The 288,358-nt window shown below is 38.8% G+C and overlaps 2 protein-coding genes, 1 long non-coding RNA gene, 1 other non-coding gene and 1 pseudogene across 8 annotated transcripts; 2 read left to right on the top strand and 3 right to left on the bottom strand.

Annotated features, from left to right (window-relative positions):
* Nucleotides 1-8,924: 8,924 nt before the first annotated feature.
* Nucleotides 8,925-14,427, bottom strand: LOC106965537 (uncharacterized). The gene is made up of 3 exons (XR_008291392.1): nt 11,580-14,427; nt 10,996-11,079; nt 8,925-9,820 (listed from the first exon to the last, which is right to left on the bottom strand). It is a non-coding gene; the product is annotated as an uncharacterized LOC106965537 (long non-coding RNA).
* A 46,601-nt stretch (nt 14,428-61,028) lies between these two features.
* On the bottom strand, nt 61,029-72,190 carry LOC128312306 (adenosylhomocysteinase-like; annotated as a pseudogene).
* A 33,993-nt stretch (nt 72,191-106,183) lies between these two features.
* On the top strand, nt 106,184-137,044 carry NDUFV2 (NADH:ubiquinone oxidoreductase core subunit V2). Its single transcript, XM_015061607.3, has 8 exons — nt 106,184-106,317; nt 121,256-121,321; nt 123,170-123,232; nt 123,320-123,436; nt 126,430-126,598; nt 128,608-128,717; nt 132,443-132,519; nt 136,889-137,044. The coding sequence occupies exons 1-8, from the start codon at nt 106,264-106,266 to the stop codon at nt 136,980-136,982; spliced, it is 750 nt and encodes a 249-aa protein (XP_014917093.1). The 5' UTR covers nt 106,184-106,263; the 3' UTR covers nt 136,983-137,044.
* A 4,871-nt stretch (nt 137,045-141,915) lies between these two features.
* On the top strand, nt 141,916-267,408 carry ANKRD12 (ankyrin repeat domain 12). Of its 5 annotated transcripts, none has more exons than XM_027068491.2 (13): nt 141,916-142,056; nt 177,121-177,258; nt 188,979-189,126; nt 195,651-195,719; nt 199,686-199,832; nt 203,843-204,043; nt 207,000-207,142; nt 219,162-219,309; nt 245,130-249,844; nt 257,543-257,641; nt 261,048-261,191; nt 263,841-263,936; nt 264,547-267,408. In XM_027068491.2, exons 2-13 carry the CDS (start codon nt 177,172-177,174, stop codon nt 264,730-264,732), a joined length of 6,183 nt encoding a protein of 2,060 aa, XP_026924292.1. In that variant the 5' UTR covers nt 141,916-142,056; nt 177,121-177,171; the 3' UTR covers nt 264,733-267,408. The 5 variants fall into 5 exon arrangements, with proteins under 5 accessions (XP_026924292.1, XP_026924293.1, XP_014917094.1 ...); XM_015061608.3 differs by lacking the exon at nt 141,916-142,056 and adding an exon at nt 142,247-142,528; XM_027068492.2 differs by lacking the exon at nt 195,651-195,719.
* A 7,305-nt stretch (nt 267,409-274,713) lies between these two features.
* LOC113602376 (U5 spliceosomal RNA) lies at nt 274,714-274,830 on the bottom strand. Its single transcript, XR_003423803.1, has one exon. It is a non-coding gene; the product is annotated as a U5 spliceosomal RNA (small nuclear RNA).
* Nucleotides 274,831-288,358: the final 13,528 nt, after the last annotated feature.

Genomic DNA, 288,358 nt, shown 5'->3' with positions numbered 1-288,358 from the left:
CCCCCCATCATGAGATAGCAGGTCCTTGGTTCCCTACTATGTCAGGGGTCCCCAAGACCACCCTGAGGGTGATTCAATGGAAGGATTCAAAGAAATCAGAAAAGTTGGTCTACTCATGGTTATGTCTTATTATGGTGAAAGGATATAGGTGACAGCAAAGGAAAAAGCCTCAGTGGCCCAGGAGAGTTCCAGGAGTAAGGTTCTCACTGTCTGTCCCCAGTAGAGCCCTACAGACAGGATTTTATTCTTCCAGGAACAAGATGTGATAATATATACCAAATACTGTCAATCAGGGACATTTACATGAGACTTGGGGTCCAGGGATTTTGTTGGGGTTGGTCATATTGGCATGGGGTACCCTCATGACTGACCTTAGCTATTCAGATTCCAGCCTTTCCAAGCTGATGCAGCATGGCCAAGGCCCCCACCATAAATCACACTGTGAGCACAGACAACCCAGGGGAATAAACCCTGACACTCGTCAGGCAAGATAGTCCATGGGCTTAGAGTTATCTCTCAGGAACCAGTCAAGGGCTAGACCTTTCTCTGGAACATGCAGAGTTTAGACAACCCAAGGCTACTGGGTCAACCTCGTACTGTTCATCCACGCATTTTGTTCTGAGAGGGAAGTACCATGGTCTGGCGTGGGCAACACTAGTCAGGAGGCTTCATGTCGCTAACCTGTTGGCGACCTCAGGTTAAGACCTATGGAGTCTCAATGCCTTCGTTTCCCCACCTGTGAGATGATAGTAGTAATGCCCAGTCTGAATTTCCTGAAAGGTGCTACCAGAATCAAATGACACAGTGGCTAAGATCGCCACTGAGCCTCAGGTACTTGCCAATGTCAGGGTTAACAAGGTGTAGGAGTCAATTAGTACTCTAGGGATTTCTGCCTATTTAACAGCCATTTTATCTTCCCCTAACAATTACAAAATGCTTACCATGTGCCAGGTTCAATATCAAGCGCTTATGTGGATTATCAGATTTAATCCTCAAATAATTCTCTGAGGATGGCACTATTATGGTCCTCATCTGGGAGGCCTGAGGTTCAGTAAGGTTACCTAAGGTCGCCTCTCTTCTTAAATAGCAGAGACAGCTTTTAAACTGAACAAAGATAACCAGAGCCAGAAAAACAAAGCTACGTTCATTGCTTGCCAGACAGGGGAAAGCTGCTTGGCTCACCCAAAGGTGTGTTCAGTGACTCCCTCTAAGTTAAAAGGGAAAGCCTGGACGAGGGTACAAAGAAAAGGCTTTGGCGCTGAGGAGGTGGGATTCTGAAGGGTGTCATTTGATTGTCAGAGGAGAAAATCGTGAAACATTTGGAACTGTTCATCGCTCTGGTTTTGAGAACAAAAGTGCTGTTGTCCAACAGGTCCAAATGGGTTGTGCAATTAAGACTGAGCAGGCTCAGGTCGCGGCCGGTGAGTTTGTAGGCACCTGAGAATTGGGGACATCCTTCTCTACAGAACTGAGGTGTCTGTCTCCAGACATCCCCATATCTGACCACCTTTGTTCAGTATCAGCTGCCTTCCCGCCAGCTCCCAGCCGCTCCCAGCTAAACATGTCAGAGAATTTGGACTGCGTTTAGAATGCACAATTTGGGGGCGCCTGGGTGGCTCAGTCGGTTGAGCGTCCGACTTCGGCTCAGGTCATGATCTCACGGTCCGTGAGTCCGAGCCCCGCGTCGGGCTCTGTGCTGACAGCTCGGAGCCTGGAGCCTGTTTCGGATTCTGTGTCTCCCTCTCTCTCTGACCCTCCCCATTCATGCTCTGTCTCTCTCTGTCTCAAAAATAAATAAATGTTAAAAAAAAATTTAAAAAAAAAAGAATGCACAATTTGTCAGTTTTTAACAGTATCATTGTTTTTTGTGGGTTCTTTTTTAATGTTTATTTATTTTGAGAGGAGAGACAGAGCGCACGTGAGCAGGGAGGATCAGAGAGAGAGGAGAAAGAGAGAGAATCCCAAGCAGGCTCCAAGCTGTCAGCACAGAGCCTGACGCGGGCCTCGATCGTGACCTGAGCGGAAATCAAGAGTCGGACGCTCAATCGACTGAGCCACCCAGGCTCCCTAACAGTATCATCGTTTTTAAGGAAAACCTCATTTTTATTAACACACACACACACACAGAAGTAAGTGCACTTGATTTCTTCTTCTACTCATCTGCTGTTTCCTGTCCTCCAAGATAAATCTAGAAGAGGAGACAACTGTTCGGTTGCTACAAATCATAGGAACACCGTGGTGCAAAATAGCTCCATAAAAGACTTCAGACATGATCTATGTGTTAAGGCAGAATTTAGAGGAAAGGAAAAAAACAATCTTGGCAAGAAGCAGCAGAAGGCTTTTACACAGAGGCACATCTGAAACTCTGAAAAGAAAGAGTGAGAGGAAAGGATACCCACCATGGGGAGCAAGGCAGGCATCCAGTGTCGCCCTGTGCTGACACAGACAGGGTCCTGCAGACCGGAAGGTCAGGAGCCAGGCCTCTAAAAGGAGCCGCGACCACAGAATCCACACACCCAGGAGTATTTGGAAGGCGTCCAGGAGGTGGAGATCGCTATCAGGAAAAGAATCTGCTTTTGAGATGAGAGGGCTCAGAAGGGCCCCAAATGTCCAGGGAAAATAAGGATGGTTTCAAACAGTCCATTTGCAATAAGCCACTTTGGGGATTACCTGGAATGTTTAATAGTGGTAGTAGTAGTTTAATTCCAGAAAGATTAATGTGTCCTCAGAATAAGGATTGCTTACAAAAAATTGGGATAAAATTCTTTTTTTTTTTTCTTAAGTTTATTTATCTATTTTTGAGAGGGAGAGAGCACAAGCAGGGGAGGGGCAAAGAGAAAGGGAGACACAGAATCGAAAGCAGTTTGCCGGTTCTGAGCTGTCAGCACAGAGCCTGACCCGGGGCTCAAACTCATGAACCATGAGATGAACCTGAGCCAAAGTCGGATGCTCTACTGACTGAGACACCCAGGTGCCCCGGTATAGGATTCTAAATCTACTGTTCCTCACCCCTTCTCTGCCCCCATAGCCCGGCCTCCATTCATGGAAATGTTCACAAAGAGACCCTCTTTCATAGTCCAAAGAAGACCTACGTGCTGAGGAATTTGAGTTTCTGACTGAACGTAGCCTATTTTTCTTGCCCCCGTGACCTAGACCCTGGCCTTCTGGGAGGCGTTTCATCTTCTGTGACAGACGATGCCTGATCCAAATGTAACAGCGCACAGCCCTGCAATTCACTCCTGCCACTAACTGTCCCGAGTTAGCACAGACCCCAAAGGTAAAGGGCACAGTCTCCATCAACGTTGCCCTCACTTCAGATACCAGCTGCTAGTTTGGGGGGTCTCAGGCCACTTGCACTTCTGACCAAGTGGCTATGAATTTGGGGTTCCCATGACCTCTAATAATTCACTAGAATGATTCTAGAGCTCAGAAAGTGCTATATTTATGATTATAGTTCTACTGTAAAAGATACAAATCAGGAATGGCCCCATGAGGAGACCCATAGGGGGAGGTTTGGAAGGGTCCTGAACCAGGAGTTCCACGCCCTCTCCCTGGGGAATCAAGACTCATCACCCTCCTAGTATATCAGTAATGCTCATCAACCTTGGGACAGCTTTGGGTATCCGGTGTTTGGTGGGGGGGAGGCAGATTTTATTACATAGGCAAGATTGAATCATTGCCCACATGAGTGAACTCAAACTTTAGTCCCCCACCCCAGAGGTGGGAAGGTCAGGCTGATACCACAACAGGCCCCATCCTGAGTAACCTCATTAGCATTAACTCAGGTGTGGTCCTTGGGTCCCACCATGGATAACAAAGATGCTCCTAGCATTCAGAAAATTCCAAGTTCAGAACCTGAGACAAAGAGCAGAAAAATGCTTTATTATACAGCACAATGACAACAACTGACATTAAATGAGGGTTTTCTAGGTGCTAGGCTCTGCGCTGAGTACTTTCTATACATCTCCTTTGATTCTTAAAACAATCGTATGTGCCCGATTTATTACTATCCCCATTTTACAGATGACAAACTAAGGCACGGAGATGGGAAGTAACTTGCTTAAATTTGCATAGCTAGTAAGCGGCAGAGCAGGGGTTTGGACTCATACTTGTCATCTGGGCTACTATGTCCCTCGAGAGCTGATTATAAAAAGAGAGAAGCCAAGAGAGTGGCCATCATCACCAGAGAAGAATTTGGATATAATGCAAAGACCCAGACTGACTTTGGATTCTTGGAGGAAAAATAACCTAGGCTTCGCACTTGAAAGAATTCAGTCTTGGGGTACCTGGGTGGCTCGGTTGAGTGTCCAACTCTTAATTTTGGCTCAGGTCATGCTCTCACAGTTTTCAGGATCAAGGTGACAGCACGGAGCCTGCTTGGGATTCTCTTTCCCTCTCTCTCTGCCCCTCCCCCACATGTGCGTGTGCACTCTCGCTGTCTCTCAAAATAAATAAATAAACTTAAAAAAAAAAAAGAATGAATTCAGTCTTCAGAGTCAGAAAAGCTGCTTTAAATTCCAGCTCTACCAACTACCAGTTGAGAAAGAAGCATTAAAATCTGATCTGAAACCTTCATCAATTAAACGGAGAGTCTAATAACGTTTACCTTACAAGTTTGGTCCGAGGAATAAAGGAGGCCATTTATTTGAAAGTGAAGACCCGTGGAAGGCTTTCTTTTTTCTTTTCCACTCAGTCTGTTCCTGGTCGTTCACCCACAGAATTTATCTTCTCTCCACCCGATCTATTTATTCCTTGTGCCTCACATGATACCCTCCAGCCTCTCTGATTGCCTTGGATTACATTTTTGTTCCCTTAGCTCAATTATTTTTATACTGTTCACATGGACTATTACTTCAGCTGCAGAGAACAGCAGCTTTAAAAACATTTATTAAGCACATAATCATACATGGCGTCGCCCTTGAAACAGTCCAGGCCCGGGTGGCACGGTGGGAAAAGTCAGGGGCACGTAGTCAGTAGACTTGGGTCTGGTCCCACTTGCTTCCGAGTAGCTTGTCACCTTAGAAAAGACACTTAGCTTCTCTGAGTGTCAAACTACTCATTTATAAAGTATCACCAATAGTTGTGCCCTTCTTGCCAACCTCACTGGTGGTGGGGGTAGGGGCTTGTATGAGAAAATGTATGTGGAGTGTTCTGTTTTTGGTGTTTTTTTAAATTTTTTTAATGTTTATTTTTGACAGAGAGAGAGAGACAGAGCATGAGTGGGGGAGGGGCAGAGAGAGAGGGAGACACAGAATCTGAAGCAGGCTCCAGGCTCTGAGTTGTCAGCACAGGGCCCGACACGGGGCTCGAACCCACAGACTGCGAGATCATGACCTGAGCCAAAGTCTGACGCTCAACCGACTGAGCCACCCAGGCGCCCCAGTGTGGAGTCTTTTGAAACCAACAAACCTTTGTATGAATCAAGAGAATAATTATGTAAGACAGCAACTGGAGCAGACATTGAATCCCACATAAAAGGATGTACAAAAATCCTAGGACAATCCCATATAAGGAGCATACAGAAAAACAGCACAAGACATGCACGCAAATAAACGCATGTTCAAACCAAAGTCGGGTTCGTTTTTGGAAGGCAGTTGGCAGGGAGGGCTGGAGAAGAGGTAGATGAAAGCCACATACATGGCTTACTTCACCTCCTTAAAATTTCCAAACACCGTTTCCTCACAGGACATAAAAGAGATGAATTGAGTGTCTATACGTGTATGTATATGTATATGTATATGTATATGTATATGTATATGTATATGTATATGTATTTAGAGATTTTATTTATATTTTTATTTTTTAGAGAGAGAGAGTATGAGTAGAGGAGAGGGGCAGAGGGAGGGAGAGAGAGAATCTTAAGCAATCTCCATGCTCAGTCCGGAGCCCGACTCAGGGCTCAATCCCACGATCCAGGGATCATTACCTGCGCTGAAATCAAGAGTCAGATGCTCAACTAACTGAGCCACCGAGGGGTCCCAAGAGTCTATATTAAAAAAAAAAAAAAAAAAAAAGAGCTTTCGGTGACTCCTAAGTTGGTGCTAAAGTTGGGGTCAAATACCTCATAAGAAACCTTGCTTTGGGGCGCCTGGGTGGCTCAGTCAGTTGAGCGTCCGACTTCGGCTCAGGTCATAATCTCGCAGTTCGTGGGTTCAAGCCCCACGTCGGGCTCTGTGCTGACAGCTCGGAGCCTGGAGCCTGCTTCGGATTCTGTGTCTCCCCCTCTCTGACCCTTCCCCGCTCATGCTCTGTCTCTCAAAGATGAATAAACATTAAAAAAAATTTTTTTTTAAAGGAAATCTTGGGGCGCCTGGGTGGCGCAGTCGGTTAAGCGTCCGACTTCAGCCAGGTCACGATCTCGCGGTCCGTGAGTTTGAACCCCGCATCAGGCTCTGGGCTGATGGCTCAGAGCCTGGAGCCTGTTTCCGATTCTGTGTCTCCCTCTCTCTCTGCCCCTCCCCCGTTCATGCTCTGTCTCTCTCTGTCCCAAAAATAAATAAACGTTGAAAAAAAAAATTTAAAGGAAATCTTGCTTTGACTAGTTTTGCTCATTCATTTAAACAATGTTTATTCAGTGTCCTTGGGTGGCAGGCACTTTTCTATATCATTAGGATATGCCAGCAAATGTAACTGACAAAACTCCCTGCCTTCGTAGGGCAGGTGCACTTTCACTGGGGGCTGGGGAAGAGGCAGGGAGACAGACCATATGCAGTAGACCCAGTGGACAAAGAAGCTGTGGAAAAAATGAGGACTTGGTCAATGCCACAGAGAAAAGGAAAGCACAACTTGAAGGGGATTAGAAGGGCAGGGTGGGGCAGCTGCCATGTCCAATCCTAGGGCCATCTTGAGCATGTGACTTAACCTCAACGGGTCCCCCCTGCCTTTTCCATGACTTAGAACGAACACCTGCCCCACAAGGTCACAGCCATGGTGGAATGCGGTCGTGCTGTTCACATACTCAGGACACAGGAACACCCACAGAGTTGTCATGGGCACCATTTTTTACTTGAGGTTTGCACACATGGTAAGGAGAAACCCATCTGCACAGGAAGAGAAAGTTAGTAACCAGGTGATTTATGGACTTTCTGTTGTCTCTCCCACTGGTACCACTGAGCCTAATCTACTTTAAGTGGGAGCAAAGGACATTTTGATCCACGGTAATAGAAAAGGGTTTGAAAGAAGATCCCCTTGCGATGGAAAACATAGAGACCGACTCCCGTTCTTAGACTCCTATGCTGTGGAGGAGAGGAAATGAGGAGGGGAAGAGAGCACAGGAGCCCAGAGGGCAAGAGGCGGAGGAGAATACCCGTAGCAGATGGAAGGGTGGAAGGCGTTGGCCCAGAGTATTAGCTGGCTTCCCGACTTTCTTTCAAATGCTCTGACCAAAGAGATGCTCAGCAATGGTTTGTTCAATGAAATGCCTCACACAGACCAAGTTTACACCGCAAAATTGAGACTTCCAGTCACAGGGAAGGACTGAGAGAGCCTCGGTGAAGATTGAGGGCCCTGTTCAGTCTCGTGGACATTATGGGGAGGAGGAGAACCCGCTTATGTTGGAGAAATGAGTGAGGGCTACAGCCTGGGAGAAATAACGCGGAATTAATCATTCGTGTTTGGTCTGTGATGATCAAAAACAGAAACAACCTACCGGGCAGGCCAATGTATATGTCACAACACCCCATCTGCCGTAGGCTACGTTGGTTTTCATTCCACAGCTTTTTAGGCTTAATGCTAACATGCTGGGTTTCTTTTTTTCAATTCTCTGTTTACTTCTCACAGATATCATGGGGAACTCATCAATTGAACATTGGCATAGAAATACATTTCTATTTATTTGTATAACCAATTTTATACGTGCACTTCAATTGCGTCTCTAACAACTAGGCTTTTATGGCTTCCCTTGGTAACTTCCAGGCCTGCGAGGGGGATCAGATGTATCAGACGCCCTGGGAGGCACCGATTCCGTGGGTCTGCAGCTGCTAAGGAACTACTGGGTGTAAATGCAAGCTCGTCCTAACTGCAGGTTACTGGTGGCGGTGTGGTGGCTTCCCAGACGGCAATCCACTGGGTCAGGGGAGCCTCTCCAACTCGATCTGTAAGGCAACGGCTCCCCATCTTTTCAAGCATGGGACCCAACCCCGCCAGGCCTTCCTGCCTTTTCCAGAAAATACAAAAGACTTGTCATCACATCAAAAAAACTTTGTGGGTCTCACGAATAGTACTTGCATCGTTTATTTTCAAATACTTATGGGCAAGAAGCTACGAGAAGTTTGGTAACAGTTTAAAGTTAATACGTGTTTCATAGATTGCAGCAGGAGCCTCTTACATTGTGTTCAGCCTACAGACAGTGCTTGGTGGGCCTAGTGGCCACGTGATGAACTGTACAGATGTTTCAGACACAAGCTTTGTGGAAAACAACATGGGGATTATTTTAAAAGAACTAATGGCGGGGGGAGGGGGGTGCCTGGGTGGCTCAGTCAGTTAAGCATCCGACTTCAGCTCAGGTCATGATCTCACGGTTCGTGGGTTCGAGCCCCACGTCGGGCTCTGTGCTGACAGCTCAGAGCCTGGAGCCTGCTTCTGATTCTGTACCTCTCTCTCTGCCCCTCCCCTGCTCGCTCTCTCGCTCTCTCGCTCTCTCGCTCTCTCTCTCTCTCTCTCTCAAAAATAGATAAACAGGGGCGCCTGGGTGGCACAGTCGGTTAAGCGTCCGACTTCAGCCAGGTCACAATCTCGCGGTCCGGGAGTTCGAGCCCCGCGTCAGGCTCTGGGCTGATGGCTCAGAGCCTGGAGTCTGTTTCCGATTCTGTGTCTCCCTCTCTCTCTGCCCCTCCCCCGTTCATGCTCTGTCTCTCTCTGTCCCAAAAATAAAATAAACGTTGAAAAAAAAAAAAAACCTTTAAAAAAACCCAAAAAAACAAAAATAGATAAACATTAAAAAAAAATTTAAAGAACTAACAGAATACCATTTGCCAATAACCCAAAGCAGGGGAAAACCCTGGGACATATGGAAAACTCAAAATATCCAGCTGCAGTCAGATTCTGGCATTAACCCTGTCCGGGTGCCGATCCTGAGCTACTGTTTTCTGGTTGGGCTCTTTCCTTTGTGCCCCCAACCTGACCTGTCTCTCTACTTGGCCTGCAGGGACATTCATGCTGATGTGTTCACTGCAGAGGACACTCAGTTGCCTTGCATTTCTCAGTGTGCGGTTCTGAAAGTGTAGGTTTGCCATCCAACTTAGCAGAACAAGATGATCTCAACCGTCCTCACTCTGGCTTCCTCTCTGTTCCTGCACATCCAGATCCACAAACCCAGGACTCGCAGGCAACGCCCACAGGGACAGGCCCTGGCGGCAAGAGGGAGAGGTTTATAAACCGCAGGACTTTAGACTTTGCGCTGCCTGGAAGATTCTCCTCCATCTTCAGTGGCCTCAGGGCTCATATCCTGTTCTCACTACGAATATGGGCAGCGTGTCGAAGCACCTGTCCCTGCTCATGAGCTTAACCCAGCCACGGAGTCAGAGTTTGGTCACCTCCTGCAGGCCCCCCTCCTTATAGGTAGGTGGCTGGCTCAGCCCTGGAGAGAGAGGGTCATTCTTGAGAAATGCAGGTACCATCATGAGGATCCGGGCCCCTGGCCACGTCTGACCGAGTTTCTGAGACGTCTACCAAGGAAAAAAGGAGAATTCCGCTGAGAAGGGACCTAAAAAGTCAGGGGAAACCTTTCAGGGCCTAATTGGGAAAGCAGCTGGGTGGCAGCAGCGTGGCCACGAGGACCCTTCCATGGGCTTCGGCATCGCACGCTGGACGAAGGAAGGGGCTGCCAGTGGAAGGGAAAGAGGAATATATCAAGGGGTCTCAGGAGCAAGAAGACCGCTTTCCTCCTCCCTCACTTTCTGTGCTGTCAGTCCTGGGATCCATGCCCGAGCATGATCCCAGATCCAGGGATGGGGATGAAGCGGGGGAGCGTTCCTGACTTCGCCGACTAAGTTCATTATTATTATTTGGCCAAACCAGCTTCTGGAAGCGGTCTAATTAAAAGCAGAAAGAAGTTCAAAGCGGCAGCCGGTACAAAGCCCAGCTCCATCACCTACTAGCTGTTTGGCCCCGCAAGCCCCTGGACCTTTTCTCTCTTTTCGCACGAATTTAAGACATAGAGTTTTATGAAGCTATCTCTGTTTTTGTTTTGAAGTATAATTAATATACCATGTTATGTCAGTTTCAGGTTTACAACACAGTGATGCAACAGTTCTATTCAACACTCAGTGCTGCCCGTTGATACGTGTTGCCACCACCGACAGAATGGGACAACCATCCAACGTTATTATAATATTATTGACTGCATTCCTTACGCTGTACCTTTCCTCTCCGTGACTTATTTATTGCATAACTGGAAGTCTGTACCTCTTAACCCCCTGTGTCCATTTTACCCCTCCCCCCACCCCCCTTCTCTCTGGCAACCACCCCCCGGACCTCTTCATTTCCCAATATCTTCACCTATAAAATGATAATCGCAGCAGTACCTCCTTATAGGGTCTTGATGGCAAATAGGTTTACAAGGAACTTGAGGTATAATTTTAGTGTAACTTGGGGCTACAGGTTAATAAATTTGATTCCAAATATAGCACATATTAGGCCCCTCAGTAAATATGATTTCAGTGAATTAAGATCAAATACCAAATTCTCCAGGAGAGAGAGCTGGAAATGAATGTTCACGACTGATAAATTACGTGCAGGGTGAGGTTTTCCAAGGGAATGCTGAGTTGAAATGGCACTGTGTCTTAACTAGAGGGAGATCTTCAGAAAAGAAAAAAATACATGATTCTGTGGGAATGACCTTGGCATCAACATACCTGAATTCTATTCCTGATTCTATTAATTGACTCTATTAAGTGTCAATTCTATTAATTGTCAATTCTATTAATTAATTATAAATCAATTAATTCTATTAATTGACTCTGTGACATTGAAAAAAAAAACCTACTTCATACGCACGGTGTTTTTGTAAACTGAAGAAGCTGGACCAGATCATGTCCAAGGTTCACGTCTACTCAGCAGAAGATTCAGTCTCTGGTACTTCTGCAAGAAAAGAAATTTGCAAAAATAAATAAATAAATAAATTAATTAATTAATTGAAAAATTAAAAATTTAGAAAGAAAGAAAGAAAGAAAGAAAGAAAGAAAGAAAGAAAGAAAGAAAGAAAGAAAGAAAAGAAAAGCTAATTTGCTGAAGCGAAGCAAGTCAAACGTGGTTTTAAGGGGCGGGGGGGAGATCTGTGTTTTTATGGAGAAATATGCCAAATTCTCACCAGGATAAAAGTCATCATCATTGTGGGTCATGATTATCATTATCATCATCATTATCGCTATCACGTAATTTACTGCTGGCCAGATGCTGCACTAGGTGTAGGTTATACACATCATTTATTCAACCCCCTCAGTATTTCTTAGCATCTCACCAGATCCATTCAAGAAAGAGAAGTTTATGTTCCCCCCAAAAAAGAATGGGATAATCTCCAATTATGTGACTAAAACCTATCATTCATTAGTGGTCTCCCACACACCAGATGCTTCACATACCTCTTCTCTAATCCCCACAACAACTCTGTAAAGTAGGTGATGCAGGTTCTGGGTTATTGTTCCGTTCCTGGTAACAAGTCACCACAAACTTAGAGGCTTCAATGGACACATTTCCGCGGATAAAGAGTCCAGCGTGGCTTAGCGTGTCCTCTGCCCGGGGCCTCACAAGGCTGCAGTCACGATGTCAGCTGGGCTGTGATCTCATCTCCTCTAAAGTTCCCTCTGGTGGTTACACTAGGTCCCTACCGTTTTGCTGACCTTCCATGAGGGCCGCTCTCTGGTATGCGGTCTGCTCCACAACAAGGCAGTCTGCTTCTTCAAGGTCATGAGGAAAATTCTCCTGACTTCTGTCTCTGACCTCTAGACGCTCTTTTCAAGAGTGTGCCTGATTAAGTCAGGCCCACCCAGGATAATCTCCCTTTTATTAACCCAACATTGACTGACTTGGTACCTTGATTACTTCAGCAAAATCCCCTCACCTTTGCCATACAATGTAAGCTAATCAGGGGCCGATATCCCACCATACTGAAAGATCCCACCACACTTGGGGGAGGGGATTATCCGGGACGTGCATCCCAGGGACAGGAATTTGGGGGGCCATCCTGGAACCTTGCAGCAAGTTCTGTCTTAGAAGTCATCAGGTGCATATCTAATGATGCATGAGTAATAAGGAGCAAAATTGGTCTCATAGTCAAGTGTAAGAGTCCTGAACCCGAGCCCCTTCTTACATATCACACCCCTGTTCTAACAGCAAACTTCACATCCCCAGAATAAACATGTTACTGAGGTCATCCGGGGTAGCTGCAGTTCATAAAAACACTTTATGACATATAAAATTCACCATGATCAAATCAAGTTCATGATTCTCGCAGGAGCCCCTCTCAGCACACATGTCAATCAATTCCAGGCTAAGCCATCAAACCCAATTACCCGGAAACCAGCTGACACAAACTGTTAGGAAAGCCATGCGAAGCAAGAGAACAGACAGCCTCACTTTGAGGCTCTTCTCCCTGTCTCTTCTCACCGCCTTTGCCCAGGTGTCACATCATTGCTCATGAAGCTTCTGCACTTGGCCAGACTCCCACCTCGTCTTGTCCTGATCTTCCCTTTTTTGACCCCCTGCTCCACACAGATGGAGCCCTCAAGACACGTCCGTTGGACTAAACTCTTCTTCTCGCCTCCTTATAAACATACTTCAGACTCTTTCGATTTTCTCCCCTACAATTTCAAGTGTTTCGGAGCATTGGAATTAACTGATGTTACCTGGGTGTGTCCGTATAGACAAGTGCCTTTTGTGCAATGGCCTTGTCCGCAGCCAAGCGCATGGAATATGTGGCTCCACGTTGGCTCCACGCTTCCCTCCTTTCCCTTCCTCCCAGAGAGCAGAGGCTGAGGAGCTAACACCTATTGAACACCTACTGAATACCGCATACAGCATTCGTGAAGTTATTTATTACCTTTTAGAGCTGTCGATGCCCAGGCTCAGAGAGGTTGAATAACTTGTCTGAGGTCATGCCGCTGACCATGGTGCAGCTCAGAGCTGAACCCAGGCCGTGTGATGGTGAAGCCACAGTTTTTCCATGCTTCACTGCTGAGCTGGGGCTTGCCTCCTCAAGTTGAGCGTAGTCTCCCAAACTTCGAACAGTGTTTAGACAGGTCTGAATTTTAAAGGGGCCTCCAAGTGTTCAAATAAAACCTCATCTAGGGGCACCTGGGTGGCTCAGCGGGTTAAGCGTCCGACTTCGGCTCAGGTCATGATCTCACAGTTCGTGAGTTGGAGCTCCACGTCGGGCTCTGTGCTGACAGCTCGGAGCCCGGAGCCTGCTTCAGATTCTGTGTCTCCCTCTCTCTTTGCCTCTCCCCTGCTCGCCCTCCGTCTCTCTGTCTCTCAAAAATGAATAAACATGCTTAAAAAATTAAAAACAAAAAACCTCATCTTAACAGATACGCGTTTCTCAAACGCATAGTGGCAACCTAACCGATTGATGCCGTGTGTGAAGACTCAGTATTTCTGTAGAGTTTATGTACGTTTCTGCTCCTTAGCACCTACGCAGGCCTGAGACCTATTTGTCCATCAGGAAATGTTTGGAGACAAAAGGCAGGAAGGGACGAGGAGATGGGCACTTGGGGTGTTTGGTGGGGTGGTGGATGCATGCTGCAGGCGAGCAGAGCTCGGCCCAGGACCAGCCTGTCAGCGGGCCCGGCTAACGCGGGACGCGAACGTTCTCACTGCTTTTGCGTGCTTCTACCGCCCCCTAGCCACCGTGGGGAGAAAGACCCGTCACCGGGAAAATCCGTCATTCCTCCAGCGCAGCCCTGGTGAATTACTCTCAGTCCCCTGAGTTGACGGTCTTCGCTGCAGTGTAACTTCCGTGTGTTTTGCTTTTTCATTAGCAGCTTCCTTTAGTAGCTAATATTTAAAAACGGTATCACCAAGGATTGGCATCGCTTGTCTTCTCCGCCCCGAAGAATGCGATTTGTCAGTTCTTTGAAAGCCCTTTGCCCGTGGGAACTGTGCCTTGTTTGTCTCTGAGTCCCCAACTCCACCATGAAGGCTCCTGGGCGTATGTCCGTACACGCCTTGGCTTTAGGGCCAGGTCAGATGCTGTCTCCCCCACGAAGCTCACACAGCAATAGCTTCTGCTAATTCCCCATTCACTATGTGCCAGAGGCCTTATGAGCATTATTTCATGTATTCTCGTGATGGCCCTATGAGGTAGTAGGATTACCCTTGTCTCACAGTTGGGGAGACGGAGGTAGGATGAGGGCACCCAGTTAGTCCTCAGCAGAGCTGAGATTCAAACTCAGCTGGCCTCCTCCCCAGGCCTAGGACGTCCTCTCAACACGTGCCCTTCTCAACACGTGCCCTTGGAGTCCCCCAGCCAAAGTGTTATCTCCATCCTCTGTCACCACCCCTGCCTGTCTCCTTCGTGACATTTTTACCTCCCCTCCCTGTATGTTGTATTTCTTCTTTCTCTAAACCAGAAACTCAAACCCCATGAGGGACACTGTCCCCCCCCCCATGTCATCGTTGTGCACACAGACTCTCATGTGTGATACTCAGGAAAGGCGTGTGTTCCTCCACATAACTTACGAAAGTGCAACTCCTTCAGTTACTACAAGGTTGTTAGTTCTAAACCTTATTTATTTATTTTGAGAGAGAGAGATGGCACAAGCAGAGGAAGGGGCAGAGAGAGAGAGAGAGAGACAGAGAGAGAGAGAACCCCAAGCAGGCCCTGTACTGTCAGCGTGGAGCTCGAACCCCTGAACCACAAAATCATGACCTGAGCCAAAACCAAGAGTTGGACGCTTAACCGACTGAGCCTCTCAGGTGCCCCACAGTTGTTAGTTCTGAGTTCAGGTTTCCCAAGGAGAGACCTGAGGATGTGTGGCTTCAGAATAACTCACAGACCTTTAGTCGGTTATCCGCATGCACATAGGCTTTTGGGAGGGAGTGTGACGAATGAGGTGTTGCAAAGTGGGATTTATAATTGAGAGGCAACAGAGGGGAAGGGACAGCTGCAGACGGTCAGAAAGCAGGCCCATCTGGGAACAGTGAGGCTTGGTTTACATTTTTTAGTCAACTAATCAGCAGAGGGGAGAACAAAGAGGTCAGGCTTGGAGCCCTATGCTTCTAGAAGCATCCAAGAAAGCAATTCTCAAAACTCTTGGGAGTTGGACTGCAGTAAGTGACAGGCTGGCTGTGTGACATGTCCAAAGTCCTCCCCCACCTCCCCCCTGCTTGCTTCCCTGATCAGATTCCTCTACAGGGAGGTGAGCACTAGTCCGATCATCACTTGCCAGGACTGAACCAGATGGAAGGCGGGCCATTCTTCAGCGCAGGAAAGCAGCACAGGGTTCTGGAAGAAAGGAGCCTGACCCATAGGTTATTTGAGGGAGTGTAGAATACGGGGGTTGTGGGGGCGCTTGCGTGGCTCAATCAGTTAAGTGTCTGACTTCGGCTCAGGTCATGATCTCACAGTCTGTGGGTTCAAGCCTCGCATCGGACTCTGTGCTGACAGCTCAGAGCCTGGAGCCTGCTTCGGATTCTGTGTCTTCCTCATTCTCTGCCCCTCCCCCCCTTCTCTCTCTCTCTCTCTCTCTTTCTCTCAGAAATAAATAAAACATAAAAAAAAGAGTAAGGGGGTTGGTCGAAAGCAGAATTTGGAGTAATGGGTAGCAAATTAAGAGTCGGTGGGAGAAAGAAAAAAAAAAAAACAGGTGCACACAGAGGTTGAGTTCACATTGAACAACCATGTGGGGGTGGATACGGGCCAATCTGCAGATGATGCTGCAGTCTCGAAGGCCATGCCATGCCAGGCACGAGCCCTTCACCCCTCGGACTCTGAGGAGGACCAGGGGGCCCTGGAGAGGTACCCAATGGGAAGTGGGCACTTCGGGGCTCGGGCATTGGCTGCTGACCAGTACAAGGAAATGCAGTCTTTTATCAACCACTGCTCTCATCATCTCATTGAATACCTGCACTGAGAATAGGGAAGAGGAAGAGAATTTGAATATCTGGGATCGTTAACGGACCCGGAAGCCAATGAAAAGGGAAATTAGCAGGTGCCTGGTGGAGCTGCCCTTCAGGTCAGATCAGGCTCCCTGTGGCCCCATCATGGTGGGTCTGGCAGCCCCTGTGGTCTTAGCTGTTGACCCTCCCCACCCCAGGGAGGTGGCCCTGGCAGGAGCCCCGGCCAGCTGGCTGAGTGGCAGCCCCATTCGCCAAGGCAGGGAAACCAGCTGGTCAGTTGGGCCAAAGCCCAGAGTGATGCTGATCTTGGCAGTCTCTCTTGCCCTCTCACCGCTGCCCACGGCCCACAGGTGGCTCTTCTCCACGTGCCAGAGTCAAAAACAAAATCCCTGCCAGCTGAGAAGCAGCAACAGAGCCATTTGCCTCTGGGCTTCTCGAAATGTGCAATTCAGATCACACCACCCCCCCCCTAGAATTTTTGTTTAGAAGATCCGGAATTTCTGACTTTCCAAGAAGGAGCCCAGCACCCACGCCTTTGTGGAAAATAACAGGAATAAACGTCCTCAGAGCCAGTCCCTCAATGTCTACAGGTTCCAAGAAGTTGCAAGACCATCATCACCGCCCTCCACGTTTGGCAACTGTTCCCACAGCATCCTGAGTACATTTTCGTGGCTGTTTCTAATTACTCCCTGCACTTGGGGAGTTCATTTGCATCACAGTTTTGCTTTGGGCCATCGAAAGCTATTTCCGTCTTCCCATATGTGTTTGGCTACCACTAATTGGGGAAAGTTATTTTTAGTATTTCCTTGTCTTTCCATCTTTGCAGATCTGCCCTATTTAGGGGGAAAAAAAAATCTAGAAAAGAGTAATTTTTCCCCCCTAAGGAATACCAGAGATGCTTTTAAAGTTCTACAAGTAACCTTTTCATGTTCAGTGTAGAAGTCAGTAAAGGGGAACAAGAATCCCAAATCCTGGATTTTATCCTCTACGTCTGTGCTGCCATAGAAAGAAAACGAAGGATTCTTTTCCTCCTTCAAGACCCAGGTTGGTGTCACCACCTCTGGTAGGTCCTATAGCTCCCCCATCCCACTCCTGCTTCAGGTCGACCCATGGTCCCCAGAATTCCACAACCCCACTAGAACTATACCTTGCTAGGCTTTTGTACATTTCAGATACTACTTTGCACCCCCGAAGACCTCTGTCAAATTAACATATCTTTTAAAAAACTAAACATGAAGGATTTAAAACTACTTCTACCTAATCTATACCAAAAGCACCTTCTTTTTATTAACTAGCAATTTGAAAAGCAGCTGCAGAATGATTTTAGCGCTTGAATTTAAAACAATCTCAGCACACAAATATTTGTTTATCGATACCAAAATTAAATGGTATTTTCTTATCCTTTGGTTTGGTATTTTGTTTCTAACTATCATTTATCAAAAATAATTTTAAAAAGCAGCTCTTGAAGCAATAGAAACATAAATCTTTGACTTATTTTGGTCAAGGTAGACCTGGTAGTGTCACTCAGAAACCGATTATATTGAAACAGTTTAATTTTTTCTGTTCTTCGTTACTCAGAGACTCATAATTAGGACTTCTTTCAAATTTGTGAGCAGAGAGCTTCATAAAAAAAAAACAAAACGAATTTGAAAGTAATTAACTTACCACACACCTATTAGAATGGCTCAAGATCCAGGACACTGACAACGCCAGCTGCTGGTGGAGATGTGGAGCAACAGGAACTCTCGTTCATTGCTGGTGGGAATGCAAAATGGCACGGCCGCTTTGGAAAACGGTTTGGGATTTCTTACAGAACTAAACAGACTTACCATAGGATTCAGCAATAGCACTCCTTGGTGTTTACTCGAGGAGTTGAAAACGTATGTCCACACACAAACCTGCAGATGGATGTTTATAGCAACAGCATTCGTAATTATCAAACTTAGTCACTTTTTGCCCATTATCATGTTGCAAATACCTCTCCCAGTCTGCCTGCAAGTATATAGATACCTTTGTGTGGGGGGCATAGAGATGCAGTGCCTGTAACCCTTTCAAGGGAGGGCTTGTATCAGCTGTCAGAAGAGAATCCCCAGTTTCTTCTTGCCTCAGTTGCCGAGAGCTGACTTGCCCAAGAACATGCTCTTCCTGGCGGACCCATATCTGTTGACCTGTTGTGGTAGGAGACAAAGGTCCAGCTATTTCAGCCCGACATGGGACCACTCTGACAGGCCATTTCTGTTCCAGAGCCCTCCAGAGGATTCCCATTGTTGGCCTGCATTGTAAATTGATCTTTCCCTTGAAGAAACCCCTCTTCCTTCACCGCCTTCCTGCAGATCTTAATCTCCAAAAAATACCATGCACGTCAAACTCCATCTTGGCATCTGTTGCTAGAAAACCCAACCTATGACATCTTGGAAGTTAACTGTGTAATTAACAGCTGACAAGGTCACCTGGGTGGCTCATCAGTTAAGCATCTGACTCTTGATCTCAGCTCAGGTCTTAGTTCTCAGGGTTGTGAATTCAAGCCCCATGTTGGGCTCCATGCTGGATGTGAAGCCTACTTTTTAAAATGTTTTAAAAATTAAAAAAATTAAGAGTTGACATAATATACACCTTTACATATAAATACACTATCCTGGAAAATAGTGTGTTTTTTTAATCATAGAAGAAACTGGTTCTTTTATAGAATGATTGTTGGGATGAAAGATTCAAAAGTTGAGCACCATACCTGAAACGAATATGACACAGTATGTTAACCATACTGGAATTTTTTTTAAAGATCTTAATTAGCTGACATGAGAAAACTAGAGTGATACAGTTAGGACAGTGATTATATTGCTTTTCAAACATTGGCCCTTGTCAAGAAATCAGAATAGCATTTCATTTTTTAGTTTTAATGATCTCAAATAGGATAATAATACATTGTAACTCGATTTGTAAGCCTACTTTTGGAAGGATATATAAATTATCTTTGTGGACTTGTGTAGGACCAAAATGTAATAAATGATGTAAGTCAATCTGGAAAACAAAACATGTTGAGTACCAAAAACAAAACCAAAAAACACTTGAGTATCAAAAAACACAGCATTTTTCTAACAGCCATTATGCAAGTCTATCATCTACATTACGTTCCTCCAAATAAAAGCTATCCCTTTATTTGGGGTTATAGTCCTTATTATTCACTGCCCCCTTTATCTTGCTTTATTTTTCATTATAGCATTTTATTTGAATATCATTAATGTCTATATCTACCTCCCCAGCACCTGGAATGGAACATGACATTCAATAAATATTGGCTGGAAAGGTAATTGGACAGATGAATAAATGAATTAGTGACTTAGGGCCAAAAGCAGATGAAACATATCTAGACCAATAATATATTTGGCCTCCCTCTTTAGGAAAATGAAGCATACAGGATATTATCTTCCCTTATATAAAATTGCCCCAAATATTCATTGCACATGCACAGATGTTTCCACTCTGGAAACCATTTTTCTTTGCTCCCTTCTTTCTCCCAGCCTCACCCCTTTGATGCAGGCTGCCCGATTGTATAGCTTCAGGGGAGCTCACAAGAAGATTGTATTCAGGGGATCAGGAATGGTAACAGATGGCTGGATGCCCTCATTTTGCAGATGCCTCTGTATCTGTGCTGCTTAAAAGCATTTTAACTAGCATAGGGTGAGACATGTATTATCTTTGGTTGCAGCCCAAGTTTCTAGAATCCCAGATTAGTGCCCAGTGCCCTAAACCTCATAGCTGCTAATCCTCTGTGACAGCTCTTGTGCACCTGTTGACGTCAAGGGCTTTCAGACTTCAGTGAATTCTGCTTCATTATATCTTTTTTTTAAATTTTTTAATGTTTATTTATTATTGAGACAGAGAGACACAGAGCATGAGCAGGAAAGGGTCAGAGAAAGAGGGAGACACAGAATCCAAAGCAGGCTCCAGGCTCTGAGCTGTCAGCAGAGAGCCCAATGCAGGGCTCAAACTCACAAACCACAAGATCATGACCTGAGCCAAAGTCGGACGCTTAACCGACTGAGCCACCCACCCACCCACCCCCCCCAACCATCTGTTTCATTATATCTTGTATGGGATTGGCTTTTCCCCAACATTAGCTCTTTGGCTAATGAGCTGGCTCGTATTTTTGTTAGACTATTTAAAGACAAGTGAATAAACTTGGAGAGGGTAAGGAAAGGTGATACAGGAGACCTGAGATTGAGCTAGGACTTTTGCAATCCACCATAGTCATCAAAAACACTCATTAACCTTCTTATTGTTCTGTGACAGGATGATGGAGACACACAGGTGGAGTTAGAGATTCGGTCCAGGGGGAACAGTGGACTCTCCAATTCTTTTGTGGAAAGAGCTGACTGAAGAATATAAGAGAAGTGCACAGAACCTTATAAAAGCACAGTCTGTATTCATATTCAAGTTCACCTACAGCATTTTTGTTACTTCTGGCTATGATTAGAAGGACTTTAAGGCCATAATTTTCCGACAGCTTTCCATGAAAGGAATGGATGTTTGTTATGCTAAGTCTGTAAGCAGTAGAATCTTTCTTAGTTTCTGAAAGAACCTTTTCCAGTTTAAGTAATTTTCACAGGAGGAAATGTTGTCTTTTCCTTTTTTTTTTTTTTTCTTCCGAAGGAACTGATCAGAACAAACTGAGGAGACCCCAGATGTTGAAATCAACAGAACGTTAGGTTGCGTGGAATCAGATTTCTTAAAACACAGTCCTACCCGGGTTGCTAAACATGGGAGCTGGGAAATCCATTAGCTCTTGGCCTTTTTCCTATTTTTGTAATTATTGTTATCTCTTCCTCTATTGTGAAGTGTCTATTATGTAAATCCCATTGGGAGTGGCTTTTCCATCATGATCAGCTCCTGGCTGCTGTCAGTACTGAGTCCCCTGGAGACTTCACTGAGAGTCTACCCAGAAAAGAAAGGAAATGTGAGTTGGAGGTTTGTTAGCATGTGCAGTCTCATTGTAGCTATGCTTTGCCAAAACATTTCGGGATGCTTTTGACCTATGAAATCACCTCAGAGAAAATATGCAAGGTTAGGTGTATATTCCTTCCTTTTTTATGGAAACATGGCGGTCACGTTTTTATGGCCACAGAGGGAAGAAAGACTTTCTTCTAGTGGCAATTATTTTTGTTGGGTTTGTAATTTTAAGGTCATTGATGGGGGCGTGGGGGGGGGGAAATCCATTTGCCCAAAGAAGGCGAGTAGAGCGAAGAACCTGATAGATCTTCTCAAAAAGAATTAGATCGAATGTAAAATTATAATCATGAAAAATGTGACCATTGATCCACTGATAATCTTTTATAAGCTCAGATTTAAAATGTGTCAATTAGGAAACAGAGAAGTAGTACGGTATAAAATAGCGTAAGCTTTAAAATTAAAGGATTGTTACTGGCCATTAAAGGGAACTAGTGAAGAAGGGCCTTCCAGAATTACGATTTTTGGTCAATATAATGGACTAAGTGAACATGGAAGAGATTCACCGCCCTCTCCCACCATCTTTCTCTAAAAATATGTAATCCCCTGGAGAATAGACTTAAATGGGTAGCCCACCCTACATGATTTAGGGAACTGGTCCAAAACTGGTCCAATATATAAAGGAAACCAAAGCCAGAGTGGTAATTAAGAGCAGAAGCAGCATGGCCTGGGGGTATCAGACCCACATGAATGTCTTATCAACTGGAAGTTGAAGTTTTAACACATTTACTGGGACAGGAGAGTTTGTTCCAAGACCATGGGGAAAGCACAGTCTTGAATAATGCCAGGAATCTCAAATTTTCATTTCTTTCATGAACTTATGAGTAGAAAAACTCCTCCTACTTGCTTTAAGAAGAAACAAGATTGCCACCTACTCTGGTCCTTGGGCCAAAAGAGCCGCCCACAATGTATGAAAATAGACGTGTGAGGTCTGAATTTATAATCTGGATATGGTAAGACAACCCTCATGCTAAGAAATTAATCTAAAAATTCTGAAGTGGGTGAAACCACCAGAAACGCATAGAAGGGCCCTGTAAATCTGTTCTATAGAGACATTTCTTTACCCCTTGTGATGAACTGAAATATGCCCCCCAACAATTCATATGCAGAAGCTCTAGCCCCTGGTGTGGTTAAAACTAAAGCCAGGGCCTTTAAAGAGTAATTAAGGTTCATGGGGCTCCTGGGTGGCTCAGTTTGTTAAGCACCTGACTGTTGGCCTTGGCTTAGGTCATGATCTCATGGTTCATGAGTTCGAGCCGTGCATCGGGCTCCATGCCGATGGCACAGACCTTGCTTGGGATTCGCTCTCTCCCTCTCTCTCTGCCCCTCCCCTACTTGCATTCTCTCTCTCTCTCTCAAAATAAATAAATAAACATTTTTTAAAAATCTGTAACATTGGATGAAAATAGAAAAGAGAGGCTAAAATACATAAAGGACAAAATGAAAAATCCCAAAATATCTCTGGTAAAAACTACAAAAGAAATCAACAGAAAAAAATAGAGGGGTTGGAGGTATTTGAAAAGTTAAAGGCTGAAAACTCCCTGAATTAAAAAAGGAATCTGTCTTTGGATTAGAGGAACATATCAGGGGTTGCCTACGTGGCTCATTTGGTTGAGCCGCTGACTCTTGATGTCGGCTCAGGTCATGATTGCAGGGTCGTGGAATCAAGCTGCATCGTGGAGCTCTGCACTCAGCATGGAGCCTCCTTAAGATTCTCTCCCTCCCTCTGCCTCTTCCCCTGCTCGCACTTTCTCTCTCTCTTTCAAAAAAAAAAATAGCAATACCAATAATAAAAAATAAAGAAAAAAACATATCAGGACACAAACAGGAAAAATAAAAACATAATCCCAACTAAACATATTGTAACGAAATAGCAAATCATCAAAAACAAAGAAAAAAAAGTCTTGGGAGCCACCAGATTATTCATCAAAGAATGACAATCATACTGGAGAAGACATAACAACAGAAGTCAAATGACGATAGATCAATATTTCAAAGTTCTGAGGGGGAAAAAAAAACTGTCTCCCTAGAATTCTATCCCAGTGACGCCATCACTCGAGATGGAGAGCAAAATAAAAATGTCTTCCGAGAAGCAGGTTTACTACTTAACAGACTTCCCTGAAATAACTGGTTAAAATGCACTATAGGAAGAATGGATTTTAGTGGTGTGCAAGAAGCATATGGCAAATGCATTGGTAATTTTAATCAGCATTTACTGTAAATAAGAATGAGGCAAGAAGACTGACTAATGAGGTAGAGGTCAAGGGGAGGGAAGAGAGCACAGTAAATGGAAAATACAGACGAAGATGATAGAAAAAAATCCAATGTATCAGTACACTACATAAATGTAAATAGATCACATTCGTCTATTAGACTCTGACTCCATTTACAAAATCCAGCTGGATGTTGCTCTGCTCTTTGTGGTTTGCATTTTTACTAATGAGTAGTTATCCTGCTGTCATTCTCGTCTTTGTCACTGTGTAATGTATCCTTTTTCTATGTCTGCTTATAAGATTTTTTTAATTGTTGGTTTTAAGCAATTTGATTACTAAATTATAGGGCACTGATCCCCAAATTGACCTATCGATTCAACACATCATAACAAACTTTCTTTAGGAATTTTTTTGGGTACAGATTGATAAGCTTATTATAAAATGTATATGAATATGAAAAGGACCTAAAACAGCCAAAATAACTTTTTAAAAAAGGTTGGGGGGCGCCTGGGTGGCTCAGTCGGTTGAGCATCCGATTTCAGCTCAGGTCACGATCTCACGGTTCGTGAGTTCGAGCCCCGCGTCGGGCTCTGGGCTGATGGCTCAGAGCCTGGAGCCTGCTTCCGATTCTGTGTCTCCCTCTCTCTCTGCCCCTCCCCCGTTCATGCTCTGTCTCTCTCTGTCCCAAAAATAAATAAACGTTAAAAAAAAAAATTAAAAAAAAAAAAAAGGTTGGAAGATTTATAGTATCTGATCTACACCGCTTGATTTCAAAGCTTGTTATAAATCGGTAATAATCAAGAGAGTATAATCAAGAGAAATGGATCAGTGGAACAGAACAGAATCCAGAGAGAAAGCCACATATATACAACAGGAGATTGATTTTTTTAATATAATTTATTGTCAAATTGGCTTACATACAACACCAGTGTTCATCCCAACAAGGAAATTGATTTTTGACCAAAGCACAAAGGCAATTCAGGAGAGAAAAACAAGTCTTTTCAACAAATGGTGCTGAAACACCACAGACATGAATTAAATGGATCAGAGACCCAAATGAAAGAACTAAAACTATAAAACCTCTAGGAGGAAATATAGGAAAAAATCATAGTGGCCTTTAGTTTGGCAAAGATTTCTTAAATAAGACACAGCAGCACAAACCATAAAAGCAACCCCTCCCCCCCACTCTACATCCCTCTACCTGTTTCAGACAACCACTGAGCTGCTTTCTGTCTATGGGAGAGTTTGATTGTTTTAGAAATTTCATGTAAGGAGCACCTGGGTGGCTCAGTTAAGCATCCAACTCTTGGTTTCAGCTTAGGTCACGATCTCACTGTTTGTGAGTACGAGCCCTGCTTCAGGCCCTGTGCTGGCAGCGTGGAGCCCACTTGGGATCCTCTCTCTCCCCCTCTCTCTCTGCCCCTCCCCTGCTTGAGCTCTCTCTCTTTCTCTCAAAATAAATAAACTTAAAAAAAACCCAGAAATTTCATTTAATGGAAACATACACAGTCTTTTGTGTCTAGCGTCTTTCACTTAGTAGAATGTTTCTGAACTTCATCCTTGTTGTATGTATAGCGAGTTTTGTTTGTTTAATTGCTAAAGACTATTCCATTGTCTAGATGTATCCCACATTCTGTTTAACCATTCCTGAGCTGAGGGGCTTCCGGTTTGCTTCCACTGTGGGGCCATTATGAATAACGCTACGATGAAGAGTCCCAAAAGGAGTACAAGTCTTTGTAGGGACATAGGTTTGCATTATTCTTGGAGTTTTTCATTTTCCTAGGAGTGGAATCGCCAGATCGTATGGTAAGCGTATCTGTAATCAATTTCCAAAATGATTTCCAGAGTGACTCCTATTACTTTACATTTGACCCGAATATAATAGGGTCTCAGTTCCTCCATGTCCTCATTACACTTGTTATTGTTTGTTTTAGTGATACTATGTACCCATTTCAGTGGGTACATAGTAGTATCTTAGTTTTTTCGTAATTTCATTTCCCTAAGGATGTTGAGTATCTTTTCATGTATTTATTAATCATTCATATATCATTTTTGTTGACTATTCAAATATTTCATTCTTTTAAAAAAAATTGGTTTCTTGTAGTAGTGTTGACATAAAAGTTCTTTATATATTCTGGACACACTTTCTGCCAGACATATAATCCGCAAAAACTATCTCCTTGTCTGTGGCTTGTTTTTGTCATTTTGAAGGTGTCTTTTTTATCTCGGTGAATTTTTGTGCACCAATTTTTTTCTTTATCGTATTTTCGGTATCATACGTAATACCTCTTTATCTTTTCTAAGAAGACTCTGCATAATTTCCCCTATATTTCTTTCTAGAAGTTTCCTAGCTTTAGTTCTTTCATTTAGATCTGGGATACATTTTGAAATATTTTTTGTATTTTGTAAAGAGAAAGAGAGGAGAGACTCTTTTTATATACAAGGCAGATTGAATAGTCCTATATAAACATAATTATCGTCTGGAAGATTTTATACTATCTCAGGACCTTTTGTAAGAAAGGAGAACCTTTTTTTTTGGTTCCCAGCTCACGTTGGTCAAAGTTATGCCCTTCGGGCACTGAATCCTCATGCTGTCAGGTTGCAGCATGACACTGAACATTTCTGAGTTCTACACCAAGGGATCAACAGGGAAGCCCCAGGACAGTAAGCAAGAGACTATACAGCCTGCGTCTGAGACAAGATGCTTGCAGGCGGCACCCACCTGAAACTAGTTGGAGCCATGAGAACTGGTCACAGTGGCTGGAATGAGGGTCAGGTAAACCAAGGGACCTTGCAGTGACACACAAGAAGTGTCCAGTACAATGTCTTATCTCCGTCTCCAAAAAGAGGATCTGTGGTTGCAGGAATATTTTTCTGGACCACAAAGTGACAGAACACAAAGACAGTATCATTGAAATCCGATTACACAACAACACTAGCGTGAAGCAAATTCTCTGTGTCACAGCAAGGGAGACAGCTGAGTTAGCTGTGGGAAGTAGGAGATTAACCTCAGCAAGGGAGACTAGGGGGGGATTAGGGGCAAGACCAAAGGGCAGTATCAGCAGCAGTGACGCTTCTGAGCTCCCTGGCATAATCAATGTCTGACCAAGGCTCCCTGGGGAGTGCTGTGGGAACCAACAGTTGTACCGAGTACAGAGCAGGAAAGTCACCGGGAAAGAAGGTGTCAAGATCGCCACTCTCAAGGCCACTGTGGACTAAGGAATGTCTGGGAGCTTCACTACTTAAACATATCAGGCAGGCAGTATCTCTCATCTAAAGTGCTGCAGGGATGAGAATGACCCCCATTTGTAGAAAAGTGCCTTGGGTAGGAGATCACAGTGGAAGCAGGAACAGCGCTTCCTGGCACTGGGAAACTGGGCAGTGTTTCCCCTATCAGACCTGGATGAATCAGAGAGATCTGAATTCTCAAAGGGAAGAACCTGAGGTTGTGGGATGATAATGTGTGGGACAATGATTGTCTGATCCAAGCATTATACTCAAAATACTTAACCACAGGGGTGGCATGGGCATTAATTAGTAAGAACTGATGCTAGCTGTAAATAATCAGTGGGTCATACCAGGCACACTGATGAACACTGGCCCTGACCCAGGTCTTGTCTTGCGTCAGCTAATGCGGCTTACAGCAAGGGTAACACTAGGTGACGGATTTCCTGTTGCATGCCAACCTTGATCTATTCATAGCTACTGCCTACAGTGCCCTGTCGAGACAAAGACTAGTGGTTATGTCCCAGGGTAGTGGGAAAGATCATTGTGATCAGTGATCAACTAGTGATGTCTGTTATGGTCACAGAGCTGAGAATGTCAGCTGTGTTACAGACTAACTGACCCTGGGTTAAATGTTTACATTCAATTCGTTTTACAAACATTTATTGGTCATGTGCTGCGTGTTGGCTCCTTGTTAAATACTAAGTTGATACAAGCATGAAAAGGCACAATTCCTATGCTAAGGAGGATCTCCTTAGTTAGGAAGATAGATACGTAAATAGCTAATTTTAGCACAAATGATAATTACATCAATAGACATATACACAAGGTATAATTATAAAAACATAAAGGAACACAGGGTTAATAGAATTTTCCAGGTATATTAATTTAGATAGGGTCATAAATGATTAAAATCATAGAGTTCATAAAAAGAAAAGAGAAGAATCAGGGCAGAATATAACCACTTTATAAACTTCCCTGCATCAAATACAGAAGGCATGGGCAAATAAACATCTTTGGGGCACCTGGGTGGCTCAGTCGGTTAAGTGTCCAACTTCAGCTCGGGTCATGATCTCACAGTTTGTAAGTTCGAGCCCCACATTGGGCTCTGTGCTGACAGCCCAGCAGAGCTTGGAGCTTGCTTCGGATTCTGTGTCTCCCTCTCTCTCAGCACCTCCCCCACTCGCACTCTATCTCTCTCTCAAAAATAAATAAGCATTAAAAAAAATTTAAAAAAAGAAAAGAAACATCTTCTGTCTCTCTTTTTTTTAAGCTTATTTATTTATTTTTTAAGTAGGCTCCATGCCTGATGGGGGGCTTGAACTCATGATCCAGAGATCAAGAGTCACATACTTTACTGGCTGAGCCAGCCAGGTACCCCTATCACCATCTTCATCATCCAAGCCTGTCTACATTTTGGGGGTATTTGTAAGCTTGGGTCTAGGGCAAACTGGTGGCCAATTAGTAGGCTTCCAGTTCTCACACAAGTACATTTTCTGTAAATTGGTCCGTACATTTCAAAGGTTTTGTGGATTCTGGGGCAGGTGGTGCTGGCGTCACATTGGTGTGCACACCTCCAGGGTGGGCTGCTTGTCAGGTGGGCAGTGGAGGAGAGAGAGCTGGGGAGCAGAGGAATGGGCTTAAGAGAACTTCTTTAATTCTCGACTCCCTTACAAAGAGAAATACAGAGATGGAAAGAAATCGCTAAATCTACTTACGCCTTAAGCGAATGCCTTGAAAAGCGGCACTTTTTTTTTAAGCACATGAGCTTAGACCTAAGCACAGTAAATCGCACCACGTGGATGGAGAAACAATGCATGTTCTTCTCTTCAGTAAGACCAAATGTGGCCATGTTCAGTTATCCCTGTTTTCCCACTCTGGGTATGGAAAGGAGCCAGGGGTTCTGACTCTGCTTTCCCTGGTACATCCCAGCTGAACAATGGGCCCCATGAACCGTCTACACCAACCTTCACCTTGAGCTGAAGGCAGACGTGAGAAGAAACTGAAGCCCAGAGAGGTCAAATGACTCGCCCCAAACCATTGATTCATTCATTTCACAGACATTTGTTGAGCACCACTCTGTGCTAGGTTCTATACAAATCCCTGCAGGACCACACTACAGAGGCAAACTCCAGAGTGGAGTCTATAATCTCAGCTGCCAGATTAGGGTTTTTTCTACCACCCTACTCCACCCTGGCAGTCCTCTCTGTGGGCATTGAAGGCACAGGAGGATTTGATTCCAGGAGACCTGGGCTTCCAGGGTGGCAGGGCAGAGATAAGCAGCAGAGTCTAGGTCCCAGATGAGGGAGAGGCTCTGACATCGCTTGGATACTGAAGAGGACAGAAGTGAGCATAGCTTGGAAGAAGATTCTCCTAGTTTTGGAAGAAGTGAAGAGTGAGCCCAGGAGGAGAGGGACCTCCTGCATTTCAGAATCCCACATGGGGGCAGAACCTGAGGGGAGTGGCTTACCTGACATCAGGAGGGGGTGTGTGCAGGGGTCCCAGGGTCCCAGCGCCAGCAAGTCTGTCCCGGGCTGGCTTGTCACAGAAGTCATGGCTTCACCCAGCCTTTAAGGGCTGTAAGAGCCTAGACCTAAGAACAGCAGGTCCTCCCCAATGCTGGTCTGCGTGAGACTGCAGGACCTTTGCAGGACCCTGACAGGGTCGGGGGAAAGAACCACAATGATGACCAAGATTAAAATTTTAACAGTCTCTAGAGAATGGGAGCTTGGGAGTTTGCTTTTAAAAAATGAAATAATCCTGGGCACCTGGGTAGCTCAGTAGGTTAAGCATCTGACTTTTGCTTAGGTCATGATCTCACAGTTCGTGGGTTCGAGCCCTACATCGGGCTCTGTGCTGACAGCTAGGAGCCTGGAGCCTGCTTCCGATTCTGTGTCTCCCTCTCTCTCTGCCCCTCCCCCGTTCGCACTCTGTCTCTCTCTGTCTCTCAGAAATGAATAAACGTTAAAAAAAAAACCCTCCAAAAATGAAATAATCCATTGTCTTTTGTTCCAAGGGCTAAAAACCCACACGCACTGTACATTTTTATAGAACCAAGCTATTCGTTTAGATCAGTGTTTTTCAAGCTGTACGGTGAGGCCCACTAATAGATCATGAAATCAATTTAGTGAGTCTTGACCAGCCATCTCTCATTATATGTAATAGAAAGGAAAAGAAAATATCCAAGTGCTGGGTCAGGACTTTTTTTTCAGTTACAGGTCAGTATACGTATAGAGGGTAGCAGTGTAAATGTATTTTATATTCTGGGTCATGGTTGAAAGGATTGAGAGGCATTAAATTAGACCACATCACTATAAGTGATGTCAACCAGCCACTAATATTCTCTCTCCTGTTTCTACAGGAGTAAATATATAGGCTAACACTTCTCAGATCCTTATATACTGGGGACATTACAAGCTATTTGCAGTAATCATAAGCACCATTTATTAAGCATATCCGGGATAAGGGGCACCCACAAAACATCATCTCCATTTTCTAATTAAGGTCACTCACACGTATCTATTAAGTTCAAGAGCTGGATTTTAAATCCACATCCTTCTGAGTCCAAAACAATGAATGCCTTTTCCAATATACTACTCTGCACTCCCCACCCTTCGAACATCCATAAAGCTTATTGAAAATAATAGCAGAGCTTACAATAAGGCTGCCCAGCCCAAACACAACAGGTTTGAGAAAATTTTCTAATGTTGGCTGGTTCGTGTAAAAAGTCAAGTAATAAAGGACATGTGCGAAATACTCTATAAATCATATAGCAAAATAAAAAGGTCAGGTGGTATCGAGGTCAGGCAAGACTGTTCTGGTGTCTTTTCCTGAGATCTCTCAGTCATTCCACCACCACAAAAGGCCGCTTAGGATTGGCCTAATCGTGCCTGATCATGGTGGCTTCTTTCTGGAAATTTCCATGGGCACGGGAGCCCATGTTTTGCCATTTCCTGCTTCTTCCTGTCCTTGCTGCGGCTCCCTCTGCTGGCTTTCTCCTCCTGCATCAAAGCCCCTTCTTTTTCCCCTCTTACTCTGGACCCAGGCTTGTCGATTCATCAGGTTTCTTTCTTCTGGCAGGAAAAGAAGAACCAAGAGTCAAATGTATGGCCCATCAGGGTGCATTTTTAAATTAACCTCAGGCTCCGTTTCACATTTTGCCCTTGTTTTTGTTTTTATTTTTGCTCTCCTACTTTAGTGTTACGTCTTCTGGCTGTAGTCTTTGTATCTCTGTAAATCACCTTAAGTCCTTTTGGGAACAAGAGAGGGATAGAAATGAAATTTTAAAACCTACAAGCAGGGGTAGTTTCATGTGCCAGTTTTTCCAAGTCAGTACTGACTTTCTTCCTGTGTTTCATATAGGCTCAGTGGAGCAGGTCTCCAGCATGGAAAATTACTGAGTCACCTCGTCTGTCTACAGATCTACATAGATCCATTAGGAGTCTGTTCTATTTCAACAGCTTTGCATCTTTTTCCCTCTGGACCCAGAACAGTTATGCCCAGAATTGTCCAAACATTGACCAGACACTCTCAGCTTGAGAGCTCACGTTCTCACCTAGTTGATTTCAAGAACAATCTCATCCTCAGGTTTGGTTCTTGTTTATTTTTTAAATAATGTACCTTTGAAAGTATACCAGCGAGATTCACCGTAGTATTTTTGTCCTCAGCTTCAAGCCAGAGGATGTTTTTTAAAGGAAGAAGGAAATTTACAGCATGATTAAAAAGGAGGAGGCCCCCAGAGTACATACAGTTCCTTAGAGTCTAGGGACTACAGACTCACACTACACTGTGGGGGGTGGGGGGTGGGAGAATGGGGGGTGGGGGGGAATCTAGCCTCCTGTACATGTGTCTTCCACACAAACTACTCAGAGATACCCCACTGTGTTGCTGTTTTGCTCACACAGCCCTGAGCCATCTAGTAAGAAGCCAATGTTTACTGAGTTCCTGCTACATGCTAGAAAAATGGTATTTACATTTATATTTCTAAGCTGGGGAGTCTTTTTTAAAAATGAAACATTACACTTAATTTCAATGTACAGAGTAGAGCTTGTTGGAGTGAAGTGAAGGAGATGATGGGGGTAGATGCTGGGAAAGAGAAAGCATCTCTGGGGATTATTCCATTCATTCACTCACTCACTCATTCATTGACATTTATTCTCCCACTTGGAGAGTCTCCTTCCAGAATCCTTCAGCAAACCTGTCTTCAGTGTCAACAAATCAATGTTCCCGTGTAATGTGAAAGGACTTTATAAAGGTCTTCCCGTGCCAAACAGCTCTCGACCTGGGACCATGAGGCCAACTCAAGGCCATGAACAATTACACATGTTGTATACTGCACAAGCACTTTTCATGGTTTTATTTATCATGACAGTCTTCTGGCAGGTGGAAACACAGATCCTTCACTAACAAAATTAAACATATCATGACAATTTTCCCAACAAATAGAAACACAATTGCTTGAGGAAGATGTACATTTTCCCATTAGCATAAAGGTACTGCACCAGTCCCAGCTGGTACGCCTCCCCAGATTTGCTTGTCCTGACCCCTGGGCCTCAGCTACTTGCTCTAGGAACAGTCACAGTTGCCTCGCTATTGCCCAGCATTGCTGTTTGCCTTGCCTCTCCTGGCCAGTGGAGGCTGGGCCCCAGCATGGTCACCATAACATCCACTGTGGGGGAGGCTACAACCCCAGCACTCCAGTGTGAGCCAAACAGACCTCAGAGGCTCTAACTGCCCTGGTGGCTATCCAGAGGGGCTAGGTAACACACACACAAACACAGGGAATCACTGCCCCAGGGGATGCACTTTGGCAATGAGAGTTGGGAGACAGAAGGAGCTGACAGATAAATTCCTCGCTCATGTTCCCACCCCAATGGCTGTCCCAAGAGCACTGATTCCATACCGCCTCTACAGAATGTCCTGGGTGCAGCTGCTCTCTTCCTTGTGAGGCTGGGGCTGACTCTGAATTACACCACCTTTTATTTGTCTTCCCTCCTTCCCCGCCTCCGGGTCCTTTCCGTGCACACCCAAACCCTGGGATTGCCCGCCTGCCACCCATACAGTATGGTGACACTGTTGTCTGGGGAACCCGGGCGGAGGTTGGCACCACTGGTCTAGTAGCCTCCCTGGGCCAGTCTGCTCTCAAAAATATACATAGAGGGTCTCCTGGGTGGCTCAGTCGGTTAAGCGTCCGACTCTTGATTTCAGCTCAGGTCACGATCTCATGGGTCGTGAGATGGAACCCCACACTGGGCTCTGTGCTGACAACACAGAGCACGCTTGGGATTCTCTAACCCCAACCCCTCCCCCCCGCCCATCTCTGTCCCTCCCCCATTCTCTCTCTCTCAAAAATAAATAAGCAAGTCAAGTCCTGACACAGAACCTTATAAAGGAAGCCTTCTCCTTAGGAGGGTAACAGCAGGCTTTGATTGATAAGAATTATAATCCAGGTTTAAATCACTATTACCGCTTTTGTTGTTATTATTCATCCACCCCTTCTTACCCCATTCGACCTTGAGACCAGTGGCATGTGTCGCAAAGAGGGCGGTAAGGTCTAAGGGAGCAGCAGGTGGTGGTGACACAGTGCACACCCAGCTGGCGCGCACAAGGAGCGAATCAAGGCAGACCTGGTGCTCCCCGCCGTCCAGCCCCTGAGCCCAAGGGGTCCTGTTCCCTGGGTTTAATGTGGAGTTAAAATCCCTCTCAGCCCAGGGCTCATCACCTGCACACAGGGATGTCTGGTCTGCCCCACCCCCACCTCCACGGGTCCCCCAAAGCACAGAGAGGAAGGAAGTGACTGGAGCAACACGTGGATGCGATGCCGTGTCCCCGCCCGGATGACACACGCGGCCAGGAAGCGGCCAGCTCCAGTCACGCTGAGCTGGCTGTGACTCAGCCGGAGGCAGCACGCCCCTTGCTGAAACTCTTTAAGTCGGCACCTTGGCTGATTTGTGACCCGGCATAGGATGTGCCCTGCTTGTTATCTGCGGAAAACAGGGCAGTCTCCCGCTAGACTGCCCCTTTTAAACAATAAGCAGTCTTCCTCCTCCAAGCGCAGCTTCCTTCTAATGCGAGCAAAGATCGAAAAACAGGCTCTGCTGCCCAGAGGAGGGGTTGCCCAGCTCGGCTCCGGCTCCGTTAAAGGACGAGCGGGGAAGGGAGAAAAAAATCTTCCAGCCCACATGCTGCCAGCACAGCAGCGCGGGCCACGAAATGGGCACTCTTGTGTTTTTTCCCAACTGCCTTCTCTCGCAGGTTCCCTCAGAAATGAAACGTGAGCCCCTGAGCGGGACTCACTCCAGCGTAGTTTGGACCACGTTGCCTTGGCAGGTGGTCCTCAGTGGAAGTTTCCTCTTCTTGGGTTGGTGAGTCAGGGCTGGCTCACGCACAGGCACCAAGCAGTGGCCCCAGGGACAGGGGGAGCCACCCCTACTCCTTCCCGGCTCTGTGGGGCCCACAATTCCTGAAACCTGGACCAGTGCACTTGGTTTCCTAGTGAGAGAGAAGGCTTTAAATGCAAACTGTCTAGAAGAGGTGAGCGCACAAGAAAAGACCAAGAACTGCCTGCCACTTGTCCTAAAACCCATGAGACAAGAGACAGCCATGCCCACGCAGAATAGGGCCCCAGGCTGGGCCAGAACTATCTCTGTCATCACACTGCCTCTGCCATATCACTAGAAAGGCTTAACCAGAGACACACTTCACCTCTTGCTGTATGTGGAATGTATGGCTCACTGCACGTAAGCAGTGAACTCATACCATGCTGACCTGATAGATTCCATTCAGCCACTTTAGAAGAATTATGCCGTTATCTCCATAAAGTCCCAGAATTTGCAAACGCCTAGGTACCTAGCAGGGGATACCTGACAATCAGCAGGCCCTACCTTTTAAATAGTTAATTATTGGGGGGCCTTGGGGGGCTCAGTTGGATAAGCGTCCGATTCTTGATTATGGCTCAGGTCATGATCTCACAGTTCTGCTGTCAACACAGAGCCTGCTTGGGATTCTCTCTCCCTCTTTCTGTCTGACCCTCCCCGACTCGTGCTCGCGCTCTCTCTCTCTCCCCCCCATAAATAAATAATAAGCATTTTAAAGAATAGTTATTATTAATTTTATTTTGGACAGGTAATACATTCATGTATTCCAATATCAAATTCATACGAAACAATGCACGTTAAGGTTTCTTCCACGCTGTCTGCATTCCTCACTGCGTCCAGGAGTAACCATGTTTATGACTTTCTTATATATCCGTTCGGTGTTTGTTTATGTGAAAACAAACAAAAATAAATATATTCACACGGTGGTCAGATTAATGGCTCCCCAAAGATGTCTTGGAACCTCTGGAACCTGTTGACCCTGCACTTTTCATGGCAAAAGGGGCTTTGCAGGTGTGATTAAGTGAAGGATCTTCAGACGCAGGATTATCCAGATGGGCCCAATGTCATCTTGCAGGATTGGAGGCAGAAGGGCCAGAGAGGAGAAAAGGCAGCAGAGAGATCGGAAGGTTGGAAAGTCCTGCACTGAGCTGGCTATGAAGACGGAGGAAAGACCTGGGAACCCAGGAATGCCAGCAGCCTCCAGAAGCTGGGAGAGGCAAGGAAATGGATTCTTCCCTGGAGCCTCCAGAAAGAATGCAGCCCTGCCAATGCATCTTAGACTTCTGACCTTCAGAACCAACAGAAAATAGATCTGTGTCGTTTTACAACACTAAGTTTGTGGTGATCCGCTACAGAAACAACAGGAAACGGACACACTTATCTTCACCCTTTTTCTTTTTTTTTATGTTTATTTATTATTTTTGAGAGAGAGACAGAGTGTGAGCAGGGGAGGTGCAGAGAGAGAGAGGGAGACCAAATCTGAAGCAGGCTCCAGGCTCTGAGCTGTCAGCACAAAGCCTGATGCGGGGCTTGAACTCACAACTGTAAGATCATGACCTGAGTCAAAGTCAGATGCTTAACTGACTGAGCCAACCAGGCACCCCATCTTCACCCTTTTTCTAAATTTATTTTTGATATAGAGCGAGCACAGCAGGGGAGGGACAGAGAAAGAGGGAGAGAGAATCCCAAGCAGACTCCACACTGTCAGCACAGAGCCTGACACAGGGCTTAGGCTCGTGAAACATGAGTTCATGACCTGAGCCAAAATCAGGAGTCAGACGTTCAACTGACAGAGCCACCAGGCACCCCTTCACCCTCTTCTTAAATTTTTTTTAATGTTTATTAATTTTTGAGAGAGAGCACAAATAGGGGAGGGGCAGAGAGAGGGAGACACAGAATCCGAAGCAGTCTCCAGGCTCTGAGCTGTCAGCACAGAGCCCAACGTGGGACTCGAACTCACAGACTGGGAGATCATGACCTGAGGTGAAGTCAGATGCTCAACCAACTGAGCCACCCAGGTGCCCTTCATCCTCTTGGTAAACAAAAGTTAGCATACCCTGGATGGGCCATTCCAAATTCTGAGTACAGTTTTAGGCTTTAGTAACCTCAAAAGTACAAATGCTATAAATTTACAAACAACATCATTTGAAAGTTTTTTTGACTCTCTTTTACACTTGTTTAGCTATGTGAATTTTATATAATACATACTATTTAAATTTTGTTTCAGTACCTCTGAAAAAACAAACACTGATTGAAACAAAAGCATTCACGTTAACATTTATTATTCCAAGTTCACAAGACTAAGTGAATTAGAAATGTATACAATTAAGTTTTCAGGTCATATTTTTTTTAAGTTTACAGCATTTATACTTCTGACATTATTAAGGTTTAAAACTGCCCTAGGATTTTTTGGGACACAGTGTACATTCTTAAGCATTTTGCTTTTGTCACTCAGCAATATATCCTACAGGTCTTTCTGGGTCAAACATAAGAGTTTTCCAATTCCGGGGCACCCGGGGGGCTCAAGTGGTTAAGTGTCCGTCTTTGGCTCAGGTCATGATCTCACGGTTCATGGGTTCGAGCCCCATGTTGCGCTCTGTGCTGATAGTTCAGAGCCTGGAGCCTGCTTTGGATTCTGTGTCTCCCTGTCTCTCTACTGCTCCCCTGCTCACACTCTGTCTCTCTCTATCTCTCAAAAATAAATAAACATTAAAAAATTTTTTAAAAATGAGTTTCCTAATTCCTCTTAGAGCTGCACAGTGTCTTGTCATGTGGTGTACCAGTCCCCTGTTAACAGATAGTTGGGTTGTTTCCAACCACAAAGGGTGCTAGTGTAAATAATCTTGTACATATATCATGTATATGGGTGGCAGATCTGTAGGGCACATTATCAGAAGTGGGAATATGGGGTAAAACCCTACTTTCTCGTAAGAGGAGGGGTTGGCAGACTGTTGGCAAAGATGCTTACAGTAATCCCTCCCATCTCTATGTACACACCCTTTTGCAATGTAAGTTTGCTGCTCCTGTCATCAAAAAGTAGAGTTTATTTCCCCACCCCTGAAATCTAAGCTGGCTTGGGACTTGCTTTGGCCAACAGAATGTGGAGAAAGTGATATTGTAAGACTTCCAAGCCTAAGCCTGCAGCTACTTCTCTCTCACTCTCTCTCAGAACTGTGAGTCCTGCATGTGAAGAAACCTGGGCTACCCTCCATGAAGCAGATACCAGTGGGAAGAGGCACAGCCAACTTCCAGCAAGTGTGAGAAGAGCCCCCAGTGGTGCCAATGGATTATTGCAGACACATGAAGTGACTCCAGGAGAGACAGAAGGAATGCCAAGCTAAGCCAGCCCAATCACCAGCCCAAAGACCTGCTGTTGTATAAAGCTACTCATTTTTAAGGTGATTGGTTATGCAACAAAGGACAACTGATGCCTCAGGAAAGTAGTTTTTCTTAACAAGACTTATTTTGAAAGGATGTACAATATGTTACCCACAGAAGCCAATAACCAAATTTTTAGAGCAATCTGCAGACTCTCAGAAGTTTTCTAAGCAAGTCTTATTCAGCTAGTCTTGTATTTAGTTGCAGACATTGTAACTATTCAAATACACTCCAACCCTGAGCATGCAAAAAAAACTGGCTGGCCCACCAAACCATCTCACTTCCAGAGATAATAAAAGGTTTAGTGTATGTCAGAGCAGAGGCTAGATTAAGGGAGCCATTACATTTCACAGTTGGGCAATTTCTATTGTTAAAGGAAAACAACTCTACACCGACATCATCCCTTCTGGCACACACTAAGTCTTTTCTCAGTTCAAGAAAGGAAAATGAAGAGCCTGAGAGTTTCCTAGTTAGCTTAATCTGGCGCGAGGGAAATAGTACATTTGATTTCAGTTTATGAACTAGCATACCAGTGTTTTTCAAGGTCAAGAAAATCAATGTAATGTGTTACAACCAGCATTTTTAAAAATTATATCTGAATGCCCATGTTCATAGTAGCATTATTATAATAACCAAAATGTTGAAGCAACTCAAATGTCCATCAACAGGTGAATAGATATGAATAGATAAACAAGATTCTATGCATACAATGGAATATTGTTGAGTCTTGGAAAGAAATGCTACACATGCCACAATATGGATGAATTTTTAGGACATTCTGCCAAGTGACATAAACCAATCACAAAAGAACAAAAGCTGTATGATTCCATTTATATGAAGTACCTAGAGAAATCAAATTCATAGATACAAAGAAGTAGATACGAAAAGTACTTGCCAGAGGCTGGTGGGAGACCGGGAATGGGAGATTATTGTTTAATGGGCACAGAGTTTCATTTTGGGATAGTGAAAAATGTCTAAAGATGGACGGTGGTGATGGGTATACAACAGTGTGAATGGACTTAATGCCACAGAACTGTATGCTTAAAAATTGTTAAAATGGTAAATTGCATATTATGCATATTTTATTATGATAAAAAATGATTATGTGGCGCCTGGGTAGCTCAGTCTGTTAAGTGACCAACTCTTGATTTCAACTTAAGTCATGAACTCACAGTCATGACTGTGAGACCGAGCCTCACATGTGGCTCCACTCTGGGCAGGGAGCCTGCTTGGGATTCTCTCTCTCCCTTTCCCTCTGCCCCTCCCCTGCTCACATATGTGTGCTCTCTATCTCTCTCTAAAAAAAATTATTATTATTATTATAATAAAATGAAATAGAATAAAAATATAGGTTACTTAGATGTGTTCACTGTGTAAAAATTCATCAAGCTCCTCACTTACCATTAGGTACATTTCTATGTATTTGTATTTGTATTGGCTATACAATGAAGGAATTATTAAAAACTAGAATAGAATTAAAAATTCAGAGTACCTTGCCCATAATAAGGGTAAGTGTTGTTTTGTGCAACTTTTGTTATAGCTGGGTGTGTGTGTTTACTGAATCATGATGTAAAACGTATTTCTGATTGTGGTTTTTAAAAATTTTGGAAAAGCATTGTGCTGGGGGCTAGTCTCCTCTTCCCATTGTTGAGGTTCCTTCCTTTTTGAACTTGATGTGCTTTTCCCAATAGAAGTGATTTAATTTTATTTACTCAAGCAGAAAAATCCTTTCCCGGGGGTGTTCTCTTCATCATAATCATTTTTCTCCATCTGACTGCTCATGGTAACTAGATTTCATATGCTAGATTAGACAGCAAAGTCATGTAAAGACATTCTATCATCTTGCTCCATGAACTATTCACAAAAGCATTAGCATACATTGCAGTGGGGGATTTTGACATGGGCTTTATGCTTCAATTCAGAAAAACAAAAGTTTCCTTAACTCGTAGGGTGTTTGAACTTAAAAAGTCATTAGTGGTTATGGCTTCTAAACCCCTTCCACTCATAGGCATCCTTTCTGTAACATCCAAAACAATGAGTTGTTCATCTTATGTCTGAACACTTCCAATTATAGTGAGGCACCTCAATTCACTGCAGAGTAGCTTCCATTGTAGAAAGTGTGTAAGAGCAGTTTCCAGGCAGAATTGGGTGGCAAATCACTCTAGTGCCTATAGAGACATCTCCAATCGTCTAACAAACAGGTTCTTGGATATATTTAGTACCTACATTTCAAAGGCATCTTTCATGAGGAGGTGTACTGGCTTATGAGTGCACTTTATTACTTTGCTATGGCTGTACAGTTACCCCAACGTCATTTATTGAAGAGACCATCTTTGGGGCACCTGGGTGGCTCAGTCGGTTAAGCGTCCGACTTCAGCTCAGGTCATGATCTATCGGTCCGTGGGTTCCAGCCCCGCGTCGGGCTCTGGGCTGATGGCTCGGAGCCTGGAGCCTGCTTCTGATTCTGTGTCTCCCTCTCTCTCTGCCCCTCCCCCATTCATGCTCTGTCTCTCTCTGTCTCAAAAATAAAGGTTAAAAAAAAATTAAAAAAAAAAAAAGAGACCATCTTTTTCCCCTTATGTATTCTTCCCTATCTTTTTATAAATCAATTTACCATATATGCATGGGTTTGTTTCTGGGCTCTCTATTCTGTTTCATTGATCTCTGTGTCTGTTTTTATGCCAGTTCCAAATTATTTCGATTCACTATAGCTTTGTAATATAATTTGAAATCAGGAAATAGAACGCCTCCAGCCTTGCTCTTCCTTCTCAAGATTCTGCTTCATGCTCCCACTCCTGCCCAAAAATTATATACAAAGAGCACTAATAATACCCCAACTCTCAAATCTACTGATCATGGTCCAGATATATAATATCTGACTGCCGAACATTCTTCTCCTTGAACATTTTTAATCTCTTGATGGGAACCATGTTTTAAGTATATTTCCATATCATTGCCTAGAATAGAGCCCATTATGGTGAATGGATACTACATTGTCAGTTTTGGATGTCTGGGTTAAAATGCCAACTCTAGGGGTGCCTGGGTGGCTCAGTAGGTTAAGTGTCTGACTTTGGCTCAGGTCATGATCTCACAGTCTATGGGTTCGAGCCCCACGTTGGGCTTTGTGCTGACAGCTCAGAGCCTGGAGTCTGCTTCAGATTCTGTGTCTCCCTCTCTCTCTGCCTCTCCCACGCTTGCGCTGTCTCTGTCTCTCAATAATAAATATTAAAAATTAAAAACAAACAAACAACAACAACAAAAACGCCAGCTCTCAACAAAAAAGTGATGACTGCTGAACCAGTACCAGATTGCTGTTTTTACGAAGTCAACAAACTTAGGAAATTCTGGGAAATTTTCATTTATTTTTCTAATTCTTCTGGAACCAAGGACTGTTCCTTAAGTACTTAGAACTCTGCTAAAGGAGAACTGTGCTAGATCATGGCCATTTCCAATTCTTTAAAAATTAGTACTTTCTGTTTCCTGGTAACATGTTAATTTTTAATGAAGTGATTAATGAAATTATTTCTCACGTGGGGCACATAGTAGTCACAGCTATATTAGGTATAATTAAAGGATGAATTTGTCTTGCATAAATAAAAATCTCCATAACTCCCTGTTATAGACACTAGATTTTTTTGTAAGTAGGCTCCGTGCCCAACATGGGGCTTGAACTCACAGTCCTGAGATTAAGAATCACATGCTCTATTGGCTGAGCCAGCCAGGCTCCCCTAGACACTAGATTTTAAAACATATGTCTACTAATCATTCAGCTGTGTGAGTCCTAAGTGCTCTAAGTACACTGAAATACCTTGGAAAAGTGGAGACTTTGGAGCAGTGGACCTACTGTCTTTGTCCCCCATTTTTCAGGATAGCAAAAGAGAGCGTCAACCTATGAAACAGGACACAAAGCAAGAGTAGGTATGGATCCTTTAAAAGAGTGTGAAAAGACAATAGTGGAAGCTTTGCTTTGGCCTTCACAAGGGATCACAGGAAATTAGAACTGAAAGAAGCTAGTCTGGCCAGGAGGAGTAGTAGGGAATGATGGGGACCACTTGGCACTTTGGTAGTTGATTCTAATGTACAGGCTGAGGCTGATGGTGAGGCTGGACCTGAGAAGTGGATGGAAACAGAAGATGAAAGTGTCATGTTGTACTCCCCATCACTAGAAGAGTCTCGACAAAGATCAGATTACCCAATATGGGTCCCCAGGTGGCCTGGACATTATTTTTGTGCTCCTTGCCCCTATTTCAGTCATAGACAGTTTTCACTGAATTGGAAACCACGTTGTTTGAGCCTGGAGGTGAGTTTCAATAGTAAAATTGGAGACTTTAGAACTTGACACAAACATGGATATCTTTGACTTATCTCTGTAGTTGTATCATGAACTCTGAGGGAGATGAGTCTTCATCAAAAAGAAGGCATGATAGAGAGGCATCAGGAATATTTATGTAATCATAATACAGAAAATGAATAAAGAAACCATGAGACAAAATATTGACCTCCAACATATAAAGACAAAATTGATGTTTAGCGATGCTCTATAATATACTTTAACAAGATTTGTTAGAAGACAATGCACACCAACCATAGATACTGCCATTGGCCAGTATTTCACTGGAGTTTAGGTTTACCAAATTCTGAGAAATTGAAACACTTGAATGTGGATGTAGTGAAAGAAATTCAAGACCATTATGAGACAGAAGTTAGGTCAAATTTGGGATTATTCGCCTATCACTGGGAATGTAAAATGTGGACAGGAAGAAAACGTAATGACTGCCATACATCTCAAATGTTCATCCCTATAAGTGAATCCATGGGACTGCTACCACCTGAAATTCCTGTTAGGGAGACAATGTTTAGCATTACTCTTACGGCCCAAATTTCAGTTTGCTGCTCCTACAATTTGTGCAGATAACACACATTTGTTATACATCCAACTTGATGTGCTATTAAGCTGACCTTTGGCAATGTTAATGGCAGAGATACCCTGGCATGGTGTTATCCACCAGAAAGATGACAGCTTCTGCTACAATACTGTGTGTGGTAGCTTTAATTCCATCCTTGTTCTCTACTTCATTGTTTCATAAAGGAAGGAAAATTGAATTGTGAAAAACTTGTTATAGGAAAGATATACGGCCAGGAACAGTCTTTATAGATACAAAGGATTTTGCCTCTTCTAACTTAGCCTTCACATCTATGTATCTCAGACACCTGGGGTTAGGAAGTAGACCAAATATTAAAAGTAGAAGAGACAGGTGAAGAGACACAAAGTAGGAAAACACATAGGTCCTAGTGCCTGTTGAAAAAAATTTGTCTTCAAATGTACAACATCATTTCAGTTCATCGGTTTACTCACATCAGTTTTGCTCACTGGAATTCTGGGAGTGAACTCTTGTCTTCATGAAGTGCCACAAGCATGTACTATACTTTCTACTTTTCAGTAAAAGGATAAGTCACTGGGCAGCTTTGGTGGATGACTTGAATCTCCAGCTAAACTATCACTTTATCACTTCAGAACAAGACTTTTAAGTTCATGAGCTTCCAAGTGAAAATAATTGCTCAGCACATCTGCCCTATTGGCAAAGTTCAGACTCAAGCTCTCATGCTCCTTCTGTTAGATACACAATTTTCTTTCCATCTTATCGATTTTTTTTCAAGGAATGTGAAGCTGATCCTAAAAGTCTACGTGTTCTTTATTTTCCATTTTGGAAAATATTATTTTCCCTGCATTTTCCTGGGGAAAGCCCTGGGAGACACAAGCCCACCATTATTAGACAGAGGACAAAGCACTTCGCATGGGTCCATTCTTCTGATCTCTGTAACCCAACAGAGACAAACTCCAGAATTCTGCTTTGATGTCTCTGAATTTCTTTTTCTATTTTGTAGTCAGTCTGAAAAGATCCCTAGGTTGGGATACAGGTTTTATTTTACTGAACAAATTTATAAAAATTTACCTTTGTCTTTGGAACACAGAGGTTATGATGGTGTTTTGAAGCATAAGCTGCTCTGCTTTGAAAATGTGAGGAAATAATAGTGAAAAACTGAAACGTTTTCCTCTGTAAGATTAGGAACAAGGTAGGGATACCTGCTTTTACTACTTCTTTTCAACATTCAACATATATTGGAAATGACAGTCAGTGTAATGAGACAAGAAACAGAGATAAAAGGTGTCCAGATTGGTAAGGAAGAAGCAAGCCTATCATACAACCAAGCCTCTTTGCTCTACACAAATATTTGCTGCCATAGATTATAACACATCTTAGCATATTCTATTCTGCTTCAGGTTGTACTGAGTTATAACTTACTCAACTTTATTTTTTTAAATACAATTGTCTTTTTTTTTAATGTTTATTTTTGAGAGAGACAGCATAAGTGGGGAGGAGTAGAGAGACTGGGGTACAGAGAATCCAAAGCAGGTCTGTGCTGACAGCAGAGAGCTTGACACGGACTCAAACTTATGAACAATGAGATCATGACCTGAGCTGAAGTCAGACGCTCCACCAACTGAGCCACCAGGTGCCCCAGAAATTTCTCAGCTTTAAAAACATTATTGCCTATAGACATTTAATGCAGAATATTCGAGAGCTAATTCTTCAGTCACCTTACTGTTTTTAAAAAAAAATTTAAGTAGGCTCTATGCCAAACATGGGGCTCAAACTCATAACTCAAGAGTAAGTGTCATCTAACTGAGCCAGCCAGGCACCCCTCTTCAGTCAATTTAAAATTGACCTTACCTTCTCAAACAAGCAACAGAAACTGAACATTTTCAGTCCCATCTGTCATCAAGGAAAACCACTTGGAATAATTTTCCTTTTTTAAAAAATTGATGTTGCTGTCAATATCCTCTGCTCTTTAAGCAAGTGTTCTCACAAAAGTATTATAATCCTAAACAAGTTTCTTTTCTCTGTTCTCATTTTGGCTGCTACAATCAAACATGATTTAATTAACTCACCATCAGTCAATGGCTTTCCTTGCTTGGTTAACAAATGAGTCATTCAGAAACTTACTTCGGTTACAGCCTCATTTCCATTTTTATTTTTGTGAAGAAATACATCTGTGACGAGGTGTCCCATTTAAAGTTTTCTCATTCTTCTGACTGTTGCTTTCCTGTGAGTTGGGACTGTTGTGATGAGTGCTTATTTTGGTGATGTTGCTGTATATTGTATTTTTTGAGCAGAGGCTACAGTCTCATTGTATAATAAACGTGAACTTACCTATCATCAGTTCCATAAAATTTTTCCAGAAATAGATTAATACCCTGACTTGCACTACTATAAGCAGTTTGATGACTTAGATGTGGTAAGATTTTATTGCAATTTTTCGAGCTCGGGACTTATACTGATATTTTTTTGAATCAGAAGAACTACTTTCAGCCACTATTATCAAGCAATGAATGGTTTTAGAGATTAGCTTTTGCTGCAGATTTTTTCCACATTATGGAAATGTGTCCTCCGTCTTGTTATGTAAGTATCATATAATATACTCAGTTTTTCCTCTTGGCCTGCAACATCTAAAATACTTACTACCTGGCCCTTTACAAAAAATCTCTTGATCCCTGATTTAAGACATTAGAATAAAAAAATTCTGCGCATTTTTACTGAGCATTTATTTCACATTTCACATTTAATTAACAATTTTTTAATGATTTTTTTAAAAGAGTGCTTCATCTTAAGAAGGAAGTCAGTGGAGTTAGTTTATAATCTTGAATTTCACATTTTTTTGGACCAAATCATTTATTTACTGTGGTGATTTTTAAAAATAAATACCTCAACTGAAAACTCTAAAGAAGGCATGTGGGCAATGAGATTATGTATAGTAAAAATGGTAACAAATAGGTACTTTAAAATGTTTAATGTATCACTTTATAGTATTTTACTTACCTTATTAGAGTTCCAGGAATTTTTCCTATTTCTTTTTAGAAATTTTGCAGTATTTTATATGATAGACTGCCCAAAGTAAATGAGAAGATACAGTTGTCATTAAATTGTAATTATAGACAGTTAAGGGATATAATTATCCCTTTAAAAAAATTGTTTATTTATTTATGTTGAGAGAGAGAGAGAGAGAGAGAGAGCAAAGGAGGGCCAGAGAGAGAGAATCCCAGGCAGGCTCCGCACTGTCAGCACAGAGCCCATTTTGGGGCTGGAACTCACAAACACCCAACCGACTGAGCCACCCAAGCACCCTTCCCTTTTTAATGTCAGGAAGTGACAAAAATTCATTGCTTTGTAATGTGTGGAAGGATTAGCAAATAACTTCATAAATATATTACTGCTTAAAAAACTAGTATCCCTGAAAACCTGTATAAAAATTTAATTTGGGGGTTGCCCGGGTGGCTCAGTCGGTTGGGTGTCTGACTCTTGGTTTCGGCTCAGGTCATGATCTCACGGTTTGTGGGTTCGAGCCCCACATCGGGCTCCGTGCTGTCAGCAAGGAGCCTGCTTGGGATTCGCTCTCTCACCTTCTCTTTCTGCCCCTTCTCCGCTAGCTCTCTCTCAAAATAAATCAACGAACTTAAAAAGATTAATTTGGGGGAGCACCTGGGTGGCTCAGTATGTTAAGCGTCCAGCTTCAGGTCAGGTCATGATTTCAGGGTTCATGCATTGGGCTGCACTACCAATACAGAGTTTGTTTTGGATCCTCTGTCTCCTTCTCTCTGCCCCTCCCCCCCCACCCCTGTCTCTCTCTAGCACACACAGGCACACTCTCTCTCCAAAATAAATAAATATTTTTTAAAAATTTAATTTCTGCACCCCCCCAAAATACTTTGGGTTTAGGTCTTGCTCATGTGCTTCATTTTGGGTTAATGTATAAAATCACACTCCACTTTAGCTTCTTTATCTTACAGAATGGTCTGTTATTTTGTGCTTTAGGGGCCTAGGGACCAAAGTAACATTTCTCACAGATTCTTTAAAAAAATTTTTTTAATGTTTATTTATTTTTGAGAGAGACAGAGACAGAATGGGAGTGGGTTAGGGGCAGAGAGAGAGGGAGACACAGAATCTGAAGCAGGCTCCAGGCTTTGAGCTGTCAGCACAGAGCCCGACGTGGGGCTCAAACTCATGAGCTGTGAGATTACGATGGGAGCCGAAGTTGGATGCTCAACCCACTGAGCCACCCAGGCGCCCCCTCACAGATTCTTAAAACTGCAATAGAAAGACTTAATTGTCTTTAACTTAACTCTTTTGATATGAAGTGTCTCTAACAGTCCTGACCTTTATCTGACAAAAGCAATAAGATCTGTTTAATAACTTTAAAATATTGAAAGAGACATTAGAGATTGTGTAGTTCAAATCTATCATTTCACAAATGAGGACACTTCTTCTTTATCCCATAAGTAAATATCATTTTAAATATTTTTTAAATATTTAAAAAATCCCACCTTTTTAATTTTAAGATTGAAGCCCACTTTCCAGAACAAATACCAATGTAGAAACTTCCAGTACATAGTATATAGTCTAACATATATTGCCATGTTCATGGAACAGATTAGTCACTATTATTAAGATGCCAATTCTCCCCTCAGTTAGTCTTCATATTCAATATAAGTTCAATCAAAATCCCAGTAGTTATGAAATTGATAAGCTGACTCTAGAATTTGTGAGCTGGGCACCTGGGTGGCTCAGTCGGTTAGCCATCCAACTTCAGCTCAGGTCATGATCTCATGGTTTATGAGTTTGAGCCCACATCGGGCTCTGTGCTGACAGCAGCCTGGAGCCTGCTTCAGATTCTGTGTTTCTCTCTCTCTCTCTGCCCCTCCTCCACTCACGCTCTGTCTCTCTCCCTCTCAAAAATAAACATTAAAAAATGTTTTTAATTAAAAAGAATTTATAAGGAAATGCATATTATCTATAATAACCACAAGATTTTAAAAATAAAATACAAAGGTAGAGGACTTACTTTCCCTAGTTTCAAAACTTGAAACTATAGTAATTAAGACAGTGTGGTATTATTATCACAGGACAGAAATAGAAATCAATGAACAGACATAGAGATCAATGGAAGAGAATATACAGTCCAGAAATGGATGCACATATATGTGATCAATCAGTTTTTTAAAAAAGGTATCAAGGCGATCCAAAGGGGCAAAGGATAAATTTTCAACAAATTTTGCTGGATATCCACTTAGAGAAAATTTAACCTTGACCCTCACCTCATACCATACATTAAAGTGAACTCGAAATGGATGATAGACTTAAATCTAAAAGTTAAAACTATAAAACCTCTGGAAAAAAAAATATCTTGAGTAGGAAGAGATTTCTTAAGACACCAAAAACATAGGCCATTAAAGAAAAAGGTGATAAATTGGCCTTCACCAAAACTGAAAATTTCTGCTCTTCAAAAAACACAAATAAGAAAACACAAGTAACAGACTAAGAGGAAATATTTACAGAATCTGACAAAGGACTCATACTCAGAATATATAAATAATTTTTACAGCTCAATAATAAGATAAATAATCCAATTTAAAATGGGTAAGGGACTTAAGGGCACTTGGGTGGCTCAGTCGGTTGAGCATCTGACTCTTGATTTGGCTCAGGTTATGATCTCAGCTCAGGTCATGATCTCAGAGTTTTGTGAGCCTGAGCCCCACGCAGAGCCTGCTTAGGATTCTCTCTCACCCTCTCTCTCTGCACCTCCCCCACTCATGCTCTGTCTCTCTCAAAATAAATAAACTTTAATAAAACAAAATAAAATAAAATGGGTACGGGATTTAAGTGAACACTTCATCAGAGAAGACACACAGATGTCAAGTGAACACAGGAAGTGGTATTCAACATCTTTAGTCCTCAGGGATGCAAATTGAAACCACAGGGGATATCTCTACACACCCCCAGGTACATCCTAATTAGAAGCTTGAAAACACTAAGTGTTGGGGAGGGTATGAGGCAGCTAAAACATTGCTGGTGAATATGTAAAATAGTATAATCTTTGGAAAACAGCTTGGCAGCTCTTTATACAGTCAAACATACCCTTACCATATTACCCGGCTTTTCCACTTCTAAGCATTTTCTCCAAGAGAAATGAAAACTTATGTCCAAAGACCTGTACAGTAATATTCACACCCACTGTACCAATAATAGCCCCAAATGGAATCCAGATCAAATGTTCACCAACAGCTGAATAGACAAATTGTGTCTATCCGTGCAATAGAATATAAATCAGTAACAAAAAGATCCGAATTCCTGATGCACAGATGAATCTTAAAAATATGCTATGCCAAAGATTCCACCAAAAAAGTACATGCTGCATAATTCTTTTCACATAAAACCCTAGAAGAGACAAGTCTATTCTTCAGTGCCAGAAGGCAGATAGGGCAGAAGAGGACTTTTTGGAGTGATGGCAATGTTGTATTATCTTGGTCACATGACAGTTATGTGGCTACATACAATTTTTAAGACACATTGAATGGTACACTTATAGTGGGTGCAGTTAGTGTATTTAAAGGAGACTTCCAGGGGTACCTGAGTGTCACAGTCAGTTAAGCAACCAACTCTTGGTTTCGACTCAGGTCATGATGTCACAGTTGTGAGATCGAGCCCCGAGAGCTCCGAGAGCGAGCTCTCTCTCTCTCTCACTCCGCCCCTTTCCCCTGCTCGCTTGCTCTCTCTGTGTCTCTCAAAAAAAAAAAAATACTTCAATAAAGTTTATTTAAAGAAATTAAAGAGACAGAGAAGTCTTTTCTCAAATCAATTTACTTTAGTTTTCTCCCTTACTCCTGTCTCCCCTTATATCCCACTCCTTTTTGAGGAATATTACGTTTGTTCCCTTCCAACATGAATTGATTTTGACAGCCCTCAGCAACACCACCTTTTCCAAGCTCCACCCTTTCTCTGATCTGTGCAACCGAAACGGAAGGGCTGAAAACTAGATATTTATAAGTTGGTATTTTTTGTCAGCTACATTCGAATAAGTTGCCCAATGGCAGGGATAAAGTCAAAACTACAACCCAAATTTCCCATATTTACCCAGATGAGTGTCCTTCCACTGCACATATGAACTGCCTCAGTCAAGACAAATCACATGGCTGCCAGAGAAGGAATATGGCAGAACAGAGAAATTGCAAGGGTAAGATAGAAGAGCATTTTCTGGTAGAATAAACATGTTTCTTATGCCAGCTGCAGCTTAGCATGCAAAATCCCCTTCATGTGTTCTAGTTGAACTCACAATGTTCCAATAAACATCAGGTAAATCCCATGTTTTCTCCAGCAGTAGAAGATGGGGAGGTTGGAGGATGGTATTTGTAATCATGGAAGATGTCATGTCACCCAGGCACACTGTTTTGCAGAGAAACATAGGTAATTATCACAGACAGAGGGCACACAAATCAAACAGCATTTGAGCTGAAGTTATCTGACTTAGGAATTTGGTAATGTCGCTTGTTTGTTTGTTGTTTTGATACATAATTTGTTGTTAGCTGACATACAGTGTTTAGAGTGTGCTCTTGACTTCCGGAGCAGCTTCCCGTGATACATCACTTATATACAACACCCAGTGCTCATCCCAGCAAGTACCCTACTCAATGTCCATCACCCAATTTCCCTGCCCCCCCCGGTGCCCCTCCACCCCCATCAACCCTCAGTTTGTTCTCTATATTTAAGAGTCTCTTATGGTTTGCCTCCCTCTCTGTTTGTTAACTATTTTCTTCCCTTCCCCCATGTTCTTCTGGTAAGTTTCTCAAATTCCACATACGAGTGAAAACATGATATCTGTCTTTCTCTGACTGACTTATTTCACTTAGCATAATACGCTCCTGTTCCATCCACACTGTTGCAAATTTCATTCTTTTTCATTGACAAGTAGTATTCCATTGTGTGTGTGTATACACACACACACACACACACACACACACACACATATATATATACATATATATATATATATATATATACACCACAGCTTTATCCATTCATCAGTTGATGGAAATTTGGGCTCTTTGCATACTTAGGCTATTGTTGATGGCACTGCTATAAACTTGGGGGCACATGTGCCCCTATGAATCAGCACTCCTGTATCCTTTGGATAAATTCCTACTAATGTTACTGCTGGATCATAGGGTAATTTTACTTTTAATTTTTTGAGGAACCTCCATACTGTTTTCCAGAAGGGCTGCACCAGTTTGCATTCCACCAATAGTGAAAGAGGGTTCCCTTTTCTCCACATCCTCACCAACATCTGTTGTTTCTTGAGTTGTTAATTTTAGCCACTCTGACCAGTGTGAGGTGGTACCTCAGTGTGGTTTTGATCTGTATTTCCCTGATGAGGAGTGACATTGAGCATCTTTTCATGTGCCTGTTGGCCATCTGGATGTCTTCTTTGCAAAAATGTCTATCCATGTCTTCTGCCCATTGCTTCACTGGATTATTTGTTTTTGGGAGTTGAGTTTGGCAAGTTCTTTATAGATTTTGGATACTAATCCTTTATCTAATATGTCATTTGTAAATATCTTCTCCAATTCCGTTGGTTGCCTTTTAGTTTTGTTGATTGTTTCCTTCTCTGTGCAGAAGCTTGTTTATCTTGATGAGGTCCCAATGGTTCATTTTTGCTTTTATTTCCCTTGCCTTCAGAGATATGTCAAGTAAGAAGCTGCTGTAGCCAAGGCCAAAGAGGTTGTTGCCTGTTTTCTCCTCAAGAATTTTGATCATTTCCTGTCTCACATTTATGTCTTTCATCCATTTTGAATTTATTTTTGTGTATGGTGTAAGAAAGTATTCCAGTTTCATTCTTCTGCATGTTGCTGTCCAGTTCTCCCAGCACCATTTGCTAAAGAGACTGTCTTTTTTTCCATTGGATACTCTTTCCTGCTTCATCAAAGATTAGTTGGCCATACATTTGTGGGTCCAATTCTGGGTTCTCTATTCTATTCCATTGGTCTATGTGTCTGTTTTTGTGCCAATACCATACTGTCTTGATGATTGCAGCTTTGTAATACAGGTTAAAATCCGGGATTGTAATGCCTCCAGCTTTTTCAACATTACCTTGTCTATTCGGGGTCTTTTGTGGCTCCATACAAATTTAATTTGTTTGTTCTAGCTCTGAGAAGAATGCTGGTGCTATTTTGATTGGGATTGCATTGAATGTGTAAATTGCTTTGGGTCGTATCGACATTTTAACAGTATTTGTCCTTCCAATCCATGAGCATGGAATGTTTTCCATTTCTTTGTGTCTTCTTCAATCTCTCTCATAAGCTTTCTATAGTTTTCAGTGTACAGATCTTTTACCTCTTTGGTTAGGTTTATTCCTAGGTATTTTATGGTTCTTGGTGCAATTTTAAATGAGATCAATTCCTTGATATCTGTTTCTGTTGCTTCATTATTGGTGTATAGAACTGCAACCAATTTCTATACTTTGATTTTGTATCCTGTGACTTTGCTGAATTCATGTATCAGTTCTTGCAGTTTTTTGGTGGAGTCTTTTGGGTTTTCCATGTAGAGTATCATGTCACCTGAGAAAAGTGAAAGTTTTACTTCTTCTTTGCCAATTTGGATGCCTTTTATTTCCTTTTGTTGTCTGATCGCTGAGGCTAGGACTTCCAACACTATGTTAAACAAGAGTGGTAAGAGTGGACAGCCCTGTTGTGTTTCTGATCTCAGGGGGAAAGTTCTCAATTTTTCCCCATTGAGCATGATATTAGCTGTGGGCCTTTCATATATAGCTTTTATGATGTTAAGGTATGTACCTTCTATCCTGACTTTCATGAGGGTTTTTATTAAGAAAGATGCTGTATTTTGTCAAATGCTTTTGCTGCATCTATTGACAGGATCATATGGTTCTTATCGTTTCTTCTATAAATGTGATGTATCACGTTGATTGATTTACAAATATTGAACCAACCCTGCAGCCCAGGAATGAATCCCACTTGTTCATGGTGAACAACTCTTTTAATGTACTGTTGAATTTGATTTCCTAGTATCTTGTTGAGAATTTTCACATCCATGTTCATCAGGGATATTGGCCTGTAATTCTCCTTTTTAGTGGCATCTTTGGCTTGGGAATCAAGGTGATGCTGGCTTTAGACAATGAGTCGGAAGCTTTCCTTCTGTTTCTATTTTTTGGAACAGCTTGAGAAGAATAGGTGTTAACTCTGCTTTAAAGGTCTGGTAGAATTCCCCTGGGAAGCCATCTGGCCCAGGACTCCCATCTTTGTTGGGAGATTTTTTATAACAGATTCAATTTCTTTGCAGCTTATGGGTCTGTTCAAATTTTCTATTTCTTCCCATTTGAGTTTTGGTAGTGTGTGGGTATCTAGGAATTCGTCCATGTCTTCCAGATTGTCCAGTTTGTTGGCATATAATTTTTCATAGTATTCTCTAATAATTGTTTGTATTTCTGTGGTGTTGGTTGTGATCTCTCCTCATTCATTAGTTATTTATCTAGTTGGGTCCTCTCTTTCTTTTTGAGAAGTCTGGCTGGGGAGTTATCAATTTTGTTTATTCTTTTAAAAAAAACCAGCTCTTAGATTCATTGATTGGTTTTACTGGTTTTGGGGTGGGGGGATTCTATATTCTTTATTTCTGCTCTAATCTTTATTATTTCTCGTCTTCTGCTGGCTTTGGGGTTTCTTTGCGGCTCTGTTTCTAGTTCCTTTAGGTGTGAGGTTAGACTCTGTATTTAGGATTTTTCTTGCTTCTTGAGATAAGCCTGGATTGCAAAGTATTTTCCTCTTAGGACTGCCTTTGCTGCATCCCAAAGGGTTTTGACTGTCATGTTTTCATTTTCATTTGCTTCCATATGTTTTTTAATTTCTTCTTTAATTTCCTGGTTGACCCATTCATTCTTTAGTAGGATGTTCTTTGACCTCCAAGTATTTGGAGGCTTTCCAAATTTTTTCTTGTGGTTGATTTCAAGTTTCATGATGTTGTGATCTGAAAATATACATGGTATGATCTCAATCCTTTTATTTTTGTTGAGGGATGTTTTGTGACCCAGTATGTGATCTATTTTGGAGAATGTTCCATGTGCACTAGAGAAGAATGTGTATTTTGCTGCTTTTGGATGAAAAATTCTGAATATAGCTGTTAACTCCATCTGGTCCAATGTGTCATTCAGAGCTGTTGTTTCCTTACTGATTTTCTGCTCAGCTGATCTGTCCATTGCTGTAAGTGGAGTATTAAAATCCCCTATAATCATAGTATTATTACCTATACATTTATTTATGTTAGTGATAAACTGATTCATATATTTCGGTGTTCTATGTTAGGGGCATAAACATTTACACTGTTAGCTCTTCTTGATAGACAAACCCCTTAATTATGATATAATGCCCTTCTTCATCTCTTGTTACGATCTTTGTTTTAAAATCTAGTTTGTCTGATATAAGTATGGCTGCTCTGACTTTCTTTTGACATCCTGTAGCATGATAGATGGTTCTCCATACCCTCACTTTCAATCTACAGGTGTCCTCAGGTCTAAAATGGGTCTCTTGTAAGCAGCATATAGATGGATCTTATTTTTTTTATACATTCGGATAACCTATATCTTTTGATTGGGGCATTTAGTTCATTTATATTCTAAGTGATTATTGAAAGATTGTTGAAAGATTGAAAGATTGGAAAAGATTGTTGAAAGATTGAAAGATTCTAAGATAATTGAAAGATTATGGATTTAATGCCATTGTGTTATCTGTAGGTTTCATGCTTGTGGTGATGTCTCTGGCCTTTGTAGTCTTTGCTGTTTTCCACTAACAGAGTTCCCCTTAGCATCTCCTCCAGGGCTGGTTTAGTGGTCTTGAACTGCTTCAGTTTTTGTTTGTCTGGGAAAGACTTTATCTCTCCTTCTGTTCCAAATGACAGCCTTGCTGGATAAAGAATTCTTGGCTGCATCTTTTTCCTATTCAGGGCTTTGAACATTTCCTGCCCCTCCCTTCTGGCCTGCCAAGTTTCAGTGGACAGGTCTGCTACTACCCTTATGTGTCTACCCTTGTAGGTTAGGACCCATCTGATGCTAGCTGCTTTCAGAATTCTTTTTATCTTTGTGTTTTACCAGTTTCACTATGAGATATCATGGTGTTGGCCTGTTTTTTTGTTTGTTTGTTTGTTTGTTTTTTTGAAGGGAGTTCCCTGTGCCTCCGGAATTTGGATGCCTGTTTCCTTCCCCAGATTAGGGAAGTTCTCAGCTAAAATTTGTTCAAATAAATCTTCTGTACCTTTCTGTCTCTCTTCCTCTTCTGGAACTCCTATGATATGAATATTATTTCATTTCATTGAATCACTTAGGTCTCTAATTCTCCCCTTGTCATCTAGTAATTTCCTTTCTCTCCTTTTCTCAGCTTCATCATTTTCCATAATTTTATCTTCTATTTCACCTATTCTCTCTTCTGCTTCTCCTCATCCTTGCTGTTACTGCATCTAGTTTATTTTGCATCTCATTTACAACATTTCTTAATTCAACATGACTATTTCTTAGGTCCTTGGTCTCTACAGCAATAGATTCTCTTCTGTCTTTTATGCTTTATTTCAAGCCCACCTATTAGTCTTATGACTATTATTCCAAATTCTTGATCAGATATATTGTTTATATCTGTTTTGAACAATTCTCTGGCTGTCATTTCTTCCTGGAATTTATTCTGAGGAGAATTCTTCCATTTCATCATTTTGGCTAGGTTTCTATCCTTTATGTGACTTAACAGCTTTTTATGTGTCCTGCACCTGCAAGTACCACTATATTAAAAAGGGGTCATACACTGTCCAGAACCTGGCACTTCAGGAAGTGTATTTGGAGTGTGTTGCGTGCACTCTGTTGTTGTGTCTTGGGCTGCTTTATCTCACTACATGTAGTGCTAGATTGGACTGTCCACCTGGCATGCCTTGATTTGCTCACTGAAGTAACCCTGGAAAAGAGGAGAAGAAGGTGGGGGAAAAGAAACCTTATCCCAAACAAAGAGAGAAGTGACGGGGTGGAAAAAAAGACCAGGCAAAGAATCAAAGAAACTGTAGGGCTTAATCCAGAAAGAAAGGAAAATAAAGAAGGAGATACAGAAAATGTGTAAAAAGAATAGAGTAAAAATGCCTGATTAAACAACCAGAATAAAGAAAATAGAAGAAGAGAAGAGAAGAGAAAAAAAAGAAAAGAAAAGAAAAGAAAAGAAAAGAAAAGAAAAGAAAAAATATATACATAAGCATTAACCAAAAATCAAATCAGAAACTATAGGGCTGATTCCAAAGGGTGAAGAAAAAGAAGAGAGTATAAAGATAAAGCAGGGAAAAGAGAAGAGAAGGAAAGAAAATAAAAATGAAAAAAATAATAGTAATAATAATAATAATAATAATAATTTAAAAAGAAAAAAACAGACAAACATACAAAACTGCAGTTGTCTATTGGTGCATTGGAACCGGTGACTGTGCTGGTCCGGAGGAGAGGCCATCTGGTTCAGTCATTGTCAATCACACTCCACTAGATAAGTAGTTACCACGCATGGAGGGATGAGGTTTGGTGTAAGCGGGGCCGCCTCCACTGGGGGCTGCTGTTGGGTTCCCTGAAGCCTCACCATGTTGGTGATGGGGAGGAAAATGGCAACACCCCAATCTCTCCTCCTCGGTCAGGTGTCTCAAGCCACACTGTTCGGGGAGCCCTGAAAGAGCTGCACAGGCGCAGGCCAGACGGCTTGCCCTACCCCACAGACTCCCTCGCTTCCCAGGTTTTCAAATCAGATTCAAAACCCCATGTCTTAAAGGATCCCACTCTGCGCTGACTAGCTCTGGAATAGCGCCGCTCTGCCCAGTCTACAAAGGGCGTTTGGCTGGCTCCTGCAGGGCCTTTTGTCCTTGGGTGGGGGGCAATAAACCCTCTTCCCACAGTACTCCAGGGAGGGGACAGCCTTCTCTCAGTGCACCCCGAGATCCTACCAAGCCTGGGGTTGGCTCTCCTCCCCACCAGGCACACGCACCGGCATCGGTTCCAGTCCAGAGATAGGCACGCAACCCTAAAATCTCTGATCTTCACTCCTAAGGCTGTTTGCAAAGTAGAAACTGGCTCTCTTCCTATTCTTCGTTTTCTGGACTGTGGTCTGGAGAGGTTTTTCTCTTCTCCAAATACAATCCCACACTTCCACAGCCTCTCTTCCTCTTCATTTTGTTTCTCCACCAAAGGGATCTCCCCACCTCCTCCAAGCCTACACTGCTGGTTTTATCTCTCCCAATTCGAAGACACGCACCTCTGTCCCACCAAGCTCTGTGATGTTGTTTGTTGTCACTGCTGCTTTTTTGTTTTGTTAAAAAAAATAGCAACCAAATGCACAAATTTAAGATACTTTAATCACAAGTTTTCTGAAGAGCAATTTACTTCTAGTCTTTCTAGTATTGCAAGCTACGTTCATTCCTCTCTTAACATCCTGTCCCCATGGCAACAGTACTTAGGTGCCATTTTTGCAGTTTTTTACTTCGTAAATTTCAGCATTAATATAATTTTTGCATTGTTGCTATTGTTGTTTATACCAAATTAGAAAGGTTAACAACAAAATGTTATAGACAGAAAACAGAGTAGCATACGCTTCAAAGCACTCAGAAGCAAAATTTACATCCATCCAAGTGTTCTTGGCTTTGTTTTCAAAACTACATGGGAAAAACCCCAGTACCAAATTTTGAGTAGGAAAACATTCAGAATAAAATATGTATAATTCCACTCAGGAGCTAAATCTGATAGGACAGCTACTGGTGAGAGTAATAAAACTGGATAGTGCATTTTCATAAATATTTTTCCAATAGGTATTTTTTTCCCTTTTAATCTTAGCAGAATTGAGGACACATTATCCTAAAATATGACATCTTGGCATATTGAATATCTCAAGCTGAAGGGATTTGAGAAACAGCAGGTACAGGAAGGACTTTCTGATTTTCCCCTGAAAATGGTCTAAGGCTCCTAAAATCACCCTCATGTGAGAAGTGCCTTTCCTGTTCCCGGAGGAAAGGAGCATTCTTACCTCCAAAGACAGGGGGACTCAGAAGAATATGAAGGAAGACCTTGCTAGGTTTCCCCCAGTTTACTACCTTTAGCTCAGATCCTTTGCCCTATCGTATTTTCCAATGACTTCCCCCACTTCATCAAACCTAGCATAAAAACATTCAAGTGTAAACGGTTTCCTTAAAGTCTTCATTTCCTTATGAAGACTTCTGGGTCACATAAACATATAGTAAATAAATCTGCAGGCTTTTCACTTATTAATCTGTCTTTTGTTACTGAGACCCAGCTGAAAACTTAAGCTGGGAAGAGGAAAGATATTTTTCCTCCTCTATGCCACCAACTACGTTAGATTTTGGACTCCGAAGTTTGGATATTGGGTAATTGTTTCACTGTCTGGAGGCTTTGTGTTCAGATATTCTGTTTAATTTAAGAATTACTCTAGGGGTGCCTGGGTGGCTCAGTTGGCTAAGCGGCCAACTTCAGCTCAGGTCATGATCTCCTGGTTCACGAATTCAAGCCCCACATCATGCTCCGTGCTGATAATTCAAAGCCTGGAACCTGCTTCAGATTCTGTGTCTCCATCTCTCTCTTCCCCTACCCCGCTCACACTGTCTCTCTGTCTTTCTCTAAAATAAATAAATAAATAAATAAGAATTATTCTAAAGATCAGGCTTAATGAACAGATTCTAACAACCTCTCCACAGCCCTTCTGAGTTCTTCCAGCTACAAGTTTCAAGAAGAAAACAACTCAGGCTTAATTGTCTCTGAAAATAGGACTAGAGAACTTTCTTTTAATCAAATGCTACTAATCCACAAGAAAAGAAAAGAAAATCAGTGATAAGCCACCTAGTTTTGTTTTTCTGCCTTTTTAAAAGTAATTTTAGGGGCGCCTGGGTGGCGCAGTCGGTTAAGCGTCCGACTTCAGCCAGGTCACCATCTCGCGGTCCGGGAGTTCGAGCCCCGCGTCGGGCTCTGGGCTGATGGCTCAGAGCCTGGAGCCTGTTTCCGATTCTGTGTCTCCCTCTCTCTCTGCCCCTCCCCCGTTCATGCTCTGTCTCTCTCTGTCCCAAAAATAAAAATAAATAAATAAATAAAATAAAAGTAATTTTATTTTTAAGAAAGATATAAAATCTCCTACTTATCTGCTTTGTATGTGAATAACAAGAACTATAAAGCTTACGTATGAGCTAAAATACATTTTGTTTTTCTATTAAGCCAGTTATAGCAGAGAAACAACAGCAGGGGAGAAAAGCAAGACTCACACATCTCTGTCAAGTGACCATGCAGAGAGAAAACAAGACCCAGAACACAACAGGGAGTTTGGATTCTCATGCAGCAATAGTCCTTTTCCCCCCATGGCCGCCCCCCCATCTGGTATTTCCCCCACGATTTCCAAAATCTTTGTTTTAGTACAGACCTCAACATAAATATCAATTTCACCAGGATCCAAACACACTTGGGTGTGAACATGGGTCTGCTCACTGGAGCTATGAAATTTCAATCTATAAAACTGCTCACTCCATCTGCCCAACTATCTTTAAACCTTGCCTTTTGGGATTTGGTAAATCAGGAAATCCAAAAGCAGCCAAGCCTCCAGATCAAGTCCTAGGCAACACTGTAGGCGGGACCAAGTAAGTCTTGGGTCCTTTCCTCCGAGCTTTTGACACATGGCTGGGAGCAATGGAGGGCCCAACACTTCTACCGCTAGTTACACAACCAAGAAAAATTAGAATAAATATCTGTTACATGAGTGTTTATAACAGCATTATTCATTACATAACAAGGGCGCCTGGTTGGCTCAGTCAGTGGAGTGTCTGACTCTTGATTTCAGCTCAGGTCATGATCCCAGGGTCATAGGATCAAGCCACACTCAGCGTGGCGCTGGCTTAAAAATTCTCTCTCTTTCTCTCTCTCTCTCCCTCCTTCTGCCTCTTTCCCCTGATCACACACACACACACACACACACACACACACACTCTCTCTCTCTCTCTCTCTCAAAATAAATCTTTCAAAAAAAAAGATGCAAACAATCCAAAAAAACCTGAAAGTATGGACTAAACATAGGTGGTATATGCATACTATTTATATAAAATAAATAAAGTTATAAAAAGGAATGAAGCACTGATATGTGTACAACATGGACAAACCTCGAAAACATCATGCTAACTGAAGGAAGCCAGTCAGAAAAGACCACTTACTATATAATTCCATTGACATGGAATGTCCAGGTCAGGCAAATCTATGGAGACACAAAGTAGATTTATGGTTGCTTCCCAGCTGGGGGTCGATGGGTCAAAAGGAAGGTGAGAGCTAAGCTAAGCGGTAAGAGATTTCTTTTTAAGGTGATAAAAGTGCTCAACATTGACAGTGGGGATGGCTGCCGCATCTGTGAATATGCTAAAAATCACTCAGTTGTACCCTTTAAGTGGACGCATTGTATGGTGTGTGAATAATAGTTCAATAAAACTGTTAAAAAATTTAAAAAGGCATAAAGAGGGCCTTGAAGATTCAGAGCAAGACACCCAGAGCTCCACCTCAAGATTTGGTCCTATCACCAATGCCTCATGCATTGTGGGTGCTGCATAAATGCTGAATCGCATTAACTTCAAATGAGCATCTGGCATACCTATGTTCAAAGAAAAAGCATTAACGTGAATCCTGTGAAACACATTCTTTGTCGTCAAAAATCAGTTGCTTAAAATGTCACACCTCGGTAGGTTACCTCCTCACCAGAGAATCCGGACCAAAACTTGCAGCTTTAATAGCAAAGTAGGTAGGTATTGTATCACATAAACATTTTCCGTCACCCCAGCAAAGACAGGATATATGCCAGATTTGCATCTATAAAGTGAGGACTTAACACCTATCTCATAAAGTTAACTTGAGAATTAAATAAAATTACATATGAAAGTGCTTAGCAAAGTACGTGAAGCGGAATAAATCCTCAGTAAGCGGCAGTGAGAACTATTATTACCCCGTACAAGAAAACTCTTAAAAACCATCCTTACTTATGAATCTGCGTATCCAAATAAGAACCAGGTATCGAATTGTACTAATTTATAATCATTTCAATTTCTTCCACTTCCTGACTTGAAGTGATTTATTTAAGCAAAGTAGTTAACAAAAAAGTCACTAACTTAAAACTGGTTAATGATAAAGGGAGACGTAAGACATGTACCACTTTAATAAACAAATGACTTTCCTTGAATTGAAGTGCAAAGAGAAATCCAATTCTACAATGTATCTGGACAGCTAAAGAGCTGTTCAGTATTTGTGACATGGTCATGTTCACCTCATTGTGTGGCCACAGCTACATAAAACCCTCTTTTAAAAATTCAACACAAATCTCAAGTATTAAAGTGTTGGTTTTATATGTGTAGAAAGGATCCAAGAGAGAAAGAGCTTTGCCTTACTGCACACCAAAGGAAGGTCACCAGCCCTGAATATTTCGCATCAAAAGCATATTTCAAAATATTGGGGAAAAAAGAAAGAATGAAAGTCAGAGGAGCATTTTTCCCGTGGAGTCTGCAGGAGAGGATTACTATTGCTGTCATAGCAACCAGCTCACCAGATGGTTTTGCAAAGGAAGTGTCTCCCCAGACCAGCTGCCTCTGCGACGGATAGCAAGTGCGCCATTCCTCTGTTCTCTTTGCATCCTCCCCGCTAAAGTTTCTAGAACACTGATTTCAATTTCTTGGAAACTGTGTCAGGACCCCCTCCCTGTTCCTCTCTATCCCACAGCCAACTCCCTTCCTCAACAAAATTCAAAACTTAGCTCAGTTCTCCCCCTCCCCACCCTGCCCTGTAGAAGGTAGTGATTGATCATGTGATAAACCAACATCTGCCATTGGACATGGAGCCCTTTCTTTAAATTTTATTTATTTAGTTAGTTAGTTTATTTATTTATTTTGAGTCAGAGAGAGAGAGAGGGGCAGAGGGAGAGACAGAGAGATAATCCCAAGCAGGCTCCACACTGTCAGCCCAGAGCCCAAGATGGGGCTCGAACTCACAAACCACAAGATGATGATTCGAGTCGAAATCAAGAGTCAGGCACCTAAGTGACTGAACCACGCAGGCGCCCCAAGTTTATGTATTTATTTTGAGAGAGATAGAGAGGTGGGGACAGAGAGAAGGAGAATCCCAAGCAGGCTTCGCACTGTCAGCGTGGAGCCCACAAACCATGAGATCATGGCGTGAGCCAAAACCAAGAGTTGCCATTTGATCATGACCTGAGCAGAAACCAAGAGTCAGACACTTAACCAACTGAGCCACTCAGGCCAGGAGGCAGACCTTTGTACCTTAAAATACAATCCTGGGCTGAGACCCATTCAAGATTGTAGTTTTGAGGCAGTTTTCCCAATTATTGAAACTAGAGCCTGCTCTTGGAGAATGGAAGTAGTGAAGAATATAGTAGTTAGGGGCTTAGACACCGCAGTTATTTATACTTGATGCCAAAGGTCAAGTGTCTCCTGCCCCACTTCTCATGCCTACCCTCCAATGAAAAACAGGGGAAGAGATTTTTATGCAGGTTTTTACTGGGAAATACCATGTGTAAGAGGACAGGGGAAGCGGGATGGGACAGAGGGAGAGTTCAATTGCAATTCATTTGCAATAGAGGCCTCGACTGACCCTGCAGGGAGCAATGGAGCCGTTATGGCCCTTGAAGGCCCACCTCCCTTTGCCTCTCTTTGCCAGAAATTTGAATTGGCAAGAACAGAGACTTGGAGCTCAAAGGAGGTCATTTGGATTGTAGGACCTCAGAGGTTCCCAGGTTTCCCAGCACCTGTAAAACAAACTCTACCTGGTGGATGCAGGTATCGCTGACTTAGGTGAATGTGCAGTAACACTGAAAATCATCAATCTCAGACACTGTCCAAGTGTTCTGTTTCTCAACAAGGACATCTTCACTCCCTGAAAGTAGCACCAGAAGTAATTCCAGACTTTTGTCAAACTCTTCAGAGCTTGACGCTAAAGCTGTAAAAAATGACTTAAAGGTATTCTTCCAGAGAGTGAACCCCCATAGTCTGGCTCTCCCTGTGCCTACTACATGATTGAGAATTTTAATTAATAATCAATAAAGATGTGATTTTTATGTGCTGCTCACATTGGTCTTTTTAATGCTGCTTCCTTGTGTTGGTTTTTATTTTTGCCAAAACAGGTATAATTTTCCCTAAATACAGGTATGCGAAAAGAAAGGATGTTGCTTGCATGCTGACTCAAATTGTTCTGTATACAAATACTATTGAAAAATACAGCGAAGTTACCCTAGTCTTTTTATTAAATTTTAAGCCAAATCTTTTATGAAGACCATAGCAGTGAAAAACAGTGCACTTTGTAAAAAATGCTGCATTAAAAAAGTGCTGCATATAAAATGTTTGAGAAATTTAATTTTATTTCACATGTGCAGACACAAAATTTGGGTGAATACAATAATCAGAGCTGATTTTTGCAGATACCCATTGTACTTCTTTACTCTGTTTTAATGCCAGTGTGTATTCGACAAAAGAAAATGGTTTCACAAATTAATTAACTTAAAAGTAAGTGCCAATGTTTTTATTTCAAGAATTGATTTTAGATAATGAAATATTTTTTTTAACTTGCTGGATAGCTTCTAATGCAGCTAGTTGCTCTGGGGCCCCTTGAGAGATGCTGATTTTGGGTTCATTTTCCACTGCTGTGAAACAAATTACTACCAACTCAGTGACTTAAAACAACACCCATTCATTAGCTCACCATTCTGTAGATCAGAAGGTTGGGTAAGCTTGGCTAAGTCCTCTGCTTGGTGTCTCACATGGCTGAATTCAAGAGGACAATCAGGCTAGGCTCTTATCTGGAGTTTGTTCACTTGGAGGACAGAGATCCTCATTTCCTGGCTGTTGGCCAGAAGGTCACTCTCAGTCCTAGGAGCCAATCTTCAACCCTCGTACATTGCCCTCTCCATCTTAAAGGCCAACCAATGGCGTCAAATCTTCCCCTGCCTCTTCTCTTTCTAACTTCCTCTTCTGTTATTAACTGACGAAAACTCAGGGCTTTAAAGGGCTCATGGGAGGTTAGATCCACCCAGATAATCTCCCTAGGCTAAGTTCAAGTGGTTATTAACCTTAATTACATCTGCAAAATCTTTGCCAGGTAACATAACATAAGCGTGGGAATAAAACCAGAAGAAGGTCATGGGCCATCTTAGAACTCTGCCTGCCACGGCCATGTAAAGGACCAAACAGACTGCCAAGGTACTGACATGTACTGTCTGCAACACTGGCCTCCTTTTTTTGGTGAGCAGAACGTTGTTGAGGTTTATCAGACACCCCTGCAGACAGAGGTGTGATAACCCAGAAGTCTGGGTCACTGAGACTGAGACCTCTGACTTGTCACAACAAGATAGCTCTCCTTAGTGAACATCAGAGGGTAGAGGCCCTTGTACTGAATCCTGACTCACTCATTGATGCCAAGTGGCAGGGAATTTTGCCTCACCAGCACTTCTTCCCCAATGGCTCATCCAGATCAAGAGGGCCCCCTACGGCATTTATGGGATAGGGAAGTACAAGTATATAGCACACCGGTTCCTCCTATATATTCAGATGGACATGCAAGAACCATATGCTGACAAGGTGTGCACCAAAGGCCCCGCCCACAAGTTCATGTTAGCCTCTTTTTCCTGATGAGATCCCTCCCCAGATCCCATCAGCTCAACCCGAGCTTCTCCCTGACGATGTGATGGTCACGTGGCTGCCTGTATTCAACAGAGCCATAAGAGAGTTTAAGGTCCTCTTCACCCCAACACCGAACTTCCCCAAAATACTTAGATGGCTGTGTTCTCCTTGGGCACAGGGAGACCTAGCCCTGCCTGTAATCCCTTTTTTCCTTAAAGCACCTGAAAGCCAGGGAGAGGAAGATAAAGAGATGAGAGGATTCAAGGGGAGAGAGCTAATCTGGCTAGTAAGCAAGGCACCTTTCTTTTCATTTTTCAGTGGCTGCCTGCTCAAGTTCACCTAAACAACTCTTGATTTTGGCCCACCCAAAATTCTATATCCTCATTGCTGACACCATTTATTTTAGTGCTGGGGATCCTTTGACTCAGCAGCCAAGCCACATTGCCGTTGGGCTGGGATTACAGGATATGATACTCTCCATTCCCCAACCTTACACCTGTTAGGGTGGCTATTACCAAAAGAAAAAAGAGACAATAGGTTTTGGTGAGGATGGAGAGAAACTGAGAGCCTTGTGTGCTGTTGGTGGCAACGCTCCTATGGAAAATAATAGGGAGTTCCTCGATATAGAAATGTAGAAATGTAGAAGTACCATCTGATCTAGAGATCCTATTTCTGGATATGTGTTTACAGGAATCAACATCAGGATCCTGAAGAGACATTAACACTCCTATGTTCACTGAAGCACTATTCACAACAGTCAAGATGTATAAACAACTTAAATATCCAACCACAGATGACTGGACACAGAAAATGCAGTATATTCATACAATGGAGCATTATTCAGCCTTAAAAAAAAATAAAGAAATTCTAGGGTGCCTGGGTGGCTCAGTCGGTTAAGCGTCTGACTTCGGCTCAGGTCGTTATCTCACGGTTCATGGGTTTGAGCCCCACATCGGGCTCTGTGCTGACAGCTCAGAGCCTGGAGACTGTTTTGGATTCTGTCTTCCTCTCTCTCTGCCCCTCCCCAACTCACACTCTGTCTCTCTTTCTCTCTCTCAAAAATAAATAAACATTAAAAAAAATTTTTTTAAATAAAAAAATTCTGTAGTATGTGACAATTCAATGAACCTTGAGGACAGTATGCTAAGTGCAATAAGCCAGTCACAGAAGGACAAATACTGCATGATTCCACTTATATGAGGGACCTAAAATTGTCAAATTCATAGAATCATTCAAAGAGTAAACTGGTGGTTTCCAGGGGCTAGGGGAAAGGAGAAATGGGGAGCTGTTAATCAATGGGCATAAAGGTTTTTTTGTTTGTTTGTTTGTTTGTTTGTTTATATTGAGGGAGACAGAGACAGCATGAGTGGGGAAAGGGGCAGAGAGAGAGGGAGAGGGAGAATCCCAAGCAGGCTCTGTACTGCCAGTGCAGAACCCAATCCAGGGCTTGAATTCATGAATTGTGAGGTCATGATCTGAGCCAAAACCGAGTTGGCTGCTTAACCGACTGGGCCACCCAGGCACCCCCACAAAGTTTTAATTAACCAAGATGAGTAAGTTCTAGAGATTTGCCATACAACACTGTACTTACCAATATTGTATCGTACAATTAAAATTTTGTTAAGAGGGTAGGTCTTGTGTTAAGTGTTCTTGCCACAATAAAATAATTTTTTTTCGGCGCCAAATTTTTTATTTACCCACCTTCCTGCTCACTTTAACATCATAAACATTAATTAAGCATTATAAGCCAAATGAATCTTTTTGATCCAGGATTGTGGTAGGAACCATCAAGTTGCAAAGAGGTGACAGATCTAAGCCCCTCTCAACCTCTGACTGTCACTTCTCTTGTCCTTTTTTGGTTGTCCCTTAATAGTAGATTCGAAGCTCTGTGAAATGGGAACTGAAAGTACTGACCTAACTATTCTGAGAAACCTCTTAAACAACAAAATGCCCAGCACTAAGCCAGGCTCTCAGGAACAAACTCCCAATAGTTCCTCCTTGCCCCTTGATACAGTTCATTCTCATCTGTCACGGCTGAGGAACTAGTGAACCAGTAAACTAAGAACATGGGTATAAAGTCCATAGGCCAAGGGAGGGCCTAGATGGTAAAGTGCGTGGGCTTTGTGACCACCATTGCCGACTTCCAGCCTAAGTAAGGAAGGACTGAGTGAGCGGTTCCAAACCCCCTGAGCTCATGGCTCCCCATGGGTATTTCCTGTGTACCTCTGTCATGACCAGGGCTTGAGGAAGGGCTTCTCAATTCCCCCTGCCACACTTGGAGCAGCATGAGGGATGTAGCAGAGGCTAAAGACTGAGTGACCAGCCCCAGGGAGTCAATGGGGGACATTAACAAGCCTATCTCAAAGTTGGTGCCATTTGGGGCGCCTGGGTGGCTCAGTCAGTTAAGCGTCCGACTTCGGCTCAGGTCATGATCTCACAGTTGGTGGGTTCGAGCCCCGCATCGGCCTCTGTGCTGACAGCTCAGAGCCTGGAGCCTGCTTCAGATTCTGGGTCTCCCTCTCTCTCTGTTCCTCCCCTGCTCATGCTCTGTCTCTCTCTCTCCTTCAAAAATAAATAAAAACATTTTTAAAAAATTTAAAAAAAAAGTTGGTGCCATTTGCTCTTGGGGAAGTGAAGTGGGACCCCAGTGAGGCCAGCAGCTATAAGGCAAACAACAGGCCTGGTTCTCAGTGGCAGTAATGATCAGCCTTGAAGGGGCCATCACGGGACAAGCCCCTTATCAGTCAGCCTGCCTATCCGTCAGCTTGGTCAGCTTCACATTCAGCTTACCCAGATGAGCTTCAGACACTGCTTCATTCCACTTCTTGGGCAGGAAGTGGACCCCAACAGGGTGCTTGTCTGGGTGGCTCCACAACCCTATCTGTGCCAGCACCTGGTTGGGGAATGAGGTGCTCATCACAAAGCTGGGGTTGCCCATGGTGCAGCCCAGGTTGGCCAGCTGGCCCTCAGTCAACAGGATGTTACAGAGCCCATTTTTCAGTCCATTCTCAGTACACCTGGAGGTGGACATTGGCCTTCTCCACAGCATTTTCATCCAGCCACTTGACATCAATCTCTATGTCGAAGTGTCCAGTGTTACACACAATGGCATCATCTTTCATCTGTTCAAAGTGCTGGCCGAGGATGATGTCAGTACAGCCTGTGGTGGTGACAGGTAGGTTGCCTTCCTGACAGGCCTCCATGGCAGCCCGAGGGGCATTAATGGGGTCGATCTCTGTGATGATGATGCAGGCCCCAAAACCCCGCAGGGCCTGGGCACAACCTTTGCCCACATTGCCACAACCTGCTACCGCTGCCGCCTTGCCTGCAATCATCACATCTGTGGCCCACTTGATGCCATCTATAAGAGGCTCCTGGCAGCCACACGGGTTGTAAAACTTGCCCTTGGTGACAGAGTCATTGACGTTGATGGCAAGCACCTTCAGCTTCCCATTGGTTGTCACCCCATTGTGGTCTGTTCAGAAATGCCTCGGATGCCTGACAGGAGCTATGGGTACCTTGTGTGAATGAGGTTTGTGATGTCACTTCCATCATCCAGAATCATGTTGAGGGGCTCATCCTTGAAGTACAGGGTCTGCTCAGTGCACCAGAGATACTCCTCATCCATGTCACCCTTCCAGCCGTACACTGGAATGCCAGGCTTGGCAGTGACAGCCGCTGCATGGTCCTGGGTAGAGAAGATGTTGCAGCTGGACCATCGCACCTCAGCACCCACGGCTACGAGGGTCTCAATGAGGACGGCAGTCTCCATGGTCATGTGTAGGCAGCCACCGATGCGGGTGCCCTTTAGCAGCTCGGAGGCTGAGTACATCTCCCTCGTGGGCATGAGGCCCAGCATCTCATTCTCTGCAACGCCCAGGGCCTTGTGTCCCCAGGAGGCCAGGCTGATATTGGCGACTTTGTAGGGCAGTTTGTCTGACATGCTGGCAGTGCTTCTGCACAGAGTGATGCACATCGGTGAAGGGGGCTGGCCCTAGGGCTACAGACTTGCACAGGGAGGGTGGCACTGAGCAGGCTAAAATAAAACTTTTCTTAAAGAACAGAAGAAAAGGAGGAGGAGGAGAAAGAGAAAGGGAAAGAGAAGAAGACTCCCTTACAAGGCACTTACCCTCTTCTTTTTTATCAGGGTAAATAGAGACGTGGAGTCGCATAGACTCTAGAGGCACTTTTTAAATTCTAAGCTTTCCACCTTGTTAGCTGCGTGGCCTTGGACGAGTTATTCAACAGCTCTGTAACTCCATTTCTCCAGCTGTAAGATGGGGATGATAGCATCTTGTTGTAGGGGTGCTATGAGTTAAAGGAGTCAATCCACGTAGACATTTAGCAGAGCCCCGGCCCTCAATACATGTTACAACTGAAGGAGTTGCTGAATGAATGATTTAAACAATAACTCCTATGGAATATGGAAATCAATTAAGTATTTGTTCCCAAAGGAACAGAACACTTGCACACGTATAGTTCTGTTATTTATTCTCTTTTACTGACCAAACAACAATAATGGTGGATATAAGTGTATGTTTTCTTAATAGGAAGGAAGAAGGCATAGGTTAACTGACTACTGGTCAGGAGAGCTATTTCCGCGTATACTGATTGTTTCACCTTATTCTCACAACCGGCCTGCACACTGGGTATTTTATCATCATTTTTCCTTAGGATGAAACTTGCCCAAAGTTGAGTAACTTATTCCCGATCACAGTGCCGAGCAAGGTCTGGATGTGAATTCAGGTCTGACTACCACACGCAATCTATCGACACAGATGTCCCCAAATCTGTTTTGTATGTAGCCAACTGACTTCATCAATGAATAGGATGAACTGAAATCATTCTTTTTGGAGGCATTCAGCTCCAGTAAGAGTTAAATTACTTACTGACTCTGCCAGACTGTATGGCTTCCTATTTAAGCAGGGTATGGGTCTAGGTATACTACTCTAGATGATCAAATCTCTGGTCTAATTGTTCAGTGACATAACTTACAAGAAAGTAAAGTTATAAAAGAAAAAAAAATCACTTGGATTCAAAGGATAAATTGATGCCTAAGAAAAGATGGGATGGGGTTAATGGGGCAGTAATTTGGGGAAATATAATAACCAACAAATTGCCGAATTTTATTTCAGTCAGTATTCTCTTGGCACATACAGACATGAACTAACAGCCACCAGTCAAGTATCATGGAGGTTTTCTGGAGGCCGTGTTTTAAATGTTCAAAATAGAAGCAACCAGAAAAGTAAATCAAGCAAATAAAAGAAAATGTCTTATATTCTTTTTGCCATGGAATTGCCCTTTGCAAATTATCAGTGTTCTACTGAAGAGGCTCCAGATATATTTTACTTATTTGCTTATGTAACTTTTACTCACTATTTTCACTTTGTGATGAGTAAAGGAAAAAATGGAAGAACAAGATGACCTTTCCATTTTGTCCTACCACAGAAAACAGGAAGAGTGAGCACTGCCATCTTTTGGTTACACAATATAATAATTGAAATCATCACACTTAACAGCCAGAAGAATGCTGTTAGTCATCGCGGAATGAACAGGAACACTTAGTTACCCAGCATGAGTCAGTTCTTTAGACTAGTTCCTCATAACATCTTTCTTCTGGAAAGTAATCACAAAGTTTCCAAAATCTAAATTTTCTTTTAACAGTAGACACAGAGAGAACATGCTGGTGGGTTGTCTAGATTCCCTGGAAGACGGTGGACAGTGCTAATTATATATGATAGTTCTAAAGCATTCGGAGCGGACAAAGAGAAGTAGAGAACTGTTTTTGTGTAATCATTAAGGCCAATCTCGCAACTGTCCCAGGGGCCAAGAACTTGAACAAAAGGTTGGACTTCCTTATATGAGAAAATGCCATGGCAGAGGCCACCAGATACCACTGCCGGGTCATTGACCCCAAGCAAGAGAAAAGGTATAGGAAGTCTGGACAGGCACGGGCACATTCCAGAAACTTTTTTTAAGAGCTCCAGGAACTTTTTACGTTGTAAGGAAACACTGTGCTCCTACCTGAGGAAAGCTCTGAGGAGTTTACCAGAAGGTGCTATCTGAGGCCAGCCTCTCAGTTCGCTGCCTTGGCAACAGAGAATCCATAAGACACGACTGATGGCGTGACATATGTTTTACTAACAGCAGTCCTGGAGAAAAGACTTGGAGCAGACAAAGGGTGTATATTTTGAAGAGGAAACTTCTGAATTTGAAGAAAGAGAGGAATCTAAAAAGGAAATATAACCCCCTCATACCACGTATGGATCCAGGGAGGAAGATATCAAAATAAGTTTTTTAAAAGGTTCATCACGGGGCGCCTGGGTGGCGCAGTCGGTTAAGCGTCCGACTTCAGCCAGGTCACGATCTCTCGGTCCGTGAGTTCGAGCCCCACGTCAGGCTCTGGGCTGATGGCTCGGAGCCTGGAGCCTGTTTCCGATTCTGTGTCTCCCTCTCTCTCTGCCCCTCCCCCGTTCATGCTCTGTCTCTCTCTGTCCCAAAAATTAAAGAACAAAAACGTTGAAAAAAAATAAAAGGTTCATCAGGGTGGGACACCTAAGTGGCTCAGGTCGTAATCTCATGGTTGGTGGCTTCGAGCCACACACCGGGCTCTGTGCTGACTGTGCTGAGTCTGCTTTGAGTCCTCTGTCTTCCTTTCTCTCTCTGTCCCTTCCATGCATGTTCTCTCTCTCTCCCCCCCCCTCTCAAAAATAAATAAACATTAAAGAAAAAAAAGCCTCATCACGGTGCCAGAATATAGAATATAAAATCCAAACGAGGATTTTAGGACTATCTGGGGTAAAAAGGGAAATATGGAAATGTCATATCCGTTGAATGAAAGGAAGCGAACTGAATTTGACCTTTTTTTTAAGATAGCCTCAAGTCTATCCTGATATACTCTCCTTTTGCTGTAGAGACATATCACTTTTCCATGTATACTGACACATTTGTGGGAATAATTCACCTCTTCTTGTTAACAAAACAAAACAAAACATTTCCACAGGGTACCAGAGAACAGACTGGGTAGGGGAGACCAGGTTTCCAGTCTTACGTCTCCACTAAGCACTCTGAAGTCACTTAGTCTCCTGAGCCTTACTTTCCTGAATCTATAACATAAGTTTCTTGGATTCTATCATTGCTTCTCAAGCTGGGGTCTGCAGTTACAGATTACTTCCAAATTTCCCAAGGTTCTTTAGTTTAAGATATATCAGACTAGATCATTTCTAATGGACTTAGCTCTAAAATTCTAAGAGAAAAAAATTTTTTTCCTTCACTAAATTCCTCAGGACCTAAAGGGGGAAGAAAAGTCAACTTTTTTTTTTCCTCTGTGTTCCTTCTCCCTTTCTTACAGTTATTCTATTCTTCTGAATTTCTAGAGCAGTGCCTTCCAAAAGAAATACATGTAACTTCAAATTTTATGGTGGTCACATCTTTAAAAGTAAAAAGAAACAGATGATGTTAATGTTAATATTATAGTTTATCTAATCCATTATATCCAAATATTATCACTTTGACATCTCAGCATTGTAAAACTTAATAATATGGTTCAGTCTTTTTTCACACTATGTCTTCAGAATCTGATGTGTATTTTACATTTATAACACATCTCAATTCAAACTGGCCACATTGAGAGTGCTCAATAGTCACGTGTGGCTGATTTTGGAAGATCCTATGTTTATGTTCTAGGAGTGGACAGCATGTGAATAGAGCCCTCTTGATGGAAAGCTAATAATCCACTGTCCATGTTTTCTGAAAAATAGCCCTGTTGGCTTATCCAACCCCTGAACCTGGAGAAAGTCTAGAATTCACAGAAAAGGCTCAGAATCTGAAAGAACTCCTTTCTATCCAAAAACGCCCCAGTACAAATGCTTCCTTCCTCAAGGTCATCAGTCCATCCTTCCCAGAACACTTGAAATGCTATGTCTTTCCTTTCTTACCCTAGTGCTGCTTCTCCACAACAAAACTGAAAGTGTTTTTCTTAACAGACCGTTCCCCCGGGAAGCAACTAATTATCTCTCTGTCTTTGGATTCAAGCAGATAGTGATTACCCACAAAATCCCTGCTGTAGACACAATAAGCATTTGTATTAGTGTTCCTCGTTTTTTAAATGATGCAGAAACTTCCATTAATTCACCAATTCTGTTGCAGGAGACCTGATTCAGAGACTGTTCGCAATTAATGCATTTTTTTTGTTATATGACATGATGGCAAAAGAGAATGGAAATGACTAGAATCTAATCTGGACATCAGCGATCTGGATTTCAGCGTGAGACATAATGCCTGTCCTTTTATATGAAGACCTGGAATACTGAGTAAAGGAAGTAAACAAGAAATTTTGCAAATTGAGATGAAGTAGACTATTTTGCACGGGAGAAGATAAAGGTTTTTTGTTTTTTTTCCATTTAGCCAACACACTAAGTAAAACAAAAGCACCATATGTGTATAAAAGTCAAAGCTTCCTAGGATGCCTAGGTCGCTCAGTTGGTTAAGTGTCTGACTCTTGATTTTGGCTCAGGTCATGATCTCATGGTTCATGAGTCCAAGCTCTGCGTTGGGCTCCGTGCTGACAGTGCAGAGCCTGCTTGGGATTCTCTCTCTCTCTCTCTCTCTCTTTCTCTCTCTCTCTCTTTCTGCCCTTCCTCTACTCATGCACACATATCATTTCTCTCTCTCTCTCAAAATAAATAAATAAACATTAAAAAAAAGAAGTCAGAACTTCTTACCTCTTATCAAAGTGGTTTCTGACATCTCTAAATTCCATCACCTTCCCACATTCTCATCTATTTGGGTTGGCAGCATAGTTCAGAAGGATAAAGACAAGCAATGGATTCAAGCATTTCTTACTTTTTTAGGGCAAAAAAACGTGAGCTCATTAAAAAAAATGTTTATTTATGTATCCTTTGTCACAGGGTGCCATTCTAATCCTCTCCTTCAACCCTCTAAGCACAGATTTTGGCCAGCCAGAAGGGCTGGAGTGCCTAGAGGGGAACATAGGATAAACCACTGAGGAAATCACTGGTGGGAAAATGAATTTCACTATACCTCAGTCAAACCTACTGTACAATATCGATTCATCTGTGTGTTCTTTGTGTTGATGGCTCCAGACAAGCCCCATTATTATTTCCCTCCCCTTTCATCACTGATATCAACTCTCAAAAGATGACCCCCAGTAGAAGGAAGAGGGATTACATGGCACACAGTATAAAAGTTAGATTTGCAAAAGTCTGCATAAAGTCAATACATTACTAAGTTAGTACTGTATATTTCTGAAAGGCTGACACTTACTGAAATTATGCCTCCCTCTGCTACTCCTTTAGACAGTCAGTAACTCTTCTAGATCTTTGTACCTGCCTCCCACCCCTAACGCCAGCACAGCAAGGGCAGTTCCAACAAGGGAGGGAGGTGGTCTTAAGGGCAATGAATGTGAAGATTCAGCACTCCAGGGGCCTAAGCAGTCTTGAGTTTCTTAAAAATAAATGCAAATGGATTCTCTTTGTAAAAATAAAGGTGGTGCATTTTTGTGGCCTGACTCCCTATCCATCCCTGGGCAAAAGTGGACTGGGATTTCCTTTATTTTCAGCAGCCATGATCTTCTGCCTCTACCCTGAAAATGACCTTTCCACCTGTCCCCATCCTTTACTCAAACCTAAGGAATTGTAGGAAGGATTCCCATTTCCTATGTGGTGAGTAAAACAATATAAACAAATTGAAAATTAACCTATGCCCTTCAGCTCCATGTAATCAGTTTTCTTAATTTTTGCCCCATCAAGTACTTTATCCAGAAGCACAGTCCACAAGAGGAAATAGAGTCCTTCTCTGCTGGGCCTGGGACATCTGCCCTGATCCTCTTTCTATTTTACCCAAACTACCTCTCCACCCAGGCATAAGCTTCAGACAACTCCTTTGAGGAAGATGAGACTGGTCAAGAAATGTAAAGGGTCTGAAATTTTACCCCCCTTGCACACTAACAAGTTACTGTGTTCCTGTTTCATGGACGCTGGCAGAAGGCACGAGACTCCTGGGTCAGAGACAAAGGACTTGATTACTAACAACAGAGCAAACAACATGAGCACCTTTGCTTCAAAAGTTCCATTGTAACACAGGGATTGTGCCATGGTCCCAAATGATACCTGCATACACAGTGGATTGCCATGCAGGAGAGGAACACAGGGTCAAGGCCCCAGCCCTTGAGCAGGCAAGAGACAAGCCATTCTCCCTCTGCTGTGACCTACTTAATGTGACTAACTAGACAAACTGCTCTGTATCAGGAGATGCACGGACCTAACAATCAGGCGCACTCAGCAAGAGCACACAGGGACGTTCAGGGCCCGTGGCAGACTGCCTCTCCAAAGAGAGCCCCACATACATTTTAGAATTTCAAACTTCCCTTCAGAATTACCTTAATCCAAAAACCCACAACACTGAGCACTAATAGCCTTGGGCTGGCTGTTGAAGAGTGCCTCAAATGTCATATTCCTTGCTGAAGAACCATGGGTTTGTGGGTATAAATCTGTCTCCTTGTAGGCTTTTTTGTTTGTTTCGCTTTGTGTTGTTTTAAGTAAACTCTATGCCACACATGGGACTTGAACTCACCACTTCAGGATCAAGAGTTGCATGCTCTTCTGACTGGACTAGCCAGGCGCCCCTATCTCCTTATGGTTAAACAAAAACACTCAAGCCTTCCCCTCCCCCCACCATGGTTTCAGTTCCTGCCAGACTGTTACAAAAGCTTTCAGTTCCTGATAGACTGTAATACTGAAAAAGAAACACCACTAACTCTCCAATTTGGATGAAGAATTCAACATTAAAAAAAAAAAAAAAAAAAGATGTATCTAATAAGGAACTCAAATTTCATACGTCCAAAACCAAACTCTTGGGCTTCTCTGCACAGGGCACCTGTTCCCCTTATGCACTCGAGAAAGCAACTCCATGTTCCAGTCAGGCAGGCCAAAGGCCTTGGGGTCGTGCTCACCTTCTCTGACTCTCCCATTTCACAACCTGCTCAGTGAATCCAGAGCCTGACCTGCATACTCCCTCCAAAGTGAAGCCACCACACTTTCTTGCCTGGAGGCACTACAGTGCCGGCTCACTGTCTTTGCTTTCTCATGCTGATTCTCAGTCTGGCAGCCAGAGGGATCCTTTCAACTTGAAAAGCCAGATCATTTATTTCACTCGTCTGCTCAAAATCCCCCACGGACTCCCAACTTCTTACAGTCACTACCAGCTTCTACCCAATCTACAAGTCCTGTTTACCTCTCTGAGGGCTCTTCTGTTCGAACTGCCTCACTCCAATCGTTCTGCACCCCGCTCCCCACTCCCAACCCTCAACCCCCACCCCCACCCCCAGCTCCTGGAACATGCCCAACCCTCCCAGGCACTTGTTCTGCTATTCCCTCTGCCCAGTGCTCCTCCCCAAGATTCAAAGGGCTTGCCCCTGCTCCTCCTTCAGATCTGCGCTCTAAGTCAACAAGTATTTATGATCTGCCTTTTCGGTTCGCCATCCAAGGGGGAGAGAAACAAATCAACAGGTGCTTAAAATACAGTGGGTTTCATGCCACATCTGAAGAATCATGGGGCACTACAGGGTCTTAAAGGAGGACTAGACTGGGGAGAGCCAGATGGAAATCTTTTAAAAATAAGGACCCTGTGGGGTGCCTGGGTGGCTCAGTCGGTTAAGCAGCCAACTTCGGCTCAGGTCATGGTCTCAAGTTCAAGCCCCGCATCAGGCTCTGTGCTGACAGCTGGGAGCCTGGGGCCTGCTTCAGATTCTGTGTCTCCCTCTCCCTCTGCCTCTCCCCTACTTGTACTCTGTCTCTCTCTGTCTCTCAAAAATGAATAAACGTTAAAAAAAATTGTTTAAATAAATAAATAAGGACCCTGTGATGCATGTCCCATGGTGGTATCCCCAGCGCCCTATCCTATCCAAGGAGTTCTTGTGTTTTTTATTTAATAGTGATTATATAGAGATGTGTCTGACACTGTCTTGAAAGGTAACAGCAAAATGAGGGAGCACTTAGTTATCAAAAGTGATAGCCTAGGAATCAACTGAAACAATGCCAAATTAATCAAAACAACGTTAAAGTAATTTTAAATTATCTTATAGTGCTTCGTTAACTTTTCATACTGAATTTTATCTTTAGAGCTTTACCAGACAATATATTCAAATTATGGCAAATTGTCTTCTAATTATTGTCAACGTGAGTATAATGTTTCACAAAATTGTGACTGGGTGTACCTACAAACTTTTTAAAATCTGCCCCTTTTCATGGACTATCCCTTCATGAGCATATCTCTCCATCACATGGGCTGTGTGGGTTTCTCACAAGCCTTTATTCACCCTATTTTTTTTTGTTTGTTTGTTTTTCTCTGCTGAGTTTTCTTTCTTCAAGCAGCATTGGTCCAAATAAGCCATCACATGGAAGCTTTCCCTATAGGCTCAGGGTAGCAAATCAGCATTTCTCATCATTTTCCCTGGGTATCTTCCTCCTCCTCCTTCTTTCTTCTCTTGTCTTCCGTTCCTAGAGGTTTGTGTGTTTTTGTTGTTTGCGGGGGTTTTGTAGCCTTTTTTTTTTTTGGACCAGGAATATAAATGACATGAGCAAACTGTAAGTTTCCCAAAGATCATGGACCTTTGCCTGTGTGCCTCTTGCCCTGGCCTCACTCACGCTTTGATTCACTTCTCTCTCCGGTCAGACCCACAGGAAGCAGGAATCCAAAAACAACCTCCACGCCCCACCCCCACGCCCCACTCCCCCCGTCAGATTCATAAAAAAACATTAGCTAACAGCAAATACGTATTAAGTCCTGACAATGTGCCAAACATTCTGCATATACTCTGTCACGTGGTCTTCATAACATCACAGGCACAAGTGGGAAAGCACCAGACTCAGGGCGAATAAGCATCATGTGTATGGTGACTTGGGTATTGAGTGGTGGAGCAATTTTTTTTTTTCCTTTCAAGGGTAAACATTTTATTTTTGAGGAACTTTATAATGCACGTTTTCTTTCTTTCTGTTTCCTTTTTAATGTTTATTTATTTTTGAGAGACAGACAGAGTGTGAGCAGGGGAAGAACAGAGAGAGAGGGAGACACAGAATCGGAAGCAGCCTCCAGGCTCTGAGCTGTCAGCACAGAGCCCGATGCGGGGCTTCAACTCACGAACCGTAAGATCATGACCTGAGCTGAAGTCGGACGCTTACCGACTGAGCCACCCAGGTGCCCCACTCTTTTTTTTAAGTAGGCCTCATGCCCAGTGTGGAGCCCAATGCGGGGTGGAACTCACAACCCTGAGATCAGGACCCGAACAGAGATCAAGAATCTGAGGCTCAACTGACTGAGCCACCAATATATTGCACATTTTCAAAGAAAGTCATGTAAGAAAACAAAAATGCTATCCTATTTCATCCTAGAAATAAATAAGAAAGGCATAAAATTTCCTTTTAAATCCTAACACCTGGAAGTTTAACACCAGCATCCAAAATAATCAAAATAGGGGGAAAAACTTTTATTATATGTTTCAGATTTCTTTAGTTGGGATTCTCCCCATGTGTTATTGATATTTCTTCTTTCAACTCATATTACCCAAACAGTAAGAAAACAAAAAACAAAACACAAAAGCCTCGTGGCTGCTCAGGGAGGCTGCTCTCTTGTCTCTGTACAGTCATTCTCAGGATCTCGGCTTGCTGGAAAAAAAAAAAAAACCTCTGCTGACATTTTCCTTCTCTAGTTGTCTGTTTCCTAAGGAATGATAGTAAACATTCAAATGCCCACATCTTGGTTAGTCTTCCGCTTTATCACCTGGATGTTTCTTTGGTGCTGGTAAGGCCATTGCCTGCTGTTTACTTTGTTGCATTTTTTGAACGCTTAATTTTTTAGGTTACCAGTTGATGGTGAAGGTGCCTGGAAGCCTGATGTTAGTTACTAAAACCAAATTCCAACACCCCAACCCAAAACCTCTAGGACGGTCATAAGAGGCAGTCATAAGAGGAAAGTATACAGCAATCCAAGCCTTTCTAAAGAAGGAAGAAAGATCTCAGACACACAACCTAACCTTATGCTTTAAAGAGCTGGAAAAAGAACAGCAAATAAAACCCAAAACCAGCAGAAGACAGGAAATAAAACCAAATTCCAACCACCATGCAACGCTGGTCAGGGAAGCTGACAGGGGCGTAACAAAGTGGTGAGCAAAATTGCAGCCGTCACACACACACACACACACACACACACACACACACAATCATTAGGAATGGTTGATTTGCAGAATACTGGCGATATCTGATCCTTGTCTTTGAGGAAGGGAATAGGGTTGCTTTCAGAATGGCTCCTTTTCCAGTTCCCTTGGTTTTGCTGTAGGGTGAGCCCCACCTACTCTGGTTTGAGTAGCATGCTGGATGAAGTTCCTTAGAGTTAGGTCTCAGGATGATTCAAGTCACTGATGAGCACTGTAGTGAGATTCTTGGCTACATAAAGGAACTGCCTCCTTCTGCCTGCTCTCTTCCCACCCCCATCATCTCCCTGACTTGGACTGCTTTATTTTGTCTCAGCAGGCACCTGAACATAGCAGATACTACAGGATTCTCCCCTGGTCCTGGGCTTTCTACCTAAGAAAGGCTGTTCTCTATCTGGTCCCAAAGGTTCCTCTCCTCAAAGTCAAGCTAACTTTGGCCTGAATTGCCCGGGATTTATCCTCCTTCCCCTACACCAACCCCACCACTGACGTTGCTTCGGCTCTGGTTTCTAGAAAACCAGAAGCTGCCCTTGCCTCCTCCTTCTATCCTTTTCAGTTTGTTCAAAATATCCACCACCGAGGCATTCTGGTTGGTTTGCCCTTCATTGAGTCTCAGTGCCTTTTTGCTACATTATGCAGTTGGCATCTGGGTGACCACAATGGCAGGTGCCACTAATGGGGAATCCATCTGTCTTGCATAGGATCTTCCAACAGCAGCTGCTACTTCCTGTTTGAAAGCTCAGACCCCAAGTAGACCCACAAGTAAGTCAGAGTTTCCAGACAGAGGGACTTTTCTAGTGCTCAGCTCATTTGCACAAGGGAGATGACACTAAACCCAGGGGGCACCGGGGCCCCTCCCAGCCCAGGCGACCAGCTCTGCCAATCCCGCTCGTCTACCCTGGCTTTCTCCGATGATTCAACTGTGGGCTACACTCCTTCCCCGTAAGAGGATTTTCCTCCACTCTAGACTCCACCAGGACATTCTACCGTATCGAATAGTGTTTTTCACACCTCAGTTGTTCATATACTGTACTCAGAATTTTTGTCATGGTTTAGTATCACCTATACTATTAGTTTTCTTTGATGAACTCAGCTTTTATCTTTAAATTTAATTTACTTCCCTGTTGTCCTAAATAATATTATTTTCACGATTAGCAGTTTGAAGCACCAATTATATATTATCAAACACACATTAACGAAACACGTAATTATGAGAACTGAGTCCATCTGTGTCAACAGAACACAACTGTTTGTTCCAAGAAATCCTTGCCCAGGAAAATAAGATCGTACACCAATAAATACCTTTGCTGTTTGCTTCAGGAAATTTCTGCAAATGACTTTATTCAGGAAAACAGTGTGCCCACCTGAGAAAACATCAGATAGCAGTTTACTCCTGCAGATCCTCACCTTGCTGTGTCCTCCCATCCCAAACCCGGCCCCCGTCCATTCTCTGCCTTGAGAGACCGACCTTCAACCACTTGAGCCCAGACCTCAAAACCTGTAAGTTTTCTTCTTTGAGCTCTGCCTCCTGGCACATAACTAAAACTGTCAGAGGAGTGCTCTCCTCTTTTGGAATAAGTCTAATAAACAGCTTTGCTTGCTCAGGCTTATTCTGATGATCTTTTCATTAGCAAGAATGAAACTTTAAAAAAATGTTCACCTGTGCACCACCTAAAATCATCTCATTCACTATGAAGGGTGCACATCGTATGAATTGACCAAGATTCCATCTAAAAATGATAATGGGGGCTCAGTTGGTTAAGCCTCTGACTCTTGAATTTGGCTCCAGTCATGATCTCACAGTTTGTGAGTTCAAGCCTCGCATTGGGCTCTGTGCTGACAGTGTGGAGCCTGCTTGGGATTCTCTCTCCCTCCCTCTCTCTCTCTCTCTCTCTCTCTCTCTGCCCCTTTCTGCTCATTCTCTCTGTCTCTCTCTCAAAATAAATAAATAAACTTTAAAAAAAAAAAACACCTTAAAAATGATAGTAAGAGAGTGGTTCCTCTAGCAATTTGTGCTCAGCCAGTCCCTTCTCTTCTCTTCCCCTCCTTATTTCCACCCCCTTACCTGATCCTCACTACCAAGGCCCTTTTTGTGCCTCAGCTCCCTGCCTTCTATGTCTCTGAAGGCAGGACACAAACGAGGGGCAAAGGCGATGACCCACAGATGAGCAGATCATACAGTAGTGAGAGATACGAAGTAATAACCAGCCTCTGTGGTTTGAAAAGAGTGTTAACTTAAAACACAATAATCTGTCATTCGTGGAGTCAGTTATCACATGGGCCTCTCTGTACTGTAGCAAAATTTCAAGTAAATTGAAAAGTCTCCACTCCAATACAGAGCAGTATCACGCCCAGGTGGTTGCCCACATGGGATGATTTCAGAGTTTCAGGAAGGCTCCTCTGCCCCAAATGTCTTGCCTTTTCCCCCCATTTTCCCCACAACTCATAGATGTTATGAAACTTTAACTTTAACTTTTTAACTTTAAGCACTACCTTTCTGGTCCATCAAGGACAAAAATATCTGGGGAGATATGACAATAACAACCACTGATATTTATTGATCATTGCCTTAGTCAGTTCCAGCTGCTATAACAAGAGTACCATAGGCTGGGGGCTTCAACAACAACCATTGGTCCTCACAATTCTGGAGACCATAAGTCCAAGATCAAGGTTCTACAGATCTGTGTCTGGTGGGGACTCTCTTCTTGATTTGCAGATGGCCGCCTTCTTTGGGTGTCCTCACCTGGTGAGGAGAGAGAGAGGGCAATCTCATGTCTCTTCTCGTAAGGGCACTAACCCCATTCATAAGTGCTCCGCCATTATGACTTAATCACCTCCCCAAAGCCCCACCTCCCAATTCCATCACACTGGGGATTAGACTTCAATGTATGAATTTCAGGGAACATAAACATTCAGTCCATAACAATCATTTACTATGGATAAGATCTGTTCCCATGTGTCTAAGTGCACTATATGTTGATTCTTAAAGAGCCCTGTGGATGGGAGGGACTGTTTTCCACAATTTAGAGATGAGAAAACTGAGGTTTCAAAAGGTTTGACAACTTGACCAAGGCCACTCAGCTGGCAAATGGCAGACCCAGGCACCCTCTGGGTTAATGCTTCACCAACATTACCAAGAATATCCATTCATTCATCATAATGCAAAAACATCTGATGTTGGTATAACCCTCATTGTTCTTACAGCTTGCACATTCATCTTCTTATTTCCTCACCAGGACACCCACTTGAGAAGGCATGATAGGTTCTATTGTTAGCCATAGTTTGTCAATTCCATTTCCTCTGGGATAAGGAAACTTGCTGCAGCAGGTTAGGGAAGAAAGGAAGGAGCAGAGAGAGACTGGGGAGAGACTGAGCTGAAGGGAAAGGGCACAAAATAGAGCTGAATTCATTATCAACAATAGGCAAACTATGGAGAAAGCCCAAATGTCCATCGACTGATGAACGGATAAAGAAGAAGTGGTACATACATACAATGGAATATTACTCAGCCATCAAAAAGAATGAAATCTTGCCATTTGCAATGACATGGTTGGAGTTAGAATGTATTATGCTAAGTGAAATAAATCTATCAGAGAGAGACAAATACCATATGAATTCACTCATATGTGGAATCTAAGAAACAAAATAGATGAACATACGGGAGGAGCGAGGAAGAGACGAGAGGGAAACAAACCACAAGAGACTCTTAAGGATAGAGAACAAACTTGAGGGTTGATGGAGGGAAGTGGGCGGGAGATGGGCTAGATGGGTGATAGATATTAAGGAGGGCACCTCTTGTGATGAGTATGGGGTGTTGTATGTAAGTGATGAACCACTGAATTCTACTCCTGAAACCAATATTGCACTATATGTTAACTAAAATTTAAATTAAAAAAATTTTTTTTAAATAAAGCTGAACTCATAGATACAGAGAACAGATTGGTGGTTGCCAAGGGCAGGAGGTGGGGGTAGACAAAATGATGAGTGAAGGAGTTCAAAAGGTACAAAATCCCAGTTATGAAGTAAGTCAGTAAGTCCTAGTGATGTAATGTACAGCATGGTGACTGTGGCTGATAATACTGGATTGTGGGTTTGAAAGTTGCTAAGAGAATAAATCTTAAAAATTCTCATCACAAGGAAAAAATGTAACTATCTATGGGGATGGATATTGACTAGAATTGTTGTGGTGATCACCTTGCAGTACATACAACTATTGAATCACGTTATACACTGAAACTAATATAATGTTATATGTTGATTTCTCAGTAAAAGGAATGGAGCTGGGTCCTCTCTCTTCCTCCAGCACCTGCTCTGCTCACACAAAACACTGTCATTATGTTTGGGTAACAAGTCCCCGAGGATGGTGTCCCACTTTGAGAAGGAAATCGGTAAAATAAAAAGCCACTGCAGAAACGAAACGAGAAATACACTTCCACTGAGATTCACAATGAATTAAACATAATCATAAGCAGAATAAGAGAGTATAGCGTTAAGGCTTTCACTGGACCTCCCTGAACAGGAAGAAAAAACTCTTACTGGAGTTCCAGCTCCATTGTAGGTTTTAAGTTGATTAACAGATGGGGCATCTGGGTGGCTCCACCAGTTAAGCAGTTAAGCAGCGTCCAACTTCGGCTCAGTTCATGATATCACGGTTTGTGAGATCAAGCCCCACATTGGGCTCTGCTTCAGATTCTCTGTCTCTGTCTCCATCTCTCTCAAAAATAAATATTTAAAAATAAACAAATACTGGGGCACCTAGGTGGCTCAGTCAGTTGGGTGTCCAACTTCAGCTCAGGTCATGATCTCGCAGTCCGTGAATTTGAGCCCCACGTGGGCTCAGAGCCTGTGTTGACAGCTCAGAGCCTGGAGCCTGCTTCGGATTCTGTGTCTCCCTCTCTGCCCCTCCTCTGCTCACGCTCTGTCTCTCTCTCAAAAATAAAGATTAAAAATAATAAATAGGGGCGCCTGGGTGGCTCAGTCGGTTAAGCATCCGACTTCGGCTCAGGTCATGATCTCACGGTCTGTGAGTTCGAGCCTCGCGTCAAGCTCTGTGCTGACAGCTCAGAGCCTGGAGCCTGTTTCGGATTCTGTGTCTCCCTCTCTCTCTGACCCTCCCCTGTTCATGCTCTGTCTCTCTCTGTCTCAAAAATAAATAAACGTTAAAAAAATTAAAAATAAATAAAAATAAATAAAATAATAAATAAATAAATAAATCAAATTGATTTAGAGAAATTTGCAATTCTAAGATATAGAAATCTAGGGCAATAAAGGAAGACAAGAACTATTTCAAATGTTATCAGCAAATTGGTGACTCATTGTCTACATTACCATCAGTTTCTCACAACAGCTTTACGAAGGAAGAATTATCAGCTTCATTTTCAGACCAGGATGCTGACATTCACAAAGTCTAACATATAGCTAGAAGTTTCTGTTATCAGAATTCGACACCAGGTTTGTCCTGCTTCAAAGGCTGTGCTCAGTATAATGAAGCTCCCAGATCAGTCCTACCTTATTTTTACATAGAAGAGAAAGCATAGACTGAGTCCACAATTCATGTGTCTCTAAGTTACCCCATGTACTGCCTCAAGGATCTTAAACTGCCTTGTTTAGGGATAGAGAAGCACGTCTACATACAAGGAAACCAAATTCCCTCGAAACACAATATCAGTTTTAGCTTTAGTCTGAATTTTTTTTTTTCTGAGAGTACAACAGTGGCTTTTGAACTTCTTTGAACTCGACCCACAGAATGAAAAGCCCTTTACGTTACACCCTAGTACCCACAAACACACGTGTGTGTATGTGACAGAAGGTTCACAGAATAATACTTATACACGTGAGAAGCACTCTGACATTTTCGATTCTTGTCTTTCTTTTCTCTCTGTTTTCTTTTGTTCACGGTCTTCCTCATGCTTCTTTTTTCAAAACAATGTGGTAAAAACATTTAACATGAGATCTACCCTCTAAACCAATTAAGTGCACAATACAGTGTTAACTGTAGACACAGTGTTGTTCAGATGTCTAGAATGCATTCGTCTTGTGTAACCGAAGCTTTCACGAGCGGTGAGATCATGACCTGAGCCGAAGTCGGACGCTCAACCGACTGGGCCACCCAGGCGCCCCGAAACAGACATTTTAAAGTCCAAAGGAAACCAAAACTCAAAGGTTAGTTCATCTTCTGTGTCTCAAATGATATTCATCAGCTCGCTTGCTAAAACTAGGGCAAGTCTACCTCAGAAGCAAACGCACCGAAAGAGCATGGGTATCACTATCCGCTAGATGGCGATACAGAACAGGCGTAGCCCCTACCTTAGCCTTGTTTACGCTGACCTGTGGGTTGATGTATGCTGCAAAAGAATTTAGAAACCCACGGTCGCCCAGCAATTAACTTGAATTCAGCCTGAAAGTTTACTCAGTGCTCCTGTTGTGTTTCTGCCTTTTCTTGGAACCTCCCAGATTTTAGCATCCTTCTTGATGACAGGCTAGCATTTACAATTAGCAATATCCAAATTAATTAATTAAATAATATTAAATTAGTAATATCCGTGGCTACTTCCTTGTGGCTGTACAGATGAACTGCTGCTGTATGAAGTCAAAGCCATCATAATGTCTGTACTTATTAATGATCTGCAAAGGTAGCATATGCCATTAAGCTTGCATTCCTTGCCTCTTCCATGTGACATTTAAGAAATACCATGGGTCCTCACATCACTTTCCTTGCTGACAATTTCTATATCTCTTAGTTGTTCTACATATGGTAAAGTCATTGGAAATATTTAATGGATATTTTCGTTCTTACTGTCCAACTGAAAAGGATGGTCTTCTCAAATATACATCGGCAAGCCATTTTCCCTGAAAGAACTAGTAGCCAGTAAGTTGCAAAATGTATCATAAACAAAAATGTGTGCTTTTTGCAAGGTAGAAGTAGTCTTTTGAAATAATCCCATGTATGAGAGATTTTTAAAATTCTCATCAAGTGCTGCCTGTGTATATGACTTGTTTACATGTACTTGGTGGTCTTACTTATTTTTATAGTCTTTTCGATGTAAGTAAAGAGAAGATATTTATAAATGATTTTCTCTTGCTACTTATTATATTTATATATCATTTGCATTTTTATGAATGCATTTTATTTTTACAACTGGGGAAATAAAGATGTTTTTGTCATTAAAATAATAGGCAACTATGAGGAAAAACATAGATTTTAGTACAGCATCACCCAGAAAGGTATTACCAATAGATGGGTTGGATGCTCGCACAATTTAAGCGCTTCATAAATTAATCCCAACCGTGGATTGCTGATTTAGGAAATGATACTTCTGAATTTAGGTCATGTCCACCATGTTCCCACCTACAATTAAGTACTGAAAGTGGAAAGAATATCAAGTTGTTCATCATTCTAATTGTAAAACATTTAGTAAGAAACTGGTAGCAGAGCGGTCAGTTGTTAAAAACAGCAAAATCAGGGTCTCTACTATTTTATTGTCTTTCAAGCTGCAGAGTAAGCCCTATGCTTGTGATAGTCTACAGGCAGAGATGGGAGAAACACTTTCATTTACATTAACCCATTAACTAATAGCTGTATGACATAGGTGGGGCATATCAAGTTTCTAAGATATAAATTCTCCATACAAGGTCCTATATCTAATAAGCGACAGAGCCAGGAACAGCCAACCATGTGCTTCTGAGTTCAAGTTACTTGCCTTTCATTTTTGTGGGCTTGAAGACTATGCCCACAAACGCTTCCCACATGAGGAAGAGGAAGAGGAAGAGGAAGTCTTTTTAGCAGGCACTTAAAGCATTGCTCTTTCTTGCTTTTCCTTTACCCGCATGCAGGGGGTGAGTCAGGAGGCAAGACAGGAATGACTCAGAACAGACTGTGTGTTCCAGTCATCCTCACGCCCCGCGTTGAATGGGTTCTTGGTGACACCTGTGGGGAGGGCTGCACACGTCCTAATGATGCTGAATCCTGATGCCCCGTTGATTTATGCCATTATACACGACTGTTCAAACTGTAACTCTGTGAGGCACACCTGTGTGTTCACTGAACTGATAAGTGGGTGTTGCTCACCTCCCCAGTGCCCAGGACTTATGATAGGGCTGGGGACACAGAGATGAGCACAGCAGACACGGTCCCTGCCCACACAGAGTTTGAAGTCTAGCAGGGGAGACAGACATCAGCAAATAAGTACACACACGAACATATAATCACTAATTCTACTGTGAGACAAAAAGTGAAAGCTTTATGACAGACAACAAGAGAATAAGGCATAATTTAGATGGGGGGGGGGGGATGTGTCAGGAAGTTTCTCTCAAAGAGCATTATTTCAGCTAAGACCTAAACAATGAGTAGGGATTTACCAGGAAAGATTGTAGGAAACATTCCAAGAAGAGGGAGTGCCCTCTACAAAGGCCATGGGGTAGGAAAATACTCAGCTTGCTAGAGGACCCAAAGCTCATGTGACCCCAGTCGACTGAGCCAAGGGGAGGTGATGGGAGACAGGACAGAGAGGCAGGCAGAGGCCCCAACATTAGGACCTTGTTGTCCATATGAGGAATTGTGTATTTTAGCCTAACAGCAGTGGTAAGCCATTAATGAGGTTTTTTAAGTAGAGAAGAGACATAATCAGATTTGTGTTTTTAAGAGATGACATTGGTGGCTTTGATCCAATGAGAATGGAGTGAGGGTCTTGGACCAGCTGGCAGGGCAGATGACGGTCACTGCAGTGGGCAGGGCGGAAGGGGGATGCGCAGGAAGGTCAAGAGAAAGAGAAACACTGTAGCTGAGGATCGAATCCTGTGGAAAGGATGTGCATTTAAAAAAAAATTTTTTTTTAATGTTTATTCATTTTTGAGAGAGATAGCATGCAAGCAGGGGAGGGGCAGAGAGAGGGGGAGATACAGAATCCAAAGCAGGCTCCAGGCTCTGAGCTGTCAGCGCAGAGCCCAACATGGGGCCCGAACCTACGAACTGTGAGATCACAGCCTGAGCTGAAGTCGGATGCTTAACCGACTGAGCCACTCAGTCACCCCAAGGGTGTGCATTTTTTAGAGATGAGTTCATGGGGACATTCAAGTGGAGATATCAAGGAGGCAACTGGCTTTAAGAGTCCCTTGTTGAAAAGAGAAGATTAGTCTGGAGTTATGGCTTTGGTAGATGTCATCTCTGAGATGGTACCAAAACCCAGAGAGACCCTCTTGGGAGAAAGACTGCAAGGAAAAGAAAGGAAGGCCCAGAACTCACCCCAAAGAAACACCTATGTTAAAAAGTAGTTAAAGGAGCCTGTGAAGGAGCCAGTAGAGAAGTGGGAGAGAAACCAGGAGGGTGTTTTGAGGAGGAAGTGGCCAGTGATGCCAAATGCCGTGGAGAGGCCATCAAGGTAAGGACCATAACCTGTGTCTTGAGAACGTACCCAATGGCAGTTCACAGAGAAGAGCAGTGCACAGTAGAAATGCAATTTCAACTACAAGGAGCTGGTATCCTTCTATATTTTCAAGGAGGGCCTTTCCCCCACATAGCTCTAAAACTAGCCTAACCGGAATATTTTATTTCTGAGCATCCATATTTCTGGACTTTTCTGTAGCATCCAAAATTGGTATGAACTGTCAGCTCCACTTTTTTTCCCCTAACATTTAATTATGAAAAATTACAACCATACAGAGAAGTTGAAAGAATTATACAATGAACACTCGTGTATCTATCAGCTAGATTCTACAGTTAACATTGTGTTCTACCTGCTTTACCACATATCTGTCCACTGAATCATCCCTCTATCCACCCACCAATCCATCTTATTTTTTGGATGCATTTCAAAGTGAGTTTTAGACATCAGAACATGTCATGGCCAAACAGTCTAGCCTGTATGTCATTAATAAGAGTTCGATATCTGTTTAGGGCTCTATTTCTTTTGATGTGTTAAAAGAATGAAAGGTTTACACCTCTTTTTTTTTTTTTTTTTTTTTTTTTTTTTTTTTAAGTAGGCTTCATGCCCAGCGCAGGGTTCAGACTCACGACACTGATCAAGACCCTGAGATCAAGACGTGAGCCAAGATCAAGAGTTGGACACTCAACGGACTGAGCCACCTAGGGGCCCTTGCAAGGTTTAAATCTTAAATGTGCCAGTGGATGCCTTTTGACAAACGCATTCCCTTGTGTATCCATGCTGTTAAGTTATAGAACGTTACATCACTCCAGAAAGTTTGTCCCTGCTGCCTTATCTTTCAGAAAAGTGCAGACAATATAGGTAAGGAATCCTAATGCGGGGCTCATGGTAAGAACACAGCAAGAGTGAATGCCCTTCTCCCTCTGCGAGGGGGCTCTGTAGCACTCCTATACATTCACCCACATTTTCACCAAGACAGAAATAGACACTGAACTCTTCCTAAAAGTGCTTTTGTAAACATTTCACAGTAAACCTTTTGTAGAGAAGGACAATGGTGTCCAGTGAACCAAGCCCAACCCTGGAAATCATAATTCCTCACTCAGAAGCCTGCTCGGCTGGTGCTGAGCAAGCTTATGTCACAGTCCTCCTATTTGTAAAACAGGAACAATAACCATCCATATCATACAAGTGTGAAAATTACCTTGGTATTTTACTACAGTGGCTAATATAGCCCTGGGAAAACAGGTCAAAAGACTCTAAAGCCAGGTTGTAAATATTATGACTAACCTGCCACATTTTCACAGTTTGCCCCATTGGTGTCCTGTCCTCACTGCATGGCTAGAGTGAGAATAGGCTGAATCAGGGACGCTCTAGGTGCAGGGTTACCTCTGCTTAGAGTTGGGACCAGAATCAGGACTGGAGTTGTGAACCAGGACTGGAGTTGCTAACTTTGTCTTACCAGTTCAAATACCTGTTGTTAACAGCCCCTGAAAGAGACCATGGGGTGACTTTATTTGCTGATCTTCTTTATAACTCTGGGCTTCAGGAAGGTCATGCATGAGAACTGATTTGTTGGCATGAGTAGAGGGTTTCTCAATCGCTCACCCTATGCTGGTTTTAAGGAACCCAGAGATAGAAGTTGAGGTGACAACAGTTTTTAAGATTTTTTAAAAACTTTTTTAATGTTTTTGAGAGAAAGAGAGAGACAGAGCATGAACAGGAGAGGGGCAGAGAGAGAGATGGAGACACAGAATCTGAAGTAGGCTCTAGGCTCTGAGCTGTCAGCAAAGAGCCCAATGCAGGGCTCAAGCCACAAGCCGTGAGATCATGACCAACTCAAGTCCAACACTTAACCACCTGAGCCACCTAGGCACACCAACAGTTTTTAAGGTTTAACCAAAATTTTCTAGGGACTCCTGGGTGGCTCAGTCGGTCAAGCATCCAACTCTTGATCTCAGGTCAGGTCATGATCTCATGGGTTCATGGGTTTGAACCCGTGCATTGGGGTCTGCGTGCATGGCACAGAGCCTGCTTGGGAATCTATCTCTCCCTCCCTCTCTGCCCCTCCCCCACTCATTATCTTTCTTCCTCTCTCTCTCTTTCTCTCTCTCTCTCTCTGAAAATAAATAAATAAACTTAAATTTTTTTTGCTTGAGCTTTCCTCCCAAGCTCTATGAAAAGTCTAATGATCACCTCAGATTTACTCATTAATTATTGAGATTGCACAGGCTTGTGTTGACTTCTAGTTCCAAAGTCCTGTTTCAGCTGAACTCACATCTCTCTAGGGGTCCACTTCTTTTTTCCTGCTCTGGGCCAACCCCGACAAGGAATTCAGCCTCTTTTCTTTAATTTCCCCTATGACGACCTTCCTAAGCAAAGCCCTGTGGAGTCCCATCTCTCTTCAATCTCTCCCTTGTACTCTCTCAACTCCCAAATTCCTCTTGATGATTAGATTCAGATTGGTTTAGCTGTGACTTTATTTCCATATATTCTTCTATCTGTAGCCCCAGGGCCTTACTTTCCAACCATAAGTGGATAATCACGGTATTTTTCCAAACAAAGGTGGTTCTCTAAGAGGATCTCAGTGCAAATTCTTTAATGGACATACAGCCGACCCTGGCACAACACAGGGGATAGGTGCGCCCACTCCCTGGCACAGTCAAAAGTCTGTATAACTTTTGACTCCCCTAGAACTTAACTACCAGTAGTCTACTGCTGACCAGAAGCCTTACCAAATACATAAACAGTTGATTAACACATATTTTGTGTGTTGTATATTGTATGTACTGTATTCATACAATGAAGCAAGCTAGGGAAAAGAAAGTGTTTCTTCTTTTGAAAAATCATAAGCAAGAGAAAATACATTTACAGTACTGTACTGTCTTTATCAGAAAAGATCGGTGTATAAGTGGACTCGTGGTTCACACTGGTGGTGTTCAAGGGGCAACTGTATACATGCACACAAACACACACACATACTTGTCTCATATATGTTTATATGTAAGTCATACACACGTAGATAACATACAACCGATAAAAATACATAATTACATGAATGCGTGAAACTAAAAACATAATACCTATCACATGTACATCCATGCAAACACCTCATTATACCCTATGACATCCATGCACATAGGTCGAAACCACCTTCACTGTGGAATTGTTGAACACTTCAGGTCCTGCCACATGCCCTTGGATTCTCATCTCACTTCTGCCTTGCCACAGATCCTCCTCTAGGACTGAAATGGATCCTATCCAGTTTGCCCAGTTTAGTTGAGAAAATGAGAGACAGGAAGTATCTGTTCAGTCACTCATTTGTTCAATCACACATTCACTCCACGTATGATGATTGAGCACCTACAATAGAATACCATATGGGATCCTCTAGAAGAGATGAGATGAGCAAAGAAAGGAGGGGTCCATGCCTTCAGAAACTTAAAATCCAGCTGGGTGTGCAACACGTCGCACACATGAAACAAAACATCCTCAAACGCACAATTCTCATCAGAAGAACAGCAAATTAGAGCAGAAAGCTGAAGCCTTGCAATGTACCCCAACGCTGCTGTTTCAGCACAATGAGCAGGAGGAAAAAAACCACTGTGGTCAAAAGAAACTGCTGGCTTATGGATTTTTTTTTTTTTAATTACAATTTGCATGCTCTTCTAACAGTGTTAGTTCTGCTTAGATGGCAGAGTGGCTTTCATGAAAGTATGAGCTCAGCCTTGTCTTATGCCTGTTGAAAAAAAAGAGGTCAGGTAAAATGACTGTAGTAACAGCACCAAGCTAGCTGAAAACCACAGTGTCTTTCAGATGAGATCAGAAGAAGAAAAAAAGAAGAAAAAAAAACCTGCACACTGGAAATTTTTTTGCTTGCTAAAAACCCCTTGAAGTTGTCTCAGAAACACGCACATAGGCAATTTCCTCTTTTCTTCTTAGGAGTGTCCTCAAGGAAAACAGCTTTCGAAATTCAAAGCATTGGAGCAGTAGAGCAGTTTGGCAGCCTGGGTTAATTTTGATGGAGCAGGAAGCACGTGGGCAGGAAGAACTTGGAGCTGGTCAGTGTCTGGATAAATCACACATGCTTGAAAAGAAGTCGTTCTGATTCACCCAGGTCTGCACACACTCAGAAATCACAAGTACCGGGAATCCAGTCCCGGGCTAACACACTAGCTATACTTTGGCTTGTTGCTTTCTTTTCTGACAATTTGGTTTTAGAATGTGGCAAAAGAGAAAGCTGTAGAATGGAGACGAGGTAAAGTTAGAACAGATGTATCTACATGGCTATATTTGGGAAGAGGGACTTAATCCTTATGTAGCTCTTCCAAATCTCTTCATATAGTACTGCAATTTATAACTGAACTCTACACTGCATATTCTTATCACTTAAAACATTTCAAATCCCTTTGGAACAGAAATGAGTAATGTCTGAATACGTTTTCAAAAACCCATGCCATATATACCAGAGGATGCCTACATAAAAACTGAATAACTTCATCTGTGTTCATTAGACATCAATGTGGGCAGAAGGTCAAAAAACAGACACTCATCCTACATGCTGATAGACATGGCCTATACGTGGTTCTGATTATTTTTAATTAAAACATCAAATGTATTTTTAATGTGTGCCTCAAAGAATTTACTTACAAATTTTGTGAAGAATAGAAAATATTAAGATACTGAAGGGTGATATTTGTGTATGCAGAGGAAGGATACGGTCTTCTATTTCTTGGTGGTACTGAAATATGATAAATAACTTTTCATTGTCAACCAAAAAAAAAAAAGAGGCAGAGCTAAAATAGAACAAAACATTTCTTTGGGGTTTCACAATTGCAATTTGGGGAACACAGATTTGGGCAGCAAGCCAAATAGCATCCTGTCGGAGAACAAAAGTCAAGTGTTTTTAAAGAGGAAAGGGAATGTTTGTATAAGTTGTTTACAAAGAATTTTGATTGGCGTCGGTTGTAGAACATGAATCGAGGCTGAACAGAATTGGTTGCTAAGACTACCACTAAGCAAAAATCTGTTACTGCAGCAGGTTATAGGTTTTCCAGCTGGGTCCTCAGAATACTTGCAGTTTGGCCCAGCTCAAAAGTTCACGGCTCCACCGGTGAGGATGAAGACGTGCACAAGGCCCACCTCCTTTATGGCCTCCTGGCTCCATTTTAAACCCTTTGACACAAGGTACTCCATTTCATTTCACCTTTTACACCCTAGAGCTTCCAAGATGGACTGATGCAGATTTTCACATTCTATCCAAGTTAGACAGTGCTTTTCTAGGAACTGGCTCTGTTTTTCCTTGTCTACTTCTGTGACAACATTTAAGATAAATTATTTATTAGAAGAAGTACTAATGGTCTTAATTTGAAAATATTTAGCAAGATGAACCTTGCATACTGGGCATGATACTAAGAAAAATTATGCTTTTGCTTCATAAATTTGTAGTCTTTGTTCTCATACGTCCTCAAACCATAGAAGAGCTGGTTGTCACTGGAAAATTCTTACTTTTCATGTGCTGCTCCTACTTATTCTGTTTACTTATTTACGCTGCAATGAAATCAGGCAATCATGTGATATACTCTAACTTGAAAACCCTTTACACGGATACTTCAAATTCTACAAATTATATCCAGATCTAGTGTTAATTCTCTAAGTTTGCCTGAATCCTAGAAAAGACCTCTTTCTGTATGACTGAGGTGGTACCATAATCAAGTGGAGGAGAGGACAGACTGTTGATTAAAGATGTTGAAAATATCAATGATGACTACCTTAGGGCAACAGGCTCTCAGGTGACTTTTAATGTATTTCTTCATATGTCAAATAATTATTCGAATTTTCACAGTGATCATGAGTTGTAATCAGAAAGCCATTTCCATTGTAAAAAAAAGACAGTATTGGAAAAATTGGCTTCTAGATATAAATAAGTAAAATTAGATTTTTGTTACCTAACACCCTATGCACAGATAAGTTATAGAAAGAATAAAGATCAAAATATGTGGAGCACAACTTTTATACTATTAGAATGAAATATACAGATAATTGCTATGACCTTGAGTTAAGCAGAATTTCTCTTTTTTTTAATTTAAAGTTTTTTTAATGCTTATTTTTTGATAGAGGGAGACAGAGTGTGAGCGGGGGAGGGGCAGAGAGAGAGAGAGAGGGAGACACAAAATCTGAGGTAGGCTCCAGACTCCGAGCTGTCAGCACAGAGCCCAATGCGGGGCTTAGGCTCACGAACTGCAAGATCATGACCTGAGCGAGCCGAAGTCAGATGCTTAACCCACTGAGCCACCCAGGTGACCCTAAGCAGAATTTCTTAAAACAAGTTAGAAAACACATGAATCATAAAAATATATATATATATATATATATATATATATATATATATATATATAAATTTGCTTGTAATTTTTAAATGATGCCAAAATTAAAGCTTAATTTTTAAAATCTGGTTAAAAATAAGCCATAGACTTGGAGAAGATATTCATACTATGTATTACAAAGTATTTAAGATATACAAGGAATTAAGATTAATAAGAAAACAAAACCCCAATTTTTGAAAATGGGAAAAAAATATGCACAGGAAACAGAAAAGGAAAACAAAGCCAGCAAAATTTACAAAAATATGGTCCTCCTCACTATACTGAGAGAAATACAAATTAAATTAGATCCCATTTCATATCCCTTTGATTGTCTACAAATTGTTTGATCTGACGATATGAGATGTTGGAAAGATGAAAACTAGGAACTTCCAAAATCTACTAGTGGAAGTGAAAATAAATACAACTATTTTGACATCAGATTAACAACATCCAGTAAAAGGGTGCCTGGCTAGCTCAGTCAGTGGAATGCATGACTCCTGAAGTACAACTCACAGGGTCGTGAGTTCAGTCCCCGAGTTGGGCATAGAGCTTATTTAAAAAACAAAAAATAAACTAAAATGTCACTGTTAAAAAACACACACACACGCAAATTGAAAAACCTCCAACATACAGCAAAGCTAAAAATTATATTCCTTGTGCTCTAGAAAAGTCCTCCTGTAGAGAAACTTGCAAATATGTGCATAGGAAACAGCTATAAGAAGCTGGGAACAATCTGAAACCCATCAGAGGGGTTTGAAATGAAAGATAAAGTTTGTATTCCCAAGAACATTGGAATAGCAGATTAAAAAGTGAACTAGGTGTCCATGTATTCATGTTGTAAGTAGATCACAAAAATATACCACTGAGAGGGAATAAACCAGGTTGCAAAAATATTTAAACATATGATACAAATTATTTTAAAATTAAAAAAAAAAAAAACACTGTATAGATTGATGACGGACACACACATACATGCACTGGAGACACTACCAGGGGAGGATCTGGGGAGGAAAATGAAGAAAGGTAATTGAGGAGGGGGGCAAAATGGATCTGAATCTTATCTGAATATCATATTACTTTTACTAAAATATTTATAAAGCATACTGCAAGACATAAAAGCAATGAGCTTAGACTCTCTCTGCTTGTCACAGACCCTGACCAGATGAGCAGAATCGCGGTGTCTGGGCTGTAGGAAGACAAACTTTAGGGTCCTTGTGTGGAGCCACGCTATAGCAGTAAGGGCCCTGAGCAGTGTTCAGCCTCAATTTCTGTTTACAATCATGACTTCTGTTTACATTCAGTAGTGCTCTTACTGAATGCCCAGCATGAATCTAGATGATGCCACTCAAAGAAGACCCACTGTGAAGAGCCATCTCACTCACAGATACCACAAGATACTCACAGAGTTTCTGAAATATGCACCAATACCATTGGGTGGGGAGGGCAAAACAGCTCTCAGCCTGAAGATTACATTGAAAGAGGAAATCGAAAGCATTTTGAAGAAAAACTCAGATCAGACATGGGGCCGGTCGAGTCGGTCTGAAAAATCCCCCCTCCCCTCCAAAAGACCGTCTCTAAACATGGAAAGCACACGGCTTCTCTCAGCATGAGGAAGGAACACACGTGTTTTGAAGAAAGGGCATTTTCTCCGCAAAATTTCTAAAGGTTTTTCTTCCGTCTCTGATACTCTCTCACATGTGCTGGCCATTGGATGCGGACCTTTGTCAGAAGATGTCCGATAACCTCTGTCAGCACCTTTTGATGAACACTTGGCATCTGACTTTGCTCATAAAGTGGAGGTTGTCTGTTAAAGACTGTACTTAACCAGGCTATTTATTCTTGGAGAAGCAGGAACTCGAACACCAAGCGGCAAATGCAAACTCCACAGTAGAGGTTCATACACTAAAATGTGTTTGCTTCCACATATAATGACTGAAACTTCCAATTGTGACTCACTTAAGTAACAGTTATTTGTTAGTTTTCTGTCTGAGGCAACTGTCCAATCTGTTTCAGACCTTTCCTCACTGTAGTTGTTGTATTTAACCGTATCCTTTGTGCTGGACTTTTTTTTGGGGGGGGGGGGCTCTTTGAATCCGTGTTAATCTGTGTGTACAATAAAAAACAGGAAATAGAAAAACACATACATCTTTGCCAAATCCTTCAGAGATTAGTGTGTTTGCGGATGGTTTAAAACCAAACTTTATAAAAGCTTTTGATTAAACCAGAAGAAAAGGAATTTATTTAAAAATAAACATCCGTACTTCTCCAGTGCTACTGGGGACCTTCAGGACTTGGTTTGGGTCATTATAACTGGAGCCAGGTGCAGCAATGGAAGTGACCCCATTTTTGGCTTTTGCCATTCAACAGCTGGAAGGGCTTAGGATGTCAAGAGGCCAAAGCAAGAGCATAACCAGTTCTGGGACCTTTCTGGACCTTGCTTGGGGCAGAGCTGGGGCCTGATGAGTTGACTTAGACATTCTCCAAGCTTTGCTGAAAGAAACCAAGCTCTGGGCTGATTGATAGCTATTAGTGACTTTTTTATTTTTTTATTTTTATTTTTTTAAGTAGGCTTCATGCCCAGCATGGAGTCCAACAAAGGCTTGAACTTGTACAACCCTGAGATCAACACCTGAGCTGAGAGCAAGAGTCAGACGCTTAACCGACTGAGCCACCCAGGCACCCCTCTTAGTGACTATTTCATTTGTCAATATTCTAAAATTTATTGAAAGTCTGTGTCATTAAAAAAAAAAAATCTCTCAACTCAGTCCCCAGTGTTCACTCCAACCCCATGAGCAAGTCAGCTTCCAAGTACTGCCCTCCCCACCCAGGCTTCCCATTGGATCACACTTCACTAAGTTAGGCCTACTTCTTTCCTGAGATGTTTGAGCAAGACAGCTTCAGCAGGATTAATTCAACAAGATTCAAACTTAAGCATCCTATTTTAGTTTAACTGTTCATCACGTTTCCTCAGAAACCAACTCTGAGACAAAGATTTGAGTCCGAGCAGTTTATTTTGGAGTGACCCAAGAAAGTGCTATTGAGTAGGTTACCCCTGTGAATGCCTGGGAGTCAGTGCCACTGGGGGCTATGGGTGACAGCATAGAACACACCTCAGAGTCGTCCCATCAAAACAGGGCAAGGAAGATTGGGGATTTTTCCTCCCATTCAAATGTCAGCAGCTGAAGGTTGCATCTGCACTTCTGGCTGAAGCCTGCAAATGGAAAGTTGCAGGAGGGTGCTCTGGAATACACTGTGATGGCCAGTACCTAGGGGTTATAGGCAGAGCACAGGCAGCATCTGCTGTTGTCAATAAAAATAACCTTCAGGGCTCTTGTTTTCGTGATTCTGGAAAGCTTCTGGAGGAAGTATATAGTGTCATGGTGAATATCACCTGTGGAAGTCTTCTAAGGCTTCTTCTGTTTGGCTCATGAACTGTGCATCAGAGCCCTGTATACGACTGCTTTGGCACCTCCCCACCCCATCCTATTTCCAGTACATGTGCCAGAATTCTCAGGTCTTTCAGGAAATGAATGCATAAGTCTTCCACGTGTTTTTTGGTCTTTTCCTAATTGTGAGAATATAGTTCATCATTCATATTTGGTGAACCCTCCCCTTATATGAAAGGGCATGTGAAAAAGCACTAAGTGTAAAATACTCTTCCTACCCTCAAGGCTGTGTAGTTCAGTTGTCAATTACAGTGTGTATCATTATTCTTTTCAGGTGGAATACAGGGACAGAATACAGGGAATAAAGGGACAGAATTGCTCGAGAGCTTTTCCAGCTGGAAAACCTATAAAAACAGAAATCAAGTCAACTTGAGATTAGAACTGAAATGCCAGAATCACAGCATTCAGTCCTTGATTGAAACCTCTGCCAAGTTACTGAAGATGGCACTACTTTAAAAATTGGGCTATAGTGTTTTGTCTGACTTCAGCTATACTGTCAACTCCTCGAGCATGAGGATAATTTCCATGTTAGTTATCTCCTGCTGCATAGCAAATTATCCCTAAACTTAAAACAAGATGGATTTATTATCTTACAGTTTCTGTGATCAAGAATCTGGGCACAGTTTACCTGGGTCTTCTTTCTCAGGGTCTTTCAACAAGGCTCATGTCTCATTTGAAGGCCCAAATGGGGAAGGATCTGCTTCCAAGCTCACGTGGTTGTTGGCAGGATTAAGTTCTTCACAGACTGGTAAACTAGGGACCTTGCTTGGAGGCCACTCTCAGTTCCTTCACAGGTAGGCCTCTCCAATCTGGCAGTTTGTTTCACCAAAATGTGCAAACCAAGAAAGCACTAGTGACTGAAGTCACAGTCTTTTCTAACCTAATTATAGAAGTGACATCCCATCACTTTTGCCATATTCTATTGGTGAGAAGCAGGTCATTCAGCCCAGCCCATACTTAACAGAAGGAGATTACATAAGACCATGAATACAAGGAAGCAGGGACCACTGGGGCCATCTTATGAGTCTGCCTGCCTTACCACTTGGTATAGTAGGTGCTCCATGATGTTTATTATTTTGAATGTTTATTGTTCCTAAAACAACAGGACAAGTTGCAAAACTGCATCACAGCAAAAGCACATTAGATTTCAGAGGGAGCAGAGAGAGTTTGGAGTTGTACATTCTCTTCAGTGGACAAATCCACCTAAGAACTCAATCATGTACTCATATCAAGACTGTGAGCTCCTTGGAGTGGGTCGGACTGTGTCCTTTATCTTGACATCTTCAACATTTACTGCCCTTTCCCTGACCCATGAAAGGAACTTGGCAAACATTGAATGGATCGAGGAATGGTTTAGTGAATGACAAGTTTTGTTCCTCTTAGTATTTTTCCCCCCAGGTTACACATTTAACAAGATGTTATGCCAATTTAGCAAGCAGTCATGGGGCCATGGGGAAGTTTACTATTGCAGAAATACTAAACAAATATTTGATTAAATGAATGTCAACAAGGCATTCCCCTATGTTGGCTCTGATTATCTTTTTTTTAATGATACCTTTCAAAATACTAATCTGGGAAAACCTATAATGTGGACACATAGAGACTGTCTCCAGTAAAAGCTCCACTTGCTAATACGTCTGACTGAATCTCTGTAGCACAGACATTGTAAAGGTAGAATTTAGAATTTAGTTTCATTTAGAGGTTGACTAGCAAGGATTTGAGTGCTGGATGTATTCTGGGGAGTAGCGTCTCACAGAGATTTCAAGTTGGAGTTCAGCAGAAGAATGAATCCATGTAAAAATTAGTGCAAACCTTTGTCTACACAAGGTCAGCTACAAATTTTTTGTACGCCCTTAGAAGTCTAGGATTGCAGTGGTTTTTAAGAATGTGTCAGATGAAATGCTGGTTACAAAAGGAAGTGCTTTTATTCAGAGAAATTAATCCTTGGTCTCAGAACTGACGTACATGCTCTCATTCTTTCCTTTCTCTCTCTCTCACTCTGTCTCTCTCTCTCTCTGTCTCTCCTCTCTTCCTCTTCTTCCTCCTCCCTGCCACCCCCACCCCCGCCATGTCTATATCTCTATCTCTATCATTTCCTCTATCTCAAGGAAGAGTGATTTCCTGAGTCTATACACATAAGATATTTATGGAAAGTCACAAACATTACTAGCCAATTCAGCCTTCTTATTCTGTTTTGGGTGATTTAAACCATACATATTAATACTAACATTCCTTGGATGTTGATAGATGAGTAAGAATCAGATTGTGTACTTCATAAGAACGACGGGGGGGGGGGTTCCCAAGAGCTACAAATTCTGCAAAACAAATCCCTTAAGTAAATAATGGAAAATGATAGTTTATTTTAAGCCCTTTGAAAAGTTGAAAAATGATGTAAAAGGAAAGGGCTCATCTGTTCCTAGTCAGCTTTTGACCTTTGACTATATAAACACAAGACACACTTGAGCTAAAGCTCGGAAAACAGACCATTATTTCTCTGCTATTCAGATGGATGGAATGAGTCTTCCCATTAAGTTTTACAGAGATATACTCCAGCACTATTACACTGAACATTACATTTAATAATTTATTTTTAAAGAAGGCAATTAAGATCTTTGGCAAGCTCAGTAACTTTTTAAAAATCCGTACAGTGAGGTGATTGGACCAGATCTTTTCCAGTCTTTCCTGCTCTAAAATGCTAATACAAGGACCCACTGAACCAGGCTATCTCAGAATCCATGCATTAATTCCTGTCCTTCTACCACCTTAATACCACAACCTCTTCTAATTCTATCACCTGCCGTCTTCTAATATTTATTTTTGAGAGACAGAGAGAGAGAGAGAGAGACAGAGAGAGAGAGAGAGAGAGATTGGGCATGAGCAGGGGAGGTGTAGAGAGAGAGAGGGAGACACAGAATCAGAAGCAGACTCCAGACTCTGAGCTGTCAGCACAGAGCCCAATGTGGGGCTCGAACCCATGAGCTGTGAGATCATGACCTGAGCCGAAGTCAGGCGCTTAACTGGCTGTGCCACCCTGGTGCCCCTATCACATGGCATCTTGACATTAACACACAACCATTAACACACAGTAGCGTGCAAGTCCCTGCCAAAAGCATCTCGCTTCTAGAAAGGACAATGAAGACCCCAGCACCAACATCAAGTATCTTTGTTACTATGAACTGAAATTATCTGGTAGGAAGTGGGCTCCCGAAGAAGCAGGGAAATGTCTCCTCTAAGCTTTTTTATTAGCAGGATCAGTTTACAAGTTTAGTTATTTGCCACTTTGATCTTTCAGCTTCTTTCTAACAATACATATCTTTCACTTCTTTCAGGTGAAAACTTATCCCCAAGAAACTATTTATGGCAATTCCTATGTAGCCTTCCAGTCTCTGCCTGGCATGAACTGCCCCAGGAAGACTTTGGCACTCCTTCCTCCAAGCTCCCATTTCATCTTGCACACATACTCTGTATTATAATCATTTCCTTGCAGTGTGTTAGGTCTTCCCAAGAAGGGACTATGGTCTTCCATCTATGTATCTTCAGTGCTGAAGATAATTGGGGCTGAAAATATATTTGTACAGCACATGAATGAATGAAAGACTTTTCTAACCAATTTCACCCTGCTCGGGTTACTCTTTCATTACACAGCTCAGGCTGTTTATACCATACCACACAAGTACATGAAGCAAATGAACTACTTAGCTGCAATATAATATTTCTTAGTCAAGGAGTATTTTATATGAGCAAGGAGAATTGGCTATTTAAAGAAATTTTATATGAATCTTTTTGTGACTGGTCAAGGAAGAAATGAGTTCAGATTTGCACAGGAATTTTAAGGAACAGCTTTGTGGGAAAGAGTCCAGAGCTGTTTCTTCTGCCTAAAATTAAAACTGCCCAAAGATCCTAAGAACTGGCTCATTTCCCTCTTCCCAGTCCACACTCACTGATGCCCTAAATTAAAACTTGAATTAATAGCAGTATAAGGAATTCTACTCTGAAGAGTAGACCAACTCACTAAAAAGAAGTGAGTATAAAAGAGAGTTATCAATTTTTTCACTTTTATATTTCCTTTATTACCCTGTTTCTAAAAATGAACACAGCTTTATTTTCTTGCAATAAAAATAACACGTTAATTGAAATAAATTGGTAATACAAAAGGTCTAAAAAATTAAAATTACCTTATATTTCAACACCCAGAGAGAACTCTTATTAAATTTTTTTTGGTTATTTATTTTTGAGAGAGAGGAGAGAGAGAGGACAAGTGGGGGGAGGGGCTGAGAAGGGCGGGGGATAGAGGATTCTAAGGAGGCTCAGCAGAAAGCCTGACAGGGGGCTCCAACCCTCGAACTGTGAGATCTTGACCTGAGCCAAAGTTGGATGGTCAAGCAACTGAGCCACCCAGGAGCCCCTATTAACTTTTTTTTTTTTTTTTTTAAGCAGGCTTCATGCCCAGTACAGAGCCCAGCGCGGGGCTTGAACTCATGACACCAAGATCCAGATCTGAGCTAAGATTAAGAGTTGGACACTTAACTGACTGAGCCACCCAGGTGCCCCCTCTTGTTACCATTTTGATATGTAACTTTCCCATATTTTTTTCTATGCACATACAAAAAGTGTGGTCATGTTACACATGATGTTTTGTAAAATTAAAAAAATTAAACTTAACACATCATGGGCATCTTTCCTTTAAAATAAATACTGATCTTTGTTATTACTTTTAAATTTGTAGAGCGACATCCCATTGTATGGTTGTACTGTAATTTGTTTAATCAATTCTGTTGATGATGATCATTTACATGGCTTCCAAGATTTCAGTATTATGAATAACGCTGTGATGAACATATCTGTTTGTACAACTTTGTAGACTTTCCTAGTTATTTCCTCAGGATAAATTTCCTTAGTAACAAGCGACTTGAATCTGGTAATGGTTTAGGTGACATTCTGCTTATTATTTTTTTAGACAGTCTATTCTTGAGGTTTGTATAGCTAAGTTAGTGGCTGTTTTGATTTTCATTTTCCCTTTTGGTCCCACATATCCCAGATTAACTTGAGAAGAATTTGGAAAGATCGTGAAGAAGTTGTTCATTATTCTAATATCCCCCCTCACCTCACAGTGCAACAGCATGAAGCAGGTCTAACACTTCAGTGTACGAATGTGACTATATCACACTTTTTGCACCCTCAAATTTCCTACTTGAAGGACCTTTATTCCTTTCTCTCTTGAAAACTCTTTCTTATTCATCCAGCAATAGCCTTATCTCTTTTTCCTCCTTCCTTTGAGTTTTGACTCAGTCCCTCTTCTTCCCTCAAAACAAGACTGGACCTACGCTTCATGTTATGTTAGAAAACCTGAGGCCAGTCAATATGGTTAGAGTAGGCCATGTGGGAGGCAGAACATACTATAAAGTGCCTGAGGCTGCTTTAATAAGTATGATGTGACCTAAGAGAATGATTTAATGTTCTAATTATACTTGAAGAAATTGAGGACCAAAGCATCGCAGAATCTAGTAAGAGATGAAGTCAGAATTGCAATCCTAAGTCCTTCTGACTACAAAGCTCATGGTTTTCATCATACTATGTCCTCACTAGAGCCTGTTTATGTTGGTTTAAATGGAGAAGAAATCATAGAAATGGCAGAGCACAAGTTCCCACTTTTGGTCATTCCCCTCAACTTTATCCCAGTTCTCCTAGCTCCCAGTCCCTCATTTCCCCTTACCCACCACCTCCCCACCCCAAACCCACACACATTTTTTACTCAAATGGTTGATCACTATAGTTAGGGCCAACTTCCCTGGGCTTAAGGTAGTAGCACTAACTTAGAATCATGGGATATGTCTAACCAGGCAGCCATAATATTCATTACAGTATGTAATCAAGCCAATTTCAATCAAGCCTATGGGGTTAGGTAACTAACATTTAACATCACTGGCATCCATGTTGGTCTGTGCCTAGAAACGATGGCTTTGAGAGTAGCGATTTTTCAAAGAGCGCCCACAATTCTATCCTAAAGACTCTGGGAAGAATAGTTGTGCATTAGATTACTTTATGAGTGGGGTGGCTCTAGAAATGAACTCACATTACCAGGTGTGAAGAAGATTAATCCTAATGTTTTCACTTGAGAATTATTTGGGTTAAGGATAAGCCAAAATCATGCTGGACATTAACAGACCTTTTGGATGGTTGAACAAAGCGGTATTACACTTACTGGCAGTGGAATGACTGTTGAAAGCATTTACTTTCTGTATCATATTCAAGGAAGTGTTAACAGGCTAGACTAACTCCTTTAGCTCTGATCCCTAATGTTTTAAACATTACTCTTTGCACTCTTGGCCTGTAGGTAACAGAAATTAGGGATATCTGCTAAGTCCTTGCTGGGACTATTAGACGCCAATGAGATATATACCTGCTCTGTGAACTGTGAACTCCACAGATGTTATTCCATTACGGAAGACATCCAAGCTAACATTTACTGAGCACTTACTCCATGCTCAGTACTTTAAAAAGAATTTCATAGTTATTAACTCATTTTATTCCCAGCATAAAGCAATGAGGATGGTACTATTACTAAACAGAACACTGGAGAGACTCACTTGCCCAAAGTCACACAGCTAGAAAGCAGTAGAGATAGGGTCTGAACCAGCAGTCTCATTCTAGAGCCTGTTCTCTTAACTACCATGATGGATGGGTATGCCAATGAGATAAAAGAAGTCTGCTGGAGGAACATCTGAGACCCCTGAAAGGAAAGAGTTCCTTTTCTTCCTGGGAAGGTTGTAATCTGCACATGAACTTGGCACTGCTACAGCCACCTTGTGACCATAACAGGAGTCACAGCTCCTGTATGGTTGAGTAGAAAGATGGGAAGGCTCTCAAGTTTTTAAGGACATCCTCGAGTAACTGAATTACCTAATCTTGGAACTGTTCTACCTTTGGAATTACTTTCATGTGACATAATGAACTCATTACTGTTTAATTTCCTTCAGTTAGGTTTCCTGTTACTCGTATCCAAAAGCACTCTCACAGATACACATGTTTATAAAAGCATAATCCAACCAGAGACATACAACCCCTTCAGAGTCCAAATATTTGTACTATGTGCAACATTTTCATTCAGTTTCCAAGTATTGAATGCCTTCCATATATCAGTGAAAGCTGTCGAATCAAACAAGTTGGGAAGGGCAGGTTTCTACATCTATGGAGGTTATAATCTGGTGGTAAATGTGATAATGAAAATGGAGGCAGGCATCTATAAGGAAGGTATCATGGAGACTTAACCTAGGGTCAGAGAAGGCCCTAATGGAATCAAGAGAAAGCATGTATACCAGATTCAGACTCCATGTCTTACTAGTATCATCCATTTGTAATAAGTTTGTTATGTATTTAATTTGTGATATATTTTGGTTTTAGTTGTAGGAGGCCTACAAGAACAGCTTATGTGCATAGTAGTGTCACGTACATACATATAGGTAAATTTATAATACCATAATTTAATTTTTTAAACAAATTTTTTATTTTTAAGTTTATTTTTTAGTAATCCCTACATCCACTATGGGGCCCAAACTCATGATCAAGAGTCACGTGCTCCCCTGATTGAACCAGCAAAGTGCCCCTGTGATACAATAATTTAAATCAACATGGAGATCCAGAATATTTTTCCTTTTGAGAGGTAAATACTGAACCAGTTTAGGATAAGCAAGCTAATATAAAAGGTAAGCAATGAAATGGGAACCAAAGCACTTCTAGCTCACTGGCTGTCAGCCTTCTTGTGACTTACATTTCATAATTTGTACAATATGACTCATAAGTGGTTATAATGCAATATTTTATTAAAAAATTTTTTTTAATGTTTATTTATTTGGACAGAGAGAGAGAGGAGTGTGAGCAGGAAAGGGGAAGAGAGAGAGGGGGACACAGAATCCGAAGCAGGTTCCAGGCTCTGACCTGTCAGCACAGAGTTCCTCCTGGTGCTCAAACTGGGAACCCAGAGATCTTGACCTGAGTCAAAGTCAGGGGCTTAACCAACTGAGCCACGCAGGCGCCCCTAGAGTTTCCACATGAAGAATAAATATTTAAAATCCTTATACTGCTGTGAAAGTTCCAGAAATCATTCACAAGTTTAGCAGGGAAAATGGGCAAAACGAAGGGGTCTACAGGACATGACACGCAAGAAAAGAAGGCAGTGAAGGGAAAAATCAAGAGGCAGTAAAGTGCCTGGTAAACGCTACACAGCAGGAAATTGCGCTGTGCATATTACGGCTGTTGCTGAATAAAAATACCTGGAATTTCCAAAGATGACCAAACAAACATCAAAAAGGAAGTGGCCTTTTTTTTTTTTTTAAGTTTTATTATTATGGAAGATTTCTAACATGTACAGAAGTACCGAGAATAGCCATGAGAACTAACACAGCTTCGACAGTCACTATTCATGGCCAATACTGTTTCATTTCTATGTCCATTATTCTGAATCTCCTTTGTTCTGAAGCAAATTCCGGATTTATCATTTCACCCTTAAATATGTCGGCACACATCTCTAAATCAAAAGAATGGGAAACAGGGCATTGGGTGTCTAGCTCACTGGGGAGCAGTCTTTTCCATCTTCAATCCTTTAACTTGTAAAATATGATTTATGGGGGGGGCGCAACGGAATTTTTTTTTTTTAAGTAACTACAATAAAAAAAGGAGGTGGTAATTCCCATAAAGCTCTCCAGGAGGTAAGCTCACCCCATAAATCCAGATCGGCGTTTCATTCCCTAGAGGCCCAAGGTACAGCTCACTGACGCTTCCTTTCAAGGTCGGGACCCCACCGGCGGCCTGCAGCACCCAGCCTTTTACGGGCCTGGCTGGTCTTCGCCGGGCCCCGCCGCGAGGAAGTCTCCGCCCACTGGGCCCCAGCAGCCCCCGCGCACCTCCGCGCGCCCCCGCCGCCTCCTAGCAGGGAGGGGCGCGCCGCCCTGGACTCGCTAGGCCTCGGCTCGGGAGCGCGCACGCCGTGCGTCCCAGGCTCGCTCGGGATTCTCGCCTGGTGCCGCAGGGAAAGGCCAACTGTTTGGTCCGCCATGTTCTTCTCCGCGGCGCTCCGGGCCAAGGCGGCAGGCCTCATCGCCCAGTGGGTAAGGAGGTTCGGAATGAGCCCCGGCACTGCCGCCACTCTCCCCTATTTTTCGGTGTCTTCTTTTGTGGTGGGCACACGAGAACCCTGGGCTCTGGACGACCTGCAGGCGGCGGCAAGGACACTGCGGCCTTCGTCCTCTCTCAGGGAGGCCGCTGCAGCTCCACCGCCGGCGAGGAGCTCCGAGGGAGGGTCGCAGACGTAGCTGCTGCGGGTGCGTGGCCTCCCCCACAGGACTGGGAAGTTTACGCCTAGTGTGGTCAAGGAGAGGAAGAAGGAGGGGCCGCCGGTGGTCTGTTGCTGTTTCGCCCCAGCGCGGAACGTAGGCCTGGCCTCGTCGGCCAGATAGGTTTCTAAGATCCCCCGCCCACGAAGGAGGCACCTTACCTTGCATATCAAGCCTGGTGACCTTGTTGCCGGCCTGTAGTAGCGCACTGGAAAGGATTCCGAAATTGTAGGCTCTGGCTTGCTGGTTGAAAGCTTAAAGAGCGTTTCTTAGGGCAAGGTGTTTGATTTACTGCAGTTGTGTTTTGCATATCGGAAAAGTTCGATAAATAATCCTGTCACATTAACCCTATGAAAGAACACCATCAGAAAAACTGCACCCAGAAGGATTTAGAACTTGAATGGGCTTCTGAGATCCAAGTACATGCTCTTATTTTAGGCAAGGACGTTGAATCGAAACACGCATTCAAGTTAACTTAATGGTGATTCCAGGAATGGCGATTTTTACAGCATTTACTGGAAGGAAGCCTTTTTTTCCCCTAGCAGTAAAATAGAGAGGTTGAGTCAGTTTTTAGCAGAAGAGTGGGAGATAGTGCATAGTAGAATTGAATAGGGCTTTAGAATTGGACCTGAGTTTAGATAGTGGCTTCACCGCCTTTTCTAGCTTTGTGACATTGGGCTGTAATTTCTTGCACTTAGTTTTCTTGGTCGTAAGACGGGAGGAATATTCCAATTTGCAGAGTTTAGTCGTTCAATAAACATTTGAGGTTCGACTTCACTGCTGGGCTGCAGGAACAACGTGGATAATAGTGATAAGTAACATTTGGTGATTGCTTTTCATGTGCCAAGCACTGTTAAATGTCCACATTCTGAATTTAATAGTTGGTACTATTTCGCTATATTACGGATAAACAGACTTAGTCCCTGTTCTTGCGGAGTTGAAACTTTAAGGTAAATATCGTACAGTGTTAAGAGATATGAATAAAGTCAATTTGGTTTGAAGGTGGTATAAGATTTTTTCTACAGGCAATACTAACATTGGTGAGGAGATATTCTAGATGGAAAGGACAACATCAGAAAAAACTATTGATAGTTGGCAAGAAAAAACTTGGTGCCTATAGGAAGCCTCAAGCAGTGTTGCTGGACTCCATTGTTGGAAGTAAGGTGAATCCAGAGATGAAATAAAAGAGGTGGATAGGGCCCAGGTGTTGGAGCTCCTTGCATGCCGTGCCATAGAATTTGGCTCTATGTTAGAAGCAGTGTGGAGTCAGTGAAGGATTTTAGAGAAGCAGAGGGTCATGGCCAGGTTTCCCCGTATTGGATAGATGACTGGATGGAGTGAGGGAATACATTTGCCAGGAGCCAGAGGCAGGGAGATGAAATAGATAAACAGGCTCTTGCAGAACCCCAGGTGAGAGGTGATGAAGTAGACCTTGTCTACTAGTAGAAAGGCTAGAATTAAGAGTACAGATAGATTTTCTCCAGGTTTTGAGGGAAAGGGCTATAGGTGAAAATTGAAGAATATCTTCAGGTAGTGGAAGAAATTTCAATCAAATTTTATGTTTCTGCAACAGTTTTTTATTTGTACAAATATTACCTGGCATGTAGTATGTGCACAATAAATATTTGTTGACTTGATGAATCAGTAAGTTTTTCTTTTTTTCCCCAGTTTTACTGAACAATAATTGACACATCTCTGTGTAAGTTTAAGGTGTATAGCCTGATTTGATTTATGTTTGATTTCATTACACAAGTAATACATCGTAGGGAAAACATGATTTTGGGAACAGCAAACAGAATAAGCTCAAAAAATAAAAATTACCCATAGTCTCATCAACCTGGAAATAACCAAAATGTGAACATTTTTGTGTCTAGAATTGAGAGACCTTACAGTAAAAATTGATGGTATTGTTCACATTGTTATGTAGCCTGTTTTTTTCCCATAAAAACATTGTTGATCCACTTTCCTTACCAGTAGACATTTCTATACTGTCATTTTTTTTTTTAATGTTTGTTTATTTTTGAGACAGAGAGAGACAGAGCATGAACAGGGGAGGAGCAGAGAGAGGGAGACACAGAATCCGAAACAGGCTCCAGGCTCTGAGCTGTCAGCACAGAGCCCGACGCGGGGCTCGAACTCACGGACCGCGAGATCGTGACCTGAGCCGAAGTCGGCCGCTTAACCGACTGAGCCACCCAGACGCCCCTATACTGTCATTTTTAATGCTGCATAGCATTCCATTGTGAGGATGTTCTATAACTTATATAACCAGGTCCTTTTCCAAATAGTGTAATATCAGAATGACCTAGGAGATGTGTGAGTAAAGAGGTGCCTTTTAATAAAGTTTGTTTCTTAAAAAAGAAACCATTAAGGAAACCCTTTACATTTTCAAAGAAATTGCTTATTCTGTTACAATTTCTGCTGCATTAATTTCTTCAGCCACAGACTTGAGTTCATCATTGATTTAAAAATACCCATAACTTAGTACTGTCTAGAAGTGCCTACAAGACCATAGTTGTGTGACCATGAACCATATTTCTTAATCTCTTGAAGTCTTCTGTAAAAAGTAGAGTAACACTTTGATTATCAAGAATTGCCTAAAAAATGTGAATTATGGAGTAGTAAATAGTCAGAATAGGCTTATTCTCTTCAGTAATTTTCCATGGCTTTTGAGTTGTTGACACCACTTGAGCTCATCGCTGCTTCATTTCCAAGCCACCACTTCAGTAGGAGTGAGTGGCATTTTCAAGGATTGTATTTTCAGTTTTAGAAAATTTTTTTCAATTTCAGAATTTTCATTTGGTTCTTTTTTATAGTGTCTATTCGATTTTTTTGTTCATTGAAGTGTTTTTTTTTTTCAAACATGGGTGTAGCAGTTTTGAAATTGTTGTGTGGTAATCTCCATTTACTGCCTTCTCTTTTAAAAATGGGCTGTTGAGTAATTTTGAATTGTATCCTGGACATTGTGAACAATAAATCATAGAGACTCTCAATTTTTCTAATTTCTCCATAAGTGTTTGTTGTGCAGGCTGTTAACTCAATTGAACTTGAACTATAATCCAGCTCCCTTGTAGGCAGCACCTCAAATACTGGTTCAGTTCTTTTAGCTGGGCTGCCTGGAGTTGGCCCCATGTGCATGCAGGCCTTGGGGTCAGCCAACGGAATTTGGGGCTTCTCTCTGGCTTACTTTTCTGGGATTTCGCACTTTCCCATGCCTGTTGTCCCATACTGTTCTGTGGTTCTTCAAGTCATTAAGACTGCAGGTTTTCTCTTTTGGTTTTAGTTGCCCAGCACAGGCCTGTGGGCCTGGTTTTAGGCTAAAAGATATAGAGTGTAAAGCAAAAAAACCTTCATTGGCTTCTTCTAAGTATAGACTCCCTTTGGTGTCTTCCTGCATTTGGTTGTTTTCCAGTGCCTTCAGAAAGTGTTTTGGTTTTTTAAAAATAATTTGCCCAGTGTTTATAGTTGTTAGTGGTTTGGCCTGATATCTACTCAGCCACTCTAGAAGTAGAACCTCCTTCTACTAGTGGCATTTTTCTTTCTAAACTTTAAGTTTTGTAGAATGGACTGTTTTCTCATTTCATTAGAGATCATTAAACCTGATTTTGCAGTGTCCCAGGGTATCTCCATTTTGATTCAAGGACTCTAAAGGAGTTCTTTAACAACAACAACAAAAAAGGCATTTGTATTAGTGTTTTTATTGCTACTGTTACAAATTACCATAAACTTAGTGACATAACACAGATTTATTGTCTTATGGTTGTGTAAATTAAAAGTTTGACATGGATCTCACTGGGCTAAAATCAAGGTGTTGGCAGAGCTATTGGAATACTGTAGGGGACAAGCCATTATTTTGACTTTTCTAGCTCCTAGAAAAAGCTGCCCTTATTTGTTGGCTCATGGGTCCTTTCTTCCATCTTCAAAGCCAGCAAAGGCAGGTTAAGCTGTTGCATCACTGACCCTGCTTCCATCATTTGTGACATATCCTTCTCTAACTTTGTTCCCTCTTTCACATTTAAAGGGCCCTGATAATCCAGAATAGGAATCTCCCTATTTTAAGGTCAGCTAATTAGTAATCTTAATTCCATCTGCAACCATATTTCTCTCTTGCTATGCATACTAATACATTCACAGCTTTCCAGGATTAGGAAATGGGTATTTGGGGGGCACTATTACTCTGCCTGCCATGGCCTTAAACACTTCAGGGGAAAGAGAAAATAGGCAAAATTTTTGTTTATTCAGTGAGGTTTAATAGACCGCTACTGCATACTACAAATTCAGATCTTTTATATTGGAGATGTAAACTCAGTCTCCATTTCAAAGATATAAATAGCTGTACTTCCCTTCTCTTTGCATACTGTTTAATAACAGCTCAGTACATTGGGTAATAAATAATAGGTTCATTGACCATGTCAGTCTGGTTTTCCATTGAGAAACCTTGACTCACCCACTACTTTTTGAGTCAGATCAGGAAACCTGTTATAAATTGGTTGCAGGAGAGTTTTTTCATTCAACAAGCACTAAAGATTTAACATTTAAACACACTTTTTCTTTGCCTTGTTGGTGGAGAGGGAAAATGCCTTATACGTGGGATACTTTTCTGGGTGTTATCCCATTTTGTACATGAGACAGCTGATGATTCCCAGACAAATATGCCCCAAATTACACAGTAGTAGGAGCCTGAACTGGGTTTGTTTGCAAGTCCTATTTTTTGTTTCTTCTTTTAAATTTATTTTTCTTAAGTTGCTCAAATTTACCAAGGGAAATTGGCGTGTTTGGTGAAGATTTAAGTTTTATAGATGCTATAATAGTAGAATAGTTTGTCAGTGTGATCAGAAACCAGGGAAGTGATTTCACTGTACTTAAAGGAAGAGAGTGGAGGGGATAAGAAGAGAGGTTAACTTTGGTCATGATGGGTGCAATTTTGTTCCTAAGGAGATACCATGATAGTTCCTTATCATCACTGACTAAAATATTCCTTAATATCCCTCAGTACTTCCAGAGATTCTGGGTTGGAAAAGATAGCCTAGCATTTCTTGTTCTTGGCATCCTTAAATTTTGAAGACCATTCAGAAAATCCATCATCTGCATGTTAGGATATAGATGCCATATACTCTAAAGCAGTAAATCCCAAACTTGATTAAAGGAATCGTCTCTATGCTCTGTCTCTCTGTCTCAAAAATAAATAAACGTTAAAAAAATTAAAAAAAAAAAAAAGAATCGTCTATGATGCTTTAAAAATACACATACTTGTGGCACCTGCATGCTCAGTCAGTTAAGCGTCCAACTTGATTTCGGCTCAGGTCATGATCTCAAGGTTCAAGAATTGGAGCCCCATATTGGGCTCTGTGCTGACAGTGTGGAGCCTGCTTGAGATTCTCTCTCCCTGTCTGTCTCTCTCTGCTCTTCTGCTTGCTCTCAATCTCTTTCTCTAAAATAAATAAATACACCTACTTTGGGGGCACCTGGGTAGCTCAGTTGGTTGAGTATCCGTCATTGGTTCAGGTCAAGATCTCATGGTCATGAGTTGGAGCCCTGTGTGGAGTCTGCTTGGGACTCTGCCTCTCTGCCCCTCCACTGCTCTCATGCATGCACTTGCTCTCTCAAAATAAATAAATAAAAGTTAAAAAAAAAATACACATATTTGAGCTCCACCCGGTCATAGGTTTACTAAATTTTAAACAATATATGCTTGTCTGAGTATTAGTCCCTAAGACTAGAAAATAAGACAACTTATATTTACAGAGCATTTGTTCATGTTTATTTGATTTTCAAATTAAAAAAAAAAATTGTGCTTAGGTTTTACCAATTCTTTTTTTTTAATGTTTATTTATTTATTTTGAGAGAGAGAAGGAGAGAGGACAGAGAGAGGGGGAGAGAGAGAATCCCAAGCAGGTCTGAGCTGTCAGCACAAAGCTGGACAGGGGCCCCTAACTTGCGAACCATTGAGATCATGACCTGAGCCGAAATCAAGAGTTGTACGCTTAACCGACTGAGCCACCTAGGCACCCCTTACCAGTTAATTCTTTAGGCCCAAAGCTCTTCAAATCACTTAACCTTTTGAAAATGAATGTTTGCTCCTACAGTCAACTTGTAATTATTTAGGGTCTTATTTGTTTTTGTAATTATTGAGGCCTATAGCTTGGCCATTTTATTTCCTTCATTTTAATGGAGCACAAAAAGAAAAGATAATGGGAAATTGGGAGTGTTACTGTTTAATTAAAGTTCCAGTAATAATAATAATGATAATAATGATAGTGGCCAGTACACGAGTACTTATAATGATACTTTGCTAAATATTTCATCTCATTTCATCTTTAACAGTTTAAGATAGGTATTGCTGTGATTTTATAGGTAAGCACGCTTAGTTATGGAGAGGTAGAGTGACTTGCCCAAGGTTACCATACTAGAATTGGCAAAGGTGTGACTGAACCTAGGTCTGCTGGCTAAAATGATACTTGGATATTTCATTTCTAGGAAGTATCCCTATTGTTAGAATATTTGAGTGTTGCTTATATCCACATTGGATTTTACATGTTTAAAGAGTGCTTTGTTTAATTTATGGTCAGGATAGATAGTATTGTTGCTGTTGATATGGTTATCTTAATCTGTAATGCTCCTGTAATACCTGGGCTTTTTGGGTAGCTTTTCTGTTACATAATTTGGCCAAATTTCGCTTGTTAATTCTCTTATACAGTGCTAGAAAAATCCGATTTCTTTAATCTGAATTAACATTTTTAAATTATTGATGGAATTTTATTTGGAAGACATTTGTAAGAGCCCTCCCATGTATAGTTGAAAATATTAACAAAACTTAATTTTAGTAGTCAGGAAAACTTATGTTTGGCTTTTCATTTATTTAGCTGTGTGATCTAGGAAAAGTTTTTTCTTTTGTTCTTTGCACCTTAGTTTCCACATCTGTAAAACTGGGGATGATAATAATACCTATATGGTAGGGGTTGCTGGGAGAAGTAAATGAGTTACAGCATTTGTAAAGTTTGTAGCACGTATTTGATGCAGAGTTAGCACTTGTATTTATTATCACTATCCTTGAAATAGATTTCACAGTTACTATTAGCTCATCCATCATCTACTTTATTAAACCCAAATGGATTGAAAACTTTAAAATGTAGGGAATTCCTACTCTGAGTATATTATACATAAAGCTCTTGGGAGCTTTTTGTTTTCTCTGCATGTCTTTGCTCTAGACAGCTGAAAGAAATGGCTTTTGCTTAAGCTGGCAGTGAGGGAGGCTGTAGGTAATAGGTGAGTAGATAATCGGTGAACAATGGGAAGAAAGTACATTGGGAGCCAATATCACTTTCCCTTTACCAGATGTTTCACATGTGAAACCCCCCCCGCTGGTGCACACATATATTGTGGATTTAATCTAAATATTCAGGGTAGTGTGAAACGTATATTCCTTGCCTGAATTGGTTGCTAATAAAGGAAAACATTTTTTCTATTGCCTGACCTTAGTCCTGTCTTTCTAACTAATTAGGTTACTGATTCTGTCAGTTTTGTCTTGCAGCTTCCTTGTCCTTTATTAAGTTCCTCTGGCTGGATGTGGCCTTTTAAAGTGCAAATGTCTGATAGAACTGAAAAGTGAACAGAGTGGATATTGTTAATGTTTGAGCAACAGGAGAAACTAAAAAGACAAATGTAGGGCCCATGAAAGATTCTGTTCTTGGGGTGTGGGTGGAAGAGTGTCAAATTTAAATTATCGTCATTTTGAGCTACAAATAGTGATTAAAAAGGGAAGGGCTAATCAAGCTGAGGACTTAAATCCAAAAGGCTTGGGCCCAAACTCCAAGGCAGGTTACAGTTTCTGAGCCTAAGTTTCTTTAAAAGTAAAAAGGAAATAATAATAACTAACCATAGATTTTTGAGGAGTCAGTGAAAAAAGGTGTGTTGAAGTATACTTAACACAAAGCCACTTGAGTTGAATTCAAAGAAAACACTGCCACTATTTGCTGTAAATCCTCTCTGTTCCTTCTTCAGAAGTGTTTCAACACTCTGAAAAAAGAATAAGCTAGAATCGAAGCCCACTATTAATTCTGAGCTATATGTCAAATTATGTTCTTGTCTATTTTTAAAAAAGTTACTTGAATTTTCAACTGGTGTTCACTGTATTCAAATGGAATTCATTGAAGCATAGATACTTCAGAGTTCAGTGAGAAGCCAGACTCTAGTGTGGTGAAAAGAGTAGACTCTAAGGGGGGAATCTCTGCTTACTCTTCAAATCAGTCCAGCCTAGCTAAGTCTAGTTTTAAGACCGATAATGGGTCCTGGAATACCTCTTCATTCCAAGGTGAAACTAAAATCAAATGGTTTATTAACTAGTGCAAAGATGTTAATTCAGACTTTTCATATCTTATTTATTCCTTTATTGCAAGTGTCTGATGTGGATGTTATAATGAATATAAAATAGATGAAGCTTTTAAACATCTCAAAAAACAGGGTAGCTTTGAAAATGGCCACTTGCTAACTTGATAAGGGCTAATATTTATCAGTTTACCCTATTTCACTTGGTTTATTGTTTTATAAACAAATTATCTGAGCCTTTTTTCTACTACCTTGAAGTTGGCTTCAGACATCGAAATTAAGTTGCTCAAATGCTATGCTAATACACACACACACACATATTTAGGTTTTTTATAGGAACAGAAGAGTGGCATTTACTGTTTTTTTTTTTTTTCCAAAAAAGGCTTTTAAAAAAACAGTAAATAGCTTGTTTAAAAAATTTTTTTTTTCAACGTTTATTTGTTTTTGGGACAGAGAGACAGAGCATGAACGGGGGAGGGGCAGAGAGAGAGGGAGACACAGAATCGGAAACAGGCTCCAGGCTCTGAGCCATCAGCCCAGAGCCTGACGCGGGGCTCGAACTCACGGACCGCGAGATCGTGACCTGGCTGAAGTCGGACGCTTAACCGACTGCGCCACCCAGGCGCCCCTAAATAGCTTGTTTTAAATAAAGAACATACATATATCCCTCAGTCTCTAAATGGGAACGTGGTGAGCCAATGGAGGAGGCAGGTCTTTTCATTTCTAATCTGTCTCCCTGTGTATGGATGCATTCCTGGTTTTCTTAAACTCTTTGATTTCCTAGATTTACTCTGTTCTTCTAGAGCTCTGATTTCATCAAATAGTTCCATTCAAGTGGCTGATAATAAGGCCATAACCTTGTAGGCATTAGACCTAAGATTTAATGCTTGTTCTACCAATAATTAGTTATCAGAAGTTTTCATAACTCATTTAAATCTGTATTTTCTTGAAATAATACCCATCTTGCATGAAAGTTGTAAGAATTAAATGTGTAAAAAAGCTTAGTGCCTGACATATAGTACTACTATAAAAATAGCTAATGATAGATAACACTAATATAGTACTTACTATATGTAGGCAGCATATTAAGCACTTTGCATGGATTATCTCTTAATCATTACAATAATCCTATGAAGTATGTACTGTTATTCCCTTTTTACAGAAGAGGAAAGTGGCTGTGGAGTTGGGCTTTTAACCAGTTGGCTATTGTCTCTCTGTATGTGGTATATTTATAGAATATTAAGTACCAGTGATGATCCCAATTCCTGAGATGTTAGAATGTGGAAAATGTGGCTTTTAGAAACAATGGAATTGATACTTCCTGTTTGTATTTGTCCTTTTTTCATATCCTGACCACCATAAGGAAGTGGTATTTTAACGATTAGTTTGATGACATTAAGCAGGTTGATTAGGGGAAGAGTCAGCTAGAAAGCTATTAGAGTAATGCACAGACCTGAAATAGTGTCTGAAATAGAGTGGTGAAAGTAAGAGAGAAAAAAGGACTAAAGACTTTATTCATTTTTAAAAGTTGAAATGTATATGAAAATATGAAATATATGAAATATATACATGGCAAAAAATTCAAATGGTATGCAAGGATATATATATTATAGTAAGTATAAAATATATATTAAAGAATAGAGGGACAAGGATATATATTGTGAATGTATAAAATACATTGTGTATATTAAAGGGTAAATTTCCTTCCCTACTCCACATCCTTGATCCCCCTCTTCAGAGACAGCCACTGTTACTGGTTTCTTTTGTAACACCACTGTATTCATTCTCTCTTTTATAATATTTTCTACATTTTGAAAAATTAGTGGGACATGCAGACTGGCATATTTGTATATTTTGATTTTTCTTGTCAAGAACTGTGAAGGCTCTTGAGATTTACCGTATTTGCTAGCTAACAAGTTAACCTGCCTCAGTTTAATGGATCTGACTGAGACTCTTGGGTCAGAGACAGAGGACTTTAATACTCGGCATAGCAGCCAGCATAAGCTTCGTGTTAGAATTGGTTTTCCTTCACCCTCACATCCCATGGGAGTGACATGGAACAGCCTGGGCGAATGCTGTACCTCACAACTGAGGAACCCAACCCCAGTTACAAGAGCACTTGCCCAACCTTTGCCCAAGAGGGAGATATTCTCTACAAAAATCCTTGAAAAGATAGCGTGGAACGAAAGCTGTTAATGGCTAGTGCCTGTGCTCATGTGCAGAGATGTGCAGAAACCCACACCCATGAAAAATTGTCTACCAGTACTACTGCTTCTTCCTCCTTCCACTTAGGAAAAAAAAAAAGATTTTTATATTAATTTCAGTCATGAGGGAGGAGATAGTATTTTTCAAGCATTTATATTTTCACTAGAAAAATTGATAGTCTTATGTGGCTATAAATAATAAAAATAATTATGTGGATATTCAGGAAGCTCTCAGTAATCTGTCCTTTTGTGACAGTGCCTCTTGAGTTAGAGTCAGCTAACCAAGTGCAATTTTAAAATCTGTTTAGTTCTTAAAATGCAGTTGTATTTAAATCTTCCATTCCTCACTTATTAAATGTTTTATCCCCATATCAGCTAAGCAGATGTGATAATGCATTAAGAGGTTATATAGTGCTTTCAGAGAAACTATTATTTGAACCTCAAAACATTCCTGTTTTATATAGGTGCAGAAATTGAGGCTTAAAAATATCAAGCGATTTGTGTAAAGTCACATGTTAGTAAGTGACAGAGTGGTGATTTAAACCCAAATTTAAAAAAATGTTTTTTAATCTTTATTTATTTTTGAGAGAGAGAGAGTGCGAGTGGGAGAGGAACAGAGAGAGGGGGAGACACAGAATCTGAAGCAGGCTCCAGGCTCCGAGCTGTCAGCACAGAGCCCGACACGGGGCTTGAACTCATGAACTGTGAGATCATGACCTGAGCCAAAGTCAGACGCTTAACCAACTGAGCCACCCAGGCGCCCCTAAAAAAAATTTCTTTTTAATCTGAAACTCCAGTGGTTTTTTTCTTTAAAGTAGCTCCTTTTTTCCTGACCTCAATCAGTAGTCTGCTTTCAATGATTTGGACTTTAAAACACGTAATTTTGGGTAGAAGTGTCTGTGTGTGTGTTTGTGTATAAACTGATGTGCAAATCCAGAATTACAGGTCAGCCAGACAGTGCCTCAAAATAGATTTTCCAATATATAGCTACATAGCCCCAGATTTTCCAGTATGTAGCTACATAGCCCCAGAGACCAGACTGATTTTCAAGATTATCTCTGCATTTTTCTTTTCTTTTTTTTCCCCTGTATTATTCATTTTAAGTAAAGTTGTGTGGCAGATCCTGGAATAATGAGGAAGGGATCAAATATTGACCCCAAACTGAAGCTATTTTAACTTAGAGATTGGTGGTGTTTAATTTGGTAATATATAGGGAAGTTGGAAAGATAAATAGGATTAATGGTAGAGGTGTTAAGTTTCATTTTATACTTGATGAATGTTTTGTTTTTAGTAAGATATTTTGTTTGTCAATCCATACTGAATAGGAAGCACAGAAAATGGAGAAAAATATAAAAAATAGAATATGAAAGTAAGAGTTTCTTATAATCTTGTTATAATAATGACAGATAAGCACTTTAAATTGTTATGGCCTTCCAGTCTTTTAGTGTCTATATTGAATATAATTCAATGGGATGGGATGGTAGTTTATGCTTTTTTATTTCATTTAACTCTGATGTTTTCTAGTTACGATTGTGGCACAAATACGTCTTTCAGTGTCATTATTTTTAGGAAATATGATTTTTGGTAGCAACATAATATGATTTTGGGGGGCACCTGGGTGGCTTAGTAGGTTGAGTGTCTTGATTTGGCTCAGGTCATGATACCCCCTCCTCCCCCGCCCCCCAGCGTTGGTCTCTGTGCTGAGCATGGAGCCTGCTTGGGATAGTCTCTCTCTGTCTCTCTGTCTCTGTCTCTGTCTCTGTCTCTGTCTCTCTCTCTCTCTCTCTGACCCTCTCCCCTGCTCATGCTCACGTGTGCATTCTCTCAAATAGGAAACAAATTTTTTTAAATAATATTTTTGTTGGAATTATTCATATTTATTTAAAAGATCTCTATGTTGGCCTTTTTGGCGTTTATATTTTCCTGTAACAATACAGAGAATATATTTCTCTATAAACTTTTATCCTTATTTTATACTATTTTTTAGGATAAAATTCTAAAAGTAGAATTACTAAGTTAAAAGATGGAAACTTTCTTTAGTCTGTCCATATACGATGTCAATTTGTTCTCCTAAAAGACTGTTACCAATTTTTACCTAATGTATAAGCATGCCCATTCCTCCATGTGCTCAACAGAATTATTATCTTTGAAAAAAAATCATTGCTAATTTGGTAGCTGCAAATATTCTCTCATTTAAAAATGCATGTTTTAGATTACTAGTTCATTAAAATTATGTTGACATTTCTGTTCATGTATACTCATTTTTCTCATTGGTTTATATGTGTTTATGATCTCTTCAGGCTGTTAATTTTTTGCCAAGAATGATTCAAGAATCATCAGCATGGAGTTCATAGATGAGAATAAATAAGCTCTTCAGGGGCAAAAGATCTATGGAGAACAGAACCTAGGACAGAGCTGAGCCCTGAGGACAACCTACCCTGTGGGAGTGGGTAAAGAGACAGTAAAATAGTTCGGAAGTTAGGAAAAGAGGGGACTGGATGCTTTCCATTCTCTTAAGCATTTTTAAAATTTTTTTAAATTTATTTATTTTTTTTTGAGAGAGAACACAAGTGGGGGAAGGACAGGGGGAGAGAGGGAGAGAATCTTAAGCAGGCTGCACACCCAGCTCAGAGCCTACTCCATTTCAGAACCCTCAGGACTGTGAGATCATGACCTGAGCTGAAATCAAGAGTCAAGAGTTGGTGGCTTAACTGAGCCACCCAGGTGCCCCTCCATTCTCTTAATCCTTCCTTACTTTATTATGAAATCCTTTGTTTTCCCTCCAAATTTAGTTAAGTAATTCACTAATGTTACTCTGTAAAAATTGTTCTTTGATTTAAAAAAATCTCAGCTAAAGTGACGGCAGGTTCTATTTCCTAAACTGTAGTTTCAGTTAATTTTTTAAAGCCTTATGTTGATGTTGTTTTTAACAGTATTGCTTGGGAATGTGACCTTGGTTTTATGTTTATCTGTCTATCTCAGTTTTATGGACAGGCAAATTAGGGATATAAGCATAACCTTGTGTGTAATTCACAGGTTGACCCTGGAGCAGTTGAGGAGAATTTGAATAAAAGTATAAGAACCTAAACTATCTCCTTGATTTTTTTTTTTCAAGTTGTATGTGTTTAAGACACAAAAAAGAATAAACACTGTGTATCCATTTACTGCCTAAGAAAGAAAACAAAAACAAGAGTTGAAGCCCCCTTGTATACCATTTAGCCAATCAAATTCTCCCCTTCTTCTCCCATTACCCTGAAACTGGTATTTACCCCTATATTTTATACCTGTGTCTCACATTCTGTACTTGGATCTTTTGTTAATTAAACAAGTGTTTACATAAACATTTCTTCAACTTCAATATTTGGACCTAGGATAGTTTAAATACATGATTGTGTTATACATCACTGCTTTTACTTCTTTTGTATTTGCTTTCTTTGAATTGTTCAACTCTTCGCTAGTTCCATGCTTGATTTAATCCAGTGTTCTACCATCTTTGTGATAAGTAGAACTCAGAAATCAGAGGATTCCTGAATAGTTGTTGAATTGCTTTTGGTGGCTGTGGGGAGGGTAGGGGTGTTGTGGGGAGCAATAGGGCAAAGAGAAATGAAATGCAACAGAAAGTAATCAAATGGATTTCTTCTAAAACAATTGACTATGGTCGCTGCATAGCATCATAAGCAGCTCTCTGAAACTTTATGGCTAGAGTTTGTAAACTAATTCAGCAAAGAATCGAAAAAGGGGGACACACTTGACTCATTTGTGCATAGTATATGACTCATTTGTACAGAATGAGAACATGTTTATGAAAGCTGGCACCCAACTTGATTCAGACAAAAGTGAAAGGCTGTAAGTTAATGGAGCACTAACTTTCTCAATGCAAACTTTCTCAATGCATGCCAAAAAGAGTCCAGTAGAAAGGATACATGACTCCAAGAGATACGGGTTGTGGACCTAGTTCTTCCATGGACGCATGTGTGACCTTAGGCAAGTTAATAACCTTTCCTTGGATCTCCGTTTCCTTGTACTTCTGAGATAGAGATAGGCAGGGTGTAGCACAGTAGGCCATATCTCCTAAGATCTTTTACTTATATAAGTTGATTCTATTTTTAATTATGGATCTTAAAGTATTTACTCCTGAAAATTTATTAAGGCTTATGACTTACGAAACTTTCTTGAAATTTTAGGGAAGACATATAAGGAATTTACATAAGACAGCTGTGCAAAATGGAGCTGGAGGAGCCTTATTTGTTGTAAGTAATTACTCTGATTTCTTCAGAATGGAAGGACTTTTGGAAATTTGGGTAAATCTATTGTGATAATCAGAAGTATCTTAAACACCAGTGTCTTTGGTATATGCTGGCCAAGGTGGTGATTTAAATATAGCTAATTGAATTCATTACATCTCAAAAGTTGTGTGATTGCAGTTGAACCTCTCAAGTTTAAATTGACACCAGGGCAACTCTGGGAATAAGAATGTAGATTATTTTTTGATGAAATTACTATGAGCCCTAACAAGATTTCTAGTCTCACTTCGGGTTCTTAAAAATCAGTCATATTGGCTGAATAAAGATTGTATGGCTGCAACTTGGGGAATCCCAAAGTGGTTCCAGTTTGAAACTCACGGACTTTAGTAATACAGTGAATACATTAGTGGTTGCCTTTATATTTTTGCTTTACAGGGTTTAACTCCAGGTAGAGGCCAGTGAACTCCCCAGCTTAGTTGTACAAGTAAAAGAGAGATGTTTCTCCTTTCTGTGACAAGGCATGATTTTCAGGGATTAATTTTGTGTTGTTTAAAGGCAGTTTGGTGGATTTGTAGGATGATTTTGAGTTAGTGGTACAGTTTTATTAACTGAGTTATTTCCAGGCTGAATCCTAGTAAGTGAGTTAGCCATACCATTGAGTTGATTCCTGCTTTATATTTTGTTTGTCTAGAAACATAAAATTTGCCACATATTTGAGATCATTGTCCAAAGTTTCCATTTTCTTTCTTCTTTTATATCCTTAAAAAAGCAGAACTTTGAGAGTTAGCATAAGGGATACAGTTCTTTGTTCACTGTACATACTAAACATTAATTGATGTAAGTGTTAATCTCAGTGTGACTCATTTGATTTCCTGTTGACATGTCATTTCTTGTCAGTTTTTGAAGAGGGCCTGCTCTTTTTACGGAGAAGAAATAAAGCTGCTTGCCATTGGCTAGTTTCTGTTATGTGGGGAAGAGATGGTGCTTTTGTACCTTCCCTGAAGTAGTGGGTCCTTTTGATAATCTGATAAATTCTTTTGGAACAATGCAAGTTATGTTCACACTAAGAATTTTGTGTCTTAATTTTATAAGCGTTCCAGCACTTTGTTTGTTTTGGTAATTACATTAGAAGATTCTATTCTCGGGTTGCCTAGGTGGCTCAGTCAGTTGAATGCACAACTCTTGGTTTCAGCTCTGGTCATGATCTCATAGTTTGTGAGTTCAAGCCCCACGTTGGGTTCTGCACTGACAGTGTGGAGCCTGCGTGGGATTCATTCTCTCTCTCTTTCTCAAAATAAATAAGTCAACTTAAAAAGATTATATTCTCTAATCAAGTTGGATAACACTTGTTTTTTGTTTTGTTTTGTTTTGTTTTTTTTGATTTTGGTTCTAAAGCTAGTTCTCTTAAATTCTGTTAACATTACTTTTGTTAATCATACTCCTCAAATGTGTATTTAATAATTAGCCATTCTTTTTGATGCAAGGATAGATTGATATATGTTATAGTGGAATTAAAGCAAAGAGATTAAAGGTTTTTTTGTTGTTTTTTTGTTTTGTTTTGTTTTGGTTTTTTTGTTTTTGTTTTTGAGAGAGGGAGCACCAGGGAGGGGCAGAGAGAGAGAATCCCAAGCAGGCTCTGCACAGTCAGTGCAAAGCCCAATGCGGGGCTTGAACGCATGAGCTGTGAGATCATGACCTGAGCCGAAATCAAGAGTCAGACACTTAACTGACTGACCAACACAGATGCCACTAAAGTGAAGAGATTAAATGATCAGTAGTAGTATAGTAATAAAGCTGTTAACACTTTTGAGGTAATTTTGATAATTTTGAAAAACTTTTTTTCCCTTTGTATAGCACAGAGATACTCCTGAGAATAACCCAGATACTCCATTTGATTTCACACCAGAAAACTATAAGGTATGACAAAATTAACATTACGATTAATTTACAAAATATTTAGTATCTTCCAAATGTATGAAAACAGGTGCTTTTTCTTTGATACAGAGGATAGAGGCAATTGTAGGAAACTATCCAGAAGGACATAAAGCAGCAGCTGTGCTTCCAGTCCTGGATTTAGCCCAAAGACAGAATGGATGGCTGCCCATCTCTGCCATGAACAAGGTACCGAATTCATTTTTGCCTTAGTTTGAAAAGAGAAGAGACTGTGTAAGAATTTCTTCCTTATGTAGAAATTCCTCTGATGATTATTAGTGTCAGAATCTAGGAGTTTGAAGCCTTTTTAATCATTTGTTTCCTCAAATTTGTGGTTTTGTTGGTTCTCTTAATAACATGGAGAGCTTTTTATCCTTGCAAGAAATAGTAGAGGCATTATAGTCACAGTAGCTTTCTCTTTTTTCTCTTAAATGACCATAATAAAGATAAAAAGATCCCACATGTGTATAATTTGCTCTCAAGGTATTCTGAAAATTAATGTATTAAACAGTAAAATTGTAGAGAAAAAGATCTGATCTTTCATACCTAATATGAATCTTTTTATTAGTTTTTATCTTTGGCTGTAGGCTTTAATAAAGATTTATATCAGTGTTTATGACATCGTATTTATGACACTTGATGGCACCCTATGCTTAATAATCAGCAACTTACAAAAATGCTATGGGTGACCCATTTAAAGGAAGTTAATCTGTTCATACATATTTTAAGATTAATTTTTTTCTGATGAGTTGTTTCAACAGTTATCCACATTTTACACTTACATTGTATTAATTAAATTTTTGTGGTATTATGCTACAGTGTATAGTTTATGAGGTACCATACAAAATCATATATTATTTGATTCTTACGAGAATCTCACAAATAATAAGCCAGTGTAATATAATGGAAAGTATATTTGACTTCGAGCTAAGAGATCTGACTTTTCTGTAGACTTCCTTATGTACAGTGAAGATTTTGAACTAGGGTAGATCTCTTTAAATTATTATGTTATGATTCCTAAGTGATAGAGTTGGGACTGAACATTTCCAGTTCATTGCATTTTCTGCTTGACTGAGTATTGGCAGAGATTCTGCTATACTTCATTCCTCTTTTCACCTTCTAAATTTTATTTGGTCTATTAGAATAGACCATTATCATCTTTCTTAGAGAACAGGAATGTCTTCAGTGATTTGTTGGAATCCCATATACAAATTTTAGATTCAGTTCATATTGCTTATTTGCTTTGTACAGTACTCTAACATGGTTATGGACCTTTAGTTTTATATTTTTTTGGTTTATTTGACTATGAAAAATGTTACAAAGCAAGTTTGGTTGGTACTGTACTTGGTAAAATATAGTCAGGTGGGTTTTTTCCCCAATAAATCACATGCCTCTTTGGGTATTTTTTAAATTACTTAACACTGTTTTGTATTATAGCCAACATTCTAAATAATAATTTAGGTGTGTTTCTAACCATAGATGATGCTTTTTTTTTTTTTTTGCAAAAATTCACATTGTTAAAGATTATGTTTTTTCAAGTAATCTCCACATCACTGTGGGGCTCAAACTTAACCACCCTGAGATCAAGACTTGCATGTTCTACCAACTGAGCCTTCCAGGCACCCCCAAAATTCACATTTTTAATAATAGGAGTTGTGTTGGAAGTCTTGCTGAATGGCAAGCTTAGCAGAGTAAAATAAATGAGAACTAATGTGAGAACATCTCACAAATATTGTCCTGTTCTATTTAGAATTGAATGTGTATGTGTGAGAGGCAGGAAAGTGTACAGAGGATAGAATCAAATTCCATTTTACATTTGAGACTTTTAATATTGTTGTTTCTTTACTCTCTTACCCCCTAGCCCCCAAAGAAAAAGCCCAATCTTACAACCAAAACAAAATCCAGAAGCTCACATGTTAGTTCTTTAACCATCACTAGAGTGTAGGGAGATGCACAGCAGTCTTCCCAGGGGAGCTCTTTCAAGTTAGCATCAGTGGTAGGGTTCCAGGAACACTGTGTATTTTCAGGCTCTAGCATGTGTGTTTTGAGAGAGCTCCCAGTTTCAGAGGTACATACCTGGTTTAGTATCCCCAAATTAAATTTAGCACAGCTACTTATCTTTCACTAGTGAGCCATGATTATATGTCTTTTGAGAATACATATCCTTTAGATTTTCTAATATGAGAAAGTTCAACATATTTGTCATCTGAAATGCTATTTAACAAACTCCTCTTTCATGTCAAAACATGGATATATGTGTAATTTTTTTAAGAATGCCAGATAGCAAATCTTAAGACCTGATAGATTAAATGATATTAGATCACCTGGAAAGTTGTAACCAGGATGGTAGTCATGACAGACTGTATGTAGACTATCCCTAGCAAACAACTAAAACAACCTTGTTTTCATTAACAGACTTGCTCTGACCAAGAGAGTTGTGCTTAGACAATGAATCCCTTGGTCCTGAACCTCACTGTGTCAATACATATTTGCTAAATACCTTGATGTGAAGAGTTGGGAAGTACTAGTCCATAAGATTTTTGTAAAGAGTGTCTTGATTAGAAGTAGAAGTTGTGTTTTAGATTTTCTGGAGACTTAATGTATGTGTATGTACGTGAGCTTTGTGTGTATATAAGCGTGTAGATATATAAATCAAGATAGGCTAATAGGTGAGCTTTGATTCTTGCCCTTTTTTGTGTTGCCATACCATTTGCATGCATTGTACATCACCAGTAACATCAAGACTTTTTGAAAAAATTGGTGAAGGGTTGAAAAAATATAATTAATTTATTGGGATTTGACCAACAAATTTTTTGACATTTAGAAATTTAAAATTATAAAATATGAGGGTTGAAATGATCAAAGTAGAAATTCTTGATAGTGAAAAACTTAGAAACATTTAGAGAAAAGAAGATCCTTTGGCAGAGATGGGGCATGGGGTAAGTGGAGGAGGTGCTGTAACCATTAGCTTCTGGGCTTTGTGTGGTTTAAGTGTAAAGGCTGCAACAACTGAGGGACTTGCACCTCACAAATATCAAATACAAGTGTATTTTCTGCCTCAGAAGAACTTTCGTGTTTTTAGCAAATTGAAGCAATATTGACTTTATGTGCTTTACAACATACCTAAGGTTCAATTAATAAACATTGTAATTATACCATCTTAAAATTTCCTAATATTTTAGGTTGCGGAAGTTTTACAGGTACCTCCAATGAGAGTATATGAAGTAGCAACTTTTTATACGATGTATAATCGAAAGCCAGTTGGAAAGTATCACATTCAGGTCTGCACTACTACACCTTGCATGCTTCGAAACTCTGACAGCATACTGGAGGCCATCCAGAAAAAGCTTGGTATGGGACACATAACTTTAATGAAAAATAGAATTGTCTTTCTAGATTTGACCCATTTCTACTTAAGTTTTCCAGTGTTTGCCATCGTACTGGATGTGTACTTTTCATCAGTAAATTTTTGTCTTACTGTGGTTGCCCACCTTTATTTATTCTTATTTTATATTTTTCCTTAGTTCTCGGCCTCAAAGTTGAGTTTTCTTCTTTTCCTGTAATCATTAAGCATGTTGGAAAAGCTTGTGGGGAGTTTAAAGTTTTCATTGTTAAAAATTAAATTTCACTCATTGTGTAATAATAGCATGTGGTACATAAAAAAGTGACTGCATTGTCCTTGTATTCTTCCAAATGAGTCTTGGAACAAATAAGATAAGAAAATAGTAAGAATGTCTTGGGAAGGGAAATTTGAAGTATTTTCTGCTTGGAAGTACTTGAAGTATTATTATGATAGCATTTACAAAATTAAAAGGGCATTTTTCCATACAAAACTGCCATTGCTGCATTAATAACTGAAAATCAAAGGAAGTAAAAGGAGGGATACTTTTATCTTGTTACTGAATATAAAGTAACAGTTCAGTTACTTTAGTTGGGTTGTATTGAAGTATGTAACACAGAAAGCTGAAGTCTGCTCAAAATCCCACCCTCTAATGTACAAATTCTACTGTACAAATTCTTTTTTTTTTAACGTTTATTTATTTTTTTGAGACAGAGAGAGAGACAGAGCATGGACAGGGGAGGGGCAGAGAGAGAGGGAGACACAGAATCTGAAACAGGCTCCAGGCTCTGAGCTGTCAGCCCAGAGCCCGACGCGGGGCTCGAACTCACGGACCGTGAGATCATGACCTGAGCCGAAGTCGGACACTTAACCGACCAAGCCACCCAGGCGCCCCCTCTAATGTACAAGTTCTGATAATAGTTGTGTATATTAGTTTTAGATTTTGTTTTACTTATTTTCATTATTAAAAACATAAATATGTCTTTGTCTTTTGTACTTTATTTTGGCTATAACATATGTATGTCTGCCTCATTTCTCTATTTTAAGTTATTCTGCAATTACTTTCATGCATACATATCTTTGCATACTTGTCCTATTATATATACTGAGGTTGTTTACAAGAAGTAGAATTGCTGGGTCAGATTTTACTATATTTTGCCAAAATGCCTTCCCTAAAGATATGAGAGTACCTGTTTTCCTTTTAGGTTTTTTTTGTTTTTGTTTTTGTTTTGAGACAGAGAGAGACAGAACATGAGTGGGGAGGGGCAGAGAGAGAGGGAGACACAGAATCTGAAGCAGGCTCCAGGCTCTGAGCTGTCAGCACAAAGCCCGACGCAGGGCTCGAACTCACGAACTGTGAGATCATGACTTGAGCCGAAGTCGGATGCTCAACCAACTGAGCCACCCAGGTGCCCCTCCTTTTAGTTTTAATGGTCTCTGACATTAGCAATTTTCTGAGTCTTTGCCAGTCTGACAGTGTGACTGATTTTGGTAGGTTAATTATCACAATCAAAATGAAAATAATATATTCTGATACTCTGCTGTATAACAACAGACAGTAGAGATGAGTCCCCTGAAATTTGATTGTTTTTAAAGGAACAAGTCCATTTAAATCCTTGAATGTTCTGGGGCGCCTGTGTGGCCCCATCAATTAAGCATCCAGTATCCGCTCAGGTCATGATCTCCTGGTTCATGAGTTTGAGCCCTCTTGTATCAGGCTCTGTGGTCACAGCTTGCTGGAAGCCTGTAGCCTGCTTCCTGCTTCAGATTCTATGTCTCCCTCTCTTTCTTCACTTCCCCCAGTCATACTCTGTCTGTCTCAAAAATAGACATTATAAAAAAGATTAAAAAAAAAAGAAATCTTTGCATATTCTAGTATAATTATATAGAGTTGTTTTAAGAAACTTAATGTTCTTAAATACTTTTTGTATGCCGCTGTAATTTGTTGTTGTTGTTTTATTAAGCTATATTGCTATTAAAGGGTAACCTGGTCCTTAACAGCAATCATTTATATTTTTAGGAATAAAGGTTGGGGAGACGACACCTGATAAACTTTTCACTCTTATAGAGGTGGAATGTTTAGGGGCCTGTGTAAATGCACCAATGGTTCAAATAAATGACAACTACTATGTAAGTATTCCATTTAATATAAATTAACGTTGTATGATGCCATATTTTAAATTTTAAGTATTTGATTTCCTATCCTGTGGATATTATTTTCTGAATTATTCATTTAGAAGAAACTGGTGGCATAATTATCCAGAAGGGTTTTTTTTTTCTTTTTTTCCAAGTTTATTAAAAAGCAAAGAATAGAGGAGGCGCCTGGGTGGCTCAGTCAGTTAAGCGTCCAACTCGATTTCGGCTCAGGTAATGAGTCTCACACCAGGCAGAGCTTGGGATTCTCTCTTTCCCTTTCTTTCTGCCCCTCACCCGCTCACACACTCTCTCTTTCTCAAAATAAATAAACATGAAAAAAAACACATCTTAAAAAAAAAGCAAAGACTAGAAAAACTTTGCACAAAATATGTCAGTTTTAACTTCCACATTGTTGTCTACTAGAAGGTTCTTAAAAATTATTATTTTTAAACATTTTTGCATTTAACTCTAGGAGAGAATGCCAAATTTTAAAAAATTATAAATTATGAAAAATAATTTACATTGAAATACAGAAAATAACCACCAAAACATAACATAATATTTTACCACTCTAATATTAGGTACTATTATTTTTATCCTCATCATTATTATTTGTAGAAATAAGTTCCAGATGCAGATAAGCCACTCCTAAGCCCCCCAAATCCTATATTCCCTTTCATTCTGAGGTAACCAGTATCATAAATTGTGTATATTTTTCCTGTACATGTTTTTAAACTGTTTGAGTAATGTATCAAGCCATACTAATGTATAATACTATATTGCTTATTTTTTTTTTAATTTTTAAAAATGTTTTATTTATTTTTGAAAGAGAAAGAGTGAGCGAGCAAGCAGGTGAGGGGCAGAGAGAGAGGGAGACACAGAATCCGAAGCAGGCTCCAGGCTCTGAGCTGTCAGCACAAAGCCCAGCGTGGGGCTCAAGCTTACAAACTGTGAGATCATGACCTGAGCCGAAGTTGGACACTTAACCGACTGAGCCACCCAGGCGGCCCAATACTATATTGCTTTTTAAAAATTTTACAGAAATGGTATCAGACCTCTAAGTACTGCTGGATCTCACAAGTTTTGATAAGTAATATTTTTATTATTTAGTTCTAAATATTTTAAAATATATGTTCTGATTTCTTCTTTGGCCTGTGTCTTTTAGAAGTACAGTATTAATCTCCATGTGGAATTTTCTAGTTACCTTTTTAAAAGATTGCTTGCTATCTAATTATATTTAATGGTTTTCATACATAATATTTTGTTAGTTCCTACTTCTTAGAAACTTGTTAATGGGAATTCTTTTAGTCCTGCACTGAGTGAGTATGGATTCTTCAAGAAGGTATTTGCCTTGGTTTTCTCTTGCTCCTAGAAATTCTACTATTGCAAAAGAAAGCTCCTCTGTATACCCTCCACTATTACCCAAAGTGTAAGGTTCTAGACTAGGAGTTCTTCTTGAGAGACAGTTTAATTTCTAGTTTACCCTTGAGGGAATAGCTTTTTAGGGTCTTAACTTTGTGTGGTTGACATGTCTCTTGTGGCTTGGGGCTTTGTCTCTTGCCCCTCTGGACTATGAAACCCTGAAGCCCAGTTTGCTTGGTGTTCCACTTGGCTGCCTGGGTTTTCACTGAGTTTTTGGCTCTGGGTATTTCTTTCTTGTCAGCATATTGATGACATTTACAATTTTTTGTTTTTTTAATTTTATCTAGCATTTTTAGTTGTTACAGTTGAGGGGGTGGGTCATTCAGGATAGCTAATCTGCTATAGTCCCTGCAATAGAAATCTACAATTTTATTTTTTAATGGAGATAAAATTTGTTTAGATTTCTAGAGTGGTCTCATTCTCTATTGTGATTTTCTTCATTTTAATGATCAGAGATTCAAATTTCTTACCTTCTTTATCCCCTATACTTAAAAAAAAAGTCATTGGAGTGCCTGGCTGGCTCAGTCAGAAGAGTGTGTGACTCAGGCTCTCAAAGTCGTGAGTTTGAGCCCCACATGGGGTGTGGAGACAGATTATTTAAATAAATAAAACTTAAAGTCCTTTAAAAATATGGCAACAGTTTTTCCTTCTCCCACATTTCTGTAATTTACTTAAAATAAAGAGGATCTTGATTTGCAGGAATCAGTCAAGGCTTTGTGTGAAGCACTCTAAGTTTAAATATAATAGCCTGTGGGTTTATCCAAAAGATAAAGATTCTTTCACTTAGTAGTGGTATGGTCTTTGGCAAGATAAATTCTTTTTTTTTTTTTTTTTTTTTTTTTTTAATTTTAAGTAGACTGCATACCTGACGTGGGGCTTGAAGTCATGACCCTGAGATCAAGAGCTGCATGCTTTGGGTAGCTATGTTGGTTAAGTGTCTGACTCTTGGTTTTGGCTAAGGTCATGATCTTACCATTGGTGGGTTCAAGCTGATAGCATGGAGACTGCTTGGTATTCTCTCTCTCCCTCTCTTTCTCTCAAAAATAAATAAACAAAATAAAACAAAAAAATAACTGTAGGCTCTACCAACTGAGCCAGCCAGGTGCCTCCAGGGCAGTTTACTTTTCTGGAACTCATTTGACTGGTGGATAAAATGAAATAGTTACATAAACTTTGATTGGCTCCTGCTTAGGAAAAAAAAAAAGCTCTGAAGTTCATTTTGAGGATAGTTGGGTAGATTTTCAATATGGACTTGACATTTGATTAAAGAATTATTGTCAGTTAGGTATGGTGACATTGTGTTATTTAGAAGATGTTCTTATTCTTAGATGTCTGCTGAAGTATCAAGAGTGAAATGCCATCATGTGTGCAATTGCTTTCAAAATGGTGCAGCGCAAGGGTGCCTGGGTGGCTCAGTCAGTTAAGCCTCAGACTCTTGGTGTTGGCTTAGGTCATTATCTCACAGTTTGTAGGTTCGAGCCCCCCTTCAGGCTCTATGCTGACAGCTTGGAGCCTGGAGTCTGCTTGGGATTCTGTTTTTCCCTCTCTCTCTCTTTCTCTCTTCTTTCTTTCTCTCTCTTTCTCTCTCTCTCTGCCTCTCCCCCCCACTTGCTCACACTTGCAAGCTCTCTTTCTCTCAAAATAAACATTAAAAAAAATTTTTTTAATGCCATCTTTAAAAAAAACGAAACACCTCAAAATGGTGCAACCCACAGCAGGTGGTGGGGGGCAGGTTATGTGCATTAAAATGCAAATATGACAAATTAAAAATTGTTGAATATAGGTGGTAAGAATATGGGTATTCATGTATAGTTTTCAAATTTTCATAATAAATAGTTGGGGGACATAAAATCATTAGATGAGTTAAAGATTCCTTCTGGCTTTGAAGTTTTGAACATTTGTTGAACCCTAAGCAATTTGAAAGCAGTGTTTTATTTTTATAAAAGTTTAATCATTGAACAAATATTAAAGAACTTCGATGTGGCTGGGCACTAGAGATGCAGTACTGAATCATGATTTCTCCAGCACAGTGTCATAAAACATTTTCCTAAGTAATTAAACAGTTTTCCGGGGGGTGGTGGGGGGTGGTGGGAATGGGAGTATAGTTTAGGCATTTCTCTTTAATCTTTCCCATTCTGTTTTGAGCGTCTTTTGGTTAAACCTAGGGTATAGCTAGGCACATGGGCATATGTGTCTATGTGTTTTAATTGTATTCGTTATTTTATTATTTAAAATTTACACAGATTTCAGTAGTAGGAAATAATTTTAATATGACTTTTATTTATTTATTTTTTCAGGAGGATCTGACACCTAAGGATATTGAAGAAATTATTGATGAGCTCAAAGCTGGCAAAATTCCAAAACCTGGGCCAAGGTATGCTTTTATTTCTATAAAATAAATTTTAATGGCTTAACCTAATGTAAACTTCATTTTAAAATTTTATTCCATGTGTTCATAGGAGTTGTCAGGTGCTTTGGATAGTATCAAAACCAACTTGTCATCTAAAACAAGTTTTGTTTTTTTTTACCCCCCTCTAAAACTCTATCAGATAATCCTCTGGTATCTATTTGAATATTTAGAGAGAAGGAAAATTTACTAACAAATAGAAATCTATTCCATTGTATCAGAAAACAAACTTTTCTTTTCCTTCAAGTTAATTTCTTGCATATATAGTATAATGAAAGAGACTGCAGTGATAGTAATAACCAAAATATAGTTATTCTTTAAATTGACCAAAGCTGGCTAGTTCTTTTTTTATTAGTATTTTTATAATAAAGCTCTCTGCTCAGATACATAAAACAGGTGCTCATTGTGAGTCATTGAGTAACCAGAACAATTAAACTGGTTCAACAGTACCTGATTTTGGAGTACCATTACCAGGTCTGCCCTAGCCAAAATCAATAAAAGATTCAGGTCTATAAGTGGTTTGGAACTACTTTTTTATATTTTTAGTAAATGATCGCTAGAAAGGAAATATTAAACTGATGGTAAGACAATATTTTGACATAAGTTAAATTTTTGTGCTAAGATTGTTATTTTCATTTTTCTTAAAAATTTTTTTAATGTTTATTCATTTTTGAGAGAAAGAGAGTGTGAGAGTCAGGGAGGGGCAGAGAGAGAGGGAGACATAGGATCTGAAGCAGGCTCCAGGCTCTGAGCTGTCAGCATAGAGCCCAACGCGGGGCTTGCACCCACAAACTGCGAGATCATGACCTGAGATGAGGTCGGATGCCACCCACGCACTCTGTTATTTTCATTTTTCTTTAAGTACTGAAAATAACTTCTAAACCTGCTCTCAATTATTAATTACTAATTAAGATGGGGTGCCAGGTGGCTCAATTGATTAAGCATTTGACTTCGGTTCAGGTCATGGTTTCACAGTCTGTGAGTTCGAGCCCTGCGTTGGGGCTCTGTGCAGACAGCTCAAGAGACGAGCCTGCTCCACATCCTGTGTCCCCCGCCCCTCCTCCACTTGCACTCTGTTTCTCTCTCTATCAAAAATAAATAAAAAATTTTAAAAAATAGAAAAAAATTACTAATTAAGAGAAGTTGTTTTTTGGTATGGGTTAGCTAAAATTAATTTTAAATCCAGGGCGCCTGGGTGGCTCAGTCAGTTAAGCATCCGACTTCAGCTCAGGTTATGATCTCGCAGTTTGTGAGTTCGAACCCCGCATCGATCGGGCTCTGTGCTGACAGCTTGGAGCCTGGAGCCTACTTCAGATTCTGTTTCTCCCTCTTTCTCTGGCCCTTCCCCTCTTGAGCTCTGTCTGTCTGTGTCTCTCTCTCTCTCAAAAATAAATAAACATTAAAAAAAATTTTAATAAAATTAATTTTAAGTCCAATTTGAATTCTTCATAGTTTTCTAAAGATATCTTAAAATTTGCAGAATTCTATGGGATGCAGATATTATGAGATGTAAAAATATATAGGTAGGCTACAATGCATATATAAAAAAGCATAGGTCATTGCTGACGGATAAGTCTAGAATGTAAAGTCATTTTTGTTGTTTTAAAAAAAATTTTTTTTAATGTTTTTATTTATTTTTGAGACAGAAAGAGACAGAGCATGAGTGGGGAGGGGCAGAGAGAGAGGGAGACACAGAATCCGAAGCAGGCTCCAGGTTCTGAGCTGTCAGCACAGAGCCTGACTTGGGGCCCAAACTCACGGACTGTGAGATCATGACCTGAGCTGAAGTTGGACGCTTAACTGACTGAGCCACCCAGGCGCCCCCATTTTTGTTGTTTTATACCAAAAGTAGTGGGCATTGGTGGATATATCTCAGCATTATTAAAAAGATAAGCATTAAACTTTCATTAAGTACCTTTTCTTTAAAAAGTACCTTTTTAAAAAAAAATGTTTATTTTTGAGAGAGAGAGCACAAGCGGGGGAGGGGCAGAGAGAAAGGGAGACAGAGGATCCAAAGCAGGTCCCAGGCTGACAGCAGAGAGCCTGATGTGGGGCTCAAACCCACAACTTGAGGTGAAGTCGGACACTAAAGCAGCTGAGCCATCCAGGAGCCCCTAAAAAGTACTTTTAAGCCATAAACAGTGTACAGAAAGGTCAAGTTTTCTAGAAGATAAATGAGTTTAAAATGATGAATTACAAATCGTGTTGGGATGGCTGAAAAACCAGATTTACCTTTTAAGTTGTAATGAGAACAAAGTAATTAATAGATGGCATTTTAAGTATAATGCATAAAGCAGATGTTTTTTATGAAGTGAAAGCCCTAAAGATATCTTAAGTGTAAATCGTGAATGGAAGGGCTAGATTGCTGCCTGTCTGGTGTTCTGAGGCATATTTACAGATAAAATGAGGGGAGAGATGAGATTAGTAGATTAAAGACAATTTGTGGGCTTTACCAGAGGTTGTAACAGCCTTTATAGCGTATTTTTTGTGCATTTTGTGAAGGGTGAGGGAAGGAGAAAGTTGGCAGGTATAACAGACCATTGAAACCTTTTCTCCCCCTTAAGTATGTCATAGGACTATAATTTACGGAACAACCAGGAAAATGGACCAGATTACTCTTGAAATTACTTTCTTATATAAAAATCCATAATTTCTTGAAGAGTTCAGACAGTGTGCATGATTAATTCTCTCATTTATTGTTCTCAAAAACCTCAGTTTTTATAATCTTCCTAATTGGTCCTTTGTGTTGGTAAAGAAGGTAGATGAGCTTAAACCATAAGAGGGGACTTAGTAAAGGGAAGAAAGTTTTCCAGAATAATTATTTCATTGGCAGTTAAAGAGCAGCAGGTATACCTGTGTTACTAGTTAACGTAAAAAATTTACAAAGCCACATACTGTTTTTTATTAAAGTTTGATCTCATTTTGCCACTTACCCTACATTAGTTTTAGGTTCTGTCAGTTCACAGTGACGTTTTGTTTTTATGTTTATTTATTTATTTTGAGAGAGAGGCACGAGTGGGGAAAGGGCAGAGGGAGAGGGAGAGAGAGAATCCCAAGCTGGTTCTGTGCACTGTCAGCAGAGAGAACAACATGGGGCCCGATCTCATGAACTGTGAGATTATGACCTGAGCCTAAATCAAGAATTGAACACTTAACTGACTGAGCCACTCACACGATCCAATAGTGACTGTTTTTTTATCTCATTTTCACAGTGAACTTGTAATGCAAATAATACTTAATTTCTGACTTTGTAGGCACTCTTCATTACAATATACTACTTAGTTACTTGCACTGTGGAATGTAATATCTTAAAAGATCATAACATTATTAACGTGGAATCATTGTCCTGTCCCCTGAACAAAAAATAATTTCCTGTGGCTGTAAAAAGACCCTTGTAAGATTGATGACAGAATTTAAAGGGCAAAGCAAGGAGTAAAAAGATATAAATTGAACAGTTCTTTAGCTAAAATATATGGCAGGAACAAGGTAAATTGACAAAGCTAGGGAATAGGAAGGGTGAAGTAGGAGGAGGTGCTGAGCTGGGCTCTAGCAATGGAGGTCAGACAGGGGCAGAGTTGAGTGATTACTTGGGAAAGTATGTGTGGGGGTGAAAAAAAGACAGGTTCTTCTACCTCTGTGCTGCATTAAGGACCTGTTCTTGTTTTCTTTGTGGCTGTGGTAGCCACCCTAGTCTGGAACCTGTTTTTGATAGAGCTTTTAAAAACATGAATAGAAATATACTTTGTTTTCACTGCCCCTAAAGGATACCCTCCTAAATCTTCAGATTCCCATTTCCTTCCAATTCCTCTGTTGACTTCCAAACATATGTATAAATTTGTTTTCCCTTCTGTTCACTATGGTAGATCTCAATTTAAAATAAAATTCAGTTTAAATAAAATTCAAATATAAAAAGAATAAAATGTCCTCTGGGTTTGTTATGTTGCAGTTCTTAGCTCTGATCCTTGGGCAGATGCTGATCTCCTCTAAGCCTTGGTTCCTATATCTGTAAAATAAGGCCAGTATCATTTGACTCATGGCATTGTTCTAAAGATTAAATGAGCTAATAATATATGTATGCTCTTCAATAAATGGGAACTACTAGTAACGTGTTACTTTTATATCTTTCATATTTATGGTGAGTTTTGGATATGTCCATTTTCATACTTAAGTTTAGAAAATCTTGCAGCAGTTGAAATGTTTGAATTAAATAATCCATGCTAATTCTTGGGTGAAAAAGTTACCTAACTGGGCTTTGTAAGGTAACAGTTATTTTCTTAAGTTAAGATTTATAAATGGTAGTTATTAATAGTCAACTTAATGTTACTTTTCTTTTCAGGAGTGGACGCTTCTCTTGTGAGCCAGCTGGAGGTCTTACCTCTTTGACTGAACCACCCAAAGGACCTGGCTTTGGTGTGCAAGCAGGACTTTAATTTATATTCAACTGTAAATATGTTCCAGGAGGAATAAAACATGAATCTTCTATCTACATAAACTTTTTATATTATTTGTTCATTTCATGGTGTATACCTAGCAACTAGCTGCTATGAGTGTCATGTTAATAGTACCATTTTAAAGTCTTTTGCTATCTATGGCTAACTCTGAAGACAGTATCTCATAATCTAGTTAACAGTCATTCCAGTATTTCCATTTTCAAATGCCAGGTCACTTTTATCAATAATATTCGGTTATTGTGAATTTCACATATATTTTGCTTTTCCATCTTTAGCTATAGCCAAGTTTTAAAATGGTTGTTCTACAGAAAACATTTTTATATTTACAGCATACAGTTTTTACTGTATTTCCAACTGGTAAGTGACACCTCAAGCAGACTGTAGGTGTAAGGAGGATAAAGTAGTTGTCTCTAGAAGTACTGTTTATCATTTTTATAAAAGGAAGGTAGAAAATACTTTGATATTATTGTATACTGCACATACAGTCTGAGTTGGAAAGAGCAGTCAATAAACAAAATAGACTCTGGTTGAATGCATATTTCAACGTAGAACAAAGGATAAAACCTTTTGTGTATTATTATATCCAGTTCAAGAAACTAGCTATTGTACATTAGTTGCAAGTTGAAAAAAAATGTTTATAGCTTGTTTCAGAATTTCTCAAAGTCATTGTTTGGCTGCTCTTATGACAGATTAATCAGTCACTAATAGTAATTATGATGCTTAAAAATATCATTATTTTCAAGAAGATCTTTAAAAATTTGTTTTTATTTTTACCTGAGAGGGTAAACAATAACAGTAGTTACACAAATGGCATAGAAAGGTAACACAATGAAAATACCTCTCTTCTATCCTCTTGATTTTCTACTGACTTTTGTAAAAATGCCTTCTATGTTGACATTTTTTGTTTTGTTTTGTTTTTACTTGGAAAAAAGTTAGGAGTGGGGAAGCTTCAGATACTGGGTGAAAAAACAAAGACATATTAAGGATATGCACTGATTATCAATTTTTATATAATATTTTAGAACTAGAAAATTAACTTTCAGTCATTATAATTACATAATATTATACCATTATCAAAACATATTCTGTAGTTCTTACATCATCAGTTACATTGTATTGTATCAGTATATATTAGGATTTTGAGTCTTGCGTAATCTTTTTGCCTATTTCTCTTAAAAATTGTATCAATTTCAATATAAGAATACCGGTTTAAATGATAGTTTCCTGATTAGCTTTTAAAAACACCTGCCTGGGGCGCCTGGGTGGTGCAGTCGGTTAAGCGTCCGACTTCAGCCAGGTCACGATCTCGCGGTCTGTGAGTTCGAGCCCCGTGTCAGGCTCTGGGCTGATGGCTCAGAGCCTGGAGCCTGTTTCCGATTCTGTGTCTCTCTCTCTCTCTCTGCCCCTCCCCCGTTCATGCTCTGTCTCTCTCTGTCCCAAAAATAAATAAAAGTTGAAAAAAAAAATTAAAAAAAAAAAAAAACACCTGCCAGGTAAAATTTTATTACAGTAATCCAACATGGTTTCAAAATGTATATGAACACACTGATTAAAATTTCCTTGCCAGTTTTCAGAGATGACTGCTGTATCCTGGTCTATTTCTCAAACCTGTAGGGAGAGTTAGGCATCATTTGTGTGTTTACTATCACTTGCTCCCTCATTTCCTCTTCTCAGTTCCTAGCTCTGCTTTTTTTTAAAAAGGGTATTTGAGGAGGAAATCTTACTATTGTTTAATAATAAAAATAAATCAATGTATCATTCTCCCTAATGACAAAGGATCTAGTACCAGTTTTTTTGTAGCAACTACTGAAAGTTGGTAGTGAAAGCTACTGATTGCTCAGAATTACTTGCTGTAACTGGATGGGGTCACTGCTCCAGAAAATCCTACAGCACATAATAACAGTTATGTAAGAGTTTTCACTGCAAAGGTATTACATATAGACTAAGTCATATGATAAGCTATGATCTGAGATTATACTTTTATTACATTCATCTTCCTAAAATACGGCAGGAGTTTTTGAATGATCTGATATATCTGGATGTAATGTAGCAAAACATAAAGATAGTTGATTCTAAAGTTGTGAAGAACTAAGTACATTGGTGGGAAGGTAAATTTTGCAGAATGGCTTCTGACACAGATACCAAATACAGTTGACTCTTGAACAGTGCGAGGGAGTGGAAGGAAGTTGGAGCACCAACCCACCTCTCTCCAAATTGAAAATCCTCATGTAACTTTTGACTCCCCCAAAACTTAATAGCCTGTTGAGTGGTAACATAGTTGATTTTTTCTATGTTATATGTATTATATATACTGTATTATAATAAAGTTACAGAAAAGGTTAAAAATAAAATACATTTTAATACGGAACTTCTCAAAAAAAGTTCTATATGAGTAGACCCATGCAGTTCAAACCCATGTTGTTCGAGAGTCAACTGTGGAGAGCCTGGGTGGCTCAGTGGGTTAAGCATCTGACTCTTGGTTCATGATCTCACGATTTGGTTTGGTGGGTTGGGCCCCCCAGTAGGCTCCGTGTTGACAGTCCCTCTGCCCCTTCCCCACGCGTGGTGTGTCTCTCTCTCTCTCTCTCTGTCAAATAAACTTAAAAAAAAAAAAAAGTCAATTGTATGCACACTTTAAGTGCCTGCTTAACTTTGGCTAAGACTGAGGTTTAATGCTTGCAGTCCTTGACTGTTTGGTCCTATTCTGAAAATAGGTATTTTACCCATTTGCTGAAGATGGATTCCAGGACTTGAGCCAACAAAAGACAGGGATATACAATTAAAAGTCTTAATTAGCAGCTTACTAACCTACTAGCTTGTAGATATGGTTTTCTTCAGACTTTTCTTGAGACCATTATCCGTAATATCTATGATTATGTCTTGATTTACATTTCTAGTTTCACACTGAAAAGGAAAATTAAGTTATAGCTAATATGTCATTTACCACGTATAAATAGGGGCTTCATTAAGAAATGTTTTTGCAGCTGAATTCTACGATGAGCTCTTCTACAGGTAGTGTCTCATCGAGTGTAGCCAATGCCTTATGAATCTTTCATATATTCAGTGATTTTAATAAGGTGGTACGTGTAGTTGCCACAAATTATGGTTAATTTGAGCAAATTAAAGATTAGCTATGTTTCAATTCTGAAGTGAGGCACTATAGAAACTGCTATAGAAATAGCAATTGCCATTACCATCAATACTAATGGACTTTGACAGTAAAATGAGAACTCAATGACTTGAAGAGATGGCAGAGTTGGTGAAATTTTTAGTGGATCTCTGTATTTCATGCCGTAAATAACGCATATTAAAGGTAACAGTATTCCACCTACAGCCATAAAGTGCTCTTTTACTATTCATATTGAACCTAATGTTTTATAGGTGGGAGAAATCAGGAACCTAGGAAGGGAAAAGTGCAAGTTTATGCTTTATATAATTTGTTGAGATTTAATGTTGTGTCAAGTCTAAAGTGTCAAAACTGTGATTAGTGACATAAACCTGTAACTCCATTAAGTCACAAATACGTGCTGTAGTTGTAAATGACAGCTTACTATGGCAAGGCCAATATTAACAATGAGGAAGGTGGTTTCCGTCCAATGCGTAAACCCCCTTTAGTGGTTAAAGGCATTCCTAAACTGTCGCAGATTAGCCTCGATGTAAATAAAAAGCGTCCAGAAGTTTAGTCAATAAAATGGTTTCCCTCTGATTATGTAACCCCCTTGGTGGTTAAACAGAGGCATGTACGAACCGTCGCAGACTAACCTCGATGTAAATAAAAAGCATCCGAAGTAAGTTCCCGCTGCTGGTAAGCCAAGACCGTAAATTTTCCTCACGCACTCTACTCCAGTATCTGACTAGTTCCCCCTCAAATACTATCTCAGATATGGAGAAAGGTACTTGTTTCTCTAAAATGGTTACTCGAAAGTGTGAATGGGAGAGAGTATATCCTGGGGTTCGCCATATCCCCGCTGCAGGTGCACATTAAGGTGCTTTCAAAACTGGCACTGGGGCCCCAGCTGGCGCAGGTGAGGGCGGGCGCGTCGCTGCCCGGCCGAACTCCGGCTAGCGTCCCCGTCCCGCGGGCTCCGACGCAGGTGCTGCCCAGCCGGCGCGCAAGCGCACTGCGGCGTGGACGTGGGCGCCCAGCCGCGCCCCGCGTCTCCGAACACGTTGGGGCTGGCCGTTCGCAGCTAGGAGTTTAGGGGGCTGACTCCCCGCCTCTGCCTTTAGACCTATCTTCCTGGGTTCGACCTCACAAACTCTCCCACCCGATCTGCAAAAATAACAGAGTATGTGAATACTCCATGTCCAGCCTCTTCGCCGCCGCCGCCATTTCCAGAAGTTTCCAGTCACATCCACTGCCATGGTCGCCACAAAAAGCGACCGCAGAACCCGTCGTCCTGGCAGCGTCAGCGGAGCCTATTCTGCTTTCTAGCTCACCCCCAGATTTTCCCCTCTCTTTTCGGGCCGGTGACGGCGGAGGAAGACGGTATCACCTGGGTGAGGTGGCAGGAGGTACGAGCACGTAGAGGAGTTCCGGCCTACACCCCCGCCGCCTCCCACTTGGTACCTTCCGACTGCCCCCGCCCCGCGGCTCGGGAAGCTTCTCCGTAGAACTGAAAGAGCGGCGGGGTAGCGGGGAGGGGCTGGCGGAAGGGGCGGGCGGGCGCCGGGGGCGGGGCGGTCACGCCGCCCGTCCCGTGCCCGTGGAGTCACGTGCCTACGTCGCAGCCAATCGCCGGGCGGCGCTGTCCTGGGAGCGAGGAGGCTGTGGTGAGAGACGGACGGAGACCGGAGATGTTTTCAAGCCCGGCCTCCGCGGCGTTCGTGGCGGTTGCAGCGGCGACGAAGACAACGACAGCGACGGCAACACCGAGGCACTCGTTCAGGGGGTAAACCCTCCTGCGCCGTTAGTGCCTTGGGTCCGTGAGGGTGAGGGGGGCGTGGCGACAGGCGAGGAGGAAGGAGGGGCGCGGTTTCGAGCCCCGTACCCGGCGCCTGGGAGGAGACCCCTCAGTTCTGCGCTGCTCCCGTCTCCCCTCATCAGAGCAAGGTAGGGGACGCGCCCTGCCCACCCTGTCTCGTGCCGCCAGGCCAGGCCCAGCCCAAGGCGCCGCCGGCCTGACAGTGACAGGCCGTTAGTGGCCCCGGCGCGGGTCCGCTCCGCCCGCCGCCGCCCCTCCAGGAGTCCTGAGAAGCTGCGGCGCGGCCGGGAGCCGCCAGCAGGGCGGTGGTGCGGGGGGATTCGGCGGGGCACCCCCCCCGCCGCCGCCGCTCCCGGGGCTGGGCTGCCGCCGCCTCCCGGAACATGGCGGGGCCGGGAGGAGCGTGTGCGTGCGAGTGTGCGAGTGTGCGCGGCCCGAGAGGGCGCCGCCGGCGTGCTGCGGCCGGACCCGGCGGGGCGGGGCTGGGCGGGGGTGGGGGCGCGCCCGGCCCGTCGCGCGCGCCCGCCGGCCCGCCGTGAGCCAGGGTGCGGGCGCGTCCGCGGGAGACCGCTGCGGCCCCTCCTGGAGAGAGCATCGGAGGTACCGGGGTCAGGGGGAGAGGCAGATGAAAGGGAGAAGGGAAACTGCCGCTTTGATAGTCTCAAGGGAAAGGAGAGCGGCACGCTGCAGTTCTGTCTTAAATGCCAGTGTACTCTGTCCTTGCCGCATTGGGCAATGGGTTCTCTTCATCGTTCTGCAAGTGCCCATTCGAATGGTGTTCGTAGACCCTTGGAGCACGTCAGATTCTTAGATCTCATTTTGAGGGGTAATATGGTGTGACGCATCCTCAAGGATCCCAAAGCGTTGAATAAACGGTTGTACAAAGAGGTTACCGAAGCCCAGCTGACAGCTGTTTTAATAATAACAGTAAGAAACAGTTTGAGATGGGAAGTTAACACTATTGCACCAGTTGAAACCGTAGGAAACATTTTAAGCTGTGTACTCTTTGACATTGTAATTTCCACCGGACACCCGCGGGTGAAATGGGTTGCAGATTCAGTGATGTGTAAAGCCTTGGAATTATCTGTAATCCCGAAGTTGAAATGAACCTGTGTTCTTAGTCATGTGCTCCTTTTTAATTTTAAAATTTGTTTACGTAAATTATGAAGGAAGGTGAACTGGTAAAATAGCTATTCTAAAATAAATTGACTTCATTAAAAACATACGCTCAAGTAGGCTGTTCAAAATCTCGGGCACTGATCTGTTTCAGTTTCTTCAATCATTGTACAAAGGCTTTCCTGGAGATTAGCTCAGAACTGGCAGAACATATGCTCTATTGGTGCCAAGTGGCTTAAAAACAAAATGAGATAGTGTTGACTGTATAAGATCAAGTCGTTATATTTGAGCTAAACGCAAAAAATAAAGATTCATGTCTCTCCAGGAGATGATAGGCAAGAGGAAAAGGTTTTACTTCTTAAAGATCTTTTATAGTTAACACAAGTACCAATTAAATGTTTTTTAAAGGAAGGTATGCAGCCACCTTGACTAAAGTCAAGCTATTCAGGGATGTGTTCTATTTTAGGGGCATGCAAGGTGTTAAAGGGAACTAAAATCTGAGTATTAAGGGGTATTCATGGAAGGTAAAGAGTTAAAAAAAAAGAAACAGGGTACCTTTAATGTTTTTTGTCTCTGTGATTTCCATAGTTGTTTAGTATGGTTTAATGAGCAAGCAGAGCTGGGAAAGTGAAAATCTTGGGGTGTGTATTCCATGAGGAGTATTTGAGATAGAATAGAGAGAACTAAAATATTCTGATGAGGAAAGAACTTAGGTAGGTGAAAAAATATGTTCAGTCTCTGGTTTTAGTTCTTGAATATCAAGGGAAGGGGAAAACAGTTGAATTTTGTTTGGAGACAAGTGCCTACTCAGTGGAATGAATTTAAAAGGAAGATGTTTTTATCAAGGTGTTTATATATGTGTGTGTGTGTATATATATAATCCTATAGAAGTTTTTGGAAAGTGTGATATTCTTTTGAGGTAGATTGTAGAAAATGGTAGTCAGTGGGCTATTTGAAAAACACTTTGTTGGAAAAGAGGTTTTTATTCTAAGGAATAAGAAGAATAATAGTAAAAATGTTCAATTTGTTGGTATTGACTGGTAGTTAAATTTTTTCATTCTCCTGTTTTAAGAGCATTATTTCAGTCTAAAAAGAGAATGATTTATGAGATTGCTTCCATCATAGTCCATAAGAGGTTTAGACTGTTTTCTGTATATAAACTTGATACTGAAGCAACATTTATCAGAAAGGCATGAAGAATTTGTTTCATAATTGCAATAGTTTGTTTAAGAGCTGTTCACACACTACTTTGTTACTTGGAGTTTCTAAAATTAACATCAAAATGTATTTGTAAAATGTATTGTGTAAAGGGTAGAGTCATGGTGATTTGTCCTTAGAACTGGAAGGGACTTCAGATTTTCTCATTTTACGGATGAGAAAATAAAGTCCTACTAAAGTGAACTAACTTACATAAGTCAGTACAACCTAGTTCAAAAAGTCTGTGGTTTGGGCCTAGAGATTCCTTTCTGTGAAAATGCTAATTTGCTCCTTTAAGAAGTAGTTTTTTGGAGTACTGGAAAGAATATTGAAATATAAGCAAGAAAGCCTCAGTTAAAATTTTTGATTTAAAAGTAAAAATTCTTGATTTATTACTTCCTAACTGTGGTTTTTGACAAATTGCATTAACTTTCAGGACCTTCTTAATCTACAAAAAGTCATTTTCCTACATAATTTACAGGGATGGAATAAATGTGATTACATATGAAAAGCACATGGTATATTGTAAACTTTTATACATATAAAAAGTGGTGATATTTTAAAATATCTGTGTAACAAGGTGTCTAGATCCCTAGGTTTTTGCTTAGCCTTAGCTTTATTGTTTCCAGCACCTGCTGTTTTACAGATTATAACTCCCTGTAGATACATTTTCTGATCCCCACTTAGATCTAATCTTAGTAAAGCTTCTTATGAACATTTTAAATATTGCAGTTGTTAGAGCCTGACTTCCTCTGGAGAATATGAAGTTTCTCCATATAGCATTTGAAAATATTCTCATTTACACTCATGCATGCATAATCTGTTTCTTTAACAGTGGCTTTTTAAAAGTAATAGTGAAAGTGTCTTAGTTGCAATGTTAATTTGTCTGTTGCTAGTTTCCACATATGGCAATAACAGGAGATAATTTCCTTTGTAAACTCAGCTTTGAATGGTTGGTGTTAAGGTTATCTTGTAGATCTAAATATGTAGAAATGTTAATGTTAAATATGTAAAAGTGAGTTTTTGTTTGTTGGCTTTTGCTGTTATGTTTAAAGATCTTGCTTCTAGTGCTTTGAATTGATAATACTGGAAACCAATATAGTAATATTGTTTATTGTAGTATTACATATTTTACCTGTAATCGTGAGTTTGAAGATTATGATAAATACTTCTTAAGCACTTAGAATGTTCAAAGTTCTAAGTGAAATATTTAAGATAATTTTCAAAATAATCTTGTTAAACAGATACTACTATTATTCTAACATATGGCCAGGATAATAAGGCTTTGAACTATTATGCGATGTGTATATATTCATAGACCTGAAAAAAGTGACAGACCGTATTGTTCCCATTCTTAATCATTTGTTTGTGCTCTGCCTCTAATTAAGAGTATTTAACTGATTTTGAAAAGTTTTGAGGCAGAGTTTCTTTAATTTCAGATTTTGTGAAAATATCTGGAGGCCAGCTATTCTACCTTCTACTGTGTTGGTCAAAAAAAACCAAAAAGAAAGTAAATACCTTATGAGATTCTTGGAAGGTAGGCAGAAAGCCTTTTTGTGAGATGCTGAGGTAACTGTTGGGTTTTTTTTTTTTATGTTGTCAGAAGCAAATTAATCTCCCCAGCTACAGAAGGACTACAGTTTTTAACGTTACAAGAGGTGATTTTAACAAACTCCACCTTGATATTGATGCCATTTTTCTAAAGAAACATTTTAATCATAGTTACTATAGGAAAAAGATCACCAACCAAACTCATTTAGAACTTTTGTAAAGGAATAGATCCAGCAATAGAAAATTTGTGCAGGTTAGAAAATAGCACCCAATAGGTTTTCCAATTAGTGACCGCCTCCAAAATTCTAAGAAGTTCAGACTCTTAAGTTCTTAGAAAATTAAGGTAAACACAGAAATGCTTCCAAATTCAGATAAGTAGAAGAGATAAATTATGGAGCTGCAAGTTAGAGAGTGGAAGTAATTTCTTTTTCTTTGGCATTTAAAAAATTGTCTCTTTGGCCGTTGACTTTATGTTTGCTATTGCACTAAAATTGTTTCAAATATGTAATAGTCTACTCTTCTGGTTTTCGGTTTGTATTTGGGCCATAATTGGGGGAAATACCAGAAATATTAGTGATATCATATTTTCCCCATTTTTAAAGCTTTATTTTTATTTTTAAGTAATATCTGAACCCAGTGTGGGGCTGGAACTTAGAACCCCGAGATCAAGAGTCGCATGCTGTACCAACTGAGCCAGCCAGACTCCCTCAATATCATATTTTTAAACTACTTTGTTGCTTGAAAGAGATGTGTGAGAGAATCTTGTAGCTTCTCAGATTTCAGATTGTTCTTCTCCTACATGGGAGTTTTGTCTGCCTCCTGAATTCTAATGGAGAACAGAAACCACGTATGTGTGGTTCTCTCTCCCTAGAAGTATCTATTTTGACTCAGGATACAGTAGTACGTAAGAATTACGATGCTTTGTAGTTCATGAAATACTTTTTATGTGAGATCCTTTGAATTTCACAACTACTCTGAGATCAGCAAAACATTAGGTAAGCTGATGATGTGTTGAACCATGGATAGGATCCAGGTTAAAATTCCCTGGCAAAATGCTAGACTTTTGAAATTCACTCACTAAAGAGAAGCATTAGTACATCTAAAGGAAGAGAGGAGAAACACACCTACCGTACTTTTTATTTTCTTTTCCACCAAAGGCACATCGTATACAGCTTTCTTTCTGTTTTGTTATAACTCTTCTGAAACTTAAGCAGGGTAGAAGTAAATACTAAAACATTCTTTATACCACTTTACTAACTTGTGGTGATAGTTAATGATGTTGAAGACAAATGAGAAAATTAAAATTTTACAAAATGTTTCCTACCTTAATTTGAACAAAAGTATTACAATTAGGAAGAAAGCCTTGTTACATTCTCTTGTTCTAAATGCTAAATTGTTCTAAATACTAAGTCTTGCAACCTCTGAGTTAAAGTCCTTTTTTATCAGAGTTTGAGTATTTGAAAGTTATTTGGTGATGAAGGAGAAGAACTTTTATTGAGCTTCTGTACTTGCACTGTTAGATACTTGCATATGTTATTTTAATCAATGATGAGAGGAGATACTATCTACTTATGAAAATACTTCAAAAAGTTGTCATTAGAGTATCTCTAACTTTAGATATTTAGATATCTTGAGTACTAGACTCAAGAACTAACTTGAAATTTATAAGTGCTGTATAAATGTAAGTTTGTTACTTAGAGAAGAATTTTCTTATGATCAACCTAATTCATAGATTTATAATGAGGCGGATCATCCTGTGGTGGTTATTCAACCTTCAGAAGTTAACCCTGGCTTCCAGATTTCATTAAAACATCCCAAGAATAATGATGAGTGTTCTCTTTAAGCTGAATTTGAACAGAACAAAAAATACCTTTTTACTGAGTTTCTGTTTGTCCTCTTATCATTGAAAGTAAACAGGAATGTTTGACAGCAGATTGGCTTACTCATTCTTCCTTTCTTTTGTCCTTTTTCCTCCTTCGTGGCTCCTCCTCCCCCTTCATACACTGATGTTCCCCTGCTTTTGCAAACACCCAGTGAAGAAAACATTACCTATCTATTGTTGGTTGACAATTTAAATTTGTGTTAGTTGATTTAAGTATACCACTTCAATTTCAAGGCTTTTGTCTTTATGGTATGAATACTGATTTTAGCTACAGGAATTTGGATCATTAGCTAATACATCATTTGCATTTTCCCTTGTGTGAATTAACACTTCATATCCTTGGCCATTTTTCTCTTTGTTCCTTCTTACTGAAAACTTCTAGAAATGGCAATCAAGAATTTAAACAATTTTTATTTAATTTATTTTTTATTTTTTTTAAACAATTTTTTTTTTAATGTTTATTTTTGACAGAGAAAGACAGACAGAGCATGAGTGGGGGAGGGGCAGAGAGAGAGGGAGACACAGAATCTGAAGCAGGCTCCAAGCTCTGAGCTGTCAGCACAGAGCCCGACGTGGGGCTCGAACTCACAAACCGTGAGATCATGACCTGGGCCGAAGTCGGACGCTCAACCAACTGAGCCATACAGGCACCCTATTTAAACAATTTTTAAAACACTTTCATTAGTGTTTTTAAATTACAGAATTAACATATGCTTATTATTAAAGTAAAAAACCTACAATAAAAGTTAACGATTCTCTAATCTCTCTTTATGGATATTTGTATATTAGAGATTGTTAATCTATATGTTACAAATATTTTTTCTAATCTATCATTTGAATGAAAACTTGCATTTTACATCCTTTTGGCAAACCCCAGAAGAAACCGACTCTCTCCATACTATTAATTTTAAGTTTGGTATTTGAAAGTTATTGAGATGATAACTTATTGAGATGATAACTCTCTGGGCTCTTTAATTATTTCTAATCCAAGAATTTCTTCTGCCTATAGCTTTTGTGAACTCAGTAGTTAGGGAGGAAGCACCAGAAAACAGTGAGAATTCTTGGAGCATAGGGGAAAACTAGAGTCTCACATTTAAATCCTAATTCATTATGAAGTACCATTTGACTGATACAAGCATAATTACAAGTGTTTTACAATTGATAACAGGCTCTCCATTTTTCATGCACTCCTTACAGTGACCTTGTGAAGTTTATCACATTCTGATTTTTATTTAAAAAAATTTTTTTAATGTTTATTTTTGAGAGAGAGAGCCAGAGCCAGAGCATGAGCGAGGGAGGGACGGAGAAGGAGACACAGTATCTGAAGCAGGTTCCAGGCTATGAGCTGTCAGCACAGAGCCAGATGCAGGGCTCGAACCCACGAGTTGTGATTGTGAGATCATGACCTGAGCCGAGGACGCTCAACTGACTGAGCCACCCAGGTGCCCCTAATTTTTTTATTTTCAAGTAATCTTTACACCCAACATGGGACTCATGCTCTACAGACTAAGCCAGCTAGGTGCCCCATATCTTACTCCTGTTTTAGAGATGAGATTTGATTTAAATCTGTGATTGTGTTGCTTCCTCACAGAACTACACCTTCAAAAAATTTGGTGATGTTAAGAGAAAAAAGGATAAAATAATAAGTAAATTTTTAGCCTTTTGGTAAAAAATAATTATTTTGCATTACAGACTATGGATTTTTACGAGGAATGAAAGGTCTTGAATGGTCCAGTCTGAAGTGTGATAGTTTATCTCTGGATATTGAATTTGAAAATAACTGAAATTTTTATCTTTTTACTTCTCAATTTTCAAGTTGAGCAAAGAAGGTTTTAAACTTTTCATAGGTAATACGTTTTATTTTTTTTATTAAAAGTTTTTTTTTTAATATTTTTATTTATTTTTGAGACAGAGCATGAGCAGGGGAGGGGCAGAGACAGGGGGAGACACAGAATCTGAAGCGGGCACCAGGCTCTGAGCTGTCAGCATAGAACCCGACGCGGGGCTCAAACTCACAGAATGTGAGATCATGATCTGAGCTGAAGTTGGACGCTCAACCGACTGAGCCACCCAGGCGCCCCACAGTTAATACATTTTAAATAAATGTTTCTGTGAACAGCATTGCATTTGTCATTGTTGAGGCAGATGTTTGGGAAAATATAAGCAAAGACAGTATTATAGTCTTTGTCTTTTTTAAGGGTTTACACTGAAAGAGCAGAACATAAATGTGTGAAATAGGAAGACGTTATTCTTAAACATCCAGATTGCTTTCTGGTTGTTATGAAAAGGAATATACCAAACTGCAAGGACGTATATCGTATCTGTCTTGTTCAGTGTCGTACACCCAAATTTCATCACACTGTAGAGTCATCACATATTTATGGAATGACCAAGAATCACCCCAAAGCCAGTGACAGGAGAATGGTCTGATTAGTATAAGAGGACTCAGGGAGAAGGGTAGTGCAGGAGTTTACTAGGATGAGGGGCTTAATAAAAATGAATTTGCGGGACACCTGGGTAGCTCAGTCAGTTAAGCGTCCAACTCTTGGTTTTGGCTCTGGTCATGGTCTCACGGTTAACGAAATTGAGCACCAGATTGGGCTCTACATTGACAGCAGGAGCCTGCTTGGGATTCTCTCTCTCTTTCTCTCTCTGCCCCTCCTCCATGGGTGTTCTTTCTCTAAAAGGAAATAAACTTAGAAAAATGAATTTGCAAGATGGGAAACAATGTAATGCAAATTTTCTTAGAAAACAATTATAGCAAAATTACATGAAATTCAGTAAGAGACAAGAAGATCATTGATAAGGTTGTTAAGTTTTAAGGTTTTAGGTCCTTGTGTTCTAAGCACATACCCGAAGAAGACATTATCTTATCTGCTTGTGTGGAACTTAAAATTTAGCATGAAGAGATAGTTACTTTTAAAGCAAGGATCCATAATTAGGGAGAGGTCCTGTAAACATTTTGAAATTATATTGTGAATCCTTTTTTTTTTTTAATGTTTATTTTCTTTTTGAGAGAAAGCATGAGCGCACATGCGCGCGCGCGCGCGCGCGCACACACACACACACACACACACACACACACACACACACGCGCGCGCGCGCGCGCGCGCGAAGGGGGGAGGGGCAGAGAGAGATCGAGACACAGAATCCAAACAGGCTCCAGGCTTTGAGCTGGCAGCATAGAGTCGGATGCAAGGTGCGAACTCACGAACCATGAGATCGTGACCTGAGCTGAAGGCAGACACTTAACCGACTAAGCCACCTGGGTGCCCCTATTTTAAATTCTAGTGAATATGCTTTCAGGGTCTGAAATAGGTCTGTCCAGAAAATACTATGAATACTGTGACTTGGGAATTAAGTTCAGGTTTGAGGTAGAATTATTATATTCTTAAATAGTCCTAAACTTGTATATTTTGGCATTATTTTTATAGTATATTTCTTTGTGATAAAACTGTTTAATATTGATACAGTCAGTGGAATTTGCCTCTTTTTTTTCCACTTTATAACATTTGTGTGATTATGTATCTAGGAGTTTTTATAATGTTTTTAAAAAAAATTTTTAATGTTTATTTATTTTTGAGAGAGACAGAGTGCGGTAGAGAGAGACACAGAATCCAAAGCAGGCTCCAAGCTCTGTGAGCTGTCAGCACAGAACCTCATGCGGGGCCCAAACCCACCAACCATGAGATCATGACCTGAGATGAAGTTGGACGCTTAACCAACTGAGACACTGAGGCGCCCCTAATGTTTATTTTTGAGGGAGAGAGAGGGAGAGAGGGAGACGAACAGGAGTGGGGGAGGGGCGGGGAGGGAGTGGGAGACAGCAGATCCTAAGCAGGCCCTGTGCTGTCAGTGCAAAGCCCAACTTGGGGCTCGAACCCCTTGAACCATGAAATCGTAGCCTGAGCTGAAGTCAAACACTCAACCAAGTGAGCCACCCAGGTGTCCCCAGTAATGTTTTCTTTTAAAAGTAAAGCAAAATATGCATGTATTCTTTCCCATTGGGGTTGGAGTTTTCATAGTACCATGCTTTTCTTACTGTCTTACAGTTACTAGAATACATTGAATTTGCTTTGGTCTCCCCATTATCTCTCTCCTTATCATTCTTTTCAGTATACCTTGGTAGAGAACCAGTTTATATTTCTAAGTTTCTCTGGCTAAAAAAGCTACCAGTAAGACACACTACTACCCTAAGCAGGTTTAGAGCATGTTTTCTTTTAAATGCCCTGAAATATGTAGTTACCTGAATTCTTGTGTGTGGTATAGTAAGTCGGTTAATGTTGGAGAGTGTGCAGGATATAGAAAAAGTGAGGTAGTAGATCAGGACCGAAATAAAGCCCAAACAGTTCAACCCTGGTGTGAAATCATATGGAAGCTATAAATTTTGGCTCTAGCCTGAAGCAGTGTTACAACTCACTGTAGTTGGGTCAGGGTGGGAAAAGTGTGATATGCAAATTAGAAATAATTTAATTCTTCCATTAGCGTTGCTCTCATAAAGTACTAATTCTAGCTACCTTTAACTGCATAAGGTGGGCATACATAAAGATGCGTTTCAGGATCAGAGGCATATATTATAGAAGCAATGATTCTCGTAAACTATTCTGGTTTGTTTTTTGTTTTTGTTTTTTTTTTATTACCATGACCTTTATCCTGAATCTCTCATATATTTATGTACTGCTGTCAAAACTGCACTGAATTATCTAAACAATTAAAAGTCCGGCCATTTAAAGGTAAAGTATGTGCCCTGTCATTTTTAAAGAAGGCAGTAAAAGTGAGTTAGGCCATTACTTGGAATTAAACTGTGAGTAGTATTTAGAATGGTACCAGATTTGGGGCACCTGGGTGGCTCAGTCGGTTAAGCATCCGACTTCGGCTCAGGTCATGATCCCACGGTTCATAGGTTTGAGCCCCACATCGCTCTGTGCTGACAGCTCAGAGCCTGGAGCCTGTTTTGAATCCTGTGTCTCCCTCTCTCTCTGCCCCTCCCTCTCTCTCTCTCTCAAAAGTAAAAAAAAAAAAATTAAAATTAAAAAAAAAAACATTTTAAAAAAGAATGGCACCAGATTTATGTTGCAAAGATCAGCTCATGTTTTTGAGGGGCAGGAGAGGGTGCAAAGTTAAAATACCAAAACTTTTTTCTTTTGAAATACTAGATAATAAAAAAGTACAGAAAACAGCATAATGAATTCCTCGGTACCTATCACCAGCTTAAGAATTAAACATTACAAATTCAGTGGAAGCCCCCTAATACACTTTTCCTGGATCTATTTCCTCACTCCCTCAGGGGAATTCTTATCTCCCTTTTTTGTTCTTGGCACGAACTTCCTAAAAGTGACTTTTCCCTTTTTCTAGACCTATGTAATTTTGTTTTTTTCTTCAAAGTTCACTTCAGGGTCCCTTTCCATGTTTATTGCATATTGTATATTGAGAGTGGTCTGACAAGGGGAGATGAAAACAAGATTGTATATGTGAGGTAAAAATCTGCCTTAAAATCTAGGCAAAGGAAAGTTAGATTTCAACACTGTACTATTTTGCAGAACAAAATTGATAAAGTAGATGTAAGAGTAACCTAACAACAAAATTGATTTAGGAATGTTAGTCTGGAAGGAAGTGGTGATTTGCTAACTCCTTTGACTGACTTTTTTTCCTAATTATTGTATGTCAGTGAGATTTTACTTGGCCTCCAACACTTGACCATTTTGACAGAAGAGAAAGGAGCTGGTGACAAAATGTTTAATTACAAAGGTTTCTAGAAAGCTTTCAGGATTTGGGGAATTACTCCTGACCCCTTTTACAATCTGTTGACAGTGAAGAGAGTACATAGCGCCTATTGGATTCCTGTGTTAGGCATTGGTAATTTTTTCAGTTCCCAGTGCCAGACATGCAAGGGAGGCTGCCTAACCATTTTCTCTGAGCTGTTGCAGCCCTCTACTGGTCTATGGAAGTTGCACAATTTAGAACCCTATAGGGCTAGAAAGAGGTCGGTAACTCCACAGCTCATTTTTAGCATCCTTGACCTTTAAAAGTTATTTATGCCAACTCTCTCAAGTGCAGATGAGTATCTTATATATACATCTTAACAATTTTGGAAATAAATGTATATATAGATATATGAGATACCTAGGGCAAATAGATCGTTGTAAACACAACTGCCTGTATTATTTTCTTTAAAAAGTCTAAATATATTGTTAGAATGTGGTCTGTTATGGTCACATGGTTGGCAGTGTCAAAAAGCCTCTTTTTATCGCTAATCTGGTTTTGTAATTACTGTCTAATAAAGTAATGAGAATTTTGCTTTTTAAAAATTTGTGATACTGTTTAGTTGCTATTATTAGAGTAAATACAACAGAAAAATGCTAATTGCTTCTTTTAAATTAAATTACTTTCAGCAACTTCCTACTGCTAGAGCCAGAAATGTGGGTGTCATTCTAACCTCTTTGTTCTTATTTGCTGTTCTTCCCTACTTCACAGTCTGGTCATTATACTTTAAGTGGTCTCTTTGTCTCTCATCTAATTTCTGTTTAGTCTGTTTTCCATTGTTTCACCAGCAACACCTTTCTAAATTACTTGAGTTGTCACTGCCTTTTCAAAAATCTTAAATTGCTTTTTGCCATCATTAAGATCAAACAACACAATCACAAGGTACTTTGTGATGTGATTCCTCCCACTTGTTTAGCTTAATTTTCTACCCACTGTGCTTCGGTTTTTGCTATCCTTTCAATGTAGCCTGCTTTGTTGGGTGGGAATGGGTGTCCATATCTGTGCACATGCTTATCCTCCCTCTGCAGCCCTGTCTGTATCTACCTGCCTGCTGGTCATCCTCAGGATTCTATCTTAGTGTTACCTCTTCTTGAAATTCCCTATCCATGCCTCTATATACATGCACCTGGGTTGGGTGATCTCTTTGTGCTAGTGCTCTCATATTTCTGTAAGGTATATTCTTCCAAGTGGTAATTAACCTTTTTCCACTTAAAAACCATAAATTTCCTTTAGGCTAGAATTGTGTCTTGTTTATGTTCAGTTCCATTACTTAGCATATAGTTGCTTAGTAAATGCTAAGTGATTGAAAATTGCATGAGCAAACTGGGGTAGGATAGCTAAAGGAAATAGCCATAGTTTGACATCACATACTAATTCATTTTTTGAAGTTAGGAGAATCAGTTCTAGACCAATGCTTGTTGGATATACTTTACACCATATATCTATATTGAGGAAAGAGTCGGAGGAGACAAAGAATAGTAGAATTTTAGAGTTGGAATGGACCTCACTTTAAAATGAGAAAACTGGCGCACCTGGGTGGCTCAGTCCGTTAAGCTTCGACTTGGGCTCAGGTCATGATCCCATGGCTTGTGAGTTCGAGCCCTTGTCAGGCTCTGTGCTGACAGCTCAGAACCTGGAGCCTGCTTTGGATTCTGTGTCTCCCTCTCTGCCCCTTCCCCAGCTTACGCTCTGTCTTGCGCTGTCTCTCAAAAATAAGTAAACATTAAAAAAAATTAAATAAATAATAATATGAGAAAACTGATGGGGCATCTGGGTGGCTCCATCTGGTAAGTGTCCGACTTCGGCTCAGGTCATGATCTCTCACTTTGTGAGTTCGAGCCCCATGTTGGGCTCTGTGCTGACATCTCGGAGCCTGGAGCCTGCTTCAGATTCTGTGTCTCCCTCTCTGTCTGCACCGCCACGCCCCACTCATGCTCTGTCTTGCTGTCTCTCAAAAAATGAAAAAACGTTAAAAAAATTAAAAATATGGGGTACCTGGGTTGGCTTAGTTGGTTAAACATCCAACTTCAGCTCAAGTCATGATCTCACAGTTTGCGAGTTTGAGCTCCGTGTCGGGCTCTGTGTGACAGTTCAGAGTCTGAAACCTGCTTCAAGTTCTGTTTCTCCCTCTCTCTGCCCAACCCTTGCTTGCTTGCTCTCTGTCTCTCTCTAAAATAAATAAATGTTAAAAAATTTTTTTAAAGTGAACATAAAACCTTAAAAAATTTTAAAATGAAATAAAAAATAGAGAAAACTGAAACCCAAAGAGTTTGTTTACAGTTGCAATGAGAACTAAGGTCTTCTAGTACTTTTCTTGTTTTGTTAAATTTCTCCTAGTATGTTTTGCTTGACTTGGCTGGGATTAGTGGATATTGGTTGTTTATATTTCAAGCATTGGGCTCTCTACATGCTACTCTGTTTTATACCATAAGTTTACTTTTGTGGGATTTTGAAGGTAATACAAATATATAGCTAAACCATATTGACCATTTATCTTGTATTTACTTTGAATATTCTTCTGAATTACCTGCCATGCTCAGATTTCTGAAAGATAAAATATTTAGCAGCGCCAACCCAAAAGTGCAGCCTATATTTACTGGATTGAGCTTCTGTCCGAATCTTTTGCTTCCTTTCCTATTCTGGTGGGCGGGTTAGAAAATATAGAATACATAAAGGTACCTTTTATTTCTTTTCCTCTACTTCTTGTTTGAAGCAGTCTCTCACCCATCATGTCATTATTCTTTCCACCACCACACTGTAGTTCTCCAGGGCAAACCAAGTGGATGTTGACCTACTTTATTATTTTTTTAATTTTCATTTGCAGATTATACAAGTAGTACATGATCACTGTAAAAGGTAATATAGACCTGTATAAAATAGACTACAAATTTCCTTAAGGAGTTTTTTTTTTTTTAAGTTTATTTATTTTGAGAGAGAGAGAGAGACAGCACAAGCGGGAGAGGGGCAGAGAGAGGATCCCAAGCAGGCCCTGCATTTCCAGTACAGAGCCCAGTGTGGGGCTTGAGCTCAGGAACCATGAGATCATGACCTGAGCTGAAAGCAAGAGTCGGATGCTTAACCGACTGAGCCACTCAGGCACCTGATCCTTAAGGAGTTTTTAAAACTTTTTAGGGACGCCTGGGTAGCTCAGTCGGTTAAGCGTCCAACTTCAGCTCAGGTCAGGATCTCAAGGTTCCTGAGTTCAAGCCCCAAATGGGGCTCTGTGCTGTCAGCACAGAGGCCACTATGGATTCTCTGTCCTTCCCTCTCTCTGCCCCTTCCCCCGGCATGCTTGCATTCTTTCTCTCTGTCAAAAATAAATACGTAAAAAATTTTTTAAATGTTTATTTATTTTTGAGAGTGAGAGAGCACCCAAGCAGGAGAAAGAGGCAGAGTGACAGAGAGAAAGAGAATCTTAAGCAGGCTTCATGCTCAGTGTGGATCCGACACAGGCTAGGTCCCACGACACTGGGATCATGACCTGAGATGAAATCAAGCTGCGCAGCCGACTGAGCCACCTGATAACACTTACCTTAAGGACTTTTAAAAGCATTGTTTTAAGGACATTGTTGAGGATAGTTTATTTTTAAAGGGTGTTTGTCTTCCTATTTTACATGCTGTTGGTTAAATTTGTCATGTTTATGATACTAATTTCTTGGTCTAGAATACAACTGTCATATTCTTTGGGAAAATGTTATGGAATGGATGCCAGAAAATATTGTTGTGAGCACAGTCCACTTTCACAGACTGAATTCTCACTTGAATAGTTTAAGTAGTTAAGGAGGAAGTCCAGTTACTATCCCAGAAACATGACCATTTATTTTGAGGCCTTTTTCATTATTTTTTTAGAATCACTTTTACTTATTTAAAAAAATTTTTTTAATGTTTATTTTTAAGAGTGAGAAAGCGCACAAGCGGGGGAAGGGCAGAGAGGGAGGGAGACATAGAATCTGAAGCAGGCTCCAGGCTCTGAGCCGTCAGCACAGAGCCCGATGTGGGGCTCGAACTCACAATCCGTGAGATCATGAATTGAGCTGAAGTCAGACACTTAATTGACTGAGCCACCCAGGTGCCTCTAGAACCACTTTTAAAATGTGAGAATTAAGCGGCATGGTTTTTAAGTAGGAAATACTTGGTATTTATGTATAATGGATTACAGTTTTTTGCATGGGGGAAAACAGCAAATAAGGATGTCATAATGTTTTAATAACTTAAGCTGTCATTTTTGCATTCATAGAAAAATAGAATTTGGAGTTATTCTATTATTAGAAATTATATTCTATATATTAGAAATTATTCTAGGGCACCTGGGTGGCGCAGTCGGTTGAGCGTCCGACTTCAGCCAGGTCATGATCTCACGGTCCGTGAGTTCGAGCCCCGCGTCGGGCTCTGGGCTGATGGCTCAGAGCCTGGAGCCTGTTTCCGATTCTGTTTCCCTCTCTCTCTGCCCCTCCCCCGTTCATGCTCTGTCTCTCTCCTAAAAATAAATAAACGTTGGAAAAAAAAAAAAGAAAAAGATTATTCTAATTCTCTTACTCTCTTATACTCTGGAATCAGAATTTTGGAAGGATAGGAGGTCTTCATTGTCACGTAGCTTAGTTTTACTTTCAAGAAGAAACAAATACTGAGACATGATGAAGGTCAACTAAAAAGTCAGTGGTAGGTCTCAGAATAGTGTTTTGGATTTTAGGTTTCAAGATGAAATCATAGAGAAATCACTTTTCTAACTGAATGACTCTTAAGGATCATTGCTGTAATTTGGTCCTTTACTAGTTACCTTTTTTTCCCCCTTCACAACAATTTTGGAGGAAGCATTTTTACCCCCAGAGCAGTTGCAATCCAGTGAAAGCTGAAACAGGAAAAATGGAATTTTCATTCCATGCTTATGATTCTGTCTTTCTTCAGGTAGAATGTAAAATTAGTGGTAAGTATAGAGGGCAGTATTTTGATATTTTATATGTACCAAGGACTGTGCTAAGATACCGTTTTATTACTTTTCGTAACTTTATCAATTGAGCTTTATCATTTTATAATATAGATGAAGAATTTAGGTAACTTGGATTTTGTTTTCAGTTGTTTTTAATCTAAAGTGGATGTTCTGGGGACTTCTGGACAAATTGCTAGACTGGAAAAGCTCTCTTCCTTTTAACTATATGGAAATGCTAGTAAAAATAAAACATAAAAAATACAGAGCTGAGTTTGAAAGGTAGAAAGGAGAATTTGCAGGTGCCCAATACGGAAAAAGGACTCCAAGTCAAAATAGGAAACAAAGTGAAGACCTTTCCTATAAAGGAAACAGATACTCCTTAGCCGGTGAGTTTTAATGTGGTGGTGGAGTCAACAGGCCTAGGAATGTCACGGAACTGAGCCCAGACCAGGAAAGGTCTGAATTATTCATGAATGGGGTAAACAAACAAAGTTTGACTACTTGCCTCGGTTTATATTTCCTGATATATTTTCTAACTGTCCTTTTATTTTCAATCTTTTTAGTATCTTTTGTGGTTTCTTTTACAAAGCATATTGCTGGGTCTTATTTTTATGTAGCTTCAAGAGACTCTGTATCTTTTAATTAATGAGTTTAATCCATTTTCATTTATTGTAATAACACATTGGAAATTATTTACATTCTGTTCACTAAACTGCTAGTTATTTTCCACAGTTTTTAAATGTCTCTCACACACACATATATGAAGTATATATAACGTATATATAACATATATATCTTCCTCCAAACAAGACGAGCACTTCAGTTGCTTTCTCACTTTCCTCTGGTCTCCTCCTCCACTTCATCTACCACCCTCAGTTTTCCAGTAGCCATGTTGATGTTCTGTTGAATTTTAGTTCTGGATTGTTAGGGGTATTCTTTAAGCATCCAACTGTCCTTTTTCTTACTTTTTATATAAGAGGTACTTTATTAGGTTAGTTACTCTTACTCCCACATATCACATAGCCTCCTCATAGATTTATTTCAGTTCTTATTTGAGTGCCTATGTAAAAGTAGTTTCAACAGGGTGTTTGTATGTAAACATTCTAAGGTCTTTTTTTGCCTAAAAATATCTTTAGTTAACTCTCACTCTTAAATGATAGATTAATTTGATTACAGATTTTTGGTTCAAAATTCTTTTCCTTTAACATTTTGAAAGTAATACTACATTATTTTTTTTTGCCTCTGATGTTGCTTTTTGGAAGACCTGATATCAATCTGATTTCTTCTGCTGTCTACATGACCTGTAGTTCCTCTCTAGAAGATTTTGAAATTTTTTGTGTGTCTTTTCCAGTTTATAATGTGTCTGGGTGTAGTTGCTTTTCTGTCTTATTTGGCACTTGGATTCATATTGATTCATTCATGCAACAAATACTTATTTATTGGAAATCTGTATGCCAGAATGTATTCCAAAATTTTTAATCTGAGGTATTTCATCTTTTCTTCAATTCTGGAAAATTATTGGTCATTTTTTCAAATATTTTCTCCATTTTTGTATTTCTTTTAAATAGGTCAGTCTGTTTTTGTTTTTTGTTTTTTTTTAGTATTTGTTTTTGTGAGAATGCAAGCAGGGGAGGGGCAGAGAGAGGGGGACAGAGAATCTGAAGCAGGCTCTGCCCTAACAGCAAGCCCCGTGTGGGGCTTGAACTCATGAACTGTGAGGTCATGTCCTGAGCCAAAGCAGGACATTCAACTGACTGAGCCACCCAGGCACCCCTGCATTTTTTTCTTTCAGATAATTTTATTATATGGATTCTGCCACTTCTAACTTCCATATCTCTTAACTTTAATAATTTCCTTTTTTGTTTGTTTTTCAAATGTCTTCTTAATGCTTTCTGCAGCTGTCCATTACCTGATCTTCTAGCTCATTAATTCATTCTTTGGCTTATCCATTCTAACATTTATCTAATTTTTATAAATATGTATGAATGTTTACTTCAACTATTATACTTTTCTACTCTGTACTACTTCTTGGTTATGTTTAGTCTTACTGCATAGTCTTACTCTTCTCTCTTCAAGGATTTTGAATGCTTTAAAAAATTCTTCAAATGTCTGTAATGATTTTCAGCTTCTGTATCCCATTTTAGAAAGACCTCCATCTTAAAGATTTTTTTTCTAGTATTTCTGTGGTTTAATTTTTATGTTTATTACCTTGACCCAGATGTCAACATTTTTAATTTATCAAAATTATTCTAAAATTTGTTTGGTGAGAATTGGCAAGATAATTTAGAAAAAAATGATGAGGGACTAAAATTTATTACAAAGCTATACAAAAAAAGTATAGAAAATAAAATCCTCCAAAGCCAAAAACTAAAATAAAACAGTAGTGTATTGCTAGAAGAATGAAAAGACAGAGTGTTGAAACAGACTAGAAAGCCCAGAGACAGCCCTGTTCATTGCAGCATTATTTACAACAGCCAAGATATGGAAACAGCTTAAGTGTCCATTGATAAATAAAGATGTGGTATATTACACGTACAATAAAATATTATTCAGCCATAAAAAGAATGAAATCTTGCCATTTGCAACAACATGGATGGCCCTTGAGGGCAGTAGGCTAAGTGAAATAGGTCAGACAAAGACAAATACCATATGATCTCACTTACATATGGAATCTAAAACAAAAACATGAAGCTCATTAGATACAGAGAACAGATTGCTGGTTGTCAGAGGTGGTGAGTGGGGTCTAGGCGAAATGTGAAGGGGGTCAAAGGGTAAGTTGGCTTATAAACAGATGGCTTCACTGGTGAATTTTATCAAACATTCAGAGAAAATTACTACCAGTCCTTCTCAAACTCTTCCACAAAATAGAACAAGAGGAAACGCTTCCAAAATAATTTCATGGGGCCAGCATTTCCTGATTCCAAAACCAGACCATAAGAAAATTGCCAGTATCCCTGATGAATGTAAATGCAAAAATTCTCAACAAATATTAGCAAACCAGATTAGCAGTACATTGAAAGGATCATATATAGGATGATCAGATGGGAGTTGTTCCGGGGATATGGGAATGGCTCAACACCCTCATCAGTGTGATATAGCACACTGAAAAATGAAGAATAAAAATCGTATGATCATCTCAATACATGCAGAAAAACATTTGATAAAGCTCATCCATTTGTTATAAAAATAAATAAATAAAAACACTTAACAAACCAGGTGTAAATGAAACGTACTTCAACATAATAAAGCCATATGTGACAAGGCCACAGCTAACATCAGATTCAAGAGTGGAAAGTTGGAAGCGTTTCTATTACCATCAGAAGCAAGACAAGGATTGCCCGTTTTAACTTCTTTTATTCAGCACAGTATTGGTAGTCCTAGCCAGAGCAGTTGGGCAAGAAAAAGAAAAGACATCCAAATTGGGAAGGAGGAAGAAAAGTGGTCATTGTAGATGATATAATATTGTATATTGGAAACTCCACCAAAAAACTGTTAGAACTAGTAAATAAATTCAGTAAAGTAGTGGGATATAAAGTCAATATACAAAATCTGTTGCATTTCTGTAATAAGGAGGTATAAGAGAAATTGGGAAAACAGTCTCATTTACAATTGCATCAAGAAATAATAACCGAAAGGAATTTACCAAAGAAGTGAAGGCCCTGTATATTGAAAACCAGAAGACATTAATGAAAGCAGTTGAAGATAACACAAATGGAGAGAGATTTTGTGCTGATAGATTAGAGGAATCAGTATTGTTAAAATGTCTATATTATCCAAAGCAGGCTACAGATTCAATGCAATCCTATCAAAATTCCAATGCCATTTTTCACAGAAATAGAACAAATTATGAAATTTCTATGGAACCACAAAAGACCTTAATAGCCAAAGTAGTCTTCGGGAGGAACAAAGCTGGAGGCATTATGCTCCCTGATTTCAAACTATATTACAAAGCTGTAGTAATTAAAAACAGTATATTGTTGGCATACAAAGAGGCAGAGAGGTTACTGTAGCAGAATAGAGAACCCAGAAATAAACCCATATTTACATGGTCAGTTAATCTACAACAGAGGAAGCAACAATATACATGAAGAAAGGATAGTGTCTTCAATAAATGGTAATGGGAAAACTGGACTATCTCATACACAAAAATCCAATCAAAATTAGTCATGAAACCATAAAACTAGAAGAAAACATAGGTGTTAAGTTCCTTGACATAGGTCTTGGCAATGATTTTTTTCAATCTGACACCAAAAATGAAAGCAACAAAAGCAAAGAAATAATTGAGACTATATCAAATTAAAAAGCTTCTGCACAGCAAAGGAAACCATCAACAAAGTGGAGAGGCAACCTACTGAATTGGAGAAAATATTTGTAAATCATTTATCTGATGGGGCTGATACCTAAAAAATCTAAAGAACTCCTACAACTCTAGCAAAAAAGAAAGGCATCCAATTTAAAAATGGTAAGAAGAGGGGCACCTGGGTGGCTCAATCTGTTGAGCAACCAACTGTTGATTTCATCTCAGGTCATGATCCCAGGATTGTGGGATTGAGCCCTGCTTAAGATTCTCTCTTGCCCTCTGCCCCTCACCCTGCTTGCACATGTGCTCTTTCTCTAAAATAAAAAAATAATGGGAAGAAGATCTTGGGGTGCATGGGTGGCTTAGTTGGTTGAGCATCTGACTTCAGCTCAGGTCATGATCTCATGGTTCATGAGCTTGAGCCCTACATCGCACTGCTGTCAGTGCAGAGCCCACTTCAGATCCTCTGTCCCCCTCTCTCTCTGCCCCTCCCCCCACTGACGCTATCTTGAAAATAAATAAACATAAAAAAATTGAAAAATGAGAAGAAGATCTGTATACACATTTTTCCAAAGAGGACTTACAGGTTGTCAGCAGTGCATGAAAGGATGTTCAACATCATTAATCATTAGGGAAATACAAATGGAATCCATAATGAGATACCTGTTCACACCTGTTAAGATGGCTGTTACCAGAAAGATGAGAAATAAGTATTGGTGCAGATGTGGAGAACAGGGAACCTTTTTCATGCACTGTTGGTGGGACTATAAATTGGTACAGTTGCTGTGGAAAATAGTATGAAGGTTCCTCAGGAAATTAAAAGAACTATTACATGATTGAACAGTTCTACTTTTTATCTATGCAAAGAAAACAAAACACTCAGAAAGATATATGCACCTTCATGTTTGCTGTAGCATTATTTATAATAGCCAATATATGGAATGTTCAATGATGAATGGATAAAGAAATTATGGTATATACTGTAGAAAAGGAAAAATTCTTCCTGTACACCTTAAGGTCTTGTAGCTGGACTAAGAATTAAATTTACGTGGAACAGATTAACAGAAGAAAAAAACTAAAGTTTTATTATGTGCTCATGGGGGCCCCAAAATGAAATGAGATATAAGAAATGACCAAGTCAGGCAGTTTTTATACTTTTTAGACAAAGACAATAAATTTGTGAGGAATTGAGATGGTGGAGAAAATACATTTGGGAGTTTTAATTAGGAATTCCAAGAGAAATTTGGGCTGAGGTAGGACATTAGTAAAAAGGAACAAGGTTTGTTTCTACAGCTGTCTCAGCATTAAATTCCCTGTCTCTGGTGATAAGGATGCCGTTTTGCTTCTTAGTACGCGGAAGGTGCTTTTTGTGTGAGAGATGAATTTCCTGTGCTCAGGGGGAGAAAAGAGTGTCTAAAAGCCTTTGCATTGGCTGTTTTCCAGGTAGCTTCAATTCAAAATAATTGATATGCCATTGTGGTAGATTTTGGGTGGCCTTACCTAAGCCCCTACAATACACACACACGTGTGCACATGTGCACACACAGTATCATTCAGCAATAAAAAAGAATGAAATCTTGTCATTTGCGACAACATGGGTACCCCATGAGGGCAGTTGTGTTAAGTGAAATAAGTCAGACAAAAAGTACCATATGATCTCTTATATTTGAGATCTAAAAAACAACAGCAGCAGCAGCAACAACAAAACCAAGTTCATAGATACAGAGAACAGATTAGTGGTTGCTAGAGGTGGAGGGTAATCAGTGGGAGAGAGAGGTGAAGAGGGTCAAAAGATTAAAAAAAAAACACCCAGGAAATAAAAGTCATAAAGATGTAATGTACGGCATAGTTAATACTGTATTGCATATTTGAAAGTCACTAAGTAAATCTTAAAAGTTCTCATAAGGGGCGCCTGGATGGCTCAGTCAGTTAAGCGTCCGGTTTTGGCTCAGGTCATGATCTCATGGTTCGTGGTTTGAGCCCGGCATCCAGCTCTATGCTGACAGCTCAGAGTCTGAGGCCTGTTTGGATTCTGTGTCTGCCTCTCTGCCTGCCTCTCCCCCACTCGCCCTCTGTCTCTCTCCCCCTCTCTCTCAAAAATAAGAGCATTAAAAAAAATTGTTTTTAAGTTCTCATTATGAGGTAAAAAATTTGTAATGTGCAGTGACAGATGTTAACTAGACTTATTGTGATCATTTCACAATATTTACAAATCTCAAATCATTACATTTTACACTTGAAACTAATGTAGTGTTACATGTCAATTATACCTCAATAAAAGAATGGTTAAAGTGGTAAATTCTATATTAGGTATATTTAACTACAGGCTAAATTTTATGTATAATTTAAATTATGTGTAATTATATATACATAATTATAATTATTATAATTAAACTACAATTTAAGTTACATATAATTGAATATATATACATAGGTGTACTTCATTTTATTTGTACTTTGCTTTATTGCGCTTTACAGACACTGATTTTTCTTTTTTTTTTTACAAATTAAATGTTTTGGCAATCCTGCATTAAGCAAGCCTGGCATTGCCATTTTTTCAACAGCATTTGTTCACTTTGTGTCTTTGTGTCACATTCTGGTAATTCTTGCCATGTATCAACCATTTGCATTATTATATTTGTCATAGTGATCTGTGATCACTGATTACAACACAAAGCTCAGAATATGGTTAGCAGTTTTTAGCAATAAAGTATTTTTTAGTTAAGGTATATCCATTTTTTTAAACTTAATAGGCCACAGTATAGTGTAAACATAACTTTCACGTGCACTGGAAAACCAAAAACTCATTTCATTATGATTTTCACTTTATTGCAGTAGTCTGGAACCAAACCCATAACATCTCTGAGATGCGCGTGTGTGTGTGTGCGCGCGCGTGCGTGCACAACAAAAATGACAGCATCATTTTTCTTCTTTTACAAAACAACAGAAAAATGATAAATACCACAGTAGAAAAATTGCGAAGGATACTAACAAAATTCTGAAGAGAAAAAAATGGAGAAATAGTGGCTAAAGTGGGGTGAAAAGGTTTTTGATAGGAGTCCAAGATCTAAGGGATCAGAGTAGGAGATGGGGTATAGACATGAACTTTGAAGAAAACCATGATGGCGGAGGGATATGAGGTAAAGATTAAGGCTGTAAGTGATAAAACTCAATATGAGGTAAAGTGACTGGGAGGGAGGTATGTAGGTGCTTGCACTAAAAAGGGTAGAGACAATATTGTTTAATGACTCCCTCACCATTAAAATATCTGGGGAACTTTTTTTTTTTTTTAATACTTCAGAATAGTTTTAGATTTACAGTAAAATTACAAAGACAGCACAGGGTTCCTATATAATCTTGTGTATATACCTCACACCATTTTTCTCTATTAGTGTTTTACATTACCTACCATGGTAGAGTTGTCATAATTGATACACCAATAATGCTATTATTGACATTATTATTAACTAAAATCCATACTTTATTCACATTTCTATATTTTTTTTACCTCATGTCATTTTTCTGTTCCAAGAATCCCATCTAGGATGCCACATTACCTTTAAACATCATGTTGTCTTAAGCTCCTCTTGGCTGTGGTGGTCTCAGACTTCCCTTGTTTTCATGGTCTTGGCCATTTTAAGGAGTACTGGTCAGGCATTTTTGTAGGGTGCCCCATTATTAGAATTTGTCTTATGTATTTCTTGTGATTAGACTAGGGTTATATGTTTTTGGAAGGAAGATCACAGAGGTAGAATGCCATTTTCATTCTATCTCGTCAAGGATACATACTATCAACATGACTTGTCACTGTAGATGCTAACTTTGATCACTTTGCTGAGATAGTATTTTGTTTTTTCAGGTTACTCTTTTTTCCCTCTTTTTGTACCATATTCTTTGGTAGGAAGTCACTCTGTGCAGCCCACACTTGAGAACAGAATATCTATATAAACTACCTGGAATTCTTTGTGGCAAATTTGTGTGTTCTCTCCCATTTTTTAATTTGTTCAGTCACTTATATCAGGATGGACACAGATGTTTATACCTTGGGTTATAACCCAGTACTACTTGACTTATTTTTTCTGTTGCTGAAAGTGTTCTGACTTTGCCACTTGGGACCTCTTTCAGTTGACACCTGTATCCTTTTGACACATTCCCATTGTTCAGTTTATGTATTTATGTACACTTTTTGCAATTGTGAGCACTTTTTCGTAGCAATGTAAGAGTCTCCAAACTCATCTTGTATATTTACTATCTCAGCCCCAGAGTCAGCCTTTTTTCTAAGCCCTGGTTTCTTTTATTGGAGTAAGGTACTAGTAACCAAGCTCTTAGTGTTAGGTGTTCTCATTGCTACTGGAGTGTTTGTTGTTGCTTCTGGGCTTGCTAGCTGACATGAGAAGGAAATCTGTGTGTGTAAACTAATTCTCCATATGCATATCTATAAATACTACTGTAGGAAACCATCTGTGTCTACACTAAACTAAACATGAGTTCACATTCTCTCAAACAATAATTCATTACCACATTCCATTCTTCTCCTTACTTGCCTTTCTGCAATCTCCCACTCCAGCAGTGAGAACCATGGCTCCTACCATTCACTCTGCATTTACTCAAGTGTTCATTTCCAGAATACATCATCAGTTGGCCGTTGAACAACACGCAGAGGCTAAGGGTGCTGACTCCATGCACAGTTGAAAATCCACACATCACTTTTAACTGCTTAAAAATGTAACAACTAATAGGGAGAACCGCGAGAGATCATTTTTTACTGCAATGTGCAATTCTTATATAGATGGTTAGTGTGACACAGCATTTTAAGTGGATAGTTGCAGCATGAGCCCACTGTGGTAGCAACAGGATGTGGCTGTGAAATTATTACACTCGTAAAAGATATATGTGCTACAGTTAATTTTATGTAGGTATTAAATACTATATCTTTACATTTGTTTTCATTTTTCTTGACTGCAAATGGTAGTAAATGGTAAAATTTACTAGTATCTGCATATTTTATGCATATAGGAGATATCTAATACTGTATATAGTGTGTGTGTATATATACATATATTTTTTTAAATCTGCATATAAGTGGACCTGCACAGTTCAAACCATGCACAGTTACTACCATTTATGGTAGTAAATGGTAAAATATATTAGTATCTACATATTTTATGCATACAGGAGATACTTAATGCTATATGTACTATATATATATATACTATATATCTATTGAAAACATCTGCATATAAGTGGACCTGTGCAGTTCAAACCCATGTTGTTCGAGGCTCAACTGTATGGTGGCTTCAGAATTGTTAACTTATACCACCAGGGACCACATATAATTCACCATGTTAACCATTTTAAAGTGTACAATTCAATAGTTTTAGGTGTATTCACAATGTTGTGCAACCATCACCATTATCTAACTCTAGAGCATTTTTAATTACCCAAAAAGAAACCATATACCAATTAAGCAGTCACTCCCTCTTTCCCTCTTTCCCTAGCCCCTTGCAGCCACTAAAGGAATCTTTTTATAAAGTGGTATTTATCTCCCCTCTAAGATATTCTGATTCAGTAGTTCTAAAGATAAAGCTAGGCATCTGTATCTTTAAAAAAAAAAAAAAAAAAAAGCATTCTGGTAGTCAGGCAAGTTTGAATTACCGGGTGGCATGAGCCTAAAAGAACAGCATATTTTGAGTAAATTGAAATGTTCTGGAAGCAGTAATGTGAATCAAAGAGCATCTCATCAAAGCTAAAAACAAATGCCAACACATTTGATTGTCTTTAATTTAAAAGTCATTTTAGGCAGGGTTGAAATGAGGGAAAGAAACCATTTTATAAAATGTCAGCTTGTTGCATCTGTGTTTAGATTTCAGTTAACTTTTAATCTGTGTAGTTTGTGTTCATCCATTACTAAGTTTTGGTTTCAGTACTTTGTTCTGTTTATTTTCTCTTGAGTGTTTTTTCCCCCTGACTTTTTTTTTTTCTTTTTAATACTTCTGCTTATCTTACCCCACTTAGAGGAATGCTTCCCTTCTTCCTGCCACCCATACCTTGGTAAAAGTGTACTCTTTAAGGATGAAAACTAATTGCCAAGTAGGTAATGGAGCTGTAGTAGTAAAGTTAAGCATATCTGATAATTGGGAAAGATTTGCTGACAGACTTTGATACCCTCTGGTGTTTTATGAAACCCCTATGAAAGATTCTTAAGTCAGACTTCTAGTTGGAAGATACAGTTACTAGCAGAAAAAAAAAATGTTTAAACCATTGATTTCAAGGGTCCAGTGCTCACTGAATGCTAAAAAACTATGAATTGATCTCAAAGTACAGAGGTTTCTTTGATTCTTGAGTTCTTTGGTTTCTTTGGAGGAACACTTCTGGAGATTTTCTTTTTTTTTTTTTTTCATTTTATTTTATTTTTTTTTTAAATATGAAATTTATTGTCACATTGGTTTCCATACAACACCCAGTGCTCATCCCAACCGTTGCCCTCCTCAATACCCATCACCCACCCCCCCTCCCTCCCACCCCGCATCAACCCTCAGTTTGTTCTCAGTTTTTAAGAGTCTCTTATGTTTTGGCTCCCTCCCTCTCTAACCTTTTTTTTTTTTTCCTTCCCCTCCCCCTGGTCTTCTGTTAAGTTTCTCAGGATCCACAGAAGAGTGAAAACATATGGTATCTGTCTTTTTCTGTATGGCTTATTTCACTTAGCATAACACTCTCCAGTTCCATCCACGTTGCTACAAAAGGCCAGATTTCAGTCTTTCTCATTGCCAAGTAGTATTCCATTATATATATAAACCACAATTTCTTTATCCATTCATCAGTTGATGGACATTTAGGCTCTTTCCATAATTTGGCGATTGTTGAAACTGCTGCTATAAACATTGGGGTACAAGTGCCCCTCTGCATCAGCACTCCTGTATTCTTTGGGTAAATTCCTAGCAGCGCTATTGCTGGGTCATAGGGTAGATCTATTTTTAATTTTTTGAGGAACCTCCATGCTGTTTTCCAGAGCAGCTGCACTCACACTTTATGTAATCTTTATGTCCATAGCATAACAACTTTACAAATTCTGTTATCTACTCCTGTCTCCAAAGTTCTCTTCTAGCCATCCTGCCAACTGGAGGTGTTTTTTCCTCTTGTCCCTTTCTTGCATATAGTCTACCAGAGTCTTGTCTTCTTAAATTTTTTCCTTAACCCTCCCTTCTGTTGTCATGTTGAATAGCTTTTCCCTACAGATTGGTCCCAAGGTTTATTTCCTTCTTGATTACTTTTTCAGAGCATTTTCTCCACAAAGATTGGCCTCTTCCCATAAGCGATTTTGTATCCTGTGATAGGAAGATAAAGTTCTCCAAATTATTAGCCTTAGGATGAAGAGTAAGTCATAAAAAAGAGCAACTTACTAATATTTCCTGAAGAATCAGTTTTGTTATACTAAGACATCTGTCAAGCAAGACTTGGCATCACTGCAGTTACCTCCACTTTCAAGAAGGGTGGTTATCCGTCTTAAATACAGAGAACAAACTGAAAGTTGCTGGAGGGGTCATTGGGTGGGGGGATAGACTAAATGGGTAATGGGCATTAAGCAGGGCACTTGTTGGGTGTTACATGTAAGTGATGAATCACTATATTCTCCTGAAACCATTATTACACTATATGTTAACTAGCTTGGATTTAAATTAAAAAAAAAAAAAAAAGGAGAATGCTGATATGTATCACTGTTCTTGTCTGGAGTTAGCTGTGTTGTTTCAATCTGCTGTTCTTGTTATTAAATTATAACTTAGCATTAGTTTACTCACGTTGCTACTTATTAAATTAGTTACAGTTGCTTGGTTAAACTTTACATTTTGGGTAGTGATACTCATTTTTGTCAGCAAGTTTTGAAAATTTCCAATAACTGGATGTTTTAGATACATATGCATGTGTCCCCCCCAAAATGAATTGTGCATTTTGTCCCCAAAAATGAGTTGGTCACATTCCTTTTGCTAAAGCAAATGCACATATAATCCAAGAAAGTTTGCTTATAGAATACTTTTTCTACTAGGAAGAAGGATTAGGTAAGGTGGATGGATGGTAGGATCTTTTTTTATCACCTTACATATGTCAAGAGATTTAAAATACAATAGTTTTCTTCCAGTTATGTGATCCCTACTCCCACCCCAGCATCAAAAGCAGGTTTTAGAGATCCCAGTGAAGGAGGCTTTGAAAAATCCAGTTTGGAAAATACTGTTTAAAGTTCTACTTAAATGTAAAGGATTGTGTAAAACTTAGGTCATTTCCTACTTATAATCTAAAAGAATATAAACTGTGGTTTGCAAGCTTCCATTACGACTATTTTAAACTGAAAAATCTAGGGGCACTTGGGTGGCTCAGTCGGTTAAGCTTCTGACTCTTGATTTTGGTTTAGGTCATGATTCCAGGGTTGTGCTGCATGTGGAACCTACTTAAGGTTCTCCCTCTGCCCCTCTCCCCCATTCATGTGTACACATAGTTGCTCTCTTTAAAAAAAAAAAAAAAATCTACAGAGGGCAGTAACTGACGAAGCAATAAATTTTCTATCTAGAATGGGAGAGAAAAATAAACTTCCAGAGAAGACATTGTTAAAGATGAGAAGAAACTAATAGTTGCTGCACATACTTCCCAGAAAAATGGAAACAGATCAAAGAAAAGAAAGCTATGGAGCATTTATGGCATAAGTAATAATCAGTAGAACAAAATACATATTATACCAGTGTTTGAATGCTCTTTAGGATCAATCTTGTAAGTTAAAATACTCTTACGAAGAGTTATCCTGTGAAAAAAGGAAATGATAGTTAAAATTTTTTAATGAGACTCTCAGGCTGCCTGATGTAGTGAATTTTTAAATGAAGATGGTACTTCACACATCTGCATGCATGCATGTTATGTATATATATGGTTTAATATGATCGAGAAATCTCCTGTCTTAAATAAACAGAGCGAATCATTTTCTAATGATTTTTTTTATAATATCAGTTCAAATACTAATTTAAGTTGGTTTTTTAACTTTCCTAACGATGAAGAACCACTGGGATACTTGTTAAAAGTACAAATTCCTGGCTCCATTTCAAACCTACTAAATCTGTATTTTGATAAGCACTCCAGGAGTTTTTTTGTTTTTTTTTTTTAATCATCAAGTAGGACTACATCAAACTAAAAGCCTTTTGCACAGCAAAGGTAGCAATGAAAAGGCAGCCTGTAGAATGGGAGAAAATACATGCAAGCCATACATCTGGTAAGGGAATAATATCCAAAATATATAAGGAACTCCTACAACTCAGTAGCAAACAAACTCAATTTAAAAATGGCCAAAGGACCTGAACGTTTTTCCAAAGAAGACCTACGAATGGCCAAGTATATGTAAAGGTGCTCAACATCACTAATCATTAGGGAACTGCACATCAAAGCCATGATGAGATCTCACCTCACACCTGTTAGGATGGCTGTTAACAAAAAAGCAAGAGATAGCAAGTATTGGTGACAGTATGGTGGAAAAGGTCCCTTGTACACTCTTGGGAATGTAAATTGGTACAGCCACTATGGAAAACAGCATGGAGGTTCCTCAGAAAATTAAAAATAGAACTGCTGTCTGATCCAGGAATCCCACTTTTAGGTATATATCTAAAGGAAATGAAATCAGTGTCTCAAAGTGGTATCTGTAGTTCGATGTGTGTGTTGCAGCATTAGTCATGATAGGCAAGTATAGAATCAACCTTAGTGTCTGTTGATGGATAAATGGATAAAGAAGATGCAATCTTCATATTTACAATGGAATATTATTCAATCATTAAAAAAAGGAAATCCATTTGTGTCAACATGGATAAACTTAAAGGACATTATGGTAAGTGACATAAGCCAGACACGGATAAATATTGTATGATCTCACTTATATGTGTAATCTAAAAATGAACTCATGGAAACAGAGAGTAGAATGGTGGTTGCTAGGAGCTGAGGACTGGGGGAAATGGGGAGATGTATATAGCATGGTGACTAGTTCATAATAATGTATGCTTGAAATTTGCCAAGAATATAGATCTTAAGTGTTCTTACAACACACACACAGATAAAATTAGGTGTCATGATAGATGTTTTAATTAGCTTGGTTGTGGTAATCAGTTCACAGTATATATATCAAATTACCACATTGTACACCTTAAATATAAATAGTTTTTGTCAGTTATATCTCAGTAAAGCCAGTGGGGGAAAGATAATGAGGTGTGATGAGAGTGCACATTCTTTCCTCCCTGTTGATCTTAAGGAGACAAAGCATTCGAGTTCTGTTCTATTACTGGGAGTTGTTTGCCATTGATGAGTATGAAGTTTTATCAAATGCTTTTTCTGTATCTGTTGAGACTATCAGTTGGCTTTTAGTCTGTTAATACAGTGAATTGCACAGATTGATTTTCACACATTAAGCTGACTTTGAATTACTAGGATAAATCCCAGTTGGTCATGATGGATTGTCCTTTTTATATATAGTTGGGTTTAATTTGCTAGTATTTTTATTGAGGATTTTTTTTGGCATATGATCATGAGATATTATATGGATCTGTAGTTTTCTTATAAAAGACTTACTCTGACTTTTGTACCAGGATATTGATGGCCTGCCTTATAAAATATGTTCCTGCTTCTTTCATCTTTCAGGAGAGGGTATGTAGAATTAGCATTATTTCTTCTTTACATGTTCTGTGAAATTCACCGCTGAAGCCACCTGGGCTTAGAGTCTTCTTTGTTTTTAAATATGAAATCAATTTCTTTAATAAATATTGAGCCACTGAGATTGCTTCCTTCAGTGAGCTGTGGTAGTTTGTGCCTTTCAAGAAATTTGTTTCACTTACTTTGTTGAATTTATTTGTGTAAAGTTGTTGATAATATTCCCTTATTACCCCTTCATGTGTTTGTAGGATCTGTAGGGATGCTCTCCTTTTATTGCTGATTTTGGTAGGTCTTCTCTCTTATATCTAATTTGTCTTACCAGAGATGGCAAATTTTTAAAATTTTTTTATGTATTTATTTATTTTTAAAGAACCAGTTTTCAGTCTTACTGATTCTTCTTTATTTTTAAATTTGGATATATTCCTGTTATCTTTCTATATTTGATTCTGGTTTAATTTCTTCATAATGTGAAAACAAAATTTATATGATTTTAATTACTTTAAATTTATTAATGTTTGTTTTTGTCTCATGACATGGCCTATCTCAGTAAAATTCTGTGTGCCCTTGAAAAGAATGTATATTCTTTTGTTGGATACATTTTTATACAAATGTCAGTTAGATCCAGTTGATTTGAATTGATGGCGTTTTTTAGTTCTTTTATATATGCTTGTTGATTTTCTGTCTTACTGAGAGTAGTTGAAGCCTACAACTATAATTATGAATTTGTCTATTTCTCCTGTCAGTTTTATCAATTTTTGCTACCTGTAGTTTGAAGCTCTGTTGTAATTGCATATACATTTAGTGAGCTGATCCTTTTATCAGTGTGTAATAAGTAAAGTTCTTTGAGAACTGTTTTGTCTGATATTAATGTAGTTACTCCCAATGTTCCTTTGACTAGTGTTTGCATGGCATATCTTTTTCCATTCTTTTACTTTTTAACCTACCTATAGAATTACATATGAATGAATTTCTTGTTAATAGCTCATAGTATGGTCATTTTCCCCCTGTTTGATGGTCTGTTTTTTTCTTTTTCAGTTTTCCTATTTGTTTGTTTGTATCTTTATTTCCAGCATAGTTAACGCATGCAGTGTTACGGTAGTTTCAGGTATACAATCTGACAGTTTTTTTAAATTAGTGTGTTTAGTCCATCTGCATTTCATATCATTATTGGTATGTTTGGATTAGGTCTATCATTGTTTTGTTTGTTCCTTCTGTTTTTCATTCTTCAGTTTTTCTTCTCCTGCTTCTATTGGGTTATTTTTATATTTTGAAATATTCCATTTTAATTTACCTAGTGTGATTTTGATTATCCTGTGTATAATTGTATTGGTTGATCTGGCTTTACATTATATATTGAGGTCACAGAACCATGTATTAAATGCTTAATATTAGTTGATTGAAGTAATATTTTTAGAATCTAATTTTGGTTTTTATTCTGAAGTTTTCCAAATAAGGTGATTGAAAGATAACGTAAGCTTTTCCTAACATATAGTCTATTAATATATTATATTGCTGTGTATGGTTTTTTAAAATATTTTTTTATTTTGAAGAGCAAGAAAGAAAGCAGGAGATGGGCAGAGAGTGAAAGAGACAATCCCAAGCAGACTCCATGCTGTCAGCGCAGAGCCCGACACAGGGCCTGATCCCATGAACTGTGAGATCATGACTTAAGCCAAAATAAAGAGTCAGATGCTTATTAACCAGCTGAGCCACTCAGGTGCCCCTCTATCTGAAATATTCTTAAAAAAATATTCATGACACTCCTTCATTCACCAATAATGTGCTTTGCTTGATCTACAAAGTGCTTTATCTTTATAAATCTCACCTAGACTAATGCCTGGTGATACTATGTAGATCCATTTTGCTTTTGAGTCAGAATTCTTCTGATTATATATGACTCCTAATTTTAACTGTAAGCTTTACACAGGGCTAGTTTTGAGGACAGTGCTATGTTTAAGTGATTCTGTTTATATGGTATCAGTTGAAACAGTTGCATGACCCCAAGGTAAACTCTGCCTGGTGTGTAGTATCAAAAAAGTTTCCTTATTCAAGTTTATTTCCTCCTCTATAAAAGATTTGAACTATTTGAACTCTGGCAGTTTTTTTCTGTTGGAATGTAGTCTGATTTGGCTATGTTTGGATTAATTTAATCTAATTTTGATAATTTACAAGCTAACTCAGTTCATTTAGGTGACTTTGGGTTTTGTTTCTATTGAAATCAAATATTTTATTTTATTTATTTTTTATTTAAAAAAAATTTTTTTTTTTTAATGTTTATTTATTTTTGAGACAGAGAGACAGAGCATGAACGGGGGAGGGTCAGAGAGAGAGGGAGACACAGAATCCGAAGCAGGCTCCAGGCTCCGAGCTGTCAGCACAGAGCCCGACGCGGGGCTCGAACTCACAGACCGCGAGATCATGACCTGAGCTGAAGTCGGACGCCTAACCGACTGAGCCACCCAGGCGCCCCGAAATCAAATATTTTAAATCACCAATAGAACAATTCGAAGAACACAGAAGATCTTACTAATCCTCTGTTTAATAATTCACTTAGATGCTAGAATGTAGCTTTACTTAGACCTATAATATTCATCTATAGGAAATTTATAGCATGAAAACTAAAAATTGCGCTGGTCTGTTCTGTTTATTGTTGTGGTCCAAGTCTTGCTTCTGTTGGCCAGCAACCTCAGTTTAGCTCAGTAGTATACAGTAGAGCTCTTTGTGATAATAGGAATGTATCTGTATTGTACAGTAGTTACTTTAATTTTAGTTAATTTAACTTTCAGCAGCCACATGTAGCTCGTAGGTCATCAGATGGCAGTACTGGTCTAGTCTCATGACTTCCCTTTTTTTTTTTTTTAATTTTTTCTAACCTTTATTTTTGAGAGACAGAGACAGAGTCAGAGTATGAGCAGGGGAGGGGCAGAGAGAGAGGGAGACACAGAATCCGAAGCAGGCTCTAGGCTCTGAGCTGTCAGCACAGAGCCTGATGCGGGGCTCGAACTCATGAAACCGTGAGATCATGACCTGAGCCGGAGTCGAACGCTTAACCAACCGAGCCACTCAGGTGCCTTGACTTCCCTTTTTATATTTAAAACTCCCTGCTTGGAATTTTTTTGGGGGGTCTAAAATGTAAGCTTAGGCTTCTATCAGGGTCCTTGACCTATTGCAGAGCAGGAGACAGAAAACTGAACAAGTTAGAAAGAAAGTGATATATGACATAATTACAGTATGGTAGGAATTCAGTCAATGAATAGATTGATAAAGTGACTCTAGAGATGTCTGAGAGTTCTGTGAAGGAAAATAAACACTCCCAAGAATTTTAACTTGGAACGGTTTCATAAATATAATCTAAAATGGTAAAATTGCCAACCAGACCTATCCAATTCTTGGTTGGGTCTTCAGAAGTAAATTCCAGACCAATACTGAACTACCAGAGAATCTGTTAGAACTTTCTACCTTTAGAGACAGGCTGAAATGACAAACCCTTTGCCACTGCTTTCACTTCTGCTGCTTGTGGTTACCTGGAGAACTGGAGATTAGGTATTAGTCTAGAGAAGGTGGAAAAAAATATAAAAGTAGTTCTCTTTTCTTCTTTTCAGTGACAAATTGAATGGACTTAAACAAGAGAACTTTAGAAGCTCAAATTCTTAAATGAAACCTTACTTTAGACTAGGACTTACAAAGACAGAGAATAACAAGTTACATTAACTGTGGTGTATACCTTTAAGTAGGTTTTTACTGCAGATGTATACAAATAACCCTCCTATGTCCATTCTTTACAGATCCAGGATGAGAAGACTGACAAAAGAAGAAGCTAGCTGAACAGCTATAAGATGCCCAAATCTGGGTTCACAAAACCAGTTCAGAGTGAAAATTCTGACAGTGACAGCAATATGGTAGAAAAACCATATGGAAGAAAGGTATATGATTATCTTAAAGATGGGTTGACTCTTTTGGAACTGGGAAAAACTCCCCATTGGTAATTTTAGTAATTACCCATAAAATAAAAACAGTTGGATGCCAGTTAAATCCAAACCATTTATCTAATTCCTTTAAAATTAAATTGGATTCCTGGGATAAGATTGTTTTTCATTCCCTGAGATAACACATTTACTAATATGGCATATTTACTTACGAAATAATCATTGAGAGGGGGTGAAAAAAAAATCCAAGACATCACAGTCATTTGGCATTTCTTTCTCCACTTCCTGACCCCCAGTATCAAAACACATACACAGTAGCAGTTCCATTTTCCTTGTCTTTAGCCTTGGATAAATTTATATGACTTTTCTAGCCTCAGTGTATTTCTCTGTATTGGAAGACAAGACTGCTTTATAGAATTGCTGTGACAATGAAATGGCATCAGTATGGTGCCTAATGCAATGCTTGCTACATAATATATGCTCAGTAAATGTTAACAGTTTTTGTTGTTTATTGTTAGTGATTGGCAATGACCTGTGATTGTCTTTTAACATCTATCCTTCTTCACTCCTATTTAATTTAGGCTCTCAGAACCTTCATTTAGACTTCTGCAATTGTCTCCTAACTGGTCTCACTGTTCTTAGTCTCTTCTGTAGTTAATTTTACACAGTATCTCTTTTTTTAAGCTTATTTATTAATTTTAAGAGAGAGCACGTGTGCACATGCATCAGTAGGAGTGGAGCAGAGAGAGAATCCCAAGCCGGCTCTGCACTGTATTGCAGAGCCTGATATGGGGCTTGATCTGACAAACCGTGAGATCATGACCTGAGCTGAAATCAAGAGTCGGATGCTTAAACCGACTGAGCTACCCAGGCGCCCCATTACACATTATTTTTTAATTTTTCTTTTTGGTGTTGTGTTTTGTTTTGTTTTTCCTTTTTATGTCTTTTCTTCCCCCTTAGTCTTTTTTTTTGTTGTTGAAGAACATCTGAAATGGTTCCAGTTTTTGGCAAACAAGAATAGAGCTGTGATGAACATTGTATACAAACACTGTTTTTAATAGCTTTATTGAGGTGTAATTTATATACCCTAAATTTCACTCATTTAGTGTATGATCCAGTGATTTTTAGTAAATTTATAGAGTTGTGCAGCCATCATCACAATCCAGTTTACACCATTTACATCATTGCTAAAAGAGCCTCATGCCCATTGCATTCAGTCCCTATTCCCACACCAACCCCAGGCAACCCCAAATCTGCTTTCAAAATCAGGAATTTTAAGTTTCCAGACTTTGTTCTTTTCTAAAACCATTTTGACTGTTTAAGGTACTTTGCATTTCCATCTAAATTTTATGAAATTTTCTACGAAAAAGCCTGCTGGGATTTTTATAGGGATTTTATTGAGTAGATCCATTTGGATAGTATTGACATCCTAACAGTATGTCTTCCAGTTTATCACTAGAGAATATCTCTCTGTTTATTTAAACCTTCAGTTTCCATCAGCAATACTTTGTAGTTTTTAGTGTACAAATCTTGAGCTCTTCTTGCTAAATTATTAGTGTTTTATTCTTTGGGATGCTATTGTAGTTAATTTCATTTTGGATTTTTCATTGCTAGTATATATAAATATAAATGATTTGTATGTAGGGATTTTCTATTCCATGATCTTACTGAACTCATTTATTGGTTCTAAAAGTTTATGGATTCCTTAAGATTTTCTACATATGGAATCATGTCAACTCCATATGAAGATAATTTTACTTCTTTTCCAGTATGGGTACTTTGATTTTTTTTTCGTACCTGATTGCCCTGGCAATCTTTGCCTTTTGATTAAAGTGATTACTCCATTTACATTTAACATAATTATTTATAGGGTTAGACTTATATCTTCCATTTTCTTCTGTGTTCTTATGTTTCATTTTTTTTTTTTTGTTTTTCTTCCTTCTGTGCTCCCTTTTTAAGTTTTTTTTAATATTTACTTTTGAGAGAGAAGAAGACAGAACTCAAGTGGGGGAGGGGCAGAGAGCAAGAGAGGGAGACACAGAATCTGAAGCAGGCTTTAGGCTCCAAGCTATCAGCACAGAGCCCGATGTGGGGCTCAAACCCACGAACCATGAGATCATAATCTCAGCGGAAGTTGGACACAACCAACTGAGCCACCCAGGCACCCCTAATTTTAAATATTTTTTAATATACTATTTAAATTTATTATTTTTTAAACTGTGTTTCTTAAATTGTAATCTTAAGATGTTGATCTGTCGTTTATACTGTGCATCTAAGTATTATAAATTAATAGTGACTTAATTCAGTAAAATATAGCAACTTAGTTCCTGTATAGCTCCATTTCCTCCACTTTTTTCGTGTATCTATGTATCTATACATGGATTCATCAACATTTGTTACCAATCCAATAACAGACTATTATAATTTTATACAATTTTATCTTTGAAAAAAATAAGAGGAGAAATACATATTCATACAATTCTTTTTTACCTATAAATTTGCCAGTTTTGTCAGTCTTAATTTCTTCTTTTTATAGACTCAAGTTATTGTTTGGTTGTCATGTTCTTAACTAAGAATTTTAGCATTTACTGTAAGATCTTCAGCCATGATTCTTTAAGTCTTCATTGATCTAGGAATATCTTGATTCTCCATATTTTAAAAACAATATTGTTGAAATGTAATTCACATACCGTATTTAAAGTGTATATAATTCAGTAGTTTTTAGTATATTTACAGAGTTGTGCAGTCATCTCCACTATTGATTTTAGAACATTTTCATTCAAAAGAGAAACATTATGTACCCATCAGTAATCATTTCTCATTCTGTCCCCAACTCCCACAGCCCTAGGCAGCCACCAGTCCTTTCTGTCTGTATAGAATTGCCTATTCTGGATGTTTCACACAAATGGAATTATATAATATGTGGTTTTTGTTGACTGCTTGCTTTATTTTCAAAGGGCAGTGTTGTTGGATATAGATTTCTTGACTTTTTTTTCTTGTAGTAGATTGAATGTCACTCTACTACTTTCTTGCTTTAACTGTTTCTGATAAGAAGTCAGCTATTAATTGTTTTGTACCTTTGTCACAATGAATTTTTTTCACTGCTTCTCTCTCTTTGTCATGTGCTTAGGATTCTCCCTTGTGTTTATCCTTTTTGGAGTTTGTTGAGTTTCTTGGATCTGTAGATTTAAGGTTTTCATGAAACTTGTAATATTTAATTTACTGATTTTCTATATATATGTGTGTGTGTGTGTGTATTTTTGCCATCTCACGTCTGCTGTTGAACATATCTAATATATTTGTAGTTATTTTGCCTTTCATTTTTTTTTGTGAGCATGTGAGTGGGGGAGGGGGAGAGAGAGAGAGAACAAGACAGAGAATCGGAAGCAGGCTCCAGGCTCCGTGCTGTCAGCACAGAGCCCGAAGCAGGGTGTGAACTCCAAACCGAGAGATCATAACCTGAGCTGAAGTCGGGGACACTTAACTGACTGAGCCACCTAGGCGCCCTGTTACTTTGCTTTTCAAATCCATTATTTCCATTTGGCTCTTTCTGTGATTTTTCCTTACTGGTATTATTTGATAAGTCATTATTGTCATACTTAAAATTTTTAAACATTGTTTTATTTCTTTCTTTATAATAACTTTCAAATCTAGTATATGGGCTTACTCAGAGAAATTTCTCTTGAATACTTTTTTCCTTGCTTTTTTGTATGTCTTAATTTTTATTGAAAACTGGACAATTTAGGTCATATACTGTAGCAGTTCTACAGTTTTGGGTGCTCATTATTTCCCACCTGAACCTTGTGATTGTTGCTAAGTTGCTTTTTTGTTTGTTTGGTTTGTTTTGTTTTTTGGGTTTTGTTTGTTTGTTTTTGAGTAAAATGTTAGGAGTTTGCAGTATTTGTCACAACCACTGGTATCCATTTTTTTTCTTTTTATATTTTAGTCTTGCTTCCACAGAGGTACCCCTGTGTCTGTATAAATTAGTCAGCAGCCATTGATTGGTCAGGAGTTGTACTCAAACATCATGAGCCAGTCAGATTTCCACTTCTACAGGCACACTTGCCTGTGTTGGGGAGTGCATTCAATGTTAGGGCATTTTTGAAATCTGTCCTGGCATTTACTTTTTGTTGGGCTCACCTGGGTCTTGCTGTGCTTGTGTGCAGTCAACTAATGATATGTAGAGGATATGGACCCTCTCAGATTTCCTCTGCATGTACACATAATCTCCCTGTCAGTGAGAGATGCATGGAGAGCTTAGCCCTTCTCCGATCTTTCCCATTGATCTTCTCCTCTCAGCCAGGGATGTGTGTCAGTCTTATCTGGTACACCCTGTGGCTCTCTCATTTCTGTAATCTCCCTGTTAAATTTCTTGCTTATTCACCGGCTTCATGTTCTTCTGCAGCAGGATCACAACCTTAGGCTAATAAGATGTATGTTTTTTGCCCCCTCCAATCATTTCCTACCCTCTTTGCTATTTTTAGAAACAGTGCATCTGGATAGGCTTTTTACACCTTCTTTGCCAATTCGAGTTGACACACTCTGGCAGCAGAGATGCTGCTTTTCTTGCCAGCCCCACCCTGGTAGCACTTCATGCAAACTAAGCATCAGCCAGGGAATGTGAGAGCATTCCCCAGGCAAAAATGCCAAAGACACTCACTGTTCTTGTCCATAGTTCAGCAGTTTTTCTTGAGGGGAAAAAAAAATGCTTCTCAATTTGTTGTTTGCTTTTTTTCAGTTTTGGGAGCCTTAAGGTGGTTGTTTTTGACAATTTTGTCTAGATTTATAGTTGTTTCTTGGGGAGGTAAGTTGCTAATACCTTTATTCCTCCATAGACGACTTTCCCCAAATGATATTTTAATTTGCCAAATGTGACAAATCATAAGCAAAGTATTTTTACTATTCCTTTTATTTAACAAATCTTACATTGGATTCCTGTTGAGTTATATATTCTTTTATGACACTTGGAATAAAACAATGAGTGGTTAAGCCATGATTTAAGTCTTCATGAAGATTCTAAACTCGAACACTCTTCCTGTTTGTCTGAATGTTTTGCTCTCAGGACCCCTTCAGTGTAACTAAAGATCCCAAAGAGCTTTTTTATATGTGGGTATATCTGTTGATATTTACAATATCAGAAATTGAAACTGAGAAAAACTTTAGATTTTTTTTAACTGGTTTAAAAAATACATATGTGTATGTTTACCCACATAGTATATTTTTATGGAAAATAACTATATGTTCCAAGACAAAAACTATTAGAAGAGTGTCATTGGTTTTGCACGTATCTTTAGTGTGTGACTTAACAGGAGACCACCAAATTCTCATCTGCATCTACATGCAGTGTATTTGGATATCACTTGTCATGTAGTGTCTAGAGAGCTGCAGTATATATTCTTGAGAGTATGAGAAAGGTGCAGGTGGCACCTTAGTGTTACTGTGAGCATATTTCTGGCCTTGCAGATCTTCTGAGATGGTCTCAGATACCATAATTTAAGAATTTCTTTACCACTGTAAGAAGCACATTAATGAGAGTATTGAGTGTATAATGATGGGACAAAAAGGAGAGAAACAAACACTTCTAGAGGGGTCAGTAATGGTGTCACAGTAGAAAAGTTACTTAGTCTGGATTCTCAAGGATGACTAAGTATTTGGCCAGCAGGAAAGTAGGAACAGAGGACAGTCCAAGATGTAAAAAAGACCTAAATCTGTTACAGTAATAGATACATATAAAGTTAGGATGTGGCCTGTGGAGGATGGAGGGTGGGAAGTAAGCATTAGACAGCGGCCAGTTCATTATGGCCTGATGTGTTGCTAAGGAACTTGGAATTTATCCTGTAGCCATTGGGCCAAAGGGTCATAGTAGAGACCAGTTAGAGTGTTTTTTAAAAAATCCAAGCAAAAGGCAGTGTGGGCAGTGGCTATGGGGATGGAAAGAGTTTGGCAGACATAAAAGATGTTGAATGAATTAAACTTGTGTATGTAGAAAAAGTAATCTGGATCCACCCTGAGTTTGATTGAACTATTCCTTGAGAAGGAATTTAGGAAATAGAAGAATTGTTGTTTTCAGAAGAATGTTTGGTTTGTACTTGTTGAGTTGCCCATCAGAACATCCAACAAGAAGTATTGGTAGGCAGTTAGATAGATCAAAGTCCAGAACTCAAAACAGCTCATTGGAAATGAGGATTCGTTGAAAAGGTTAACCTTATCATTATGGAGATAGAACCCAAAGAGAGTAGAGCAAGAAGGAAGGAGAATATGCCTAGGGAAATTCAAATACTTTCAGAATCATCGAGAGATGGGAAACAAGGACAGAGAGAACCAGGAGAGATTAAACAGAGAAGAGTAACTAAGGGGGTCTATATGCCAAGTGCCACAGAGATGAACAGGAAGAATGAGGCCACTGGATTTTGTCAGCTGGGATACCTTAAAATGTCTTTGTGTGGTAAAAGTAATTACAGTAGAATTGTAGGGACGGAATACAGTGCTAGATTTGAGGAGAGAATTAGAACTTTCATTTCTAAATGTTTGAATATAGTGAAGGTTGCATTTGTGAAATTATATTTGGGCTGCTTGATGTCAGCTTGTTAAAACTTCTTTCTTCCTGGATACTTTGTATGTATCTTTTGAAAGCTGCCAGTAAATATACAGTAGTGGCAGAGCATTGGCCTCATAAAAATGTAGAAACAACAGCAAAAAAGCAGACATTTTTCACTAACATTTCTATTAAAAACATTGTTTTGGTAAGTTAAGAATACTTATTAATCATTAGATTTATACAGGGGAGTCTGGGTGGTTCATTCGGTTAAGGGTCTGACTCTTGATTTCAGCTCAGGTCATGATCTCACATTCATGGGTTCGAGCCCCACATTGGGCTCTGTGCTGCTAGCTCCAAGCTTGCTTGGGATTCTCTCTCTCTCTCCCTCTCTTTCTGCCCCTCGCGCACTCTCTCAAAGCTAGATAAACATTTTTAAAAAATCATTAGATTTATATCATAGGAAGAATAAATACAGAATATTATATATTTCCTTTATGAACTTTTGGCTTACCCAGAGTGATATATTTAACTGTTCTCAGTCTCTGTTCAATCATTCAGTACTTTTTCAAGATCACATAGTTATTTTGTTTGGGTAAGGGTCAGAAACTCTTCTGAGGCAATGCACATGGTGCTTATTGCCATGTTTTACAGGATTTCTGAGCAACTTGACATTGAAAGCTGTTGTTAAAAGTAATTTTCTGGGGTGCCTAAGTGCCTCAGTCAGTTAAGCATCCGACTTCCGCTCAGGTCATGCTCTTGTGTGGGTTGGAGCCCCTCATGGGGTTCTGTGCTGACAGCTCAGAGCCTGGAGCCTGCTTCAGATTCTGTGTCTCCCTCTCTCTCTACCCCTCCCCCTCTCACTCTCTCTCTCTCTCTCAAAAATAAATAAACATTAAAAAATTTTTTAAAGTAATTTTACTCAGTTTTAAATAGATATTTGACCTCTTATTTGTACCTTAAGAAGAGGAAGGGCTATAATTTCCTGCTTATAGACCATGTTAACTGCTGCTGCTTACAACAAAATGAAGTTAGAAGGGAGGGTAGGAGAGGAAGCACAATCATATTAGTCAACTGTATATCTGCAAAGCATATTCTTTTGTTTGTCTTTTCTTTAGTGAGTGAGTGGCCCTAAAGCCAGCCTCAAGCTTCTTCTGAGTTTTTTCTTCCATATAATTTAGAAATGAGTATACAGCTGTTCTGATAGAGACCTTGTTTACAGTTTAATAGGACACAAACTGTTGCCATTATGAGATCCTAAATAAAATAACCTGAAACAAAATTTAATTTCTTAAATATATTAAATAGAGCATAATTTTAAATAACATTCTCTAGCAATATACTTTTAATATAAAATGCTTTCATTATCTCATTAAATATCATAATAGGGGTTCATCAAAAATGTCTACTCATAATTCTTCATATAGTTTATCCTTTCACTAATATGTGGGATTTTTTCCCATTGATTTTAGCTTTTAGAAATTTTTCTGTTTCAGCTATAAATTAGTATTTATGATTTATAGATCAAAATCTTTGATAAAATCTTTTATGAAAATCTAAAATCTAGGTTAAATTCATGAAGTGTGTGGGAGTAGGTGTGAATCATTTAACTTTCTAAGTAGCTGTCTTATCCTTTCCATCAATATAATTCAGACTTTCATTATTCCATAGCCTAGTGATATAGAGAAATTTTTATTTTACCATTCAAGTAATGTAACACATGTTGGTTATAGAAAAATTAGAAAATACATAGAAGACTAATGAAAACAAATTGCCTTATAAAAAACCATCAACAATCTGAGATTGTACCCTACCCTACTTGCAAGCTAATCTGTTTCATGGATGCTGGCAGCAGATGTGAAACTCTTGAGTGGAATAGAAAGGAAAGTTTATTTCTCATAGGCAATAGTAGTACTGATCTATCAGCATTTGTGCCTGTAACCTGAGCCCTATTTCTCACAAGGGGATACAAAGAGAGCCAGGTGACAGCTACACATAAAAGGGGATTGCAGTATGGGAGAAGAACCCCAAATATTTTGTAATGGACAGTAAGTCTATCAGAACTTTGCCCCAAAGGGAGAAACTGTTTATTATATGGAATAGTAAACGGATCTGCTCTTTGCTCCAGGAGGAGATCATATCTTCCAATGCTGTTCTCCATATAGATATTCTTGAAAAGATAGTCCCAAAAAAGGGAGTTAGTGCTTCTGCATATAAGAGGTGCAGATATGCAAGAGACCCATGGGGAACTGTCTCCCCACACATTAGTAGTGCTGTTACCCACAGATAGCTATCAACATTTTGGGTTATATCCTTCAAGAATTTTCTATGTACATATTTTTTTCTGAGTAAATTTTTACCTTTTCTTTTTTCTATCTTAACTGATTTGGTAAAGGCTACCAGTACATTGTCTAGCAGTAGCAGTGATAGAAAGTCCTTCTTGTTTTGCCATTGATGTTTTGCTGTTACTGATTTATTGATGTATAGTAGACCCCAAATGATACATTGACATTTTTATTACTGTGTATGGTAGCTGTTGTAGGTTATTGAAAGAATAACAGTAATATAAATGAAAAAGATTTAAAATATTTTGAAATAATCTAACAGAGTCCTAGACTTTTCTATGTCATGGATATGGGAGAAGAATGTGCCAGTGATTTGTTCCTGGATTGATACTGTATTTATATCATTTGGTAATACAGAAATTTCAAGACAATTGGATATAACTATTTTGAAAGTTACTTTCCCTAGATCTGAAAATAATTTTTAAAGTGTTGAAGAATCTCACAAAAACGCTTTGTTCAAGTAACACTTCCAAGGACAATTTTATTTTACAACGAACAGAACTAGTTGGTAGCAGTTGCAAATGTGCACCCTGATCACCCTGTTGCAGAGGAGAGTATGATCAATATGTTCTAGGGAACATTTTCCACTCAACGTGTTATCAAATTATTTTTTTTAACTTGTTTTATGGCACAGTACGGTATCTTTACTTACACAGGTGCAAGGGAAAAGGGACATCTTCGTGTTTTTCTTAGATTCTTTTATTAATAATAAAGACTTAATATTTCTAAGGCAAGTCTCTAGAATTTTGTTGGTTGACTTTGTATTAATCATGCCTTTTTATTTCTGATGCTTTGACATTGGGGCCTGCTGATACTGGGGAGACTGCCGTTCCCATGGCTGGCCAATTCCCAGAGATCTTAACTCTCTTGTGACCATATATTTCATATGCAAACCAATCCAGAGTCCAAACCCAACCACCAACTGTATCCAACTCTCACATTCTGGGCCACTGTCCCTGCCCTAATAAATTACATGAGAGCCATGTACCAGACAATAAGAGAAACAGTGCCCATACCCCAGAAACTGCTGCAAGCCAGGCCTTGCCTTTTCTTTCCTGAGGAAACCATAATAAAGGCTTTTGCCCACATTTCCCTTCTCTCCCTATGCCTCCTGACCCACCGTGGTGCTACCCTTTGTGGCCCTATGTGGTGTATAGCATGCCCTCCCTTGGAAACTGTGAGTAACAAACTGCCTTTTCAGTGACAGTAGTCACCTGATCTGTTGGCTTCACCATACCTTAATAATAATAAAACTACGTTTTTAAAACAACCTCATAAACAAAATACATGCCTGTGAAGCTTGATTTCATTGGCAGAAGTGGAAAAACAGCTCAAGAGAATTTAACTTTACAACTGAGAAGTAAATAATATAAGGCTGTTATTCTTCAGCAATCTTTATCAGTTAAGATATAAGGAAATCACATTCTCTTCCTGATTTGTTAATATATTTATCAAAAATGACTGTAGACTCTGTTGAGATGTTACTTTTGTCACCTGTTAAGATCATCATATGGTTTTTCTTTAATTTTTTGATATGGTGAGTTGTTTAAAGAGATTTCTAATAATTATTATTGTTTTCTTTGGGTGAGCCTGCTTGATTCTAAGTTTTAAGACACTTTGATTTGACAGTTTATTTAAGATAATTTACTTTTGCATTTATTTCATAAGGAATTTAGCTTATAACTTCTATCTTTTGGTATGTTTTAGACTTAAAGATGGATTCTAATCATACCTTTATGCTGTAGTATTATTTACATGAAATGGGAAATATCTGTTCCTTGAACTTGTTTTAAATCTCTTGTAAAATCTTCTGGGCTCTAGTACCTTTTTGTAAACTTAAAATCTTTGGGTATGGATTTATTGTCTTCTATGATCATTGGTCTATTCAGGTTTTTTGTTTCTTTCATGAGTCAACTTTTAGTAATGTGTGTTTTCTAAGAAAATAATCTTAAAATTTTAGTGATATAAAAATGAATACAGTATTTTTTGTATTTTTTTTTTTTTGTAACTTTTCCATAACCCCTTTGGAATTGTATGTAGGTCTCAGTCCCAATCTTTATTATTTCTCTTTTTCATTTTCATGATTGGACTCACTGAAGTCTTATTCTATTGCTCATTTAAAATCACCTTTTGATTTTGTTGATAAATTCCACTCTAAAAACACTATTTTGTTTACTATCTTCTTTCCCCTTTTCCTTCCTTTATTTTCTTTTCTTGGGTTGAAAGCTGGTATCTTCTGCAATCTGAGTCTACTTCTAACTTGCTTCTGAGAATCTCTACAAGTATCTCTCATTTATTATAGTTTGGGAACTGTTCTTTTAAGGTGATGTGGCTTATTAGTTCTTAGTGTCTGGCATGTTTTTCACAAAGGAGTTCTTATAGCCCAGTTTAGATGTACAGTACCAATTCAGATATTAAAATTATAATAAGTGTGAACTTGATAATGGCTGTAGACCATGAAGGTAGGATATTCACCTGGAGTGGGTACGGGATATTAACAAAACACAATATATTTTATTGTATCCAGAATCACTTTTTCTGATTTATATATTTGTTCATTGATGGTGACATGTATATTATGCTTACAGAGTTTTATTCAAGATTTTTTGTTTTACTGTTATTTTAAAATTATATTGTTAAGTAAAAGTAGTAGAATATGAGACAAGTTAGAAAAAATGATACAGTTGTTGAAACTGGCTCTTGAATACATTAAAGATAGTGGTTTGTAATATCTCTCTACTTTTGAATATATTTGAAAATCTTCTTCATAAATTTCTTAAATACTGTCTTGCTTAGCTAATATTGTTATAACTGTATTCATATTTGATTTTTAATAGAGTAAAGACAAGATTGCATCATACAGTAAAACTCCAAAAATTGACCGAAGTGATGTGGGCAAGGAGATGAAAGAGAAATCGTCCATGAAACGTAAACTTCCTTTTACCATTAGCCCATCAAGAAATGAAGAACGAGATTCAGACACAGGTAGAAAAATTTGTTCTCTGATAAAATCTTAATCATTCTTTTACTGTGATTTGCTTCATATCATTCCTCTTGCACCCCATTTTTATAGAGAAATATTTGTATTTTGGTATTTCAGATATATCATTTTGGGGCAGAAATTCATTGTTTCTCACTCAAACACGATTTCTAATCAAATAAAAACAATTTGCTTCTTTCCTTACTCTCAGGTTTATTACAAATATCTTACCATTTTCAGAACTTAATTTCTTGTATAGCATTTCAGTGATGAAAATTTACTCTGATATACAGCATAGTATATGTTAGAGTTGAGAAAAATGTGAGTTTTTGTGGACACAGTAGTGAACCCAACAAAGAAAACATTTAGGCATTTTAGATTCAGAAATGAATCAGAAATATGCCCTCCCCACCCTGAAAAAAAAAAAGAAAAAAAAGATGGAGGCTTATTGCCTATGCCCATTCATGGTACTTTTTTTCTTCAAAACTCTTATACGTCAGAAATGGTCCTTGACATCTGTCAATCCCGGTTGTTCATAATAGATCAGAAGTAACTTGTTACCACAATCTAATAAACTACTAGATTTTGTTAGCTCTGAACTGATCATTTCTTGAAACTAATATAAACTTGACTGTTAGGTGTTTATCATGATTATTTTATCCCTTGCATGAAATATTAATAATGAACTGTTCTTAACGTTTCAGCTTCACTCACAGAGTTACTGTCCCATTCTGAGTTTATGTAATATCTTTCTGGCCATCTTAATCATCACTTTAGAAATAATCTTGACTGTGGATTCTGAACATACTTGAAATGCCCTGTGCTAACATAGCTTTAGAAAGTACTTAAATTTTTTCATATGTTTTTAGTAGGTAGGTCTCGTTTTGTGTATTTATTTTGCTGTCTGTCTTAGCTTGAATTAGAAATTGTTCTTAAACATGACATTTTTAAGCCTTGAAAATTATGGGTTTTTTTTTTTTTTGCAGTGATGAAGAAATTTTGTGCTTTGTTCATGTTTTTAAATTTTTAAAAAATATTTATTTATTTTGAGAGAGAGAGAGAGCAAGTGCATGAGCAGGGGAAGGGCAGAGAGAAAGGGAGAGCGCGAATCCCAAGCAAGCCCCGCACTAATGGAGCCTCTGCCTCTCTCTCAAAATAAATAAACATTAAAAAAATTTTTTAATAAAAAATATCAATAGTAATCAAAGAAATACAATGTAGAACAATTGACAAAATCGTTGGCCTAAATTGTACCAGGTAGTCACTGGCCAGAAATAGGAACTTGCTTTAGTTGGTCTAAATTAAAAGAATATATTGTTGGAGGTAAATATGAAAACATTTATCCAAAACTAAAAGGTTGTTAACATTTGACTTATTCTTTAATTTGGAATTTATATACGTAATTATTGATGATAGTGAAAATTATCTTAAGGTATGTGTATCTCTACTTAACTTAGAAGAGCAAAAATAACCCCAGGAAAATGTTAAGTTGTAGAGAATTTGTTCAATTTTGGTAAATCCAATGAAGCAATATGATTTTTACTCTTAAAAATAACATTGTGGAAGAATACGTGAAGTAAAAAGATGCTCATAGCATTCAAATTTTAAAAATAGGTTATGAAATAATATGTACTGTTTGCATTAAAAGCCACATTGTGTATATTTATATTTGTATGTATGTGCACACAGGGCATATATTAACACACGTTTTGAAAGATAAAATTGTTTAAATATAAAAGACTGTTTAGTGGTAGATTTAAGCCAAACCTAGCTACTGTATTATGGGCCCAGAACAGAAATGTAAATATTTTAACCCTGACTTAGGTTAAATAAAAGAGTGGGGATAATAATAAAAGATTGGGAATAAGGACAGAATGTTAATAATGTTACTTAGCTCATCTCTTATAGCAAAGGAATAACTGATATTGTCTACAACTGAAATACATAGTTTTTAAAAATATTTACTTCAACTTTTTAATCTTTATTTAAAATTCTTTCATGTATGTTTACATATAATGTATTTATATTTTAGTGTATGATCTCTCTTGTAGAAAAGAAGCAATTCCTTGAGTTTTTCCTCTTCTTCTTCTTCTTCTTCTTCTTTTTTTTTTTTTTCTTTAAGTTCTGAACCCAGTGTGGCGCTTGAACTCATGACCCTGAGGTCAAGAGTAGCCAGCCAGGAACCCTAGTTCCTCTTCTTTTTATGTTGGATTAAAATAAAATCTTTCAGCTTTTTATTTTAAAATAGTAACGTATATATGATATTTTTGTTTGTATGTAAATTAACACACACACATACACCCCAGTTCCTTTCTCTTTATATATATTTAGAGAGATGCTTGGAATGGTGGCTACTAAATGTTAACATTCTGTTTCCAAGATTTTGAATGACTTTTTACTTTCTTTGTTTTTTGTAGGACTTGAATTTTTAAAATAATGAGCATAATTATTTCTGTAAAACAGTTTCTTAAATTTTTTTTTTAAGTTTATTTATTTTGAGACTTCTGCGCATGCATGTGTATGCACATGCGAGCGAGTGGAAGAAGGGAGAGAGAATTCCAAGCAGGCTCTGCAGGTCAGTGCAGAGCTCAAAGTGGGGCTCGAGCTCATGAACCATGAGATCATGACCTGACCCAAAGTCAGACGCTTAACCAAGTAAGCCACCCAGGCACCCCAGTTACTTTTTTAAATAGATATTCATACTTTTCAAGGAAGACTCAATGATCTGCCAAATCAGAGATACTGCTGTCAACTGGATGAATCATTCTTAGTCTTCATTTTGAGATACCCTAGTGTGTCTTAAGCTTTATAACTCTGAATTATTTAATATTTATTAATTTTTTAAAAGATAACACTTTTAAAAAGTAATTGCTTAACTAGACAAAATTTGGGGGAACGTTACAGCATAATTTGAAGTCATGCCAGTGGGTCCTTACAGATGTGTCATAATACTATTTATTTCAGCAAATTTCCAGTATATCTGCTTATATCATTTCAGTATCCCACATTGTCCTATCCTATTAGAGAATTCCCATAAATTTTTCTCATGAAATGTTAGGAGATGAATATATAGAGTGACAAGAAGACAAATTATTCCTTATACCTGTAGCTTGCTTTGTCACTTATTTTTAGCTTTTATTTTCAGTCTCTCCTTGTCTAGAATCCTGGCAGGATAAGTTAATTGTAGTTACAGTAGAGGTAAATCATAGCATAGTGTTTATTATCAGAGGCTTTGGAGTCTGACAGGTCAGTGTTGTGTCCCTACTCAGCTCCCTACTTGTCCTGGCCAAAAAAAATTTGAGGCCTTTATAACTCCCAATTTTCTCATCTGTAAAAAAGTACATGTAATACCAGCTTCAGAGAATTGTAATCTTTCATTGGCATAGTGTGTAAAATCAGTTTATGATATGTTAATTGAAACAAAACCGACAAACACTGGCTTAAAAGAGATTGAGATTTTTTTCATCTACTGTAATAAGGCCAGGAGGTATCAGTAGTCTAGGGTTGTTACAGTAGTTCAGTAACGCCATCAGGGACTGGGATGTTTTCATCATTCTGTGCTCACCCTTAACTCATACGTGGGCTTTGTCCTTAAGCGTTTTGTTGTAAACTCACAGAATATCTTCTGCCTCCTCCTGGCAGAAAGTACGAGAGGGAGGACCCAATGGCAAATATCTTTTTTCCAATGAGTCTTTGCCTTTTTATTGATGAAACAATCTCCCTAGAAACTTCTGCCTGCATCTCATTGGTTAGTCTACCTTAGTTACAAGGGAGTCTGGAAAGTTAACTACTTTCAGTTGGCTGTATTGTCACCCTAATCAAAACTGGTGTCCTTTTGTTAAGAAGGGGAAAACAAATATTGGGTAGGCATCTTTCAACACTGACACTGTATATAGGTTTTAGTATAGTAATTAATAACTAAAAACTGCTGTTATCTGAAATAGTTATTGTTTGTGCCTAAGTGAACTTTATTCCTGCACTATCAGTCAAAAAATCATACTTGTTTTCCTAGTCTAATGGCATCCAAGGGAAAGCCACAATCCCTTGACATGAAAATACTAATAAACAGCTGTCTTGAGGGTACACATGAGAGGTCTCTTGTTGGCCTTCAAACTAAACATGCAGTTATTTTGTTATGATTAATGTCACCATGAGCATCTTTGCATATTGTATTTTTATTATACCCTGAATTCTTTCTTACACATTCCCAGGAGTAGGGTTACAGGATTAAGGATTAAATATTTCTTTGATGTTTCTCTGAAATAATTATACCTAGTTACAAAGCCACCAGCAGTATATGAATGTTCTTTAACCTCAGATAACATTGAGGTACGTTTTTCTTTAGGTTTGATAGATCTAATGTCCTATAGAAGTAAGTCAGTGGTACTTCATTATATTTAGTTTGTATGTTTAAATAAGTAGAAAGATACAGTGTCCTTCACTTTTTAAAAATCTTTGTTTTCATTTATTTACTAATTTTTTTCTTTTGGCATATGTAGATAATGCAGCATGAGAAAATCCAAAGAGACACAGTATGACCTGTTCCCAAAGTCCATGGTGGCAGTTGTGAAGCATGTTCAGATGTTTTAAACTAAATCTTCTCTGCCAGCCAGCCTTAGAAGTTCTATTTTCCTGATGCCGTTGAAGGATTTACCCTGTTTAATATGACTCAAGCAAATTTGGAGAGAGGAACTTTTTAAAAAAGAAAACAAAAAGAATTTTTCTGGTAACAACGTTAGAGTAGCTAATAAAATCAGTGCTTTGCCTAATAAGGATGATCACCTTTTGATGATTTTCATGGATATTATTTATTACAGATTTTCTTTTGTCCCTCCCCCATCTTTGAAACTTTTACTTTAAAAATTTTCAAACGTATAGTGCAAAACCTTTTTAGTCATTCTTGATTTTTTTCTCTTATTCTCTTGCAACCCGAAACAGAATATTAACTAAAAAGATGGCTTTTAAAATACAACTATTGTTTGTCTTACCTTGCTACAGAGAACATATCAGGGAGGGATAAGTACTCTGCTTGGCACTCAGTGTTTTACAGAAACCTCCTAGGTAACCCTAGTCTCAGTATAGCACAGAGGTGGGTGAGTCAAGGGACAAGATATGGAAGCTCTTAAAAATTCAGCTCCTGAATTAAATCTTTATAGAATACACATTCAGATGCACCAAATATAAACATACTTATTTGAGTAAAAGCCAAAGGGTGTGTGGAGTCAGGGTGGATTAATTTATTGCCAAAGGTAGATTTCAGTAAACTTCTGCCACTTCCTTATATTAATGAATATAATTGAAAATTTAGTTTATTCACTATGCTTTAATCTGTTGCAAAAATATGATCTGCTTTTAGTAATTCATTTAATTCAACTTGTTGGCACAACTTATCGGTTCCTGCTTTTTCTTTTCTTTGCAGTATATGGAGCCCATTTTTGCTTGTCTTGGAATGTCAGATATTCTTCATGGAATTTTTCTAGTTGCTAACTTTATATGTTCAGTTTAGAAATATAAGTCTTCATGAAAAACTTGTCATTGAATCCATTTACCCACTTGGTTTAGAATTGGTCTAAATGTTATTTTATCAGTTATTTTCCTTTCAGTTGAGTGAGCCTTCCTCAACACTAAACTTTTTGGCTTATCTTTAAAAGTTTCAAATACTATGTTTTACTTGTTCTCTAAATTGGTTTCTTTTTTTTTTTTTTTTTTTACCCCAACACTTGCTTCTTTATACCTAACTGAACTCATGAATAATAATGATTCTGGAAAGAAAAGTGTATGTCAATAAATTGAGTATATGAAGATCAAAATAATATTGTGAGTTAAAATGGCATGTTGTTTATAAGTAAAAATATCTGCTCTGGCCATATTGCCAAAAGTCAGTTGGTGATATTTTTACTTGTCATGAATTGCTAGGCCGAATTCCATATTCTTATCTTAGCTGATAAACTTTGTTTTGATTTTAGGCTGCTTTCTTTCTAAGACGTCTTATATAGTGGGCAGTGTAGTAATTCATACCGTTTGAAATGCGTATAATTTATAGAAAGGTCTGTGGTCTAGAATGATACTGCAGTCCAAAGTGTTCCATTGTTTTCTGAGTAGTTTGGCATTCATAGAACAAAAAGGATTATTGAGGTCCTTTATTCAAGTTTTCTAAAGACAAATTCTAAACAGAAAGACAGTGATAGAGGACTGCCTCTTTTATCATTATTCAGAGATTGGAAAAAATAAAGCTTCAAAGGAGATCTCTTTTAATAAATAGCATCAGTAGTATCTATTACTGCAAACTGCATGGTTGTCTTTCTCAAAGAGTCCAACTGAAAAAACTGAAGTCTTGGCCAAATTGAAATCTTCAGCCAAACCTGTGTTTTAAATGTGCTTTTGGCTTTACCTTAAAAATAATCTTTTGGAAAAACAGTGATAGATCATTGACTAAACTAGTGGTCTTTTGAAAAATGTTGGTTTGTTGAATTCTGCATTTCCCTTCGTGTGCTTTTTTTCTTTTCTTCTGTCTCTTCTTATTCTGTAGATTCAGATCCAGGACATACAAGTGAAAATTGGGGGGAGAGACTTATATCTTCTTACAGGACATACTCAGGTAATTAGATTATCAGGGGCACCTGTTTAGCCAGTGGTTTCTGTCACATTTACAAGTAATTGTTGTACTATAAATAACTTCCTTTCAAACCAGTATATAAGTATCGTTGGTTGAATAAGTGAACTACATGAGTGACACTGAATTTTCCAGTTTTTGTTTGAGGTGTCTGGTGCATCATATCCAACATGTGCTATTTATGAACATTTTAAGCAGGACTACTATGTACCACTACTCAGTAGTTGTACAGCACAACATGGGGCTACCGTTCACATAGAAACCAGTATAAAATTCCGCCCCTTGGAGTTGTGCAGTGCAGCAATTCCTATGGGAAGATACTCAAGGTCCTTGGTCTCTTTTGCTCTATACTCTTTACAAGATATACACCACATGTACTGGTTTTGATAGTGTCATCTTACTATTTAATCATGCATTGTTTTTTAAAAAAATTTTTTTTTTAGTTTTTGGTTGAACTGTCTTTAGCCTATTGACTTTGCTGCCCATGTTGAATTTAACAGTGGATTAAAACAACAGCTTTCCTGGAGAAATGCCGTTACCATGAACTGTGTCGGAACTGCTTTATTTGGCTATGGCACCAGGTTAGGCTTCATAATTGCTCCAGATAGAAGAATAGAGGAGAATGTATAAGTGCTATCTTATGTGAAACTAACTAGTTAAGTGTTTTGATTGTCCTTTTTTTTTTTTTAATGGGCTTATATTTTTATCTTTTAATTTTTTTATAATATAAAATATTGTTTAGTCCCTGGGTGTCCAAGTGTCCAGTTTTCAGCATATGACATTTAGCTAATAAAAGCTGAAATAAACCTTCTGTTTCTGGTATATCTTATATTTTATAAATTTGTGAGAGAGGTGTAGAGCCAAATATTACTCTTAAAATTATCCTGAAAGGTACTAACTGAGCTGATAAGTCAGTACCTGATTATCAAAATTTGGGGGTAAAGGACATGTTTACAATCAGCATTAAATTTAAAAGGCCCACGCTTACTGTGGAGTTGGGTATGCATTTCTATAACAGGACTCCTCAGGGCCTGGGTATACCTGAAAGAGGTATATGGGATGAAACTATCCATGATCTGAGTAGTATTGCTGGAAATCAAAAGATAATAAGCAACTACATTTTAGAAATTCTGGTAGATGCTTTAGAACCAGAGAGCAATGGCAACATTTTTTTCTCAGACTTGAAGTGCATTCCAAATGTGATTGATTTAGTTATATTCATCTGAATTAATGGAGTTACAGCTCCATTGCTCCATTCCTTTCACAGTGACTGCTTTGTGGGGAAGTATCATATTCTTTAGTTTTTGAGAGGCTGGTAGGTTTATGAGCCAGTTCCCCAAGAAAGAAATTTGTTTCTTCTTCTTAATATACCCTACACTTAATTGGGATGTGACTGTATTGAGCTTTTTGTTTATTCTGACAAGTCCTGAAAAGAAAGCATTCATTTTTGAGATTATAAGACTGAGACTTCTCTGTATTTCTAAAGATCTTCTGAACCTTGAAATAAAGAATGTTGGATTGTGGATAATCCATTTCTCTGTTTTTCTTTAGTCTTAAGTAAATCACTTGGATTTTTCTTTAAAAATCTCTAGAGTGGTCGAGTGGAATTTCAGTTCTAGAGGAGACTGTGCTAAATGAGCACGTGTCAGTATTCCTCTGTGTAAATTTTAAAATTCTGACCCATTTTTTGGACAAATAGTTCAGTTGTCAAACTTGAGAAGTACCTAACTTTCTCAAATACACGTGATCATTTTTTACTTATGACTGGTCAGGAAATAAGTTCTTCACAGTATAGATCCCACATAGTCAAAAGTTTTGTTGAATGCTTTACACTTGAAAAAGCACACTTTGGGACATACTAATCTAACACAATTTTGAGGAATGGTATTAATCTAGCTATCTTACACCCAGTCTGTTTACTTACCTTCTTTTCCTATCTTATGTAAAGCATGAACTCAGACAAATGACTAAGGTAAACTCAATTAAAGAAAAACAGAGTTCAGATTGGATGCTAGTATTTAATTTGAATTTTTGCTTAATGTGTCGCTTGAGAACATATTCTTTTTAAAACATTGCATGAAATGTAATGAGAAGCAGAAAATTCATTGTTTTGCAAGTGAGAAAATATGAAAATTTCCCCAAAATTTAAGAAAATATTTTAAAGAAAGATTCTCTGTACATTTTCTTCATTTTGTTTCCTCCAATTACTAGATGTCACTTCTTTTTAAAAAAAATTTTTCTCCTTTTTATAAAATTTTTACAGTGTTAAATATTTTAATTTTAGAAAAGTACATTCGCTATATTTAAAGATTTGTTATTTAGGCAGAAAATCATTAAAACAATAATTATGGTTCCTCATTAAATATGAGAGAACAGAAGCATACAGAATATTATTAGAAGAAAGTATATGTTTTGGAAAAAAATGGGCTTCTCTTAAAAACCTGTAAGGGCTTTATAATAAATTTAGTAAGTTAGATGAGACACTGTGCTGAAACTGGATTTATACTAAAGTGGACCATTAATGATAATAAAATAAGAAACAAGAAAATAAACAATATTTAGAACTATTAATAAAGGCTGACTTAAGTAAATCTTGAAGTTTTTTGTTTTTGTTATGTAAAATTAAGTATCAACACGATGGACATTTTAGGAGCTATTGAATTTTGAGTGATTTCTGGGCAGCAGAGTTTAAATATTCTGATCTCTTAATTTTTCTAGGCCATTAGGATGCCAACCATTGTATCCTAATTAAATAAGTGGCTCGCTGCAAGAATTACTACTTTTAAGTTCTTATGCCTTAAATGATTATATATTTAACAATATTTAAGTAATATCAAATTATAACTAGTTTCTTGAACTTGCTAGATTAATAAATGCTTATCACCTGGAATAGTCTATCTGTTGGCCACATCTGCCTAGGGAAAAAAAATGCAATATTTACTACTAAACCTTCCCTTTTTCCATTTTTGCTGTGTTCTGTGTTTATTTTTGAAATTTACTTATTTATCTTTGTTAGTCCACCTTTGCAGGGACCCTCAATCCCCGATCAGTAATTCTCAGATAATTTGTATAGGATTTCCCAAGAAATAAGATGTCTAGACACTTAATAAGCAGACATTAACGCACACCTGAATTATCTCCCAGAGAAGTCCTAGAACAGCTATCTGTATCTCTCTGACTTACAGAATCCAGTTCCACCTGAAGTTCCTGGCACTTGATGGGGAATGCTGGCTGTATTGCCAAAGGATTTCCCAAATAGCTCAACCTGAGAACTGGCCTTATGATGGATCAAATCTCTTTGAAAAAAATCCTTAGACATTTTGGATCTTTGCACAATCTCTGTTAACCACCCCCACATACCCACACACATGCAGAATCTTTAATTTGCTCATTTTTAACTTTGATCAGGATCATTCCATGTTCAGCTATCCTGTGTCTGGGATAAGGTGATCTGATGCTGTTTTTCAGTAATTACTTCATGTGATGAAACTTGTCTTAAATACTTATCTCGTTAGATTATACAAATCATCAGTGGAATTAGGGAAGTAATTTGAAGGAACATTGCTAATAAGGACAGCAGTAATTAAGAAGAATAAAACTATAATGAATGAAGAGAAGCTTCAAAGATGTGATACTAAGGAATGTTTGAAGTGTTGTTGAGGAAGTTTAATTTTAAAAGAACAAATTGTTAAAATACAAATTATACTAGGAATAAATTTCCAAATAATTCTTAATTTTCAGAAAACAGAATTAATATATGTTTTTTCAAAGCATTCAGGAGGAAAATTGCTCATATAATACAATAAAAGTCTAGTGTTCTTTTGTTAGCCTATTACTAGTTTATGTTTCTCAAATACACATATAGCATCTGTTTTTTAAAAGTTTTCTTATGTTTTGCTTTTCAGTACTTGCATTTGTTTCAGATTCTTACATATTTGTTAATAATTCCAGAGAAAGAAGGTCCAGAAAAGAAGAAAACAAAAAAGGAAGCTGGAAATAAGAAGTCCACGCCAGTTAGCATTCTTTTTGGTTATCCACTCTCTGAGCGGAAGCAGATGGCACTCCTTATGCAGATGACAGCAAGAGACAACAGTCCAGGTAACACCATCATTGAGTACATGTGTATTCTTAGTTTGCCTCAGATTCCACCCTTGTCTTAACAATTACTTTAAATTTTTATTTTTCTTGTATTTAATAAAAATTTCTTACAAGTTTGGGGGCACCTGGGTGGCTCCGTTGGTTAAGCGTCTGACTCCAGCTTGGGTCATGATCTCCCGGTTTGGGAGTTTGAGCTCTGCGTCGGGCTCCATGCTGACAACTCAGAGCCTGGAGCCTGCTTCAGATTCTGTGTCTCCCTCTCTCTCCTCCCCTCCCCCTCGCACATGTGCACGCGCTTACTTTCAAAAATATTTTTAAAAATTTAAAAACTTGTTGTAAGTGTAATTTTACGTTTATTTGGGTGATAATTGTTTATTGTCTGTATCCTCCACCAGATGAGAATCTATACAGGAGCAGGGGATCTTTGCACTTAGTGGATATTCAGTAAATATTTGTCAGCTAAATTGGGTAATTTAGAAATGGTCATTCAAAAAAAAAAAAAAGTTCATTGCTGCACTGTGTGCTTTCACCTTACTGAAGCATCTTTACTCTAGTTTCTGTAAAGCTGCTTCTAGGTTTATAGTTTACTTTTCAGTTGCTAGCACCCTGCCGATAAACTGGTAATCTTATCACATTAGTACTTTTATTTATTTAGTTATTTTTTTAATATGAAATTTATTGTCAAATTGGTTTCCATACAACACCCAGTGCTCATCCCAACAGGTGCCCTCCTCAGTACCCATCACCAGTACTTTTAGAAGCCATAATGTAATCCATGCTTTATTGTTTGAGATCTAAATTATTTTAAAAGGGAAAATATTTGTGATATGCTATGTAAATTTATTTCGTATTTCATTTCACACTTCTGATTAATGTGTTGTACTACGTGTATGTGTGTGGGTGGGGAAGAGTTATTTCTATACTGTGCCCTCCAAAAATAATTAGGATGGGTTACCAACAGAACCAGAACAAGGGAACTACCCAACTCACTAATTTTTTAAAAGCTATAAAAAACTAGGTAAAATCCAGATAGCTGGGCAGAGATGATAATTACTATTGACCATTGAATGCATTCTGGCAACCAACAACACAAAATTTTAAGTTGTATAATTCTTATTGACTAATAAAGTAAATCAGTTTTGTCTAGAGAAAAAAAATTTCTTTGGGCTCTGAATTCAAGGCATCTTTATATAAGATTTTGGGTAACTTAACAGACACTGTTGAAATGCATTGAAAAGGATAGTTTTCTCTGGTGAAGCTTTCGCGTATTGGCTTTTTAAAAAGACTATGACAACATGGTAAAATTTTTAAGAGCTTCTATGTATTGTAGTTTCCATCAAATCATTGGTATATCTAATCTTTCACTAATGAACACGTTAGGGCTTCCTGATTTTTTAAGTAGAGCGTGTTGTTTTTGGTTATTCTCCTGCCTTCCACCCCCCCCCCCCCCCCCCCCAGTTTTTGCATGACTGTAGCCAAATTAAAGATCCTATGCATTGTTGGGGTGCCTGGGTGGCTCAGTCGGTTAAGCGTCCGACTTCGGCTCAGGTCATGATCTCACGGTCCGTGGGTTCGAGCCCCGCGTCGGACTCTGTGCTGACAGCTCAGAGCCTGGAGCCTGTTTCAGATTCTGTGTCTCCCTCTTTCTCTGACCCTCCCCCGTTCATGCTCTCTCTCTCTCTCTGTCTCAAAAATAAATAAATGTTAAAAAAAAAATTTTTTTTTAAAAAGATGCTATGCATTGTTAAAACTTCAAATGTTTCTGTAAAATGTTGACCTTGTGTCAGATATAATAGTTAGATGAGAAGACTTTTATTTTTAAGAACTCATTTTGTTACACCATGAATTTCTATCCTTAGAATAAATTAGGAGGCAAAAAGTTAATCTTGCCACGTCTCCAGTGTTCCTTCTAGAAGTTTTCTAGGTATAAACATACAAATACATGTTTCATTGTAGGGTTTTTGTTTTTTTTAAAGCAAATTCTATCCCTGACGTGAGACTTGAATTCACAACCCCGAGATCAAGAGTCACATGCTCCACTGTCTGAGCCAGCCAGGCTCTCTATGTAATTTGTGTTTTAAAATTTAAATAAGATCATACTATAATGCAGTTGATTCTTTTCATATAAGGATTTTTAGTCAACTTTATTAACATATGTAGAACTAGAGTGGAAAACTTTCAAAATACGAAGCTGTTTGCCAGCATATTAGCATACGCATAGTTTAGGATTCATTATTTTATCCATTGTGTAATTAATTTCCCCTGTTTCTGTTATGTTTACCCTGGTTGCCATTATGGATAGTACTGTTTTTATTTTAAGTATATGAATATTATTTTGAAATGGCTAACAAAATTTTATATGAATTAATTCCTTGCAAGTTGCTTGGATTAAAAAATAGGTCCTTTTGTTTTTAAGAAACTGAACAGCTAATTTTAATAAATAATTTGACTATAAAGATTATAGTAAAATTCCTTTATTCCTTCAACAAGTATTGCATGAGTACCACCGTGTGCCAAGAAGTCTTCTAAACAGTTGAGATACAGTAACGAATAAGATAGACACTAAGACTGTGTCTGTGCTCTTATAGAGTGTACTTCCAGAAGTCCAGATAAGAAACTGTTACTGACACAATGCACTTTAAAATCCAAAATGTAGGGGCGCCTGGGTGGCGCAGTCGGTTAGGCGTCCGACTTCAGCTCAGGTCACGATCTTGCGGTCCGTGAGTTCGAGCCCCGCGTCAGGCTCTGGGCTTATGGCTCAGAGCCTGGAGCCTGCTTCCGATTCTGTGTCTCCTTCTCTCTCTGCCCCTCCCCCCTTCATGCTCTGTGTCTCTCTGTCTCAAAAATAAATAAACGTTAAAAAAATTTTTTTTAAATAAAAAAAAAATAAATAAAATAAAATCCAAAATGTAAATTTTAAGCTTTTTTTCTTATTGGGGACAGAATGATGTTACTTGAGTGCCCTAATCATGTCAGTTTGCAAGAAAATTCCTATATGATGCTAGAAAATTATTTTCCATAGACTTTCCTCTTAGAACATTTGTTTCTTTTAAATAGTTGTAAATTTTCAGAATTAATTATTAGCACTGTCTGGAATCCTTAACTGATTAAGAAACCTTTTGTTTTGTTTTTGTCCCAGTAGTTCTAAAATGGGGACAAGAGGGAGAACTTTGGGTATTATCTTGTTTAACATTCTTATTTTTGGTATAGAGACTGGAACAAAAATCAAAAGATGGGACTCAAAGCAATTTTTTTTCTGATTAGCCCACTTTTTAAAGGCCTTCCCAGACGTCCTTATTTCTTGTAAATCTTAAGCTTCATTTTAATGCTAAAATCATCCATGACCTCAATTTGAACTTAATATCCAAATAGAACTCTAAGTTCCAAAGTGTGAACTCTAGCCTTCAATGTCATTTCATCTAGGTGTTAGAATAAGAGTAACATGCCATAAAAAATACATTTTTTTTTTCAAAAAAATTTTTTAATGTTTATTTATTTTTGAGAGAGAGAGAGCACGAGCAGAGGAAGGCAGAGAGAGGGGGAGACACAGAATCCTAAGCAGGATCCAGGCTCTGAGCTGTCAGCACAGAGCCTGACGTGGGGCTTGAACTCACAAACTGTGAGATCATGACCTGAGCCAATTTCAGATGCCCAACCAACTGAGCCACCCTGGTGCCCCGAGAAATACATATTTTTTGCAGTTTATCAAATTATTCATTTAGCAAACACTTTTACAGTACATACTGGATACTTTGTTACCAATTTAAGGCAATTTAATGAATTGATAAAACATTTTTTCTGTATTTGTTCATGCAATATTTGATAACCCTAAAGGAAGATCTACTCAGTGTATTTTGGGTTAAATTATTAATATATCATCCAAGCCAAGTTTTGGATTGTTAGGGTGAGAAGATACTCCCCCATTCCAGGAAATTGCACATTACAAAGCTTTCCATGAACATTCAAAATATTCAGTCTAGAACTTTCGTTAACTTTCTTTTTTCTTACAGATTCCACACCAAATCATCCATCACAAACGACACCAGCCCAGAAGAAAACTCCCAGTTCCTCATCTCGACAAAAAGACAAAGTTAATAAAAGAAATGAACGTGGTGAAACTCCTTTACACATGGCAGCTATTCGAGGCGATGTGAAACAAGTCAAAGAATTAATAAGTTTAGGGGCAAATGTGAATGTGAAAGATTTTGCAGGTAAGACTAGTAATTAAAAACTAATTCTCAGGACCTAAAATTGATCATTGAAACAGATTCTGATTACATTTTAATCCGTATTCTGTCTTCCTCTTGCTAATACAAAAGAGTTCTAAAAGTGTAGTATATTACAAAATTCTTTTGGAGTATGGAAATAAACCCTGATCCTCTGCTATAATTCCATGTCAGGAACTACTCAAATTTTTAAATATTAAATGAGTATTTTAGTTGATATATTACCACAAAATTCTTTATCTAATTTAGGTTCTATTGTAGATAAATTAGATTTACATAATGTTTTCCAAGTGTTAATTCTTTCATAAGTCTTTCAAGAATGTTTATTAACTTGAACATGAGAACTTTAAGAGAGCACTGGTGGTGTTTCCATTTTAATTACTCAAATACCATACCAGTACATTCTTATTGTAAAGAATTCAAACAGTAAAAGCATGCAGGGAACAATACAGAGATTCCCATACTTCACATACTACAATACACATTCTTTCTTTGCCACAAAACTATTGTTAACAATTTGAAGGTTATCCTTTCTGTACATTTTTATTACCATCTGCATAAAATGAGCATTTATAGGCTTTTAAAAAAATTAAATCATCCCATCTATATCTATTGGTCTATAGTTCTACAAACTGCCTTTTTTACTTAATGTGTTACAGATATTTCTGCCAGTACAGATAGGTGGTTCTATTTTATTCAACAGCTGCATTAATATTGCATAGTGTAGATTCCATGGACAATAGTTTAGTGAACACTCCTATAGAAATGACTTGGTGTATAGTTATACAAGGATTTCAGAATTTCAGAATGGAAACTGTTAAAGGGGCTACATATGCAAATGGCCATCCAAAAAAAAAATTTCTCAATTTATACTACCATCAAGAATACATAGAAGAGCCCTTTTCCTCTTCACAAAAGTTAGATATTATCAATTTAATTATTAGCAATCTGACAAATGGAAAAAATTGCCAGATCTAGCTTTTTGCCCATTTGTCTAATGGTTTGGCAGTATTACTAATATGTAAGAGCCTCTTGTCTTTAGTATAGGTTTTAATTCTCTGTCAAATATGTAAAAGTTTTCACTGTGGCTGTGTTTGAATTTTTACTTCAGTGTTGTTTATTGTATTTAAAGTTTTAATTTTTTATGTAATCGTATCAGTTAATCTTTTTATTTATGGGTTCTTTCTGTTTTTTGTTTATTGTAATAAGGGCTTCTCTGCTCCTACATACCCCTCTGTTTTCTCATTCCCATATTTTGTTTTTGTTCTGTTTTTAAATGTAGCCCTATTAGAATACACGTGGAATTTATTTCTCTGGTGTGAGTGGGGAAGAGGGCAATGTACAGGGTCTCCTTTAAAGAATGAGACACACAGTGCACTTTGATGTAACAATTCCACTTCTAAAGACTTAACTTAAATATTTAGATATGGATATGCATGAAAATTTAGTTGTAAGAATATTTGTTACAGCATTGTTTTTAATATTTTAAAAACCAGGAGGCACCGGGGTGGCTCATTCAGGTAAGTGACTTTGGTTCAGGTCATAATCTCACGGTTGGTGAGTTCAAGCCCCATGTCGGACTCTGTGCTGACAGCTCAGAGCCTGGAGCCAGGTTCATATTCTGTGTCTTCTTCTTTGCCCCTCCCCTGCTTGTGTGCGTGCACTCGTGCCCTCTCTCTCTCTCTCTCTCTCTCTCTCTCTCTCTCTCTCTCTCAAAAATAAACATACATTAAAAAATAAAAAAAAAATAAGAATAATCTAAATGCCCAGGAATAAGAGCTTATTTAAATAAATTACAGTGTACCAACTAGTCCTATACTATGTTGTATAAAAGTGTAATGACATGGGAGATTATTTTCACTTCAGTAAATAGAAGAGGGTTAAACAACCTTCCCAGCTTTACTTTAAAATTACATACCTGAGAGAGGTGCCTGGGTGGCCCAGTCAGTTGAGTGTCCAACTCTTGATTTTGGCTCAGCTCATGATCCCAGGATCCTGGGGTCGAGCCCCACATTAGGCTGGACGCTAAGCATGGAACCTACTTAAGATTCTCTCTCTCCCTCTGTGCCTCTTCCTGCTCACGCTCTTTCTCTCTAAAATAAAAAATAAATTTAAAAAAAAGAGAGGCACCTGGGTAGCTCAGTTGAGTGCCTGACTCTTGATTTCAGCTCAGGTCATGGGTCTCATGATTCATGGGATTGAGCCCCAAGTCAGCTGTGTACTAGCACAGAGCCTGCTTAGGATTCTCTTTCTCCCTCTCTCTGTGCCCCTCCCCACTTGTGCTGCTCGCTCTCTCTCTCAAAATGAACTTTAAAAATTAAGTATTAGTAAAAATAGAAAGAAAAAAATTACAGATCTAAGAGAGAAAGAGGTTAGAATTAGGCTAGATTATTCAAATTTTTATATCTGAGTGTTGGAATTATGGGTGATGCTTATTTTCTGTGTTGTATTTTTTGTTTTCTAATTTCTTTCATTAACACAACTTTTTTTTTCTATCACCAAAGTTATTGTAATGATAAATTTGTTTTAGTTAAAGTAGGTATTAAGTCTTGGAAAAATGAAAACTCTTAAAACATAGAGGCTTTTGTTTGCTGAAATCCCCTAACAAGCTTATTAATTTTTTCCTTTTTCTATTCTTTTTCCATAGTTCAGATGATTATTATACATTACAGCAAGTTTATATTTATTGGATAAGCGTAAAAATTTAATATTTTGGTAAAATATTTAGCCCCAGTGGAAATAATATTAACATAAATAAATCTTCTGTAAAATTGGTGGTATTCTTAGGTGTTTATTTCCAGTAGCTTGTTAATCATTCCTTTTTCCTTCAGTACTGTGTGTATTAGAATCCATATATCTCACTCATGCAGCTATGTATATAAAACATATTTTTTTAATTAGTGTAAATTAACCATATGTTAAATTAATATGCTAACTTTAGGTTGGACACCATTGCATGAAGCTTGCAACGTTGGATATTATGATGTTGCTAAGATACTTATAGCAGCTGGAGCAGATGTTAACACACAAGGATTAGATGATGACACTCCACTCCATGATTCTGCTAGTAGTGGGCACAGAGATGTAAGTATGATAGAAAAATCAATATACATTTTCAAAATATTAACTCAGCCCAGAGTAATTGAGTTCACTTCTTCGTCATACCATCTCATATTTCACCCGTTGCTTGGTGAGCTCATCTGTATTTTATTTTCCCTTTTTCCTGCCTTCTAATTGCTAATTCATATTGTAGTCAAATTTAGTGTTTTATCTAAAACATAAGATTTATTCAACTTGATAGTTAATTAAACAGGTTGGCAAAATTTTATTGCAAGGCCATTCTCCTGTCAGATAGCTAGATGCAGCAGTTAAAACAGGTTTTACTTATAGTGAAAATTTTACCATCTTGCCCTATCTATATTTTTCAGACTTATTAATATTTAATGGTCTCTCTCTCTACAACCTTCATTCCTGAATGTTAGCTGATATTATTTATTTAATATATTCAGATGGTGTATATGTATAGTAATAAAAACATAATCAAACATGATTATATATGCTTATAAATTAATGGCACCTTTGAACATCATGTTTAATTTGTTTTGATGTAATTTTATGAACCATTGTAGGTTTTAAATCCATTTGCATTTTCAATCTTTGTCATGCTGATATCCAAGCTTAAGCCCATCTCTATTGTAATGAAGTTCATGTTTTAAGTGTCTTTAATGCTTAATTGCATTGCGGTAGTCTGCTTACAGTGAGAGCAAATCAGTCTGGGGCACTATTAGGAATGGTTCAAAAGCAGGATTTTGTGTTTCAAATAAAAGTAAAAACTATGTAAAAAGAAAACCTATTAAAGAATATTTGGATATAGTTTAGAAAGTTGAAAAGTACCTTATAGCTCCCCTTCCTCCCCACTTCTCAGTATTTTTAGCCAAAAGCAACTACTGTTTATTTATTTTTTAAATGTTTATTTATTTACTTTGAGAGTGAGAGAGAGAGACAGAGAGGGGGGAGAGAGAATCCCAAGCAGGCTCCACGCTGTCAGCACTGAGCCCAACTCAGGGCTCACTCCCACAAACTACGAGATCATAACCTGAGCTGAAATCAAGAGTCGGCCACTAAATCGGCTGAACTACCCAGGCACCCTGCCAAAACAACTAACATAGGTGTTTCTTCTGTATTTCTAGCAAGATGAAGCTGTCTTGCTTTTTAATTTTTAGTTTTTATTTTTTGACCTCCTGCAGAAGATTTTATTGCTGTTCAGATATTCACAGAATCTATATTATGTAGTCTTTACTAGCCTTTATTATAATTGTATTTTCTTTTTTGGATTTTTGTTTGTTTGTCTTATTATCTGGGTTAATATATTGCCTTTTCTTCTTTTGTTAATTTAGTTTTCTATGCATCTATATTTGTTCTTCTCTATTCTCTCTGATAAAACTCATTTAGCCTGTAAATAAGGTAAAGCACATTGATCAGTTTATTATTTTTGAGAAATACCTGTGGGATTTTTCATATCCCTGTATATAAGATATCTTGTGTCCTGATCTCTTTGGGGCTAGTTGCTCTCTAGATCTGAGGCATAGATGCCGTCCTGGAATATCACTTAACCATTAATCCCATGTGGGATTTTCAGTCTTTCCATGAGATTTCTAGTTTCCGGGTGCCCATCTTAACTTTCATTAATTAAATGGTTTGTTCTGTTTCCTGCATGGTCATGGATTTCCCCAAGATCCTCATTGCTCTGATGTGGTGTATTTCTCACATTAGAGATCTTCTGTTAACTTCTGGTCATTCATATTTGACTGAAGCTCAAAAAAGCCTGACTGACAAGATGTGTAATGTACGGAGTCTGGTGGCTGGTGAGCTTTTCTGTAGTGTGTCTGGTGGAACAAGATGGCTGTTTTGTCAAAGTCTCCTAAATGTCAGTATTCATAGGTTCTTCTCTTGGTATAGATAGTTTCTCCAGAAAGCAATATTCTACTTTCCTGTCTGGATGACAGAAGAATGTTTTTCTAGCTTCCTGGAAGCCAAGCAGAGGAGGAGTTTTTGTTCGGCAGTGGTTAAGAGGAAACTCGGAACTCATTCTGTCTTAGAGAAACTTACATTTAATTCTCCTGACTTATAGTAAGATACCATTAAACTGTCTTCCACTGCGCTATCTAAACCCAGAATCTTACTTTCATTTTGAGAAAAACTTCTCTTCTTCAGGGATGGAAAAGGTGCATTCACCTGACTGTGAAGGCTTGAGAATAGAAGCACCATCATTAAAATTAGTACTTCCCTGGTACATCTCAAAGGCCTGAAAGTTTGAACAATGACCACCATATGCCAGGATCTCATGGCAGCCAACGTGTAATTCAGTTCAAAAATCCTGTTTTAGAGTTTTTAGAGTTTGCTTCGTAGGACCCCTCTATGTACCATAGGTTGGGTGCTGGGATTCTGAGACAGAAATTTGCAGGTGCTTGCAGAGATAGGAGGAAAGAGGGATGTGATCTCAGGAGCAACACCTGTTAGGATATGACAGCAGCAGGATAGAACAAAGGAAGAAGTTGTGCAGCTGCAACAAAAGCTTCAGCCAGTGTCACAGGGAGTCATTGATACGAAGATGCACTTCGGAGTTTGCTCTGATTTGAGGTAGGGGCTAGGTCTATCTGCGTGCACGTGGATCAGTCAGTGAATGCAAGCTGCTGATGGCAAGGAGGCATACACCTTAAGTGGTGCCACTCCCAGCAGTTGGGGGTATAAGCATCTTGGTCCATTTAGAAGGTATCTGAGCAGTGCACACCATCCACTAGAACCTTCAGACGGAAGCTTCTGCCTGGCGCTGCTACCTGGCTCTGTGGATCCATTTGCAGCTGCCTCTCCACTCCAATGCACAGTACAGGTGGGACTCAGGGAGACATACCATTCCCTACCACTAGTGAGCCTGCAGATCTGTTTCCATGACTGCCTTCCCTCCCTGCTTATCAGCAGCAAATCCAGTCAACCATTCATTCTCAGGTTTCTCCAGGCAAGAGTCAAACACTGTGTGAACCCCAGACTCCGGACACTTGGGTAAAACTTTGTTTTCATGGTGACCTAATCCCAAGTGAACCTATAAAGTCAGGAAATTCCCTTTTAAAAAATGGCCTCACGCATGGTTTTCCTATTGAGTAGACCAATGATGGTGATTGAAGAAGAGAAGGAAAGGATTTGGTTATCTTTAGCAAGTCTGGGACTATAGTGAGCATTTCTTTTCAAGCTGGATGAACACTTAGTCTTCGCTACCATCACGTTTAATACCTTGTTGTACTTTCAATTTCATGAAGTCAGCAGTTTCTTCTGCTTGAAACTGTGCCATGAGTAACATTTACTTTGAGGAATACTTGAACAGTGTGCATAGAAGTGGCACCGTTTCATTACAAATGAAGATGTAATTGCTTATTGATCTGGAAAACATTTGTAACTACTGAAATTTTTCATATTAAGGGAGACTTGGTAATGGAGTGTCACATAAATTATTTATCTGAGGTTCTTGTAACTGCATTTTTAGGTAGTTGCATTTATTTGTCTTCTTTGAGTCAATAGGCTTCAGTGAATATTTCCCAAAGTCAAATAGTAGGAAAAATCAACTTGGTGACAAAAATGGAGATCAGATTTTACTAATTCCTCAGTAAGAAAAATCCTCGGTATTCACATGATAAAATGACTAGGGTATGAAGCTAAATATGAATAACTGGTCTGTTTTGATCTCTTATTTTGTGGTGTTATTTTGTGAACTACGTTACATTAATGTCTCGTGGTAGTATTTGTATTTTCACTATGGGACAAGAAATGTTCTAAATGCTTTATACGTATTGGTTCTTTTAATCTTCACAATAAGCAAACAGGTTTCTGATGTGTCTTGTTAAGACTGTGTAGCCTGTTCCATTTCAATACCCTCAGCCTCTCCATGAGCGTGGCAGGGCATTGACATAAGAACTCCTGCTCTTCCCAAGTTTATTAAATTGATGTGACTCCAAATTAAGGGACCAAAAGAGAGGAATCTCCATGTCTTTTTAAGACAAAAACGATACGATGATTCAGTGATCTAGGAGAGTTGCTACTTAATGAGTCTCCACTCTAATAAGAAAGATAGGACATGCTTTATAATGTCCTAGATTGCATTTTGATATCCTCTCATACCTTTCTGCTAGAAAATCCCCTTTTGTTCTCTTAAGCAGCAAACATTCTCTGCCCTATTTTCTTTTTTGACATGCAATAAAAATTTCAGTGTCAAGCTGCCTGTCTTAAAAGGCACATTTTACTCTATTTGACGAAAAAAGTGGAATTTGGAGTGAAGATAGATAGGTACGAATTCACTTGTGGCCTGGCCAATTTACTATCTGTGTGATTTTGAACAAGTGGCTTTTCTCCTCTGAATCTCCATTTCCTCGTCTTTAAATTATATAACAAATAATACCTATCTAAAGGGGATATTTTGAAGGAAAAAAGACACCATGCATGTAAACACACCTTGAAATCTAAAATGGTATAGAAATGTCAGAGGTAGAAGATTAAAAGGCTACCTTTATGTTACTATTTTTCAAAAATACTCAAATATTTTAGAAACTAGAATTTGGAACCTAAAAATGCTATTTTTCACATTAACTTTTTTCTCTAAGGTATTTTTTATGATTCTCAAAGAAGTTCTAATTTTAAAGAAAAAATGCAGTGTATAAACATTGTTTTTCCTGAACTGGTTTTTGTTTACCATTGGACTAGTCTTTTCTGCTCCCTTGGCCATTGTATACACCTGTATATACCTATATAGCAATTCCAGCATTTTTTTTTTAACTGATGTACTTGTGTGTTTCCTGTACTGCACTGTGAGTAGCATGCATATGGCCTTTTTAAAAAAAAAATTTTTTTTTTAATGTTTGTTTATTTTTGAGACAGAGAGAGACAGAGCATGAACAGGGGAGGGTCAGAGAGAGAGGGAGACACAGAATCTGAAACAGGCTCTGGGCTCCGAGCTGTCAGCACAGAGCCCGATGCAGGACTCGAACCCACAGACCGCGAGATCATGACCTGGGCCGAAGTCGGAAGCTCAACCGACTGAGCCACCCAGGCGCCCCTGCATACAGCCTTTTTGTATGGATTTGTGTTAGTGGCCCCTGGAGCTTCTTGTTACATAAGACTTAACATATAACACTTACTGAGTTCTGCATGCATGCATGTATGGTACATGGATGGATGAATACATAACTGAGAATAAAGCAGAAAGAAAAAGACTTAATTTATAAGACCTGACAATATATAGGGTACGTTTCTTTCTCACTGCATTTATCAGAAAGTGACTTATTTTCTGGCTCTGCTATTTAAATATTGTACTTTTTGCTCTTTTTTTTAAACGATATTCTTCTTGATAGCTTATCAAGGATGAATTGTTTTTCTTTAAAGTGATAAGATTTCCTAATTTCTAACTATAATGTTAAAGAATTATGCCTTGTTAGACATGTTTCTGTGAATACAAGTTTCTAAATGTGCACATAGCTGCAAATATTTCCAGAGGCTGACCTTTGAGCTCCTATACTTACAGGGACTCAAACACTATTTCCAGTCTCTTTCCAGAGGGAGACTGGCATGCTACTTTCAAGAGACCTTTGCTTTTCCTCCTACCAACATGCCTAGGATAGTAGGAGTCACAATTCAGAGCTATTGAGAGCTATTTTCTCCTTGTTCTTTTACTTGTGCCTAAGAAGGAAGAGGGAAATGAGAGCCACCAAACTCTCATTTGTGTATATTTGTACCATTTATTATGAATCTCTACCTAAGAATTAAATTTCTTTAACTCAGTAATACCTCTGACAACTGCAGCCATCCATAAAACATTTCCAGGGTGGGAGAAGCTGAAAGATAGCAGTTTTCTTTCCTGTTGTAAATTATTTAGACTAACATAGCTTACTAAGAATCTAGTCTTTAGCTTACCTTTTGCAAGTGTATATAGTATTTCATGATACATACTTTTGTGATTGCCTTATTTCTAGTTCTATTTTAGATATCTGTCCATTCTTCATCGTTTTTACTTATTTCAAATTTGTTGGCTCTTGTGCTTTAAGCAGCTTTGTTTTATTTTTGTGAGAGAGCATGAATGGGGGAGGGATAGAAAGAGAGGGAGACACAGAATCCAAAGAAGACTCCAGGTTCTGAGCTGTCAGCACAGAGCCCGACACAGGGCTCAAACCCATGAACTGTGAGATCGTGACCTAAGCTGAAGTCGGAGGCCTAACCAACTGAGTCACCCCGGGACCCCCTTTAAATCCTTCTGGAATAAATAATGATTTGCATATGTGGAAGTTCTGTAGAAGATTATTTGGGTTGGGGTTTTTGTAACATTTTAAATTAACCACCTGTCCCTGATTCATCACAGTCATGCAATATGTATTTGCTGGTTATTTCCTAATGGGTGTAGAAAGTTTTCAGCGGTATCAAGATCCTACATTTTATTATTTTTTTTTTATCCTGTGGCTCTAGCCTAAGGAAATAAGCTTAAAAATGGAAATTTTTCAACTTATAAAGATGTACAGTACAGTATTATTCATATTAACTACAAGTTTTTACTTCAGTTACCTTCTCAAACCCCTAAAATGACAGTAAGAGGAGATTCTAGATGACAGATGCACAAGGACAAAAAAAAGAAGAAACAAGAAAACCAACATTTTGGGAGAAGAGAATTAGAAGAATGAGTGGTTACTGATCTAGAACAGGATTTGGCAGACTTTTCTCTAAAGGGCCAGATAGTAAATATTTTAGATTTTGCTGGCCATGTGCCGCCTCCACCATACTTTCTCTGTCTACCCTCTTTTTTCCCTCTCTCTTCCTTTGAACTAATTCTCCTATATAAATCCTTTTTAAAGTATTTTAAAAAAATATAAAAAATTACTTTTCATTGGCTAACTCCTGATTTATAGAAATCAAAGAAAATTGAAACGAAAGCCATTCAAATGCAGAATCCCAGAAAGACTAGACCTCAGGAATTGGTGGTGCTTGGTACTTCTGGAAGTGCCTATTAAGATAGGACTGAAAACAAGATAGTTGTATCAAAGTCTTTTTGACCCTTCTATCCCCTTCCTAACCCTACACGGCCATATGAGTACACCTCTCCCACCCCAGCAGATGATGGGAGGTTGATTTCCTGGCAAGTATAAACCATATATTCTGGACTGACATACCACAAGAATATTTGAGAGTAAGGATAAAGTGTAAGTTAACTAAGTGAAACATATCCAGTGTTAAGAACCCAGCCTCCTTTCAACAACCAAAATGTTGACAGTAAGGCTTAGAGTTTTAGGCATGAGTTGAAAGATTTCTCCACAGGAAATTGAACTAGCTGAGAAAGGAGTCTGATGAAATGGTCCTGTTACATCACACTAACATGAAGTCCATCTGTCAACAAGTCCTAACCATGCCAACAAAACTTTCAGTAAGTCTTTTTAGTGGCTTACTCTTAAGTGTGGACAGCCAGTGATCCACCTGCATTTGAGAAAAGTCTCTAATATGGATGATAAAGATCAAAACAAGCAAACAAAAATGTAGGAACTTGGAGGACGAAATAATGCCATGAGGAAGTTCCCCCAAAGCCATCAACTTCCCCAAAGAGTTAAGAATTTATTGTAGCTATGAAGTAAGAGCTGAATGCATTAAACAAGGAACAGTGAGTGAAGGAAAAAACCTCCTAGAAGTTAATAATATGGTAAAAAATGAAAAATGGAGCACAGTTGACCCTTGACCAATACAGGTCTCAACTGCATGGGTCCCCTTGCAGATTTTTTCGACAAATATGGTATAGTACTATACACGTATTTTCTTTTCCTTGTGTTTTTTTTTTTTTTTTAATGTTTATTTATTTATTTTGACGGGGAGGGAGGGCACAGAGAGAGAGAATCCCAAGCAGGCTCCACACCATCAGCACAGAGCCTTGACACGGGGCTTGATCTCACTAACTGTGAGCCAAAATCAAGAGTCAGATGCTCAACCAACTGAGCCACCCAGGCAATGTTTCTTAATAACATTGACTTTTTCTCTAGCTTACTTTATTGTAAGAATAAAGCATATGATACACAAAAACCCACAAAATATGTGTTAATTGACAGTCTATGTAATTGCTAAGGCTTCCAGTCAGTAGTAGGCTATTATTAATTAAGCTCTTAGGAGTCAAAAATTAATATGTGGATTCTCAACTACACAGGAATCTGCACCCCTAACCCCCATGTTGCTCAAGGGTCAGTTGTTTGAGGATTAAAGATAAAGTTGAAGAAATCTCCCAGAAACTAGGAAGCAAAAAGACAAAAGTGAAGACACAGAAATGAGAAAAAAGATTACTTTAAGAAACCTAGTATCTTAAGAGTTCTTCGAAGGCAGAACATTGAAAACAGAAAGGATATTAAATAAAACCAGAAATTTTCCTAGACCTGAAGGAACATGGGTCTTCAAATTATAAGCATTCAGTTGAATGCTCAGCACAATGGATGTAAAAAGACCAAGATCAAGATATATTATCCTCCGGACGCTGGGTGACTCCGTTGGTTTCACATCCAATTCTTGGTTTCAGCTTGGGTCGTGATCTTGCGGTTCATGAGTTCAGGTCCCATATTGGGTCCTCTGACAGTGCGAAGCCTGCTTCAGAGTCTCTCTCCCTCTCTCTCTCTGTTCCTACCCCCTTGTGTGCTCGCTCTCTCAAAATAAATAAACTTAAAAAAAAAAAAAGATACATTATCCTGGAATTTCGGAACAACAGGGGCAAAGAATGTCCTGAAATTTACAGAGAGAAGAAACAAATCATTATATAAGGTAAAAAAAAAAAAAAAAAAAATCAGAATGGCATCAGACTTTTCATTAACAACCCTAGAAGCTAGAAGATAATGGAGTGATACCTTCAGAATTGGAGGGAAAATTGTTTTTTAATGTAGATAAAGGTATTTTCTGACATGTAAAAAAATCTCAAAATATTTACTTCTTCAGGAATTTTCTGGAGTTGGTGATTCAACAAAATAAAGGGAGTAAATCAAAAAAGAAGATAGGATTGGGGCACCTGGGTGGCTCCGTTAGTCAGGTGTCCGACTTGATTTCAGTTTGGGTCATGATCTCATGGTCATGAGATTGAGCCCAGAGTCAGGCTTCTCGCTGAGCATGGAGCCTGCTTGAGATTCTCTCCCTCTCTCTGCCCCTCCCCCACTCACGCTTGCGCGTGCACGCACTCTCTCTCTCTCTCTAAAAATAAACATTAAAAAAAAGAGTCTGTAAAGAACACAACACAAAATTGAGGAAAGGGTATTTCTGGGGTTATAGGATGAAGGGAGCTGACAGCTGGGAAGCAAATCTTAGAGAGCAACCAGTCCATTTCAGAGCACATTAGAAGGCTTGGAGAAAGGAGTCTGTAACAAAAAATGAGAGTATACTGAATCGAAGAGGACTGTATTTGTAGCAGAATGGGGGATGAATTAAAGATGGTTATGTAGAAAACTAAGCAAATGAAAAATCAAGGCAGTTAACTCCACAGGGGAAAAATAAAGTTGTGTAAGAATGGAAATTTAGTCATAGAGCACTGCTTGGCTCAACATTTTTATTAGGCCTAATGATGCACAAGAAATACATATGTAATTATGTTAGAATGCTAGGAGGAAGGGAAATGTATGTGTATGGCAGGGGAGAGGATGAGAGTTGGTGACAGATGGCTGAATCCACATCTTACGTTGTAAGACAATAGGCAGCGCCTAAAACTGAAAAATATGGAAGAAGCAAACTTAAGTGTGTTACCTAAATATGTGGAGATACATTTTGGAGATAGTCGTTCTTCACCAGTGGCCTTGAAAAGCTAGCTGATCTTTTAAAATCGTAAGCATGTGTAATTTGATAAAAATTAGCAAACAAAAGGGATAAAATATTAACAGTTGGAATCATGAGTTATTTGTTTTTTTGATACATTCTTATCTTTCACATTTTCTAACTTGATAGTTTATTCTTTCATAGTCCAGAAAAAATTTTTCCATTATTCACTATGAGTCTTAATTTTTCTTACCTATTTTTCATTTGTTAGGAATTCCTAATTTACAACATCTTGTTTCATAAGGTTTCTTTAAAAAGACATATATTTCCTAAATACAAGAAAATACCATTGTTGTGTGTTGGGAATAAATACTTGATCTCACATGAAGTTTGTGGTCTAGAATAAGGGTAGAGAAATGTGTTAATTAATTATAGTATAGATTTGTATATATAGAACACACAATGGAAATAGAAGGTGAAAACAAGAAGAGACTGTAAGCAAGCAGGATTAATAATATTTGATGTAGACTACAGTGAAAAACAAGGGCCAGTGCTGACTCCCAGCTTTCTGGCTGCAGTGACTGGGTATATATAGGTGCTAGTCACTAAGAATAGAAATAGATAAAAGATAAAGTAGATGTTTTAATGAGCTTTATTTGGGATCTATTGGTTTCAACTATTGCATTGTAGTTGCATTATATTTATTACATACAATACATAGTTATTGTATTTGCATTGAAATACAAATATATTCATCGATATATCCAGGATATTTGTGTTTGGAGCTCAAGAGAGAGGGCTAAGAAAGAGCAAACAAGAGAATGAAAATAAATGAATGGATTGCAAATTGTCAATCACATTCAAACAGAGTGGGTGAGATCTCCAAATAGATGGTGTAGACCAGAGCATGGGACTGTGAATCAAGGACAGAGCCCTAGGGAAACAATCATTGGCTTAGATCTTTACAGATCCCATTTCATGGGACTGATGAACATGGGAAAGATGGGACATTGCAGGTAGAAGAATGAAGAGCCATAAAAGTCAAGGTCGTAAGGGTGAACATCTTTTCAGAAGCTTGACTATGAAGGAAAAAAGATTTGACTAGAGGAGGGGAATATAGGTTTAAACAATTTCTTGTTTCATCCGTGTTTCATTTCTTTATTGCCATTTTTTTTTTTTAAGATGAAAGAGACTGACTTCTAAGAAAGCCAATCAAAAAGAGGTTTAAAAACATGGAAGAAGATAAGCAACAAACAAAAGAAATGAAATAACTAGCCAGGCACATCCTGGTTTTGTGGAGCCCAAAGTTTACTGTATGTGGTAGGAGACAAGAGAGCTTAAGAACTGTGTCAAAGTAATGAATACAAAATTAGATACAGGACACTGTAATGGGACCATGAAAGTCAGGGCCTTAAAGTCTAAGATTCACTAGAACTAGGGCACCTGGGTGGTTCATTTGGTTAAGCATCTTAGCTCAGGTCTTCATCTCATGGTCGTGAGTTACAAGCCCCATATTAGGCTCTGCCTATTTTATTATTTTAGGCATGAGGCCTATTTTATTATTTTTTTTAATTAAGTTTATTTATTTTGAGAAAGACCAAGACCATATGAGTGGGGCAGGGGCAGAGAGAAGGAGAGAGAATCCCAAGCAGGCTCTGCCCTGCCAGTGCAGAGCCCAACATGGGGCTTGAACTCACAAAACCTCAAGATCGTGACCTGAGCCGAAACCAAGAGTCAGACACATAACTGAGTGAGCCACCCAGGCACCCTGAAGCCTACTTTAAAAAAAAGATTCATTAGTTCTGAATAAATCCATGTCTGTTCCTAACAGTTTAAATTCCTAGAAGTTGGGAGAGAAGATGATTAAGAGCATTAGTAGTGATATTAGCCTTAAACAAAAGGATAATACTTCTTTTGAGACTCCCTTTGGAATATACATTCTAAGAGGCCAAGAAGCTTGTTATTCTTCTTCGTGGATTTATCTACAAAAGTTGGAGCAGTGCTCATTAATAGATACTCAGTAAATATTTGTTGAATAGATGATGGAACAGGAAGAAAAATGATCTGATTTAGTGCTCAAATAACCCAGCTTAAATTTTATGGAGGAAACATCTTTGTAGTAGATAAGATCAGATTGAGGGTAGATGGCAATGAAAATGGAACTTGAAGAAAGTAATCATGATTTAGAATAGACAGACACTGAGGAACAGAGGCAGAGTAGATGAGGCAGAAGGATATGTGTTTTCAAGAGAATGGTTGAAATGACACGAACACTGAAGAGACTAAATCTTCCTACTGTTTAATATTGCAGATAGTCAAACTGTTACTTCGTCATGGTGGAAATCCATTTCAAGCTAATAAGCACGGGGAGCGCCCAGTGGATGTAGCAGAGACAGAGGAGTTGGAATTGCTGCTAAAAAGAGAGGTGCCTTTGTCTGATGATGATGAAAGTTACACAGGTTCGTTTCAGATAATCTACATTCAACTGTTTGTTTGACGTGGTGTTTAGTAAAACATTCTGATTCTGCTTTACAATACAGAAAATGTTTGAGTTCCTTAGAATAATGTTAGCCAGCTAACATTCTGTTATAACATTTATAACATTCTGTTATAAATTAGAGAGCTACTAACCAAACCCTTCCTGTTTTTCCTGGCATTAGTGAGTCATCTTTGCATTTTGACTTCTGTGATTTAGGTGGTTGAACTCTGCTCATTGTTGTAAGGTAGGGGCACAATTTATAAACATCGTATTAAAAAGGAAGGATCTAAAAGAATATTTCAGAAAAATTTTGACGTACTTGGTTTCCTTTTAAACATAAACAATTAAAGATGTAACAGAAGAAAACTTTCCTGCGTTGAAGAAAGTCTTTTACATATAGTTTGAAAGGATTCATGTTTCAGGCAAAAATCCTCATTGAATTTATTCTTCAAGAATTTATTAAGAATCATAATGGCCATATCCTCAAAAAATTTTAAAGAATTTCTACAAGAAATTAGGTAATACTACTTCTTATAAATAAGGGAATAAAGGGGCGCCTGGGTGGCTCAGTCGGGCGGCCGACTTCGGCTCAGGTCATGATCTCGCGGTCCGTGAGTTCGAGCCCCGCGTCGGGCTCTGTGCTGACAGCTCAGAGCCTGGGGCCCGTTTCAGATTCTGTGTCTCCCTCTCTCTCTGACCCTCCCCCGTTCATGCTCTGTCTCTCTCTGTCTCAAAAATAAATAAACGTTAAAAAAAATAAATTAATTAAAAAAAATAAAATAAAATAAAATAAATAAGGGAATAAAAATCAAACCATACTCATTTAATCTCAGCCATTTCCAGAAAGCAGTAAAGCAACATTTATACTTTTGAGGCAGAAAGGTCTACCCTGTGCTTTTTTTTTTTTTTTTTTTTTTTGAGGTAGAAGTGACCTATAACATTATGTTCCAAGTGTTCAACGTAATGATTTGGTGTTTGTATATATTGCAAAATGATCACTACAGTAAGGCTAGTTAACATCCATCATCCTACATAGTTAAAATATTTTTTCTTTTTTTTCTCGTGATAAGGAATTTTAAGATGTGTCTTAGCAGCTTTCAAATACATAGTACAGTATTATCACCATGCTGTACCTTCCGTCCCCATGACTTACTTATTTTATACTAAAAGTTTGTACATTTTGACCCCTTTCATCCATTTCATCTAGTGCCCACCTCTGGCAGCCTATAATCTGTTCTCTGTATCAGTGAGCTTGGGGTTTTTTTGTTTTGTTTTTTAGATTACACATATAAGTGAGATCATACAGTATTTGTCTTTCTCTGACTTACTTCACTTGGCATGATGACCTCAGGGTCCTTTGTAGATGGCAAGATTTCACTCTTTCTTATGGTTGGGTAATTTATTAATGCATATGCCACATCTTTTTTAACCATTCATCCATAGATGGACACTTGGGTTGCCTCCATATCTTGGCTATTGTAAATAATGCTGCAGTGAACATGGGGTGCATATATCTTTTTGAGTTAGTATTTTTGTTTCTTCAGATAAATACCCAGAAGTGGAATTGCTGGGAATTATGGTAATTCCATCTTTAATTTTTTGAGGAGCTTCCATACTATTTTCCATAGTGGCCGCACTAATTTACATTCCCACCAGCAGTGCAAAAGTCTGTTTTCTCCACGTCTTTGCTAACACTTCTTATTTCTTGTCTTTTTGGAACTAGCCATTCTCACAAGTGTGAGGAGATACCTCACTGCGGTTTGCAATTCCCTGATAATTAGTGATGTTGAGCATCTTTTCATATATTGTTGGCCATCTTTACATCTTCTTTGGAAAAATGTCTATTCAAATCCTCTCCCCATTTTTAAATTGGATTGTTTGCTTTTGAGTTGTATGAGTTCTCTATATATTTTAGATGTTTTTATGAGATACATGATTTTCAGATATTTTCTCCCATTCACTAGGTTGCCTTTTCATGTTGTTGATGATTTCCTTTGCTGTGCAGAAGTTAGAATCTCAGTGTTTTATTATGAACATGTTCAGCGGTGCCTGAGTGGCTCAGTTGCTTAAGTGTCCGACTTCAGCTCAGGTCATGAACTCATGGTTCATGAGTTCAAGCCCCGTGCAGGGCTCTGTGTTGACAGCTCAGAGCCTGGAGCCTGCTTTGGATTCATATTCATTCACTCTTTCCTTCTTCTCTTTCTCTCTTCCTCTTCCACATTGCACACTTTCTCTCTCGAACATAAATAAAGGTTTTTAAAAGTTAAAAAAAAATATTCAAACATACAGCAAAGCTCAAAGAATTATGTAGTGTACACTCTGTACCCACCAAATACAATTTCTTAGCTGTTAACTTTTTACTAGATTTTTTTTATTACATTATCACATATCCAATCTTCTTATTTTTTTGATGCCTTTCAAAATAAATTGCAGACATTTCTAAATCCTTTAGCAGGCATTTCATTAACTAGAGTTCTGTTTTCGCGTATGATTATTTAAGATAATATTTACATTTGTGAAATTAATCTTTAATGAAGCAGTCTGAATTTTGAGAACTGCATAGACCTATATAATCTAATCTTCTCAAGATACAGACTGTCTCTGTCATTCCAGAAAGTTCCTTACACCCTTTCCTAGTCAGTTCCCACCCCTACCTGATCATTTATATCTTTTATGGTAAAAATGATTAGGCAAGAATCACTAATGGCTGATAATCTACAGGGGACTTTTTGATGATGAGCAGAATGTTTACATGGCCTTTTTACCAATACCACAACAGAGGAGAAGGAAAACAGTAATGATAGAGAAGAGAAATTTAGCAGCACTGAACTTTGTGGTCAAAATTACCATCATCAAGGGAGGGATGGATGCACATCATGTGCCTTCAGATGTGATACCATGAGAAGGATATAATGTTACTCTTCTAGCATTCTGGCTGTGAATGCATAATCATGAGGAATGTTCTGGTTTTTTTCTTTTTAAGAGCCAGCACCATGAAAGATTAAGAAATGTCAATGTCATAAAGTGATAGAAATGTTCCATATTATGTAAAGAGATAACAGTTAAGGGCTATACCTGTTCCTTGTCTGGATCCTATCCTGGAGGGGGAGAATGACTATATAAAGAACATTATACCATACAAGGAATATGGACAGAAGATTAGCATTTTATCAGTGTAAATTTATGAAGTTGATAACTGTACTGTGGTGATAGATAATATCCTTATGTTTTAGGAAATATTCACTGAAGTAGGTAGAGGTAAAGAGCCATGATGTATATAATTTACCTTCGTGCAGTTCAAAGGAAAAAATGTATATATACACACACGTATATACAGAGAGAATACAAGTTATAAAGCAAGAGAGTATAACAATAATAGGCATATCTGGATAAAGGATATATAGTATTTAGTATTTTTTCTAGCTTTTTGTGAGTCTGAAATTATTTCCAAATGAAATTCGAAATAAATACTGGGGCACCACGTGGCTCAGTTGGTTAAGCATCTGACTTCGGGTCAGGTCATATCTTGCAGTTCATGAGTTCTAGCCCTGCATTGGGCTCCATGCTGCCAGTGCAGAGCCTGCTTAGGATTCTGTCTTTCTCCTTCTCTCTTTCTACCCTTCCCTTACTTGCTGTCTCTCTCAAAATAAATAAACTTAAAAAAAAAAAAAATATATATATATATATATATATATATGTAGGTAAACATATCAGTATATAAGCTTTCCTTGCTTTATGTGTTGAAAAGATATAAAAGCAGTGACATTAAGACAGTATGCAATAATCAGTCATTCCTAGTGCCCAGATTATAATCTTGAAAAATATTCTACTAAAAGTAAAATAAAAGCAGGATGGGGCACCTGGGTGGCTTAGTCAGTTGAGCATCCAGCTTCAGCTCCGGTCATGATCTCATGGTTCGTGAATTCAAGCCCTGTATTGGGTTCACTGATGGCAGCATGGATCCCACTTCAGATCTTCTGACCCCTTCTCTCTTGGCTCCTCCCCCACTCACACTCTCTCAAATTAAAAAAGAAAAATGAAAAGAAAACTGGGAAAAAATAGGTGATTCTTTGAGGAAATCTAGAAGATAAACTTGGGACATTTTGTCATTACAGATTCTAAGGAAACTATCAAAGCCTTGTCAAAAAGCCTTAGGAAACAAGTTGGAGGAATACCCACTGGCCAAAGATGGGATAGTTTGTGCTTCAGTAACAGTATTAGTTGCACCTATGTTTAAATCCATGATTCCATAGTGATAAATTTTTAAATTAATTCATCATCAGAGAACTAATTTGTTATCTTAAAAATTAGGCAGAAATGGAAAGTAATCATTTATTTTGCCTTTCCTATATGAACTTTATCACTGGGTAACTTTATAGGTGAGAAGTGTTTTCTTTTAAGATTAATTCAGCCAAAAGAATGGGAGAAAAGGATTAACTGTTTTGCAATTCCCAGTTAGTTAATATATCTAAGCATTGCTAACATTAAATTAAAAAAAAAAAATACTGCAATGCCCCCAATGAAAGAATACAATTCTCAGTCCTCAGGTTCCAGCTGCAACTTGGAGGAAATATCAGGGTTTGAGGGATATGCTGAACTTCATTAACCAAAATCTAGACTGTGGGAGACCCAGACAGCTTTGGTTCTTCAACAGAGATTGCATGAAAATGAAAAAGGATAACCTGTAGGAAAAAGTTAAAATGTTTAAAAAGGAGGGGCGCCTGGGTAGCGCAGTCGGTTAAGCGTCCGACTTCAGCCACGTCACGATCTCACGGTCCGGGAGTTCGAGCCCCGCGTCGGGCTCTGGGCTGATGGCTCAGAGCCTGGAGCCTGTTTCCGATTCTGTGTCTCCCTCTCTCTCTGCCCCTCCCCCGTTCATGCTCTGTCTCTCCCTGTCCCAAAAATAAATAAACGTTGAAAAAAAAAAAATTAAAAAAAAAATAAAATGTTTAAAAAGGAGAAAGACTAAAAAAACGAAGCATGTGTTTAATAGATGAGTTATACTTTTCTGGGGTATTTTTGCATAAAACTCAGTCGAGATAGATGACACTTGTAAGTTCCAGGATATTAGGGTTTGTTTGTTTGTTTAAGTTTATTTATTTTGAGAGAGCAAGCACAAGTTGGGGAGGGACGGGAAGAGAGAGAGAATCCCAAACAGGCTCCATGCTTTCAGCACAGAACCTAATGCAGGGCTTACACTCACAAAACCTCAAGAACATGACGTGAGCCAAAACCAAGAGTTGGACGTTTGACTGAGCCACCCAGGAATCCGTGGGATATTAGATTTTTTTTTAATACTAAGAAATTCTTGGGGTGCCTGGGTGGCTCAGTTGGTTGAGCATCTGACTCTTGATTTCAGCTCAGGTCATGATCTCATGGTTTGTGGGAATGAGCTCCACATCGGGCTCTGTGCTGAGAGCATGGAGCCTGCTGGGGATTCTCTGCCTCTCCCTCCCCCTCTCCCTCCCTTACTCTCCCTTATCCTCCCTCCCTCTCTCTCTGTCTACATTTAAAGATGCTAAGAAATTCTTACCTCTCTCTCTCTCTCTCTCTCTCTCCATTTAAAAGATACTAAAAAATTATTAAGATGATATGTTGGGGAAAGCCTGATAAGCTTTCAGTAGTTTTGAGGGGGACCAGCAATAGTAATAGTTCCTTTATTTCACTAAGAAAATGATCAGCATTTTTACTTCACTTAGGAAGTGATCAGCACTATCACCTATCCAAAAGTAGGATTAATTATAAGAAGAGGAGACCGAGGGTGGGGGCTGTAAAGAAGGAAAGAAAAATACAATATTGGGTAAAGTGTTGATAGCAGTATTGGGTGTAGTAGTGGTAATGTTAATGAATGAAACTAAAACTATAGGCAAAATTGTAAAGGGGGCAACATTCTTTCCAGCATCTGTTTTCACCTCTTAACCATCCAGTAGATCTAAGTTCCTTAAGTGGTACATAGACACTGCTTGGTAAATATTTGTTGAATTGCTGGGGAGGGTTTACTGGCCCTGAGGGATTATTCAGGACTTTTCAGCCTCCACAAATCCCAGGAATAGCTAAATCTGTAGGCTGAGTTCGTCCATTACAGAGACTAGAAAAGTTTGAGGAGATCTAGAATCAAACAACAGAGAGCCTTCTCCTGGTACTTTAGCTGCTAACTGGCAGGCACAGGGGTGAAGGCCACTTTACCTTCCACCACTACCTCGGTCTACTCCCACCATTGGGTTACAGTGTGCTAACAAAGAAAGGCAACCCTTCAAGGTTGTCTAGAAATCTGAGAGAATGATCATTTTAAACAAAATGTTAACCCAGCTAAATAAAACTACTAGAGGAAGCAGATTAACTTCGACAACAAAAATGAGCACTGAAGAAAATTCACGTACAGCACAAAATGACTTTTTGGAACTAATAAAAAACATGATTATACAAGCAGAACTCCAGTGAGGAATGATCATTGTTAGGGCTTTAAGTTGTCAGACTGGAAAATCATGTAAAATAAATCCTTACAACAAAGCAAAAATACAAAGAGAAAGAATCCTAAAAGAAAAAAGACTTAAGAGAATAGATCTAGGAAATGTAAAAGGTCAAACATGTGAGTAATATCTACAGGAATTTGAAAGGGAAAAAAAAGAAGCAGGTGAAAGATAGTCCATAATTAAACAAATAGAAAAAAAATTGTCCTGAGCTGAAAAATTTTCTGATAGCCTGAGTCTATCAGTTATAAAGGTGAGTGAGTTCCAGATGGTTTAAGATTTTTTTTTAACATTTATTTGTTTTTGAAGGAGAGAGAGAGTGTGAGTGGGGAGGGGTAGAGAGAGAGGGAGACACAGAATCCGTAGCAGGCTCCAGGCTCTCAACTGTCAACACGGAGTGGGGCTTGAACCCACAAGCCATGAGATCATGACCTGAACCAAAGTCAGACGCTCAACCACCTGAGCCACCCAGGCGCCCCCAGATGGTTTAATGAAAACATGTGTGTGCACACGCACACACACACACACACACACACACACACACACACACACACATATCCCCTCACATCCACCAGACATGTATTTGTCAGTTTCCTTAGTTCTGAATGTAACAAGTTATCTACCAGGAAATACTGTCACATTGGCATTGGACTTACAACTTTTTTTTTAATGTTTATTTTTGAGAGTGAGAGAGTATGTTATATGTGGAGGAGGGGCAGAGAGCAAGGGAGACAGAGGATCTGGAGCAGGCTCTGTGCTAACCATGGCAGCAGAAAGCCCCATACAGGGCTCAAACTCATGAACAGTGAGATGATGACCTGAGCAGAAGTCAGATGCTTAACTGACTGAGCCACCCAGGCTCTCCTGGATGTAGAACTTCTAACAGTGGAAGGTAAACTGTTGAGAGAAAATTGCACTATAAAAATTCTGTACCTGACCAAGGTATTATTCATATGTCAGGGTAAAAGAAAGATAATAGCAGACATTTAAACATTTAAAAGATGTACTAATAAGTATATTTTCTTATATTTAAAAAAATTTTTGGAAAAATAAACCAACAACTTACAAAAGTGGTTATTTAGTAGAGGAAGGGATATAAAAGGAAGTACGTGAATTGTTACAACAGTCTTTGAAAAACAGTCTGGCAACAACTAACAATACAAGAGCTCTTATCTTGTAGAGATATATACTAAAATATTTCTAGATGAAATGATATGAACAGGATGTGCCTCAAAGTGATACAGGGAGAGGATAAATGGAGGTATGAATTGGCCAAGGATTGATGGCTATTGGAGCTGAGTGATGAGTACATGATGGGCTAGTGGTTTCCTGGTGGTATAGTATAACATTGCCTACTTTTGTGTAAGTTCAAAATTTATCATTGTAAACATTTTTTTAAATAGATATGCTCCTTGATCTAGCAATTAAACTTCTGATAATATCTCATGTTTTTTTATAGCGCTGTTTTTAGTGGCAAAAGAAAAACTGTATGGTGATACAAGGGATTGGTTGCATAAATTGTGGTAGATAGTCACACAATGGACTATTTATTGTACAGCTGTGAGAAAGTAGGTCCTAATGCTATTACTTGGAGAGATTTTCATTAAGATATTTTTGAGTTAGAAAAATCAAGATAATCATAATATCTCAGTTTTAAAATGAATAATATTTGTTAAACCTCTAAGTTTGTGTATGTACATTGTGTAAAATCTTACAAGTATGGAACAGAATTTGAAAGGATATATACCTAGCGAAATGTACTTTGTTGAATCTGTTTACTAACATCACACATGATCTAACTGCCAGATCCCTTAGCTATCTTTTTACTCTCCTGGCAGAATTTGACAATGTTGACGTTCTTTCTAAAATTCTCCTGTGTTGGTTGTTGGAATGTGATTCTCTCCCAGCTTTCATCTAGCTTCCTGGACTGTTTGTACTCAGTTTCCTTCTAGAATCTCATCTTCATTTCTTCCTCATTCCCTTCCCATACATTCCTGTGTTGGTTTTTCCAAAGATTTTACTTTCTGGACTGTCTTCTCATGACACATATTCTCATAGATAAATTTCACCCACAGTCAGTTTTAACTACCATCAATATGGTGAGGTCTTCCAGATATGTATTCCATACTTTTCTCTTAAACCTCAAACCTGTATATTTAATTGCTCTCTGGATATTACCACTTAGAATTCCCACAGAAATCAGTAGACCTAAATAGAAGTTCTTTCTCTTCCATTTAGACTCCTTTTCTTGTTTTTCGTGTCTCGATTGATGATAGCATCATTTATCTGTATATATGTCACTTGGTGGTCATCTTAATAAACTCCTCTGTCTCCTTTTCCTTCAGTTTTTCAGCACCTGTTCTTGAACATTGATTATGTGTCAGGTATTATTTAAGTACTAGGGATACAGCTGATTAAGAAAATGAAGATGCTAACGTAATCATCCACTAACCTCTGTCAGTTTCTACTTCTAAAATATTTGTAAATCCATCTACCAGTTATAAGCTGCAAGTCATTTGTGCTGTGTGAGATCAGGGCTATAACAGTTAAAATTACCTTGGCTTTCATAAGAAAGTAAGAAAATAAGATTTGAAAAAGAAAATTTGTATATGGTATGTTAATTTTCCCATTTATTATGGCTATGAACTCTGTAACTCTGGTCTCTTCAGAAAACAGTGGCTGTGAAGAGCAGCTTTTATTATAAAACTTGCCATTAGAAAACAGATTGCCTGTGGAAGAGGGGAGGGATCATATCTGAACTTAAATGTTTAATTAGAGTGAAACACATCTTCAAGAGCCTTTTTTGATTTTCACTGATATTGTTTCATGTGTTCATCAACTATGTATTGATTTTTCAGAATATTTATTTTCCACATGGTGAATGTGCCTGAATTATTGCTTGATCAAAGTCCCTCAAGGAATGATGCAAAAATCATCAGTAAGTATCATACAAAAATTTTGGAGTTGCTGAAAAAGACTGATGAAAATACCCACTTTGTTTATTTTACATGAGGTCCTTGTTAGACTTAACTTTATCAAACTTCATCCAATCTAAATTTAGAATGTATTACTATCTAATCAAGAATAACTGCCCATAGATGTTTGTATGTATATAGCCTGATAGCATCATTACCCATCTGGTATATCACATCATCCATGTGACAGATACACTTTAAGAGTTGCAAAGTTAGATAATATAACCAAGACGCTGGATTTTAGAACTTAATAAATTTGGAGGAAATAGTATTAAATATGTAACATTTAAAATATGGCTTATTCCATTAGGCATTGTGCTTTATGCCAGTGCTACTCAGGTCAAGGTTGCTGTTCCACAAACTGTTACTGGTCCTCAAGATAAGGAGCTTGTGCCAGAATGTAAATCAACACATTGCTTCCCGTTACCAGGAAGGATGAAAGGCTATGAGTAAATATCAGCTGAATTAAACAGTGTGCTAGTGACATAAAATTGATTTCCAGTTTTGGTGCAGGCTCCTTATTTCTCCACAGATTAGTAATAATTTGCAGACTAGCCTCAGTCCAGAGACTACACTGAGTAGCTCTCCTAAGTCATGCATATCAAACATTTATAATATTGCAGGAATACATGTCTTGGTTAGTATAGCTTATTTGTATACAAATGTGTGGCACTTTTAAATTTGCATAATTCTTTAGTCTTTTTCCCCCCTAATTTCTGCCCTTTCCCCACAGTCTTATTCCACATTACCTTCCTGCACAGAAATTCTATCTAATAATGGTGTTTGCTACAAGTAATTGCTTCTTGCTGCTCTGCTGAGGACTCAGTCATATTATTCAGAGTCATGTCACACTCATGAAACATAATTATGGTAATGGAGAAGTGGGTAACTCTGTGTCACACAGTGCCCCCCCATACTTTCTGGCATTCATTAATTGCCAAAGTAGAAATTCTGTTACAGATTTACAGATACTAATTTTATTACTTAAGCAGAGTGACCAGTGAACAAAGTTGAAAATGCCAGTCATTGTCAAAAAAGGCATTCACCTTTTTCTTATGTTACTTCAACCACCAGAAATCTTGGCCTTGTTTATCGAGCAGCTGCTATAAACTTTCCTCACTTGCATACTTCACCTTAAGGAGATACTCCATCATAATAAATAGATGAGCTACTCTTAGCATCTGCTGTAAAAACAGATCAGGAAACTTTTAAAAAGACAGTGATATATTGTTACCCACTGGTGTTTACTGAGTACATTTCTGTGTCATAAAATACACAAAATGACCAGTATTTTTAAAGAGCCTTATTTTCTTAATGTTAAAATATTAAATTGTAACTATTCTAAATATATTGTCATACTTTGTGAAACTCATTTCCTCAGTTTTATATTTCAGGAGCTATGAAAATATGACTGGTTGATACATGCACATACGGAATTATAAGTTAAATCAATAGATCAAAAAAACAATTATTTAAGTCCAGATATACCAGAAATTTTTATTAAATGGATCATGTGATGTTAACAGTTTAACCATAAGTAGGAAGAAGCATCACCTTAGGAAGTTTTAAAGCAAACCTTTTAACCTTAGAAGTATGAAGATATCTATAGGAAGAAATTACATAAGATGTTTTTAGAGTGTTAAAATATATTATCAGCATACTTGATCATTATAGGAGTTTAGACTTGATCAAGCATTTTGTAGGATAAAGGAGTTTGCATGTTATATACCTAAAATTAAAGATTCTCCCTTTTAAGATGTAAAGAATATTTTATCTTCTTGCTTTCCAAATGGCATTTTTAAATCACTTCCAGAATATATGTTAGGAAGTGAGTTAGGCCAGGTGTGGAAAATTATAATCCATTTATAACCCAAGAACCTTATTTCGTTTAATTAGGACTGTTAGCAAACTCTCACATTAAATCCATTTCTGAACTGGTGGAGTGGCAGCAAGCACAGTGGTGGGTGTTCAGCACCCTTTCTGTCTCACCTATCCCTGTAGTACCAGTGCTTGGCAGAAATGAAAAGTCCAGTTAGGTAACCGTTATGTACAGAGGATTGAGAATACAGCATGATAGGCAGTGAGATATTCTTTGATTTCATGACCAACCAGACGAAATTCCATAGTGTTTTGCATAGTGTTTTTGCATGCTCTGCTTTTTCTCCTCTGCTTTGTGACATATATGGTACACTTGACACACAGAATTCTGAATTGTAATTTTTCAGACCTTCTTCTAAATATCACCAGCTGCTTCTATCTGAATCTCAAACAAAACCACTACAGTTCTCTTAGTTGAAAATCAATACAGATTTTACCATGTGTTTTTTTATGGATTAATTATATCAACCTAATACCAAAGCTTAAGAATATTTAATTCTACATGGAGTGTTTTTTAAAGAAAAATATGTATGTTAAAGTTTGTTAAGTGGAGAAAAAGGAAACAAAATTACTAAATTACCATTTACTGTAGGTGTTCATTTTTAGCAGTGTCTATACGAATTACACACTTCTATATTTTTTGCTTGTTCATATATCAGAAAAATAAATGGAAAATTGTGGTTGCAGTTGAGACGTTCTTTGGATGTCTGCAAATGAATACATTATAAGTCTTTAAATTTTATGGTACATAAAAAGCCTATTAAATATCTCTCTTTGAAGTTTATATAACCAAGAAATTTTAATTGTATATGCCCAAAATATGTAAGATTATTTTTTATAAATAGTAGGTTTCTTTGTTAATAATGTTAGTTTAATGGCTTTTATCACAAACTGAATTTCTACCAGTACCTAGCAACTTAAAGTGAGTCTGTCACATAATTATAATAGTTGAGATATTGCTGAATATGCAAGACTAAAACTCTCTGAAGGGTACATTTGGGCAGAACCCTTAAAGACCTTTGACTTTTAAAAATTATTTATTATATATAAAAAATTATTATATATGCATACATTGAATGAGTTCAGCCTTAGCTATATCATTCTGTCTGCAGAAAAGTGTTTTATCTAGTCATGATTAAAAGGACCTCCATGTAATATATATATATGTATATATATATATTTGTTATGGAATTAGTGGAGACTGGGTGATTTTGTCAGTTTCCTTTAGTGACATCAAAATTTTTGTAGTGATACTAGTCCTGTTTTCAGAGGGGAAATTTTTTAATTTACTTATACTTTATAGAATTAGTTTATCTGTTTTACTGACATTTTAGTAGAAAGGCAATGTGTAACTATGACTAATTGAGGGAGTATACAGAATATTGTGGTACTTGATTTTACTTCCTATGTAGATTTTGCTTTTAGACTTAGTATTTTCAACTGTTGATTATATTCTCTTCCTTCCCCAGCTCACCCCTAAACTCTTGACTATAGTTCTCTTACCTGCATCTATTATTATAGAAATACAGTGAAAATATGTCCTCGTATGGCATACTTACTTCCAAATAGATGTATGACTGCTTTTCTTCCAGAAAGCAGAATTTAAATACCTAAACTTAGGAGAACTGTGGCTTAGAAGTGGAGATTTAGAAGAGTCTATATAAAATTACCTGATGGGTTTTTCCCCCCTGTCTCTGAGCTACATTTCTCAGTCAATTTAAGGATATGAAAGCTGTAATGATTTGTTTCCTAAAATGCAAGTAAATTTTTTTAGTGTTACTTCTTTGGCTAGGTAATATAAGTAAGTTCTACAATTAGTCCTTAAATATATTAGTTGTGAGTAGTGAACTATTACAGAGCAAAGGAACAACTCAGAATATACATAAGAGAGGCCTGCAGCATTTGTGAAGTACTCTTCCTCTCAAGCCCCAGAGAGTCTCTGAAACTACAATTAGTTTATTCAGGAAACAGTCTCAGCAGAAGACTGAGATTAGAGAGAGCCACAGATCAATGCAAAGGCCTCTCAGAGAAGAAATGAGTTTTTCCTGTCATCAGTACAACAAGAAATCCAGAGATTTAAGGAAAAGGAAAATCAAGTGAATGAAAGACAAGAAGGGCCAAGATGAACAAGCAGGACTATTGACCTTGGAGAATATAAATAATACAGAAAACAGAAGGATAAGTTGTTCTCAGTATTCTTGGAGATCCTTGGAAGGCAGTCTACTAAAAGACTGCCGTGAAAAAGTAGACCTGGAAAGTCCTCGGAATTCAAAATATTTATCATAACTGAAAGTAAATATTCTATACACTCTAAAGAACAGACTGGACCTTGCTGAAGATCTTGAGATCAAAGAGAAGAGCAACATCTAAAACATTAAACAAAAGACATTGGAAATACGCGAAAAATGGTAAAAACAGACAAACAAAAACATACCCAGGATAATACAGTAGTCATCTTACAAAAAAGAGCAAATGTTGAGAAGAAAATAACTTCAAGGATAAAATTCTTTTTAATTCTATAAGCTCCCAGTATCACAGGGAAACATGTTACCTACAAAGGAGAGACTGGCATCAGACTTCTCAAATATGTTTTAGAAGACAGGTGGAGCTGTAGTTACAGCATTCTGTGAAATATTATTTTGAACCTAGAATTCCGTTCCCAACCAACTATCACTCAAGTGTCAGGGCTTTCTTTCTCTGGAAAAGTTCCTCACTTATATATATATTACTCTTCAGTGACACAAAACACAAGTCTAAAAGGAAGATATAAAAACTAACTCAGGATTTTGGTGAAAAATTCCAGAGTGACAACAATGAGCAGTTGGCATATGTTTTAACAAAATGTCAGCTTTATGAGGAATGTTATTAAGAAAAGAGAAAGTAGGTAACAATACACATAATGTCTAAATTAGATGGAGAGCTTGCTGTGTCTGGTATTGATGTGAAGGCATATTGTCTGAGCTGATGAACAAGAAAAAAGGTGAAAACTCCAGGAAAAATAAAACATGAATAATTCATGGCCTAATTAAAAAGCAAGCTAAAATGTGACATGATTTTTGGGTTGCTCATGGAGCAAATGCATGCTTTCTGAAATGACAGTAGAAGGTCTCTCTTGGTCAGATAATTTAGAAGAGCCAAGAGAAGAGACCCGAAGTTCAGAAATTCTGTCACTTTATTATTTCTAAGTTAGTTAAATTCAAATAAGGCATATGTAATACTTTAAAGAAGTTATGAAGAATGATTCTCTTGGGTGGTGGGATTATTTTATTGGTAGTTTTTCTTTACCCAACTCTGTATTTCTCTGGCTTTCTGTCATGAACTGTTTTACTTTTATAATAAAAGAACAATAAAATGCTACTTGAAAATAAATGAAAACAATTTTTACAAAAAAGATTACCAAAGTAGTATAGCTTAGGGGGCGCGCCTGGGTGACTCCGTCCGTTAAGCCTCCAACTCTTGATTTCAGCTCCGATCATGATCTCATGGTTTGTGGGATCAAGTCCTGCATTGGACTCCGTGCTGATAGCGCTGAGCCTATTTGGGATATTCTCTCTCTGTCTCTCTCAAAATAAATAACCTTAAAAAAAAAAGAAGTACAGCTTAGGACTTTTATGTACTAACCCATCTCTGAATAAAAAATAACATGTATAAGCAAACACCATTCTAAATGTAAAGGGTTTTTTTGTTTGTTTTTGTTGGTTTTTTTTTTTTAAGAAAGTATTCCTATGTCTAAAGAATATTTAGTTCTAGTTAAATATATTACACACATGCAGCTTTCAACATTGTAGAGATTTTGGTAATGGAAATCAAGTCATAAAACATTTTTTTCTACTCTTTTTGAAATGGCTGTTCAATAATAAAAGCTCAGATTTACTACTCCATACTATCTAGGTTTGATCCTTGAATCTCTAATTGTCAGCAAGTTTAGTTAACCTGGATGTACTAAGTTTCACATCTGTAAAATAAAGACTACAGCACAAACGGTATGAAGATGTGGTAAATAAAAGTTAAATAAATGAATATATGAGTGCGCATAGAATATCAACTGGCACAGAGTTAAGCACTTGATAAATACTAGCTTTGAAACTAGTGAAAATTTAAAATAAGGTTATCACATTACACATGTCCAATTGTTTAAAATTAAGTATTGAGAACCATATTTATATAATATTGCAGCCTTGTAATCTTCAAATTGAAAATGTCATTTGTGAGGTGCCCAGTTGGTTCAGTCAGTAGAGCATGCAACTCTTGATCTCAGGGTTGTAAGTTTGAGCCCCATGTTTGATGTAGAGATCACTTAAAAATAAAATCTTCAGGAAAAATACAAAAGAACATTTAAAAAAATAAAATGTCATTTGTATTTACCATTATAAAGATGGGAAATCTAATCAAGTTCACAGATTTAGTCATTTAAGGTAGTCACAGCATGGCTGCTTTTCCTTTATTTTTTATGTCTAGCTTTGTTGAGATGAAATAGATGTATAACATTGTGGAAGTTTACGGTGTACCACTTAGTGATTTGATATATATGTATATTGCAGAATAATTACCACGATAAGGTTAGATGACACATCCATGGTCTCACCTAGTTACAATTTTGTGTGTGTGGTGAGAACTTCTAAAATCTACTTTCAGCAACTTTGAAATACACAATACAGTATTAACTGTATTCACCATGCTATGAATTATGTCCTCAGAACTTACTCATCTGATAACTGAAGTTTGTACCCTTTGACTATCTTCACCCATTTTCCCTATTCCCTGACTTTTTTTCCATTATAAATTGGATTAATAGTCATGAATGAGGTATTTTGAATCTCTTATTTCATCTATTTATGGAATATATAAATCCAGATACTGCATATCTAAGATGGGAATATTTCAAACTCAGGCAAAGAATAGATAGCAAGCTCATGTTTGAAATTCAACTGTAACCTCAGGTGGGTATGTTTAACAGCATTATGTTTTAATTCAAATCATTTTCCATATAAATTAACAATAAATCTCATTTAATATAATGTTTTATTGTAGAGCCTAGGGTTTTGTAGCAGAGTTGTTTTCTTGGTATACTTAATTGTGAAATCTAGAAGTAGAAGGTATTCATAATGAATTTTTAGAGATTATGGCATGATTATACTGGGTTTGTATAATTCATCTTGACTATATTTAAAGTTTTTTATATACTCAGAAGTGACAGCATGGTGGTTGTGAGTACCAGTATTAAAGTCAGAGAAACTTGGGTTTGAAGACCTAGCTCTGCCACTTATTAGCTGTAGGGTCATGGATAAATTTGTTATTAACATTATTATGTAGTATCCTAGACCTATAAGGTGGATACAGAAATGAGACATTTTATAGACTTGCATAAATATGGTATTCATTTTAAGCTTTCTCCATGGATTATTTTCAACAAAAAGTTCTCATCTACTTATTAAGTTGTAGAAGAAACTTTTTTTTTAATCAACCTGTAAGGGCATTAAATTGATTAGCAAATGAAACAGTTTATATAATTGTGTCCACCCCTCCATCCCTGTTCCATTTTCCTCTTCTTTGGGGAATACCAAAAAAAATATTTTACATAACGGGTTGTCAATTATGACTAGTACTTTTATGTTTAAAAATATAAATACCACCAGACGCTAATACAAGAAAGTTGTTTCTTTGTACCCTCTGTTTTTCTTCTTTCCCCTCACTGCTTCCACCTTCCCCTCCTCTTTGCCCCAGAAGTCTGTGTCTGCATATGTCCATTTTTTACCTGAAAAACTGATGGTTTCCATTGCCCTCATTCTGACGGACCACATACCTCTGCTGTAACCCTGTAATAAGTGCAGTAAGTGCCTGGAGTTAGCTTGAATCTTTCTGTCTTCAGTTTTCTGATACTAAGTTAAACAAATATGAAAAGCTATGGGATTTAATTTCGGCTTTTCAAGTGAACGTGCAGTTTATTGAATTTGGCATGTTAAGTGTACATTGTTACTTAATTGCTTTTTAATTTAATGATACATTTTTCTCTCTTTAAGCAGTGAGTTAATATTTATCACATGTATGGTGTGTGCCAGGATATACCAGGCACATATGTAAATTTAATACAGTAGCCCTGTGAGTTAATCCCTGATAATAGATTACTGACCCATTAGGTGGCAGAGCAAAGGTCCAAACCTAGAGCTAAACACAGACCTCATGTACTTTTCCATTCTGTCATGCCGATTGTCATTGGGTGTGAAAACTTCAGAGTCTGATGATCCTAATGTATTATATGCTGTAGCATAAAATCACAATATGAATTTAGTGTATGTTTATTTGACTTAATGGTGTTACAGTATGTGCTGTGGCCAGACTCAGTGTTCGTTATGTTTGAGTGTGGCACCTTCTCTTGCCAAAAAGGGTTCTGAAAATGAAAATAGCTGGTATTTTTTGGGTCTTGCTATAGAGTCTACCATTCACTAATTAAAAATCTTTAATGAAAGTTTACATTTTCATATATAACATTTTCCTGAAAATTTGCTTACGTGTTAACCTGATTTTGTACTCAAAAAGTAAGAAAATTATTTTTTTTAATTCTTTAGTATATGTGTTTAGAGTTTTTTTGTCCTATATATTGCATAACATTTTTGTTTTAAAAAACATTTTTAAATAGATTGTAATATAATTATTAGCAAATTAGTGATTTTACCTTTATCATCAAACTTTTCATATATATGCAAGAGTAGAAAGAATACTATTATGAGCCCATAGATATTTATTACCCAGTTTTACTAATTACCACCTTCAGGCTAATCTTGTTTTTCTCTCTCCATTCTTCCATACTCCATCATTTTGAAGTCAATTCACTGGCAAGTGTTTTAGTAGGTATCTATAAAAGGGTAGGAATTTTTTTTTTTTTTTTACTTTATACATAACCATAATATCATTGACATACCTAAGCTAACTAACTGTTTTTACTAGTAAATATACAGCTACTGTCCTAAGTTGTGACTGCCTCATAAAATCAAAAGATTTTTTCTTTAATTTTTTTAGTCAGAATCCAGAGTCTATATATATTGCAAACAGAGTCCACATATTGCTAATTGGGTGATATGTCCAAGTATCTTTTAATTTTATAAATATCTTTTTTTTTTTTAATGTTTGTTTATTTTTGAGAGCGAGACTGCCAGTGGTGGAGGGGCAGAGAGAGAAGGGAGACACAGAATCTGAAACAGGCTCCAGGCTCTGAGCTGTCAGCACAGAGCCCGATGCGGGGCTGGAATCCACGAACTGCGAGATCATGACCTGAGCTCAAGTGGGATGCTTACCTGACTGAGCCACCCAGCCGCCCCTCTCTTTCATTCTTATGTTCTTACAATTTTTGGTTGAAATAACCTGATGATTTGCTGGTAAATTTTCCCAGAGTCTGGATTTTGCTCATTGCATCTCCATGATCTCACTTAAGGAATTATTTTTCCAAGTTGTCATCTTCAAATTTTCTTAGTTTACCTTCAGTGAGTATAATGGTAAACTGACTTTAATGTTGAGAAGGAAAAGTTGCTTGTGGGTATTACAAAGAAATTTTGCTGGGGCGCCTGGGTGGCGCAGTCAGTTAAGCGTCCGACTTCAGCCAGGTCATAGTCTCGCGGTCCGTGAGTTCGAGCCCCGTGTCGGGCTCTGGGCTGATGGCTCAGAGCCTGGAGCCTGTTTCCGATTCTGTGTTTCCCTCTCTCTCTGCCCCTCCCCCGTTCATGCTCTGTCCCAAAAATAAATAAACGTTGGGGAAAAAAAAAAAAAAAAAAGAAATTTTGCTGAAGGTTGAGCAGATTATTTTAATGTTTCTGGTCAATTTTCTTAATTTTTGTCAAAACTGAAGCGAACATTAGGTTTCTTTTGAAACTAATTTCTAGAAGTATTGGCATAAACTCTTTATATAAATAATTATTAAAATATTTTACATGCTGATTTTGCCCGTAATTTTAAAATCTTATTTTCATCATTACTTTTCAAGATATCAATACACTGTACATGTATGTAGTACTTCATATGGGTTCTCTAATTTTCTTTTTCTTCACAGTTGAACAGTCTTCATTTCATTGAGCTTCTGAAGGAGGCTAAAGATTTTCTACTTTATTACATCTGTTCAGTTTCCATCTTAACTGTGTTATTACCAGTATCACAATTTTTCAGTTTGCATAAAATACAAACAATATGTAGCTATATAAATTCTATATAAAAATGGTGCCATTGCTTAAAAATAAATTTCTGGCTGACTAAAAAAGTTCAGCAACTGATGTACAAGAGCATGAGCTCAGTATACGAAGATAGGCATGTTAGCACATAATGTGTGAAAGTGCAGGCTTTGTCAAAGTTCAAGGTGGCTTGAAGCAAATCAAATAACAGAGCTGTGCTCCACATAGCAGGTGATGTGGGAACTAAATGGCATGTGGATGAGATATTTGCCACCTCTTCAAATAGCTGAATTTAAAGGGGACATCAGCAGTGAATTACCCACATGGTAGTCAGTGGCAACATCATTTGCCACCCGGATACTGTACAAACTTGTAGAGTGGATAAATTTGTATTGCATGTTTACATCCCTTTCTACAGTCCTCCTGTTCTACCATACGCACCCCCACTTGATTTCTTGATGTCTTAATATGGTTCTAAAACATCCTATTTGTATTTATTCTACATTAACTAAGCGCCTACTATCTTCTAGTTATTACGTAAGTCCCTGAGTATAAGTCATGGACTTATATTTGAAGTATCTGTTGAATAATCTGGAAAACCAGCAGAAAATTACAGTTCCCTCGCTTAAGGTTACCTTCCCACAGATGACTCTCAAATCCCATAAATTGGCCTTTTTTTTTTTTTTCTTCAGTAAGCACACTACCTTCCCTACTGTACTCCATCCCACAAATTTAAAATACAAAAATTTTTCATTCTCTGGGTGCTATAGATTTAGGCAGGTGCTGTTAATAAAATCATATATTTTGAAGGTTTACAGGAAGCTGAATCATGTGTGTGCATGCATGTATTTAAGCACTTACTCATCTAGAATAGGTGGACTGCATTGAAGATATTGTGGGAAACAGAGATTAAAAATCACACCTTTGGAAGTGAGTTCTCAAAGGATACATGAGAAGTTAAATTTATCTGCTTCCAAACCCCTTCAAGTAAACATGTAATCTCCATAAATACCAACTCAAACAGCCTCAAAACAAGTCCCCTACCCAATACCCTCCCCGTAACAGATGACTACCCCAATCCCTTCCTATTTATAAATTCTCGAAGTGCTCCTCCCCCTGACTACTAATCTAAAATATCTTCTAGTTAAGTAGCTGGGAAATAATAAAGAGCAGCTGATTAGAATCCACATAAATATGCATGTAAATTTGGGGAAGAGTGAATAGTATACTGATGTGGCTAATGTGAATAGCAAGAAGAAAAGAGAGATGGGAGACAATGTAGAAATACGGTGAAGTCAGACAAAAGTATCCTGGGCTATATTCCTAAGAGTGAGGTAACTTTGGACAAGCTACTTCCTGGCTCATACTCTGTTCACACGTCTCTGAAATAGGAATAGTAAATCCTGTTAGAGATAAATAGTAGTGTTTTACATTTTGAAAAGTTTCATACGATCATCTCTGGAATTTTTGTTTTATCCTAGAGTAGAGAACCCTCAGATGATAACGAGACCTAGTATGTTCCTATAATGTTGGCCACATTGTGGTTTAAGGTGAGAACTGATCTAGGCAAAAAATGATGAGAATCTAAGCTGGGACGGTGGTAGTGGGAATAGAAGATAGATTTAAGAAATGTCTAGAGATAGAAACTTTAAACAGTTATTTTGGAAGTTGAGGAATTGAGAGTGTTTAAAAAAAAAAAAACCTCTGAGGTTTCCAGTTGGAGTAAGTGGGTTGATTGGTATGCTCCAGAAGTGGGAAATAGTGGTTTAAAGCAGCAAGAGGAAACAGCTGTGAAAGAGGTAATGAGTTGAATATCTTCAATTTTGAGTTAGGATGATTGAAAGGTGTCCAAGAAGGTCCAAGTTAGGCAGCTAAAGCTCAAGAAAAGTAGAGATATGGACTTGACTATAAGTTCAAGTTTAGGCTCATGGTGCATTTAGCTTTATGTCATCATCATCCACTCCCAGAATATATGTGACATTAGAATAGTTATATTTCCTAAAAGTTAATATAATCATAATTAAAACCATTTTAAAAGCCCAGCCTCTACTGAATGCCCTTTTAGGTTTGTGAGCTGTAATTGGTTTGTGAAATGCACACAGGTGGTTTTGCAGCGATTTTGAAAGAGGGATTTACTTGGGAATATTATCATCTCCCTGCATTGGTCACATGTGCTCTGTTTGCTGCCCCTTTTGGATACCATACAAGAAGAAATGGAAATAACATGATAGTCTCAGTAGGGAAAAAGTCAAGCCTAAGGATAATAGTGACCTCAAATAACATTTAGCTATTTCTGTAAATGTCACTAGTATTTGTTACAAATCTCTAAAAGTACCTTGAGAAGTATAAGAGCAAATTTCAAATGTATTTAAGTGTTTTTAATCAATTAAACTTTATTTAGCCTTTTTTATGAAGAAGAAAAATGCTATAGTGAAAAGCTTAATGTTTGAATAATTGCTTAACCTTTGTATTTCTCATTTGCCTTCCTAGTTACCCCAATAAAATTGTTTGAGTTGATAAACATTACATTTTTTTAAAGGAACTTTTGTCAGAAATAATTTTATAAATGTTTTAAATACAAATCAAATTACTGATTAAATAGATAATTGAAGACTGAAAGATTGGAACAAAATGGAAAGTAACAATATAATGATAGCCATGGCCATTTTGACTACAAGAATTTGAAGATTTGGAGTCCAGATGATTATCTTCACTGTAAGCGTTCATCTCCTAAGAAAGGCAAAACTTTTTTTTTTTTAAAGTTACTACCGCACTATAATCACAAGACCAGCTTGCTCTATGTAAAGCAGAAGGTTTAGGGTTGCTTAGGGAAGAGAAGAGGTTTTAGCCTAGTCTGCAAGTGAAATGATGTCATGGAGGTACAAGTACCTTTGCTGAGATCAGACTCACCAGCTTCATGAGAGCGGCACAGCGTTACTGCCACCGGCTGCTGAGAACCAACCACCATATAGTGGAGCAAGCCCAATGGCCACATGCAACTCAGCAACCAAAGCCAGGTTAAGATCCTTCACTGGAGTAATTCCACTCTCTCATCATGGGCGTTAATTAGTGTTAAGATAACTGACTTTAAAGTTTACATCATTTCCTTTTTTTAAAAAGTAGTCATCTTTGAAAAAGAACCATAGGAGAAAAGTAGCTGCATTGAGGAACGTTGCTTAATTACCTTTAGTTGATGAATCAGAAGCACAAATGATAAACCCAAGGTACACATGTATGTGTAATTCCCTTAAAGAATTTGCATTTAACCTTGGTAAAATGCAAATGGTAAGCACTATGAGATTATTATGTATAGTGCAATTTAAGTCAGGTATTAATATGCATAAAAAAATCGGGAAAAAATAGGCTGAAGAAATTATAAAGTGACATTGCACAGGAGGAAATGCAAACACATGGCAAAATGAGCCACATCAGTAATTTTAAAAATAGTGATACTATTTTATATGTTACTGAACCTCTAAAAAAATTTTTTTTCCAAAGAGAAAAGTAATACCTGTAATGCTAGGAATTGGGAAAACAAAAGCTTGAAGAAGAAAATGAAAATCATAATTCTTCTAGCACAAGTTTAGTAGAGATATTTTGATGGATTTCTCTTGTTTTTTCATACACACAAATTGATACATTGCTGTTTTCAAGTAACAACGTATACAAAAAATTTTTTTCTATGTTATTAGATATCTGTAATATCAAATAATTGGAAACAACCCAAAAGTCCCCTCAGAAGAATCCGTTTAAATGGTTACAAATTAATTCAGTGCAATATGCAGTCTTTAAAAATAGTAATGAAGAAAATTAAGTTTCAGAAGAAAATGTGATCTGTTCAGTGGAAAAAAGCCATATATAAAATGGTATAAACGCTGTGATTGGATCTGCTTGTTTATGTTGTTTATGTCATAGTACTTTCCATGCCCTGAAATCCTACCTAAAATCCCTGTACATCTTTCATGCCTCAGCTTTGGGGCCACTAGTTTGAGAATCCTGCTTTCTTCCTTCTCTAGTTCTTCCAAGTGCACCCTTTCACTCTAGTATCCTTTGCCTTTTTAGCAGTTATCAAGTTGTGTAACTGTTAAAGAGGCAGGACTATCTTTTTCATCTTGTCACCCCCTAGCACCTTGAACACTATGTGCCTGATGGAACAGAATAAACATTTATTAGAGACTGATTCTTGGTGTGAAACTGAGGGTTTGTGGGATTTACAAAGGAAAAAATCCTAATTTCCAATAAAGCTAATCATCTGATGAGAAATGTAAATAAGATAGTTATATATACCCGACACGGGGCCGGAACTCACTAAGCCGTGGGATTGAGACCTGGGCTGAAATCAAGATGCTTGGCTAACTGAGCCACCCAGGCGCCCCCAATATTAGTTCTTAGATATATTTGAAATAATTCTGTAGTTAATAGATTATTTTATGTTCTGATTTTTCTCACATAAAAATAATGTTTTTATGTTGGTTTAAAAAAAGGATAGTTACATGCAAACCATAACGAATTAAATCCATGAAAACTACACAGACTTAAGCCCTCAAGAACAAATTATAAAGCATTAACAATAGAAAATAACACCTGTTGTATAAGTACATATTCTTATAGTACCTTAAGACCAAAATAAACACTGCTCCCAAAATAGATGTTCCTTGAAACAGTTCTGTAGTTTGGTACTATGTATTGCAATATTGGTGGCTGGAAATGGAGAGCATTTTCAACATCTATACAGCTAGTTAGAATTCTAAAAATATTCTTTTTTATACCATGTGTCAGTATAATCGTTTCATTTAGAATATTCTCACCTCATCTCCAAAACTAAGATTATGATCTCTCCAGAGCTCCTATACAGTGCTTCTGGAATTTGAATTTTTATGAGAAGGACATTTGGTAACTAGATCACTTTATATGGGAAGCTTAATGTATTAAATTCACAATTTTAATAAATATTTAGCAAAGGAAGTGTTTACAATTTTTAATCTTTTTTTTTTTTTAAGTTTATTTTGAGGGAATGCATGTGAGTGAGAGAGGGGCAGAGAGAGGGAGAGAAAAGAGCAAGCAGACTCATATGAACTGTGAGATCATGACCTGAGCTGAAATGAAGAGTCATCTGACTCTTAACTGACTGAGTCAGCCAGGTGCCTAAGTGTTATCTGTCATTTTTTAGTAAGTTTGGTTTTCCCCCTTGGTTAGAGGCCACAGTTTTCTTTACTTTTAGTTAGGAGCCTGGGTTTTCTTTTCAGATAAAGGCCTATTGTATACAACATACATTCCAGCTAAGAAAAGATGCCCACCTAGGAAGAAGAAAAAATATTTTTCTTACAAATGATACAATGAAATAGAATTTGGCAATGTTTTGGCTCTATTTATACAGCTTAGATTCAACTAAACTTTCATGTACTTAAAAATAATTGTAACATTAAAAATAATGTAGAAATTGGGGCGCCTGGGTGGCTCAGTCAGTTCAGCACCCATCCACCTGTTGATCTCAGCTCAGGTTTTGATCTCAGGGTTGTGCATTTGGGCTCTGCTGGGCGTGAGGCCTACTTAAAAAATATGTAGAAATTGAGCCCATTATTACCCCCGTTGTACTAGAGTATATATTAGTAGTAAGTCTAAGTTACAGATAAGAAAACTAAGGGACATGGTATCTTTTTTCAAATTACATATGTATTCAATTTGTTATAATCTTGATTATGTAATTGTGGAATATGTTTCCTTTTAAGATTTTCTTTAAACCAGATAGTCATGTATCTTGTATAGACAAAACCATTCATCTTTAGGTTACTATACTTTATGAAAATCACTTGATCCCTTATGACTTTACTCATAAAAATTCTGAAACATAAAACGGTGTGATATTTACTTAACTAAACCCTTTAAGTTAGTGGTTCTTAATCTTTTTTGCATCAGAGAATCTTACTTAGATATTCTTTTTCTGAAAAAAAAAAAGTACACATATTAAAATTTTACATAACATTAGTAGCCAATGTTTCCTCTGAATTCAGTCCCCTGGATTATAAAACTCTGCTTTGTATTACACATTTTTATATTATGTACCTTTGATATATGAATTGTGAGTTAATCGTATTGTTTGCTTTTAAAAGAATCAGGAGATCTCATTATGAAGCATATTATCTATAAAGGTTTTCCACAGTACTGTAGCAGAGTTATTACCTATTTTTATTGCATCATTCTCATATTCTGAAATTTCTTTCTGAATTGAAATAGTTACTATATATGCTATATTTTTCTCACAGCTTTATTTTTCTGACAATTGTCTCTTGACCAACAATAGATTTTCTTTTCTTATTCTAGATTCTGAAGAGGCTCAGTCTGTAAATCCTTCCAGTGTTGATGAAAACATTGACTCTGAGACAGAGAAAGACTCTCTCATCTGTGAAAGTAAACAGATAATTCCCAGCAAAGCACCTCTTCCATCTGCTCTCGATGAATATGAGTTCAAAGATGATGATGATGAAGAAATAAATAAAATGATTGATGACAGGCATATTCTTAGAAAAGAGCTACGGAAAGAGAATGAAGGTGAAGTAGAAAAGAATAGCTTATTTGCAAAACAGGAGAAAGCTTTCTATCCTAAATCATTTAAAAGTAAAAAACAAAAGCCATCTAGAGTTTTGTATTCAAGTTCTGAAAGTTCAGATGAAGAAATTCTTCAGAATAAAAAGGTTTCTGCTCCATCTTCTGTCCCTGAAACATCAAATTCTGATACACAAACCAAAAAGGAATATGGAGTTTCAAATGAACACAAACAGAAAGGCAAAGTTAAAAGAAAATTAAAGAATCAGAACAAAAATAAAGAGAACCAAGAGCTGAAGCAAGAAAAAGAGGGAAAAGAAAATACCAGAGTAACAAACTTGACAGTTAATACTGCACTCGATTGTTCAGAAAAGACCAGAGAAGAGGGGAATTTTAGGAAATCTTTTAGCCCAAAAGATGATACTTCGTTACATTTATTTCATATTTCCACTGGTAAATCTCCTAAACATTCTTGTGGACTAAGTGAAAAGCAGTCAACACCACTAAAACAAGAACATACTAAAACATGTTTATCACCAGGAAGTTCTGAAATGTCATTACAGCCTGATCTTATCCGGTATGATAACACAGAATCTGAATTCTTGCCAGAAAGTTCAAGTGTAAAATCTTGTAAGCATAAGGAAAAAAATAAACATCAGAAAGATTTCCACTTAGAATTTGGTGAAAAGTCAAATGCCAAAGTAAAAGATGAAGATCATAGTCCAACATTTGAAAATTCAGACTGCACACTGAAAAAAATGGATAAAGAGGGTAAAACATTAAAAAAGCATAAATTGAAACACAAAGAAAGGGAAAAAGAAAAGCATAAAAAAGAAATTGAAAGTGAAAAGGAAAAATACAAAAATAGAGATAGTGCTAAAGAGCTGCAGCGGAGTGTAGAATTTGATAGAGAATTTTGGAAAGAGAATTTTTTTAAAAGTGATGAAACTGAAGATCTGTTTTTAAATATGGAACATGAGTCCCTAACATTGGAAAAAAAATCAAAGTTGGAAAAAAACATAAAAGATGATAAATCAACCAAGGAAAAGCATGTTTCAAAAGAGAGGAATTTTAAAGAAGAACGAGAGAAGATTAAAAAGGAAAATGAAAAATCTTTTAGGGAGGAAAAAATAAAAGACTTAAAAGAAGAAAGAGAGACTGTACCCATAGATAAAGAAACAGAATTCGGTTCTTTAGGAACAAATGCCAGTGAAGAATCTATAGGGTTACATTCAATGGAAAAGGAAATAGAGATTGAAAAACAAGAAAAGCATGTAAAAGAAAGGGAAAAATCAGAAAAGCGGTTTCAAACTAAAGAAAAGGATGTTGAAAGAAAAAATTCTGAAAAAGAGAAGAAGATCAAGCATGAGCATAAGTCAGAGAAAGATAAATTAGATCTTAGTGACTGTGTTGACAGAATAAAAGAAAAAGACAAGCTGTATTCACATCACATAGAGAAATGCCATAAAGAAGGTGAAAAGATGAAAAATATTACCACTATTAAAAAAGCTGACGATAGAGAGAAAAGTAGAGAAAAGATGGACAGAAAACATGACAAAGAAAAACCTGAAAAAGAGAGGCATCTAGCAGAAAGCAAAGAAAAGCACTTGATGGAAAAAAAAAACAAACAATCAGACAACAGTGACTATACTAAATCAGAAAAAAGCAAAAATAAAGAAAAAGACAGGGAGGTAGATAAAAAGGAAAAATCTAGAGATAAAGAAAGTGTAAATACAACTAACTCCAAACACTTCCAGGAAGAGAAGAAGTCAAGTATGGCAGACAGTAGTAAAGCACAACATGAGAAAACTTTATCCCTTAAAGAAAAAACAAAAGATGAGCCTTTGAAAACCCCTGATGGAAAAGAAAAAGATAAAAAAGACAAAGATATAGACAGATACAAAGAACGAGATAAGCACAAAGATAAAATTCAACTAAATAGTTTATTCAAACTAAAATCCGAAGCAGATAAACCTAAACTTAAGTCATCACCAGCATCAAAAGATACTCGACCTAAAGAAAAGAGGTTAGTGAATGATGATTTAATGCAGACAAGTTTTGAACGAATGCTAAGCCTTAAAGACCTAGAAATAGAGCAGTGGCACAAAAAACATAAGGAAAAAATTAAGCAGAAAGAAAAGGAGCGGTTGAGAAATCGGAATTGTTTAGAACTTAAAGTAAAAGATAAAGAAAAAACAAAGCATGTACTACCTGAGTCTAAAAATAAAGAACTTACTAGGTCAAAGAGTTCAGAGTTGACTGATGCTTATACCAAGGAGAAACAGTCTAAAGATGCTGTAAGTAACAGATCACAATCTGTTGATGCCAAAAATATCATGAATTTAGGGAAGTCATCTTTTGTTTCAGATAATATCTTAAACAGATCTCCTAGATCAGAAAGTGAAAAACCAGGTCTCAGCTCTAGATCTGTATCCATGATTTCGGTTGCTAGCTCAGAAGATTCCTGCCATACTACAGTGACAACCCCCAGGCCTCCAATTGAGTATGACTCTGACTTTATGTTGGAGGGTTCTGATTCCCAAATGTCCTTTTCCCAGTCACCTTTTTTGCCAATTGCCAAATCTCCTGCCCTTCATGAAAGGGAATTAGATAGCTTGGCTGAACTGCCAGAGCGGATTAAGCCACCATTTACAAGCAGACTTCCAACATCCCATCTCCGATCATCTTCTGTAGAAGATGTCAAACTAGTGATAAATGAGGGGAGACCAGCTGTAGAAGTTCGAAGGTGTAGCATGCCATCAGTCATTTGTGAACATACAAAACAATTCCAAACAGTATCAGAAGAAAACAATCAAGGTGGCTTAGCTGTGCCAAGAGATATTTGTCCTTCTCCCAAACCTGAGGTGTCCTTAAATGTGCCTGAAAGAGAACTTTCAAATATGTCTAACATACATTCCAGTTTTGCAGCGTCTCCAACTAGATCTGTAAGCAGCAAATATATTTCAGCTGATATAAATGTTATCAAGAGTACTGTTCCAGTGGGCACTTTAATGGACAGTCCTGTGCATTTAGAGCCATCTAATCAGGTTGGTGTGATCCAAAATAAATCATGGGAGGTACCTGTTGATAGTAGACTGGAATCCTTAAGCACCAGTGACTTTATCTGCCCAAATTCTGGTACACCTGATCAAGATTCTTCTGTTCAAGGCTTTTGTAATTCTGACAACAAAATACTGAAAGAACAGAACACTGATTTTTTATCCCTGCACCAGACTGAACTGCCAGGAAACTCTTGTGCTCAGGATCCAGCGTCCTTTCTGCCTTCACAACAACCTTGCTCTTTCCATAGCCAATCACTTTCAGATGCTGAATCTATTTCTAAACATATGTCTATGTCATATGTTGCCAATCAAGAGCCGAGTATTTTGCAACAGAAAAACGCAGTTCAAATTATCAATTCTGTTTTAGATACTGACAATGAATCTACAAAAGAGGTAGAGAATACTTTTGTCTTAACAGATGTTCAAAAGACAGATGCCTTTGTCCCATTGTACTCGGAAAGCAGTGTTCAAGAAGCAGCACCAAATTTTGAAAAGGCTAATACTTTACCTGTATTACCATCAGAAAAAGACTTTAGTGGAAACGATGCCTCTTCCCAGCTAAATACACATTATGCGTTTGGCAAATTCATGTATAAGTCTTCCAGTGGCCATGAGGTTGAGAGTAGCACTTCTGATATTCAGGTTATTTCTCATGAGAAAGAAAACAAACTGGAGAGTTTGGTCTTAACTCATTTGAATGATAAATGTGATTCTGATTTGTGTGAAATGAGTGCCGCGATCCCAAAAGGGAACCTAAATGAACAAGATAATCCAAAACATTGTCCTGAAGGTGAAAAGTGTTTGCTTTCCATTGAAGATGAAGAATCACAACAAAGCACTTTATCAAGTCTGGAAAACCATTTGCAACAGTCAGCTCAACCAGAGATGCATAAATATGGTCAATTAGGTAAAGTAGAATTAGAAGAAAATGCTGAAGATGATAAGACCGAAAACCAAATCCCTCAAAGGATAACTAGAAACAAAGCGAATACAGTGGCAAATCAAAGCAAACAGATTCTTGCTAGCTGTACACTACTATCAGAAAAAGACAGCGACTCTTCATCTCCTAGAGGAAGAATAAGATTAACTGAAGAAGATGATCCTCAAATTCACCACCCACGGAAAAGGAAAGTATCCCGTGTACCTCAGCCTGTGCAAGTGAGTCCCTCTTTACTACAAGCAAAAGAGAAAACTCAGCAGTCTCTGGCAGCCATCGTAGATTCTCTGAAACTAGATGAGATTCAGCCATACAGTTCAGAGCGAGCAAATCCATATTTCGAATACTTGCATATAAGGAAAAAAATTGAAGAAAAGCGCAAATTGTTGTGTAGTGTTATTCCTCAAGCACCTCAGTATTATGATGAATATGTGACATTTAATGGCTCATACCTCCTGGATGGAAACCCCTTAAGCAAGATTTGCATTCCCACAGTAAGTAACATCACTAAATATGCATCTTCAATGCTGTCAATAGAAATATAATGCAAGTCACTTCTGTAGTTTTAATTTTTCTAGTAGCCACATTTTAGAAGGGAAAAAGAAACAGGTAAAATTAATTTTAACATTTTATTTAACCTAGTATATTCAGAATACTATTTCAAAATATATCAGCATCTGGCTGGCTCACCTGGTGGAGCCAGTTGAGTTTGAGCCCCACGTTGGGTATAGAGATTACTTAAATAAATCCTTAAAACAAACAAAAATATATAATGTAGAAAAATTATTAATGAACAAGACATTCTGTATTTTTTTTGTACTAGGTATTTGAAATCTGCTGTACTTCTAGTACATCTCAGTTCAACCTAAATGGGGCTAACATTTCAGTAAGTGTTCAATAGCCATGTGTAGCTGTTGACTACCTTCGTGATCAGCACTGGTCTACGGTATTTTCTTTTTCCTTACCTGCTTTTTCTTTTGTCCCAAAGGAGGTATGCTTCTCTGTCTTTGAAGAGTAATTCATTTCCATGTGCTTTTGATCCCATTCTCTTCAGGCCTCTCTGGAACTTTCCTCTGTTAAGACACTATTTACTGGTGCGTTAATTACCTCTCTCCACTGGCCTTTATCCGCCCACTCCAAACATATTTGGATCTCCTTCATGTTGAAGAAAAGAAAGTTATCCCATAACTATGCCAGTTTGTCAAGCTGTCCCTCTCTCTTTCACCAGCTGATACTTTCTCTGTATCACTTCCTGTTCATCTCTTAAACCTTCTGTACTGTCACAGATCACCAGTGAGCTTATAATGCCAGATTTGTTGGCCTGTTTTTCTTTCTACTTGATCTTGGTCACATTTGACATTGTGACCATCTTGTTCATGAGATTTTCCTCTGCTTGTTTTTATGACGGTGCTCTCTTCTGGTTCCCTTGCTTCAATCTTTTATGCTCTCCTTTAATGACTTTTCTACCCACCCTTAAGCATCAGAGTTCTCTAGGAATCAATTCTTCAGTCAACTTTTTGTCATTATGGTCTTACCTATTCCTATTGTTTTCAGCAGTCTTCCATGTGCCAGTTAGCCCCCAAATTCTTACCTAGTCATGTTCTCTCTGTTGACCTCCAGAATCAGATGTAGGTGCCTCCAGGCAGCATACCTGTCATAGGTTCAGTTCCACAGGAAGCAGACCCTAAACTATGCCCAAGAGGCTTATTGGTGAGTGCTGCCAGGAAAAATGTGAGTACATGTGTGAAGGAACCAGAATTCAGCAGAGTGAGAAGTTGAACTGAAATGTAGCTGCAGCGCTCATTTCAGCTGAGCCCACAGAAGGTCTGGAATGGGGTGGCCCTTCTGACAGGTAGCTCGCACCCAGCGAGGGCACAAGGCCTAGCACATGCCAACTGTCTTCCCTTCCAGTTTTCCTGCTGTCAGTTCCTAGAGAGGAACTCCAGTGAGAGCTGCCAGCCTCCTATATTCCTAGGACCTGGAGGCTGAGTGCCTCATTCCTGAAAGAGGAGTCTAACTGTGTGCCAAGCATCTGTTCCAAACTCAGACTCCCCCAGACCAAAAGAAATGATTTCTCTCTCACGTGCTCAGAAACCACTTTTTTTTTTTTTATTAGTGAGGACACCAGAGTAGTATCCTATCAATTACCAAATTCTAACCATTCTACTTTAGAACTCTCTCTAGAATCTGTCTCCTCTACCACTGCCTTGTTTTAGGGCCCTCATCATTATCTCTCACTTAGAACATTACAGCCACTCTTTCACTTCTTTTTTTCCCCTACTCTCTTTCTGCAGAAGCATTCTCTTTTGTTGTTAAACTTGTATCCTTTTAAAAACAATAAAGGGGTGCCTGGCTGGCCCAGTTGGAAGAGCATGCGACTCTTGATATCAGGGTCCTGAGTTTGAGCCCTACGTTGGGTGTAAAGATGACCTAAATAAGTAAAACTTAAAAACAGCAACAACAACAATAAAAAACTGTTTCCCTACTTAAATATCTTAGCTGTGATTAGCTGGCTTCCCATTGCCTACAGCTTAAAATGCACATATAGTCATGGCATAACCTTATTCATTTTGTAATCTGACCCCAGTCTACCCCTCCAGCTCCATTTTCTCACTGCTTCCAAACTCACCCAATAATTCAGCCATATTTAATTCACTCTTGAATGGAAATCTCTTGTTCATTACTTCTGCTTAGTACTGTTCCTTCTACCTGAAATAATTGTTCTCGCCAGGCCTCCTTTTCTATCCTCTTCCGTGCCTTTGTTCCGGCCGTGTTGTCACCTCTGTGCAAAATCTTGTCAAAGCAGAATTGTTTTTATCTTTCTCATACCTCCCACATGATATCATAGTTAACTGTTTACATGTCTGCCTGTAATCTGATTAAGGGCTAGGACACTATTTATCTTGTAGAATGAATCCCAAATTTATCTTCAGCTGTGAATACATAGTGGTGTCCATAACTGTGTTTCTAGCTGCTTGTGAACATCACCTGACTGTACCACAATATCCATGAAATCATTAGGTCCCACACTAAGCCCATTTATCTTACCACAGAAGTGCTCTTTTTGTCCTCTCTGATTTACTTATTATCGTTACCTGCTCTCTCATTTCCCAGACTGGCAACCCAAAATTCAACCTTCACGTCAATCACTAAGTCATGTTGATTCATCTTACTTCCTTTCCCCTTCTGTTTCTTACTGCTGCTGTGTAAGGACCACATTAGCTCCGTACACTGTTCACTCACATACGTGAATATTGCATAATTAAATATTCAGAATATTACATAATCAAGTAATTCATAACCAAATGCTAAGCATTGTGCTAACTAGATCTCAGAAATCAAAATGGGCACCTGGGTGGCTCAGTCGGTTGAGCATCTGACTTGATTTCAGCTCAGGTCATGATCCCTGAGTTGTGGGATCAGGCCCCCCATTGGGCTCCATCATGGAGCCTGCTTACTTTTCTGTCTCCCATTTGATCCTCTCCCCCACTCGCGCGTGCTCTCTCTCTCTCTCTCTCTCTGAAAATAAAAAACATAAGGGCGCCTGGGTGGCTCAGTCAGTTGAACATCCAACTTCAGCTCAGGTCACAATCTCACCATTCGTGGGTTCGAGCCCTGCATTGGGCTCTGTGCTGACAGCTGGAGCCTGGAGCCCGCCTCGGATTCTGTGTCTCCCTCTCTCTCTGCCCCTCTGCTGCTCATGCTCTGTCTCTCTCAAAAGTAAATAAAAAAAAATTTTTTTTAAAGAAATAAAAAGAAATCAACAAAACAGGCATTCTGAAGAGTTGTCATGGATTCTAGTCTAATCTCTTCTGTCCATCTAGCTTTCTTACTGTCTAGGTACCTTATATATAACTCAGATCTGATTATGTGACTACCTGGCTATAAACATCTTTAGAGACTCTTAATGTTCTGTAAACCAAAGTCCCCATCATTGTCTACAGGTCTTCCCATACCTTTCTAGGCTTTTCTAGGTAGTTATACCCTACTGTACATGATGCTTCCCCAGGCTATTTTATACTGTTTCACATCATGCCTTTGCATGGCTTTTCAAAGCCCAGTTCAGAGAAGAACAAAAAGTTAGAGACAAGGTGGTTCTTTAGTCCCACATCCATAGAATTTACCTGATGCTAGTGCTCTTTAAATCTTGAAAGACAAGAGATTTTTATATTACTCTACTACTAATAAGCAGTAATAGTAGATTTAAAAAAATAGAATTGTAAATTTGTCACTCTTTCAAATTTTCTCAATAAAATAATTTGTTAATAACTCAATATAAAGCTAATCATTTTGTTTCCTTGGTTTCCTCTTAAAGAGTAAAAAATTTTAACTGAAGTATGTTGTATCATAGGCTTGAAATACAGGTAAAAACATAAAGAACCTATTTAAATTAAACTTTGTACAAACTGTTTCACGAAAAACAGTTCTAATCCATGTCAGGGTGCCTTTTCAGTGCTGCCTGTTGAGAGATATGCATGTATATTTGTATATATATTATGTGTGCATTTGATTATGATCACCTTTTCTTACTCCTTCAAAGATGATGTAATACAAGTTTCTCTTGTAGCAGTACTGGGGATACAGCTTTGATTAAATCAAAATTTAGTTATAGCAAATGTTTCAAAAAGTACTATAAATAGAGCTGAAAATTTTTTCTGAGTGTAGTAGGTAATTTTTGTTTGTTTTTAATGAGAGTTATTAAAGAAACACAGCACAGTATAGTAGAAAGAGCAGGAGATTTCTAAGTACTGTACATTAAGTTTGTCTGGGTTTTGCTACAAACCAGCTGTGTGATCTTGAATAATTCCTTCACTTCTCTGATTCTTAGTTTTCACATCTGTAAAACAATAATACCTACCCTACCTCAAAGCAGGTTGAAATAGTATATGCCATAACCCATTAAAAATTTTAAAACAGTATACAGATTTAAGAGGTTACCATTATTTTATCCATCTCAAAATAACTTTAAGGTTCATATTTACTAGAGTTAATATGCAAACCCCCTACCTCTTGTTCATAAAAAGCTACTTTTGAGTTTATTGGACTGAAACTCGTTTGTTCAAAACTTAGTCCTAAAAAGTAAATCCCAGAATAACAAAGATCACTTTTACATACATTATTTTTAGTACCTTCCAATATGATTTTATCCATTTGTTTCCTCTGTCAGCTAATTGCCATCTTATTGAATTAATCTCTACATTTATGTGATCTGTTTATAGAACCTGTTAGAAATGTAGTGAAACATCTCCAAAGTCACTTTAAGTGTTTGTTCTTCTATCAGGTATTTTTCTCATAATCTAACCGGAATGCTGCTGTTTCTCCAGAGGAAATGAAACGAAGAAAAGTGAAACCTTAGGTCAGGTTCCCAAAAGGCAAATGAACAGGGCGAGAATAAAAGAAAAAGACTTGTCACATCATGGTATCCACTGTGGTCACTAGTACCGACACAGAGTCCCTACAGCAGGGGCATGAAGAGCATCCCTGGGAAGCTATCAAGAGATTTTTTTATTCTAGAGACTCCTGGGACTCACAGATCTTAAAAGACAAAATCCCCAAGCATGATTTACTTAAAGATAGATGAGGGAAACAGCAAAAGGAAAGTTTCCTCAGAAAGTCTCCGTATATCCTTTGGTGATTTTACCATTTCTCTGTACGTTGCTAGATGTTGGAAATTTCCAAATTTATGTGTTCTGCCCAAACCTCTCTCCTCAGCTTCTTTTTTGCTAACTGGCTAGCTCCACTTGGATGTCCGTGAGCTCCACAAACTTAACATGTCAGCACTGAATTTATCCAAAACCCTTATTTCTCTTTCCTCTTTTCTCCTCCTGGGGTATCTCCTACCAGCTATCTGGCCCCCTCATGCTGGAGGACCCACAAGTGGTCATTAGCTGCTCCCTCTCTTATCCTTAATCATTATTTTTAGACCCCATCCCTTCCACTCCCTCCTTCTCACACCAGTGTCACAGTGATTTGCTTTCTTAATTTCTTGTCCTCCTAATATCTATTCTGCAGACACAGCAGTGAGCTGTAAGATCTTTCAATGATTCCCCACCACATACAAAATTTATAGTGTTATACATACTGTCTGTTCCACAGCATGTTAATTAAATATATGGCGGGGGGGGGGGGCAGGCTGGGGCAAGGTAGGGAGAGCTCATGGTCAAATAAGTTTGGGAAATGGGGCACCTGGGTTGTTCAGTCGATTGAGTGCCCGACTTCAGCTCAGGTCATGATCTCACGGTTCATGGGTTCCAGCCCCGCGTCATGCTCTGTGCTGACAGTTCAGAGCCTGGAGCCTGCTTCAGATTCTGGGTCTTCCTCTCTTTCTGCCCCTTCCCTGCTCACACTCTGTCAACCTCTCTCTCAAAAAATAAACATTAAAAAAAATTTTTTAATAAAAAAAATTTAAAAAAATAAGTTTGGGAAATGAAGCACCATTAATCTAAAAATAAATAGGTTTCTTCATTTCTGAACTTCTCAGAACCATTAAATTTAACTTGATTGTGAGACACCTGAGTGAGTACATATGTACAATGTTTCTCAAACCCACTTGTTCTTAGAACCATTTCTCACAAGTCATGTTTGTGGGCTCCGTGTTCTGTGGAACACACTTTAAGAATAGCTGGTTAAAAAAAAAAAAAAAAACAAAGCTGGTTTACAGAACGGTAATGACTTTGCCCCTGCTGATCCTCATGTCCCACCATTCCTTCCCTCAAAGTTGATATCCCAGGAATTCAACTTGTAGTTGGCTCCTGACACCCTACTATCTCTTTGTTTCATGAACTTGATTCTGCTATCTTTTCTTCTGGGAATTACCCTCCCCTCTTCTTTCTCTTCTTTTTTCCCCCCACAACTCCTTTCTCTTAACTCTTGATTCTGGCTCTTCCTTTAAGATGCAGCCTCAGGCATTAAGCCTCTCCAAGAAGCTTTCTCTGACACCCCAGGCTCAAAGGAGTAGATACTCTTCCTCTCGGTGATATAAAGGAGGCCTTTATGGTTTTGGAAAACTTTAAAACCATAGCACTAAACTTTACTGTTACTCTTGTTAAATTTAAAGATGGTTAGAAGACACAGAAATCAAACAGATGTATTATTGCAGTTAGAGGCATGAAAAATAATCCACCGCAATAAGTTATCTGTCCTGTAGAATTTTCCACCACATTGATTCAACTGAGTGAATCCTTGTGATAGGATTTAACTTTTTTTGGACCCCCATAATTCCTGTAAATTGTTCACTGATGATAGAGTCCCAGTTAGATACAAGTTTGATTCTTTGTCTAGAGCTTTCTGTATATGGTGTTATATAATTCCTTCAGCACCACATCAGGAAGCACATAGAATCTGTTTGTCCCACCTTCTGAAGAGTCAGAAGAGTCAACTAGGTTCCCACATGCTACCAAAACATACTGAGATACCTTACTTTGCCCCAATATGCTGACAGTAGTTAGAAGCCAGTCAGGGGTGGGAGGAGGAATATAGATATTCCAAAGGGTAGAGGGAGAATATTAAAAAGATCACAGATGTCTCATAACAGTAGAGCACATGCGTAGATGGAGTTGGCTTCCTTAACTGCCAGCTTCTACCAGAAAGCAGTCCACTTTAATAGTCAAATTAGAGATGAACCAACCGCAGGATTTTTGAGTATGGATGGACAAAGAGGGTTTATCACATGCAAATAAAGAAGTTATCAGAAGATAATTCCTTCTTTTTTAAGAAGTCTTAATTCAGTAAATGTAAAGCGCAGCACTTTAGCATTTGATTTTTACATGTCAACAAAGAGACTTACCATACTGAGACTCAGACTGCTGTAATGTTTACGACTATTTGCTTGGTGTTTTTCTGTTTTTGTGACCATCCGCGTGCGCCCCCCCATATGTGAGCTGGCACTTATTAATGCTCTAAAATGTGTCTCTGTAGTCAGGAACTTCCTTAGTCCTTCTGATTTGCTCTTTGAAATTTGCTATTGCCTCTGAATTAAAACATCTGAATTTACCAGTAAGTTCTGCTGTGTTTCAGACCATTGATTGGGAAGTAACAACCAGTTGGATAATCGTTACTGTATTATCTAATTTAGAGAACATGAAAACTTATGTTTTCATTAAGTGATACACTAAGAAGTTTAATTTTATAAGAATAGCCCATTGTTGTAAACAAAACCTAATATTTTTAACTATATATTTTTTAAAAATTAGATTACACCACCACCTTCACTGTCAGATCCACTTAAAGAGCTTTTTCGGCAACAGGAAGTTGTAAGGATGAAACTACGTTTGCAACACAGTATTGAAAGGGTAAGAAATGTTTACATTTATGCTAAAAATAACATTTATATTAAAAATATTTTAACAATAGATTATAACGACCTATATTATATATATACATACATACACAAAACACACACACACACAATTTTCTTAGATTTTCCTTCTTTAGAACCATTTTGGGAAATGGTTTGATTTTGTTGTCTTGTTCCTGTGCAGTTAGATGGAGAATTTTTAAACCTGTTTTAGGGTAGCTGCCCCTATGTTATGGTTCATGTTGAGTGTATTTTTGATGTATAAAAATCTCTTAATAATTTCTTGTTATCATTTGTTGAACTAAAGCAGTGAATTCCTAGTTAGACAGTTGGATTTCCAAGTTTTGGAATTGTTGCTTGATACCAGCTCTTTTAGTGCAGAATACTTACAAAGCTGTGCTTAGTGTTCCTTATAGGTCTCCTTTCATATTCTAGTTTCTGGTGGTTAGTCTGGGCATGGAATGACATGAAAAAGGCTGCTTATTTAGAGAAATCATGAAAGTCATTTCACTTAGATTGACAAAAATATAATACCTTCTTAATCTTTTGGGAGGGTCAAGGATTCTGGAACTTAATATTAGCTGTGATCCTTCAAAGAGGTAAATATATACTCATCCAAACAAAAGTATGCAATTTCTTTAATTCATACATTGATTCCCTAGGGCTCAGGTTTTTAACTTTTTTTGTGTCCTGGGACCTCTGTAACAATCTGGTAAATATAAACCTTTTCTCAGAATTATGTTTTTAAATTAATAAACTTACAGCATTACAAACAGAACAGTAAATGAAAGAAGCACTGATACAGATCTTACAACATTGTGCATGTCAATGAGTGGTTTGTTCTCAATAAGAAGTTAGGTCGTATAACATGTCAATAGCTATTTCAACCACCAGGCATGTTTCAAGCCAGTTGATAACATATTTTTATCTGTGCATCTATCCATGCTACAAAAGCCATGCTGCCTTACAGACAGTTACGAATTCTCATTTGAACAGTGCAATTTTCCAAACTTTAACAAAGAGTAAAAATGACTCCCATCCATTCATATGTTGACCAACAAACAATTTAGAATTGCAGAGTACTAGAAAGCAATTTAAAATGCCTGACCAATGTGACAGCAAACAGTGATACCATTTGGGGGCAATACCTGCAACAATTAAGAATTGAAAATCCTTGTGATTTCTGTGGATGGCAAAGTTGCAGATACTTCTGATATTACTGTGGTTTGTGACCCATGTTCATAATTGAAAAAAATGCCAGTTGGCAGTTGGTAAAAACAAAGATCTGATTTTTCCCGTTCCATGTTCACTTTGAGACATACATAACCCATGCTCCAAAGACATTGTTTGAGAAGCTGTGTTGCAGAAGTTCAAGGACACAACATTAAGTGGACTATTTAGGCTGTCATTCACACAGTATATCTCTGTGAAGTATTTTAGCAGAAGGAGTCTGACTTCAAATAATCTATTTCTTGGGGCACCTGGATGACTCAGTCGGTTAAGCATCTGACTTTGGCTCAGGTGATGATCTCATGGTTTGTGAGTTCGAGCCCCACATTGGGCTCTCTGTATCAGCACAGAGCCAACTTCGAATCCTCTGTCCCCTTTTCTCTCTGCCCACCCCCCCCCACTCATTCTCTCTCAAAATAAATAAACTTAAAAAAAATAATAATATATTTCCAGACAGTGTTAAGGGATTTTTGGTTATTGCTCTTAATCTTTATACAACTGCAACCAGTTTTTTAGAAAACTTTTCTTCCAGCTATTTTTTCTTAGTATCTGTTTTTGTTTTTGTTGTTGTTTTTTTGGATATTTTATCACTTAAAGTCCCACCTTAAACTTGTAGTTAAATTACTCCTAAGTATTAGACTTACCTCTTCTCTTTTGTGTATCATTTGTCACATCAGAATTTAAAAGAGATTAAATAGGACTGTGTTTCTTTGTCTTTTCACTAAATTATAAATACAGCAAAACTGTACAGCAATACATATGTGGATATAAGGCCTGCATGCTCCAGTAGGGGAAGGATAAAGTTCTTGACAAGTTGAGGGAGAATGGGGAACATGGTGGGGAACAAGACCAGCCACACCCTGAGTATTCTCTTAGCCTAGCCTGCCAGACAAAACCCACAAAATGATAGACATCTTCTAACTGGAGAATTCCTGGACTCATTACCTCTGTCTTTGAAGTTCCAGCCGTCCACAGTTCCCAGAGTTGTCCTCGTTGATGTTTAAGCCAAAAAAGACCGTTACCACCAGATGGCACAACTCTATAAACCAGTATCATGATGGGTTGAGATCTGTAGCTACACCCTAGGGATTCCCAGTCTGCTAAATGCAGAAGATCGCCCACATCATTTCATTAACTTTATGATAGGGTGACTCTGCATATTACATAATTGGAGGTTTTGCATCCCACTTAACACATTTGAAGGCAGGATTGCACTGTCATTGCTAGAGGTTTAAAATTAGCATCAAAGTACAGTGTTTGTTTCTGTGAAAATATTCATTATAAAACAAGCTGCTACCACAACGGCACACCACTTCACACCCATCAGAAAGGCTATAATTAAAAGATAATAACGAGTGTTGGCAAGGATGTGAAAAATTGGAACCCTCACACACTGCTGGTGGAAATGTAAAATGATACAGCTGCTGTAAGAACAATTCGGCAGTTTCTGTCCAGGTTAAACATAGAACTGCCATATGACCTAGTAGCTCCACTTGTTAATTACCTAAAGAAACAGAAACTATGCATCCAAACAAAAACTTGGAGGATGAATGTTCATGGCAGCATTATTCATGACAGCACGAAGGTAGGAACAACCCAAAAGACCATCAGCTGATGAACAGATAAATAAAACGTGGTGTGTTTGTGTATGGGAATATTATTCGGCCATAAGAAGGGATGAAGTACTGATGCTGCACACAGATGAACCTTGAAAACATGTGACATGAAAGAAGCCATTCATAAAATACCACATATTATATGGATCTGTTTGTAAGAAATGTTCAGAGTAGGTAAGTCCAAGGCAACAAAAAGTAGCGTAGCGGTTGCCAGGGGAAGAGGAGGAATGGGCCACGACTAGTGATGGGTATGAAGTTTCTTTTGGGTGTGATGAAAATGTTCTGAAACTAGTGGTGATGGTTGAACATCTTGGTGAATATACAAAAAGCCACCATTGTACATCTTAAAAGATAATTTTTAAGAAGAGACTGCCACTTTTGGAAAGAACATTTACTTAATACTTTTAGAACACTTGGAATTCTCAAATCTCAAGCTTTCTGTAAGAAAAACACTACTCTGAGATTCAGGTTCTGTGGTACGTTTTAAGTGATCTTATCTTATTTGAAAAGCAAGTGATTGAAGAATTGTTTTTTTTCCATTCTTGGTTCAACTAGGAAAAACTTATTGTATCCAATGAACAGGAAGTTCTGCGAGTTCATTACAGAGCTGCAAGAACATTGGCAAATCAAACACTGCCATTTAGCGCGTGCACTGTTTTACTGGATGCAGAAGTATACAGTGTCCCACTGGACGCTCAGGTAAAGTGCCAATGATACAGTTAAAATTTTCCTAAGTACAGTGTGTTTTTGTCATCTGTTTCCATAAAAGAAACTTGAATTCAGCAATCAATAAAACTCAAAGGAGAAAAACACCTCTTAGAGAATAAAGCACTTCCAGATCACCTGATCCTCTCTTTTCCACAATCCTCTAAACATCAGCGTTATCTTATAAAAGCAGGTATTTATAAAACCAATACATGTTTGGAATAGTCCCTTGAACATAACTTGTAATTTGTTTCTAAAAAGCCTTTTTTTTTTTTTTAACGTTTATTCATTTTTGAGACAGAGCATGAATGGGGGAAGGTCAGAAAAAGAGGGAGACACAGAATCCGTACCAGGCTCCAGGCTCCAAGCTGTCAGCACAGAGCCCGACGCGGGGCTCGAACTCACGGACTGCAAGATCATGACCTGAGCCGAAGTCAGACGCCCAACCAACTGAGCCACCCAGGCGCCCCTGTAATTTGTTTCTAAAGTGGATGTTTACACCTTCAAGCAACTGGAAAACTACTACAGGCGTATTAAATTTCTAGATGGCTAAAATAGGGCCAGGCTATTTGTCTTGATCTTGGATATTGCTGGAATAAATATAGTTGTGAAGAAAACTGTAGTTATGTCTTGGATAAAGTTTAATACCACATATAAATTAGAACCAGACATTTCAGTGGTCAGAATTTTTGTGCCTCGCAAACCAGAATGAAATTCATAGGTCATAAGAGAGAATATAATGATGAAAATAGGGAGTGTAAGCACAGTCAGTGAAAGATTATCATAAAAAATACTAGGAAATGCTGTTTTAGGTCAGACAGTCTAGAAATACAAATGATACAGGGTATATTCCAGAGAAAATTACCTAGTTCTCTCTGGGCTTTTTCTCATCTGTTTTATAAAAAAAAAAAAAAAAAAAAAGATTGAACTAGATCAGTAGATTTCAGACTTTCTTAAAATCACCAACCATTTTTATCCAAATGAAAGTATTCAGATATTTGAAAAAGCTATTAAGAATTAATTGGATCTTGGGGCGCCTGGGTGCCTCATTTGGTTGGGTTTCTTGACTTCGGCTCAGGTCATGATCTCACCCTCCGTGAGTTCTGGCCCTGCGTCGGGCTGTGTGCGGACAGCTCAGAGACCGGAGCTTGTTTCAGATTCTGTGTCCCCCTCTCTCTCTGCCCCTACCCCGCTCACGCTCTGTCTCTGAAAAATGAATAAACCTTAAAAAAAAAATTAAGAAAAAAAAGAATAATTGGATCTTAAGAAAGAACTATTTGACTCTGAGGAAATAAACACTGGAAATGCCACTGAGGGACTTTACATAATACAGCTTTAAAGAATTTAAACAGAAGAATGAGTGATTTTTAATAACTGAAATGAACAGTTTAATGTATTACTAAAGGCTGGACTAGACCATGTACTATTTTGAGGTCTTTTTTTTTTTTTTTTAACGTTTATTTATTTTTGAGAGAGACAGAGACAGAATGCGAGCGGGTTAGGGGTAGAGAGAGAGAGGGAGACACAGAATCCGAAGCAGTCTTTTAAAGTTGCGTGCAATTATAGAGTAATGAAATTAATTTTAGGACAATGTAAATCAAGCTACAAGGAAAGTCTTTAAGATTTCTAGTTCAGAATGGTTGAGTAAACATACCTGTTTATTTTTTATTTCTCCCAAAACTTATTGAAATAACAAAAGACATGTCAAAATAAAAACTAATCCATAGCACAACTGGAAATCGAGATGGAAGGCCACAGGGTCAGAACACGTTGACATTTCTGATAAAATGACAGATGAGAGGGGCACCTGGTTGGCTCAGTCAGTTAAGCATCCAACTCTTGATTTCAGCTCAGGTCCTGATCTCGAGGTTCATGGAATTGAGCCCCATGTCAGGGCTCTGTGCTGACAGTGCAGAACCTGCCTGGGTTTCTCCCTCCCTCCCTCCCCCCCGCTCCGTCTCTCTCTCTCTCTCTCTCTCTCTCTCTCTCTCTCTCTCTCTCTCTGCCCCTCCCCCATTCATGTACACTTTCAAAATGAGTAAACATTTTTTAAAATGTTTAAAAAAACGTACTCCTTCTCTTTTTACAGAATAGAAAATTGAGAGTACGTAAATAGTTCAAGATCACACAGTAAGACACAAAGCTGACATTTGAATACAGCCTGTCTTAATTCCAAAACTAGTGTTCTTAAGAGTTGATCCAGAATTTCTTTATGGTCGCTCCAAAATATTGGTCCTGGAAAAAATGTTGGCCTCAAAGTCCTGTCTCCCACCTTAACACTCTTTCTCCCTACATATGGTAAACATTAGCATTAAAAGAAGATGTGAAATCAAGTATACTTGAATAAGAATGTCATAGGTGTGGTACTTAATATAAGATGCCTTTTTTGAGAATCGTCTTTGACTCACAAGGCAATAGGATTCTATTTAACAACTAAACTCAGCTTCCTAGAAATTCTGGTAATAATCTGTCTATTCAATATGGAACTAAAGGCTTTATCAAACTTTTTAAGTATCCAAATTATATTATTATCCTTTTTCAAAATCTGTTTCCATCATTCCATCACACCATAGAATGATAGGATGGCATATAGGTTTTAAAGTGGGTTATTGGGTAGTATTAACTACTTACATTATTTTTCAGTCTGATGACAGTAAAACTTCTGTGAGGGATCGCTTTAACGCAAGACAGTTCATGTCTTGGTTGCAAGATGTGGATGATAAATTTGACAAATTAAAGGTACGTATGTTTAGAAATTCAGTTTAAATGGATGCTTCCCCCTTAAATGGAAATTGCAGCTCTGGTAGAGAGGAGTGACTAGGAAAGGAGATAGCAATTAGGCATCCTCATGCCAGCTACAGTCAGAAGGTAAAGGAAAATAAAGACCACAAGTCCCCTTTTCAGGACCAGTGTAGTAAAAAATGAAACTGTCACAGAAGCAGTTTCTAAGGGGCATCGTCATGCTTACTGTCCAAAATACAAGTCTGGTTATAGTTGTAACGTGAAAGAATGGGAGAGCGATAAGAGAAAGGATATGTCCTGCAAAGTAAATTCATAAAGAAAATTATTTGGTTTGAGATTTTGAATCATTTCAAAAATCACTTCCTGGGTGTTCATGATTCTTTGATAATTTGAAATCTCCTTCATTGAAAGAGCAGTTTCAAGTTAAAGTCTGAGATTAGACACTTGGAAAGTTGCAGACCCAGAAATAGCATATAGATACAGACCAGGTAGAGCAGAAATGGATGTGTAATTCAGACACTCCTCAGAGAGTCTGTGGATGAGATTAATTTTTAAACAAAGCAAATTTAATAGAGCAGTCTCTTAACTCTTCTCTTCTTTTCAATAGACCTGTCTTTTAATGAGGCAACAACATGAAGCTGCAGCTTTAAATGCCGTCCAGAGATTAGAATGGCAGCTCAAACTCCAGGAACTTGATCCTGCCACCTATAAATCTCTCAGCATTTATGAGATCCAGGAGTTTTATGTTCCCCTCGTTGATGTTAATGATGATTTTGAATTGACTCCTATATAGCAACCGTTACTTCCAGTGGTATCGTCTTAAACTGATGCGGCTCAAGAGTCTTAAACTGTGGAACACTGCCTTTGAGAAAAATACTGCTATTCTGCCTTTACAGTTGTTGAGTAAAGTTTGACTGAAGTTGGTTATGTAGTAAACACTGTCATTTTGTAAACAATGAAAAGAGAATTATTTTGGATCCAAGGTCCAAACGGTTTCTAACTGAAATCTATTATTTATATTGGTGAGCGGTAACTATTGCATTAGAGCATGTTGGCCGACTGAGGGAGATACTTTAAAAGTTGAGAATCTGCTAACAGCACCGAAAGTTGTTAGCACTCCTAAGTAACAAGGTAACCACTAGTCTTCAGATCTCTTTCAAGTTTTATTAAAATCTGTCCGTAAACTAAAAGGTTCAGTTCCTACCAAATAGTTTCTAATGTGGAAGAAAAACGTGGCACAAAATTTCTTCAGTTTATTATATCTGTAAATTAACTGTACAGTTTTCTTTTCAAAAGTTTTAATATTGTCTTCCTTTTTAATAACTTATTTTATACATATTGTGCAGATGTAAATCTTGTAATTAATGGTCAGAATGTATACAAAGGGATTGGTAGTCAAAACATGTACAAAGAAATAATTGTAAAACTGTTCTGTCTGATGTTTTCTTGGACCAAAGTTGTAGTTTGTATGGAGTGTAGTGGTAGTGTGTTCACGTAGCAAAACTTTTAAATAAGGCATGCATGTGTTTGAGTTAGCTTGTTTTCATCACCATAACTGTAAAGGTTGTGACTTAGTTGTACTGCATGCTTCCTATAATTTAACTCTCTCCATAAGCGATGCCTAAAGTAGTGTAGGGTGTTTTCATGCCAGTCTCCTGGGATAGTACCTATGACTCACTGTGTTGGACATATTATTTAGAATTAGTCATACAAAGAAACAGCTCTTTTTTCATCTCACGGTAGAACCTGTTCCCCTCTCCCAAAATGCCTTTGAATGAAAATTCTGAAATTGTAAATGTCTATTTTAATACTCAAGTATGAAAGAATCTGTGAATATATGTAAATATGTTTAATAAATTTTATTGGTCATGTTAAATCATTGTAAAACTTTTTTACATTGCTTAAATATAATGTTTTAAGCTTAATAACCTTTGCACTTTTAAAATAAAAACAGTACTCAAATCAAAAAAAGAGCTACTTGGTAGTCCAAATAAATACAAGAAACAGGCATATTCCAATCAATCTCTGCAGTGTTTATGAAAAATTGATTAATATGTTGTATTTTTTCCTTGTATCAAGATGCAAAATGTAATTTTCAGAATTTTATAATTAAAATAAGATTTGGTATGATGTTTTTAATAAAATAATTAGCAATATACTTAGAAAAAAGTCCAGTTTCTCCTATACAGTGAGGTAGATTAAATATTCAGGAATATTTCAGATCTGAAATCTAAACTACTTAAACATTTTTGAAAGGAAAATTAGGTTATATGTAAAAGTGAACATAAGTATATGGGATAAAATCTACAGAACTTCCCACAGTACTTTCTTGAATTATAAACTAATACTGGATGTTTTTTATTCTGGTAGAGAAAAGTAAAAAGCATATATATGAGGAATAAAGTGACTTAAACTCAGCATGCAAGTTGGAAATCCCAGCTAATGGGAGAGAATGTAAAAATTGAAGTTTTTGAGTGCAAAGGTATATATTAAGCTTAGGGGTTTTTGAATTTTTACGTCAATTTATATTTTAATTCATACTGTACTTGGCATGCGCAATAAAGCACGTGTAAAAAGTACACAGTGCAAGGACTTTATTATAAAGGTTGGATGTAGTGTTCTTTAGAAATTTAGATGAAAGATTTGGGCCTTTTTTTATTGGACAAATGGGGCCAAGAAAGGCAGGGTAGATTTTGAAGCACTGGTTTTGTTGAAGTTAAGTTTATTAAGGCTGGGAACATGAAAAGCTAATTTATAAAAGCAATACTTTTTAATATGAAAAAATTAATGCAAATTTTGTTTATACTTTTGCCGAAAAATAAAAAACCAGATTATTGAGCATTGAAGTCATAGAAAATATGAGAGGGATAAATGTATATACAGCATTTTGTTCTGAGGGTCCAACTGGAAAAGGGGGAGAAAAATCACTCCTTGGCCAAACAGAACAAGCTGCAGAAGAGAAAAAGCAAGAAAGCAGGAATCTGGCATATTTTAGTTGTCCCAGCTTTTTAAGTACTAACTCCAGTTCTCACCCTCTTCAGTGGTGCCTCAAGTTGCTGGAGCCTCTCTGCCATGATTCTGCTTCTGCAGATTTCCTTTGTAAAGTGACTCAAAGCTAATCGGATAGCTTAAAAGAAAAGTGAATGTCTTCTTGGTGGGAATCTCTACTTAAGTAGTTAAGAGCTTTGATATTAAAGATTTTCTGAAGCTCTGAAATGCTAGGAAAAAACTTGGAATGGGGTATATACCTAAAAAGATTTAGGATTCTGAAAGAGAAATAAAGGATGGTTAGTTTAATCAGTGATTTTTTTTTTTAACTATTTCAAATATCATGAACAAGATACTAAATTGTACCTAAGGATTTGTATTTCTTTAAATCTTGTTCTAAATCATATCTGTTTAATAAATGACTAGTTGATATTTGTGCATGTTATTTAATAAAGAGTTATATTTTTATAGAAAAAAATAAGAGTGAAATGTGTGCTAAATGTTTTTTTACTTTCCACTTCCATGTGACTCGAAGCCAAACAGCAGTGGTTACCTGGGCAGTAGCAAAATTGCAGAAATACTCATCTTGGGGAAACAGCCTTGGAAGAATAGTTCGTGTCTATTCAGTAGTTAGTAATGTCTCAAAAATGAATTTTACATGTTAGATATGCTGCAAACTTCATAACCACAAAAATTTCAAGCAAAGCCCCAGGAGGCTGATTTTAATTGATTTAAGAAGTATCCATTTATTCTAGAAATTGAGTGCAGTGCTAAATTTGTATTCTTAGTTATCCACAAAGTTAGCAATATTTTTTATTCTATCGCTGACACAAAACTCCGAAGTTTTTTATATAGAGGAAATTGACTTCAAAACTCATGAGACAGTCTTATCTTTTAGTATTTTTAAAGAGAATATTTTCATGATTTTTTTTAAAGTCCTCAAATATTTAAAGCAAATAGATTGTTAAAAGTGATAGTCATCTTTGGAAATGCTTGTATGAAGTTTAATTGATTAAATATCTTGTAACTCATTTCCATGGTTGCTCCTTGACACTATAGTCTCCATTGTACCTGGAATGGAGTTACAACGCCTCCACAGTAGTAGTTACCCAAAATATTTAGAGTCAGTAAAACCAAAGTTCATAGGACAAACTGAGGCAAATACAGTTTAAATAATACCCTTAAAATAGCGAGGAAAAAAAAGTACCTAGAATTGTAAGTATTAACATAAAAACTGAAAAGTACATCTAAAGAGACTTTTTCCAGTGATTAAATGTTAAATGCTACACGGTATCTGCAAATAATGTAAATTTTTTATACACGTGCATATCTCCAGAAGAGAAAATAACATACAAGATTATTTACCTAAAGGTAAACACAGTCTTCGTTGCAAGAGGACTCAGTTTTATTAGATGGATTAGTTGCACAGAATGTAAGATTATTTATGAAACACATTTAACTCTATTGATGACTTTTTCAATGCCTTTGGAAAAAAACTATATGCCATATCAAAATCTCTGAGTAGACCTAGAAAAAAGGCTTTTAGGTGGCCACCTTTTTCTCCACTTGTGAAGACAATTCTGTTGTTAATACACAGAGTTAGGCATATGTAGCATATGTTTACAGATTAAAGAGCATCCCTGTGTGCGCCCATCACTTAGTTTAAGAGATCATTATCAGTACGTTTCTTCTCAGTTTTTGTTTTTAAACTGACCTAAATCCAGGTTACAAAACAAAACTAAAACCCAGATCTTAAATAGGCAGTGTGTTGGGATAAGTCCTGACAAATGTATACATATGTTAACTTTACTCAAATTGCGATTATTTCCAGCTTCTTAACCATCACCGCAGAAAGTTCCCCTGTGCCCCTTTTCAGTCAGTGGCTCCCTACCCCAGAAGCAATCACTGTACTTCCCATCACCATATATTACTTATACCTGCTCTTGAACTTTTTATAAGTGGAATCAAACAGTATATAGTACTTTCTTGTGTCTGCCTTCTTTCAACATAAGGTTTTGAAATTCACCCATGTTGGATATGCCAGTAACCTGTTCCATTTTCGTAATGAGTAGTAGTATATTGTACAAACTTGTTTATTCATTCTCTTGTTGGTAGACATTTGGATTGTTTCCAATATGGGGACTGTTGTGAATAAAACTGTGAACATGCAAGTCTCTTTGTAGACATATTCTTTCATTCTTGGCTACATACCTTGGATTACTGGGTCATAGAGAATAGTTGTATGTTTAATTTTATTAGAAACAGACAGTTCTCAAAAGTGGTTGTACTACTTTATACCCCTACCTATGAGAGACCCAGTTGTTCTGAATCTTCATCAATATTTGGCTGTCAGTCTTCAGTTTTAGCAATTTTGGTGGATGTGTAGTGGTACCTTGTGTCTTTAATTTGCATTTCAATGATGACCCACTGGTCATCATTATTTTTCATATGCCTTTTGACCTATACATATTTTGTGAAATGTCCTCAAGTGTTTTGCTTATTTTTTATTGGGTTGTCTTTATTACCAGTTTATAGGAATTCTTTATATATTCTGCATGTTAAGTCCTTTGGTCAGATACATTTGTCCTGTGGGGCACCTGGGTGGCTCAGTCCGTTGATTGACTCAATTTGATCTCAGGTCATGATCCCAGGGTCATGGGATTGAGCTCCCCATTGGGCTCTGTGCTGAGCATGGAGCCTGCTTGGGATTCTTTCCCTTTCTTTCCATCCCTCCCCCCATTTGTGTATGTGCTTTCTGTCTCAAAACTTTTAAAAAAAATAATAAAATCTTAAAATCAGACTGATTCCAGGTAACTCAATTGCATGACTGAACCTAATCTATCACTAAAGGAATACAACAAAATCCGGTAACCAACAATGGAAAAATTACAATGTCTAGCATCCAACAAAAAATGATCAGTCATGTAAAGAAGCAGAAAATTATGACCCTTCACTAGAAAAAAAAAAAATAGAAACTGAACTAGAAATAAAAGCAATGATGGAACTAGTAGACAAGTTTGTTAATAAAACTATTATAGATAGTCTGTGTATGTACAGAAAAGTAGAGGAAAACATAACCATAATAAGGAAAGAATGGGAGATAAAGTTTTAAAACCCCAAATCAAGATTCTCGAGAAATGAAAAATATACTAGGTGCAATAAACTGATGAGACACTGCAGAAGTAAAGACTAGTAAATTTGAGAACATAGCAGTAGGAAATGACCCCAAATGAAAGATGGAAGAAATGAACAGAGCCTCCGTAAGCTGGGAGACCATATCAAGTGACCTAACAACATGTAATTGGAGACCCAGAGAGAGAGGAGAAGGAGGGGTAACAGAGAAAGACTTTTAAGAAATAATGGCTGGAACAAAAACCTATCAACCTAGAATTTGTATTTGCCAAAAATATCTTTGAAGAACAAGAGCAAAATAATTTTTTTACCAAAGCTGACAGAAATTTTGATACACACAGAGGAATTAAAATATCCAAAATGGGGGGCGCCTGGGTGGCTCGGTCGGTTAAGCGTCCGACTTCAGCTCAGGTCATGATCTCGCTGTCCGTGGGTTCGAGCCCCGCGTCGGGCTCTGTGCTGACAGCTCAGAGCCTGGAGCCTATTTCAGATTCTGTGTCTCCCTCTCTCTCTGCCCCTCCCCTGTTCATGCTCTGTCTCTCTCTGTCTCAAAAATAAATAAACGTTAAAAAAAATATATATCCAAAATGGTAAAAATGTATTGTGGGGATTACAGCCTCTATAAAAGTAAAATGCATGACAATGGTACAAAATTGGTTGTAAGTTCTCATAAAATGCATGAAGTGGTGTGATGTTAGTTGAAGGTAGATTGTGATACATTTTAAGAAGTACACTCTAGGGGCACCTGGGTGGCTCAGTCAGTTAAGTGTCTGACTTCGGCTCAGTTCATGATCTCATAGTTCTTGGGTTCAAGCCCTGCATCAGGCTCTGCACTGACAGTGCAGAGCTTGCTTGGGATTCTCTCTCACTCCTCTCTCTCTCTCTCCTCCTTCCTGACTTGCGCTTTCTCTCTCAAAATAAATTAAAAAAAAAAAAAAATGAAGGATGTACACTGTAAACACTAAAGCAGCCACTAAAGGGAAAAAAGATCTACAACAAATAAGATAATTAAGATTAAAGGGAGTCACGCAAAGTATTTCATCAAAAAGAAGAGAAGGAGGAAAATGAAAAACAAGAGAAAATAGAAAGAAATAGCAAGACTGTAGATTTAAACTTACCCTATGGATGATCACATTGAATGTGAATTTATACTTTAAAACTGAGATTGTTGGAGTAAATAAAAAAGCAAGTCCCAACTGTATGTTGTGTATAAGAAACTCACTTTAAGTGTAATGACAGACAAGTTAAAAGGATGAAAACGAGATGTTACTACCCACCTATTAGAATGGTGAAAATCCAAAACATTGACGACAACAAATGCTGGTGACGATGTGGAAAAATAACTCCCATTCATTGCTGGTGGGGATTCAAAAGGGTACAGCCACTTTGAAAGATGGTTAGTGGTTTCTTACAAAACTAAGCATATTCTTACCATATCCAACAATCATTCTCCTTGGCATTTACCAAATGAGTTGAAAACTTAGGTCCACATGAAAACCTACATGTGATGTTTAGAGTAGTTTTATTCATGATTGCCAAAACTTAGAAGCAACCAAGATGTCCTTCAGTAGGTGAGTGAATAAGTAAGCTGTGTTACATTTAGACAATGGGACATTATTCAGAACGACAACAAAAAAGCTACCAACCATGGAGGAATCAACCATGGAGGAATCTATCAAGACATGGAGGAATCTTAAATGCATATTACCGAGAAGGAAGCCAGCCTGGAAAGCTATGGATTGTATGATTCTAATTATATGACATTCTGAAAAAGGCAAACTATAGAGACAGTAGATGAGTGGTTTCCAGGGACTTAGGGAAAGAGGGGGGAGGAATCGGGGAGCACAGGGAATTTTTAAGGCAGTGAAACTATTGTGTATGATACTATAATGGTGGACACGTGTCATTATACATTTGTCAAAACCCATACAACACCCAGGGTAAACCCTGAGGTAAATAATGGCCTTTGGGTGATCTTGTCATGCGTCAATCAATGTGTTGATGTTGGTTCATGGATTGTAACAAATGTACCACTCTGGAGCAGGATGATGATGATGGGGAAGTCTAGGTGGGGGTGGCGGCACTGTATACAGAAGGATACAGAAGACATGAACAAGGTCAACCAACTTTTCCTAATGACAGTGATAGAACATACCCAACAATAAAAGAATACAGTTTTTTTTTTAAGTATGCACAGAACACCTGATAAATTTGACCATATTCTGGGTCATAGAATAAGTCTCAGTAAATTTAAAAGGATGGAAACCATACAATGTATATTCTATGAGCATGAGAGAATTTAATTAGAAATCAATAACGAGAGCCTCAAACCCTAACAGTTGAAAATTAAACAACACACTTCTAAATGATCCTTGTGTCAAAGAAGATATCATGAAGGGAAATTAGAAAGTATTATGAACTGAATGAAAATGAAAACACAACATATCAAAATTTGTGGGCAGTTAAATATTTAAGGAAAATTTATATCATTAAACATTCTGTTACAAAGGAAGGAAAAAAAATAAAAAGAAAGGAAAGTACTCAAACCAATTATCTAAATTTCCACTGTAAGAAACTAGAAAAACAGAAGAGGGGAACCTGGGTGGCTCAGTGAGTTAAGCATCTGACTCTTGATTTCAACTCAGGTCATGATCTCATGGTTCATTTCGTGAGTTTGAGCTCAAAGTCTCTGCTTGGGATGTCTCTCTCTCTCTCTCTCTCTCTCCCTCAATAAATAAATATTTTTTTAAAAAAAGGAAACCAGAAAAACAGAAGAAAAGAAATAATGATAAAGGCCCAGACCAGTGAAAGTAGAAATCTGGAAAATAATAGAAAATCAATAAAATCAAACCCTGATTTTTTCAAAAAGATTAATAAAATTGATAAGCCTCTAGCCAGTGATCAGGAAAATAAGAAAAGATACAAATTAATCAATATTACAAATGAATGACCAGACATGACTACAGAATCCGCTGACATTGAAAGGCTAATGATGGACTATTATGAATTCTATGACAATAATTCTACAATTTAAATGAAATGAACAAATTCTTTGAAAGACACAATCTGCAAAACCTCACTTAGGAAGAAATAGATAACCTGAAAAATCCTAGATCTATGTTTACGATTTATGATTGCATTCTAGCTAGCAAATCCAGAGCAGACAAGTCCAAAGGTAAGTTTTAAGTTGCCTCTGAGCTGAGTTAAAACAAAAACAAATACAAAAGAAACTGTTAAAAGAATCTTGGGTTTGTGAGATCTGGTGGACCGTATTCTCCAAAAATGGCAACGACATCATCTCCCATCTTACATGCCGTTCTTACGATGACATACCTTTCATCTAGGAGTGCTTGGGACACAGCACAGCCCTGTGACTTCCAAGGTCAGGTCATAAAAGGGGATGCAACTCCCATCTGGTTCTCCTGAAACACTCGTTTGGAAGTTTGAGCTGCCGTGTAAAGAAAGCAGTGCAACTGCCCTGAGGCCACCATGTTGTGAGGTAACTGGAACTAACTCACATTAGCCACCACCTGAGAGGATCTGAGACTCCGGGAAGCAAGAATAATGCCCAGCCCACGTCCAGAGGCCCCAGCTCGCCAGCTCCCCTCCCTTCTCCTGACCGCAGCCTCCACCTGTGGTACCAGCATGAGGGACTCCAAGATGGGAACCACCCAGCAGAGGCCTTCCTGAATTCCTGCCCCGTAAGACATATGACATAATAGAATGATTGTTGCTGAGTTTTGAGATGGTGTGTTACGCAGCAATGGTAACTGAAACATGGGACATACGAGCAAGGAAATCTGAGATGCTTCTGAAAACCACAGCGAGATGGGGCTAGATTGTCCTTGACCAGAGATTGATTTACTAACTAAAATTAAAGCGCTAAAAGTTCTGTACTGGTACCAAGGTTTTTGTGTGTGTGTTTTCAGACTTTGTTCACAGGCTTAAATTATTTTACAGATTTGGGCAGGGTTCCCGTGTGTATTTGTAGAGATATTAGTTCATTAAAATACTTGAGTAACCATCTTGTAGTAGGCTCTGTGCTATGTTATCGCTGAATAGTAATGTTCTCAGTATAGGATGTAACATTTCCACATTTCTGTACCTATATTCTGGTTTATTCAGCTTAAAGATATAAAGAAACCAAAAAGGCAGTCAATGTAGTTTGAAGGACAGGAACTGCCATCAGGCTCGGCCCAGGGGAATGATTGTAATGTGATATTTTCAGTTTGAAGTCAAAAAGTCCAAGCACCAATATGACTCTGAGATTTTTTTTTTAAGATTTTATTTTTAAGCAATCTGTACACCCAATGTGGGGCTCAAACCCACAACCCCATGATCAAGAGTTGCATGCTCCACTGACTTAGCCAGCCAGGCACACCTCAGAAGCCTTATCTTTTTTTTTTTTTACATTTTTTTTTTTAACGTTTATTTATTTTTGAGACAGAGAGAGACAGAGCATGAACAGGGGAGGGTCAGAGAGAGGGAGACACAGAATCTGAAACAGGCTCCGGGCTCTGAGCTGTCAGCACAGGGGCCCGATGCGGGGCTCGAACTCACGGACCGCGAGATCGTGACCTGAGCCGAAGTCGGTGCTCAACAGACTGAGCCACCCAGGCGCCCCTCAGAAGCCTTATCTTGAAATGATATATGTGGCCCTGTTAAAAGAAGGCCTCGAAAAGTTGGCTTAAGACTCAGAGTTGTTCCTCTCCACAGAAATCTTTAGTAAGAGGTGAAAAGATTCACACGATTTGAAGAGAAACCAGAGTATATTCTGATTGAGACTTTGAAATGAAATTAGAGCCTGAAACCTCTTGGTTCCTACAGCATAGCATTCACACTTTTGTCCAGACCTTGGGCACATTCTCTCCTTTTGTTTTATTTTTTTTCTAATTTAAATCCAAGTTAGTGGGTTTATAGTGGATCCATATAGTGTAACAACGATTTCAGGAATAGAATTTAGTGATTCATCGTTTTCATATAACACCCAGTGTTCATCCCAACAAGTGTCCTCCTTAATGCCCCTTGCCTATTTAGCCCATCCCCCCACCCGACACCTCTCCAGCAACCCTCAATTTGTTCTCGGTATTTAAGAGTCTTTTATGGCTTGTCTCCCTCTCTGTTTTGATATTATTTTTGCTTCCCTTCCCTTATATTCATCTGTTTTGTATCATAAGTTCCACATATGAGTGAAATCATATGGTATTTGTCTTTCTCTGATTGACTGATGTTACTTAACATAATCCTCTCTAGTCCATCCACATTGCTGCAAATGGCAGATTTCACTCTTTTCCATCGCTGAGTAATATTCCATTGTGTGTGTGTGTGTGTATATATATATATATATACCACATCTTCTTTATCCATTCATCAGTCGATGTACCCTTGGCTCTTTCCATACTTTGGCTATTGTTGATAGTGCTGCTATAAACATGGAGGTGCATGTGTCCCTTTGAAACAGCACACCTGTATCCTTCGGATAAACGCCTAGTAGTGCAATTGCTGAGTCGTAGGGTACTTCTATTTTTAACTCGTTGAGGAACCTCCATACTGTTTTCCAGAGTGGCTGCACCAGCTTGCATTCTCACCAGCAGTGCAAAAGAGATCCTCTTTCGCCGCATCCTCGCCAACATCTCTTTTGCCTGAGTTGTTCATGTTAGCCATTCTGACAGGTGTGAGGTGGTATCTCATTGTGGTTTTGATTTATATTTCCCTGATGATGAGTGACGTGGATTTTTTCATGTGTCGGTTGGCCATCTGGATGTCGTCATTGGGGAAGTGTCTATTCATGTCTTTTGCCCATTTCTTCACTGGATTATTTGTTTTTTGGGTGTTGAGTTTGATAAGTTCTTTACAGATTTTGGATACTAACCCTTTATCTGATATGTCATTTGCAAATACCTCCTATTCTGTCGGTTGCCTTTTAGTTTTGCTGATTGTTTCCTTTGCCTGTGCTGAAGCTTTTGATCTTGATGAGATCCCAATAGCTCATTTTTGCTTTTGTTTCCCTTGCCTCTGGAGATATGTCTCATAAGAAGTTGCTGTGGCCGAGGTCAAAGAGGTTGTTGCCTGTTTTCTCCTCCAGGATTTTGATGGCTTCCTGTCTTACATTTAGGTCTTTCATCCATTTTGAGCTTATTTTTGTGTATGGTGGAAGAAAGTGGTCCAGGTTCATTCTTCCGCATGTCGCTGTCCAGTTTTCCCAACACCGTTTGCTGAAAAGACTGTCTTTTTTCCACTGGATATTCTTTCCTGCTTTGTCAAAGATCAGTTTGTTATATGTTTGTGCGTCCATCTCGGGGTTCTCTATTCTGTTCCATTGGTCTATGTGTCTGTTTTTGTGCCAGTACCATACTGTCTTGACGATTATAGCTTTGTAATACAGCTTGGAGTCCAGAAATGTGATGCATCCAGCTTTGGTTTTCTTTTTCAGGATTGCTTTGGCTATTCGGAGTCTTTTCTTGTTCCACACAAATTTTAGCATTGTTTGTTCTAGCTCTATGAAGAATGCTTGTGTGGCTTTGATAGGAATTGTATTGAATATGTAGATTGCTTTGGGTAGTATCGACATTTTAACCATATTTGTTCTTCCAATCCATGAGCATGGAATATTTTTCCTTTTTTTTGCGACTTCTTCCATTTCTTTCATAAACTTCCTATAGTTTTCAGTGTATAGATTTTTCACCTTTGTGGTTAGGTTTAGTCCTAGGTATTTTTGGGTTTTGGTGCAACTGTAAATGGGATCAATTCCTTGATTTCTCTTTCTGCTGTTTCATTATTGGTGTATAGAAATGCAACCAATTTCTGTACATTGATTTTTATGTCTTGTGACATTGCTGAATTCATGTTATCGGTTCGAGCAGTTGGGGGGGGGGGAGTCCTTTGGGTTTTCCGCATAGAGTATCATGTCGTCCGCAAAGAGTGAAAGTTTGACTTCCTCCTGCCAACTTGGATGCCTTTTATGTGTCTGATTGCCGAGGCTAGGACCTCCAACACTATGTTGAATAATAATGGTGACAGAGGACATCCTTGTCATGTTCCTGACCTTAGGGGGAAAGCTCTTGGTTTTTCCCCATTAAGGATGATATTAGTGGTGGGTCTTTCATAATGGCCTTTATGCTCTTGAGGTATGATCCTTCTATCCCTACTTTCTTGAAGGTCTTTATCAAGAAACGATGCCATATTTTGTCAAATGCTTTTTCAACATCTATTGAGAGGATCGTTGGTTCTTATCATTTCTTTTATTAATGTGATGTATCACATTGATTGATTTGTGGATATTGAACCAGCCCTGCATCCCAGGAATAAATCCCACTTGATCATGTGAATAATTCTTATAAAGATCCAGCGGGCTAGTATCTTGTTGAGAATTTTTGTGTCCACGTTCATCAGGGAAATTGGTCTGTAGTTCTCCTTTGCAGTGGCATCTCTGTCTGGTTTTGGAATCCATGTAATGCTGGCTTCATAGAATGAGTTTGGAAGTTTTCCTTTCATATCTATTTTTGGGAACAGCTTCAAAAGAATAGATGTTAACTCTTCTTGAAATGTCTGGTAGAATTCCCCCGGAAAGCCATCCAGTCCTGGACTCTTGTTGTTTGGGAGATTTTTGATCACTGTTTTAAGGAATGCTCAGAGAGCTGGTAAAACTTCATTTCTGGGTGCGTGTCAGGTTTCTGAATGAGATTAGCATTTGATTGAGCTGCTGGAGTTGACCTAATCTTATCCATGTGGGCAGACTCCTCGCCCCTGGGGGTCCAGAGAGAACACACAGGTAAAGGAAGGGCAAATTCTCTCTCTTCTTGAGCTGGGAACTCCATCCAGTCCTGCCTCAGACACTGGGGCTACTGCTTCTCGGGCCTTCAGATTTAGGGACTGAAACCAATAGCCACCTCCTCTTCCTGGATGTCTGGTCTTCAGACTTGAATTATTCCACCAGCTTTCCTGGCTCTTCAGACTGCAGACAACAGACTGTGGGACTCCAAGTGTCCCTAACCATGGGAGCCAGTTCCTGCAATACATTTTCTTCCTTCCTTCCTTCCTTCCTTTTTTTCATGTTTATTTTTTGAGAGGAGAAGGTAGGGGCAGAGAGAGGGGGAAACAGAAGATCTGAAGCAGGCTCTGTGCTGACAGCAGAGAGCCCAATGCGGGGCTCGAACTCATGAGCTGCAAGATCATGACCTCCGCCAAAGTTGGATGCTTAACCAACTGAGCCACCCAGGCGCTTCAATAAATTCTTTTCTTATTGAAACTTGAACAACACAGGTTTGAGTTGTGTGGGCCCACTTATGTGTGGGAGGCCGGGCCCCAATGCCAGGCTGAGACCGGGTCGAGCAACAGCTCCCTGTTGACTCAGCCAACCCGGTGGTTCCCCCTCCCATTCTTATGTGGGAATTTTTTTCAGTAAATATAGTAAAGTTCTGGAAATGTGTTTTCTTTTCCTTAGGTTGTCCAACTTCAGCTCAAGTCATAATCTCACAGTTCCTGAGCCCCACATCAGGCTCACCACTGTCAATGCAGATCCTCTATCCCCCTCTCTCTGCTCCTTCCCAGCTTGCTCTCTCTCAAAAACAAATAAAACATTAAAAAAATTTTTTTCTTTTCTCCAACTTACTTTATTGTAAGAATACAGTAGGTAATATACACAGCATACAAAATATGCGTTCATCAACAGTTTATGTTATCAGTATGGCTTTTAGTCACCAGTAGGCCATTAGTAAAGTGTTTGGGAAGTGTGAGAAATAAGCCCACTGCCCCAGTCAAAGGAGGGACGGGGAGACTCTGAGCACAGTGAAGCAAGGCTTTAATCAACATTCTGGGAAGAGCGGGAGTCTGACGGACAGGCACACTCCGGGCAGTTAAAGCAGGCAATTTACCTCCTAGCGTGCAAGTCCCTCCCCTGATTCCTCATTGGCTGAGTACTACAGATGGTACAGGCTTACCCGGAAGTCGCCTATGCGCATGTAAGGCCAAAAAGTAGTCTAATTGGAACAAATATATATCCCCTGAGGTGCCACAGAGACTTCAGTTCTTTGGGTGCATGCTCCCTGCAAAGCCCACAAAAAATAAGCCCGCAAGATGGAGAGGGGAAGAAGAACCAGGAAGTGAAGTGTGAAAGGGTTTCGTCCTCCATTGTGGGCGGAGGGTGGGGGGCGGTTTGTACGTATTTCCAATAGGTTGTAAACCTATTGCTAACTAGACAGCACAGCTTTTATTTGGTATTTCTGAAAATGAATCATTTCACTTACTTCTCACAGAGAATCAACAGTGTTTGCGCTGGAGTCAGCACCTCTAACCCCCACGTTGTTCAAAGGTCAGCCATATGCCCTCTATGTCTCCTGTTGGTTCTATTTCTCTGGAGAAGCCTGACTAATGTACCCCTCTTGTTAGAAATGCTTTCACATTTTAGGCACGGTGCCAAGGACAGAGTCTGCAATTCATATAAGGATCCTGAATGGGCACCTCAAACTTGCCATGACCCATGCCCTTGATCTCCTCTCCCAAACTAGCTGTTTTTTCCCCTGTTCACCAAATGGCACCACCCACAGGTAGAGCCAGAAACCCGGCAGTCAGCCTTCATCTTCTTCTCCCTCTGCCCTACCTTCTTCCATTTCCAGTTTGTCACCGAGTCTCGTTATTTCTGCTCCAAAATACACCTTATGTCCATCCATCTCCGTTGCCACCACTTTAGTCCAAGGCTTCAGCCTCAGCTCAACAGCGTGACTGGTTTCCCTGCTCCATCCTCGCCCACTCCAAACCCAGTTCCCATCAATGTATACATGCCCCTCTCTGCTTTAAAATCTTCGGTAGCTTCCCGCTACACTTAGAATCCTTGCCAGGGTTCCCAAAGCCTGCAGGATCTGACGCCTCCTGCATGACTTTTTAATCACACGTCCTCTTTCTCATCTTAGAGACTGAACACGTGCTGTTCCCTCTGTCTAGAATTCTGCCCCTTATGCTGCAAGTGGTTGACTCTGGCTTAAATGTGTCTTCGCAGAGAAACCCTCCAGACCACCTGGTCTGAGTGGCAGTCTCCCTGTTATTCTCTCTCCCAGCACGCTTTTAAGTTCCTTCAAAGAGCTCATCATGTTTTGTAATTATAGCTTTAGTTGTCTATTTGTTTATTGTCTGTCTCCTTCCTCCCCTGACGCACACACTAAACTGTAAGCCCCAAAGGGCAGGTAGCATCTTCTTCATCACCATCGTGATGACGTTTCTTGAAGCCTACTTTGTCCCAGGCACTTGATATTATCTTATTTCCTTATTTCACCCTCAGAACAATCCGATCAACTACATACTATGGGGTTTTTTTTAGTTAGAAAGCAGGAACAATTTATTTTCTTTTTTTTTTTTTTCCAAATTTTTATTTAAAGTCTAGATAGTTAACCTATAGTGTAATACTGTTTTCAGGAGTAGAATTTAGTGGTTCATCACTTACATATAACACCCAGTGCTCAACACAACAAGTGCCCTCCTTAATGCCCGTCACCCATTTAGTCCATCTCCCCACCCAACTGTCCTCCAGCAACCCTCAGTTTGTTCTCTATCATAAAGAGTCTCATATGGTTAGCTTCCCTCTCTCTCTTTTTTCTCCCCTTCCCATATAATCCGTTTTGTTTCTGAAGTTCCACATATGAGCGAAATCATAGGGTATTTGTCTTTCTCTGTCTGACTTATTCCGCTTAGCATAATACCCTCTAGCCTCATCCACATCATTGCAAATGGCAAGATTTCATTCCCTTTGATAGCTGAGTAATATTCCATGGTGTGTATATACACATATGTGTGTGTGTGTGTGTGTGTGTGTGTGTGTATATATATATATATACACACACACACATATATATATACACACACATATATATATATACACACATATATATACACACACACATATATATACACACACACACACATATATACACACATACACACACACACACACACACACACACATATATATATATATATATATACACACACACACACATATATACCACTTCTTCTTTATGCATTTATCAGTCGATGGACACGTGGGCTCTTTCCATAGTTCGGTATTGTTGATAAACTGCGCACTAATCTTACCTCCATTTTACAGAGGTGGACACTGAAGCATGGCGATGTTAGTTACTTATCCAGAATCACGTGTCTAGCAATAGCCAGTGCCTAACCCAGGGCTCCGCACGTAATAGATCCTCAACCTATTCGCCCGATATATACTTCTGTTGAATCATTCAGTGCGGTTTCCCATGGGAACCCACGGGAGAAATTTCTCTCAAGCATGGATATTAGAAAAAGCAGTACCTCTAGTTCATTTTTATCCTACTAGTACCGTGGGTGGTCTTCCAATGACTTCGCTGAGAGAATGCTTAGAATCAATTTGTTACCTTCATCTCAGCGAGTCATTTTTGTGGCCCTCTGTGCCCAGTGTTTCTCTCTTGACCTTATTTCCCTTCCTTTCCAAGTCGCTGTTTATTTGACCCTTGCCGTATCATTTGCATTTTTGTAAGCTTCTTCCAATCCTTCCCAGCAAGACATAAATATATGAATAAAAAGAAATAGGCACTACGATGAGATACCACTTGGCGCCCACCGGGATGCCTATAATAAAAAAAAAAATGGAAAATACAAATGCTGGCAAGGATGTGGGGAAACTGGGGCTCTCATACATTGCTGGTGAGAATGTAAAATGGCACGGTGGAAAGCAGTTTGGTAGTTTCTCAACAAGTTAAAGACACAGTTACCATATGACCCATTCCACCCCTACTTAAATACACAAAGGAATCAAAAATCAGTGTTCAAACAAAAATGTGTACATGAATGCTCCTAGCAATACTATTTACAAGAGCCAGAAGTAAAAACAACCCGAATGTCCATCAGCTGATGACTAGATAAACAAAATGTAGTGTATCGGGGCACCAGGGTGGCTCAGTCAGGGAAGCATTCGACTTCAGCTCAGGTCATGATTTCACAGTTTGCGAATTCGAGACCCGCGTTGGGCTCTCTGCTGTCAGCACAGAGCCTGCTTCAGATTCTCTGTCTCCCTCTCTCTCTCTGCCGCTCCCCATCTCGTGCTGGCTCTGTCTCAAAAATAAAAATAAAACACTCAAAAAAAGGGGCGCCTGGGTGGCTCAGTCGGTTAAGCGTCCGACTTTGGCTCAGGTTATTATCTCGCGGTCCATGAGTTCGAGCCCCACGTCGGGCTCCGTGCTGAAAGCTCAGAGCCTGGAGCCTGTTTCAGATTCTGTGTCTCCCTCTCTCTCTGACCCTCCCCCATTCATTCTCTCTCTGTCTCAAAAATAAATAAACGTTAAAAACACTCAAAAAAAAAAAATCTAGCATATCATACAGTGATGAAATGAAAGCCACAAACAGGAATGAAGTTTTGATAGGTGCTATAACATATAAACCTTGGGAACATTATGCTAAGTGAGGAAGCCAGATACAAAAGGCCACATATTGTCTGACTCCATTTATTAATTTTTTTAAATGTTTATTCATTTATTTTTGAGAGCAGGGAGCACAAGTGGGGGAGGGGCGGAGGAAGGGGGAGACACAGAACCCGAAGCAGGCTCCAGGCTCTGAGCTGTCAGCACAGAGCCTGACGTGGGGCTCAAACCCACAAACCATGAGCGAGATCATGACCTGAACCGAAGTCAGACACTTAACTGACTGAGCCACCCAGACACCTCTGTCTGACTCCATTTAAATGAAATGTCCAGAATAGACAAACCCGTAGAGACAGAAACTAGACTAGTGATCGCCGAGGTAGGGGTGGGGGGGGAGGGTGTGATTGCTTAATGTGTACTGGGTTTCCTTTTGGGGGTGAGAGAACCGTTCTGGAATTTGATAGTGTCACCACTATCTGGTTGCTTAAAATTGTGGCTATACTAAATGCCACCAAATTGTATACTCTCAAGTGATTAGGAAGGTAAATTTTACGTCACATGCATTTAACACACACACAGAGCATTGATTTCCTGGGTCCTTGGAGCTCCTCTCTTGTAAGGTGGTGCGGCTCTGAGGTCGTCTTGGGTGGTTTGCTGCTAGGACACTCCTCCTCCCAGCCCATCATCCTCCAGTCACTAACCTCCCAAAGTCTTCCTCTCTGCCCTTGCAGGTCTGACCTCCCCTTCTGACCAAGCATAAGCCTCCAGGAAGTCTTTCTGATTATTCTAGCCCCACTGATTTCTGCTTTCCCTTGTTTCTTAAAGTGACCATCAAGCTCTTGACTCTATGCAGCCTTATCTTCTTCACTAAATGTTTTTCACCTCTTCGTTACTCCTGTCATTTTTGGCTAATACAGGTGAGACCACGGGTCCTAGTTTTCATGGTCCTTCCGAGGGCCTCAGAACCCCTGCGCACAGTGAAATGATACGTTAATGACATAATTCCTGCCCTGAAGAAGCTTCTAACATTAGTTGAGGAAACAAAACATATATGCACTAATTGTGAAATATCAGTGCAAATAAATGCTTTAGGGGCTCAGAGCTATTGGGGACGTTAGCCAGGGAACCCACTCACTGAATCGATTCATTCACTGAGGACTTACTATGTGCCAGGCATTGGGTTGAAACATGGAAGATGATTTTTGATATCTGATAGAGTGATATTTGAACAGGTTTTAAAGCGTGGGTAAGACTTATGTAGCTAGAAAAAAAATAAGAATCCTGTTCTTAGCAAAAAGAAGAATGTGCAGAAATACAAGATTGGAAAAGTATGAAGTGTGAAAATAGACCAGCTTGACTTATGGAGAGGATTTGTGGAACATCAAAAAAGATACGCATATACTGGCATGAAAAGATGGTCTAGATATGCTAAGTGGAAAAAAGCAAGTTGTAGTGAAGTGTTCTTAGCATAATTTCATTTTTCACAAACATGCACTAATGTATGTGACTTAAAAAAGACAGAAGGGGCACCTGTCTGGGTGGCTCAGTCGGTTAAGCGTCCAACTCTCGATTTCAGCTCAGGTCATGATCTCATGGTTTGTGAGTTCGAGCCCTGCATGGGGCTCTGCGCTGAAGTTGGGAGTTTGCTTGGGATCCTCGCTCTCTTCCTCTCTCTCTGTTCCTCCCCTGCTTCTCTCTCTCTCTCTCTCTCTCAAAGTAAATAAACTTTAAGAAAAAGACAGAAGTACACACAAAGCTAAGAGCAATTGCTAGGGGCTAAAATGGCCTTACGAGGTCCCATAATTTAAAAATTTTCCCCACCTAAGTATGTATTATTTCTGTGATGGGGGCAGGGAAAGTAAATGGAAATAAATTAATAGATATTTTAAATAAATAAGCTACAGAGTTTGGACCTAATTTGTTAGGCAAGAGTGAGCCTACTATTTACACTTGTAAAAATTGAATTTTGGGAAGCCTTAGGGCTCACGTTTTGTAAGTATCTCAATAGTCCTTGATAGTCCTTTGCAAATCTCCTCTGCTGAAATAGCACCCTCTTCTAGCAGGTGGGGTCTGCATGCTTCCCCCAGTGGTCTACTGGGCCTCCTGCAGTCCCTGGGCACCCCTCCACCCCCACCTTACCCTTCACCCCCTATCCCCACGTGGGGAATAACCTGCCTGAATGTTACTTTTACATGGTGGATCAACAACCATTCATAGCGAGGGAATGACAAGAAACTTTAGAACTATATATAGATATAGATATAGATATAGATATAGAGATATAGATATATCTATATAGATATAGATATATCTATATCTATATAGATATATCTATATCTCTATATCTCTATATCTATATCTCTATATATAGATATATCTATATATATATCTATCCTCAAGATTTCCTATGTTTCTTTCTTTTTCTTTTCTTTTTTTCTTTCCTTCTTTTCTTTTCTCTTCTTTTTTCTGTTCTTTTCAATAGAGAGTGTGTGTGTTCAAGCGTGGAGTAGGGCGGGGGGGACATGGTGGGGACAGGGGCAGAGGGAGAGAGGGAGAGAATTCCAAGCAGGCTCCATGCTCAACCGACTGAACTATCGAGGCGCCCCTCTTGTTTTACAACAGGAAGAATTGAGAGGCCTTTAGAAGAAATCCACTTCCTTTCTTCATTCTTTAGATAGCTTTGCAGTAGACCCATAACAGACCAGGGAGGAAGGATGGAAGGGGGAGAGAGAGTGATGGACAAAGGAGGTTTCTCCTCAAATGGGCCTCCCATCCCCGGTAGATCTTCCCTCCCAAGATCAAGCTGGGAGGTGGATAAACTGTGGCTCACTTTAATTCAAATCTGTAAAACCAGATCAGCTAATTGAGTTGAGTTACCCAAGTCGAGAGACATTAAGAATGGGATAGTGGGTTCCAAATCAGGATTCTCAGCCCCTGAAGTGCTGGCCTTTTGGCAGACAGAGTAATTTTCCTGTGCCCACTGGGCTGGAAGGTGCTCATAATGGGAGCCTCCTTCAGCCAGGCCTGAGCTTCCCTTCCTGGGCCCTTGCCCTGCCTCCCGCCCATGAAGACAGGGGGCCCCACCCACTCTCTCCTTTAGAGAATCAGCAACGTGAAACTCAGAAGTGGAGAAGCCAAATCAAATTGGCAAGGGCACCAAAAACCTGTGCATCAGGCTGTCACTTTGCTCCTTTCTTCTAGGGTGGATGGGCAGGGTGAGGCGATGACCAGAGATGAGGGTATATAACCCACTACCTACAAGGATGAGTTCTAGACCAGAAATTTACAAATTACAATTTTCCTTGTTATACCTCTGTGTTGGGCAGAATAATGCCCCCACCCCAATCCCCCCAAACCCACCCTTGTGTACTACACCTCCCCACCCTAGACCACAAAGATGTCCACAAGCCATTCCCTAAAATCTATGGATGTTAATTACCTTTCATGGACAAAGGGACTTTTTGCAGATGTGATTAAATTAAGGATCTTGAGACGGGAAATTACCCTGGGTTATCCGGGTGGGCCCAATGTAACCAAACCACAGGGGGCTTTACATGAGGGATTCAGGGGGGTCAGAGTTAGAGAGGGAGATGAGAATATGGTAGAAGAGATGAGAGAGACACAGAGAGAGGAAAAGAGAGAGAGAGGAGGGAGGGATATTGACTTGAAGATGCCACACTGCTGGCCACAAAATAAGGAATCCAGTGGCTTCTGGAAGCTAGAAAGGCAAGTAATGGATTGTCTCCTAGAGCCTCCAGAAGAAACACAGCTCTTCTGATTCCTTGATTTTAGGACTTCTGTCTTCCAGAACTGTAAGATAACAAATTTGTATTGTTCTACAGCAGTAAATTTGCAGTAATTTGTTAAGGCAGCAATAGGAAACTAATACATCCCCTTACTACAGTTGGCTGAGAGTCAACCACTGACAGATCCACATCTGATTGAAAGTTAGGTGATTCCGTGACATTTGACCCTTTCATCAAACCCAACCAAGAGTTGTTGTTGTTGTTTAATGTTTATTTACATTTGAGAGACAGAGAGAGACAGAGCGCGAGTGGGGGAATGGCAGAGAGCGATGGAGACAGAATCTGAAGCAGGCTCCAGGCTCCGAACTTGTCAGCACAGAGCCCGACGCCAGGCTCAAACTCATGAGCTGTGGTGCGATCATGACCTGAGCCAAAGGAAGTTGGACGCTTAACTGACTGAGCCACCCAAGCACCCCATAACCCAACTAAGAGTTTTTTATTGCATTGATTATAAAGGCTTCTGGTAAAATAAAATAGCCACTGAAGTATAGCTCTCAGATTCTCAAACTGCCAACCACAGATCCAGAACCACTCGATGTTCACCTGGGGGCTCAACTACCATTTGACCTTCTAGGGTGTAACAAGGAGGATCTTTAAGTTAAATTAGAAATAATTGTATTTTGGGGGTGCCTGGGTGGCTCAATTGTTTGAGCTTCTGACTTTGGCTCAGGTCACGATCTCAGGGTTCGTGGCTCATGGTTCCAGGTCTCTGCTGTCAGTGTGGAGCCCCATTTGGATCCTCTATCCCCCTCTATTTCTGCACTTGCCCCACTCACACACTCTCTTTCTCAAAAATAAATAAAAAAACGTTTAAAAAGCTGTATTTTTAAAAATTATTACCAAAGTAGGGGCGCCTGGGTGGCTCAGTCGGTTAAGCGTCTGACTTCAGCTCAGGTCACAATCTCGCGGTCCGTGGGTTCGAGCCCCATGTCGGGCTCTGTGCTGACAGCTCAGAGCCTGGAGCCTGCTTCCGATTCTGTGTCTCCCTCTCTCTCTGCCCCTCCCCCGTTTATGCTCTGTCTCTCTCTGTCTCAAAAATAAATAAACGTTAAAAAAAAAATTATTACCAAAGTAACAGAAACAAAGACATCAGAAAATGCAGATAAAAAACAACAAAAAATACACATCAACAAAAATCACTCATATTTTCACCAAGAAAAAACCACTGCTAACACCATGGTTCTTTTTCCAGACCTTCTTAAATACCTATATAACAATTTTTTTAAGTTTATTTATTTTGAGAGAGAGAGAGAGAGAGAGAGCAGGGGAGGGGAAGAGAGAGAGGGAGAAAGAGAATCCCAAGCAGGCTCCGCATTGTCTGCTCTGAGCCCTACTCAGCGCTTGAACTCATGAACCATGAGATCATGATCTGAGCAGAAACCAAGAGTCGGTCGTTTAACTGACTGAGCTACCCAGGCACCCCTGTATACACAATTTTTGATGTTAATCATTCTAAAAGTATGTACACCACTTTAAAATGTTGATATACAATGAATATCTTTCCATGCCAACAATATTTATCTGCAATACTAGTACTCAAAGTGTAATCTGGGGACCCTAGGAGTCCCAAGACCGTTTCAGGGGGTTCATGAGCTCAGAATTTTCATTTTAATTCTAATATATTATTTGCCTTTTTCATTCTCTTCTCACAAGCTTAGAGTAGTCTCCTAGAGGCTACATAATACATGATATTGCAGCAGTTTGAATGCAGAAGCAAATATGAAAATCCAGCTGCCTTCTATTAACTTTGACATGTAAAATAATGTCACTTTTCTATTTTTTTGTTTTGGAATATATGCTTATTTTTCATAAAATATGTCTTTCGTGTTACCTTACAGTAGAGTCTATTATTTTTAAGTGAAATAAATGAATAAATAGTTCTTAAATTTCTCAGTTTTAATTTCAAAAGTTTTGATAGATGTAGCACGTGTAAAACCTCTTCAGAGCCCTCAGTCCCTTTCAAGAGTGTAAAGGGGTCCCGAGACCCGGAATTGTGAGAACTTCTGACCTACAATATTACGTTTTAATAGGTGAGTTAGTCCATTGCACTGGAGTGCCATAATTCATTTTACCAATAAGTAATGCCAAAGGATAGGACTTTAAAGTT

This window comes from Acinonyx jubatus, chromosome D3, assembly GCF_027475565.1.
Source record: "Acinonyx jubatus isolate Ajub_Pintada_27869175 chromosome D3, VMU_Ajub_asm_v1.0, whole genome shotgun sequence".
NCBI lineage: Eukaryota > Metazoa > Chordata > Mammalia > Carnivora > Felidae > Acinonyx > Acinonyx jubatus.
Note: the sequence above shows the minus strand (reverse complement) of the source record. Positions and strands in the feature narration are given on the sequence as shown.

What these genes read in the sequence shown, in the direction of transcription:
- NDUFV2 (XM_015061607.3), top strand. Translation starts at nt 106,264, where the DNA reads ATGTTCTTCTCCGCGGCGCTCCGGGCCAAGGCGGCAGGCCTCATCGCC. An exon ending in CTGGAGGAGCCTTATTTGTT is followed by an intron (nt 121,322 to 123,169) that starts GTAAGTAATTAC and finishes CCCTTTGTATAG; the next exon opens with CACAGAGATACTCCTGAGAA. An exon ending in CCATCTCTGCCATGAACAAG is followed by an intron (nt 123,437 to 126,429) that starts GTACCGAATTCA and finishes CTAATATTTTAG; the next exon opens with GTTGCGGAAGTTTTACAGGT.
- ANKRD12 (XM_027068491.2), top strand. Translation starts at nt 177,172, where the DNA reads ATGCCCAAATCTGGGTTCACAAAACCAGTTCAGAGTGAAAATTCTGAC. An exon ending in AAAAACCATATGGAAGAAAG is followed by an intron (nt 177,259 to 188,978) that starts GTATATGATTAT and finishes GATTTTTAATAG; the next exon opens with AGTAAAGACAAGATTGCATC. An exon ending in ATAAATTTGACAAATTAAAG is followed by an intron (nt 263,937 to 264,546) that starts GTACGTATGTTT and finishes TCTTTTCAATAG; the next exon opens with ACCTGTCTTTTAATGAGGCA.